Source organism: Harpia harpyja, chromosome 15 (assembly GCF_026419915.1).
Source record: "Harpia harpyja isolate bHarHar1 chromosome 15, bHarHar1 primary haplotype, whole genome shotgun sequence".
NCBI lineage: Eukaryota > Metazoa > Chordata > Aves > Accipitriformes > Accipitridae > Harpia > Harpia harpyja.
Genome location: NC_068954.1, coordinates 190,056 through 453,680, shown reverse-complemented (window position 1 = coordinate 453,680; position 263,625 = coordinate 190,056). Strand labels below are relative to the sequence as shown.

At 56.2% G+C, this 263,625-nt stretch overlaps 18 protein-coding genes and 3 non-coding genes across 56 annotated transcripts in view; 10 read left to right on the top strand and 11 right to left on the bottom strand.

Moving 5' to 3' along the window:
• Positions 1 to 9,668, top strand: part of GTF3C2 (general transcription factor IIIC subunit 2) — a 12,476-nt gene extending 2,808 nt beyond the window's left edge. For 2 of the 7 annotated variants that reach the window (XM_052809745.1, XM_052809746.1), the window contains exons 4-18: positions 7 to 101; positions 378 to 455; positions 1,452 to 1,550; positions 1,848 to 2,075; positions 2,331 to 2,442; positions 2,591 to 2,708; positions 4,728 to 4,759; positions 4,994 to 5,123; positions 5,693 to 5,837; positions 6,121 to 6,282; positions 6,787 to 6,874; positions 7,229 to 7,357; positions 7,772 to 7,903; positions 8,666 to 8,773; positions 8,949 to 9,402. In XM_052809745.1, the coding sequence (XP_052665705.1) occupies positions 7 to 101; positions 378 to 455; positions 1,452 to 1,550; positions 1,848 to 2,075; positions 2,331 to 2,442; positions 2,591 to 2,708; positions 4,728 to 4,759; positions 4,994 to 5,123; positions 5,693 to 5,837; positions 6,121 to 6,282; positions 6,787 to 6,874; positions 7,229 to 7,357; positions 7,772 to 7,903; positions 8,666 to 8,773; positions 8,949 to 9,155 (1,863 nt within the window). In that variant the 3' untranslated portion in view covers positions 9,156 to 9,402. Of the gene's footprint in view, positions 1 to 6; positions 102 to 377; positions 456 to 1,451; positions 1,551 to 1,847; positions 2,076 to 2,330; positions 2,443 to 2,590; positions 2,709 to 4,727; positions 4,760 to 4,993; positions 5,124 to 5,692; positions 5,838 to 6,120; positions 6,283 to 6,786; positions 6,875 to 7,228; positions 7,358 to 7,722; positions 7,904 to 8,665; positions 8,774 to 8,948 lie in introns of those variants that run through there. The other 5 variants (XM_052809747.1, XM_052809748.1, XR_008238492.1 and 2 more) reach the window with 4 other exon arrangements.
• Positions 9,669 to 10,577: 909 nt separating this feature from the next.
• SLC30A3 (solute carrier family 30 member 3) lies at positions 10,578 to 14,845 on the bottom strand. Its single transcript, XM_052809749.1, has 8 exons — positions 14,717 to 14,845; positions 12,938 to 13,110; positions 12,715 to 12,861; positions 12,487 to 12,640; positions 11,694 to 11,910; positions 11,434 to 11,539; positions 10,944 to 11,078; positions 10,578 to 10,830 (listed from the first exon to the last, which is right to left on the bottom strand). Exons 1-8 carry the CDS (start codon positions 14,797 to 14,799, stop codon positions 10,685 to 10,687), a joined length of 1,161 nt encoding a protein of 386 aa, XP_052665709.1. The 5' UTR covers positions 14,800 to 14,845; the 3' UTR covers positions 10,578 to 10,684.
• Positions 14,846 to 17,110: 2,265 nt separating this feature from the next.
• Positions 17,111 to 28,943, top strand: LOC128152216 (uridine-cytidine kinase-like 1). The gene is made up of 14 exons (XM_052810319.1): positions 17,111 to 17,387; positions 17,575 to 17,681; positions 17,761 to 17,931; positions 18,497 to 18,568; positions 18,887 to 19,076; positions 19,186 to 19,247; positions 19,780 to 19,796; positions 20,576 to 20,674; positions 26,801 to 26,894; positions 27,006 to 27,068; positions 27,291 to 27,413; positions 27,491 to 27,598; positions 27,686 to 27,842; positions 28,010 to 28,943. Exons 1-14 carry the CDS (start codon positions 17,111 to 17,113, stop codon positions 28,081 to 28,083), a joined length of 1,614 nt encoding a protein of 537 aa, XP_052666279.1. The 3' UTR covers positions 28,084 to 28,943.
• Positions 28,944 to 29,544: 601 nt separating this feature from the next.
• DNAJC5G (DnaJ heat shock protein family (Hsp40) member C5 gamma) lies at positions 29,545 to 31,707 on the top strand. The gene is made up of 4 exons (XM_052809774.1): positions 29,545 to 29,758; positions 29,906 to 30,119; positions 30,238 to 30,391; positions 30,979 to 31,707. The coding sequence occupies exons 1-4, from the start codon at positions 29,646 to 29,648 to the stop codon at positions 31,059 to 31,061; spliced, it is 564 nt and encodes a 187-aa protein (XP_052665734.1). The 5' UTR covers positions 29,545 to 29,645; the 3' UTR covers positions 31,062 to 31,707.
• Positions 31,708 to 33,437: 1,730 nt separating this feature from the next.
• TRIM54 (tripartite motif containing 54) lies at positions 33,438 to 36,705 on the top strand. The gene is made up of 10 exons (XM_052810304.1): positions 33,438 to 33,724; positions 34,053 to 34,225; positions 34,463 to 34,634; positions 34,721 to 34,816; positions 34,923 to 35,156; positions 35,419 to 35,441; positions 35,640 to 35,764; positions 36,004 to 36,105; positions 36,318 to 36,356; positions 36,559 to 36,705. Exons 1-10 carry the CDS (start codon positions 33,557 to 33,559, stop codon positions 36,567 to 36,569), a joined length of 1,143 nt encoding a protein of 380 aa, XP_052666264.1. The 5' UTR covers positions 33,438 to 33,556; the 3' UTR covers positions 36,570 to 36,705.
• A 4,560-nt stretch (positions 36,706 to 41,265) lies between these two features.
• UCN (urocortin) lies at positions 41,266 to 42,046 on the bottom strand. Its single transcript, XM_052810344.1, has 2 exons — positions 41,944 to 42,046; positions 41,266 to 41,700 (listed from the first exon to the last, which is right to left on the bottom strand). The coding sequence occupies exon 2, from the start codon at positions 41,680 to 41,682 to the stop codon at positions 41,377 to 41,379; it is 306 nt and encodes a 101-aa protein (XP_052666304.1). The 5' UTR covers positions 41,683 to 41,700; positions 41,944 to 42,046; the 3' UTR covers positions 41,266 to 41,376.
• A 3,400-nt stretch (positions 42,047 to 45,446) lies between these two features.
• Positions 45,447 to 54,457, bottom strand: MPV17 (mitochondrial inner membrane protein MPV17). Of its 4 annotated transcripts, XM_052809578.1 has the most exons (7): positions 54,350 to 54,457; positions 49,847 to 49,962; positions 48,951 to 49,043; positions 48,122 to 48,217; positions 46,019 to 46,051; positions 45,740 to 45,792; positions 45,447 to 45,663 (listed from the first exon to the last, which is right to left on the bottom strand). In XM_052809578.1, the coding sequence occupies exons 1-7, from the start codon at positions 54,420 to 54,422 to the stop codon at positions 45,594 to 45,596; spliced, it is 534 nt and encodes a 177-aa protein (XP_052665538.1). In that variant the 5' UTR covers positions 54,423 to 54,457; the 3' UTR covers positions 45,447 to 45,593. The 4 variants fall into 4 exon arrangements, with proteins under 4 accessions (XP_052665538.1, XP_052665537.1, XP_052665539.1 ...); XM_052809577.1 differs by lacking the exon at positions 45,740 to 45,792 and having other exon boundaries at positions 45,471 to 45,663; XM_052809579.1 differs by lacking the exons at positions 45,740 to 45,792; positions 46,019 to 46,051 and having other exon boundaries at positions 45,471 to 45,663.
• Positions 54,458 to 54,472: 15 nt separating this feature from the next.
• CAD (carbamoyl-phosphate synthetase 2, aspartate transcarbamylase, and dihydroorotase) lies at positions 54,473 to 69,069 on the bottom strand. 2 transcript variants are annotated; one of them, XM_052809574.1, is made up of 45 exons: positions 68,885 to 69,069; positions 68,458 to 68,597; positions 67,204 to 67,333; positions 66,824 to 66,966; positions 66,560 to 66,701; positions 65,840 to 66,011; positions 65,575 to 65,760; positions 65,392 to 65,504; positions 65,120 to 65,265; positions 64,891 to 65,022; positions 64,395 to 64,628; positions 64,068 to 64,289; positions 63,481 to 63,669; positions 63,160 to 63,284; positions 62,923 to 63,056; positions 62,731 to 62,843; positions 62,377 to 62,627; positions 62,059 to 62,305; positions 61,845 to 61,943; positions 61,519 to 61,743; positions 61,252 to 61,434; positions 60,926 to 61,144; positions 60,661 to 60,828; positions 60,388 to 60,570; positions 60,203 to 60,307; positions 59,875 to 60,123; positions 59,560 to 59,641; positions 59,219 to 59,385; positions 58,923 to 59,087; positions 58,708 to 58,839; positions 58,408 to 58,609; positions 58,131 to 58,321; positions 57,922 to 58,062; positions 57,733 to 57,828; positions 57,509 to 57,653; positions 57,328 to 57,375; positions 56,786 to 56,830; positions 56,534 to 56,688; positions 56,332 to 56,406; positions 56,010 to 56,222; positions 55,640 to 55,765; positions 55,353 to 55,508; positions 55,174 to 55,275; positions 54,938 to 55,032; positions 54,473 to 54,600 (listed from the first exon to the last, which is right to left on the bottom strand). In XM_052809574.1, exons 1-45 carry the CDS (start codon positions 68,967 to 68,969, stop codon positions 54,498 to 54,500), a joined length of 6,774 nt encoding a protein of 2,257 aa, XP_052665534.1. In that variant the 5' UTR covers positions 68,970 to 69,069; the 3' UTR covers positions 54,473 to 54,497. The 2 variants fall into 2 exon arrangements, with proteins under 2 accessions (XP_052665534.1, XP_052665535.1); XM_052809575.1 differs by lacking the exon at positions 57,328 to 57,375.
• Positions 69,070 to 69,449: 380 nt separating this feature from the next.
• On the bottom strand, positions 69,450 to 69,613 carry LOC128152264 (U1 spliceosomal RNA). Its single transcript, XR_008238578.1, has one exon. It is a non-coding gene; the product is annotated as a U1 spliceosomal RNA (small nuclear RNA).
• A 4,079-nt stretch (positions 69,614 to 73,692) lies between these two features.
• LOC128152263 (U1 spliceosomal RNA) lies at positions 73,693 to 73,856 on the top strand. The gene has a single exon (XR_008238576.1). It is a non-coding gene; the product is annotated as a U1 spliceosomal RNA (small nuclear RNA).
• A 660-nt stretch (positions 73,857 to 74,516) lies between these two features.
• Positions 74,517 to 74,680, bottom strand: LOC128152261 (U1 spliceosomal RNA). Its single transcript, XR_008238574.1, has one exon. It is a non-coding gene; the product is annotated as a U1 spliceosomal RNA (small nuclear RNA).
• A 1,442-nt stretch (positions 74,681 to 76,122) lies between these two features.
• EIF2B4 (eukaryotic translation initiation factor 2B subunit delta) lies at positions 76,123 to 83,318 on the bottom strand. Its single transcript, XM_052809454.1, has 13 exons — positions 83,070 to 83,318; positions 82,829 to 82,872; positions 82,600 to 82,738; positions 81,921 to 82,130; positions 81,622 to 81,704; positions 81,303 to 81,394; positions 80,786 to 80,900; positions 80,360 to 80,436; positions 80,041 to 80,143; positions 78,891 to 79,018; positions 76,867 to 77,047; positions 76,586 to 76,766; positions 76,123 to 76,365 (listed from the first exon to the last, which is right to left on the bottom strand). Exons 1-13 carry the CDS (start codon positions 83,092 to 83,094, stop codon positions 76,166 to 76,168), a joined length of 1,578 nt encoding a protein of 525 aa, XP_052665414.1. The 5' UTR covers positions 83,095 to 83,318; the 3' UTR covers positions 76,123 to 76,165.
• Positions 83,319 to 83,604: 286 nt separating this feature from the next.
• SNX17 (sorting nexin 17) lies at positions 83,605 to 92,226 on the top strand. The gene is made up of 15 exons (XM_052809453.1): positions 83,605 to 83,775; positions 86,948 to 87,022; positions 87,428 to 87,545; positions 87,925 to 87,989; positions 88,169 to 88,279; positions 88,705 to 88,795; positions 88,966 to 89,053; positions 89,439 to 89,508; positions 89,624 to 89,716; positions 89,868 to 90,071; positions 90,387 to 90,509; positions 90,655 to 90,732; positions 90,921 to 90,995; positions 91,336 to 91,377; positions 91,467 to 92,226. The coding sequence occupies exons 1-15, from the start codon at positions 83,716 to 83,718 to the stop codon at positions 91,584 to 91,586; spliced, it is 1,413 nt and encodes a 470-aa protein (XP_052665413.1). The 5' UTR covers positions 83,605 to 83,715; the 3' UTR covers positions 91,587 to 92,226.
• A 110-nt stretch (positions 92,227 to 92,336) lies between these two features.
• Positions 92,337 to 97,001, bottom strand: ZNF513 (zinc finger protein 513). Of its 2 annotated transcripts, none has more exons than XM_052809451.1 (3): positions 96,927 to 97,001; positions 93,713 to 94,306; positions 92,337 to 93,492 (listed from the first exon to the last, which is right to left on the bottom strand). In XM_052809451.1, exons 1-3 carry the CDS (start codon positions 96,964 to 96,966, stop codon positions 92,741 to 92,743), a joined length of 1,386 nt encoding a protein of 461 aa, XP_052665411.1. In that variant the 5' UTR covers positions 96,967 to 97,001; the 3' UTR covers positions 92,337 to 92,740. The 2 variants fall into 2 exon arrangements, with proteins under 2 accessions (XP_052665411.1, XP_052665410.1); XM_052809450.1 differs by having other exon boundaries at positions 96,747 to 96,968.
• Positions 97,002 to 97,778: 777 nt separating this feature from the next.
• LOC128151990 (E3 ubiquitin-protein ligase RNF19B-like) lies at positions 97,779 to 105,029 on the top strand. 4 transcript variants are annotated; one of them, XM_052809892.1, is made up of 10 exons: positions 97,779 to 98,258; positions 99,289 to 99,380; positions 100,614 to 101,231; positions 101,756 to 101,946; positions 102,266 to 102,416; positions 102,895 to 103,057; positions 103,511 to 103,625; positions 103,803 to 103,940; positions 104,248 to 104,437; positions 104,564 to 105,029. In XM_052809892.1, exons 3-10 carry the CDS (start codon positions 100,783 to 100,785, stop codon positions 104,706 to 104,708), a joined length of 1,542 nt encoding a protein of 513 aa, XP_052665852.1. In that variant the 5' UTR covers positions 97,779 to 98,258; positions 99,289 to 99,380; positions 100,614 to 100,782; the 3' UTR covers positions 104,709 to 105,029. The 4 variants fall into 4 exon arrangements, with proteins under 4 accessions (XP_052665852.1, XP_052665851.1, XP_052665849.1 ...); XM_052809891.1 differs by having other exon boundaries at positions 97,792 to 98,245; positions 104,583 to 105,029; XM_052809889.1 differs by having other exon boundaries at positions 97,792 to 98,258; positions 104,583 to 105,029.
• A 4,804-nt stretch (positions 105,030 to 109,833) lies between these two features.
• PPM1G (protein phosphatase, Mg2+/Mn2+ dependent 1G) lies at positions 109,834 to 137,800 on the bottom strand. The gene is made up of 10 exons (XM_052809565.1): positions 137,617 to 137,800; positions 132,274 to 132,343; positions 117,886 to 117,971; positions 115,818 to 115,950; positions 113,914 to 114,383; positions 113,343 to 113,480; positions 112,298 to 112,532; positions 111,272 to 111,401; positions 111,011 to 111,113; positions 109,834 to 110,567 (listed from the first exon to the last, which is right to left on the bottom strand). The coding sequence occupies exons 1-10, from the start codon at positions 137,734 to 137,736 to the stop codon at positions 110,364 to 110,366; spliced, it is 1,689 nt and encodes a 562-aa protein (XP_052665525.1). The 5' UTR covers positions 137,737 to 137,800; the 3' UTR covers positions 109,834 to 110,363.
• A 925-nt stretch (positions 137,801 to 138,725) lies between these two features.
• Positions 138,726 to 181,085, top strand: NRBP1 (nuclear receptor binding protein 1). 2 transcript variants are annotated; one of them, XM_052809158.1, is made up of 19 exons: positions 138,726 to 138,855; positions 139,089 to 139,308; positions 155,526 to 155,648; positions 156,043 to 156,144; positions 156,238 to 156,327; positions 156,838 to 156,878; positions 158,217 to 158,311; positions 162,390 to 162,413; positions 173,970 to 174,053; positions 174,330 to 174,388; positions 175,509 to 175,607; positions 175,683 to 175,815; positions 176,113 to 176,215; positions 178,836 to 178,886; positions 178,982 to 179,117; positions 179,203 to 179,256; positions 179,674 to 179,737; positions 179,823 to 179,878; positions 180,083 to 181,085. In XM_052809158.1, the coding sequence occupies exons 2-19, from the start codon at positions 139,105 to 139,107 to the stop codon at positions 180,179 to 180,181; spliced, it is 1,617 nt and encodes a 538-aa protein (XP_052665118.1). In that variant the 5' UTR covers positions 138,726 to 138,855; positions 139,089 to 139,104; the 3' UTR covers positions 180,182 to 181,085. The 2 variants fall into 2 exon arrangements, with proteins under 2 accessions (XP_052665118.1, XP_052665117.1); XM_052809157.1 differs by lacking the exon at positions 162,390 to 162,413 and having other exon boundaries at positions 138,738 to 138,855.
• Positions 181,086 to 181,169: 84 nt separating this feature from the next.
• KRTCAP3 (keratinocyte associated protein 3) lies at positions 181,170 to 190,376 on the top strand. Of its 2 annotated transcripts, none has more exons than XM_052809160.1 (6): positions 181,170 to 181,405; positions 181,497 to 181,556; positions 182,229 to 182,429; positions 182,672 to 182,806; positions 183,161 to 183,252; positions 190,262 to 190,376. In XM_052809160.1, exons 1-5 carry the CDS (start codon positions 181,196 to 181,198, stop codon positions 183,242 to 183,244), a joined length of 690 nt encoding a protein of 229 aa, XP_052665120.1. In that variant the 5' UTR covers positions 181,170 to 181,195; the 3' UTR covers positions 183,245 to 183,252; positions 190,262 to 190,376. The 2 variants fall into 2 exon arrangements, with proteins under 2 accessions (XP_052665120.1, XP_052665119.1); XM_052809159.1 differs by lacking the exon at positions 190,262 to 190,376 and adding an exon at positions 183,444 to 183,933.
• Positions 184,231 to 223,241, bottom strand: IFT172 (intraflagellar transport 172). 3 transcript variants are annotated; one of them, XM_052809154.1, is made up of 48 exons: positions 223,135 to 223,241; positions 222,891 to 223,034; positions 222,667 to 222,779; positions 222,047 to 222,086; positions 219,186 to 219,251; positions 218,722 to 218,801; positions 217,157 to 217,244; positions 216,080 to 216,294; positions 215,861 to 215,984; positions 214,704 to 214,799; positions 213,930 to 214,091; positions 212,149 to 212,202; positions 211,521 to 211,624; positions 210,768 to 210,850; positions 210,146 to 210,258; positions 207,216 to 207,383; positions 206,710 to 206,846; positions 205,760 to 205,867; positions 205,140 to 205,224; positions 204,713 to 204,805; positions 204,308 to 204,385; positions 203,689 to 203,937; positions 201,185 to 201,263; positions 200,670 to 200,790; positions 200,170 to 200,314; positions 200,006 to 200,095; positions 199,476 to 199,573; positions 198,457 to 198,592; positions 198,261 to 198,377; positions 197,513 to 197,655; positions 196,729 to 196,822; positions 196,411 to 196,475; positions 196,106 to 196,286; positions 195,460 to 195,569; positions 194,873 to 195,002; positions 194,369 to 194,467; positions 193,939 to 194,048; positions 193,374 to 193,437; positions 192,993 to 193,079; positions 190,921 to 191,037; positions 190,317 to 190,427; positions 189,383 to 189,502; positions 187,825 to 187,920; positions 187,108 to 187,167; positions 186,189 to 186,287; positions 185,622 to 185,775; positions 184,671 to 184,762; positions 184,231 to 184,393 (listed from the first exon to the last, which is right to left on the bottom strand). In XM_052809154.1, the coding sequence occupies exons 1-48, from the start codon at positions 223,171 to 223,173 to the stop codon at positions 184,304 to 184,306; spliced, it is 5,247 nt and encodes a 1,748-aa protein (XP_052665114.1). In that variant the 5' UTR covers positions 223,174 to 223,241; the 3' UTR covers positions 184,231 to 184,303. The 3 variants fall into 3 exon arrangements, 2 of the variants coding, with proteins under 2 accessions (XP_052665114.1, XP_052665113.1); XM_052809153.1 differs by having other exon boundaries at positions 222,667 to 223,034; XR_008238437.1 differs by lacking the exons at positions 184,231 to 184,393; positions 184,671 to 184,762; positions 185,622 to 185,775; ... (3 more) ...; positions 189,383 to 189,502; positions 190,317 to 190,427 and having other exon boundaries at positions 194,364 to 194,467.
• A 67-nt stretch (positions 223,242 to 223,308) lies between these two features.
• On the top strand, positions 223,309 to 231,311 carry LOC128152069 (low density lipoprotein receptor adapter protein 1-like). Of its 15 annotated transcripts, XR_008238533.1 has the most exons (10): positions 223,399 to 223,489; positions 225,581 to 225,676; positions 225,788 to 225,930; positions 226,458 to 226,570; positions 227,522 to 227,636; positions 228,020 to 228,092; positions 228,523 to 228,588; positions 228,733 to 229,674; positions 230,534 to 230,616; positions 230,782 to 230,864. XR_008238533.1 is itself a non-coding variant. In XM_052810078.1 (9 exons), the coding sequence occupies exons 1-9, from the start codon at positions 223,405 to 223,407 to the stop codon at positions 230,937 to 230,939; spliced, it is 891 nt and encodes a 296-aa protein (XP_052666038.1). In that variant the 5' UTR covers positions 223,314 to 223,404; the 3' UTR covers positions 230,940 to 231,130. The 15 variants fall into 15 exon arrangements, 8 of the variants coding, with proteins under 8 accessions (XP_052666038.1, XP_052666040.1, XP_052666036.1 ...); XR_008238527.1 differs by lacking the exon at positions 225,581 to 225,676 and having other exon boundaries at positions 223,309 to 223,489; positions 230,782 to 230,863; XR_008238528.1 differs by lacking the exon at positions 225,581 to 225,676 and having other exon boundaries at positions 223,309 to 223,489; positions 230,531 to 230,616; positions 230,782 to 230,829.
• A 2,843-nt stretch (positions 231,312 to 234,154) lies between these two features.
• On the bottom strand, positions 234,155 to 246,665 carry FNDC4 (fibronectin type III domain containing 4). Of its 4 annotated transcripts, none has more exons than XM_052809826.1 (6): positions 246,447 to 246,665; positions 241,053 to 241,168; positions 240,323 to 240,527; positions 239,303 to 239,392; positions 237,873 to 237,984; positions 234,155 to 235,845 (listed from the first exon to the last, which is right to left on the bottom strand). In XM_052809826.1, exons 1-6 carry the CDS (start codon positions 246,517 to 246,519, stop codon positions 235,824 to 235,826), a joined length of 618 nt encoding a protein of 205 aa, XP_052665786.1. In that variant the 5' UTR covers positions 246,520 to 246,665; the 3' UTR covers positions 234,155 to 235,823. The 4 variants fall into 4 exon arrangements, with proteins under 4 accessions (XP_052665786.1, XP_052665785.1, XP_052665784.1 ...); XM_052809825.1 differs by having other exon boundaries at positions 234,155 to 235,848; positions 246,447 to 246,664; XM_052809824.1 differs by having other exon boundaries at positions 237,873 to 238,006; positions 246,447 to 246,662.
• Between the last annotated feature and the right edge of the window lie 16,960 nt (positions 246,666 to 263,625).

Genomic DNA, 263,625 nt, shown 5'->3' with positions numbered 1-263,625 from the left:
GCCCAGAGGTCCAAGCCCCAGTGCCGAGGCCTCGCTCCCAACGGCTTCCACAACTCCATCATGGCCCCAGTGGAGAAGTGCTCCAGCCTCACCTGCAGCCTGTGAGTGGGGGCTTGAGGAGGTGCTGGGGGGTTCAGGCTGGGCTACAGGGAGCGGTGGCTGTTGGTGCCCTGGGGACCCTCGCTATCACAGGCGTGAGGAGAAAGGAGCGTGTGCCGTCGGGAGTGTCAGCGTTCGGGTGGTGGAGTGGCTGGGCCAAGCGGGGGGTGTGGGGAAGGGCAGGGGCTGAGAGCCCTCGGCATGGGGATGCCTGTGCTGCAGGCAGGGCCTGGGCTGGGAAGTGGGGCTGTCGCTGAGGTCTGGCACATCTGCTGCAGGCGAGATCAGAAGTACTCGCAGTGGGAGTTTCCCGACTGGATTCCTTTGGCACACAAGTGGACATGTCTCTCTGAAAGGTACTGTCAGAGCAACGTAGGAAGGGAGAGGGGCTGGGAGGGACACACAGCACAGGCACTGCCTGCACTCAGGCTGCGTGATGGGGCAGGTCCTGGCAATGTTCGGGGTGAGCTGGGGCAGGGACAGTGGGTGGTCCCAGCCATCAGGGCTGGGGGAGAACGAGGGCATGGTGGGTGCTGTACTCCTGCACCCCTCTGGTGGGATCAGGCCCCAGCAGAAAGGATGGGGCTTTCTTGTCGTGGGCTTTGTGGATGTTGTGGTTTAACCCCAGCCAGCAACTAAGCACCACACAGCTGGTGGGATGGGAGAGAGAATAGGAAAAAAAAAGGTAAAACTCATAGGTTGAGATAAGAACAGTTTAATAGAGCAGAAAAGAAGAAAATAATAATAATAATAATAATAACAATAATAGAATAGCAATAATAGTAAAAGGATTAGAATATACCAAACAAATGATGCACAATGCAATTGCTCACCACTCGCTGATGGATGCCCAGTTAGTTCCTGAGCAGCGATACCCCCCAGGCCAACTCCCCACAGTTTATATACTAGACATGACATTATATGGTATGGAATAGGCCTTTGGCCAGTTTGGTTCAGCTGTCCTGGCTGTGTCCCCTCCCAACTTCTTGTGCCCCTCCGGCCTTCTTGCTTGCTGGGCGTGAGAAGCTGAAAAATCCTTGAGTTAGTATAAACACTACTTAGCGACAACTGAAAACTTCAGTGCGTTATCAACATTCTTCTCATACTAAATCCAAAACATAACGCTATACCAGCTACTAGAAAGAAAGTTAACTCTATCCCAGCCGAAACCAGGACAGTGGGTCTCATGGATTTGGCCATGGAGTCTTAGTAGCCATCAGGGTGGCCGCCAGCAGGACATGCTGGGCTGTGCAGAGGCTGGGATGGGTGCTGGGGCATGGTGCTGTGCTGGGGAGGTGACTGGGTGAGGGGCAGGTGGGGAGATGTCCTCTCACTTTCTTCTGCCTCCCCAGCGAAGCTGCCCCGTACCTGCCGGCAGAGGAGAAGTCTCCCCTCTTCTCCATCCAGCGGGAGGGCATCGAAGATGATGGTGTCTTGTACAGGGTAAACAGGTCCGTGGCGGGCTGCCCCGGGGCACTGCTGGGGTGATGGGTGTTGTGCCTGGGACAGGCAGTAACCCCCAGGGCTGTGGCCCCGGCAGGTCCAGGGGCCGGGCGGCCACCCCAGGGCAGCAGGAGTGACGGTGGTCTGAGCAGCCAGCCTGTCCAGCATGCCCTGGGGTCCCACCGCTGCTTGGCCCCGTGCCAGGGCTCTGTGCCAGCCAGGTGCTGCCCTGCCCAGCTCACGTGTTCCCGCTCCGCGGTGGTGCTGCTCTTGCCTTGTGCCCTTACCTGCTTCCCTGCTGGCAGGTTCAACTCGCTGCAGCCCCACGAGGAGCGCCTGGACGTGTCCTTCTTCGTGGGCGGCCCTGTGTGGGCGATGGAGTGGTGCCCATCCCCAGAAGGCTCAGCGGCCTCTCAGTACGTGGCTCTCTACTGCCATGGGAGCATGGAGGAGACACACAGTGTGGCTGGGCTCCATGGGGGCCCTGCGCTCCTGCAGCTCTGGGGCCTGGGCACACTGCAGCAGGAGCAGGGGTGAGTGGCCTGGCCTGGGGAACGGCCCCCCTGGGGAAGGGGCTGGGGGCTGCCTGGCTCCCAGGGATGGGGCAGGGGCCCTACCTCTTGTCCCTCCACGGCTGAGAGGGTGGTGAGGTTCGTCGTCTCCCAGAGCTGCCAGCCACGGCCTGAGCCCCGTGGGGGCTGTGCTCGTAGCTAGCTTCGCTGCTGGTGTATGCTGGAGCTGCTGGGCACCAGCTCTTGCGTTCTTCATGGCTCAACCCGTGCCTGCAGCTCTGCCGACAAAGCCGGGCTGGCCTATGCCGTCGCTGCTGACCACGGCTGCGTCTGGGACATGAAGTTCTGCCCCAGCGGTGCCTGGGAGCCGCCCACCACTGCCAGGAAGGTGAGTGTGCTGCCAGAAGGGCTGCCCAGGCCCTGGGGGGGCTGCCTTTGTTTCCCCCGGGGCTCTTAAGTCCATGCCCTCACTAAAGCCCTGCCTTCCCCGGCGGGAGATGGTGACCCTGGGGCTGAGCTTGTGTGTCATTCTGCAGCACCCGCAGATGAGCCGGCTGGGCTTGCTGGCCGTGGCCTTCTCGGATGGCAAGGTGGTGCTGTACTCCCTCCCGCACCCCGGGGCTCTGCAGCGCTCCAAGAGAACCCAGGTAAAAGGTAGGAAGAGCCGCGCCACCGGGCAGGGGTGTCCTGGCCCTCGTCCCACCGTGCCGGGGTGGGCGGCGTGCGAGCCCCGGGGCTGGGGCCCCTCTGCCCACATGCGAGGGGGCCTGCTGTGCCGAGGGGGCTGGGCTGGGGCACTGCCGTGGGGCAGACCCTGCTCACCAGATGCAGCGGGACAGTGCCCAGGCCAGCATCGCCCTGCCCGGGAGCTGTGTGTAGTGGGGCAGAGAGGGACAGCGGGGAGGAGCGAGGCTGCTTTTTGATGTCAGAGGATGTCAAGGTGCTGCTGACCCAGAGGCAGGTTTAGTCTCAGGGGGATGCTGCAGCAGCCCAGCCGGGACATGGCTCCTGGGCAGCCCTACCTGAAGCTGGGTGCTCTCAGCAGTGTTGCTGTGACTGGAGTGGGGTTGCAGGGCAAGGCGTAGCTGTGGTAGTGTGTTCCCGAGCCTTTACCCACCTCCCTTCTTGCTGCTGGGAGTGTGTCCTGTTGTGGCAGAGCTGCTTATTCCAGTCCAGCTCGAGCTGTTTATCACAGCAGGGATCTGGGGCTCTGAGCGCTCGGCTGGTTTGGGCTAATGGTGCTTGTAATAGTCTCATCCGTTGGGAGCCGAGCGAGATTGATGACCTGTGCGTGCTGCTCGTGGTCGCTCAGCCGTGGCCGACAGCCTGCATGTCCATGGCTGACAATGGGAAATGGGTTCCCTGCACTCGAGCGTGGGTGCCGGTCCCCATCAGCACGTCGCGCTGACGCCTGCGCCAGCCCCGCGCTGGCCGCTGGCGCTGCCTTTCCCGCCCCCCCGTTGGAGTGCCGGCTCCGGGTGGTTTGCGCTGGCTGCCGCAGCCCCCACGTGGGGAGCTTGCGGCAGGCGCGGATCCTTCCCCAGCCTGCAAAGCTCCTGCGGGCAGGCCGGGTCCTGTCACGTAGCGTCAGCCTGGCTGCGGCTGCACGTACTGTCCTTGTGCCTCGCAGACGGGCTGGGGGTGCCGGTTTGCAGCCGCAGGATCAGTGCCAGACTGCGGCGCGCTGAGGCCCTGCTGGGAGCTGCTGGGTCAGCGTGGCTGTGCTGGCTCTCTCTGGGGCTCCGGGTACCCACACCTGGTGTTTCTGCCTGAGAGAGCCCAGGGCTGCTCTCCATGCCGTGTCCTGGCTGTCATGGAGGTGCCAGAGAAGATGCATGGCTCCTCCGTATCTCTGCACAACACTGCCGCCGCCTGTGACTGTCACGCTCTGGGGTGCAGACGTGCTTGTCTGGTGCTCACTGTGCCTGAGGACAGGCCCGCGCTGGGGGACAGGGGGGCCCTTCTGGCCCAAGAGGTGCGGGATGGGGGCCCCACAGCACTCGTGTCGTGTGTCGCTGGCGGGGGAGATTCTCTGGTGGACAAAGCTGGTGCGTGGGGTGTCCTGCGGGCACCTCTTCCTGAGCCGTTTGGGCATAGGGGTCTCTGCACAGTCTGCCCTCCCCAGGAGTGGCTGCCCGGGCTGCTCCAGCCCTCATCACTGGCTGCCCTGGCCAGCTTGGCTGCCTTTGCCTAGCAGAGCAGTCTGTCCTGCACGGCTGCTCCTTTCATGCCCAGGGCAGTCATGGTCTGATCTGGCCCCTGTGTGCCACTGGGTCCCCTTGAGTTTGGTGAAGACGTCTTCTATTGAGGCAGGCAGCTGGTTGTGGTAGGGTGAAGATGGCTGGTGTGGGGGGAGTGTCACCCCTGTCCCATCTCTGCCTGTGGCGCCTTTCGAGGTGCTGCTTCCTCCAGCACAGGCAGGTCCAGCTCCTGGAGGTCTTGCTACTTGCCTGATCTTGGATTTGCTGCTCTGTGCGCTCTGTTTTCTGCTGCTGGGTGTGCTCGCCTGCCGTTTGTCGGCTGTGGTGGGGACGCTGGTCCGGATGGGTGGCACACAGGGACTGGGAGCCCTGGCCAGGGCCGTGGGGAGCAGTGAGCCAGGCTCCGGGCTCCTACCGCAGGGAGCTTCTAGGAAGCTGGTGCCTGTCCTGACCCTCCTCTGCTCTCTTCTAGATGGGTCCTTCCACAAGCACGTTATCTGCAAGGTCAGTGTCCTCTACCACTGCGGTCCCCCATCGGGGCTGGCACCCAGCAAGCCTCCTGGCTGGTGCAGGTGGGAGAGCTGGGGCAGGAGTCAAGACGCCTGCAGAGCTCGCCAGCCCCAGGGTGTTTGGGGTGGCACAGTAGAGCCATGCTGCCAAACCTGGGTGTCCCCAGCTCTTGGGACGTGGATGGCACCAGCATGGGGCTGTGACTGATGTCTGTCTTTTGGCCTCCAGGTCCAGTGTATTGCCACACTCCAGGTGGGCTCTATCCAGGCGGGGAATGCGTCCGAGTGCGGCCAGTGCTTCAGCCTCTCCTGGATGCCATCCAAGCCCCATCATCACCTTGCAGCTGGTTTTTATGATGGTGAGTCCCCCGCCTGCATCCCACAGCAGAGCCTTTGGGGAGCAGCCCTTGCCTTCCAGCAGGCAGAGATGCACACAGAGCTTTCTGCTCCTTCAGCCTTGGCCTGGGGCAGGGAGTGGGGGACCCTGAGGGTGAGGTACGGGGGCAGCGTCGGCATGAGCAGCAGCAAGTGGAAGGCACTGTGCAGGAACCTCTCTGCCTGTCCCTGGGACAGGGGGACAGCTTATCGTGGGCGGACCGTAGGCACCCTCACGTACCTGGTGGCTCCAGGACGTGGCTCTGGCTTAATCCACATCTGGCTGACTTGCCTGGATGTAGCTGTGTGTCTGGCTTCAGGCCAGGACCTGCTGTACCCGAGCCATCCTGTCCTGCTCTTAGCCCCAGCTCCAGCCCTGGCTCAGCCACTGTACCTTGCAGCTCCAGCAGCCCCTGCCTGTGCCACTGCCTGTCCCCCAGCCCTGCGCTGCCTTGGATCCCACGCTGCAGTACTGGGCGTCCTCTGCAGTGCTGGCGCAGTTGCAGGGCAGCTGCTGGGGCAGCTCCTCATGGGCATGGGTCTCCTCCCACAGGTACTGTGGCTGTCTGGAACCTGCTCACCAAGTCCCTGCTGCAGTGTGTGCGCCAGCCCGATGGCTCCCTCAAGCTCTACCCTTTCCGGTGCTTTCTAGCCCACGACCACGCAGTCCGGAGCATCGAGTGGTGCAAGGCCGACAGGTGAGGGCCGGGGAGCTGGTGGTGGTGCAGGCACTGCCTGGGAGAGCGGGCTCACTCCTGCAGATGAGGGTCCTTTGCTGAGATGGGCTTAAGAGGACTTGCTGCTGGTGGCACTTGGCCCTCTGAGGCATCGAAGAGGTTGGGTTGGGCTTTTCGGGGTGAGAGGGGGTTGAGCCACTGCCTGTGGGAGCAGTGCTGTGCTGTGGGACATGTTGTCCCTGCAGCAGGGACGGGGCACGGCTCTGCGCTGGAGTCTCAGTGCTGCCTTTCTCCTGGTTCTCAGCAACTTCCTGGTCACGGCAGGGAGCGACCGTAAGATCAAGTTCTGGGACCTGCGGCGGCTGTACGAGCCCATCAACAGCATCAAGCGGTTCCTCAGCACGGAGGTGGCCTGGCTGCTGCCCTACAACGGGGTCACCGTGGCCCAGGACAACTGCTATGCCTCGTGAGTGCTGGGACCATCGTGGTGCCCTCTCCGTGCCCAGGGCCAGCCCCGCTGCTGGGGTCTGGTCTTACTCCACGGGGTCCCTCTGGTCTCTCCTTCCCTGGGAGTGTGCAGCTGTGCCGTGGTGAGGGCAGACTCTACTTGTGCTGGGTCACACCACAGCTGTGCAGTGTTGCCATCCCCTCGGCCGCATCATCCTGGGGCACAAGCAAGGTGGGCAAGGGGAAGGACGAGGCCTCTGAGCTGGGCTGGCCAGCAGGGCTCCTGCGTGGCCCCAGGGTGACACAAGTTGGCAGAAGGGTTCTGGGGTCTTGGTGTGTTCTCAGCCTTTGGGAGCTGCCCTGAGCTGCCTCGTGATGCTGTGACATGCTGCTAGGGCAAGGACAGCGCCCCTCCATCCGCCTGGGTGCTGGGGTCTCTGGGGAGGTGGGCTGATGCTTGGCTCTCGTAGTCTCGGAGTGGCAGTGCAGAGTTCTGTCCTCATCTGTTCCCTTTCTGTTGCAGTTACGGTCTCTGTGGGATCCACTACATTGATGCCGGGTACTTGGGCTTCAAGGCTTATTTTGTAGCCCCTCGCAAGGGGACTGTGTGGGTAAGAGGCTGGTGCAGGGCAGTTCTGTCCTGGGGGCCATGTCAGAGGGGTGGGCACCCGCCCCAAACCCAGCGCCAGCTGGGTCCCACAGCTGCGGGTGGGGGTGATGCCGCCTGGCCGTGTGAGGCCCTGGCTCTTGGGGTCACCCTCTGCCCCTCAGGTGAGGGACCGTGGCAGCCGTGTGAAGTGATGTCCCTGCCTGTGTCCAAGCTGGTTGCGCTTCCAAGCCCGGCCCTCCCGGGGTGGGGGGCAGAGGGTGGTGCCCAGGGGTTGAGGTCTGTGGTGCTGCGGCCCGGCTGAGGGTGGTGAGGAGCCCATTGGGACCCCGCGCCCTAGAGCTGTCTGTTCCTGTAGAGCATATCTGGCTCGGACTGGCTGAACACGGTGGCTGCAGGAGACATCACCGGTGAGCTAGTGGCTGCGGTGCTGCCCGACCTGGCCGTCAATCCCCTCAACGTCAAGCGGTCCTCAGACCGCAGATTTGTAAGAGGCCGTCGTGCTCAGCAGGGCCCATCCGCGACACGCGTGGGGCTGGGGAGGGTGGGAGTTGTGTTCCTGGGTTGCTGGAAGAGCGTCTTGAGCCAGCCTCAGGGCCTCTGCTCCCCCCCACACACGTGTGTGTGCGCACACGTCATGCGTGTGCATGTGTTGTGCCCTTCCCGCCCGGCCAGGGGCTGCATGGTGGGGAAGGGCAGTGGCAGCAGCCTCGGCCATGGGCATGGGACCTTTGGGGTTAGGCTTATACATGGGGCATGCTTGGCCCTTTTTGTCCCCTGCCCTTATGGCAGCACCTCCTTCCTCTCCCCTGCCCCCAGCCCCGCTCAGTCCCTGGTGGTCCCTGTCTGCAGAGGAGCAGATGGACCCCCCGCACTGCCCTGAGCCCCATCTTGCCCACAGCCGGTCTACAAAGCCGACCTGCTGCCCTGCAGCCCCGCCGGGTCGGAGGGCGGTGAGCAGGTGCTGCCGAAGACCAGGCTCTACAGCGAGATGGTGACCAAGAGCTACATCCGATTCCGGGACACAGACCTGGTAGGAGAGGACGGGGGGCAGGCCCCGGGGCTGGGTGGTCCTGACCGTGAGCGGGATCCGTGGGAGCGGGGCTGGGGCCTCTGGTGTTGTGGCTGGGCAGTGGGAGCTGCAGGACAAGGAGATGCTGCTCCGACGTGGCAGCCCCTCACCTCCGGTGGAGTCCAGGCTGGCTGTCCTGAGAGCATGGGGATGGGCTGCCCGGCCTCCGCGAAGCCTTGGCCTGGCTGCCTTGCTGGCCTGGGCTGGGGTCCCCCAGGCAGGGAGCCCCTGGTTCCCTGGGCACAGGGTGGTGGGGGGCATGGCTCTGGGCGTCAGCCCCGGGCAGAGCAGCGTGCTCGGTGTCCTGGCTGTGGCAGCAGTCTGGAGCGCCCAGCCCTGGGAAGCAGCCTGGGGGGGTCACAGCCTGCCTGGGCCCCTGCTCCCTGGTGTGCCGGGCTGTGTTTGGAGGTGTTGGCGTGGGGCACCAGTGCCATGCTCCTCCCCTAGAGAGGGGGAGCGAGTCTGTGGGTCAGAGCTGCTGGGGAGGCACCAGGGAGGTGGGTTGGGGTCTGCTGCGCTCTGGCCGCCCTACCCAGGCCCTCCCTGGGGTCTGGCTCCTGCTGCCCTTTGCCATGGCTGTTTGGCGGGTGACCTTGCGGGCGACCCGTGTCCCCTGGCCAAGCAGCACCTGCCTCTGCTGTGGTGCTGGTGCCGCCAGGGCTGCTGTGAACGCAGCACTCCTGCCCCGGGCACGCAGCCCACCGCAGTGCCGCCGCTTCACAGCGCAGCTTCAAGAACTTCCCCAGCCGGGAGCCCATGCGCAGGATGCACACGCAGGAGGTGAAGGCAGAGCTGAGCCTCGACCGCCTGCAGCTGGAGTCCCTGCACAAGGTGAGAGGGCTGCACTGAGCCCGCAGCCCCGCGCGCAGCCCAGGAGGATGCAGGCAGGAGGCCACGGCTGCTGCAGGCAGGGTCTGCCTCTGCCCCGCTACCCACGCTGCTTCCTGGGTGCTGGGGTCCCCATGCCTTGGCCCCCTCCCCTCCTGACCCCCTTCTCCTCCCACAGGTCCGCTTCAGCCCCAACCTGGACTCGCACGGCTGGCTGGTGTCGGGTGGGCAGGCAGGCATCGTTCGGGCACACTGCCTGGTGGGACTGGCCTCCGGCGTGGGCCGCCAGCTGCTGCCGGAGCGCCGTGCCCGCTTCAGCAACCTTTATGGGGACAAGCCCGGCAGCCCCAGCCCCGCCGAGCAATCCCTGCTGCCGGCAGAGTAGCGCGGTGGATCCCTTGTGCTGCTGCCAGACGTGCTCACCCCGGGCAGGAGCTTGGGCTGGGGGCAGGCTGTGCTGTCCGGCGGGGCTGTGTGCCCCCTCAAGGTGCTTCTTACCCTCTGGGCCCCTACCTCTGGGGCGGGACGGCTGCTCCTGGCTGTTCACCTGGGATCGTGCTCCAGGCCCAGAAGGATCTTTTTGCGCTGTTTGGTCTGAGCTGGTGCAGGGGTGGGGGGCAGTGGGACCGGTGTGTGTCCCTGGGTTGAGCTGTGGGTCCTGGGGCCTGACGCTGGGGAAGCACCCGTAGGCCCCCACCTGCGTGGGGCCGTGCTTGCTCTTGCCTCCCTCCCCGCGTTGCCGGCTGCCCCCTCCCCGTGCAGGTGCAGGCAGGGGCGCTGGGGGGGTCAGCCTTGTCCTGGGCAGGGCAGATGGGGCTGGCAGGGTTGCCAGGAGCTCTGAAGTTGCTCACATTGAGCCTGTGTTCAGCTGTGCAGTAAATGTGGTTTGTTTTGTAAAGGCTGGTTGTGGTCCTGGCGCGGGTCCACAGGCGCCGGTGCCTGGGGCGGCCATCTCGGTGCTGCCCTGGGGCCCAGCTCTGGCTGCACTCTGCCCCTCGCAGGGGGCCGGGGCCGTCCCCCCTCCCCACTCCCCTCCTGGCTGCCTGCACCGCTGCTGCTGCTCTCCAACAAGTTTATTGGCGGCTGCGGGCTCTGCCACTGCCCGCTGGACTCCTTGCACAAAGACATGGACAGACACACACTCCATGGGTGCAACAGACACGGACTCACAAGGGTGGGAATGGATCAGGCCAAAGCACGGCAGGATCCGGCCCTGGCCCGGGCCGGGCGGCAGGGAGCAATGCCAGGGAAGCTGGCGCTCAGGGCTGAGCTCTGGGCTCTGGCCGCTCTGTCTCCCTGCAGCCGGGTGGGTGCAGCAGCAGCAGCTTCCCCGGGCCCCCCTGCAGCCCGGGCAGCAGCAAGCCCATGGCCGCGGGGGCTGTGGGGCAGCCCCCATGGCCATGGGGGAACGGGAGCGTCTGGGGCCAAGGCTGGGTCGGGGCTCCAACACCCCCCGGGGCTGTCCCCTCCCTTCCCTGGGCCCTTGAGCAGCTGCAGTGGCTCCCTCCTGTCCCCTCTCCTGCAGGGGACAACAGGGCTCCGTGGGGGGACATGTGTGGGGCAGGATCCCCCCTCCTCCTTTGGGGCTGGTCCCAGCAGGCCTGGGGCTGTGGCAGACCCGGTCACCTGGGGGTGGAGGCTCACGGGGGAGTCCCTGTGCTGCAGGGGCCAGGCTGTGTGTGTGTCTGTGTGTCCCCCCCCCCACCCGGGACCCTGCATGCTCAGGGGCACTGTCCCACCCTAGGGCTCTGCAGCAGCGGGGTGGGTGCAGCACAGGCACAGGAGCCCAAGGACTGCCCCTGCCCCTGCCCCTGCTCCTGCACTGCACCCCCTGCTCCAGGGGCAGCTCCCGCTCGCCTGCGGGGTGGGGGGGTCAGGGCCAGGCCTGACCCAGCTCCACAGCGGACGAGGGTCTCAGGCACGGGGGTCCTGGCAGTGCTGGCAGGCTGCCATCTCCTCCTGGTACCGCTCCACCTGCACCGTGCACGAGGCAAAGCCGAACTTGCTCTGCAGCTGGGTGCTGGCTTCCCGCAGCACCGTCTCGGGGTCGGTGCTGGCCTCTGGGGATGGCAGGGCAGCGTGGCTCAGCCCTGGTGTACGGGCAGCTGGCGGGCCCCCTGGCCGTGCCCTGGGGGCTGCGTGAGCTGGCCGGGCTGTGTGTGGGAACACTTACCGACAGCCACGTGCACCGACATGGCGTGGTGGCTCAGCGTCAGGGCCCAGAGGTGCAGGTCATGGGCGCCCTTCACCCCGCTCACCCCCAGCAGCACCTCCTTCACCGCGTCGAACTCGAGGCCCCGCGGCGTCCCTGCCAGCAATGCCTGGTCACGGAGGGGCCAACCCCAGCCCTGGCTCCCGTCAGGGTCAGGGCTTGTGGTGGGAGCAGCCAGGTGTGGGGGCTTCCCCAGGCTGGGGATGGGGGCTCCAGGGTGAGGCAGCCTCTCACCACGGGGCTGTTTGCCTGGGGCAGAGAGGATGGGCTGGGGGGCAAGGGAAGGACATAGGGGTGGGCTGGGTTGTGCCTGGGTGGGGAGCAGGGGTTGCGAGGGGGTGAGCTGCCACGTGGGGAAGGGGCTGTGGCAGCCGCAGCCCCAAGGAGCTCCTGTGCTGCCCCGCCAGCCCCCCGCGCCCGTGGTCCTGCGCCTTCCTCACCCATCACTCACCTTCCATGAGGACTCTGAAGACATCCCTGAGGATGGTGAAGGTGGAGCCGAGGACGAAGACCGAGAAGAAGAGGGTGCTGATGGGGTCTGCGATCTTGCACTGGGGCTGCAGAGAGCAGGATCTGTGTGAGGCTGGGGGGGGCAGAGCCAAGCTGGGCACCCGGGTGTGGGGATGCCAGGGCCCCATTGCCCCACGGCACCCTGCACAGGGCTGAGGGAGTTGTTCCCATGGGCAGCAGAGGGGAGTCCAGCCCAGGCACCTTGAAGTAGATGATGGTGGCAGCCACGAGGACACCAACGCTCTGCAGCAGGTCACCCACCACGTGGACGAAGGCCGCGCGGACGCTGGTGCTGCCAGGCAGGGCGGCACGGCCGGGTGGGCAGCCCCCAGTGCTCTCCAGCTGCTCGTAGCCCCCTGTGCCGTGGCTGTGGCCGTGGCCGTGGCCGGCGGGGGACTGGTGCAGGATGTAGGCCATGCTGGGGAGAGCAGGGCTGGCTCAGCGCTGTGCCGGGCAGGGTGCAGGGGTCTCGCTGGCCCTGCCTGGAACTGCACGCTGGCAGCGGTGCCGGGCAGTGCAGGCAAAGGGGGCACAGGCAGGCACACCCAGGCCCCAGAAGGGTAGAGAGGTGTAGGGCAGAATCCCACCATGGGGCAGCGCTGGAAGCAGAGCAGGGACAGGGCAGCCATAGCACTGCAGGGAGGCACATGGGGCCAGGGCAGGGATTCAGGCCTGAGGCAAGTGCCAGGGCTCAGGCTGGGCATGGGGACAGGGCTGAGGGGGTGCTGCTTGGGGGGGCCAGGGGATGTGGCCCCAGAGGATGTACGTACACGGGCTGGAAGCTGGGAGCGTATGGGGGACAGGGAATGGGGGGGGGGGGGGAAGTGCTTGAGGACATGAGGCTGGTGCATAGGGACAGGTGACCTGGGGCCAGGACTGGGGGTCTTGGGGTACCAGGGGCACATGTGGGGCAGGGGTGTGGGAGAGGAGGCCAGGGCTCAGGCTGGGGGTGTGCAGGGGGACGCGGGTGTGCACAGCCCTCTGTGGGACATACACCAGGTTGACGCCAACGGCGCTGGCGGATGTAGCCAGCATGGCTCGCGCCTCAATCTCGTAGTCGTTGCTGACAATGCGGGCGGCCGCCAGGTAGACAAGGGCCCCGGTCACAACCCAGATGGAGAGGACAGAGGCCAGCGCACCCAGCGTCTCTGTGAGACAGCAGCCGTCAGTGCCCACCCTGGCTGGGGGGCTCCCGTGGAGCCGTGCCCCACCCCAAGCTCACCTGAGCGGTGCCAGCCATAGCTCATGGTCTTGGTGGGTGGGCGGGTGGAGACCCAGAGGGAGAAGAGGCTGACGGACATGCTGCCCACGTCTGTCAGCAGGTGGGCTGCATCTGTCATGATGGCCAGGCTGTGCGCCAGGTACCCGCCTGCAGTTGCAGAGCAGCTGGCACCCCCTGCCCTGGCAGCCCCCTGTCCCCATCCCCATCCCCATCCTGCCGTTACCTATCACCTCCCCGACCATGAAGACGCAGCAGACGGTGCAGGCGACGCTCAGCTGCCGGCGGGCCTGGAGCCTGCCCCGGCCAGGGCTGGGGACGGGGGGGCTGCAGCGGCAGTGTGGAGCCAGAGCCGGGGGCATCGGCGGTGCCAGGGGGTCCTGGGAGCCTGCAAACAGACTGGGGGCGGGGGTCACTGCCAGCCACACCGGCTCCCAGTGCTCCTGCCCGGCATGCCCGGGGATCCTGGTAGCCACAGTCTGGCCCAGCTGCCCGGGGCTCCTGCTGGCCGGGCCACTGGAGAGCACTGGGCACACGGCATCACCCCTCCCGTCCCCGTCCCCATCCCGTGCGACACCAGTGGGGTTCCCCAGCTCAGTCCCGGGTGGCCGTGCTGTGTGCCCGGCCGAGCCCTGCCGCCCCCGTCCCCGCCACTGCCGGTAACAAAGCCGGTGGCTGCGGTCCCCGCGGGCTGTGCCCCGGCCCCGGCCCGCTGGCAGGTCCCGCTGCCGCACCGGGGTCCGCGGCCGGGCCGCCGGCGGGGCACGGGCAGGGTACGGGGGAGCCGGGCCCGCGGCGACCGAGCGCCCCCGTCGGGACGGGCAGCCACGGGGCCGGCGGCGGCTGCGGGAGGCGGCGCGGAGCTCCCGGTGGGGTCGGGGGGATGCTCGGGGGGCGACCCGGCCCCGGCCGCCTCCCCCCGGCTGCGCGGCGGGACGGAGGGGAGCCCAGACGGGGGCGGGGGGTGGCGGGGCCGGGGCCGGTGGCGGTGCGGGAGCCGGTGCCTGCGGCGGAGGTGCCGGTGGGACCGAGGTGTCGCGTCTGGGGCCGGGCTGCCGGACCGGGCGCCGGTCCGGGGACGTGAGGCGTGGGAAGCGGGGCGGCGGAGGCGGGGGGCAGGCGGGGGCCGGTGCCGGGGCGCAGGGCGCTGATGCATGGGGCACCAGTGCGGGAGAGGGGATGGACGGTACCGGTGCGGGGAGATGACGGATGGACGGTACCAGTGCGGGGAGGTGATGGACGGACGGTACCGGTGCGGGGAGGTGACGGATGGACGGTACCGGTGCGGGGAGGTGATGGATGGACGGTGCCGGTGCGGGTGGGTGACGTTTGGGCGCCGGTACCAGTCGGACGGGGGGAGCGGGGCTGGTGCACGGGTGGGGGTGCTGGTTCCGCTTGAACGGAGGTGCCGGTACCAGGGAGGGGACGGGTGCCGGTGTCAGGGGGCGAGGGTGCCCGTGCACGGCCGGTCGGGGCTGGCTCGGGGTCTGCGGAGGTGCTGATGTCCGTGACAGATGGGTGAAGGCGCGGGGGCTGGGGGTGGTTATGGACGTGCCGGGGGGGGGTGCCGGTGTCGGGGGAGTGGGACGCGTGGGAGCTGGGCAGTGCTGGACGTGCGGGGGCTTGCGGGTCCGGGGGGTGGGAGCTGGCGCTGCCGGGGTGTGCCGGGGGCGCCAGTGCCGGGGGGTGCGGGTACCGGGCAGGCCGGGGGAGCCGGGGGCGGTGGGGGGTGATGGAGATGCCGGGGGTGATGGGGGAGCCAGAGCCGGCAGTGCGGGTGCGGGGGGGATCGGGGGCTGCAGATGCAGGGGATGATGGAGGTGGCGGTGCCAGGGGTCGGCGGGGGCACTGGGGGGATGGTGCTAGCAGGGAGCGATGGGGTGCCGGGGGTGGCGGTGCCGGGGGTGCCAAGGGTGATGGGGGTGCCGGGGCCATGGGGATGCCGGTGATGGAGATGCCGGGGCGATGGGGTGCCGGGGCGATGGGGTGCCGGTGCCGGCGGTACCTCTTGAGGCGCAGGCTGCCGTCGGCGCGGCCGCCCCGCGGGCTGACCAGGCGGGCGCTCTCGGTGCCGGTCGGGGGCTCCATGCCGGGGGCGAGCAGCACCGCGGGCACCCGCCGCCGGGACCGCCGCGGCCCCGCCCCCTACCGCGGCCCCGCCCCCCCCGCCCGCGGCGGCCCCGCCCACACAGACCCATAGGCCGGAGGGAGAGCGGAGCGGGGGCTCGGGCTCCGCCCCCGCCGCCTGGCCCCGCCCCTCTCCCAGGCCACGCGCGCGAGAGCGGGGCCGGCCCGGGGGGGTCGGGAGGTGCCGGCACCCCCCGGGGTCCCCGGCTCTGCCCCGGAGGAGCGCCGGCAGCGCGGCCCTTCCCCGGGGCTGAGAGCTCCCGCCCGGCGGTGCCGCCGTCCTGGGCACCGGCGGGGGCGGGGGGCGGCCGGGGAGGCCCCACTGAGACACCAGCCAAAGGCAGGGGGTGGGGAGTGGGGGGGTGACCCCGCGGGTCCAGCCGAGACTGCGTGGGGCCGGACCCACTCGGGCCCCCCGAGGCCCAGGGAAAGCGCTGGGTGGCAGACCCAGCTGTGCCGGGGTTGCCAGGGCTGTGCTGGGAGCCCTGGGGGGGGGGCTGATGGGGGGGGGGCGATTGGGTCCAGGGGGCTGCTTGGTTATGCGGGAGCTGCTTGCATACAGGGGGGCTGGTCGGGTATGGGGGGACTGTTTGGAGGCGTGGGAACTGTTCGTGTAAGGGAGGCTGCTTTCATATGGGGGGGCTGTTTGGGTACCGGGGGTCGGCCTCATCTCTGTCCCTGGGAAGGTGATGAGACAATTACTCCTGGGAACCATTTCTAAGCATGTGAAGGACAAGAAAGTCATCTGGAGAAGTCAGCGTGGCTTCAGCAAGTGGAGGTCGTGCCTGACCAACCTGACCACCTTCTGCGGTGAAATGACAGGCCTGGTAGACGGGGGGAGCGCAGTGGACATTGTCCGCCCAGACTCCAGCAAGGCTTGCGACTCCGTGTCCCCATAGATCCTCCTAGAGAAGCTGTGGGAGTGTGGGCTGGATGAGCAGACAGTGAGGTGCATTGAAAACTGGCTGCGTTGTCAGGCCCAGAGGGTGGGGACCAGCAGCGCAAAGTCTAGCTGGAAGCCATTAATGACCAGTGTACCCCAGGGGTCAATACTGGGTCCAGTCCCATTTAGTGTCTTCATTAATGATCTGGAGGATGGGGCAGAGTGTACCCTCAGCAAGTTTGTAGATGACACCAAGCTGGGAGGAGCAGCTGTACACCAGCGGGTCGTGCTGCTCTGTAGTACAGAGGGATCTGGACAGGCTGGAGAAATGGGCTGCCAGGAACCTCATGAAGTTCAGCAAGGGGAAGTGCAAAGTCCTGCCCCTGGGGAGGAACAACCCCAGGGCACCAGTACATGCTGGGGGCTGCCCGGCTGGAAACAGCTCAGCAGAAAAGGCTCCAGGGGTCCTGGTGGGCACCAAGCTGGCCATGGACCAGCAACGTGCCCTGGCTGCAAAGGCAGCAAATGGCATCCTGGGCTGCATTAGCAAAGCATTGCCAGTTGAGAGAGGTGATGATCCTTCCCCTCTGTTCAGTGCTGGTGAGGCCACCCCAGGAGTGCTGGGTACAGTGCTGGGCTCCCCAGTACAAGAGGGACATGGACAGCCTGGGAGAGGGTCCAGCGAGGGGCCACCACGACACTGAAGGACTGGAGCAACTCTGCTATGGGGAAAGGCTGAGGGGACTGGGACTGCTCAGCCTGGAGCAGAGCAGGCTCCGGGGGATTGAATCCATGCCTACAGATACCTGCAGGGAGGGTGCCGAGAGGACGGAGCCAGGCTCTTCCAGCGGTGCCCAGTGTCATGACCAGAGGCAACAGGCACAAACCGGACCCTGGGAGGGTCCCTCTGGCCCCCCGGGACACACTCCTCAGCGTGAGGGTGACACTGGCACAGGCTGCCCGGGGCGGGGCGGGGGGTCTCTGTCCCTGGAGACTCTGGTCGTGGTCCTGGGCAGCGGCTCCGGGTGGCCCGGCCGGGGCGGGGGGCTGGACGGGGGGGACCCCAGTGGGGCCCGGCCCCCACCGGTCCGTGGCTGTCGGGCACGGGGCCGCGGGAGGGGCGGTGCCGGGGAGGGGGCCCGGTAACCTCGGCGGAGGCCGCGGCCCGCCTGTCCCGCCTCCCGGGCGGCCCACGGGGCCCGGCGCAGCAGCCGCCCCCGCCGCCCGAGGGGCCGCCGCGCGTGGGGCGCGGGCCCGGGGCGGGGCTGGCGTGGGGCGGCGGGGCGGGGCGGGGCCGCGGGGGCCGCCGGGAGCCGTGTGCGGCCGCGGCCCGTCCCGGCAGCCCCCGCGGCCCGTCCCGACCGGTCCGGCCCGTGGCGGCGCGGGGAGATGGCGGCGGCGGCGGCGGGCGCGGGGGAGCGGCGCGGCGCGTGGGGCGCGGCGGGCCCCGAGCGCGGCCCCGGCCCCGGCCCCGGCCCCGGCCCCGGCCCGCTGGGCTCGCTGCTGAGCCGGCTGCCGCTGGCGCCGTCCCCGCGGCGACGGACCGCCAGCCAGTGCAAACCGGAGCCGCCGCTGCTGCGCACCAGCAAGCGGACCATCTACACGGCCGGGCGGCCGCCCTGGTACAGCGAGACCGGCGCGCCCGTGGACGAGGCCTTCGTCATCGGTGAGCGGCGGGCCGGGGCCGGGGCCGGGGAAGGGATGGAGCCGGGGCCGGGGCTGGGGCTGGAGCTGGGACCGGGGAAACGACGGGGCCGGGCCCTGAGCCGCGGCCGGGGCAGCGATGGGACCGGGGCCGGGGCTGGAAGCGGGGCCGGGGAATGATGGAGCCGGGGCCGTGCCCCCACCCGCAGGCCTGTGCGGCGGCAGCGCCTCGGGCAAGACGACGGTGGCGACGCGGATCATAGAGGCGCTGGATGTGCCCTGGGTTGTGCTGCTCTCCATGGACTCCTTCTACAAGGTGAGGGCCGGCGGGGCCGGTGCGGCAGTGACGGTGCCCGCGGGGCCGGTGCGGCGCTGAGCGACCATGGTGCCCGCAGGTGCTGGATGAGGGGCAGCAGGCGCTGGCAGCCCGCAGTGACTACAACTTCGACCACCCCGACGCCTTCGACTTCGAGCTGCTCGTCAGCGTCCTCCGCAAGCTCAAGAAGGGCAAGAGCGTGAAAGTGCCAGTCTACGACTTCACCACGCACAGCCGCCGCCGCGAGTGGGTGGGTGCCGCAGGGAAGCCAGGCTGGGGCCTGGGAGGGGAGGCAGGCCGGGCACCGTGGGGAGAGCCTCCGGGAAGGGGGGGACACCTGTGGCGCAGGGGTAGGGAGCACGGAGGCTGTGGGAAGGCAAAGGGAGGGAGCATCTGGGGGCCATCAGGTGCGGGAGGGTCATTCTGGGGGGACTGGGGGTGTAGAGGCAGGGAGGGAGTATGGAGACACGGAGGTGGACGTGGAAACAGGGGCCAGCGCAGAGTTCAGGGAGAGGCTGCAGTGCAGAGCGTGGAGGAGTGCAGGGGGGATGGGGGCTCGGGGGGAAGGCGTTGGGCAGAGGTTTGGGGTTTTGGAGCAAGGGTGTGGGTTCTGGGTCAGTGCAGGGCTAGGTTATCAAGTGCAGGGGTGAGAAAAAGGGCCCTTGAAGGTTGGGCGATGCAGGATGGGAATCCTGCCCATGGGTGGCGAGAGCCCGGTATGGGTCAGGCGTTGAGGTGCTGTCTGTGCCGAGTGTTGGTGTTGCTGCAGTGTGCGCAAGGGGGGCAGGACGAGTACGGCTCTTATCTGCCCGCAGAAAACGGTGTACGGGGCCAATGTCATCGTGTTTGAAGGGATACTGGCTTTTGCGAACAAGGAGTTGCTGAAGGTATCGCTGCCTGATGTGGCTGGTGGCCCATCTCGGTGCGTGGCGTGGGAGATGTGCGGTGGTGTGCTGTGGGTGGGATGGGTGCTGTCCTGGCCCAGCCCTCGGTGCCACTGGGGCCGGGTGATGGCTGGGGGCTGCGGAGGGGGAGAGGTCCTCCACCGCTTGTTCTCAGAGCACCTCTGTGTCGGAGGCTTCAGGGGAGGCAGCGCTGGGTGCTATTGTTGCGGGGGTCAGAGCTGGCTGGGCTGTGTGCGAGGGGAACGAGGCAGGACTGACAGGGGACTGCATAGGGGGTGCTCACCCCTCCCAGTTTTCCAGCTCCTGGACATGAAAGTGTTTGTGGACACGGACTCTGACATCCGGCTGGTGCGGCGGCTGCAACGCGACATCATGGAACGTGGGCGTGACATCGTGGGTGTCATCAAGCAATACAACAAGTTTGTGAAGCCAGCCTTCGAGCAGTACATTGAGCCCACCGTGCAGGTTGCTGACATCGTGGTGCCCAGGGGTGAGACTGCGCTGTGTTTGCCAGATTCAACCTGAGCACTGGGAGCGGGTGTCCTGGGATGGGCTTGGGTCAGCATGTGTCTGACCCAGCTTCTCTGCTCTCCCGTCAGGTGGGGAAAACTTTGTGGCCCTGGACCTCATTGTGCAGCATGTGCACAGCCAGCTGGAGAAGGTGAGGTGTGGGCTGATTGATTGCTGCTAGCGCGGGCGAGGAGGAAGGAGCACTCTGCATGCAGAGAGGAGGTTGAGGCTGCTCACAGCCTTCTGCTCCTGGAGCACCCAGAGGCTCTCAGTGTTGCCTCTCTCTTTACAAAAGGTCTTAGTGTAGCTCTTGGGGCAGACTGAGCTGCGACATGGGGGCTGGGGCAATGGAGAGTGGGCTGGGCACAGCGCCTGCCCCGGCAGGGGTGCCTGGCATTTACGGTCTGGCCTGGCCTTGATCGCCTGCTGTCCCCCTCAGTCCCAGTCAGCTCTTCGTGATCTTGGCTGTCCCCACCTCGCTGGCCCCTGGCTGCGCCCCGGCAGCCTGCCCTTGCCTCCCGGCTGTGCCCAGCGGAGTTTTTCTTGCTCTTGGTTCAGCCCCAGGAGAAGGGGTGGGAGCTGGACCGGAGCTGTCCTCGGGTGGCTGTGGCTGGCCGGTGCAGTGACTGGATGTCCTTTCTTTTCCCTTTCGCCATGCTGGATGACTCTGCTCTACCACCCAGCGCGAGATCACTGTCAGGTACGTGGGGACCCTGCCAGCCGCAGAGGGGCCGGTTCCTGAGCTGGGGGTGAGGGCTGCTAGCACCCACTCTTCTCCCAGTCCTGCCTGTTCTCTGTCCCTGCTGGCCAAAGCTTTGCTGAGATGCCTGAGTGTAGCTGCTCTTCCTCAACTGCTGAGGTGGCTGTCCTGCAAGCAGCTTCTTGGGGCTTGTCTCACTGCAGGCTCCTGTATGACCTGTCCCACAGCAGCTATGCTTGGCTTGTGTGACTGGCTCCCTGTGCTGCTCCTGTCCTTTTCTGGAGCATGGTTCCTGCCCTGAGTGTGGGATTGCCCCAGGATGCTCCCTTCTATGGGAGAAGTGTCCTCGACAGTCCCTGTTCTCTGAGACTTCATGTCGTCAGCCTCAATGGGACAGTCTTTGTACCTCAGTGCAACCCAGGCAGCCCTGTCCCAGGGTATGTAGCAAGGTCTTGCCCGTGCAATGCTCCTGCTCCTGCTCCCCCAGTGCTGGCAGAAGCTCATGTGTGCGGAGGCTGCTGGCAGCTGGATTTGTGGTCTGGGGAGGTTTGCCCCAGTTTTACAGGGTGGAACTGCTTTGGGATCTCATACCTGGTACCAGACGTGGGGCTTTCCTGGGGATCAGGACGGGAAGGCCAAGCACTTTCTGGTGTCCAGCCTGTGTGGCGGGTGCTCCGGGAGGAGCCTTCCTTCGGCCGGTGGCCATGTCCTACTCTGAGGGGGTCCAGCGCGGTGGCTCTGTGTGCTGTGCAGCTCTGATCACTGCTTCCTTGTTACAGGGCAGCTCTGGCCTCTGCCCACCAAGGGCAACCCCTGCCGAAGACGCTGAGCGTCCTGGAGAACACACCGCAGGTGCGAGGCATGCACACCATCATAAGGTAGGTCCCTGCCTCCTTCGGGATTTCCTTCTCACAGAAGGGCTGTTCTGTAGGATCACACTACAAAACCTGGTGTGAGTTTTCCCTCCTCTGTCTTTAGGGCTTCAGACGTAGGTGTTTTCTTGGAGCAGAACTGCTGAACAGAGCTGGCTCTGGCCTACAGACGCTTTTTTGGGCACATCTGCTCTGGGGCGACTTTCGAGCCACGGGCAGGCTCTTCTTATGATGAGATGAGACTGGTTAGCTCTTTCCTAGCTGGAGCACAGGCGTAGTAGCTGGTGGCATGGGGTAGGTGCCCTTGCTGCCTCTCTCCTGAGGCACTTGGTTTTAGAGCCGGCTTACAGAAGACACCCAGGCTGCTGCTTCCGTGACTTTGCTGCTCACTTGATCTTTTCATTCCCCACCGATGCTCCTTTTTTCCAGGTGACTGTAGCGTTAGTGTACGGTCAAGAGCCGAATCCTGTGGGACCACTAAGACATTCCTTGTTACTGCAGTTGCAGGAGCTTGCAGCCTCTGCGTGCATTTCTGTCGCTGGGTTGTAAAAGAGGATGGGGATGCTGATCTCAGCAGGGCTCTTCTCCTGCGCCTGCTCACGCTCTGGCTGGCCACCAGCACCCATGTGTTTGTTTGGAGAATGTAACCTCACGACCACATGCAGGCTGTGCATCTCCTTGTAGGAAGCAAGGTGTTCCTTCTCCAGGCTCCTCCCGTGACTCCTCTCTGTCGAAGCGCAGGCTCCAAAGGTAGTTCACAGCAGTAAAAACCCAGGCGATGTGCCTTACCAGGTGTAGCACTGCATGTGCACCAGGCAGAGTCCTGTGCCAGCGTCTGAAGCCCACATACGTCAGCCCTAGGCTGTGGACTTCTAGTAGTTCTGAGTTCAGGTCCAGCTAAGGGAACTTTAGAGCAGGTATCGCCTTGTCCCTCCAGTGTCTTCTTGCTCCAGTGCTCTGGCAGCGGCTTCTTCATGGCCTGAGCTGATTTCTCTAGCTCACCCGCCGTCTGTGTGCTCAATGGTAGTTGAAGGTCAAAGCAAGATCCTGGGGGAACAGCACCTCCAGAGGCTGAATGTTGTTTGCTTGTAAAGGAGCAGTTTTCCCTTATCCCGGGGTTATGCAGGGAAAGAAGAATGCAAGCCTTTGTGCGGCAGCCCACCCAGTCTCCTGCCTTCCTGTTCGCAGGCTCTGGCATGGACGTTTTACCTATGGCTCCTCCTGTTCCCTCGGGAGAGCCAACAGCATAACGCTGGTCTGTGCTGCTCTCAGATGAACGTGAGCCTGGGCCGATCCATTAGCAGTGCCAAGGGCCCGGTTTGACCAGCCCTTGTCCGGAAGGGACAGCACTGCAGGCAGGCACTGAATCCTCTCTCATCTGTAGCTGCTGTTCCTGTCTTCTTCCTTGAAGTCTGCGTCCTTTTGCCTTGCTGGGAACGGCCTGTTGTGCCTCCGCCTTTATGCCACAAGCGTCTAATAACCTTAATCTGCTTAGATTTAGGAGTTTGTTCAGCTGCCTGAGGGAGGGAGGGGATCAAACCCATGCAGGCTGTGGTTGGAGTCCAGCAGTGCTGCTGATCTCGAGTTACTGTAGTGGTGCTGTGCTTCTGGAGCCAGCCAGTGTGAGCGGCAGGGCTGCAGGAAGGCGGACTTTGCCTCTTCCAGATGGTAAATGAAAAATACCACATTTATGAGGGGCGTTGACTTGGCCTGTCAGCCACCCCCTCAAATCCTGCTGCAGCCCAAGAAAGCAAGGAAAGCTGAGGCAGTGCTGTTACTAAGATCTCTAAGCTGGGGAACTTTTCTGGTAAAAAGTTCCCGTATTTGGTGACAGCAAGGCAGCTTGTATTTCTGGTGCTTGTAGGTGATACTTGGCAGCGCTCATTTGCTTCTGCGTGACTTCAGCATGGTGTGGAACTGTTAATCGTCCTCACGCGTGACCCTCTGGGCTTCCCTCTGCTCCAGAGGCACTTCTCCCTGCTTGCTGACATTCTCTTGGGCTCCCTGGGGAGGTCCAGACTGGCTGGGGATTGAATGCATGCCTTCTGCCAAGCTTCCCACGCCTCCATGCGTGAAGTTACTGTATCTTGGCATATTTGATCTCTCGTCTTCATTCTGGCTGCCGCAGTGCCATCAGCCCCTTTCCGTAGTGGCAGCCTTCATGGAGTGCTGGTGCTCCCACCAGTACTGCCTTTCAGAGTGCCTTGGCACACCAAACCTGGGGTCTGTGGATGCACCAGAGAGCTGTGAACCAGGATTTCCCTCCAGCCTCCCTTTTTCCATCCTGCCTTTCCCAGTGCAGCTCCCTTGGAGACAGCCTGTTGATCTCAGCTTGCCAGGCTGCTGCCGGCCAACGTCGTTTCCCTGTTTGTTGTTCAACACTGGAGGCTCTTCTGTGCTTCAGCCTTCTGTCTATGAGGGCCCTCCTGGAAGATTATGTTGTGGCAGCAGATGAGCATCTCACTGAGTATAGTCATGGCAAATTCAGGCTTGGCATCTCAGGGAGAAGTGGTTTCCAGAGCGATATTCTGTTATTGTGGAGAGGCAGAAACTGAAAAATAATCCTACACTAGAATAGCTGAATGAATTTATTCATGATCAGGCTGAGGATGGACAGTGTAATAAGGGTATGAGTCATATCTTCCAATGTAGAAGACACTTTGGTATCAGGTCCAGATAGCCAGGGTTTGGTGCCACCTGTCAGGACTCTGCAGCACCTGAACAGTCCTTTCTGCCCGGCAGCAGCCCTGAAGCATCTCGAACTCTCTCTGCCACAGGAGAACAGCATTTCCTTTCCACCGCTTCCATCTTTGCTCATCCACACTCATGGAAAGGCTCTGGGACATACCCTGCGGCGCAGCCTGTGCGTGGCGCGGGTCACCTGCCTCTCTTAGCAAGTTTGCTCTGGCCTGAGCCTTTGGACTTTGTACTCTGGCAGGACACATTGTCCTGCGGTACAGCTGCCCTTGAGAAGCATGTGGCTGTTGGTGCTTCAGTGAGGGGCGGAACGAGGTGCTCCCTGCGTGCCGGGAAGTTGCCAACACCGGAGAGGGTGGTTCAGACATGAAACCTGTCCATGCTCAAGTTTCCTGGGGGCCTGAAATGTGATGGCTGCCTTTCAGCCTTGGACACTCCTGTTCGTGAGCTAAGCCGACACTGTGTTCAGGCTCCCAGCCAGATGCTTGCTGGTCCCTGTCAGGCCACCCGGTGCCTTCCGGCTGTCTCCTGCTGAGAGTGCCAGGGAAGATTGAGGTCCTCAGGAGCCGCTGGCTGCAGTGCTGCTGTGCCCAGCTGTGGGTTCCTGGCTTGCGGGGGTGTGCATGCTGCCCGTGGCTCGGCTCCCCCCTCCGCTGAGGGGGTGGGCAGCGCCTGGAGCAGTGCATGCTCTCAGGCTTCGCCTGGGCAATGGCAGGAGGGTCCGAGCCCCGCGCTGTGATGCAGTGGGGTGAGTGGGCCTGGTGTGCGGACAGCAGTGTCCCCTTTGGGAGTGCTCTCAGCATGGAGGCACTGCTGGAGCGATCCCACTCTCTCATCGCTGCGGGGAGGGTCCTCTGCTGCTGCTGGGGGATGTCAGGGCTGCCCTCCCTCGCAGCACCCCTTCCCCCTTGTGTCATTGGCAGTTGCTTGTCCCCTGAGTAAGGAGAAGTTTCTTGGTTGTCTTTGCCCCTGCATGAAAAGGGAGGCACGCTGGGGCCTTCACAGCGCAGGGACTGAGGATACTCCTCCGTCCCTGGGGCGCCTTTTAGAGGCTGCACAGGAACCTGCCTCTGCAGCAGCACCGATGGACCTGTCCCACCAAGGTCAGGGGCTGGCCGGGGCGGCCGACTGCCCCTGTCTGTGGCAGAGCGGGTCTGGGGCCGGCAGGGCCAGTGTGGGGCTTGTCAGGGGTGGCTGGCTGGGAGAGACCACCCGTGGAGGCAGGGCTGGTGCTGGGCTTGTGCGCCTGGAGCTCGGGTGGTACTGGGGGCTTCCAAAGCTGCCGTGGGTGAGCGTGTGGGTGAAGCCCACCCGTGGGGGAGCGTGCGTGCCGACAGCCCACGCTGAAGAGCTGTAGGCAGGTGCCTGTTGTCTTCTAGACCAGAACTGATTTTCTGACTTCTCTGGGAGCGCCCTGCTGTCCCCAGGCTTGTTGGAAATGTCCATGTTAGTCGGGTTTTCTGGTCACTGCAGAGCTCTCGGGTGCGAGCTACCCAGGTCTGGCTGCAAAAATGTCTCAGAATAGTAGCGACTGTTTATCCTTCTCCTGAGCACTGTTGGCTGGGCTGTCTGTCATCGTGGTGAGATGTGAGAAGTGGCAGATGATGTCTTAAAATACAGCGTAAAAATATTCAGTATCCTTCTGCCTCTTCTGGACTGTTGCCAGTTCTACCTCTTCCATCTGGAAACTGGCAAATGTCTGTAGGGTTCCTTTGTTCCTTACGTTCTCCAGAAAATACTAGGGGTATACGCAGGCTGCACTGCTTCAGGCATGATTTCAGCTGCGTCTTATTAACCATAGTCCTTCGGTGTCAGTCTGCCTCTTGGTTACTGTTCAGCCAGGGAGCCAGAAGCTTGTTCTTGACGGTTCTCCAGTAAAATGGCACTTAAGTTACAACCTGCTACTTACTCTTTTGCCAAAGCAGCCGCAGACTGTGAGAGGTATAGATGGACATTGGTGGATTCTTCATGGTCACGTTTTAAAAGACAAGCAAATCTCAGATTCTCCTCCTTTTCCTGCTGAGTGACCCCTTGCTGTAGGTACTTTGCCTTCAGGAACTTGACACCGACAGTGCTGGTGAAGGAGCTGTTCCGCTCACCTGAAAATACTCTCTGAGTAATGTGGGACTGAGACAGTCCTGCCTGTCTTTAACGAAGTGCTGTACACGCTCGTGTTACTGTGCTTTGAGAACCATGTGTTGCAGGAAACACAAGGTTTTGTGCAGCCGTTTCTTTTGTGTGATGAATGAGTTGGACTACAACACATATGTGTGCTGGTGGTCAAAACGCTCCCAATAAGAAAAGCCAGCCTCTTTCCCCCTCTACCCCTGGCACTGGGATTAGCGTGTGTGCACGTACAGTTGGCTTTACTCCTCCTGAGGGAAAAGGGGAGGTTTCCTGTGAATTACAATCCCATTGTGGTGGTTTTATTCTGGTTTTTATTTATTTTATTTCTTACTGCCCTCAGCACTTCAGTGTTGTGATGAGATAATGCCAGGTATTTCAAAATCTGTCTGATTCCCGGCAGTAGTTTATCTCTAACTTGGTACATAAATGGAGAGGAGTTGAGAACATGTCAGATGTTTTCCCATTGCTGGTGTCAGGTAACCCAGCTGCTTTTGGCTGTGGTGCGGTCTGGTCTCTTCCACGTTGAGATGCTCCTGGAGCCGGCTGTCCTGCCGTGCTGTGGTCCGTCCTGGGCATGCTCACATTCCACCTTGTGCTCCCCTGACAGGGCCCAAGCTAAACACTTGCCGCTTGCTCCTGACTTTCTGTTGCCCCAAGAACCAATGGTGCTGCCTGACTTCTGCTGCTCCCACCCCCTGTTTTTCTCCTGGCTCTTTCCACGTAGTCAGCAGTTACGTCCTAAATCTCCAGCCCTGCAAATCCTCCAGCAGAGATTCAGCAGCAATTAGAGGTCATGCTCGGAGCGAGTAGTGCTGCACCTCTACACTTGCTTCTCAGGCACCTGCTTCATCTCTATTCAGGGTCAGGATGTACATCTACACCAGGCTGCTGATGTTATGCTCACTTATCCCTCCTTTTTGCCATTGGCTTTATTCACTTTGCTAGTCTAGCTAGCCCACCACGCAGAGTCAGCTCTGAACTGTCCCCAGTGTCCCGAAGAGGACTGAGCAGCGTTGCATGGCATCCTTTCACTTTATCTGATCTGCATGATCTGCTGCAGGCTTTATGTCCCCCTTCCAGGGGAACTGAACATGTTTCTTGACCATGTGGTGCCTTCTAGACAACACCCTAGGTCTTCAGCAAGCCCTGAAACATCAATGATTACTAACTGTGTCTCCTCCCTGAGAGGGTCGAGGTTCCCACGGACTGCTCTCTGTTCGTGCCAGCCTTCCTCTGGAGCCCCATTTGCATCTGCGGGGTGGAGCGGGCACTCTGCTCTGATCTCACACCGGTGTTCTCCCTTAACAGGAACAAGGACACGACCAGGGACGAATTCATCTTCTACTCCAAGCGCCTAATGAGGCTGTTGATTGAACATGCTCTCTCCTTCCTGCCACTGAAGGTGAGCAACCGCTCCTCGGGTGCGGCCACAGCCACGTCTCCCCCTCCTGAGCCCCCAGGCCATGCGGGGACCCGGCTTCGTCCACAGTCCCTTCTCCTCCCCTTTCTGCAGTCGGTCACTGTGGAGACTCCCCAGGGGACAATGTACGAAGGAAAGCGGTTCCACAGGCAGAGGGTGAGATGTCCTGGCCCCTTTCTCCCCACAAGCACGCGGCTGCCCCATCTCGGGTCGGCACGGACTGGGAAAACCTGGTGGCTCCTGGGGTCCGTCCCTGTGCTGACGAGCCGCTCGGCAGGGCTTGTTCCCCCCTCCCGCAGTGCCGGAGCCTCAGGAGCGCACGGGAGCGGCTGCTTTCCCTGTACAATGGCAGCAAATGTGGTCTCGTCCCTTGCCCAGATCACAGGCGTGTCCATCCTGCGAGCAGGGGAGACCATGGAGCAGGCCCTTACTGCTGTGTGCAAGGACATCCGCCTGGGCAAGATCCTGATCCAGACCAACCACGACACGGGGGAGCCCGAGGTGAGCGGCACCCACTGCCCCAGCGCGGACCCCGCTGGCACCGCGGGATGGGTGACCACCTCTCCTTCCCTCCTCAGCTCCACTACCTGCGCCTTCCCAAGGAGATCAGCGAGGACTACGTCATCCTCATGGACAGCACTGTGTCCACGGGAGCTGCGGCCATGATGGCAGTACGCGTCCTGCTGGTGAGGGACTGGGGGGGTCAGGGTGTGGGGTGGGGGTGTGCGGCCCTCCTGGCGCCAGCCGGGCTCTCACGGCTCCGCGTGCTGCAGGATCACGACGTGCAGGAGGACAGGATCTTCCTGCTCTCGCTGCTGATGGCAGAGATGGGGGTGCACTCTGTGGCCTACGCCTTTCCCCGCGTCCGCATCATCACCACTGCCGTGGACAAGAGGATCAATGAGGAGTTCCACATCATCCCGGGCATCGGTGAGGGCAGACAAGGGTGTGCTGTGCCTCACGGGCCGGGCCCCCAGCCCCTCGCCCCGGCAGCCTGGTGGGGTGCCCCGCGGCCATGCTGAAGGAGCCCGGGGTGGGGTTGGAATTGCGACGGGGCCGGTGCTGCCATCGCCTCACTCTGTCCCCTCATCCTTCAGGTAACTTTGGGGACAGATACTTCGGCACTGACGGCCCCTCTGCCTGGTGTGAGAGCGACGGCATGGACTGCTGAGTTGGCTGGCCACAAGGCCACCATCCAGGCTGGCTACAGGGCCGGCCCCCCGCCCCCAGGAGGGGCTCTGAGCTGCCAGCCTGTGCCCACTTCCCCGCAGCACGGCGCTGCCAGCCCCCAGCTCTCCTGCCCCGCAGGATGAGCCCCTCGCTGCCAGCCTCTCCCTCCGCCCCGCAGGAGCAGCCCCTTGCGGGCCTGATCCTCCCCTCCGAGAAGGGAGGGAGGGATGGCACCTCCTTGGCCTGTGGGGAGAGGGGGGGTTGCTCCTCACCTCTGGAGACCTGCCTCTGCACCCCAGGCTGGCCATGCCTGCGGGAGGGAGAGGTGGTCTCCCTGCGGCCTGTGCCTGATGAGCTGGTCACCCTCTTCCCTGGGGAGGAGGGGGATGGGGTCTGGTCCCCTTAAGGCTTCCTCCGGGCCCTGGCTGGGTGCCGGGCAAGCTCCCTTGCTGGAATCTGTATTTATTTGTATTTATTTTGAGCAGCTGCCCACCTTGGCTCTCCTGTGGGGCAGGCCAGCTACTTGAAAAACATCAGGGATTGGGGATGTCCTCAAGGAGCCACCTTGTCCCCACCGATCTGACACTCCATTGCCTCCCTGTCCCCGGCCGGCCCCGTGCAGGCTCTGGGCTGGCCGGTGGCGCCGGGAGGGCAGGGGCTGCCTTCGGTCCCCGCGCCGGCGGGAGGGTTTGATATTCAAACGTTCTCCCGGTGGTGTCCCAGCCCCTGGGACCATCCCGGAGCCTGGCGTCCCAGGGGCGGCGAGGGGGGGCTGGCGGGGTGGTGGTCTGACCAGCCCCAGCTGCCACGGCCCACGTTGCTCAGGTTCTTCTTTGAAAAGGCAGCAGCGGCCTCGCCTTGAGCAGGCCCCCACACACCTTTGCTGGCTGAAGAGGCCCCGCTGTGCCCCCAGCCCCGGGGCGCTGCCCCCTCCCCGCTGCCCCGGCTGCCTTTGTTTTGTACCCCAATAAAGGAGCAGCGCGACCCCCCGGGCTGCCGCCTCCTGCCTGACGCCTCGTGCTGGGGCTGGGCACGCGGGGACGGGCAGGGGGTGCTGCCCCACCGTGGGGGTGTCACGGTGGGCCGGGGGTCTGATGGGTATGTCACCAGGTGCAGGGCTGTGTGATAGGGGTGTCACTGCATGCCGGGGGTGCTGGGGTGTGTGATGGGGCTGTCACTGGGGGTGGTGGTGATGCGGGTGTCGCTGTGTGTGGGGTGGTTGGGGTGTCACTGGGGGGGTGACAGGGGTGTCACTGCATGCCGGGCGTGCTGGGGGGTGTGATGGGAGTGTCATTGGGGGGGTGCGCGATAGGGGTGTCCCTGTGTGCCAGGGGAGACAGGCTGTGTGCCGGGGGTGTCGCCGTGTGCCCGGGGGGGGGGTGTCCCTGTGCCGGGGCTGCGTCACCGACAGGGCCGCCACCGCGTACCGGGGCCAGCCGGGGCCGCGGGGCCGGCGCCTGCGCAGAGCGGCGGCGGGCGCGGGCGGAAGCGGCGGCGGGCGCGGGGCAGGGCCGGGCCGGGGGCGGTCGGTGCCTCCGTCCGCCTCCGCGGGGCGCGGGCGCCATGGCGGAGCCCGGGCGGCCGCAGCGGAAGCTGTCCCGGGTCGGGGAGAGCCTCTACCGCGTCCTGGGCCTGCAGAAGGGCAGCTCCCCCGAGGAGATCAAGAAGGCCTACCGGTACGGCGGGGCACGGGCCGGGGGCGGCGGGGGGGGCCGTCGCGGGGACGAGGCGGTGCGGGGAGTGAGGCCGCGGGGGGGGGGGGGGGCGGACAGGCAGGGGTGCGGGGCCCGTCCGGAGCCCACCCCGCCCGCCGTGCCCCGCAGGAGGCTGGCGCTCAAGTACCACCCGGACAAGAACCCCGATGACCCGGCGGCGGCCGAGCGCTTCAAGGAGATCAACAGCGCCCACGCCACGCTGAGCGACGAGGACAAGCGCCGTCTCTACGACCAGTACGGCTCCCTGGGGCTCTACGTGGCCGAGCAGTTCGGCGACGATGCCGTCAAGCACTACTTCCTCATGTCCAAGTGGTGGTTCCAGGTGAGCCCCGCCCTGCTGCCGTCGCGGCTCTGCCCAGCCCGTCCGACGCCGTGATGGCGGCCTGGCCGCTGGCGCGGCGCGGGTGGTCTTACGGGGGCTGCCGTCCCTTCCTCCGCAGGCCCTGGCTCTGTGCTGCAGCGCTCTCACCTGCTGCTGCTGCTGCTGTTGCTGCTTCTTCTGCTGCGGGACGTGCTGCCCGCCGAAGGAGGACGAGTCCTACAAGTACGTCGACCCCAAGGACCTGGAGGAGCAGATGCGTGCGGAGGACAGCGGTGAGTCAGGCGGGCTGTCTGCGTCTCGAGCCCCAATGTCTGAGACCACCTGGCTTTGTCTTGTGTGGGGCTCCAGGGGAGCTCCCCCCATCTCATCTCACGTGGGCGATGGAGCTCTGGCTTGAGGCTCGGATCGGACTTAGCTGCAGCTCTTGCGTAACAGCCAGCCCTCGGTGTCTCCTCTCCGGACCGGGGCTGGTGACGGTGATAGAGGGAACCACTGCACAGGCCACCTCCTTCCTCATTCGCCCTGGGCGAGGGCCCCCTGAAGCCCCTGCACAGGTCTGCGGCTGAGAGACACTTGGGTCCGTGCCCTCCGGGGCGTGGAGTGTGGGGAGAGCAGCTGTGCTCCAGGCTGGATTCGTTCCCTGGGCGCTGGCCATACTCATGTCTACGGGGACTGCCACTGGGCGACTTCTGCAGGTTTCCGTGGGGTGGGGGCTACTACTGCATGGGTGTGCGCTGGCTAGAGGTTTGGGAGCCTTGGTCTGTGGGAGCCTTCCTGGGGGTGCTGGACGTCCCAGATACCTGCTCGCCAGCACCACGGGACAGGGCTGAGCCACTGATCTGCAGCTATTCTTTTCCAGATCCACAGATACCTGTTGTGGCACAGCCCCCGCCTGCCAGCACAGAGCCCTTGCCATCTGTCAGCACCAGGACTGATGCCTGAGGCTGGCCTCAGTCCCACCGGCTCCCCCAGGAATCGGGGCAGGGATCCTCCTTCGGCACTGTCACTTTCCGGGACCCCGGTCACACCACCCATGGTGGCTCTCCAGCCTTAGGGTGGCTAGAATCTCAGGTTAATTTGGCCAGCATCAACGCAGAGGCTCTTCTGCCCCTGCTCGAGCTCCAGAGTGATGCTCCTGTCTCCCAGTACTGGTGGTGGAAGTGGCCTGGAGCCTACGCTGCTGCGCCCCATCCCCAGTGCCTCGCCTGCTGCTGTGCCTCCGCCTGGCCCCAGGCACTGGCAGCCGGCCTGAGCAGCCACAAGCAGAGACCTCTCCAGGCCAGGCTCCGTAGCTTATGAGAGGTAGCCGAGCATATCCGAGACCGTTAGCACTGTAACCTGGGCTGAGCCCGCTACCTGCCCTCATGGGGACCCTCCTGATGGGTGCTGGGTGCCAAACGCTGCTCATGGGGTTGGGGTGCCACCTTCTGTACCCCCTTCCTCTCTGCCCTGCCACGGGCCCGGGGCACTGGCTGCAGCCCACCCTCGCTGCTGCTGGCAGGCTCCCTGCAGGGCTGGGACCCATACAGGCACTTTCCTTGGGTTTGGATAGGTTTTATGGGTACCATTAAAGGATGACAGGAGGGGAGCGTGTGTCTGTGTGGTCTCTCTCGGCAGGGGCTGCCTGAACACTCTGCAGTGGGATGTGCCTCTGCCTGGCCCTGCCCTGTGCTGGGGGGGGGGGGGGGGCTGTGGCCGTGGGTCCCATGGGGGTGGTGGGCTGAGTGGAGTGTGGAGTAGGTGGGTTGTGTCCCAAGTGCAGCTTGAGGGGGTGCTTTCTCGCAGGGGCGAACATCGCTCTGTCTCCTGTCACTTTCCTGGGACAACTCTGTCCCCACCAGCCAGTGATGGCTCCCACAGGGCTGTGCTTTTCCCCCTCCTCACTGCCACGGTACATAGGGCAGCAGCAGCCTGGCCAGGCACCCTGGCCCCACTGGGACATGTGCAGGGACTGTCCCTGGCCCTGTGGGAGATGGCCGTGCTGGGCAGGAGCAGTGATGCCGCGGTGGCGTGGCTTGGAGCAGCTCCCCTGGCCCTGGAGCTCGTTCCACTGCATGTCTCAGCAACTCGGCGTGTGGGTCCTGCTGCGCTGTGCTGCCCCGGAGCCCTGCTCCCGCTTGGGCAGGTCTGCCAGCTGCCTGGCCAGGCTGCCCAGCTCCTGCCCTGCTCTCCTGGGAGCTGTGGCCTGGCTGAGGGCCTGGCCTAGATGGTGCCGCCCCATCCCAAGGGGGAGAGGGGCAAGGGGGACGCGGTGAGCCATTTGCCCTTCCCTCCCACTCCCACAGGCAGCAGCCTCTGCCCGCAGCTGCATGGGCTCTGTCTCACGCCCTAAATATAGCCGGAGTGTCAGGGCGAGCGGTGGGACAGCAGTGTTCCTGGCACTGGCCCTTCTGGGCACCCTTCCATGCTGTTGTTTGGGGGGCCTGGCGCTGGACAGGGTCTGTGGGGCCTGGGGGACCCTGGCCTGCACCCAGCCCCACTGGGTCCTGCGGGTCCTACACCCTCCCAGCTCTGCAGACCCCCTGCCAGCCTGCCCCAGCTGCCCGGGGTCCAGCGGGATGGAGCCCCAGCCTCTCGTCCTGCCCGGGTGGGAGGTGGCAGGGGAGCCCTGCGGAGCCCCTGGGGAGCAGCGCTGCTCATCCTGGGGGAGCGGGGCTCTGCCCAGGCCAAGGGCTCAGGCCTGGGTTGGGGTGGGATGGGAACAGTGGGGAGGCCTGCCTGGGGGGGGCTGTGGCTCAGCCCCCGCTCACCGAGCTGCCTCCCTGAGGCTGCCTGGGCTGCAGGTCCCAGGGGGTTAGCCAGTCCCACGGGTCAGCTGGTCCCCAGGGGTCAGCAGGTCCCGGTTGGTCAGCCCATCCCCAGGGGTCAGCCGGTCCTCGTGGGTCAACGAGTCTCGTGGGTCAGCCGGTCCCAGTGGGTTAGCTGGTCCCAGTGGGTTAGCTGGTCTCAGTGGGTCAGCCAGTCTCCGGGGGTCAGCCAGTCCCTGCAGCTCAGCTGGTCCCCGGGGGTCAGCTGGTCCTGGTGGGTCAGCCAGTCTCGCGAGTCAGCCGGTCCCAGTGGGTCAGCCAGTCCCTGGGGGTCAACCGGTCCCTGTGGGTTAGCTGGTCCCCGCGGCTCAGCCGGTCCCGGTGGGTTAGCTGGTCTCAGTGGGTCAGCCAGTCCCCGGGGTTCAGCCGGTCCCGGGGGTCAGCCGGGCCGGGGCGCGGGGCCGGCCGCGGCGGTGGGCCCCCTCCGCGGCGCCGTGACTCAGTGTCACCCGACGCCGCCGACAGCTGCGGCGGCCCCGGCGGGGCGGGGGCGGCTAAAATTAGCGCCGCGCTCAGCGGGGCCGGGGCAGAGCGGGCACCGGGCGGCCGGGGCCGGGGCCGGAGACGGAGCCGGAGCGGGGCCGCGCTGGGCAGAGCCGGGCCGGGCCGGGCCGGGCCGGGACCGCGGCGATGAACTTCGCGGTGGGGCTGAAGCCGCTGCTGGCGGAGGCGCGGAACATGGAGAGCCTGGAGAAGCAGCTCATCTGCCCCATCTGCCTGGAGATGTTCACCAAGCCCGTGGTCATCCTGCCCTGCCAGCACAACCTCTGCCGAAAGTGTGCCAACGACGTCTTCCAGGTGCGCCCGGACCGGACCCCGGCAGCGGCGGTGGGCGGGGGGGGGGGGCGCTGGGTCCGACCCAGGCCCCGGGGCCGAGCTGCCGGGACCCCCGGCCGGGCCGCGCTCGGGGCGGCTCCCGGTCCGGCGGGGACGGCCCGGTCGCGTCGGTGCGCCGGGGGCCGTGCCCGTGCCCGTGCCTGTGTCCGCGCTCGCATCCATGTACGTGTCCGTGTCCGTGTCCGTGCCCGCGCGGGGGCTGCGGGGCACACAGCCGGGTTGGGGAGGGGGCCGGGCCCCGCGGGGTCTCGCTCCCGGCGGCAGAGCCTGACCCGCCGCCCCCCCCCAGGCCTCCAACCCGCTGTGGCAGTCGCGGGGCTCCAGCGCGGTGCCGTCGGGCGGCCGGTTCCGGTGCCCGTCGTGCCGCCACGAGGTGGTGCTGGACCGGCACGGGGTGTACGGGCTGCAGCGGAACCTGCTGGTGGAGAACATCATCGACATCTACAAGCAGGAGTCGGCCAGGTGCGGGGAGCCCACGGGGGCCCGGGGGACCCCACGGGGGAGCGAGCCCAGTGGGTGAAAGGGAGCCCACGGCGGGCGGGGGGGGGAGGGCTGCAGGCGCAGGGCTGGCTGGGGGGGGGAGCCCACCCGGACCGTTGGGGGGCAACGGGGCCAGGGGGTGTCCCTGGGGCCAGGGGTGTCCCTGGGGGCCAGGGCCCACCGGTGGGCAGCGGTGCCCGGCCCCCCGCCCCCCCGCAGGCCCCTGCACGCCAAGGCCGAGCAGCACCTCATGTGCGAGGAGCACGAGGACGAGCGGATCAACATCTACTGCCTGCGCTGCGAGGCGCCCACCTGCTCCCTCTGCAAGGTCTTCGGGGCGCACAAGGACTGCGAGGTTGCGCCGCTGCCCGCCGTCTACCAGCGCCAGAAGGTGGGTGGCCCTGGGGGGACCAGCGAGGGCCTGGGGGCTGCCCACCCAGCCGGCCCTCATGCCCTTCCCATCCCATCCTGTCCCAGAGCGAGCTCAGCGACGGCATTGCCATGCTGGTGGCAGGGAACGACCGGATCCAGGCCATCATCACCCAGATGGAGGAGATCTGCCGCACCATCGAGGTGGGGGCCGGGGGGTGTCCCTGGGTACCGCATACAGCCCTGGGGCCATGCCCATGGTGGGGACATGGCAGGACCAGGGCAGTCCTTGAGCCCCACGGTCCTGCAGGATAACGGCCGGCGGCAGAAGCAGCACCTGGGGCTGCGCTTCGACTCGCTGTACAGCATCCTGGAGGAGCGGAAGAAGGAGCTGCTGCAGAGCATCGCGCGGGAGCAGGAGGCGAAGGTGCAGCGCGTGCGGGGCCTCATCCGCCAGTACGGCGACCACCTGGAGGCCTCCTCCAAGCTGGTGGAGTCGGCCATCCAGGCCATGGAGGAGCCCCAGATGGCCGTGTACCTGCAGGTCTGTGCGGGCAGGGGTGCAGGGGCCCAGGACCCTCTAGGGGGTCTGGAACTCCCCCAGGGCTGTGTGATGGGGCCACGGGTCCCTGTGGGGTCTGGGATTGCCCCACAGGGCTGCGCAGGGAGGCTGTGGTCGCTCCAAAGGATCTGGGGCTGACCCTGGGATGTGCTGGGGTGGGGCTGTGGCAGGGGTGACATCTGGCTCCTGGGGTCCCAGCTCCCATTGCTCCAGTGAGACACTGACCCCCTGCTTTCCTCCACAGCACTCCAAGGAGCTCCTGAAAAAGTGAGTGGACATGGGGGCACAGAAGACAGGGGCAGGGTGGGGGGCGCAGGGGGCTGTGGCAGAGTTGGGGGGGCACAGGGGCAGGGACAGGGTGGGAGGCATGGCTGTGGCTGGCCCTGCTGGGCCATGGCCAGGGATGCGGGGGCCCCATGGGTGTTGGACCCTGGCAGCTCCCCGGGGGGTCTGCCTGCCCTGCAGGATCACAGACATGTCCAAGGTGTCGATGAGCAGCCGCCCGGAGCCCGGCTACGAGAACATGGACCACTTCTCCATCAATGTGGACTATGTGGCGGAGATGCTGAGGACCATTGAGTTCCAAACAGGTGCTGGTGCTGGGACAAGCGCTGCCATGCCCAGGGGGCATGTGGGACTGCCTGGGGCACCCAGCCCTCAGACAGGCAGAGCCCACCACCACCTCATGCCCTGTGTGGGGATGCGTCCCCTTGTGCACAGGAATGGGGCTGTGCGGCCCCTCAGCACTGCCCAGGGCCAGGCTCCCATGCTGGGCTGCCCACGCCATGGGGAGGGAGGGCCCCAGCTGACCTGTCCCCCCGCCCCACAGAGCCCCTGGGCGAGGATGAGGCAGATGGACCTGGGGACGGCAGCGAGGCCGCTGCAGATGAGGACCGGCTGGACAGCCTGGAGGCACCCGAGGCCACAGAGGGTGAGTCCCCACCGTGTTGTGCCATGTCACGCTGTGCCATGCCGGGCTGCTTTGCTTGGCTACAGGGCTGCAGGGGTGGTCAGGGGCTGCTGTGCCCACGGCAGGCGTTGTGTGCTGTGCCGTGCCCAGCAATGTGTCTGTGTGGCTGCACGGGTCCTGCAGTGTGCCAGGGCGTCCCTGTCTCCGTCTTGTCACCTGCTTTCCCTCTGCAGATGTGGGGCCGAGGCAGAAGCCAGCGAGCTCTCCCCATGGTGAGACCCTCACCGGGACTGAGGTGGCGGGGGGGGATGGGGACGGGGCCAGGCCAAGGGGTGCCGTGGGGCAGAGGAGGCACCTCCTGGGGACAGATGGGGATGTGAATGGGGGGAGTCACCCCTCGGGGCCCCCCCAGGGAGCTGGGCCAGGTGTCCCGGGGTCCCCACCGCACGGTGCTGAGGCCTGTTTCCCACACAGGCCAGCACTGAGCTGGTGCCACGGGGCAGCATCGGCACCCGCCAGCTCATCACTGTCCCTGGCACCCCTCGGTGAGCTCCGGCCCTGCTGCTGTAGTTCCACAAATGCTGGAGTTGCTCCACTCTGACATTAAACCGTGTGTGAGGATGTTGTTTCTGGTGTGGTGTGTGGGGTGGACAGGGGGCTGCCCGCTCCCCCGGCTCTGCACTGGCTCCATGGGGTCTGGCCCAGGCGCAGCCCCCACCCCACTGAGCTGGCCCCCAGCCCCACCACCCCAGCGGTGCCCCCAGGACCCCACACGAAGGGCTGCATCCCCAGGGCCCCCCGGCGCAGCTTGGCCCTGGCAGCCCAGGTAAGGATTGTGCCTGGGAGCATCGCACATCGGACCCTGCAAGTGGGGCTCTGCCCCCCTGCCTGCAGCCCCTGCCTGGGGGCAAGGAACCGCATCCGGCCCCCCCAGCTCTGCCAGCCCCCCCGCTGGGCTGGACGCAGTCTCGGCAGCACCGTCCCCTGGGTGCACCGAGCAAACAGTACTGGGATGAGCTGGCTGAGTACACAGCCGGGAGCGCCACGATCAGCGCCAGGTCGGGGCCCGCACCCCCCGTCCCGCTGGCCGGGCCCCCCGGGAGGGCCGTGGCAGTGCTGGCTGCGTCACCCGCCTTGTCCTGCGCCGCCGTGGCGTCACGGCTGATGCAGCAGATGATGCACGTGGCGAGGGGCTCCTCGTGGGGCCGAGGCTGGGGCTGGGGAGGTCCCCTGAGACTGGGGCACCACAGGGGTGTCCCCTTGCTGCCACCCCCCCGCCTCCACTGGGGCTCAGCAAGGGCTGGCTGCTGGGCCTCTCTGGGACCCCCAGTATCCAGCAGACCTGGGCACCCCACAGCAAGCCTGGGGCCACCAAACTGGCTGGGGTGCAGGATCCTGGAGGATGGGCCCACGGAAAAGGGGGAAGCGAAGTGCCGGTGCATGGCAGGTCCTGGTGAACACGGGGCTGGGACAGCAGCTGGGCCCTGGGGGAGGGTTGCCCGGGAGGCTGGGGGTGCCCTGGCAGCCAAGGAGACCCCTGTGCCTGGGCTGTGCCAGCAGGACCCTTCCCCTGCTACTATCTGGTTCCTGGCCCAGTCTGGGTCCCTACGAGCAAACAGGCAGAGACACCCAGCTGGGCAGGGGATGCAGTGGGGACAGGAGCTGGGCTTGTGCAGCTGCGGGAAGAGAAAACCCCTCAGCTACCTCCCGGGGTGCAGGGAGCTGGAGCCAGACTGCCCCCGGGGCACAGGAACAGCACAGGAGCTGGTGACACAAGCTGGGGCAGAGGACATTCCCATCAGTTACCAGGAAAAACTTCTCCCAAGAGCACAGCAACCCTTAAAATGTGTCTGGGGAGGCCAGGGCAGCTCCAGCTAACCCCAGCGTGAGACCTGCTTGGGGCAGGGAAGTGGGAAAGAGGGAGAAATGCTGCAGCTGAGCCCACCACGGTGTGACACTGCAGGTGCCCCGGGAGAGCCCGGGACATGGCATCACCATCCCTCTCTATGGGACATGGCGCCACAGGTCCCCCCCACAGGACATGGCCCGGCACAGATCCCTCCTCATGGCCACATGCCAAACTCACTCCCACTGTAGATGTGGGCTCCAGCTGCATGGCTGCCAGGGGTTCTTCCTTCCCAGGGGCAGGACTTTGCCTTTGTGTAGGGTCCCTGCTGGCCCCTTCCTCCAGCTTCGCTTGGTCCCACCGGTGGCAGCTCTGCCCACGAGTAGAGTGACTGGTCCCCGCAGATTTGGTGTTACCTATAAACTTGGGCAAAAGTGCTGCCCAGCTTCCCCGACAGCACGTGACACTGGTGCAGTGCCCTGCGGTGCCCACTCACCACCAGCCCCTGGCAGAGCACGGTCCCCCAAGCCACCTGCCGCACCCAGCCATGTCCACCCACCAGACCCCATGTCCCAGTGCGGGCACACATGCTCAGCATCGGCCTAGGATGGGCTAAGCAGTGTCTCTGCTCTCCTGTGTCCCCAAGCCATCGCTTTATGGCAGAGGCAATGTGGCTGGGGGGGCTTGGATTGACCCTGCAGCCCCAGCCTGGCTGCTCCAGGTCACTGTCTGCTCCTTCATGGGCCAGAAATGTGCCCCAGGAGGGCTCACATGGTCCCTGGAGACTGAGGTGAGGCTGCGTGGTCTCTCCATCCCTACACCAGCCATTTGGGGATGTAACATTTGCCTTTCTCCACCCCTCAGGGATGTCCCCCTGTCCCCGTCACCTTCCAGAGATGACAGAGAGGGGCTCACAAGGACCTCAGCAGCCCCTGGGCATTCTTGGGTGCCGCTTCTGGGGGTTGAGGTATCTCAGGAGAGCCCCAGCTTGGTTCTCCTCTATTTCAGGTAGTTTTCTTCCTTCAGCCCCATCTCCAGGTGCTTGTCACCCATTCCTGCCCTCCCCAGCCCCAGTCCATCCCTTGGGCAGCCTCCAACTGCCCAAGGTGGGGTGGACGCTCTCCTTAACCTTGCATGTCCCAGCCCTGGCTATCTCTGGCTGCCTGACACCCTCTCTGCACACTCAGGTGTTTTTAAATCCCTCCTTTGTCACCTGTCCCCTCTGTCTGCTTGTGCCCCCCCATGGTGGATCTCCACCATGGGTTCCCAGTGTCTCCAGGCCAACCCCTGGTACAACCATGTCTCTCCCTGGTCCTGGTGAGCAGCTCTGCTGCACATCCCTGCAGGCACTGACCTGGATGCCTGTGAGTGTGCTGAGCATTACTGCTTGGCTCTGGGGGCCCTGATGGGAGCTGAACTTGTTGAGGGACATGAAGGGCAACAGCAAAAAAAAAAGCTCTCTGTGGTGACACCAAGCTGAAGAGGAGGCAGCAATGTGCCCTCCCAGGGGAGGGGGCCAACAGCATCCCAGGCTGTGGGGGACGAGCCCTCCCCTCCATGCAGCATGGAGAGGTTGTGGATGCAGAGCCCTGGCCCAGTCAGGGCTCCCCGGTGTGAGGAGGATGCGACTTCTGGAATCCAGGGAAGGAAGGGCCACAGCAATACTGCAGGGGCTGGAGCATCTGCTGCATGAGGAGGAGCTGGGACTGCTCAGCCTGGAGCAGAGAAGGCTCAGCAGGATAGAGTCCATGTGAACACATGCCTGATGGGAGGGAAAGAAGACAGAACCAGGCTCTTCCCAGCGGTGCCCAGTGTTAAGACCAGAGGCAATGAGCACAAACTGAAACACGGGAGATTCCACTGAAACATTTTCCCAAAGTTGTGGGTTTTTTTTTTTTTTTTTCTTCTCAGAAAACCCCCTTTTTTATGGTGAGGCTGATTAAACAGTGTGCCTGGACCAGGCTGCCCCAAGAGGTTGTGGGCCCTTCAGCCATGAAGCTATCCACAGATGCACAGAGTGGGAACTGGCCTCTGGAGCACCCCTGGTCCCAGCCCCTGCTCAGGCAGGGTCAGCTGGAGCCAGTGGTCTGGGTCCAGTTGGATTTTTGAGTATCTTCAGGGAGGGAGATGCTCCGGGGAACCTGTTCCAGTATGGCCTTTCTTGCCAGTACAGTCTTCCAGTTCCAAGTTCCTCACGGCCAGATGGACCCTCCTCTTTCAAAGTCCAGATGGACACGGCCTTGAGCAACCAGCTCCAGCTGCCCCTGCCCTGAGCAGGGGGTTGGAGTGGGAGCTCTCCCAAGGACCCTTCCAACCTCAGCCATCCTGTGACCACTCTTGAGCTTGTCCTCAAAGGCCTCTCAGCTTTCCTCAGCTCCTTCGTCACTGCCTCCTGCCAGACCCCACCTACCAGGTCACCAAAACTGGCTCCCTTGAAATCCAGGGCCTGCACCCTGCTGCCTGTGTTCCTGCCTGCCCTCTGGGAGCTGACCTCTGCTGCTGCCGCCATCACATCCCCAGACACTCCCTGAACCCCCCCCCACTGCTCCACTCCTGCTGTGCTGCCCTTCTAGCAGGTATCAGGGAGGTTGAAGGCCCCTGTGAGGACTGGGCCACCCATGAGGAAGCTGAACCTCCTCCAGCTGTCTCAGGAAGGCTTCATCCATGTTCTCTTGATCAGGGATCTGAAACAGATCCCCCTCCCTGCCCTCTGCTCCAGTCGTGACCCCCCCCCCCAGTGTTCAGCAGCACCGTGTCCCCCACAGAGAAGCTCCCCACCCCAAAGTGCCCGTGCACGAAGTGGCCGTGCCCCTTCTGAAGGCCTGTGTTTGTTGTCCCCAGCCGTCCCACCCTGCTGCGGTGCTCTGACAGCAGCTCTGGGGGGGGGTGCCACTCATGTTGCTCTCGTTGCCCCCGCTCGCATCCCTGGCTGCCCGCATGTGGGTGCAGCACCCCTGTGCCCTGCTCGCCAGCGGCGAGGCGCCCGCTATTCCATCGATCTGTGCCCTTCGCTTCCCACCATACCCACGGCTGCCTCCTTGCCTCAGGGGCTGGGAGCTCCTTCCCTCACAGAGACCCCCCACCCCAGGGCCACACGCAGCCCCAGCCCCAGCCCCAGCCTGCTCGGTGCTGCCCACCCAGATGCTCCCGCACGACCCCGGCCCAGCTCTGCTCATCCCGTCCCCCGTGACCCCCGGCCGCCCCCCCCGCACTTGCTCACGCCTCGGGTTTCCACCACGTTTTATTACAAAATCGGTGCGGGGCCGTCCTGGGGCCGGTACCGTGCCCACTTGCCCCAGCGCCGAGAGTGAGGTGGGTGCAGCCCGGTGCCGGTGCCCGTGCAGGTGTCCGTGAGTTTGCCGGTGCGGCGCCGAGCGGCCCGCGGCGTGGAGGCTGAGGCGGTGGCTGGACCCCGGCGCGGTGCCGGGGGGGGCCCGGGACGGCGCTCAGCGCCCGACGGCGTCGAGGATGAGGCGGTTGCTGTCGGCGCGGGCGCGCTGGCTCTGGGCGCGGGCGAGCAGCAGGAGGTGCCGCAGGAGGTGAAAGGTGAGGTCGATGGAGAGCGGCGGCTCGTCCCGCCGCGCCCGCCACGGCTCCGGGGCCGGCGGCGCCAGCGGCGGCCAGAGCGGGCTGTCCCGAGCCTCGGCCCCGGCCGCGGCCGCCGGGACGGAGCCGTCGGGGCGCGCGGGGCGGGCGGCGGCGGGCGGCGGGCGGGCGAGCAGCAGCAGGAGGGTGAGCAGCGCCCGCCGCATCCTCGGCTCCGTCCGCACCTGCGGGGCCGGGGGCTCAGCGCCAGCGGGGAAAGACCGGGGCGGCTCCGGGGACTGGGGGGACCCGAGGGGAAGGGCGTACCCGGCAGCGAGAGGGGAACCGTCCCGGGCGCGGAGCCCCCTCCCCGGCCGCCCGCACCGTCCCGTACGCGCTGCGCCCTCCCCGGTGCCCCGCACCGGCGCCTGCCCGGTGTGCCGCCCCCGTCCCGCGCGCCGCCCCGTAACCCAGGCACCGTCCCGTACCCGGTGCGCTGTCCCCTGTGCCCTGCCGGTGCGCCGGCGGTGGAGCGGAGCGCGATCCGTCCCGCGGGAGCTGAGCCGGCGGCGCGGCCGGTGGTTATATAGGTCCCGGAGCTCGGGCTGACGTCAGCGCCGGGCACGCACCGACCGGCGGGGGGCGGGGGCGGGAGGGGCACCGGGACAGCGGCGCGGAGCGGGGTACCGGGCAGCGGGAGCGAGCGCCGGGACGGCGGGGCGGTGGGGCTGCGGGACGGCGGGGCGGTGGGGCGGCGGGACGACGGGGCGGTGGGGCGGGCCCCGTTCTCCCCGGTCTCCGGGGCCACGACCCCCGTTCCGTTCCGTCGCCCACCCGGAGGGGCGCGGCGCGGCCGGTGCCGGCAGGTGCCCTGGGCCGGGAGCCGCCGGCCGTGCTGCCCCCCGGTCCCCCAGCTCCCCCCGCCCCCCCCGGCTCGCCCAGCTCCACCTCCCAGCGCCGGCAGCCCCCTCCCGGCCCCGGCCCCGTTCACCGAGCGCCGCCCGAGCCCGGCCCCGGTGCCAGCGGTGCCGCTGTCCGCGGTGCTGAAGGGCCAGGACCCGCCGGGAGAGCGCGGGCCGGGGCACCGGCGGACGGGCGGGCCGGCCCCCCCCTCCCGGCCCGAGCCCTGTGCGCCGGTGAGCTGCGCCGGGACGGGCGAGCGGGCCGACCCGCGGGTCCCCGGCGTGGGACCCTCCGGGTGAGGCCGGGCCCGGCGGCCGCGTCGAGCAGCGACGTCCTGGGCAGGCACCGGCTGCGGCGGCAGGGCCGTCTTGGGGAGCGGGGAGTGGGGGGAACCCCGGCCAGCAGCACCCACTGGCACAGGATGGTCACGGGTGGGGCACACACGACCTGGCTGTGGCAGGGCCTGGAGGCACCGTGCCTCGTGCGGAGTTCACGGTGCCCCGGTCAAACCGCCGGGTGCTGCAGACAGCCCCGAGCAACAGCGAGGCACCACCAGCCAAATTCCGTGACTCATAGAGTGAAGGCACCGGAACCGACAGCGCTGTGCTGCATGCAGGATGTTCCAGCCCGGGGCACCGGCCACTGCTGCCAAAAGGTGAGGTAGCTGCTGGTGGGCCTGCTTGCAGACCCTCCCTGGCACTGCTGCAGCCCTGCCTGGCAGCCCCATGCCTCTGCCTGCGGGCGGATGGGAGCCGAGCTGACACCCAGCACCGATGCTGGTGCAGGTGTCAAGACAGGCCCAGAGTGGGATCTTTCCACGGTGCCAGTGTTTGTTGGGCAGAGCCTGGGGACAGAGGCTCAGCCCAGCCCCTCGCACAGCGCATCCCACACCAGGCTGCACAGAGGTGGTGGGGCACAGCCCTGCCCGCAGCAAGGCAGCACACGGTGTCATGCACCTGTGACGTGGATCCGGCATGAAGGCTGGCACCCGGCATCACCTCCCCGCGGCTCTAGGGCAGAGCCCACAGCAGGGGCTGGGCTCAAGCCCCTGAGCCCTGGCAGCCCCTGCGCCGTGGGCCTGGCTGCTCCTGTGGACAGGTGCCTGGCTTGTGCCACACTCACAGCTTGCTTGCTGCCAACACACCAGGGCCTCCTGCACCCCTGGATGGAGCTGTGAGAGGCTCAGCATGTCAGGGCTTCAAACTCCTGCCATCCACAGCCTCCAGCCAGCAGCACCCACCCCACGAGCTGTGGAGAGCCTGGGCCAAGCCCTGCAGCCCCACATGGTGCCCGAGGCCAGGCTGGGCCTGGCCCCCCCGAAGCCCCAGTGCCGTTCCCGCACGGCCCCATCACATGTCCCCAGCCCTGCGGCCGAGTGCTGCTCCGCTGTGCTGTCAGGTGGCTGCAGCTGCAGCCCCTTCCCGTCCCTTGGGTGCTGAGGGCCGGGCAGCCAGGTGGGCTCTGTGGCTCCATCCCTGGCCGTGTGCACCAGGGTCCGGCCGGTGCAGGTCTCGGCTCCCCCATGCTTTGGATTGCACCCATCTGCCTGGAACTGCCCCTACACCCAGGGCCAGCCCCTGCCTGGCTGGTACGAGCCCTCCTCAGGGCGGGTGTGCAAGTGCAGTGTGGAGCAGGCTCCATGCGGGCTGGAGGGAGGGAGGAGAGTTCATCCCCCTCAGAGAGTGCCACAACGGCGGCGGCTGGTTGGCAGAACCCAGACTGGTGCTGGCAGCGTGCAGGGATGGCTCCGTCCAGCTGCTTGGGGCTGTGGCAGCACAGCCGAGGGGACCGGGGCTCAGGCTCCTGGGTGAGATCAACCACCGTGGTCCCACCAGCTCTGCCCTGGAGACCCTGGTCAGGATGGGCAGGGCCCTGCATGAGCCAGATTGTGTCTGCTCGCTGCCTGAGTAGGACGAGCCTGGATGCATGTCTCCACGAGGCAGCAATTGCAGGCAGGCAGCAGCATCATGGGACTCCTTGCAGGCAGGACAGGCAGGCTTGTCTCAGACAATGCACAGGCAGATGCAGCCCCATCACAGGCCAGCTCCGGCCCTCACCTCACCTCATCCCTTCCTGCATCCTCCTCTGATGCACAGCCCTGCATGGAGCATGCTGGGAGGATTGTGCACCCAGCACCTGTGCCCCCTGGGTGCAGCTCACCCTGTCCCACCACACAGCAGCAGTGTAGGCATCATCACACCCCACGGAACAGCCACAGTGGGACCTGGTGACCCCCTAAGCCACCATCCACCCTCTGCCAGAACCCCCCCCCCCAGATGGGTAGCCCACCCCCATCAACCCGCACGGCTCAGCACCACGGTGCCCCAGGCCCATGCACGATGCCAGCACCACGGCCATGCACTCGGCTCCTCGAAGAGGCAGAGAGCAGAGCCATCCATCTGCCCCCAGGCCCTGCTAGCCTGCCTGCTGGCTGGGAGAGCAACGCTGGGTCCCCACCTCAGCAAGGGGACAGGAGGGCTGCCAGCAGCTCTGCAAGCACAGGAATGATCCATCTGAAACCGCTTCCGCACAGCCCCTGGTGCAGGACGAAGGGCCACGAGCTCAAGTATGACGAGAATCAAGAGTGAAAAATGCTGTTTATTGGGTGTTCCAACTGTCCACAGCAGAGCTACAGCAAACCCCGTTTTTCAGGGGGAACACACCCAGCCTGCGGCAGCAGGTGCTGCAAGCGTGGGGCAGGCAGCCTGGGACCGGGCAGCCCCTCGGCAGCAGTGACCCCAGCTCCGACCGGGGCAGTGCCTAACCCATGGCACTGCTAGCCCTGGGCCTGCGCTGGCACCAGCCCAGCACCGCTCCCGCTTCTCGCCCCCCCCCCCGGATCTGCCACCAGGGAAGGACAGAGCAACGCCTAGGGCAGGAACACCCCGCCTGTGGGGCCAGGGGCTGGGCAGAGGAGTGAGCACGGATGGAGAAGCATGTCAAGGGGCAGAGCTGCCCCACGGCATGGCAGGCTGCCGGACCCAGAGCTGCCCCAGGCACTGGCTCATCTCAGGGTGGACACGGCCCCATCTTCTCCTTTGTGTCCCTGGAACAGTGAGGGCCATAGTTGCAGGCGATGGGGTCCCCAAGGATGGCTGCTGCCTGTGCCCTGCATATCCCAGCCCCATCCACAGCCACGGGCGCCTGTTCCAAGGGCTTTAGAGATGGGGCAGAGATGGGGCAGAGTCAGGCAGCACGCAGGCAGGGGAGGCAGGGAGGGGACACGGCTTCCACCTCACATCCGATTTGCTTTCCAGGAGAGGTAGCAGTTCCAGACAATGGCAACACACTGGACGACGGCCAGCCTGGGGACAGAGGGGACAGGGTCCACAGCCGCAGGCTCCGGGAGCCCGGGAGCTGGGGCCACGGCCGCGTTACTACCTGTGCTTCAGGGGCACGAAGTAGAAGTTTGCAATTTGCACCGGTGGCCAGATCTGGGCAGAGAAGGAGATGGCGGTGAAGGGGCCCTGCTAGCGCCCCTTCCCCGTGCCCACCTCTGCCTAGGCATTCAGGGCATCCAACCGAGCCCCCGGCAGCCCCTGAGGTGGGGGACAGGGACAGGGGTGCAGAAGAGCCCGGCCTGGCCACCCCAGCCAGGGGCACAGCCAGCACGGCAACGGCACCGGGGCAGGGAGGGGCGCAGACCCCACCAGCACTTACGCAGTAGTTGGTCAGCAGGGCGTCCATGTAGTCCTGGGAGAGAAGGGAGGCCGTGAGCACGCAGCGCAGCCCCGCTGCCACCCAGACGCCCCGGGTGCCCAGCCCTGCCGCACAGCTACCCATGGCCCTGGCAGGGGCGGCCGTTTGCATGGCCCCGGGGAGGCCCCAGCGCTGGCAGGAGCATCTCCAAAGAGATGCCTGTGACCCGAGGTAGAGGCAGGCTGGGCTGCAGGCAGGAGCTGGGAGCATGCAGAGGGTCACTGTCCCCTGCCACAATCCCCCCGGCTCCATGCCCGCTCCAGCTGGGCACAGGGCTACTGCAGCCCCTGCCTGCACCCTTCCCAGAGCTGTGCCCACATGGGGCAAGTGTGGGGTGGCAGGCAGAGGACAGCCGCGACTGCTCCGTCCCCACCAAGAGCCCTTCCCGCCACCAGTGTGGCTGGCAGTGAGCTGGGGTGCCAGCAGCAGACTCAGGCAGAGCAGGCAAGGCAGGGGCAGTCGGCTCCTCTCCCCGGCGCAGGCTGCGAGCCCCTGTCCGGCCCTGCGTCCCCCAAGCCTCCTCCCAGGCACCGTGGGGCAGGGACGGAGAGGGGCGCTGAGCCGGGGCAGCCGCCCCAGGAGCCTGACGTGCTGCCTTGTCCTCGTGCTGCACCTGCGGCTGTGCCGCAGCCCTGCCCCACGGCAGCAGGACAAGTCCCTCATCCAGCCTGGCCGTGACTCAGCCAGGAGCCTGGCCTCCTCCCGGTGCTGGCCGGCAGCCCAGGACGTGGAGAGCGGGCACAGGGGTGATGGATGCTCTGCTGACGCTTCCTCTGCATGGGGAGAGACGGATGTGCCCCAAGCCAGGGGTGAAGGTGGCTACCAGCCGCCACTGCCTGGCCCCCAGCCCAGCTCCCTCCCAGGGCAGGGCACCAGCCAGGAGCCAGGAATCACCCACAACCATGCCCAGGCCTGGGTGAGTTTCCTTGGGGAAGGCAAGGCAAGATACATGGCATGACCTTGTCAAGATACAGCTGGGACAGATGGGAGCCCCATGCCAAGGGCCAGCCTACATGTGCCTCTGAGGTGTCTCAAAACACCTCATACCCTGCTGCTGCTCTCACAAAGCCAGGAGAAAGAACAGGTAACTCAGTCCTCCCCAGGATTTGCTCCCTGCGTTCCAGGGCAGGACAGGTCTCTGCTGGCACATACTCACAGCCCGGTGGGCAGCTGGCTGGTGCCTGGTGGGGTGGGTGCGCCCATGCAGAGGAATCGGCTCTGGGCAATGGCACCCTAGGCAGAGCTCCAGCCTGGGGCAGGAGCTGATGGCGTGGCTGGGCAACACCCCCAGCCCACAGCCAGGGGGGGCAGATGGCCCAGCTGGGCTGGGGCCCTTCACACACAGCTCTGGCAGCCATCCATGTGCAAGCGCTGGTGCTGCGCATCCCCCGGGCAGCTGGGTGACCACCCCCGGTGCACCTCATCTGTGGCGGGTGGCCACCTGCTCCCCAGTGACTCACCCTCTGGACACGCTGACTCAGCTTTCGTGCTGGTTTCCAGCAATTGCTGCTAATAGGAGCCATCTCGGTAATGGCTCTGGAGACGCAGCCAGGAGAGGGGCCGGATGGCGCGCAGGCAGCCTGACGGCACCAGGCACCCGGCTGCCCCACCCCAGGTGGGACCCCAGAGAGCTGTGCCACGGGGAGCAGCCCTGACACCAGCACCCGGAGGACCCGCAGCACCAGGCACCTGATGCCCCCAGTGCCCTGGCACACAGCATTGAGCCCAGCAGGACCGTCCCCGCGCACCCCCAGGCCCCGGCCAGGCAGAGAGCTGCTCCATGCCCTGCAGCAGTGGGGCGGACAGTTCCCCGACCGTAGGGCACCTGCAGAGCCAACTCTGTGCTTGGGGTCCCCGGGGAGCTGCAGGAGCTGCAGGCCAGGCTAAGGACTGGAGAGTGATGGCAGAGCTGGGGGCACGCAGTTGGTGCTGGGAGGGGGGCTGCGCGGAGACACAGGCATGACCACAAACAGGAGCAGCCGGCAGCGCTGGTGCACCGGGAGGGGCTGCCAAGGTGCCCTGGCTGCCGACAGCCCCATGCCATCCTGGGGAAGCAGCACATACCTGCTGGATCTTGGACCAGTTCTCCTCCACCGACAGACCGTTCATTGCCCCCGTGATAGCGAGGAAGCAGCCAAGGAAACACGGTGCAAAGGCCCCCTGCAAGAGAGGAGTCGGGGCCCAATGCTGGGGAGCTTACGGTGCCTGGAGCTGGGCCTGCAGCACGGGGCGAGGGGAATGCACGGAGAAGCGCAGGGGTGCAGGCCCAGCTTGCCCGATGCCCTGGGGCTACTCCCCAGCACAGAGCCATACTGAGGGACGGGCACCACCACTGAGCCTCTAGAAGGGTCCAAGAGCAGGCCAAGGGTGGCTCCTCTGCAATCCTGTCTGCCCCAGTCCTCCACCGTGTCGGGGCTGGCCCTGGCCTCAGGAGGAGGGCAGGAGCCAGGGCAGCACTGGGGTCTCCGTCCTCAGGAACCACCCTCCGCAGGGGGGATGCCAGGGACAGCACTTCCCGGCCTCCCATGCTCTGCTTCAGAGAAGGGAGACGGCAGCTCTCAACAGCCTTAGGAGAGCTGCAGCAGGGGTAAAGCATGGATCCTCACAGATCCCCACAGATCGCCTGAGCACAGCCGGCTGGGCTGGTGCGCTCTGCAGAGACGCTCTGGGCTGCAGGGCTGAGCTGAGCTGCCTGATGCCCCAGGGGCTGTGTGCTGCAGCCCAGCGACTCCATGGAGTAGGTCCTGGGCACCATCCCCTGCTCAGTACCCACTGCCCCGAGCTGGGGCTCTGGGAGTGGGATGGAAACCTGGCCATGGACATGTGGCTGCACCTACCGCCCCGTCCTGCTGTACCAGTCCCATGCGGGCACCCTCACTCGCGTGGCACTGACCTGGTCCAGGACCATCTTCTTCACGGCCACGACTTTTGTGGTCCCCAGGATGAGCTGATCCAGGATCTTGTACCAGCCGCCCACGACAGGGCCCTGCAGGAGCCAGCTGGTGAGGGGCAGTGTCCCACTCTCCCAGGCCATGGGGTGTCAGGGCTGGTGGGTCTCCAGACCCACTTACAGGGCTCTGCCCTGGCCCTGGAACACAGGGACCAGGGCCTGTCCTGCCTCCCCTCCCCGGGAGTCCTGCACTGCCGTGCCCAGCCCCCCCACCCCCCTCCTAGAGCCCTCCGCCAGGCAGCACCAGCACCAGGATGGGGCAGCCAGGGGCCTGCTCCAGCGGGGCAGCCGCAGGGCTTCATGCCTGACACACCAGGGAGGGCTCCGTGGCGGGGGGATGCCAGCTGTGCCAGCACCGCCCAGGGCGCTCCCTGCCTGAGCCCCCAGTGCAGGGCACTGGGCCCAACACAGCCCTGCTGGAGCACAGGAGCCGATGGGTCAGGATCTGGCCCCGCCTCGCCACGCACAGCAGAGCAAAGCACATTTGCACCCTTGGGTGCAGAATCACCCTCCTGCCAAGTGAAACCTCCGCAGGGGCTGGCACCGGCAGCAGGGATGGGCACGGGTGCCCAGGCTGCGTGGACAGAGGCTGCCAGCCCCATCCTGCCCTGCAGCACAGCTGAGGGTGCCCACAGCCGCAGCCAGGCACAGGGACAGGGTGCTCCTCCTTGAGGGGACCCAGCTCTGCCCGTGGCTGCTGGAGGTGGAACCGGGATGGCCCAGCTCACACCCGGCCACCATAGTCTCACTCTGCTGAAACAGCCCTCTGTCCCACCCCACGACACGTGTGCTGCGAGGACAGGGCAGGGCCCGGGTGCTCACCGCGCGCTGGCACTCACCACAAAGCAGAAGCCGATCGCCATCATCTTCAGGGTCCGGGGGCCGTGGTGCCCACGCAGCCCCCGCTGCTCCACCAGCTGCTGCGCAATCACGTCGCCAGTTCCCATGAGAGCCCCTGCGACCAGCACAGCCCGCTCAGGCGGCCGCTGCATGCCGGGGAAGGGTGAGACCCCCCCAGAGCCCTACTGACAGCCAGGTCCTGCCCAAGAGCTGCCTCTGCCTGCATCCCCGCTGCCCCTGGGAAGGGCTGAGCCTGCGCTGGCTCCGCGGGGTCCATCCCGGTGCGCAGCTCCCTCACCGCCCAGCGCCAAGCCTGCCCGCACCCGCCCCGCAGCACAGGCCCTCCCGCAGCAGCCAAGCGCCTCGGGACGACACAGCATCTCTGGCTGAAACAATGCCCGGCTGCACTGTCTCCCCGCACCCGGGCTGATCTGTCACCTGGGGCCTGTGGTGCCCAGGACTTTTGGGGCAGAGCCCACCCGGCTGCTGCCTGCACGGCTGGCCACCCACGCTCCCTGCCACAGCCTCTCCTGAGCCCAGGCCTTGCGCTCCCCAAAACCGCTCCCTGAGCACTGTACGAACTCTGCTGACTATGACCCCCTTCCTTGGAAAGCCGCTCTCTGCCTGTGCCGCCACCAGCAGCCAGGACAGGCAGGTGAGACTTGCCGGGTGCCAGGGCTGGCCCCAGCTCCTCACCACTGCCTGGCTGCTGGCACGACTCCTTGTCTTGTTTCCATATCAGTGTGAGGGACCTTCTGCTGTGCACGTCCCCCACTGGGTGCCACTCAGCTGGGCCTTTGGCAGCTCCCACTCCATCCTACACTCTTGACCTCTTCGACGCAACTCGGCTGGCCCAGCGCTCCTTCCCCCGGCCTTTATGGGCTCCCTGCTTATTCTCCCTGCTCCTCCCAGGATGGTTCCCAGGCAGGTCTCCAGCCCCACTGCGATTCTGCTCTGCTCTTGGAAACCCTGAACCCAGCAAGCTGTCATCCTGGGGAGTGGCAGCCCCAGCATCCCCCCTCCTCCCGGCAGCCCTGCCTGGAGGGTCTCCATGAGTGATTTCCCGTGGACAAGGAGTAGCAGAGCCTTGGGTACGTCCCCAGCAGCACCCGTCCCCCACTCCCTCCCTCCCTCCCAGGGCCATCGGTCTCTCTGCAACAGCCCCCAGCAGTGCTGTGGGGAGCAGGTCCCAGCCAAAGGGCCGCAGACCCCAGGCTGCGGCAGGGGTGCATGCCTGCTGCCTCCCTGGTGCCTGCAGCCAGATTGTGCCTTCCTGCAGGCACCGTCCTCAGCCCACGTGCACAAGGGGAGAAGAACGGGGGGCCCGGCTCCCTAGCCCCTCGCCCCAGCCACGTGAACCAGGGCGGCAGCTGGGTCCATCTCCCACCCCAGACTAACGCAGCCCCCAAGGGCTGAGGCTCTGTCCCCGGACAGAGCCACCACATCCCTCCGCAATGGCGGAGCAGCCCCTGCCAGCCCACGGGCCCCAGCAGTGCAGGGGCAGGGGGTGGCAGCAGGCAAGGGACCCCAGGCCAGCACAGCAGAAGCGCTGGCTGCCTGCTGGCCGCCTGCTTCCCGCGGGCAACCTTCCCACTAGGCACAGGCAGGCTCCCTCTGCATGGCACTCATTGAGAAACCGCAGCCGGCAGCACTGGTGTTACTCATTTAGTGCCGAAGACTCTGGGCGCAGTGCCCAGTGGTGATGAAGCAACGCCAGCACTGCCAGGGGGACAGGCCTGTCTGCGCACCCCTGCCCGGGTCCGGGAGCACAGCCGGATCGATCCCCTTGCAATGACTTCGCTCGCCCAGGCTGGCACCAGTGCCGCTCACCACCCGCACCGCGCCTGCCCAGGGTGACGCCAGCACGGTCCTGCTGCAGCTCCTGCGTGGGGCTGGAGCCCCCAGCTGCACCCCACACCACAAACACAGGAACCAGCCCCCGGCCGACCCCGCAGCTCTGACGGGCCCTGCTGCCGCTGCTGCGTCCTGCCCAGGCTGAGAAGAGACGAGGCACACGGCAGCACCATGCCCACACAGGAGCACTGGACACAGCCGGTAAGAAGGGCGAGGGCACCCCAGCTTGCGGCCGCCCGAGCTGTGGGGAGGCACTTTCTCACCTGCTCGGTGCAGAGCGGTGCCGCGGTCAGGCAGGAGGCAGCGGGCAGCACACGGCCACCGGCCAGGTTGAGGCTGGGAGCCGGGGGGTGCCTGGCCGATCCCGCAGGCTGCTGCTCCCGTGGCCAGAGGACTTTGAAACAGGCCCAAGCCTAAGTAGGCCACACCGTCTACATCCCCCACGGACCTCGCTGGCTGGCAGCTGGAGGCTGCACTGCCACCACAGGAGCGCGGGGCTGCTCTCCGCAGGCAGGGACAACGAGGTCACTGCTGCGGGCACGTGCTGCTGCCTGCTGTGCCCAGGCCCTGCTGGCATCCTGGCCCGGGGCCTGGGATGCAGGAGGCAAAGCCCTGCCCGACCCCACAGCTCTCGCCGCCAGGCGGGACAGGGATTCGGCAGGCGAGTGTGGCTGGACACACCAGGCACAGCCAACTGCCAGAAAACCTCCCTGGCCTGGCCCCAGCTGGCAGCCCTGCTCTGCCTGGGGAAATGGCAGCACTGGGGGAACGGCAGCACCAGGGGGTCTGCGAGCAGCAAGCGAAAGCAGGGCTGGAATCTGCCCAGCCCTCCTATGGCTGCCTAGCACAGGGCCCAGGGCCCAGGAGAGCCTGCCTCCTCCACATGGATGACGGCATGGCCAGAGGAATTACTTGCTGAAGGTACAAGAAGAGGAAAGCTTGGCCTCCAGCAGCACTGCCCCTGGGGAACAGCCATGCTCCCACTGTCACAGCCTCGCACACAGGCAGGGAGACATCCAGGCCCGAAAGCAGAGCCTCTTCTTGGCCGCAGGAGCCACATCCAGCACTCGGCCACTCAGAGCGGCTGTGCCGGGCAGCTGTGTACCCCCATGGGCACAGCCCAGCGTTCCCCAGTCCTGCCAGGGCCTCGGGGAACTGGGGAGCTGTACCTCAGCATGGCAGGGCTAGCTCTGACATGAAGAAGCAACAGGTAGAGCTGGAGCCCAGAGCCAGCCTGGGGCTGCGGGCTGCACCAAGCCTGCCACAGCAGTGGGCAGGGGCTCCTGGGAAGGGTGAGGGCAGGGGCTGGTCCCGGGCAGCCCTCCCAGCTCCACCTTGGCTTCGCTCCAGGAACCAAGACGGGGATGCGCAGCCCAGCAGTGCACAGTGCAGCAGGTGCCAGGCAACAGACTCATCAAATCAGATAAAAATACCAGTGAAAACAGTGAGGTGGCCTGGCAGGACCCCAGCGGCCTGGCAGGCAGGGCAACATGCCGTCATCCCCATGGGCAGCAGGGAGGAGGGCCAGCAGTTGCACGCCGAGCTGAGCCCCCTCGCCCCAACACCGGCTCCTCGGCACAGCAGGACAGCCCCCGACCCCATGGCTGTGCTTTTCCAGGGTGCTGGGCTGGTTACTTGCGAGCAGCACAGCAGGTGGGGGAGCGGCGGCAGCAGGGAAGGCCGCAAGCAGGAGCTGCAGAGGGGAGTACACCAGGACCCCGCTCTTGGCCAGCCCATGCCACACACACCCCTGCACGGCTCTGTGCACATGCAGCACGGGCAGGATGGGCTCTCCTGCCAACCAGCCTCAGCCCCGCAGGGGTGGGGTGGGCAGCTGGGTGGCAGAGCTGTCTGTTGCTCAGGTCTGCAGGCCCTGGGCCAGCGCAGGCAGGAGCACCCCTGCCTGCAGCAGCTGCCCGCACAGAGAGAGCATACTCAGGGCACACAGAGTCGCTTGCCAGCGCTGGGGCAGATTTATGGCACCCCCCAGCCCTGCAAACACCAAGGCTGTTAGGGAGATTAAATCACCCCATGCAGGGCCCCAGGAACCTTTTGGGGGCAGGGGCTGGCCCCAGGCAGGACCTCCGACCCGACTGAAGAGAAGGCCTTCACCCCTGAGCACTGGCAGCCCACCTGGGGGAAGCTTGGCCCCATGCTGCGCTGGCTGCAGCCCACTGAACCCCAAAGTGCCATGTCCCAGCATCCATCCCTGCCCAGGGGGGAGGAGGGCACCCAAAGCAGCCTCCCCCCCGGGTTTTGGGGCGAGTCCTGGAGCTGTGGGAGGTTGCTCCGGGGCCGCGCCTCTTTACAGCCCCCCGTTACCCCTCCGGCTCCAGCACGGGCCCCCCGACGCAGATCTCCTGAGCCCAGAGTGAGCCCGAGCCCTCCACCCAGTGGGACGCACGGCGGGCCCTGCTCCCCGCTGAGCCTGGGGGAACGGCAGCACCTCCTCCCCCCTAAAGACGGAACCCTGAGGCACCGGGACCCCCACCCCCCGCCGCTTGTGGGGCTCCTGCCCTGCTTCCCACCGGGGGTGACAATGGGGCCCCGTGTTACCGCGGTGAGGGGCTGTGCCGCGGTGGGGGGGGGGGCACACAGCGTGCCCAGCTGCAGGGGGGGCCGGGGCCCGCCCCGGCCGCGGCCCTTACCGGCGGTGAGCGCCTGTGCAGCCCCGGGCGACCGCGCCAGCAGCCGCCCGCAGCCCCTCCACAGCCCCGCCATGGCCTGTCCGGCGCGGCGCGATGACGGCGCGGCACGATGACGCCCGGGCGCGGCAGAGTGACGCGGTTTATTGGCTCAGTAGCGGCCCAGGACGGTGGCCAGCAGCGCCATCCGCATGTACATCCCGTTCTCCGCCTGCCGGAAGTACGCGGCGCGCGGGTCCGAGTCCACCTCCACGCTGCGGAAGCGACGTCAGCCGCGGGCACCGCCCCCGGGAGCCCCGACACCCCCCCCCCCGAGAGCCCAGCAGGGACCCCCAGCACAGACATCCTCCCCCCCCGTGGGGCACAGACTCCCCCCCGTGGGGCACAGACCCCCAGACCCCCCACCGTGGGGCACAGACCGCCCTCCCCAGGGAATGACAGATGCCCCCCTCCGTGGGGAATGAGGGACCCCTGCCCCTGAACCCCACCCAGCACACTGCAGACCCCCCAGCACCCTGAGACACCCCCACGCACACCCTCTGGCCCCCTCCCCAAACCTGCAGCCCCCCCATCCCACCCCCCCATCCCCACCTGATCTCATTGACACGGGGCAGGGGGTGCATCACCACCATCTTCTCCTTGGCCCGGGTCATGATGTGGGGTGTGAGGATGAACTGCCCGAAGCACTGCGGGGGGCGGGGGGGGGCAGGGGGTAACACAGAGCCCTGAGCTCCGGGCAGGGCAGCTCTCACCCCGCGGAGAGCAGGAGGCTGCTGCCCCCACACCGGGGCAAGACCCGGGGTCCCCTCCCGCCACCCCCTACTCACAGCCTCGTACTCCTCGGCCAGACGGAAGCGCTCCTTCTGGATGCGGGTCATGTAGAGCACGTCGGTGTCCGGCAGCGCCTCCTCAATGCTCCCAAACTCCTCCTGGGGAGACAATGTCAGCGGGGCCGGGGGGGGGGACAACGATGGGGGGCCCTGGCCGCCTCACCCTGCCTGCTCACCTGCTTGATGCCCTTGGAGGCCACGAAGCTGGTGATGTCGGGGGGCATGCGGAGGCCGGGTGGGGTCACGTAGCGCAGGTTGACGCGGTACTGGGTGAGCAGGCGGGCCAGGGAGTGCACCGTACGCCCGTGCTTCAGGTCGCCCACCATGGTGATCTGGGGAGAGCAGTCGGCCTGACACAGTGCTGTGGGACCCCAACGGCCCCCCCGGCCCCAGACAAGGCCATTCAGCCCCACAGCACCGTGGTAGGGGTGGCCGTGGCCCCCCCCAGCCCCCAGTGCCTTACCGTCATGCCATTGACGGTGCCCAGCTCCTCACGGATAGTGAAGATGTCCAGCAGCGCCTGCGTGGGGTGCTCCCCCACCCCATCCCCGGCATTGATCACGGGCTTGCGACAGTGCTTGGCAGCCAGCTGGGTGCACAGGCAGGGCTGAGCACAGGCAGGACCACAGCCCCCACCAGCCCCCCCGGGGGCAGGACCTGGCTCCTGCTCTTGACACCTGCCCAGCCTGCCCTGCTGGGGAACACGGCCCTGCCCCATAGCACAGGTCATCATCCCGGCCATCGCAGCAGCAACCCCCGACACCTTCAGGGTGGGACGCAGCCACCCCCCAGCCCCGCCACAGGCAGGAGACGGCCCCGCCAACTCCTCTCACCTCAACAGCGCCGGGCTGGGGGTGCCGCAGCACCAGCACGTCGGCATAGCAGCACATGGTCTGCACGGAGTCGGCCAGTGACTCGCCCTTCTGCACTGATGAGGTGGCCTCCGAGAAGGACAGGACGGAGCCACCCAGCCGGCTCATGGCTGCCGCAAAGGAGCTGCTGGTCCGCGTGCTCGCCTCGTAGAACATAGATGCCATCACCTTGCCCTGCGGAGGCCACACTGTCACCTTGGGGAGCCCAGGGGCACTCGTGCCTGGCACAGGGCTCCCACGGCCACACGCGGGGTGCCAGGCAGCTGCCCCATGCCCAGCTCACCTTGAGGATGTCCAGGCTCCGCTCCTTCTGCACCAGCATGCGCAGGGTGTGTGCCACGTTGAACAGATGCGACATCTGCGGGGAGAGGCGGCTCAGCCGGGGCATGCACGGCACCAGGACTTGGCTGAGGCGCACGAGTCACCGCACCCCCCGTAATCATCTGGGTGCCCACAGCCCCAGCACCCACTGCCAGCCCAGGCACCTGCTCCTTGGAGAAGTGCTGGACAGAGAGGACATGCTGGCCAACGAGGGGGTGCAGCAGCGGGGAGGTCTGGAAGTGGGGTGCGCCCTGGGGGGATGCCTGGCGTGGGAGAGTGCCCGGCGGGTAGAAGTAGCTGTCCTGGATCACAGCTGGATCTGCAGCACCAAGAGCAGCCAGTCAGTCAGCCTGCAGGAGTGGTGCCGCGTAACCCAGCCCGCCCGCCGTGGGCCCCTGGACCCCCGTAGCACTCACCTGCTTCCACTGCCTTCCTGCCGGCCTTTTCACGGGCGTCCTCAGCTGGGGTGGGAGAGGGGAGCAGCGGCGTTAGAGGGTGCAGGCAGCTGCGGCACCCTGGGCCCCGCTCTCCCAGGGTGCGGCCGGTGTGGCACAGCCCTCCCGGCATTTGGCGGCACCGGGCGAAAGCACCACGGGGCCCAACACCAGGGCCATAGCCACCCAGAGACAGGGTGGGCCAAGCCCCAGCGCGGTGTTGTGCCCCTCTCCCCATGCGCCCCACAAAACCCGATCGGACGCAACCCAAATCACACTGGCAGGCGAGGGGTCCCCGAGGTGCCGCGCAGGCTGGGGCGGGAGGGGAGCAGGCAGGCACAGCCATGCCCTGTCCCATGGTGCCCAGCCCCATCACACGGTGCAGAAAGGGGCCCGTGCCGGGGCAGCGCGGGCAGCCCGAGGCCAGCGTGGCACCTGGGGGAGGGGATGCACTCATCGGCTGCGGTTAGTGCCATTAGTACGGCCGCGTCTCATTGTCTGAGTGAGTCCCCCCCCGACATTACCAGTGCCTCGGGTGCCCGGGCGGTGCACGGCTCCCAGCCTCCGGAACGCTGAACGGGACACAAGGGCCGGCGTCAGCGGGGCCGCCCAGCTGCGGCCCCAGACCCGGCCCTGGGGCGGCACGCTCACTGCCCTGCCGCCCGCCCGCCGCGCTCCGCCACGCCATGCCACCCGCCCCCCTACCTGGCAGCCCAGGGTCGGAGGCCCGGTGGATGCGGGGCGGGAGGTGGAAGCGTCCCTCGCCCGCAGGGCCGGCCCGGCGGGGGCTGGACGCTCGGCCACGCAGCATCTCGCCGGCTGCCACGACATGCCGGGGCCGCTCAGGGGTCTGCAATGAGAGGCCGAGCTGAAGCCAGGGCAGGGCAGGGCAAGGACCCCCACCCTGCCAGCCCCATGCGCCCCGGTACCTTCGTGCTCTCCTTGGTGGGGGCTGCGTGTGGCGCCAGCACAGCTCCCGAGGGCCATTTCTTCACGTCCTGCCCGTAGCCGGGGGGCACCAGCACCTGCAGCCATGGGGGCGATGGCATCAGTGCTGGGGGACCCCAGTGCTGGGAGGGGACCCCTAGATACAGGGGGAAGGGTACCCAGGGCCTTACCTGCCCATCGATGTAGGCGACCTCCCCACGCAGGACCACCCTCCGCACCGTCCCCTTCACCTTCATGCCCTCGAAGGGCGTCCAGCGGGCCTTGGAGAAGGCCGTGCGGCTGGGGATGATCCACTCATGCTCCAGGTCCACCTGCCAGGACAGCGGGTCAGAGGCAGCAGGGCTGGGGCCGGATCTGGGCTGGGTGGGCGGGGACCCACCTCCACGTAGGTGTCCTCCTGCGCCGGCAGCCCGAAGATCTTGCGGGGGTTCTCATAGAGGCGCTGGACGATGTCCTCCACGGTGAGCCGCCCCTCCGAGACGGCCGTCAGCAGCAGTGGCAGCATTGTCTCCAGGCCGGGGTAGCCGGGGGGCGGCTCCTGCCCCTGCTTCTCCTCCAGCGTGTGGGGGGCTGCAGGACAGGGCTGGTTACTGTGGGACCCGCTGCTGCCCCCAGCCCGTGCTTCCACCCCGCAGCTGCCATCCCCCAGGGCTCACCATGGTCCGTGGCGAAGCAGTCGATGGTGTCCATGTTCTCCCAGAGCGCCTCCACATCCTGGCGGGTGCCCAGCGCCGGCCGCACGGCTGCTCGGCCCTCCCCAAGGCGACCCAGGTCATCCCGGCACAAGAAGAGGTGGTGTGGGGCTACCTCGCACGTCACCGGGATCCCTTTCTGCTTGGCTGCCTTGATGAGGACAATCTGGAGGAGCCGCAGTGAGGGGGGGCCCCCAAACAGCCCTGCGCCCCATTGCTGGGGCCCGCAGTCCCCCCACCATGTCCCTGTGCCCTGCTGCTCACCTCCTCCCTGCGGGCCACATGGCAGATGTGCACGGGGCGCTGGTACAGCTGGGCCACCATCAGGACAGCGGCCACTGTCTGCCGCTCCGCGTGCGCCACGACGGGCAGGTGCCGCGGCCACTGCTCGAAGTGCTAGGGGCGGGTACGGGGCTGGTGGGCACTGGCGCCAGGAGCCAGCTCCGGCCCCGCGTCAGCCCCTGCCCACAGCGGCTCACCTCCATCCACAGCGACACGTCGTCCATCCGCAGGCTGGAGAAGGTGTCGTTCAGGTACATCTTAAGCCCGGCAGCCGCCCCGGCCAGGGGGCCCAGCGAGCCGGTGTTCTCCGAGGAAGCCCCCAGGAAAAGGGCGAAGTCACAGCGGGCCCCAGCCTCGGCCAGCTGCAGGGGTGAGAGGCGGTGGGTGCCAGGCTGGGGCCAGCCCTCCCGCGAGCAGCGGGCACACCGCAGCTGGCACCGCAGTGCCCAGGGAGGGGACGTGACCGTTGGGCTGGGCAGTGGCAGCCCCTCACCTTCTGCGCCAGGGCAAAGGAGGTGGCGTCGGTGACGGCAGGGTTGGTGTTGGGCATGGCGCACACCATGGTGACACCCCCAGCCAGGGCGGCTGCCGTGCCGGATGCAAAGTCCTCCTTGTGAGTGCCGCCCGGCTCGCGGAGGTGGACATGGACGTCGATCAGGCCTGGGGAGCGGGGCAGTGTCAGCACAGGCAGCCCCCGGCCACGGGGAACACCAGACACCCTGGCAGCGCAGGGAAATGTCTCCTTTCCCCACGGTGCCCTCGGATGTGGCCAGCCTGGCCTCCGGCACTGCCTCGGCTCCGTGCTGCACCCTGGGAGGCCCCAGCACTCCCTACCTGGCAGACGGATGAGTTTCTGGGATGTCATGCAGTCCACGTGCATCTTCAGCGGGGGGGCTGCCCCAATCTGGCCCAGAGCCTGCAGAGACAGCAGCCATGAGGCAGGACCCATCTTGCAGGGGCGCATGGGGCCAGGGCTCAGGAACGGGGCCAGGATGAGGACGTCTGCCTGAGTGGCACCCCAAAAACGACCCTCCCACAACAATACCCATGTACGGCGCCTGCCCCACAGTATCCACGACAGGACTTTCCTACCCCAGCCCCTACTTTGCTCCCTTCACCTGCACCCACACCCCACGCACGCCAGCCCACCTCCACAAAGAGCTTAGTGCACTTGATGTCGATGATGAGCGGCACGGAGTAGTCGACGGCCAGGCGCCGGGTGCGGTACCCCTTGGTGACAAAGGAGGAGAGACGGCGGCCCCCCGAGTTGCGCATTGAGAGGTTGATGACCATCTCAAAGTGGTTCTCGGCCAGGTAGTCCAGGATGCTCCGCTGGGTCTCCCGGGCACCGGCCTCGCTGCCATCTGCCTCCTCGAAGTGCCAGTCCACGGCCATCACCTGCCAGCAGTGACACCCATCAGGGCCCCATGCCTCCCCCGAGAGTGCCCCCAGCCCCTGCTGGCCCCCCGGCCCCAACCTTGATGCCGTGCTCAGTGTAGAAGTCGGCGGTGCCGAGGCTGGCATACAGCTTGTAGCCAAGGCTCTCCAGGGTCCGCACCGTGGGCAGCAGCTCACTCTTGTTCTGCAACGACCCCGGGGACAGTCAGAGGGTGGAGGGGGGGGCCCGGCCCCCGCCCCAGCCCCCACCCTGGCCCCACGCACCTTGTAGCTGCCGATGGTCAGCAGGATGTTCTTCTTGGGGATCTTGAAGCCGGTGCTGAGCATGGCCTTCAGGTAAGCCTCACAGCGGTTCTCCCCGAAGCAGGCCACCTCGCCCGTGCTGGTCATCTCCACACCCAGCACCACATCAGCGCCCGCCAGGCGTGAGAAGGAGAACTGGGGCACCTGGGGGCAGGGGGGGGTCTCAAAGGCTGACCAGCCACGCACCCCAGCCCAGCCATGTGCCCCAGCCCAGCCCCTGCAGCCCCCACTCACCTTGACACCAACGATGCCTGTGCCCGTCATTAGACCCACAGGCTCCACGTCCTCTCCCATGATCACTTGGCTAGCCAGAGCCACCAGGTCAACCCCCAGGGTCTTGGAGACAAATGGAAAGGAGCGGGAGACCCGGACGTTGCACTCGATCACCTTCAGCTGGTCATCCTGGGGAAGAGGGGACAGCATGAAGCTCGTGTTGGCCTGAAGGGTATCCTCCCACATGGCACCACACCAGCTGGTGCAGCCCCCCCGGCTGAGGTACCTTGGCGATGAGCTGCAGGTTGAAGGGCCCCGTGACCTGCAGCTCCTGCCCAACGGCGTGGACGATGGCCTTGATGCGCTCCAGTGTCTTAGGGGTGATGTCCTGGGGTGGCGTCACCAGCGTGGCATCACCCGAGTGCACCCCGGCGTTCTCCACGTGCTCTGAGATGGCGATGGCCACTACCACACCATCGCAGGCCACCGCATCCACATCGATCTCCTGTGAGCAGGAATACAGTCACAGCCCGGTGCCAGCACCAGGGCAGGGGACTGGGCTCTTGTAGGGAGCAGGGGTGCCCGGGGGCTGGAGCAGCCTCCTGGATGGACCTTGGCCTCCTGGATGAACTTGGAGATGACGACGGGCTGCTCCTTGGACACGGCCACGGCATTGCTCAGGAACTTCTCCAGGTCACTATCCGAGTAGGCCACGTTCATGGCAGCGCCGCTCAGCACGTAGGAGGGGCGCACGACGCAGGGGTACCCCACCTTGCAGCAGAAGTGCTTGGCCGACTGCGGGAGAGATGGCACCCTCAGGGGACTTGCTGAGGGCTGGTCCCCCCCGGGGCAGCCCCATCACCCTCATTGGCCCCCCACCTCCATGTCAGAGAGCTCCTTCCAGAGGGGCTGGCTGATGCCGATGGAGTCAAGCAGGCGGGAGAACTTGAAGCGGTTCTCGGCTGAGTCGATAGCCTCCGGGGAGGTGCCCAGGATGCGGCACTGCTGCCGGTGCAGGGCCATGGCGATGTTGTTGGGCAGCTGCCCACCCATGGACAGGATCACACCCTCGGGATTCTCCAGCTCGTAGATGTCCATCACCACCTGCGGCATTGTGTGGGGCAGGGGGATGGCTGGGACAGGGGCCACGGCAGCCCTCACCCTGCCTCAGCCCCACAGTGGGCAAGGTCTCCAGTCCCACTCACCTCAAAGGAGATCTCATCGAAGTAGAGGCGGTCGCACATGTCATAGTCAGTGCTCACTGTCTCGGGGTTGTAGTTCACCATGATCGTCTTGAAGCCCATCTGCCAGGGGAGTGGGATGAGGTGAGGCCAAGAGGCCCCCACTCCTCCCCAGCTCCATCCTCTGACCAGGGATGCCCGACCAACCGACCCCGCAGGGTGCCAGGGTCTAGCCAACCTTGCGGAGCTCCTGGATGCAGCCAACAGCGCACCAGTCGAACTCGACACTGCTGCCAATGCGGTAGACGCCAGAGCCGATGACCATGACATGGGGCTCACGGAAGGCCAGGTCGTGCTCGGTGCCATTGTAGGTCAGGTACAGGTAGTTGGTTTGGGCCGGCCATTCCGCTGCCACGGTGTCAATCTGCTTCACCACCGGCAGGATCTTCAGGTCACGCCGCATCTTCCGCACAGCTAGCTCGGTGCTGTGAGGGGCAAGGTGAGCGCCAGGATGCAGGCCAGGGCACAGAGTGGGGCCGCCCCCTCCCCACATTACCTGAGCACGGCCAGGGCCACCTGCTTGTCAGAGAAGCCAAGCTGCTTGGCCCGTTTGAGCACAGCGGGCGGCATGGTGCTCTGCTCCTCACGGTAGGACTCCAGCAGCACCGCATGGTCTGTGATGTTCTTCATCTTGTGCAGGAACCAGCGGTCGATCTTGGTCAGCTTGTAGAGCCGCTCAATGGAGTAGCCGTCCCGCAGCGCGGCCGCCAGCACAAAGATCCGCTTGTCCGTCGGTGTCTCTAGCTCCTGCCGGGCCAGGGGGTTGAGTGGGGCCAGGTGGGGGGCAGACAGCTGCCTCCTCCCCAGGACTGCGCTCTAGCCCCAGACCCTTCCATGCCCCGGCGCTCACCACATCTGAGGCCAGCTTCACAGTGTGGTCAAAGCCCACGCAGTTCTCATCCACCATCCTCAGCGCCTTCTGGAAAGCCTCCTCGAAGTTCCTCCCAATGGCCATAACCTCCCCTGCGGATGGGACCATGAGCGGCCAGACACCGCGCCCGCCACGCTGCCCACCTGTGCTGCCTGCCCACCCCACGCTCACCCACGCTCTTCATGGAGCTGCCAATCTTGGTGCTGACGCGCAGGAACTTGCTGAGGTCCCAGCGCGGAATCTTCACCACGCAGTAGTCCAGGCTGGGCTCAAAGTTGGCTGTGGTGGAGTTGGTGACAGAGTTCCTGGGGAGAGGACAGGGGGTCAGCGGCCAGGGCTGTCCCAAAGTGGGGGGGTGTGAAGCTGGCTGGGGCAGCACCCCGTCCCGCACTGCAGCAGTGCTGTTACCTGAGGAGGGGCAGGGGGATGCCCAGGGCCAGCTTTGCAGCCACATAGGCCAGGGGGTAGCCGGTGGCCTTGCTGGCCAGGGCCGAGCTGCGGGAGAGCCGGGCGTTCACCTCAATGATGTAGTACTGCAGGCAGCAGGCAGGCAGGGTTAGTGGGGTGGCACGGGACGTGGCCCCCATGGCATGAGGCCAGGTGCCAGCCATGCGGCTCCCTGGGGCCTGGTGCTCGGCTGGCACCGGAGGGCTGCTAGCATGTGGAGGGCACAAATAGCGACGGGGGCCAAACATGAGGGCAGCCAGGCTGGGGAAGGGCAGCGCTCACCTGCTCCGACTCGGGGTTCAGGGCAAACTGGATGTTGCACTCGCCCACAATGCCCAGGTGCTGCACCACCTTCACAGCCGTGCGCCGCAGCATGAAGTACTCGGTGTCGTTAAGGGTCTGGCTGGGTGCCACCACGATGGACTCGCCCGTGTGGATCCCCAGTGGGTCCAGGTTCTCCATGTTGCACACCTGGCAGCAGGGGGGATCACTGCAGGCTGCCAGGCTCCTGACCACCCCACGCGCTGCCTGCATAGGGTTCTGGCTGCTGCTGCCCCAGGCGGGTCCCTCCTGGCTCCCACCACCTCCTCCATTGCCCTGGGGACCGATGGGGGCTTCCCTGCACAGCCAGGGCTTGAACACGAGCTCCTGGGACACGCCACATGTTGCAGCCCCCACCCAGCATAAGGCGTCAAGGGGCACAGCTCCTGCTGGCACACAGCAGCCGTGCCGGCACCACAGGAGGGGCTGGGGAGCCCTCCCTGGGGACAGGGTCCAGCAGGACCCCCTGACCCCACGCCCCGCCCAGCACCCAACTCCTCCATCAATTCCCCCCCAGCAGGCCCGGGGGGGCCTCCCCCATCCCATACCGTGACACAGTTGTTGTAAGCGTCCCGCACCACCTCATACTCGATCTCCTTCCAGCCCTTCAGGGACTTGTCCACCAGGACCTGGGAGGTGTGCGTGAAGGCCTGGCTCACCAGTGCCACCAGTTCCTCCCGGTTGTTGGCGAAGCCGGAGCCCAGACCCCCGAGGGCATAGGCAGAGCGCACCAGCACTGGGTACCCCAGTGACTCTGCCGCTGCCTGCGCCTGTTGAGAGCAACAGGGTCACGATGGGAGCAGGGAGGACAGCACCCTGCCCGGGAGCTGCCCCCTCGTCCTGCCCCACAACCACCCCCCATCCCACTCCCAGACCTGCTCCAGGGAGGCAGCGGCCTCACTCGGTGCCACGTGCTCCCCGATCTCCTCCATCTTCTCCACGAAGACCTTGCGATCCTCCGTCATCTCGATGGAAGCGACAGGAGTGCCCAGCACCCGCACGTGGTACCGCTCCAGCACGCCTGCCTTGGTGAGCTCCACGCCGCAGTTGAGGGCCGTCTGCCCCCCGAAGGTCAGCAGCACCCCATCGGGGCGCTCGTTCCGGATCACCTGGGGGGCACAGGGCAGTGGGGCAGGGACCCACGGCGGCTCTGCAGAATGCGCCCTCACCCTCCAGCTGCCACCGCGCCTGTGCTGCCCCCCCCAGCACCCCTCCACCATCCCCCAGCCCCCCATGTATCAGCCCCTCCACCACCCCACAGTCCCCCAGGCAGCCCCCCAGGCACCCTCTTACCCTCCAGACAGCCCCCAGCCCTCCCAGCCCTGTGCCTCCCAAACCACCCCCTCCCAGCTGGCACCCCGGGGTGCTCACCTGGGTGACATACTCCGGGGTGATGGGGAGGAAGTAGACCTTGTCTGCCAGCCCCTTGGAGGTCTGCACCGTGGCGATGTTGGGGTTGATCAGCACCGTCTGGATGTTCTCCTCCTTCAGTGCTTTGATGGCCTTAGAGGGAGCAGAGGGGTCATGGCAGACGGCCCTGGGTCCCCACCCCCCCCCAGGGACCCCCACTGCCCCCCACGTCCCAGGGGTGGGCTCTCACCTGCGAGCCGGAGTAGTCAAACTCGCCTGCCTGCCCAATGGAGAGGCCACCGGAGCCCAGGATCAGCACCTTGCGGGGCCGGGCCGCATCCCGACCCCCCACCGGCACCTCATCATAGCTCAGCCAGTCCTGCAGGCGCTCCCGCACTGGTGGAGGGATGGGACACACTGGAACCGGGGCCACATGCACCCCTGCACACAGCCCTGGCCCCACAGCCCCACACACGGTCCCGGTCCCACAGCCCCATCCGCCCCTTCCTGCCCCGCACCCACCTGTCCGGGCACTGCCGTCTCCGCTCCGCAGGTCCCGCACCACCTCCATGAAGACGTCGAAGAGCCCCTCCAGGTCCGTGGGGCCGGCACGGTGCTCAGGGTGAAACTGGACGCTGCGGAGGGGGTCAGGCAGGGCACGGCCCCATGCCCCCCTGGCCCCCCTAGCCACAGCCCCACACCCACCTGAAAAAGGGCTTGTGCTCATGGACAAGGCCCTCGTTAGAGCCATCGTTGGCGTTGGTGAAGAGCGGGGCCCAGCCAGGTGGCAGGCTGCCCGCCTCCACTGCAAAGCCGTGGTTCTGCGCCGTGATGAAGCAGCGCCGTGTGTCCTCATGCAGGCATGGCTGGTTGTGCCCACGGTTCCCATACCTGGGGCAGCAGGACGGGCGTCAGGCAGCCCCAGGCAGCTGGGACCCCGCAGTGACCCAGACCCCAGACCCCCACTCACTTCATCTTGTAGGTGCGGGCGCCGAGGGCCAGGGAGAGCAGCTGGTGCCCCAGGCAGATCCCAAAGATGGGTTTAGGCTGGGGTGCGTCCAGCACCCGTCGCAGGTTGGACACTGTCTCCTGGCAGAGCTGCGGGTCCCCGGGGCCGTTGCTGATGAACAGCCCATCAAAGTCTGTGTCAAGAGAGCAGCAGGGTCAGAGTGGGGCCCCCCAGCCCCCAAAGGTCACAGCGGGGCCCCCCGGCCTCCCCAAGGCCCCACAGGGGCACGGCAGGGCCCCCCAGCTACCAGCAGCCTAGCAGCGAGGCACCCTGAGCCCCCAGGCCCCCTGACACCCCAGCAGGGTCACACTGAGGTGATCTGACCCCATAACGCCCATCCCGGTGGCAGCAAGGGCCCCCCAGTCCCACAGCCCACCCCATAGCCCCCCATGCAGTGTCACATTAGGGCACCCTGACACCACGGTCCAGAGCCCCCCCATCCCAATCACAGCAAGGCACCCCGAGCCCATGCTCCCCCCATCCCTGTAGTGTCACACCAAGGGCCCCGAGCCCCAAAGCCTCCAGGAAGGATGACATCAAGGCTCCCCGACCCCATGGCACAGAGCAGGACATGGCTCCCCACTTCCCCCAGCACCGGACAAGGAGACGGCCCCTGCTCCAGACCCTGTCTCCCCACCCCTCGGCAGGGCCCTGGGATGTCCCCGGCTGCTGCCACCCCACCTGCAGTGTCCAGTGGATGGTCCCAGGGTACCACAGTGACGGCCGCCCCCCGCTCGCACAGGCACCGCACCTGGTTGTACTTGAGGCCGCAGTCAACCGCTGTGATGCGCAGTGACCCACCGGGGTTGAACATGCAGGGTGTCTGCGGGAGGGGTGAGCATGGATTGCCCTGGCCCCCCCAGCCTAGGGCCCGCGCTCCACAGCAAGGAACTCTGCAGCCCCAGCTGCCCCCCCCGCCATCCCCACCCATGCCCCCAGCCCCACCTTCAGCGACACCTCCTGTACCAGGTGCCGCTTGTTGGGGTCTTCAAAGGCGAGGCTCTTCTCAGGGGTCCCATCCGGCACCAGCTTCCCCAGCAGTGTCCCCTTCTCACGGATCTTCTTCGTTAGGGCCCGAGTATCCACCCCTGCGGACAGCCACGAGACATGACCCCACAGCCCTGTTCCACCCTGAGCAGGACCCTGTGCCCCAGCAACATTATCACCCCCAACCGCCAACACCGGGTCAACCCCATGGGGGCAAATCCCAGCACAGAGACAGGTCTGGTCCAGAACATACTGCCCCTTGGCTCCAGCCCCCATCTGCCACACAGCCACCCCCAGCTCCCAGCCCACACCCGACCCCATGGTCTCCCCAGTCCCACCTTCCAGCCCGGGGATGTTCTGCTCCTTCAGCCACTGGTCAAGGGAGCGGGACGCACTCCAGTGGCTGGGGGTCTCCGAGCACTCGCCCACCACCAGCGCAGCCACGTGGATCTTGCTGGACTCGAACCACTGGGGAGGCAGGGGGTGAGCATGGCCGGGCATGGGATCACCAGCCCAGGAGAAGACCTGTGTGCCCCTCAGGTGCCCGGCCTGGTCATCCCCATGGGGCATGGTAGGGCGGCTACAGCCCAGGGCTGGGGGAGCCCCATGGGACAGGGACCCCATCCCTGGCCCACGGGGCACAGGACCAGCTCCCACTGCCACCCCACATGGCATGTCAGGCTGTCACTGCCCCCACCTCAGCCCACCCCACACCCAGCTCTGTGAGGTTGAGGCTTGGTCCAGGTGAGCCCCTCGCTCTGGGAGCCCCAGGATGGGGTGCCCAGGCCCCCAGGGCTTCTGGACCGCAGCCCCCTGCCCAGGGGCCAGCACAGCCCATGCCACAGGACCCCTCAAGCTCGGCACGGCCGCAACACAAACCGGCACACGGGAAAGCACCGCTCCCTCCAGCCACAGCCTCGCCGGGGAGCCCCAAACATGCCAGCGCGTCCTGTCCCACGGGACTGGGGCTCTGGTTCCCAGGAGCAGGGCCTGCGGGGGCCACAACAGGGACCCACACGCCCCCTGCCCAGAGAGGGCTGCTGACAGCAAGTGCTGGGCCGGGGGCTCCTGGCCTGCCAGCGTGGGACAGGGCTGGGCAGGACAGACCCCCAAGGGTCAGCACGGGGAGGCCCGACAGCACTGCCGCAGCGGGGCCTGGACTCTGCCCCGGAGGCAGGGGTGGCCCTGGGACAGGCAGCATGGAGGCTGCAGGGCTGGGAGGGGTCTGGGGCCTTGAGCAGGCAGCTGGGACCCCCGTCCTGCAACAGAGCCCCGGCGAGGACAGACACACGGCTCCGCTCCCCGTGTGCTTCGAGGACACCCCGATCCCACTGCACGGGGGTCTCCCCCCCCACCCCGCCCAGCCCCGGTCCCCTCCCGGCAGCACGGCAGGCTGGAACACCCTGGGCCCCGCTGCTGGCTCCGGGGTCAAACCTCCGCCCGCCGCCGCGTGCCGCCCCGGTGACCGGCGCTCCCCCGCCCTGGCACCCTGCGCCGTCCCGCCCTGCCACGCGCCGGGCGGCTGCCTCGGGCAGTTCCACCCGCTGCAGGGACACGCTGCCCCACGCACCGTTGCCTGGCCCCCCCCTCACCCTGCTGAGGCCGAAGGGGTCGGTCTCGTCCCGGGGGACCCCGTAGTTTCCGACGAGCGGGTAGGTGAGCACCAGGATCTGCGCCTTGTAGGAGGGGTCGGTGAGGGCCTCGGGGTAGCCCACCATGCCGGTCTGGAAGACTGCGAGCGCAGGGAGAGGGGCTGGGGACGGCTGGCACGGAACGTCCCGGCCGCCCCGCGTCCCGCCGGCAGAGGCATCCGAGCCCCGGGCGCGGCCGAAACCCCCCCGCTGCCAGCGCCCCGAGTCAGCCCCCGCTCCTGTCCCACGGCAGGGCGCCGAGCAGAGCGGGGGGTCCCCGTACCGGGCCCCTCCCCTGCCGGCGACGCTCGCCGGGCTCGGGCCGCCCCCCGACATCCGCCGCCGTCCCGGACCTGCTCCCGGTCCGGCCCCGCCCGGCCGCACTCACCGACTTCACCGGCGGCGGCGGCCCCGGCGGCCCCGAAGGGGCGGCCGCGCAGCACCGACCCGTCCTGCAGCACCAGGCAGCCCATGGCGGCTCCACGTGCGCTCCGGCGGCTCCGCGGCGGCTACCGAGCGAGGCGCATGCAGCGCAGCGGCGGCGACGGCGGCGGGAGGATCCGGGGCGGGGCCGGGCCGGGCCAGCCCCCGCGGCGGGGCGGGGTAGGGCGACGGCGGGGCGACACGCGGCGGCTCCGCCGCAGCACACCTGGTTCACCGGCCGCCCGGCGGGCGGGGGCGCCGCGGCGCAGCGGCGGGCGGGGAGAGGGCGCGGCGGCTCCGTCGCCTGCAGCGACCCGGGGTCCGAAAGCGGGGCCGCGGGGGAAGGGCGGAGCTCGGACGGCAGAGGCCCCTGCAGACGGAGACCGGAGCGCGGCCAGCCCCGAGCTCGGCCTCCGGCGCGCTGAACGGTTCGGGCGCCGGCGGGGCCCAGCGCTAGTAGGACCGTGGTGGAAAAAGAAAAGCATAGCCGCTGCACGGGGATTCTCGTTCTGTTTTTGCTACCTCTAAGCCAGGGGAGAGCGCGAACGCAGTCCCCCACTACCACAAATTATGCAGTCGAGTTTCCCGCATTTGGGGAAATCGCAGGGGTCAGCACACCCGGAGTGCAGGGGATGAGCCTCGCCCTGGGAAAACCACCTGCCTGATCATGGTGTCTCCCATGCCAGGTAAGTATGCCTCCTCTCCCGCCCGACAACGCCGCACGCACCACCACCTACTCCCAACACACGGACACGCGCGCCCACAGGCCCACGACACACCCACACCCACGCCCACCATTCACTCGAAACACCATATCTGCCCGCCACGCGGCGTCCACGCAGCTCCTGTGACGCCCGTGGCCGGCGTCTTCGTGTAACGGCTATAAGTCCCGCCATCCCGCGCCGTGCCTGATCTGCATGTCCCCGCCCCCGTCCCGAAAGGCTCCGCCCCTGGCGGCCCGGAGAGGCTCTGCCGGCGGGCGGGGCGGGGCGGGGCGGGACGCGGCGGTGCCCGGAGGAGCGGGGCGGGGGCGGGCCCTCCGCGCCATCTCCAACACCGGTAGCGGTAAATAACGGGCAGCACGCTGACTGCTATCCCCTGCCCGCAGCGTCTTCGCTCCCGCTGCGCTGCTGCTTGGGGCTGCTGCCCCCCGCCGCCCTGCCAGCGGCCGGCCCGGACCGAGAGCCGCTCCGGTCTCCGGGCAACGGGGCTCCGCGGGAACCGCGGCTCGCCTCGCCGCCGCCGGGAGGCCGGAACGGCGCCACCCGCAGCACCCACCCCCCTCCCGCGGCAGCTGTGACGAGCGGCTCGGGGAAGTCCCGGTTGTGGCTCTGGTGATGATGAGTCCCGGTGAGAAGCGTCCCGGGAGCCGGTGGGAACGGCCCTCCCGGCCCCCACCGTGTGCTGAGAAGGGCTTGGGGAGACGGGGAGGGCGCGGGGGGTGCTGTCGGGGCCACAGGGACCCCAAAATGATCAGGTTTCGCGCTTCGGGAGTGAGGAGACAAAGGACCCCAGAGCGGCTGCCCAGGGCTTCAGTAGAGCAAACCTCAAGCTGCTTGGGGAGCCCCTGAGCAGCGTCCCCGGGGAATCTGCCTGCGAGGTTGCAGGGCTCTCTGGGAGCAGGGCACTTTTTGGGAGCTGCCTTGAAAAGCCCGGGAGTGGCAGTCCCAGGGAGTCCCAGGTCAAGCAGGGGACCAGCTGGGCTGACCGGGGACCTCCTTGTGGAGCTCGGGAGGAAGAAGACACGGGCCCATCTCTGGAGGCAAGGTCAGGCTTGTTGGGAGGGTTACAGAGCCATGGTTCACACATGTAGGGAGAAAACACGACCGGCCAAAGCTCAGCTGGAGTTGACGCTGGCTGGTGCTGTGTCAGACGGGGAGGGCTTCTTTAAGTGCATTAATAGCAAGAGGAGGTCTAAGGAAAGTGCTGGACCGACGCTAAAGGTGGTCATCTGACTAACAGGGATGAAGAAAAGGCAGAGGCATCTGATGCTTTTTGTGCCTCAGCCTTTAATAATAGTGATAGACCTGGGGCTGCCTGGTCCCCTGAGTCGGACGAGCACGGCTGCGGGAGCAGTGACTTTCCATTTGTGGACATGGAAATTGTCAGGGACCAGCTGTATCAGCTGAACAAGTTCACAAGTCCATGGGGCCTGGTGAGATTCGCCCCAGAGGGCTGAAGGAGCTGGTGGAGGTTTGGGCAGGATCCCCTCGGTCAGCTACCAAAGGTCTGGGCGGTCTGGGGAGGTCCCTGCTGACTGGAAGCTGGCCAGTGCTATTCCAATTGACAAGAAGGGCATGAGGGAAGATCAGGAAAACACAGACCTTAGTCTAACCTCAGTTCCTGGAAAAATTACGGGGAAGATCATCCTGGGCCCTATGGCAAGGCTTTTAAAGAACAATGCAATTGTCAGGCATGGTTGGCATGGGTTCCTGAAGGGAAAGTCCTGTTGAACTAATTTGATATCCTTCTACAATAAGGTCACCCACCCAGGGGATGAAGGGAAGGCGATGGAGGTAGTTCTTCTGGATTTCAGTAAGGCTTTTGATACTGTCCCTCCCAGCATCTGTCTGGACAAGCTGTCCAGCTGTGGGATGAGCGGGTTCACGGTGCGCTGGGTGAAGCACGGGCTGGACGGCAGGGCTCAAAGGGCCGCAGCGAATGGGGCTACAGCGGGCTGGTGACCAGTCACCAGCAGTGTTCCTCAGGGCTCAATCCTAGGGCCAGTTCTGTTCAATACATTTATCAATGATCTGGATCCAGGAGTTGAATGCCCCATTAGCAAGTTCACTGATGATACTGTCCTGGTTTCAGCTGGGATAGAGTTAACTGTCTTCCTAGTAGCTGGTACAGTGCTGCTGTACCCATCCCACTGGGGGGGGGGAGTGAGTGAGCGGCTGTGTGGTGTTTAGTTGCTGGCTGGGGTTAAACCACGACAGACACCAAACTGGAAGGTGCTGCTGACTCTCTCGAGGGACAAGAGGCCTTGCAGAGGCCTCTAGATAGCTTGGAGCATTGGGAAATCATCAACAGCATGAAACTGAGCAAGAACAAATGCCAGATTCTGTACCGGGGACGGAGTAATCCAGGCACAAGCCTAAACTGGGAGAGGAGTGGCTGGAGAGCAGCCCTGCAGAAAGGGACCTGGCGGTGCTGGTCAGCAGCAGCTCAACAGGAGCCGGCAGTGTGCCCTGGCAGCCCAGAGGGCAAACCGCATCCCGGGGGGCATCAAAGACAGCGTGAGCAGCGGCCAAGAGAGGGGATCCAAGAGAGGGGATTGTCCCGCTGAATTCAGCCCTGGTGCGGCCTCACCTCGAGTACTGTGTGCAGTGCTGGGCCCCACCGTTTGAGAAGGCTGTTCAGGTCCTCGAACGCCTCCAAGAGGAGGGCAGCGATGCTGGTGATGGGGCTGGAAGGCATGTCCTCTGAGGAGCGGCCGAGGACTCTGGGTTGGTCTGGTTTGGAGAGAAGGAGGCTGAGGGGCGACCTCTCTGCAGCTTCCTGAGGAGGGGACGTGGAGAGGGAGGTGCTGAGCTCTTCTCCCTGGGATCCAGGGACAGGACGCCTGGGAATGGTTCAAAGCTGCATCGGGGGAGGTTCAGACTTGACGTGAGGAAGCATTTCTTTACCGAGAGGGTGTTCAAACCCCGGAACAGGCTTCCTGAAGAGGTGGTCAATGCCCCAAGCCTGTCAGGGTTTAAGAGGCATTTGGGCAATGCCCTTAACAACGTGCTTTAACTTTTGGTCAGCCCTGAAGTGGTCAGGCAGTTGGGCCAGATGATCCTTGTGGGTCCCTTCCAGCTGGGAAGGGGACCCTACCCTATCCCATCCTACCCTTTTATCCCTGAGCAGGACAGCACACAGTGTGCAATACCCCTGGGGTCAGCTGTCCCGGCTGGGTCCCCTCCGGCCCCTTGCCCACCCCAGCTGCCTTCAGTGCTTCAGTTCAAGGGGTTGGGCGTGCTGCAGGATGGCACTGAACCTGTCCCCATCGCATCCCTCTGCCTGGATCGTCATAATTCTCAAGGGCAGAGGCTTTTAAGGTCCCTAGAAGGGACCCAGCTCCCTGGGGAGGAAAGAGCCAGAGATCCTCTCTCTCTGCGGGTCAGGGATGTGTCCGCGTGTACTTGGACACCAGGACCCCTCGTGCCACCACCAGTCGGAGCGGCTGACCCTGCGCCGTCCTGCCCGGCCACGGACGTGCCTGACGGTCCAGGGGCAGGAGCCTCAGGGATGGACGTTTCCCCCGGTGCCGCGTTCGGGGGAAACGGCGCTTGTCCCTCAAAAGTCCCCCTTCCTCGGCAACGCTGGCTCTGCTGCTCGGCTCCGGCAGGTGCAAATTCCTGGACACGGCGGCCGTTCCGCGCCAGTTCCGCATTTCCCGCCGGTTCCGCATTTCCCGCCCTTCTGCCGGGTCTTCCGCGTTTGGAAGTTCCGACCCTGGAAGGAGCCCGGCCGGGCTGTGGGCGGGGCCATGCAGATCGCCCCGCCGCCAGCAGAGCCTCTCCGGGCCGCCAGGGGCGGAGCCTTTCGGGACGGGGCGGGGACATGCAGATCAGGCACGGCGCGGGATGGCGGGACTTATAGCCGTTACACGAAGACGCCGGCCACGGGCGTCACAGGAGCTGCGTGGACGCCGCGTGGCGGGCAGATATGGTGTTTCGAGTGAATGGTGGGCGTGGGTGTGGGTGTGTCGTGGGCCTGTGGGCGCGCGTGTCCGTGTGTTGGGAGTAGGTGGTGGTGCGTGCGGCGTTGTCGGGCGGGAGAGGAGGCATACTTACCTGGCATGGGAGACACCATGATCAGGCAGGTGGTTTTCCCAGGGCGAGGCTCATCCCCTGCACTCCGGGTGTGCTGACCCCTGCGATTTCCCCAAATGCGGGAAACTCGACTGCATAATTTGTGGTAGTGGGGGACTGCGTTCGCGCTCTCCCCTGGCTTAGAAGTGGCAAAAATAGTGAACATTAGGAATCTCATAGGGGCTGTGGTCTCACAAAGCTGAGAAGACGCAGCGTTAAGACGTTCAACGCAGGGCACTTGTCCGGAGGAGGTAGGGCAAGACCCGCGACTCCCCGGTATCTCGGCGGTGGGCGGAGCAGGAACGGGGAGGGCAGCGGAGGCCAGGCCGCGGCGCAGCGGTTCCCGCAGGAGCTGGGGATTTTCCGTGGCTTTCAAAGCCGCGATCGGAATTCGGCGGTAATGGTCAGAACAAGGTATTTCCCTGCCCACGAGCATCCCGTCCGCTTCCTGACGCTATGGCTCCAGCGCGGCTGCTTGCGCCGGGTCCCCAGGTCCCACGGCGGGGCCTTTCCGCGCACCGGATGCCCATCGGCCCCGCCGGTGCCAGCAGCGAGAGCAGTCCCGTCATTTCATCCCCCGACTCGAGCTCCATCCCCAGGGGCCGCGAGAAAGGGCGGAGCTCGGACGGCAGAGGCCCCTGCAGACGGAGACCGGAGCGCGGCCAGCCCCGAGCTCGGCCTCCGGCGCGCTGAACGGTTCGGGCGCCGGCGGGGCCCAGCGCTAGTAGGACCGTGGTGGAAAAAGAAAAGCATAGCCGCTGCACGGGGATTCTCGTTCTGTTTTTGCTACCTCTAAGCCAGGGAAGAGCGCGAACGCAGTCCCCCACTACCACAAATTATGCAGTCGAGTTTCCCGCATTTGGGGAAATCGCAGGGGTCAGCACACCCGGAGTGCAGGGGATGAGCCTCGCCCTGGGAAAACCACCTGCCTGATCATGGTGTCTCCCCTGCCAGGTAAGTATGCCTCCTCTCCCGCCCGACAACGCCGCACGCACCACCACCTACTCCCAACACACGGACACGCGCGCCCACAGGCCCACGACACACCCACACCCACGCCCACCATTCACTCGAAACACCATATCTGCCCGCCACGCGGCGTCCACGCAGCTCCTGTGACGCCCGTGGCCGGCGTCTTCGTGTAACGGCGATAAGTCCCGCCATCCCGCGCCGTGCCTGATCTGCATGTCCCCGCCCCCGTCCCGAAAGGCTCCGCCCCTGGCGGCCCGGAGAGGCTCTGCTGGCAGCGGGGCGATCTGCATGGCCCCGCCCCTGGCGGCCCCCGGCGGGTTGAGGGAGGCCATGCTGGGGCGAGTGTGGGCCTCGTCGCCGTCGTCCCGGCGGATCCTCCGTTCCCTGGCTGTGGAGCACCAGGGGCCTGCGTTCGCCGTGGGCCACACCGCCCCGGCCGGAGCCGAGAGCCCCGCACAGCGGGGTACTGCCTGTCGCCGGCCCTGTCCCCCCATGGGAAGGCCTCGGCTCGGGGCTCCCCGGGCCCGGCGGGGGGGCCTGTTGCCGGGATCACCCGGGAGGGAGGGAGGGAGCTGCTGCCCCCCCGGCCCCGTCCGCGTCTCCTAACGCACCCGGGGGGCAGCGACCGGCAGCACGGCTGGAAGTAGGGAAGGCAGAGGGACCTGCTGTGCCCCTGCCCACAGCCCAGCGCTAGCCCTGGAGCCCCGTTAGTGCCTGGCCTTCCTCACCCTGCTCCCGGGCGGGGCTGGGGACACAGGGCCCCCCCCTGCCGACCTCGGCTCTGCACACAGCAGCAACGACAGGTGAGACCAGTGTATAAAAAGACCCCTTCTTGGTCAGAGGCCAGAATAACGGGTACCCTGCCCTCTCTTCCCTGCTCCCCCCTTCCAAGCTGGGAACATGCAGGGCACTAGCAGTGACAGGCTTGGGGGGGGGGGGGGGCACAGACAGCCCACAGGAATCCCTGCCAGGAGCTGGGATGAGCACCAATTTTACTACAGCAGAACAAGGGAGGACACCCCCTTCCCCATGCCAGAGCCCTCGGCTTCTGCTCAGGCTGGACCCTGCACGGGTCCCCTCTTGCAGGAGCAGCTTGTGCTGCTGACAGCAGCCCTGGGGACCCCCACAGTGCTGCAGGGTCAGAGGTGCCAGGCTCTCCCACACAAGCCCAGCTCGAGCAGATGCCAGAACCACAGCCACAGGAGCTGTGAGCCAGGGGCCACAGTCACCATAGTGTCACCATTTCTCCCAGCTTCCAGGGGAGGGGCCCAGGGACAGGGAAGATCCTTCCCCACTGCAGCCTGGAGTGGGAGGAGAGGGGCTGGGCAGGCCTGGGCAGAAGTGCCAGCAGGCCCAAGGAAGGTGCAGAACTAAGCCTGTGGTGACATGGGGTGCCAGGGCTCCTGCCACACCACAGAAGGCAGACAAGATGTATTGTGGGGCCTGGTTTATTAGTGTCCATGCAGCTGCCCCTACTACTGATCCACGTTCTTGACACGCAGGACGACAGGCACCGACGTGCAGGGGATCATGCCCAAGTCCGTGATGACCAGATCCACCAGGTCAGGTGGTGTCACATCATAGACCAGGTTAAGGAGGCGCAAGGACTTGTTCTCTGCCCAGCCACCCAGCTGGGCCTGGCCTTTCCGGAGCACGATCAGGTCATCGGGGTCATCTGCAGAGAGAGGAGCAGCCGGCAGGATCAGGGAGAGGGACAGCACCTCTCTGTCCTGCCCTGGGAGCACACAACACTGCTGCTGCCTGCCAAGCCATCCTCCCTGTGAGCGGTGGCCCCTTGCCCTGGAAGGGGAATGGCAGGGTGGACTGGCCTGTCCTGGCCAGCAGTGGGAAGAGGGAGCAGGTCCCAGGTGGGAGGAAGGGGACAGAAGCCGTACCCAGCTCATTGGAGACAAAAGAGTCCGTCTGCACTCGCTCGCAGAACTTGTAGGTCTCGCAGCACACCAGGACAGGCACATTGTAGGCCTTGGAGACCAGCGCTATCTGGGACGTCCCCACCCGAGACATAACAGAGCCGTTGGCCAGAAGTGCGTGGGCTCCCAGCAGCACTTTGGACACCTGTCAGGGAAGTGCAGGGATCCATTGGCACCTTTTATCATGCTGCAGCCTCCCCCATGTCCACCACTGCCCCCCAGCACAGCCCCACTCCACTCCTTACCTCAGGCAGCACGTAGGAAATGGCATTGATCATCACATATGTGCAGTGAATGCCCTTACGCACCAGCCGGCGCAGCGTCTCCCGGCCTTCCAGCCGTGGCCGGCTGTCCACCACGATCACACGGAAGGCCCGGCCCTTCTTCACGTGGGCGTCGCACAGCGTGCGGTTCACAAGGGAAGAGCTGACAGACACCAGTTAGGAGGCTGCCCCATCCTGCCACGCCAGGCTCTCACCCAGCACACGGACAGCCTGCACTGACGCTGCTTGCCGACAGCATCGCCAAGAAACACAGCCCAGCGCCAGAAGATTTCCCTTGGCACTGGCTCCAGTGTGGGACTCATCAGGTGCCGGCCAGGCAGGAGGTTTTCTGAGCATTAGCATGGGATCTCGCCCAGGCGACAGCCCTGACAGGCGCCTGACAGCAGCAGCTGCAGCAGAGCAGGCACTGCCAGGCACCAGCTGCCATGGCAGCTCCCCAGGCACATCCAGCCCAAATAGAGCAATATCTCTTTTACACAGGGCAGCCGTCAAGCTCCCAGCAAGACCCTGATGGGCTAGTGCTGCTTAGAGATGAGTCCAGGCAGAGCTGATGTCCACCCTTGCTGTTAAAAGTGCTGCCCCTTCCAGACACCCTACGCTCACTTCCAGGGCCCCCTCTCCCTGTCTGTGCACAGAGAATCACGCCCTGGGAAAAGGGATGTCTCAGCCCTCTCCGGAAGCAGCACTGACCTCCACCTGTCCGTGCCCACAGTGAGGGACATCCTCTCCAAACCCTCTCCAAGTTTCCTTCTTGTAATGCTCCAGGCCCACACTGGCCTCCTGCCCCTGCTCCTTCCTCCACCCATCACCCAGCAAGCACATCACATCTAGACTGTTTTGCACAGCAGTCTCTGGCTCCTTCTCCCACCTCTACTTTCTGGGATATAGTCCCTAGAAGGAAGAACAAGCTTCCATATTTTTGCTTCCTGACATTTGACTTTGCTGCGGTTTGTTTAAAATGCCAGTAAGCAGCCATGGCTGCTCTCTAAGTGCCCCATATTGAAGAAGCGGTGAATCTGGATTTCTTGAAACACTTAACTCTGGACACATGCAAATGGAGGACAGTGCTGAGCCCTGAACAGGAACAGCAAAGTCTCATGGACAAGCCTTCGGTACAGGCTTCACTGACAGCAATGGCTTCAGGCCTCTGTCAGGCGCTTCCTGGTCCAGTCAAGGCGTTGCCCACTGCTGTAACACTACAGGCCGGCGGGTCTGGGAGTCAGGGTTAGTCGAAATGGCAGGCATTGCCAGCTCAGGCATTCACAAACTGAGTTTGAGGCGCTAACGCAACTACATTAATCAGTATAGGCTGGTATAAGGCTACTTGATCAGACCCTCCTCTTCATTCCTCTAATGAGCCTGAGGCCTCCAGTGCTTCTAGCATCTAGCCTGTCCCAGCATGCAGAGAAATCGGAAACATCAGCAGGACACAGCCCTCTGCAGCGGGGCCCTCCAGGGACGCCTGCTCACAGCCAGGCCTGCCAACACCATCCTCTGTGCTCTGCAGACACGGTTTAGCACTCCCCTCGGCAGCTGCCAGGCAGAAAGTGCTTTGTCACCACCTCATGATGCGAGCTCATCAGCCTGCTTGTCTCCCAGGGTGGGACAAGAGTCCTAATGAGCTCTCTGTTTTTTCTAAAGCACTAACAATACGCCCAAGTCATTAGCAAGTGTTGATCCCAGGGCCGTGCTCTGCTCTGTCCTGACACTCTCATACATCCACTGTTCTGTCCTGCCCCGCTGGTCATAAACCTCCCTTGTGCCTTTACGTACCAGCTCCCCACCACATCCAAGTTCTGGCTGGCACCCCCTGACTGCCCCCTCCCTGCTTGTTTTATTTCTAGTTGGTGGACCCAGAGCCACAACCCTTCCCTCGGGCAACGCTGACTTTCCCACCTTTGAAAAACTGCTTTTGCAAGGGCTTCCCATATTCACTCAACTGCTCCGTTCACTTTTTCCATCCACTGGCCTGGCTGTCCTCTTACCATCCATACACCAGGATCACATCCTTGTCATTTATCTTCTCAAAGGCAGACCTTGAAATGGCTTCAGCTGCCAAAAGAATCTTCTCCCGCAGATACTTGTCGATAGTGTCTTGCAGCTTCTCCTTTGCCTGGGGAGACAGTGCCATCATGTACAGCATGGCCTTGCCATACCGCAGACACTCTGTTGTCCCTTGCAGCCTGGCAGGACTGCGGGCTCAGCTCTGCCTGCAAGCGTGGAGCCCTGCCCTGCTCCCAGCCAGCCTGTTTGTGCAATGGCACCTTCCCCTGGGACAGGGGCTCTGCAGGACACACAGGGCCACTCCTGTCCCAGCACAAGCCTCCCAGCAGACCACGGTGCCTCACCATGTGTTCAAGCTGCCATTAGGACCTCCCCAGCTCTGCCCATTATCGCCCCCGCACCTCAGACTCTCCGGCCTGACTCCTCTCAGCCCACTAGCCACACTGCCTCAGGGGCTCTCGCAGCCAGCTCCTGATGTATGCCACCACCCTGCCCCTTGCTGCACAGCCAATGGGCTCCGGTGGAGCTTTTTGCATGGGATATAGCTGAGCACTGAAAAAACACCTTATTCTTCATCCGTGACTTTACTGATGCTGTCAAACAATGCTCATAGGCAGTCCTGGTGGGCAGGCCCAACTGTGTGGCCTTTGTGGCCTTCCTGCAGTGCAGAGCACCAGCTGGACCAGCCTGCAAGTCCTTCAGCCATCCAAGAGTCACTTCTTCATGCAGGTGCAATGCTGGTTGCTGGCCAGGCCTGCGGTGCAGGGCTGCGTTCACTGAGACCACGTGCGCCTGCTGCAGCTTCTCTCATTTTACGTCCCTGCTCCTGACGAGCTCCAGTCCTACCAGCCCAGCGACGCTAACAGCCCAGCATTTGCTGCGGTGCACCCTGGCCCCTTTGGCTCCTGCTGGGCTGTGCCTGCTGGCAGAGGGGGAGCAGGTCTGGCTGCAGTCCCTGCTCAAGCAGTGGCTGGCAACACTTAGGGCCAGCAGTCTTCTAGCTTCTCTGCAGCACTGCTCCCAGTCTGCATCCTACCACCTCTCCCTGCTCAGCCTGTGCCAGGGCTGTCCCTCCACCCCAGTGCCTGCAGCCAGAGGGCTGGAGCCTGCTGCTCACGTGAGGCCACTCACCTCCTCCTCTCTCAGGGTGTCAGGTAGGCATGAAATCTCCTTCTTGAGGAACTTAATGGCATTGCCCATGCTGGCTGAAAGGGGCCGGCACTGGTTCAGGAAGCTGCAGAGGAGAGACGGGCTTAGCTCCAGAGCAACCGGAGGACAGGGACAGGAATAGGAAGGGTACACCTGGGCTGGGGATGGTGGTCAGGGAGGCAGAACCCAGAGCCCCAGGAAAGTCAGCCCAAATTTGGGTGGACACCAACCCAGAGAGGTGACCGACAGACCACACTCAGTGGAGCTTCAGTCGCTCTGTTCCAGCATCACGAGCCCTCACCTGATGTGTGGCTTCAGCTTGGCCACTAGGTCCCGCGACAGCTCCTCGTTGGGGGGAGTTGAGTAATCCCGGATCAGCTGAGACAAGAAGGAAAAGAGCACGAACTCAGGGCACCTGCCCCTTCTGGCCAGGCACAGCACATGACCACCCTCGCCCAAAAGTCTGCAGACCAGGCACGAGTGTGTACTGCACAGCTTGACATGCTTTCACGGGGGGGAGGGCAAAGGGATGCTCCAGGAACTCAAATCTGCAGTGGCAGCACCAGAACAGGATGTTAGCAGGGCCCAGCCCTGGGCATGGTCAGAAGGAAGAGGCTGAAGATGACTGAGCACAGATACAGCCTCAGTAGTCAGGGAACAGGAAGAGATGCCTGCGCCTCGTGCAACGCCCCTGCTGCCTGGTTGGCATGGGCAGCTGCTTGCATACCTGTTTGAAGACTTCCAGCAGGGCGATGCAACGGGCATTGGAGCCATTGATGATGCCCTGGGAGTACTGGAGGCCAAGGCGCACCACAGCCGGGTGAATTACTGTGGAGGGGATGCTGCAGGGACAAACGTGAGACAGCAGTCAGCACTGGCCCTCTACAGCCCAGGAACAACCAAACCATTGCCAGGCCCCCAGCCAAACAACCCGAGAGACTGCCCAAGAAGGGAGCTGTCAGTCAGCCCCTACTTGCTCCGTGACCTGAGGAGTCAGGCTAACCCTGCAGCCCTTCTCCTGTGGCCCTGCACTGCCTAAGGGCAGCTCTCCTCACCCCACGGGCAGGGTATCTGGCTGCCCCTGCTGCTGCTCCTCAAAGCAAGCAAAGGGATCCCCCACCACTCCAGCAAGCCTATCCCACAAGTGGGACCAGGATACCCCTTCACTACAGCCATTTTGCAGCCAGGCCAGCCGAAGCAGAGCCATATGATTGCCAGGGGCCTGGGCTGGGGAGGCCACATACCTCATCTGCTGTGTCAGTGGCTTCTTCCGGCTATACTGGTGCAAGTGGGAGAACAGGTTGACCTTGGTGCCATAGTCCTGCCTCAGAGGTACCTGTAGCCGAACAGCGTTGATGATGGCTTACCCAAGGCGGCCATACAGCCCTGCTCACTCCAGCACCACCAATCACACCAGCACTCACTCGTGGCTCACCAGAGGTCCCCTCTGCCCAGCAGAGAGCAGGCCCTAGTCCCACCATACATGCAGCCTGACCCCCACCACACACACCCACAGCATGACTGCCCTGAAGCATGTAGCCTGTTACCCAGCCCTCCTCCTACCTGCTGCCGCTCCAGCTTCTTGGCCAGTTTCCTCTGGGCAGCGGGGTCATCCACCTGCACATGCTCCGGCAGCCGCTTTACCACTGCGAGGATAGTTGGGAGGGCGGTGTGAGGTGGTACTGCCCTGGTGCAGCCCCCAGCCCAGCCATGCTGCTCCAAGACTCAGGAAACGCATGGCAGGGCAGCGCCCAGGGCACCATGGAAGGACCGGAGAGGCAGCCCCTGCAGGCAACTGACACCCACCCCAGACACCTCCCTCCCCGCTCACCCTCTGCACCCTGTGGTGATGACAGCTTTACCGGATTGAGGTTCAGTGGGGGTCAGCCTGGGCTTGGCTGCTGTGGCTGCCTGGCTCAGCTCTGCTTTCTTCGCCTGCTTCTGGGCCCGCTCAGCCTCCTGTTTGGCACGGCGCTCTGCTCGCAGCTCAGCTTTGCTCTTGCCCCCTGTGGGCTTCTCGCTGTCGTTGGGGCCATCGGCCAAGGCTGGGGGGGACATGGGGTGAGCAGCTACTACAGGAGACAGAAGGGGGAAGTCTGTGTCCAGCCTCCATCACCAGGAGATGTAGCCCAGTACGTGGGGCAGCCCGTGGCAGGGAGATCCTCCTCTGTGCAAGAGTCTGCCTTTGGAGGAGCAGGTGGGACTTAGCCCCACATTCTCCAGCACTTTGCCTGCCCCGCATTCAGGTGGGGAGGGGACTGGCCTCTCTACACCTTGGACCCTGCAAGAACGCAGGCACTCGAGGTAGCGAGGACCAGGAGCACTCAGGTGCAGAGAGGTGGGACATGCCGGACGTCCCACTGCAACCTCCCCTAAGCGGAGGATGTTCCCGGCTCAGGGCTGTTCCAGCCTGAGGGCATTCCCAGCCGGCGAGACCACCGGGGGCCTCCCCACAGGGCTGCCTCTGTCGGGGGTGGTGGGGAGGTCTGCTGCGCGGCTCTCCAGGCTCGGGGGCCGCCTCGGGGATTAGGAGGTCCTCACCCCGCGGCTGCCCTGGGTCGGAGGGCGTCCCCAGCTCCGGGGGCTCGGCCGCCGGCCCCTTCTCGCTCCTCTTCTTCTTCTTCTGCTGCTTCTTCTCCTTCCGCAGCTGCAGCTTCTCCTCCCGGGAGAGCTCCGGGGCCTGCGGGCACAGAGCGTCAGGCAGCCCCCGGCCCCCACGCCGGCCCCCGGCCCAGCCCCCAGCCCCACGCCGGTCCCCGGCCCTGCTCACCTGCGGTCCCGCCGGCACCGGCGCGGCGGCTTCGGGGCCCGCACCTGGAACGAGAAGACGCGTGAGAGGGGCCGGGAGCGGAGCCGGGCCCGGCCGGCACCGGCCGCGGGGACCGGGGAGAGGCCGGCGGGGGGAGGCTGGGTGGGTGCGGAGCGGCGGGGCGGGAGCGGGGCCCCAGCCGGTGCCGCGGCGCGGGGCCCCGCCGCCCAGCGCCGGCCCGAGGTCCCGGCCCGGCACTCACCGCCCGGCGCGGCACGCTCCGCCATGGCGCCTGCCCGGCCGCCCACAGCGCCCCCTGCCGGCCGGAGGGGGGTGCCGCCCGCCGGCTCTGCGTGACCTGCCCTGGCGTCACCGGCCCGCCGCGTGCCGCGCGGTGACGCCACTCCGTAGCCGGTTCCCAGGGCGTCCCTCCCCGCTCCGCCCGCTCCCAGCGCCGTCGGGAGCCCTGGGCCCTCCCCGCCCACTTGCGGGCGGCCTGCCGGCCCGGCGCCCCGGGCCGGGCTCCCCGCCGCCGGGGCCCGTCCCGCTGCGGGCCCGCGCTCAGCACCGGGGGCGGCGGGGCAGGGCTGCGGCCCCGCTGGCTGTCGCCGGGACGTTGCCAGGCACTAGGCGCGGGGCTGACCCGGGGCTGCGGCGGGCTCCCGAGCCGGGGGCGGGGTGTGTGTGTGTGTGTCACCGGGACGGCCGTGCGGCGACCCGGCGCCAGGCCCGCGGGCGGCGGGGCGGGGCGGAGCGGGGCGGGGCGCGCGGACGGTCCGGCCCCGGCGGGCGGTTCCGCCGGCCGCGCCATCGCGGGGGCCCCCGCGGGGCGGTGCCGGGGAGCGCCCGGCCCGACATGGCGGCGCGCGGCAGGTAGCGGGGGCGCGCGACCCGGCCCCGGCCCCGCCATGCACTTCTCCATCCCCGAGACCGAGACCCGCGCCGGCGACGGCGGCGCCGCCTACGTGGTGAGCGGGGCTGGAGCGTGAGCGGAGCTGTCCGGCGGGGCGCGGGCGGCGCGGCCCGGTTCCGGCGGGCCCCGCGGCGGCGGCAGCGCTCAGCGGGGCCGGGGCCGCCGTCCCGGGGCAGTGGCGCTGTCCGCCGCCCTGCCCGGTGGGGCCGTGCGGGCCCGCAGCCCCGGCGGCGGCCCGTGCCGGCCGGGACCGGGCGAGGCGGGCAGTCCTCGGCCGGCGCGGCCGCCATCCCCAGCCGGCGCCCCGCTCCCGGCCCGGGCGGCCGTCGGGCCGCGCTGCCCTTGCGCCCCGGGGCCGGGCCCTGCGGCCCAGGCCGGCCCCCGGCGGGCCGCGGGGAAGCGGGGGTGGGTGTCCCTGGGGTGCGGCCCCCCGGGCGCCGCTCGGAGGGTGCCTGGACCCTGCCCCGCGCGGGGGCGAGGGGGGCGGCTGGCCCGATGCGCTGCCGGCAGGGGCCCCGTCCCGTCCCGACCCCGGGGCCCGGCTCATCCTGCCCCCGCCAGCCCGTCCATCCGTCCCGGCTTCCTGTTTTCCTCGGCGCGCCGTGAACGCCCTCCGGCTTGGCAGCTCCTCCAGGAGCGGGTCCCCGGGCTGCCTGGAGGAACGCTGCTGCTGCTGGGGGGGTGGCGGCCCACCGGCTCCCCCGGGGGCCGAGAGCCCCCTCCCCGGCGGGGCCAGCGGCCGTAGCGCTGCCCGCGCAGCGGGGTCTCGCTGCAGGCTGTGGCGGGCAGAGCCCCCTGGACTGCAGCTGGGTCCAGGCCTGCGCTTCCCCCTGCTCCCAGTTCGGAACGAGGGCGGGTGGCTCCAGAGGGGCTCCGCGGCCCTGCCGTCTCCTCCGCGGGGACCCCTCGCTTGCCACCTTTGCCGAGATCTCTCTCTGGGGGGTCCCCCCGGCATGAGGCGGCGTGTCAGGGACACGGACGGCAGTTGTGAGCCGCGGGAAGGGCTGTGAAGGGATCCACAGGCAGCTGCGGTTGCACAAGGGCCGGAGGAGCAAGTTGCACCTGAGGCGTGTTTGGCCCTGTGCCTACCCCTGCACTTTGCCCTCGGGCGTTGCAATGGCTCCTTGGGTGGGGGAAGACCTCATCCCCAGTGTCAGAGGAGAGCTTGTTTGCAGCCCTGGGTCTGGGCAGGAGCTGGTGACCCCCGCGGAGAGCCCTGCCAGTGTGGGGCTCCGAGCTGATGCTGGCCAGGCGTGAGTGCTGCCTGGGCCACCCGGCCATCTCTCGTGGTCTCCTGGGCCCTCTGCAGGGACCCTGAGCAGCAGGGCTGTCACCTTTGGGTTGGAAGGTGGTGTGGGAAGCCAGTGTGAGCTCCAGCATGTGCAAGGCCAGCGTGGCCTGGACAGGTGCCTCCGCTGACCCCGAGCAGCCCCAGCTTTCGGGGGCAGGAGGACACTTGGGGCTTCCAGTGAGCAAAACAGCCATGGGAGGTACCTGCCTGCGCTGTGATCGCCAGCTGGAGGCATGTCCCCAGCCCCCACGGTCCAGTCCTGCCCTCCCAAACACTGTTCTGGGTATGGCAGTACCTGCTTCGGCACAGACGGGACAGCACTGTCCCGTGGGAGGGTGCTGCCTGTGACGAGGTGCCTGGAAGCTGAGGCATGGAGTTGCTGGGCCCTGTGCGCTGTGCAGCCGTAGCCGTGCTCTGCCTGCGGTGTCAGCTGGGAGCTGAGCCAGGGTGGGGGTGGAGGGCAGAGGGGGCACCGGGGGGGGGGGGCAGCAGCCAGGGACAAGCTCCCTGGGATCCCCTGCAGCAGGGGCAGTCACCTCCCTGACTCTGTAGGGCTCCCTCTGAGCTGTGGGACAGGGGAGCCTCAGCTGGGCTGGTGCTGGCTGGGGTAGAGCTATCCCAGAGGGGTCCTAGCCTCTCCCCTGGCCCCGGGGGGCATGTCCTGGGGTTGGGGTGGGGGCACATCCTGCTGGGCTCTGTGCAGCAAACCTTAACGCTTTCAAGCAACCAGCATCCCAGTAGTGCTGGGGCATGTTGTGGTGGACCCAGGGTGGGCAGGCAGCGCACGAGGAAGGAACCCCCTGCCCCGTGGCGACGGCTGGCTGTGGCCATGCACCCCAGGAAGCGGTGGAGCGAGCCCAGGCCCACAGCCTTTGGCAGTGGGGACATCCCGGCCATGCAGCTCTCTGTGGCTGGATGCCAGGCTCCTGCTCTGCTGGCCTGAGTGCAGCTCAGGTTGCTGTGCTGGCCACTGCATTGCTGTGCTCACTCCTCCCAATGTGTTGTGGGGCCTGCAGGATGGAGAGCAGCTGCTGGCTGCTGCCTGCCCTTACTGCAGGGAGGGGTGTCCTCTCCCGCTGACTTGGGGACACCCATGTCCATGGGCCTGCAGCGTGGCTCCGTGCTCTCCCCATGGCTTGGCAGCTGCAGGGTTACGCCTTCCTGGTGTCCATCACACACATCTCTTGGATGCGCTTGTACTTCCTTAGCGGTTTTGACCATGTCCACTGGGCCACAGCTCTGCACCAATGCTGAGATGTCTTCAGAGCAGCAGCACAGAGAAACCTTTCAATGCTGTTACTGTACTTATCTGTGCGAGTCCTGGGTGTTTGACCCATCCTCACTTGCTAATGCATAGTCCTTGGCTGCCCACAGCAGCCCCTGCTGGTCCTGGCTGTGCTGGGGGCTGTGGCTGTGCCTGCCTGGGGCTTCTTGTCCCATGCGTTGGCCTCCGTGGGCAGTCTCGGGGCACGTGGGCCCTGCCCCTCTCTGGGCGGCTGGGGGTGCTGCCCCCAAGAGCTGGAGAGGGCCCCGGCCCTGCAAGGGAAGTGCTGCGGAGCTGTGTGCTCCGGGGCAGCGCCTGGAGCGGGTCCAGGTGGCTGCTGGGATTGGTGCCTCCAGGCTGGGGCCAGTGCCTACAAGGCAAACCCAGCTCCCGCAGTAGTGCCCAGCCCAGCACGGGGCATGGGAGGGTGCCAGGTGGGTCCCAGTGCTTCCCGGGGCAGGAGCTGAGCTCTGCTGGCAGGAGGGGAGGGCTGGGGGTGCCCCATCTGCCCCTTGGCGGGGTCCTCGGGAGCATCACCTCTTCCTGGGCTGTGGCGGGGCTGGGCCCTGCAGGGGCTTTTCCCTGGGGTGGCCTGTGTGCCCCGAGCTGGGCAGGCCCTGAGGCCCTTGCATCCGGCGGGTGCTGGGATCTGACTGATGTCTCTCCCTGCAGGCCTACAACATCCACGTGAACGGGGTGTTGCACTGCCGAGTGCGCTACAGCCAGCTCCTGGGGCTGCACGAGCAGGTAGGCAGTCGTCCCCAGCGGTGCCCGCTGCGCTCCTGGCGGGCAGGGTGCTGGGCCCTGTGAGCTGCTGTTGGGTGCTGCAGGAAGGCACTGCGCGCTGCCAGAGAGCCGGAGCATCGGGCGCTATGCTGGCTGCGGGCAGGCGTGTGCTGTCCAGTGCTGCCCGCGGGGCTGGCCAGGGTGTCGTTTCCTGCTCCTTGGCATCGGGTGCAGGCTTCCTCTCCTGCTCTGTGACGTCCCGGCTGGGTTCGTGCGAACTGCTGTCTGTCCGTTTGGATGAGGAACACTGGCGAGCTCTCTGCTTCCCTTGCTGGGGCCCTGGAATTCAGCTGGGGTGGGGGGTCGGAGCAGCCACCATCTCCCTGGAGGCTCTCGCAGCACTCTGCTCCTCTGCTCTCTTCCCAGTTAAGGAAAGAGTATGGCGCCAACGTGGTCCCAGCCTTTCCCCCAAAGAAGATCTTCACACTCACCCCGGCAGAGGTAGAGCAACGACGGGAACAGCTGGAGAAATACATGCAGGCTGGTAAGCTGGGTCTGCCCCGTGCTGCGGCGCAGGGCCAGCTGCCCCCCGCTTGGTCGCTCAGGGCGTCGGGGCACCGCCCGCATCTTCCTCCTGACACCGCTCCATTTGCAGTGGCTTGTCTTGATACTCCCAGTCTTGCTCTGGTATTAGCTGGCCTTGCCCACTGGATGTCAGCTCCTCCATCCCAGCCCCTTCCCCTTCCCTACACTGGCACCCCCCACCTGCGGGCAGTCCATAGCTGCCCATGTGCACACCCTACGCACAGCGCACGCTTAGTCTGGGTGCAAACTCTGAGGGGCCGCAGAGTGGCTGGGCATTGGCGTGGGTCCCTGCCCCTTCCCACGTAACGCCTGACTCCTTGCTCGTCTTCCACCCCCAGTGCGGCAGGACCCGACGCTGGGAGGCAGCGAGACCTTCAACAGCTTCCTGCGCAAGGCCCAGCAGGTGAGGGGGCAGGAGCCGCTGGATGTGGTGGGCTGCTGGGGCAGCCTGCACGGGGGTGAGTGCTGACCGCCGGGGCCGGGCAGTGCGTGCCGGGGCCCTCAGACTGCAGGGCAGTCTGAGCAGCGTGAGGGTGGTCGGCAGTAGAGGGGCCGGGGTGCCGATCCCGTTTCTCTCTCCAGGAGACACAGCAGATACCCACAGAGGAGGTGGTGCTGGAAGTGCTGCTTTCCAACGGTCAGAAGGTCAAGGTCACCATCCTTACCTCGGACCAGACAGAGGATGTCCTTGAGGTGCCAAAGCTCTTGTGCTGGGTGGGACCAGCTCCTCCTGCTGAGTTCTGTGGTTTCCCACATGTGCAGGAGTTCTTTCAGCCTGGCAGCACCCTGGCCCTCCCTGTCGTGTCCCTACCCGAGAGCAGGGTTGTCTTGGGGGGCTGAAGAGCAGTGGAGCTGGAAAGGGTGTGCCGATGTGCTCGTGCCCCTCTCTGGGCCCAGATTGATGTTGGGAGGCCCTCAGCTCTTTCATGGTGGCGGTGATCCCCCAGGCCCCGCTTGTCCGCTTGCCCCCCCTGCCCTGGCCACCAGCACAGCAGAGGTGCTGCCTTCCTGCTGTTGGGAGGCCCCAGAACACACACAGGCTGGATCCTGCCATGGGGTAAGGACATAGAAGTGCCGCCTCTCTGCGGGAAGTGGTGACCTCCTGCTCTCACTCCCAGGCTGTGGCTTCCAAGCTGGATCTGCCAGATGACCTGGTCGGCTACTTCAGCCTCTTCCTAGTGAGAGAGACCAAGGACGGAGCTTTCTCCTGTGAGTAAAGCATGAGGAGCCCCATGAGGGCTGTGGTGGGATCTCTGGACCAGATGGCCCTGCCCTGGGTGGGGGGGCATCCAGTGGGCTTCCCCAGGGCACCCTGGCTGGCAGTGGTCCAGTGGGCTCCCGCTGCCCCAAGCCGCTGCTGAGCTGCTGTTTCCCCGCAGTCGTGCGGAAGCTGCAGGAGTTTGAGCTGCCGTATGTGTCTGTCACCAGCCTGCACAACCCTGAGTTCAGGATCATCCTGCGCAAGAGGTGAGCGGTAGGGTTGGAGGGGCAGTGACTGCTGGAGCGGTGGGGTGGTGTCTGGGGCTCCCTGCTCTGCAGAGGGACCCCTCCCCTCCTGCCATCGCCACCTGCATGGTGCTTTGGCCCCCGGGAACACACCTGGGCATCCTCAGCCGTGACACTGGGGGCCAGGCTGCCCTGCTGGGCTCGGCCCCTGATTCCGCTTTCCCCAACACAGCCCTTCCTGCCTCTGGCAGCTGCTTGAGAGGGGGAGCGGGGCATGACAACTGATGGCTACCGGGGGAGCTGGCCAGAGAGCCAGCCCAGCGCCTTGTCCCAGTATGGGGGCTGTTTTTCTCCCCATCGATGCTAGGAGCTGGGGAATAGGTTGACCCATGTGGTTCCCTTCTAGCTACTGGGACTCCTCCTATGACGACGATGTAATGGAGCATCGTGTGGGGTTAAACTTGCTGTATGCGCAGGTGAGGGTTGGTGCGGCCCAGCCGGCTGAGGAGGGGCACTGCACATCAGCTACGGCTGTGTGGGGTCTTGGGTGGCTCTGGGCCCAGCTGCTCACCAGCCTCTGCTTCTTGGTAGACGGTGTCGGACATCGAGCATGGATGGATCCTTGTCAACAAGGAACAGCACCGGCAGCTGAAGTCCCTGCAGGAAAAAGTCTCCAAGAAGGAGGTAGGGGACAGCTCGATGATGTGGCGGGAGCAGTCCCAGCACCAGACTGGCACTGCTCCCATGTGAACGTGTGGTGCTGAGTTCATGGCTCGTTCCTGGCCCGGGAGGCGCGGTGGCCGTCTGTGCTGAGCTTCCCTGGCTCTGCCTGCAGTTCATCCGCCTGGCGCAGACCCTGAAGTACTACGGCTATCTCAAGTTTGACCCCTGCATCACTGACTTCCCTGAGAAGGGATGCCACGTCGTCGTCAGTGCTGGCAACAACGAGCTCAACTTCCAGGTGCGGCTGCCGAGTGAGCAGATCAAGGAAGGCAGCTTCAAGGTCACGCGCATGCGGTGCTGGCGAGTCACGTCCTCGGTGAGTGCCGCTTGCCTGCGGGGGCTCTGGGGTGTCTGGCAGCTCTCCCCAGGAAAGGTGCTGGCTGTGTTGCCTGCTTCCAGCCCAGCTGGCCTGGGGAAGGTGTGAGCTGTGCTTTGGGGCTGAGGGGGTCATCGGTGTGAGGATGTTAGAGGAGCCTGCCGCTGTGAGGGGACCTGGCAGTGGTGGAAGGCCAGTGGGAGCTGGGCAGGGTGTCCAGCACTCAGCTGGGGGCTACCCTCTGTCAGCACAAGGGCCAGGGAAGCTGGCTGCTTTCTCCCTGGAGGCTCCCAGCCTCAGCATGTGCCCTTGCAGGTGCCGATGAGCAATGGTCCCTCGGGGAGCAGCCCGGGGAAGTCCGAGGTGAAGCTGGAGTTGGCTTTCGAGTATCTAATGAGCAAAGACCGGCTGCAGTGGGTCACCATCACCAGTCCACAGGTAGGGCTGCCTGTGTGCCACGCCAGTGGTGGACAAGGACGGGAGCGAGGGGGCAGCTGTGAGGGAGAGGGCCAGTCTGGGCTCAGCGTGGTGTGTTGGGAAGGCTGTGGGTTGTGTGGAGCCTCGTGACACCTCTCCCTTGCAGGCCATCATGCTGAGCATCTGCCTGCAGTCCATGGTGGACGAGCTGATGGTGAAAAAGTCTGGAGGCAGCATCCGCAAGGTGAGGGTTGGGCTGGATGTTGTCTCTGGGGTAGGATCCCATCCTGCCCCTGTGACTCCCCGGGGTCTAGGCTGGGGCCTGCTTGCTCTCTTCAGAACGGGGCCAGCTGAAGGATCCCCAGGGTCCATCTTAACCTTTGAAGCTGCCCATGGGGACCCTGTGGCTTGAGCTGAGCTCCTCCCCTGCAGATGTTTCGCCGGCGGGTGAACGGGGCCCTGCGGCGCTCGGACAGCCAGCAAGCTGTGAAATCACCCCCGCTGCTGGTGAGTGGGACCCTGTGGTCCTGGTAGGGGAGACAAGCGTGACCATGGGCTTCACTGTGTGCTGGGTACCAGAGCCCACGGCCCCCAGAGGTGCCACTGTCCCTTTAGCAGGGCTGGGACAAGCCCAGAGGACAGCAGGGCTGCAGTGCCCCACTCCTGTAGCCCTGGCAAGAGAAACTGAGTCTGGGAAGCCAGACTCCCTGGGGGAGGGAAGGGAGGGCAGCCTGGCCTCGGCCCAGGAAGGCGAGTGGTCACTGAGGGCAGGGAGACGGCGGGTGGTACGAAGGGTGGGTGGTGCGTCCCGCTGCCTCAGCACTGCCTGATGGTGCTGTCCCCCCAGGACTCGCCTGATGCCTCCCGGGAGCCGATGGCCAAACTCTCGGTGAGTTGCGTGTGGGTGCGCTATCACCATCACCCTCGGACTAAGCAGGGGGAAGTGGGGGTCCTCCCTAATGTCTCCCCTCTCCACAGAGCAAGCTCACCTCTGTCAGCCTGCGAGGGATCAGCCACTCCAGCTCTGCTAATGACGTGGGCGCTAACGACTTCCATGGCAATTACGCCTTTGAGGGCATTGGCGATGAAGATCTGTAGTGCCCCCCCTTCCTCGGACAGCACTGGCCCGAGGGCCTTCGCTGAGGAATGTACGACCTGCAGACAGGTTGCAATCAACGTGCCTCTCACCTGCTACATCCACCTTCCCCTGCTCCCCTGGGCTGGGGAGCTCACCCCCAGCCCACCGTTGGCCTTCGGGGTGGGGGCAGCTGAACTCCTCCTGCTGCTGGCTCCAGCTGGGAGAGGGCTTGTTCCCAGGGCGGCACTAGCCCAACCCGAGCAGCGTGCCCAGGCCGAGCCCTGGGGCAGTGTCGCGGAGCCTGGCCCAGCGTGGGGGGCAGAGCTGCCCCTTCCCCAGCCGGGAGGGCCTGGCCCAAGCGCCCAGCTGCCCTGGGTGGCTGGGGCAGCGGCTTGGCAGCAGCAGCCTGGTGGCACCAAGTGGCCCTCATGAGGCTCCATAATGCCAAATTAGCATTTAGGTTTCTGCTCAGAGACAGACTGCAGTAAACTGTCTCCAGGGGGCTCTGCGCAGAGCCCCCTCTCTAACCCGCTCATAGACTCCAGCGTAATCTAGGCTTGTAACCACGTATCTCCTGCTGCTCAGACAGACCAGAGCATTAATGGACAGTAACTGATGTTTACACACTGCAATGATGATTAAAATGGATCCTGATTGGTACTGGGCTGTCTGTTGGGGGGTGGCCGCTGTTCCTCCCCTCCCCACACACTTTGCTAGCCCCACGCTGTCCTCTTCTGAAGCAGAACAAGGCCCCCAGGGAGAATAGCAGATAACAAAACTGACTGTTTAATGCTTTTATACACAATATAAATTACACTGACTGGCATGGCAACAGCCATAGAACCAGTTCTGTTTCCCCCCCTCCCCCCCTGTTCCCCAAACTCTGGCAGAGGAAGGCTCCGACAGGCAGGTCCTGCCCCGAGAGGTGCCTGGGGGCATGGCACCACTGCTGCTGGGGCAGGCACCTGAGCCGCCGGTCGTGGCTTCGCCCTGCCCGGGCAGGATAGGGCTGCTGGAGACCCCGGCGCACCCGTGGGCCCTACGTAAGGCAACCCTGAGCCCCCCTGGAGTCTGCTTCCCGTCCCTCCCCCAGGGAGGGCAGGGGCTGCGGCTGGGGTGCCCCAGGGCTGAGGCACCTCGGGCCCGACGCAGGGCAGCCGGGCTAAGTGCTGTCTCAGGGCAGGGCCGTGCCCACGGCTGGAGGGGCCAGGAGGGCTTTGGCATTGCGCGGGTTCACCCAGTTCTCAGCCGTGTGGCCGTGGATCTTCTGGTGGCGCTTGTAGTTGTCCCAGTGACCAGTGGTGTAGGGGCAGTCCCGGCACTGGAAGGGCTTCTCGCCTGTGTGCCGCAGCATGTGCCGCTTCAGGTTCATGCTCTGGTTGCAGCTGTAGCTGCAGAGGCTGCACTGGAAAGGCTTGTCGCCCGAGTGGATGCGCCCGTGACGCTTGAGGTTGGCCAGATTGCCGCAGGCATAGTCGCAGAGCTGGCACTTGTAGGGCTTCTCGCCTGTGTGCACTCGCTGGTGCCGCTTCAGGTTGTCGAGATGGGCGGAGGCGTAGGGGCAGAGCGGGCAGGCGAACGGCTTCTCCCCACTGTGCGTCTTCATGTGCCGCGCCAAGTGGTTGGGGTAGTGGGTGACGAAGGGGCAGAGGCTGCAGGCAAAGCCTTTGTCCCCACTGCCCTTGCGGGGACTGGCGCCCGGCTCGGTGCCCAGCACTGCCAGGCTGCAGCGCCCACAGACCTGCTCGGCCAGGCCCTCATCCTGCGCGAACCCATCGTCCAGCACCAGCCCGCACATGCGGCACGTGAAGGGGAAGAGCAGCTCCGGCAGTGCGGCCGCCTCCTCACCCCGCAGCCGAGCGCAGCCGGGCAGGAAGGGGCCGCTGCCACTGCCCACATGCAGGCTCAGCTCCGGCAGCAGCGGCTCTGTGAGACAAACACAAACAGGACCGTGAGCGGGACAGCGCAGTGCTGGCAGGGCTCAGCTCTGCAAGGAGCCCCAGGCTCAGGGCGATGGTGCCCCAGCTGAGGCTGGTGGCACATGGCGCCAGGGCTGGCGCAGGTCAACGGCAGAATGTGTGCCTTGCCCATTCCCCAGCCCCAGGGCTGTGCTGTGGGGGGTCCCCCACACCACCCCCCTCTTTACCTGGGTCTTTGTCCCGCCGGTGCGGCCCCTCGCCTTCAGGCAGGCGGTGGCTGAGCATGTGCCGTTTCAGGTTCCGGCTCTGGTTGCAGCGATAGTCGCAGGCAGCGCACTGGAAGGGCTTGTCCTGGCTGTGGACCCGTTCATGGCGTTTGAGGTTGCCCAGGCTGCTGCAGGCGAAGCTGCAGCACGTGCAGCGGTACGGCTTCTCCCCTGTGTGCGTGCGCAGGTGCCGGGTCAGGTTCACCAGCTGAGCAGAAGCGTAGGCACACTGCGGGCATGCGAACGGCTTCTCCCCGTTGTGTGTCTTCATGTGGCGCTTGAGGTGGCTGGAGTAGTGGGAGGCGAAGGGGCAAAGCTGGCAGGAGTACACGATGCGCTGGCTGCGGCCCCCCTCGGCGCCGGCACACTGCAGGCAGCTCTGCCCCAGGCTGGCAGCCAGCTGCAGCCCACACTGGCGGCAGGGCAGCGCTGCGCGGCCGGGCTCCCCACCCTCCTCAGGGTCGCTCTCCACACTCAGCTGCTGGTAGCCAGAGGAGCAGTCGTCGTCGCTCAGCGCGTATGCTGGGATGGCAATCTTCCCCACCAGGGTGTCTGCTGAGAAGACCGTGGGGATGGGATGGTGTCAGCCCAGCTGGCCCAGGCACAGCCCCTCCGCTTGTGCCACCAGTCCCAGCAGGGCCTGTCTCAAGGAGGGGACTGCAGCCAGGAGGGGCCAGGCAGCTGTGCCTGCCCTAGCAGCAGCCGGCAGCCTGCAGGAGCCCACCACCCTGCGCACAGCAGGGCGAGGAGCCCCACGGCCACAACCTGCCCTGACACCCTGCTGCAGGGTCTGTCCTGGGTGCCCCAGGAAACCCTGTCACCTCGACCCTGCGGCTGGCAGGCGCCAGGACCTGCAGGTAGTAAGGTGGCACAGGGGTGGGTCAGGCACTCACGCGGGCACTGCAGGGCCCAGCTGGTAGGAAGCAGCAGTGGTGGGAAAGCGGAAGGTGTTGAGCTCAGCCTGACCCAGGCAGGAGGGCTGGGTGCCTGTAAAACCTTGCTCCGGGCCCCCTCATTCTGCCACTGCCCCAGCCCTGGGGACGGCAGCTGGTCCTACTCCCATGGCCGACACCACGGGGCTCCAACACCAGCCCCACTCCATCATGCAGGAAAACAGACCTTCCCCAGCCCCACATAGCGCCGCTGGCCCACGGCGGTGGGGGGAAGCCTGTGCCAGGCTCTCAGAGGGCACATCTGCTTCCCAGCTGGGCACAGACCCATCCTCCTGCAGCCCCAGGAAGGGATGACAGGAGTGGAGCCTGCTGGCCCCGTGCCCCAGGTGTGCCCGCAGGCTGGTGCTGGGGGCTGGAAGGGCAGTGACATGCAGCCAAAGCTTTGCCACTACCAGCCTCAAGCCGTGCCCAGCTGTCCCTGTGCTGTGCCTGACCTTGGAGTCTGAGACCCAACAGAGGCCCACCACCCTGAGAAGCAGCCTGGGCCCTCCCCTTCGCTGCTGCCCACCTGGCTGCATCCAACTCCCAGAGCCCCAGGCATGTGCAAGGGTGAGGCTGCTCCCAAGCTGCAGCACAGGGCAGCCCCTCCAGCCTCCGGTCCCCTTTCACAAGCACTGCCTGAAGTGCAGACGTCAGAAAGGGGCATCCTGCGAGGGTCTGGCTATTGCCAGGGGAACCCTTGACCACACCTCGAGCCCCCACACTGAGGGTCTTCCCTGCCTCCTCAGCTCAGGCCTGCAGTCCAGCAGTGCCACAGCATCCCTGGAGCACTGTGCCCTGAGCGTGGCCATGTCAGTGCTGCCCAGGTGGGACAGCATGGCCCATGGGGTGAGGACGAGGCCAGTGATGGCTGTCCTGACCTCCTCAGTGGGCCCGGAGGTGCCTGGCCCCGCTCCCCAGCTGGGGCTGGCACCTGAGAGCGGGAAGAAAGGTATTTCTGACAGCAGAAGGTGTGCTGCAGAGAGCAGCTTTCAGCTCTCACAGCGTCCGGCTTCCAGAGCCGCTGAGTGGGCTTTGTCCTGGTGCTGGGCTCTGCGCACAGGCTGTGGGGAAGTGCAGCCCTCGAAGCAGAACCCCATCTGCCAGGCAGCTGGGACCACGCCTCGGCACAAGAGTGGGAGCTGCCAGCACGGCCCAGCGTGGCTGCTGAGGACGCGGACCGGAGCACAGACCTCGTGGACAGCAAGGGGACAGAGCCACAGGGATCGGGCGGGCCGTGCCCCCCTCCTCTCGCTACTGAGTATGTCCCCACGTTATTCACCGCTCGCTGTCGAGGGCAGCGAGTGATACTCCCACCAGTCCTTGTGAGGCACCTTAATGGAGCTGGACTAGTGTTTGCTCCTCTCTGGCTGCCTCGCACCGCAGGCTGACCTGGAGCCCGGTGTGCCGCCGGCTGGGCAGGCACCGGCTGGCCGCACAGAGGGGCCGGGGTGCCCGCGGGACAGGCAAGTGGCAGGGAGCAGAGGGTGGTGGAGGCACAGCCCTGGCCCGGCTCCCCGCACCCCACGCGATGCTGAGGGGTGGTGGTGGGCAGGACCCCGCAGGGACGAGGCCCCAGCTCCTGGGTGGGCAGCAAAGCCGTGCCCCGGCGGCTTGGGGGAACCGGGGACTCCTGGGCAGAGCGGTGCAGACAGCTCCGGGGACGAGCCCTGCGATGGGGTGGCCTGCCAGCTCTGGTGTCCCCGCGGCCCCAAAGCCACCACGGAGGCGGGGGGGCCTTAACGGAAGGGGGAGCGCTCGGGGTGTTGGGGGGCGGTCAGTACCGAGAATCGGTGCCGGGCGGGCAGAGACCAGCGGGGACCGGGGCCTCACCACGCGGGAGGTGATCCGGGAGGGGGAAGGCGCCCGGGGACGGAGCAGCCGCCGGGCGGGACCGCTCCCGGGGAGGGCGGCTGCCGGATGGGGCCAAGCGCGGGGGCCGGTACCGGCAGGGCCGGGCCGCGTCCCCGCCCGGCGGCGCTCCCGAAGGCGGGGCGGGGGGGGCGCCCAGGACCGGCCGTCCCGGCGGGGCCCCGCTACCGGGCCCAGACGGCGGCACGCACCTGGCGGTCCCTTCTCGAAGGCCAGGCCGCGGCCCAGCAGCAGGTCGCCGGGCAGCACCAGCGCCGCTCCCGCCGTCTCCTCGGGGCCGTCCTCGGCGTCCGCTGCAACACACCGAGCGCCGCGGGTCACCGCCGGGCCGCCGCCGCCGCCGCCGCCCCCCGGCCCCGCCGCGCACTCACCCTTCACCGGCTGCGGGTGGCTCTGCTTCCGCCGGGGCATCGTGGCCGGCCTCGGCCCCGGCCCGGCCCCGCCGCCCGCCCGCCCGCGGCCCGCCAGCCGCCCCCGCCAGCCCGGGGCGGCCGCCGCCGCCCCGCCTCGACCGGGCACTTCCGCTTCCGGCCGCCGCGGGGCGGGGCCAGCGCCGGAAGCGGGCGCGGCGCCCCGGAAGCGCCCCGGGCACCCGGAAGCGTGCGGGGGGTCCGCCGCCTCCCGCTTACCTCCCGGCACCGCGCCGGCGTCTCCGGCGATGCGGCGGCGAGGGGGGGTGCCTGGGCCGCGCCGTGCCGCAGGAGAGGCAAGCGGGGGCTGGGTAGGGCCGGGTCCCCGCGGGCGGGAGCGGGGCGGGACGGGCGGCCGCGGGGTCTGGGAGCGGGGGCCACCGGGGTGAGGGTGGTGGGGGGGTGTCGACGGGTCTTTGTGCCCCACGGCGGGCGGCCTGGGGCCGCTTTCCCCCCGCTGCCCCGCCGGGCATGGCCCCGCCGTGGGCGGCCGGAGGGCCCCTTAGCCCAGGGGGAAAGCTCGGCGAGTCCTCTGCCGGGACCGGTGCCCGCAGCCCCGCCGGTGGCTCCGGCCGTCCCAGCGCTCGGCACGCCGTCGGCCTCTCCCGACCGGAGAGGAGCGGGAGCGGGGCTTTTGCTGGCGGGGAAGGGGGCAGGTGCCCCTGTCCGGGGAGAGCGTTCTGCGGGGAGCGCCGGCGGGGCGGGGGGGCCGGGCAGGCGGCTGCTGGGGTCGGGGGGGTGGGGGGGGTGGGCAGCGTCGGAGCGGGAACGTGCCCCGCAGAGCCGCGGGGACAGCAGCCCCTTGTGCGGAGGGAAGGGCTGGAGGAGCAAGGTGTCCGGGTAAGGCAGCTGTGGGAGGGAGCTGGGGACCAGCCGCTGGAAGTGGAAGGTTGAAACGACTTCGCTGCCTGCAGCACTGACGGGCTTGCAGAGCTCCGGGGGCTCCCGGCAGAGCGGGGCTGGGGGGGTCCGGAGCCCACGTTGCCCTGGGACGAGAGGGCAGGGTGGGCAGACAGGCTGGGGAACGGGCACACAGCAGGACGCGTGGGTAGCGGTGAGTGGCAGTGCTGCAGTCTTTCAGCATCTTGGTGCTTCCAGCGCTGAGATCTGCTCAGCCTGGGCGAGGCATCTGGGGCGTTTGGGAGTGCGGGGGGTGGATTCGCAGTCCTGCCCGTGGTCTGATCTCCAGGGGTGACTGAAACCATCCTTTGGAGATGCCCGCTGGGGTCCTGCTGCCTTGTACTGTCCTGGGGAGTGGAACAAGTCCAGTCGTGTATCAGGTTGCCTAGAGAGGTTGCACGGTCTTTGTCCTTGGAGGTTTTCAAGACCCAGCTGGCATAAAGCCCTTAACCCCAGTGCTGACCCTGATTTGGGCGGGAAGGTGGACTGGAGACCTCTTGAGGTCCCTTTCCACCTGCATTATTCCGTGATCATGGTGACCCCTGTGGGAAGTGGCTGCAGAGGAAGGGGAGCCCAGCTCCCCACAGCCAGGCACGGGAGGAGAGGCAGCTGCAGAACAAGCTCAGGAGCGGCCCCGGTCTTGGGGCACTGTGGCCATGCCATGGCTCCTCTGCAGCCATTGCCTCTGTCAGGCCTATCCCCACGGTCACAGCTCTCTCAAGGACTGCAGAACTGAGCCCTATTGCCTGGTTCTCCCAGGAGTGCATGTGGGCGATGGGCCCCCATGCGATGGAGCTCCTGATTTCACTTGGCACGTCCCTGTGGTTCATAACTCCCCTTTCCAGAAAAGGAAAACTTCCCCCAGTTTGCGTGGCTCGGACCCGAGACACTCAGATGTGCTCTGACCCTGCCAGGCAAGGAGCCTGCTGGGCCCCGGGGATGTTGCGATGGCTTCTCGTGCAGCCCAGTCACACCTCTGCTCCCAGGGGAGCTCAGCCATCTCATGCTGTCACGTTTCCCTCTGCTTGGGTTGGTTTCCCGCAGCTTCTGTCTCCGGTGTCCCAGCGTTGTGCACACCAGGGACATCCAGGGCTTTGTGTCCTTCTTCTTGGGGAGAGGGCCCCTGGTTACCCTGCTCAGGGACTTGTTTGGCCACACCATGGTTTGGCCCATCTCCAGGGATGGCCGATGTGCAGCTGTGTGTGTGTTGGGGGCAGCAGCCCTGCTCTGGCTCAGCCGTACCTTGTACTTGTCCTCTCTGATGCCTAGGTCCATGGCCTGGATGTGGTCCCCATCTACAGGACTCGTTCTGCCTTCTCTGTGGCTCTATTAGTAGATCTCTGTGATGTGTCCAAGCGACTCTGGCTGTGAGAGCTGCTGCTGCTGCTAAGCCTCTTCACAAATAGTTTTTGTTTATTTGCAGGTCCTTGAGGGAGTCGAATGTGTTGGACTTTGTGGCAGTTCCAGGGGAGCGATGGCCATGCTGTGTCGTCAGCAATGATTCCCCGCTGACAGGTACCTCGGGGCCAGAGGATGGGGCCGCTTAGATCCCTGCCGGTGCTTCTTCGCTTCTGTTGCGCAGCCCTGGCCATTTAGTCAAGGTGTCGGAGTCCCGGTGCAGGAGCCACGCAGGCCCGGGGTGTCTCCTCGCCGCTGGCCCCGCTGGTCGGACAGCTGATGTCCACGGTGTCGGTGCAGTCTTTGTTGCTGCTCAGGCGCTGGCTCCCGCTGTTCTGCCAGGTGGAGTTCGCAGTGACGGCATCAGTCATGAGAGGCAGTGGTCCCACTGCCCTCTCCCATGTTTGAGCACATTCCTTCCTGCTCTCTTCCTGCAGTACCTCCCACCCTCTAACAACCATTTAAATCCATTCTCAGCCCGGTTTCCATGATCTCTTCAGTTGCTACCTCACTGGAAAGTGCTTTATCACCCAGGGTGGCACAGTGCAGCACCTTACTCGTTCCCAGCAGAGCAGATGTAATTGGACTCCTTGGTCTCACCTGAGCTGTCACTAATACCTGCCTCTTCCTGTGCCAGTGCTTCTGCTCTTCTAGTTGTGCTCAAACCGGAAAACCAGCAGAGGCTGTTAGAGGTGGAGGCATGCAGCGATGCTGTGGAGGTGTAAAGCATAGGGTGCAACTTTTTGGGGTATAGATAAGGAAAGAGCAAGGAGAACAGCGGAGGGACTGGCCCTGCTGTCGGGAGGGATTATGGTGTGGCCTCGGACTCCTGAGCTCTAAGGGAACACTGACAGATTTGCCTCCTCTCTCGTGTAATCACCTGGCTCCTGGTCACTTAACTGGCTCTTGGGTCCCTTGGCTTGGTTGGTTGTCTCTTCTACAAACTCAGCAGCACCTTGGACGATGCAGGTTTTAGTGCAGCACTTGGGACGTGGGGAAGCACTCTTCAGAAGTGACCGCTCCCCACGGGGCTTCAGGTCCTGCTGCCCTGGGTTGCAGGGTGCATGGGGGAGCTCTCTCCTCCTGGGACAGTTCAGGATCCAACCTTTGTGGAGGAAGCACTTTCTCTGTGGCAGTGAGATGTTCCCTGCTGTCCTGTGAGCTAACCCTGGGGAGGAGTAGTGAGTGATGGCGGTTTTGATTTGCCCCGAGTTTTCCTCTGGGCTCCCTCCAAATAGCTGGCAGGGTGGCAGGCCCGTTGGCAGCATGGTAGTGGGGTCTCATGGGTGCCGAGGGTCCATTCCCATGCCTGGGGCCCAGAGCTCACTCTCACGTGCGGTTCCTTCGCAGGCTGAGCGGCGCCAACTGCAGATGGAGATGGTTCAGCTGTTGCCTGTGGAGAGGATGCCGGCTCTGAGGCCCAGGTAGGAGCCTGGCCATGGGGGCCGTGCTGGGGCTGGCACCTCCCTGCTGTCCTCCCTAGCCCGCCAGCAGCTGGCTGCCGGCCCAACGGGCCACCATGGAGCAGCCCACGCGGGTGCCCGGGCCCCTCCGCCTCCTGGGCTTCTTTGGGCGGAAGCCGCAGGCTGTCGGAAGGGAGACATCACCAGAACTGGAGCCAGAGCTGGAGGAACCTGAGGAGACGTGCATCGCGCTGCCCCTGGGTGAGGGCAGGGAGCTGGTGGAGTGTCCCCTGTGCCTGCTGCCCCAGCCTCCCGAGGCCTTTCCCACCCTGGCCTCCTGTGACCACCGTTCGTGCCGGGCCTGCCTGGAGCAGTACCTCCGCATTGCTGTCAGCGAGAGCCGCGTGCAGGTGGCCTGCCCGCACTGCCCTGCCGCGCTCCAGCCCGCTGACGTCCACCGCCTCCTGGCCGAGCCCGCCCTCCGTGACAAGTACGAGGAGTTCCTCCTGCGACGGCTGCTGGTGGCCGACCCTGGCACCCGCTGGTGCCCGGCGCCCAACTGCAGGTGACCGTCCAGCCCTTCGTGCAGAGCTGGGAGCAGGAGGGTGGTGTGGGTCCCCTCTTCCTGCACCGGTGGAGGCGATGGGCTTCCCCATCGGGGAGCTGGTGCGCAGCAGACTGTGCCTGTGTCCTGTGAGCCTTTTCCAGGCTCAGTCCCCTCGGGACTTGGTCCTGTGTGGGGTTGTACCTGCTCAGAGAGATCTCCTGATCCCTGTACTGGCTGCAGAGCCTGGGCAGCTGTGTGTCTCTGCCAGGGCTGGTGCTCTCGGCCATGCTGGGCCAGTCCGCGAGGCCCCAGGGGAACTGTGTGGGTGCTGGATGGGGAAGGTTGTGCTGCAGTCTGAGCTGGTGAGAGTCTCCTGGCTCTCCTGAGGAGGGGCTGCAGTTCTGCTCAGCCTGGAGCTGGGACCTGCCACTGCATGGCCTGGCCGTGCCCGGGAGGAGAACGGCTGCGTGCTGTGCAGGGATGCAGGGAGGGCTGTGGGCACCGCTGGCCCCCCCCCAACGCTGACCGCCTTCTCTCCACAGCTACGCTGTCATTGCCTATGGCTGTGCCGAGTGTCCCCGCCTCACCTGCGGGCGCGAGGGCTGTGGCACCGAGTTCTGCTACCACTGCCGGCAGCCCTGGCACCCCGACGGCCCTTGTGTACCAGTGCCACCCGCCCCCAGCCTGGCCAGCCCTGCAGCACAGTTAGTCCACCCGGAGGACTTGGCCCACGGTGAGACCCTGGCCCAGGGTGGGAGCAAGCAGGGCAGGGTTTTGGCATGGCCGAGCGGCACAGTCAGATGCCTTTTTGTACTTTCCTGCCTGTGGGGATGCTGGAGTCAGGACCCAGTGGTCCCCACTGGCTGCCTCAGTGTGGAGGCATGTAGCCCCTGTGCTGGTTGAGCTGGGGGGTGTGGAGAGGGACCTTGCTGTGCCTGGCTAACCCTGACACCCATGGGACAGGCTGCAATCCTGGGACAGGGTGTGGGGGTGGACCTGCACTGTCCTGTCTTGCTCCCACCCATCCCATCGCATCTCCTTCCCCCCATCAGCTGAGGCCGAGGACATCAAGGTCTGTCCCCGCTGCAGTGCCTTCATCATGAAGATCAATGATGGGAGCTGCAACCGCATGAACTGCACGGTCTGTGGCTGCCTCTTCTGCTGGCTCTGCCTGCAGGAGATCTCCGATGTACACTTCCTCAGGTCAGTGCAGGGCTGTGGGGCCACGGGGTGTGCTGGGGGGGCTGGAGCGGAGGGGCTGCCAGGAGCTGAGGGGTGGTTGCAGGAGCTGCCCCTGGGCTGAGCTGGGGGTGCTGTGATGCTGGGCCGGGGCTGGGGCCAGGAGCTGTGGGGCTAGGATGGGGGGCAGCAAGGCCCTGCTGAGAGCCATGGCCATGTGCAGCCAGGTTTGGGGCTGGCTGGGCTGTGGGGCTGATCGGGGTGGGAGCAGAGTGGTCTGCGCTGCTGGGTCTGGCAGGGCTGAGGGCCTTGGGGCTGGCTGTCGGCACCCCACAGGTGGGATCCCAGGTGGCAGCTGGAGCTCGGGATTGGGATGGGGCAATCTGGCTTTCTGCTTCCCCGGTGGGCCCATGGGTCTCCCCCCAGCGCGAGGGCGGGCTGTGCTGGTGTCTGCCTGCCCCTGCGCAGGAACCATTGGCCCAGCCCTGCTCTGTCCTCGCAGCCCCTCTGGCTGCACCTTCTGGGGGAAGAGGCCTTGGTCACGGACCCGGAAGATCCTGTGGCAGCTGGGCATGGTGCTGGGGGCGCCTATGGTGATCTCCCTCGTCGCGGGCATCGCTGTCCCTGTCATTACCATTGGGATCCCCTTCTACATGGGTAGGAAGGTACTGGCAGGGGGCCCCGGAGTCCCCATGGTCCCACTCCCTGCTGAGCCTGGCAGCCCATGGCCTCAGGCCTGGACAGACACGCAGTGCTCCCCGCTGCCCACAGCGTGTCCCTGTGCCACCCTTGACTCCCCACAGCTCCTCCTTGCGGGGACCCTCTCCGCTGCCCACCCCAGCACCCTCTGCCAGTGAGGGAGGTCTCTGCCTGGAGAGGTGGAGGGTTGGGGTGGGCAAAGGAGAAAGGGGTCTGGGGGTCCAGGGGTGTTTTCCAGGGACACCTGAGCTGTGGTGGCAGCACTGTCGTGGCTGCCTGTACCTGAGGAGATGGAGGGGGGGCTCTGGGCAGCTGTGGCTGCAGCTAGAGCTCTGCCAGAGCCGGGAAGAGGCCCTGTCCCTGCAGGCTGTGCACCGAGATCTCTGCAGAGCCCTGCACCTGTCTTGCTTCTCCTCGAGGTGCTGGGCCAGAGCCGGAGGAGCAGCCTGTCGGGGTGCCAGCAGTGCCTCTCTGTCACCAGCAGTGTCCTCCTCTCTCTCTTTGTGTCCCCCATCATAACAGCTGTCACCGTGGGTAAGTGTGCCGGGCCAGGGCTGAGGACACTGCCCACATGCTGGAGAGAGTGCAGCTTGGGCCCGGGGGCCACTGCAGCGGAGTCTCTGGGGGGGGATGTCTGAGATCTGGGGCACCGGGGCTTCGCCCAGGGGGCTGCCGGTGTGGGCCAGGCAATAGCTGCCTGTCTGCCTGCAGGAGTCGGCGTGCCCCTGATGCTCATCTATGTCTACGGGGTGGTGGTGCTGTCGCTGTGTCGGAGCCGCTGGGGGTGCGGGGGTGGCCGCAGTCCGCCTGCGGATCTCGGCGTGGTGGAGCTGGAGAACCTGACCAAGCGTGAGTCCTGCGCTGCTGTCTGTCCGCTGGCCTGTGCCCTCTGTTGGGCCGCACGGGCCCTGGTCCTGCCTCATGTCTCTGTGGCTGTGACATCTCCAGAGCCAGGGGCTCCCTGTGGACCCGCATTGGTTCTGCCCCGGGTGGTGCCATGCACACCTCTGTCCCTGCGGGGAGGCTGCAGGCTGGCATCCTGGGACCAGCTTGTTTGCACCTCCTGCCAGGTGCCTGGTGGCCCATTCTGCTCCCTGCTCCGACAGGGAGCAGTCCTTGCAAACAGGGTGCTCAGCACCATCTCTCTCTCCACCAGTGAATGAGCTGTGGTCGGTGCTGCCCAGCCCCAGGCCAGGTGAGGATGGAGTCCTGGACACAACCACCTTCCCCAGCAGCAGCCATAGCCCACGCCGTGGGGCAGTGTGGAAGGAGCATGACAGCCAGTCAGCCAGCATGGTGGCCCTCGCGGGGAGCATGCTGAGCGAGGGTCAGGACGTGTCCTACAGGTGAGCTGGGACTGCTCTGCAGGGAAGGCAGAGCGGTCTGGCGCATCCCCTTCCTAACAGCCTTCCCCCCACCCGCTGTACCGGGAAGGGATGTGGTGACGTCCCCCTTTGGGCTGCTGCCCTCAGGCCCTGCGTTTGTCTGCAGGGAAGGCATCAACATCGAGGTGGAAGTGTCGATCGAAGCAGTGCCGCATCCTGCCCGGGAGCAGAGCCTGTGCAGCGCGCTGTCAGGGCAGAGTCTCTCTGGGGACTCCCTGGGAGGCACCAGTGACAGGTGCAGCACCATGGGCATCCCTGCAGAGTGAGGGGGACTGAGCAGCACTGAGCGGTGAGACCCTCGATCCACAGAGCCCCCACCTGGGCTCCCACCTGCCACTGACACAAAGATCCCATGCTCTCCTGTGGCAGAGCTGGTCACCCTCTGTGGGGCACCACCAGCCCCATGAACTGGGTCCTGGCCATCCCCCAGGCTGGGCGGGCCCTGACTGCGCTCAGTGCTGCCTGCAGCCTGCGCCCAGCCCCATCCACCCCTTCCCCAAAGGCAGTCTTCAGCATTGGCACCACTGGGAAATAAAACTACTCTCTGAGGGTCTGTCTGTCTCCTGCGGCACAGCCACCTCCTGATGGCACAGCCCCCATCACAGCAGGCTCTGATCGGTGCTGTGTTTCCCCCCGACGGGTACTGCAGGAGGCCAAGCACGTGGGGTACAAGTAGGGCCAGGGAGCAGCGCAAGAGTGGAGCTATTCCCTCGTGCAAACACCCCAGAAAACTGAGCGCTGCGGGTGCAGGACCAGCACAGCACATGGCTGGCAGCTGGGAGGGTGGGATGTTGCTGCAGAGCCTCAGCCAGCACCAGCAAACCGAGCAGCTTGGGTAGGGGCTGAGCCTTGCCCCAGCTGGGCCAGCCCGTGGTGCACAGTGTGTGGCACCCATGGATCCTGCATGCCCCCAGCTACTTTCCTGGGGGCAGCGAGTGGCTTCCAGCAGACAGACCTCGAGTGTGGTGCAGGACAGCTGCAGCTGGGGCCCAGAGCAGCCCCTGAGGGTGGGAGGCTGCGCACTGTGCCAGGAAGAGCTGGGGAGCACACAGGTCTCACTATGATGACCTGTGTCTGTATATCTGCGTCCCTGCCTGCCCGCCCCTGGCTGCTCCAGCAGTGTGTGAAGGGGTCCCAGGGCTGTCAGAGAGAAGGGCTGTGCCCTGGGCAAGCTATGGGTGATGCTTTAGCATGTGAGGTGCTGCAGGACGGGGACCTGCCTGGATCCTTCTTGTGATGGGCACCCAGTCCAAAGCAGGAGAGAAAACTCTGCCGAAGATCTGGTAGCTTCTCCCAGCTGGAGGAGGCACCAGCAGTGAGGCTGCCTGCAGCACCCAGGCTCCCACAGCTGCTCCCCTCCCAAGTAGCACTGGGATTACCAGGCCCCACACAGCCCTGCACTCCTGGGGGCCAGGTTAGCCACCACCATAGATAGCTGTGGTACACCACGTCCTGCATCGGCTTCCCTCCATGCCCTGTGGGATGCTGGCATGGGCTGCTGGGCACCCATTTCTATGTGTGGACGAGGACAAGGCAGTGGTGGCCAACCTGGTGCCTCCATGCATGGAGGGGGTTGTGGCCTCCCACCCTGCCTGTGGGCAATGAGGCTGCCCCTGATGAATGCCCTGGACAGGCTGCAGGGTTGGGGTGGGGGCAGCTGCCCCTGTGCCCAAGCTTCTGGGGCCAAGCAGCTCGAAGTTGTGGGTGCTGATCCCCACCACGAATCCATCCTGCAGCCAGGCCAGCGTGGAGGGACCATGTAGTAATGCCACAAGCTGTGGGTGGGGACCCTGAGCCAGATGGGGTGTGCAGCCTCCGGCAAGTAGGATCCTGCCTATGACCAGTCTGACTCCACTGCAGCATCCTTGGGAGAAAAAGCTGCTTCTGAACATTTAGCTGCTTAATGTTTAGCAGAGTCTAGCAGCATCTTGCACAGTTGCCGGGACTCGTACTGATTGGGGTAGGTAGGTGCTGCCTACACTATCACCCTTCCCCAGCCATGCATGGTTGCACGATGCTCCACACTGGTGTGAGGCACTGACCCCAGCACATGTGGGTGCAGCTGCTATGGCACCTGTCTCTCACCCAGAAATCATCAGGTCCCTTCTCTGGTCCCATAGCTGAAAGCCAGAGCTGACCAGGACTCCTGTGGTCCCATAGCCACCTCCTTGCCCCCTGCTCCCATGCTCTCGCACCCAGAGCTGCCTTTAGAGATCCACTCACTCCTTTGCTCCCAGGCTCCATCACCTACTGCACAGCTGGTACAGCTGCCCTTTGCTAGTGCTCATATGTGCATGCATTGCTGGCACCACAGACACTCCCCCACCTCCTCTGCACTCGCGTGGAAGAAAGTAAATAGTTGAAGGTGGGGGTTTGATGTGGTGACAGGACAGACTGTGATGATCAGGCACAGGGCATGGCCAGACTCAGGTACTGCCTAGTCTCTGCTTACATGCAAATAAACCCTTTTATTCCCTTACCCCTCTATTTCCCACACTTGTTCCTCCCCAAATCTCCTAAATCCCTCCCTTTTCCCACCTTTGGTTCCTCCCCTGAACATCCCATAATAAATCCTGCACTATCCCCAAATGCTCTTTCCCTGCATCCCATAATGTGTCCTGCACCCCTAGGCAGCCACCCTTCTGTGCTCACAAGGTGATCCAGAGAGCTCCCAATGAGGCATGGTGATGGATTTCACGCCTGGACCATGGGGCTGATGGCTCTCCTGGGACAGCCCTGGGAGGGGCCCAGATGGGTGTCTGTGATTTGGGTCCCCCCACCTGCTCCTGTACCTCTTTGTCCTTCTGCCTTTTTGGACATTGGCCTTTGAGGGGCTGGTGCTTCCCTTCTGATGGGCCTGGGAGTAGCTGGGTCAGGTTATTAATCAAATTACTCCTCCTGCCCTTGTTTCTTTGTGCCTCCTTTGTGCCTGCAGCTGAGCTTATCACATCACCTAACAGCCTGGGCTTCCCAGTGCCTTCAGTAACCAACTCTCAGACCTCTGGTCTCTCCAGGATCTGTCCCAGGCTATACCAAAACCTGGCTCCCAAACCTCTTTGCCTGCTCACCATCAAGTCCAGATTGATACTCGCTGGCGAGTACATACTGAGGTACATGTCCCTCCCCAGCGCACTGGTCTCTCCCTTTGCTGACGCTCAGACCCACACACCCCCACATGCAGCAGAAAGAGCCCACACACCCAGGAAAACATCTAGAAAAGAAGATCACTTTGTGGTGATCCCCCCTTTTTTTTTAACACACAACCAGCCCCTTTTATGCCCTTTTCCCATGCTCATTCCTCCCCCCCCCCCCCCCACGAGTCACTCCCTCCCCGCAAACAGCCCCTAGCAGTCCCATCTGCCCCCAGATCCCACAGCGAGTCACAAGCCCTGTGGGCAGGAGCCCCTGTTGCTGCCAGGGGTGTCACCCACTGACCCCTGTGGATCCCAGGCAGCCCTAGGTCTGAGCAGGCTCCCAAAGAGGTCACCAGGACCCCCAGCTCCTTGGCTCCTTTGCATTTGTGGAGATGAGCTGTCCTCACATAACCTGCTGGGCAGGCTTAGCAAAGCTCCTGATTCTATTCTTTCAACAGCTTCAGTAGGTTAATGAAAATACCTGTAGATATAAGGGCCTTTGATATGGCACAGGACATACCCACAAAGCATTCCGATTAAAAACTAGCATGATAAAACGTCAATAGAGTACACGGTAAATGGTCTAAACCCAGTTACACCTCAGTACAAATTACTAATGTGAGATCACCACTAATGAGAGCTATTTTAGCAGACTCCACAGAGACTGGTACTAACTCCTGTATCAAAAACTTTCTTTAATGACCAAGAAGAAAGTTTAAAACCAAACCCTCTTGAAACTGATGCCTCGCAGCAGGAAAAAGACAGCAGGCACATGACAATTCAAAGTGTTTTTAACCCCACCTAGCAAAACTGCCTCTCGGCTCAGCCTCCCAGAGCACTGCAGCTCCAGGCTCTCCGTCCAGGACTGGGATTTACCATTCTGCACAAAGCTCTACAGCATCACTACCGTCCCCGTTCTAAAAAGGACACATGGAAACTAGAGGGACTTCACAAATAACAAATGCTTTTAGGACTAGAGAAAATAATTCTGCTCATTCCTGTGACAATTCAGTCTGTTTATTCAAAATTTGGGGGCAACTTGGCCAGCACATTCATAAGCAGGGAGGAAACATCAAGTACTGAGCTGCCCCTTAGCCAGAGTGATCCTGAGACAAACCCATCTGGCAGCGAATGAAAGATGCCCTGAGAAGAAACTCGCTTTTGCAAAGGAAGAAAACTCCTTGGGAAGGAAAATCTCCTACTCAGGGAGCAGCATTCTAGGGGAACACATCAGCTCATCCGAAAAGTTTATGTGCACAGAAACAGTCAGCCTGAGCAGCAAGTCTGACTGCAGTGCCTGTGGGTGTTTGTGGCTCTGAACTCCCAACCCCGAGCAGGGCCACAGGAGCCCAGCCTGCACGATCCAGGGACCAAAACAGTTCAGGTCTGGACACATCATCACTGGAGAGCCACTAAACAGAGGGGCTTAAGCTCAGGGCCACCAGGGAAGAGGCTCAAAGATGACACGAGATGCACCCATCCAGGCTGGCGAGGCATGGGCTGACTGAACTGCACAAGCCGAGACAACGGGCCAGGACCAGGAAGGTGGACAACATCTTCAAAGAGGGAAGACTTGCAGCGCAAGGCGTTGCTGGGGCACTCTGCCACAACACAGGAACCCCAGAGCAGCTGGAGGAAGTTGTGCCAGGTGACCTGGCCTGCAAACCTCATCAGTGCTTCCCTGTGCTCCCCACCATGCCAGGTGGAAGGTGAAGGGGCACAGCAGCAGGGAGTAGCAACCGAGCTTTCCATCAGTGGTTTATAGCCCAGGAACTTCACTCCTGCAGGAGCAGCTGCAGTATTGACACACATTGTACAAGCTTTACATCATCCAGCACACCAGACAGGAGCTGCCTCTTGCCCCACCTTGAAGAGAGCACGCAGCTAGATGGGGTGCAGCATGCTGCGGGCAAATTAGCTCAGGAGGGTGACTTGGTACCCTTGTCCCTTCAGCAGGCATAAACTGTCTCCAGAGACTTGTTTCCTGCTCTATGTGCAACAGATTGTCCTCAGTTGAGCCACCTCCAGGTAATGGAGAGGCAGCAGGCCCAAGCACTGCAGCAGGGGCTGGTGCTCTGCAACCACATGGCAGAAGCCAGCTGCTTCTCGTGAGCTGCAGACACATCCCCCACAGTGCCCTGAGACAACAGACATTCTCCTCCCCATCCCACCTTGCTCACCCCCCACCACTTCCAGGAAATAACCAAGGACCAAAAGCACAGCTACATTTTCCGGGCTTTTAGTTTGAAAAAAGTATTGATTGAAAGTGTACAACAGAACGAGGTGTGGCAGCAGCACCACCGCCAGATTGTTTCACAAATAAAAACAGAAAGGGCCTTAAATAATCGGGTGCAGATTAAAAAAACCTCAACAGTGAAAAAGTTCTTCCCTCCGAACAGAAATTCACAGGCACAGAAATGGCAACAACCACACAGAGACAATGGGGGGACATCCTTCTTCTAACCACAGGGCTCTGCGCTCACAGGCTGCCAGCTGTGGCAGGCTCCTGTGCTGTGGCTGGTGGCTGCTCCCGCGCGCGGCTCTGCCCTCGGCTCCCTCTTTGGAATGGTTACAGATGAACAGTGCGACATGCCCTTGCTAACCAGACCCGCCCCCCACCCCCCAACCAGGACATGGACAAACAAGGCCTCTGCTAAGGCTAAAAAAAGGACAAGACCTTGGAGTCTTGAGTTCAGCATGTTTAAGAAACAAGAGTCTGGTGAGCGCACAGCAAAGTCCCTGTGCAAGGCCTGCTATTCCAGCTTGGCCTTCTTGTTGTTATCACCGCCATTCTCTTCTGCTGGTGCTGCCGGTGCTGCCATGTCCTCCAGTTTCCGCTTCCCACTTTCAGCAGGTGGGTGTGTATTACGGGGTTTGAAACTGATAATGATGCAGGTCATGTTATCGCAGCCAGTGCCATCCCCTGAGGTGTCTGGAGCCAAACACTGATCCAGCAGCTGAGGAGGGACGGGACAGGACAGGTTAGCAGAGAGCACAGACATGGCACTGTGAATAACCTGAGACACTGGGCCCATTCTACAACTGACAGCGGCTTAGGGGCTGCCAGGCCGGAACACTGCAGGCTGGGCTTAAATGCTGTTCGCAACCAGACAAGGGACAGAAACAGCCTCAACAGCCCTGGTTTTCTGAAAGTGGACAGAAACTCCTTTGGCTTGACAGCAGCCTAGAGGTCAGAAACACTGGTAAGGGTGCCAAAGGAACTGAGTCACAATTCAGAGGTGTCTCTGCTCCTGTTCCAGCCAGTGTTGCAGCCCATATGCTGCCAGATACCCCAAGTGCTGAACAAACCAGTGTGATGGAGAGGGAGGGCAGAGTCAGGCACCAAACTGGGATGCAGAAACACTGTGTGCTGAAGGGATGGTGAAGGTCTGGACCTTACCTCTTCTACAATGGAGGAGAGCGGCCTCAGGATTCCATTCTCATCCTTTTGGGTGATCTTGGACTGGATGAAATCCACCACTTCCTGGCTGCTCATCACATTCCTGCATAGAGTGGAGCAGTCAGAAGGGCAAGTGGAGGGAGCAGTCATACCATAGTGTCTGATTAGCACCCAGGGCCCTTGGGCCTTCCCAAGGCCCCGCTCCACAGAAAGACTGGAGCAGTGATGCCCAAGAGACACAACTGCTCCCTCACTACTCACCAGATTCCATCACAGGCAATGACCATGAAATCGTGGTCATCATTTATTGTCAGCACTTTGATGTCGGGCAAGGCAGAGATCATCTGTTCTTCTGGAGGCAGATTCTTGTTTCGCTTGTAGAAGTGATCACCTGTAGTGGAGAGGAGGATCACTTTTTCTGTGGTTGGGCCCTGGCAGTGCTGCCTACCCCTGAACAGTGAGAAACACTGCCCTGCCAAAGGGCAAGCCCAGCAGAATCGGAGCCAGTGCTCCCACAACCAGAGCCGATCAGGCTGTGAGCGCATCAGACAGAAAAATCTGCCACATGTTCAAGGCATCAGTTTTGGCGAGCCCAACACACTGTTGCCATACAATGGGAAACAGGTGCCTTTTGCCAGTTCAACGTCTCTTCACCCCAAACCAAGTGCCACCTCCCCAATTCCTGGGGCAACACCAGTCCAACAGCACACAGCACCTGACAACACCAGCTGAGATCCTGCAGCAATGCTCATGAGAGAAGCTATCCCATGTCTTGGAGCAGGATTTGCAGCTCACCCCAGCACTAGCTTGGCTTTGCTGTGATAACACTAGATGCTCATTTTCCAGAAGCTCAGGCTGTCCAGGGCCGGATATTTCAGTGCAATGCCCACATCACACTGCCGGATTCAGGTCTTCCCAAACCCTCAGTAGCCAAAGCTCACTTGAGAAAACTGATTATCAGCTTTGACTGGCATCTGGACTTACATCCTAGGAAGGCACTTCTAGGGCCACCGCAAAATAGTTGGTGGAAATGCTAGTGTCTCCCGAGATAAACAAACTCCTGGTTTCTGTCCTAAACGTGTTTTTATCTCTTTACACTAGGATAACAATTTCAATGGCTTGGGTCCTTCTGCACAAGTACTCTCCACTCACACGGCTGCTGCTATTTCCTTCCTTTCTCTGTGTATTTCCCAGGACAATCTCAGCGTTCACTGCCTGGAAGCATGGATGTCCTGGGCACAGCATTCTGAGGCCAGGCATGCCAGCACTCACCCCTGTCTTGCTCACCGATTGCCCTGGAGAGGTTGAGACCACCATTCACTCTCCCATCCATGGTGACCTTGCCGCCAGCGTTCTTTATCCTGGCCAGCTCCACCTCATCCTCTGGCTTGTGGTCATATGACATGTCGACAGCTTTGCCACCTTCTGACACCACGCACCGAGAGTCTCCAGCATTAGCCACAATCAGCTGCTTGCCCCGGATAAGCGCCACGACAGCAGTTGTTCCACTGTCAGAGCCAGGCTGCAAGAGACAAATGATTATGCTGAGACTCCGTTCTCTTGCTCCGTATTGGGTCAATAAGGGAACCAGCACAAGCCCAGCAGTGTCCCAAACCCTGAGGTGCTGTGTCTCACCCCTTCTTCCCATAAACACCCACAGAACAATGGAGAAAAACCTGAGGGAAGTGTGAAACACAGCGGGAGCGTGTTCATTGACAGGCAGGGTCAAGCAATACCTCCATTCCAGCCTCACAAAGCATCAGTGGTTCAGGATTCTCCAGTGTTCAACATGTCCTGCTATACCCTCAGCTCTAATGTGTTGATTCCAGCCCCAGCCCAGCTCAAGCAGAAGCCTCATTGCAAGCCAGGACATCTCTCCAAAGAGAGGTTGGCACCTTGGAAGCTGTAGTCCCCTTTTCCTGACATCCTGGGTCCCATGCCCATCCACCAGCACTGCCATGGCCTGAGGAGCCACAGACTTGGCCTGGCAAAGAGCAGTCCTCTGCCCAGGAGCAGCAGTGCCAGCAGAGCAGTCCTGCTACTGTCCTGTACTCTCCTTCCACACAACTCCCCCAGTAGTTTCTAAGCACAGCAAACCCAGTAGTGGGGTCAGCCTCTTCCAATCTCAACCTGCTGCCCAGATCCATGCCCTGTGCCTCAGCCTTTTGCATAAAGTCAGGCTGTCAGCAGCTGTGTTCAGCCTCAGGAGAACAAAAGGGATGTTTTATCCCCATCTGAACAGAAATAACTCCTTGCTGAGTCCTGCCCCACCCCCTCCCCAAGTGCCCTTGGCTCCACACTATGCTGCAGAACACAAGAACAGAGTGTGCACCTCCTCTTTCCCCTCCATGCCTGGTAACAACATTTCCTCCTCTTCATCCTCATCCTCCTCTGCTTCTTCAGTGTCATCTTCATCATCTTCATTCTCTGCCTCTTCACTACTGTAACCATCCTCATCTTCACTGCATTCCTACAAGAAATGAGAGATACCACCAGGAGTCACACAGGACACTCTCAGTGCCCTCCCCAGACAGCTGGTCCCTCCATCCTGGGGACAGATGATAAGTTTGCCCCAGAAGAGTGAGATGACCTGGTATGTTTCCCCCACACCTGATGTCTACAATCAGAGCAGCTAGTTTCAACTAACACAGTGAATGGAGGGATGGCGCATGCAGCAAGACCAAGGGCTATCCATTATGGCCGCTGCACAATGAGGTTATGTTTCCGTCAGGGTTATCTAAACAATTCCCAACACTCCCATGAGATGGTCTCATAGTATCAGCCTGAAAAACCTACTCCTAGGACACACCTAGGATGAGCCAGAAGCTCGTAGCTCAAGTACCACAGTAAGCAACGCATTCTGCCCAGCCAGAAGGCCACTCTGCCCCAGTGCTGTTTCCTACCTCACTGTCTTCCTCCTCTTCCTCAACCTCATCTGACTCATCCTCACTGTCCTCAAAAAATTTGGATTTGGTTGTGCGCTGGGGCTTTCCCGTAGAGGAGCAGGAGGGCCCGGCCTCCCCAGTAGAAGAGGTGACGGCCTCGTCACCTTTGCCTAGTTCAGGCTTCTGCAGAGCAGGGCTGTTGCCTCCAGCGCTGGCTTTGTCTGAGGTGGAGGAAATACCCGTGATTTCTTCATCTGGCTTCCCATTCTTCCTCTCCTTGTGGTCGGTAAGCTCCCCTGGGTCAGCCTCTCCATTCATATTTGACTCCCCATCATGCTGCTTGCCTGTCCCCTCCGCAGCGTTCTCCCCAGCTGGAGCTAAAGACTTGTTTTTGAGGTTCTTGGTGCAGTTTTGTCCATAACGTGTGAGAAGCTCCTCAATGGTCATTGTGGCTTCTTCATGCAGAAGAGCAGCTTCCTCATTATCCACTAAAAATGAAAAGGGGGAGGGGGGTGAGGACAAAGAGGGTCAGAAAGCAGGGTACATCACCATAGCAGCAGCTGTGCAGCACACGCTGGGTTCAGCAGTGAGCTGCCCTGGCTGGAGGTTGCTACTGCAGACAGGTTTCAGCAATGCTCAACAGGCTGCTCACTAGCAGGCACAGACAAACGCAGCCAGGCCTGCACCGTCCCACAGCTTCCAGGCGCCGCAGATGAACAATATGCAAATGGAAGGGCAATGGCTTCTAACCACAGCTGATGCATGCAGTCTGCAAGTTACCCTAGTGCCTCCGGCCTCTGATGCTATCTGGCTGACTTGTAGGCAGCACAGAGCGTTTAAATTGGATGTAAGGTTGGAGGGTAAAGAGCCTCATATTTCTCGAGTGCAGGCGCATCTGAAGCTGCGGGGGAAGCAGGTAGACCACTTTCATATGCAGATTTGTTCATTAATACTGCAACCAGGAACAAGAAGTTTTTGTTATAGCAGTTGCTCCATGGGCCTTAAGCACCACAGGGATCCCAACCAGCTGTAATCTAAACACTTACAAACAGATGATAGAATAGCTTTAGGCAGTACCTCCCACATGGGACACTGGACAGAAAATAGGATGACTTTCCCTAAACTATGAGGCAATGACCACTGCTTCCCTACTGACATCCCCTTGGTTATAATCTTCTTTGCTAGTTAATCCCAAAAGGAAAAGAAACACCCATATCCCAAATACTCCTGAAAATACAGGACAAAAAGAAAAAAAACAAGCCCAACCAACCAACCAAAAAACCGCTTTGTCCCTGTCAGCTGGAGAATGAGGGCCAACAAATTCAGCATTTTCAGACCAACATGCAGCATTGAAGGTGACAGTATCGCTTCACATCTGCTTCAAGGCTAGTCACAAGACATTCATCTGAGAGCAGCACAGGATTCTACCCTGGGATTCACCTTCTAGCTGGCTTCATGGTCTGCCAAGTGGTTGCTGGTGGAAAAGCACACTTGCTTCTTTGTGAGAAAAAGAATTGCTGAAGAGACCAGAATCTACTTCAATCCTACCTAGAGCTGGTGTCTTGACACCAGCTTGGGAAAGCTAAGCACTGGACATCATATTGTTCCACTTTCACAACTTAGCTCATTTCCTAGCTCAGAGGTTTCTGACACATCCTAGAACTCTGCACCCCATAGAGGAAGCTCTATGGAAAACTGTGACAGACTGGTTTATTATTCATAGGATTAAGCTAGCAAATGAACCAGAATTCCCCTAGCACCAGCCCAAAGCAATAAACAGTGCTGAGGGGTGGCAGTTCAACTCCAGCTGAAATTTAACGGAGAAATTTGGACAGAAAATCTGCTAAAGGACACCTGGCCCAGCTGCTCTCAGTCTCTGTCCTGGAGCTGCAGTCTTGTCTATTCAGTGGCATCTGACTTACCATCATCTTCATCAGCAACTTTCTCCTTCTCATCTTCATCATCTTGGGGTCGCCCAGCCATCTGAGAGAGTTCTTTAATCACCTCCTCAGTGGTGAGCTTGGCATCTATGGCTAAGAAAGCATCTTCCAGTGCCTACATGTGAACACAGACATGAGAGTGTGCACAGTTTTATCTTCCTTACAGGATGCCTGCATGTCATGCTGTGTTATGAAGTCTCTTCCAGAACACACACCATACAGAATCACAGAATGGCTGAGGCTGGCAGGGACCTCTGGGGTCTACCTGATCCAACACCCTGCTCCAGGAGGGACGCTCAGAGCCAGTTCCCCAGGACTATGTCCAGACAACTTCTGAATAGCTCCAAGGATGGAGACTCCATCACCTCCCTGGGCAACCTGTGCCAGTGCTCAGTCACCCTCACACTGAAAAGTGTTTCCTGATGTTCAGAGGGAACCTCCCAGGGTCCAGTTTGTGCCTGTTGCCTCTGGTCATGATACTGGGCACCACTGAGAAGAGCCTGGCTCCATCCTGTCGGCACCCTCCCTGCAGGTATTTGTAGGCATGGATTCAATCCCCCGGAGCCTGCTCTGCTCCAGGCTGAGCAGTCCCAGTCCCCTCAGCCTTTCCCCATAGCAGAGTTGCTCCAATCCTTCAGCATCATGGTGGCCCCTTCCTGGACCCTCTCCCAGTCTGTCCATGTCCCTCTTGTACTGGGGAGCCCAGCACTGGACCCAGCACTCCTGGGGTGGCCTCACCAGCACTGAACAGAGGGGAAGGATCATCACCTCTCTCAACTGGCAATGCTTTGCTAATGCAGCCCAGGATGCCATTTGCTGCCTTTGCAGCCAGGGCACGTTGCTGGTCCATGGCCAGCTTGGTGCCCACCAGGACCCCTGGAGCCTTTTCTGCTGAGCTGTTTCCAGCCGGGCAGCCCCCAGCATGTACTGGTGCTCTGGGGTTGTTCCTCCCCAGGGGCAGGACTTTGCACTTCCCCTTGCTGAACTTCATGAGGTTCCTGGCAGCCCATTTCTCCAGCCTGTCCAGATCCCTCTGTACTACAGAGCAGCACGACCCGCTGGTGTACAGCTGCTCCTCCCAGCTTGGTGTCATCTACAAACTTGCTGAGGGTACACTCTGCCCCATCCTCCAGATCATTAATGAAGACATTAAATGGGACTGGACCCAGTATTGACCCCTGGGGTACACTGGTCATTAATGGCTTCCAGCTAGACTTTGCGCTGCTGGTCCCCACCCTCTGGGCCTGACAACGCAGCCAGTTTTCAATGCACCTCACTGTCTGCTCATCCAGCCCACACTTCCACAGCTTCTCTAGGAGGATCTTATGGGACACTGAGTCGCAAGCCTTGCTGGAGCCCACAGGGGGACAGGATAGCATTCAAAGCCACTGTGCGGAATGGCTCAGCATGCAGGCTCCTCTACTCAGCAGACAGGATTATTGCAGTCAGCAAGCACAGCCAGCTTGGGATCAGCAAAGCACGATACTTGGGTGTTTCAGCCTAAAGCGAGAGCCACAAACTGATTCAAATTTGCTTTATAGGCTATTCTCAGTCTAGATGTAAATGGAAGTTCTGGAGGGACTGCCTTCCCCTCACCCCCACTGCTACAGATCCCAGCACCAACCCGCGGGATACCCAACATCAGATCAGGCATTAATACTAGGAGGGAGAACTACAAGAGAGGGATCACTTGGTGGAAGCAAGACATGAACTAACCTCCCACCTCTGACAAAAGCTACCCCTGCCCCCCAAAAAAACAACCCACCAAAACCACTCAAAGAACAGCCCACACCTTTGACTGGAATGAGTCTGAAAATTAAAAAAAAAAAAACAAAAAAAAAGAAACCTGGAAAATAGAAGAAGGTTTATCTTTGAAAATACAATCAACACCTGGTGTACACTTCTAGAAACAAGGAAGGGAAATTAAAATGGAAGACATGGCAGACAGACCTTGGAGGAACAGGGCCCTGCACATAAGTATTGGGTACCTAAACAAGGGCTTTCGTCTGCATTGGTGCTTGCTTGTTTCAGGGCAGAGCTGGATTCTTACCTTTTGCAATTTGCCTTCCTTATAGGCCTTCTGGTCTTTGATTATCTCAGGAAGATACTTGGCACAGTACAGGGCAACTTCTTCTCCTGAAAGACAGCAGAAATCACTTAAAGAGGCTGGTCCTCCCAGAAGCAAAATGCACTCTTGAACAACTGAATTCCTGAGGCAAATCTTGGGACACAAAGCAGAACTAACCCAGACACGGAAAAGTCACGCAGCAACAGACTGCTGGGGATCTCACTCACACCTCCCAGCAGGCTACAACTCCAGACCAGCAGGATTTGCTGATGACCACTGGCAAACCTCGACGAGCTCTTACCCATCAGCTTTGGCCGATGCTGTAAGCTTCCTGAAAGGGAGCTTAGGCCTGTTTTGGCACTTCAGTCAACTGTTTAGGCCCATCCTACCTAGAAAGCTCTATTTTCACACGTAAGCGCAGGGATAAACAACAAGCAGAGGAAAAGGCAAGCTTTTGGTCATGGGAAACTCTCTCAGAGCACTACCAACACACAACGAGCAGCACAAAAAGCATTATGTATTCCAGTGTGTGTTCTAGACCAATGAAAATATGATGCCACAGCCTTAAGATAAGCCTTTGAGGAAGATGAGGGTCCTGATTGGCAGAGCAGTCATCTTGGTACAGGAAGGCGTGCGTGTGTGCACGGTATAAGTGAATGGTGACCAGAACACCAGGCTGCCGAGAGCAGAGGATCACTTGGACTGATGGTCAACAACTCAAACCAAGCACCCACTCCTAGAGCAGCTGAAAGATTTTTAAAAGCCAGAACCACTCCAACAGCTCAGTAGTACTGTCAAGTATGCAACAGAGCACAAGACACATTTTTTGTGATCATGAAGGTGCTATTAAGAGAGGAAGAAGATTAAACAGAGGGAGGGATTGTGAATTTCTGTTGTTCAGCTCAGCAAGTGAGACCAGAAAGAATAGTGCAACTTGTAAGAGATCAGTCTAGTAATTTAGGTTTTTATATGAGAGGCAAAGAGCAATGTAGGACATAGGAACCTGGCTCACAGGTCATGAGAAAGAAAAATTAGAACTAGAAACTGAGAAACAAACTAAATGACAGCCACAGAAGAGTGGCAGAGAGGGAGCAGGGCAGACTGCAGGCAGGTGGAGGGGTGTACTGCAGGGTCCAGGACCATGCTTAAGACTGTGCTGGATGACATTCTCTATGACAGGGTGAAGCAGGAGTAGTATGAGTGAGTGGAGCATAGTGCTCGGGAGCGTCTCTGCACACTGCTGGCTTTCCTATGGCTATAAGTAAGGCGAGAGTGCCACATGTGCTCCTTCCCTCCTGGCTAGAGAAGGACAATTTTTACAGCAGAGCTGTAACAGCCACTCAACTCTTGACCTCCCTGCTAGCACATCCCAGCTTCCCTCCCTTTCTTCCAGCCAAACAGAAGCTGTGCAGGTAGCTGGGCATGACAAGAAGTAATGCACACAGGAGCAAAGCTCTGTGAAGGAAAGGGGAGCAGGGGAATCGAGGGGGAAGTATGAGAAGGGTGGGAAGGAGCTAGCCATCAGCTTAGCAAAGGGAGAGGCAGAAGGAACATAGTGGGAAGCGAAGAGGTAGTGAGATTTGGGAGAAAGAAAGAAACAGCAGACAAGGGACTTTTCAAATGTGCCTGCAGAAAAGGGATCAAGTGGCCATTGACAAAGAACAGAAACCTTGCAAAACAGTTGCTGTTAAAATAGTGCTGCAAAAAGTTCAATGCTACAGATCTAGACAACAAAGAGACTGAACTCTATTCTGACTGTGCTCTCAAAAACGCAGAGTGGGAGGAAGAGGGAGGAAAAACAAAAAAGGAAGATTACAGAAAAATAAGTGATCTAAGAAATAGGAGTGACCCTAGCATTTTAATGACAACTTAAAAGGGAATACCAAGGTGACCTGACAACCACAGACCTGGCAGAAAAATAAAAGACTGGATGGACATTACAGGATCTCAGATGAAAAGGACAGACAATTAATGTCCATTGTCATGGGCTTACAGAAGCAGATCTTGCCAATCCAACTCAACCTCTGCTCTTAAAAATACTAGGATAAAACTAAGCATGCTGATATAACAGATTCAGGTAAGGTATATAATGTGCATACATATATATATAAATATTACATAAAACTTACATATACATATATGTATATAAGACAGCACTTTACTTAAGAAGTTAAACTTTCAAGACAGCACAAGCAGAATAGGTTAAGGAACTGCCAACTACCAGTCATGAGACGAAACTGAAAAAATCACATGGGAAGATGCATTTATATGTAGTCCTGAAGGACTGGCTCCAGATGATACTGTAACATTTTTATCAAAAAGCCAAAATAAAACAAAATTTCTGAGAAAGTTGTAGATAGAGGGAGTGGTGAATAACGACAGTGACAGGTCTTCCAGATCACTTGATGGACTGGGGGGAGTGAGCAGAGGCTGCTCAGAGAGGTATGGCCACCGAGGAAAATGCGCGCACGGTCTTGGACCACGGCAGAAAACCATGCAGCGGATCCAAAAGCTCTGTGAGATGGTTCTGGAACAACAGGCCAGGAGCACACTATGTGCGCCCTTTTATTTAGGCTGCTTTTACTTAGAGCGTAAATTAGCAGGCCGTGAAACAGTAGCCCTGAAGCACTTGCAGAGAACACAGGCAGCTGCTACATCCTCACTCATACGACAGGGATCAAGCAGATCAGCCTGGCCCAAATGCAGATGGGGCAGTTTGCTGCAGGGACACAGGGCTCTTCCATGGGCAGAGCTGTTCCAGGCGAGTTCCAGGACTTGGCCAAGACCTAGACATGCCAGTGATGCAGTCCCACGTACAGGCTTGACCATTAAGCAAGGCGGTGTACTGAGTGTGCCTCAGCAGTCCGAGGAGGAGAAAAACTAGGAAAACTGCAGGAATATCTAATCCCAAATCAGGAACTACAGGACAAGAAACAGGCCCAGCGGGTCATCACAGGGGGCAGCTGCAATCTCCTCCAGTTTCTCTTCCAACTTGGAATCATTCTTGCCTGCCCAATCTTGACCAGCATGATGGCGCTGACATCTCTTACTCATCTCATTTTGACACTCTCTGGGGCACTGAACTGCATCATCCAGAGTGTACGATAGAGACACAGGTGTGTCATCTGCACACAAGCCATGCTGTGCCCTGCAGCTCTTCAGAGGCTTCCCCAATGGTCTTACCCCAAACAGGAATGGGGTGGGTAAAACCCTGCATCGCTTGTACCAGGTAACTGTTCTGGCAGAAGAGGACTGGCCGCAGCTACCTGCTGAGATCAGAAAGGGAGAAGACAGTGACCAAAGGGCACCCCTGTCCTGGCCCAGCAGGGTCTGCAGATGAGGCAGCAGTTCTGTGCAATCTGTGCTACTGGAAGCAGCTGACAGATCTAATAATACCAGCGTGGACACCTGATCACCCACCAGATGGAAAAGATGACTGAACATTGCAATCTTTCTGCTACAGCTAGGGACAAGGGATTTTCTTCACAGCAACAAGTAGCTTGATCCGAGAAAGCCACTGACAGCTTTGCAGCCTTGGCCCCAGTATGTCCCCTGTAAGCAGGCAGGGCATGGGGCTGGAGCACAGCCTGCAGGAAGATGCTTTCCACAAGCCTGGCAGCACTGTGCAAAGCAATGCAATAGAGAAAGGTCTTGCTCTGTCACCACAGAAGCAGGAAACAAGCCCCAATATGAAAAGCTTTGGCAGTTAAACAAGACATTTCTTTGAAACAGGGACACTGAGATTAAATAGTGATCCAGGAATGTCTGATGTGCCTGACTGCAGCTACTCAAAGACAAATTACTGTAAGAGAGTTTGTAGGTGCCACAGAAGACAAGAAACCATTGCTGCTTCCCATGCAGCTCCAGCACAGATGTCACAACAGAGGTTTCTGCTGCAAACTGATGAGGCTTCACACAGGACCCTTTTGCCAGTCTCCTAGACTTCTCTCTTCATCAGCTGCAGCTCACCCTCAAACCAGGTCACCCTCTGTGAGCAGAGCTGGTTATTGTGGTACTCCATCTCCCTTGCTCAAAGGATACAAAGGTGCTCACTTACAGTGTTTTAACCAAAAGATCCAGAATAACAAGGTTCTCTTTTGGAGTCCTCTGGCCCTGGAAGATGATCCATCAAAACAAGTCCTCAAATCTAATAGGTGTGTGTCCCTTTGGTGCGCAGGAGGCAGCTATTGGCCCAGCACACAGACCTCAGGTCTAGCTGCTTGCACAGCAGTCCCAGTGAGATCTAATGCATTTTATAAGCTGAGTCAGTAACTCAAAGCACATTGCTGCCAGTGGCCAGAGAAACTGAACCGGCTCAAGGAATTCATCTTCTACACGCAGACAGACGTACTAAAATATTCCATCTTAGCACTTCTGGACCTGTCGCAGCAAGAAACCCACCAGGTTTTTCTCACTGACAAAGCCTTTGTTGGAGTACAATAGAGAAGCTCTACTTCACCCCAGGTCCTAACCTGCACACTGTGTGGCCTCTGTGTACCAGGGCCAGCTGTGGTGAGGGAGCCTTTCTGCAGTTTAGCCTGGGTGCAATCAGCATAATTACCTGGTGGACACTAATGGCTCCTTTCAGTTCATTCTGTAACACAAACCCGGATTTGGTTACATTTATGCCAAAATCAGCCTACCCACCACATTTTATCAAGGTCTCATCTTCATTAAATATCAAGCATCCTCCCTCTGAGGGCATCAGCAGCAGGGCTGAAGAGCCAGGTAATCACAAAAGCTCATTTAGACACCTCAGTCCTGCTTGGTGCTCTTCATCAAGGTCCTTCCCTGTCAGTTCCACTAGGGTTCAAAGGATTCAGCCCATGATACTCCTAGCCTGTGGCACAGAATTAGGGAGGAGAACAACTATCAAAAAGACACCAGCTGCAACTGAGTAATGGTGACTCCGTGGACAGACCACAAGGATCTCAGAGCAAAAGACTTCCCCACTCCCTTTACAGCCACTTGCTGCTTTTCTTCGATGGTGCCTCACCTACTACACCGCTGGCTCAAAATCAAGTTTACCTCACTTCTGCAGTTACTGTGTTAAACATACAAATTTACACTCTTATTGTGGCTGTATAGATAACCAACAGACAATCCACCAGGATAAAATATTCCCAAAACGACTCATGCTCACCTGGGCATCAGAACTGACTAAAAGCCTCAAAATCATATCAGCAACGAATTAAATACTGAGGGCTGCAGAGCTTCCTAAGCAGACTTACAGCAAATGGTCCTGGTTGCCCTTACCTGTAAAAAGCATTTGAGACAACATTTCCAGCAAAATGGTAAATGTTGGGAAGAGCTATTTGAAGCACAAAACTCACCTGCAAAGCAGTAAAACGGAATGAATTTTCCAAAGACGCAAACACCCAGAAAACAAACAATTTTGTTTAAGCAAGAGAAGGATGAGTGCATGAGTACAATATAGCACAGCAAGGTAAGTGTGAGGAACTGCCACACAGGCTCTTCACCTCACCAAGGTGGGCAAGACCACAGGACTATCTCCCCAGGGGGAGGAATGAAGTCTGTTGCTTTTAACTTCAAGACAAAGCTCTACACACTCCAAGTTGCGTTTTAAACTGCGATAGGAGTCCTGGCGCTGACAGTTTCAGGACAGCAGGGAAAAGAAAACCTTATCAAATGCAATTTGCACTTCTTCACATTTCCCTGAGAAGCAGGACAGAGGAGAAGCAGAGGTACAAAAGCAGGCCCTGGTACCCATGGGTGTGGACTGCCTTCAGCTGTTGGGGACTTCAAAAGCCTTCAGGGGCTGAACACTTAGAGAATACAATTACTCAGCTATAACCATAATACGTAACCAACAATGAATCCAGGATCACACTTTCCACATATCCAGTGTGAAACCCACTGTAAAACTCTTAAAGTCTCCATGAATCATTTTATTAATGTTTTCTAGAGAAGCAGCACGCAGCTAAGTAATGCCAAAGCCTGAGCTGCATTTCTTGCTTAATGTCACACAGATGCAGTAGTAGGAAGGTCTTCAGGAGGCTGAAGTAAAACATGTAACATGTAGCACTGAATTCAGTGAAAAAGTAAGTATCTGGAGGATTCTCCAGAGTGCATACTTTTATGTTCCTACAAAATTATAAAAAGAGACCGCTTTTCTTTGCAAAAGAGCACGTGGGGTTTTCAGGATGTCTGAAAGACCACGCAGAAAGGTAAAAGCATACATGGGAAAGTTCAGGTCTCAGAGCATATTTCTGCATGGCTAGATGCCACTGCCAAAAACTAAATCTGATTCAGTTTTAAAAGCAGGAATCACATTCAGATGAAATATGGAACGAAGTCAATTTATCTTGGCATTTCAGGCAAGGCTGGCTCCAGAGTACCTAAGACTCAGCTGGAATCTCACTGCAGTACAATTTCTCTACCTCCAGGAGCGCAGGCTTGAATACGGCATGTGAAGACAAGAATGGGCAGCAGCCTCAGGGCAGAAACCAAGGCAAGAAAAAGGCCTCCAGAGATACAGGTTCCTAGATCAAATCTTTTTCAGTGCATATACATGCACAAACCCATCCCATCTCATCTTCACAAGGCTGAAAGTAGATCCCACTCCAAGATTTGATCTGTATTTAGACACATACACACCATTTGAATATTGAATAAAGAAAGCTTAGAGCCAAATAACAAATAAACTAGCTAACAACAAATATCACAGAATCCCTATGGATTGGAATACTATGCCAAAACAGGAAAAGAAAAATTCTAAAACCAGAGTATCAAAACCCACCCTGAGACAATGACAGGGAGGCAGAACGCTAAGGCAGATCAGAAGGCAAAGATGACTGTCGTGGTTTCTGCAATATCTAAAGCCAGCTGGATGGCTTTCACCTCTGCAAGCTGACTCAATACACCTTCTCCTTCAACAGTTTCTGCAACTTGTCATGTAGGACTCCACACAGCAGCTTTCTACCTTTGATGTTTTCCCACAATACGACAGGATCCATCTGTAAACAGGGCATATTGCTTTCCATTTTCTGGTAATTTATTACACAGAGGGGCCTCTTCAGCACAAGTCACCTCCTCTGATGACGCTCTGAAGTTTCGGCCCTCTGGCCAGTCCATGATCACTTCCAGGATTCCCAGGCAGTCGGGGTTTCCCATTTGAGCCTGTCACATTACCAGTGTGACCCACTTACTCCATGTAGCATCAGTTGCCTGATGCATAGAGGGGACCCTCCCTTTGAACATCCAGCCCAGCACTGGCAATTGAGGTGCCAAAAGGAGCTATGTTTCAGTACCAACCACTTCTGAAGCAGCTTGAATACCTTCATATGCTGCTAATATTTCTTTTTCAGCTGGAGCATAACGGGCTTCAGATCCCCTATATCCCTGGCTCCAAAACCCTCAAGGTTGACCTTGAGTCTCTCGGCAGGTGGGGCCGTTAGCCCTGGCTGAGGTGTAAAGCATGTTTTTCACATCTTGTCCTGTCCAGACTGTGCCAAGTGCTACTGCACGAACTATCTCCTGTTTAATTTGTTCAAAGGCTTGCTGCTGCTCAGGACTCCATTCAAAGTCATTCTTCTTCCGGTCACTTGATAGAGAGGGCTTACGATCAGAAGATAACCTGGAATATGCATTCTCCAAAAACCCACGGCACCTAAGAAAGCTTGTGTTTCTTTTTTGTTAGTTGGTGGAGACATAGCTGTTATTTTATTGATCACATCCATTGGGATATGACAATGCCCATCCTGCCATTTTATTCCTAAAAACTGGATTTCCTGTGCAGGTCCTTTGACCTTACTTTGTTTTATAGCAAAACCAGCTTTCAAAAGAATCTGGATTATGCTTCTCCCCTTCTCAAACACTTCCTCCACTGTCCCACACAATGATGTCATCAATACACTGCAGGTGTTTGGGAGCTTCATCTTCTTCCAGTGCAGTCTGTATCAATCCATGAAAATGGTAGGACTGTGTTTCCACCCCTAGGGCAGTCAATTCCAGGTGTACTGGGTACCCCTCCATGTGAAAGCAAACTGTGGCCTGCACTCTGCTGCCAGAGGGATCGAGAAAAACACATTGGCAATATAAATTGTTGCATACCACTTGATGGGCTTTGACTCCAGTTCATACTGGAGTTCCAGCATGTCTGCTATGGCAGCGCTTAGCAGTGGTGTGACTTCATTCAGGCCTCAGTAGTCCACTGTTAGACTCCACTCTCCCGTTAGATTTTTGCACTGGCCATATGGGACTGTTAAAGGGTGAATGAGTCTTACTGATCACTCCTTGGCTCTCCAGTCGCTGATCAGCTTATGGGTTGGAACCAGGGAGTCTCGACTTGTGCGATAGTGTTGCTGGTGCACTGTCACGATAGCAATTGGCACCTGCTGTTCTTTAACCCATGGCAACCCCACCACAGACAGGTCCCCTGAGACCAGGCAAGCTAGACAGCTGTTTAATCTTCTCCGTACTCAAGCAGCTATACCAAAAGCCCATCAGTACCCTTCTGGGTCTCTGAAGTACCCTCTCCTGAGGTAGTCTATGCCAAAGATACATGGAGCCTCTGAACCAGCCACAATAGGATGCTTTTGCCACTCATTCCCAGTTAGGCTCACCTCAGCCTCCAACACATACAGTGTTCTTGGGATCCTCCTGTCACTCCAGAAATACAGATAGATTCCGCCCCTTTGTAATCTGATGGCATTAGAGTACATTGGTGTCCACTAGAGTTTTATACTCTCGTGGGGCTGATGTGCCAGGCCACTGAATCTGCACAGTCCAGCAAACCCAGTTGTCCCTTTCCTCTGCCTGGCCAAAGGCAGGGCCTCTCTATTCCTGGTTGGAGTCTTCATTACTTGATTTTTGTAACTGTAAAACAGAAGTCCCTTCATCAGGGTCAAAAGTATGATCAGCCTTTCTACTCTGCCCAACAGACACTGGAGCAGTAATTTTCCTGGATGGATGCTTTTTGGCCATTGTTTTTCCTTGCAGTTCCTGTACCCGAGTTTCTAGTCTCCAGGTAGATTCACCATCCCACTTCCTCACGTCTTCCCTCTGGTCATGCAGGAAGAACCACAGGGTTGCATATGGTGTTTACCTCCGGTACCCTCTCTCTTGAACAGAAAAAGGCTGACTCCTTGGTTGGAGTGTGTGAGGAAGACCTATCATTCTCTGCTTGCTCGGACATTTTTTGGGTCAGTCTGTCCACAGCTGAGACACAGGCCCACATGCAGCAAGCGAGATTATCTTTGTATTTTCGGAGTTGCCTGTCCAGTTCATCTATAGTTGGTACCTCCATGCCTGTTCAGCTCATCATCACCAGGGTGTGGGTGTATGATGTCAGTGCATTTCGTACAAACTTTTGCCACATGGATCACGTGCACCAGATTTCATCCAGGTCTTTGGATGCCTGGGTGTCATCCAGGTTGTTATAGATCACCTCCAACACAACTAATTCCCTCAGACACTGGATACCTCCCTCAATGTTGGTCCATTTGCTCTGGGAATTTGCAAGTTCTTCCTTGAAGGGATACCTGTCCTTCACACTTGACAGGAGTCACTGCCGAAGACTGAGGACTCCTGCCTTTTTTCCAATCCCTTTGTTAATGGCCTTATCCACAGCAAGGGATCCCAGCTGCTGGGCTTCCTCACCCTCTTAATTCCTGACTACTGGCCCCAATATCCCAGCATCAGAGTAACCAGCTGAGAATTAGCTCACCTGGTTGATGGCTAAAATCTTTTCGCACATCTTGCAGCCTACTTAGGGATAGGGTGGTTTCTGTCTCATTTATGATTTCAGTCTCTTCCTCTTCCTGTTCTTGTGACTGCTCTGCTGCAGAACAGGCTGCCTCTTCTGATTCTTTCTCCTGCTCTGTCTTAGGAGAAGCTTCTTCATCCCTTACTAAACGAGCTGACTTGCTGACTTCTGCTTCCATTGTTTCTTTTTAGTTATAGGGGCAGCTGATATAGTGTCTGGTTTAGCCATAGTGTCTGTTGGTATGTTTTCCCTCTCTTCTCCCTGAGGGTGCTGCATAATATTGAGCAGCACTGGTAAACGCTGGCCAGGGCCCAGCACAGTGCGGTAAGTTGTGCCTCTTTGGAATAGCCATAGCCTTTTTTTTTTTCCCCCCAAACATTCTGTCACTTCATCAGGATTCTGTAGTTGTTCGGGAGTGAAGTTGCAGACCATTGGAGGTGAGAAGTTCTCTAGATACCTGCCCATACTCTCCCAGATGCTGTGCCGTGGCACCCATAACCATACTCTCATGGAGCCTGGGTCATATTCCTAAATTGCTTGTTAACCTTAGACAAAACTGAAGTAATATTCCTAAGAAATACCAATAGAAATATTTTAAGTACCCAAGGATGTTCAAGTTACTGAGAAGTTATTGTAACAAGGGAGAAAACATCACAGAAGAAGGTAGCGAAGGTGTCATTCTGTATTGCCTCCACAAAAAACCTCTCAGAGGAAGAAGCATAATTGTTAATTGTCTCCATGAGAGATGGTACCCGAAGTACAGTAATGGCTTCAGTACAGAGCCCAAATACCAGATTAAGCTCAAGGTCAGTGTTTTAATAACAAATCTCCCAGGCAAAACATCACTAATCACTATAGAGCACAGCAAACTGCAAAAGCCAACACCAATCTTTAACATATACAGCAAAAAAAAGAGCATGGTGCAGATCAGATAAACTAATACTGAGAACAGATGAATCAATATCGTGACCCACAACTGTTAACAGATATAAATCCCTTCTAATACGTTCTGGTCAATCTGTTATTATCTCAAACCCTTCGGGCCCCACACTGGGCACCAAAAAAGGACTGTCATGGTTTAACCCCAGCCAGCAGCTAAGCACCACACAGCTGCTTGCTCACTCCCCCCCAGCGGGATGGGGGGAAGAGAGTTGGAAGGCTAAAAGTGAAAAAACTCATGGGTTGAGGTAAGAACAGTTTAATAATTGAAATAATAATAACACCACCACTAATAATATTATAATGAAAAGGAAAATAAAAAGAGAGAGAAATAAAACCCAAGGAAGACAAGAGATGCAAATGAAAACAACTGCTCAGCACCAACCGATGCCCAGCCAGTCCCCAAGCAGTACCCCCCTGCCAACCTTCCCTTAGTTTTATTGCTGAGCATGACATCATACAGTCTGGAATATCCCTTTGGTCAGCTGGGGTCAGCTGTCCTGGCTGTGTCGCCTCCCAACTTCTTGTGTACCCCAACCTGCTTGCTGGCAGGTTGATAGGAGCAGAAAAGGCCTTGACCCTGTGTAAGCACTGCTCTGCAATAACAAAAACATCCCTGAATTATCAACACTGTTTTCAGCACAAATCCACATCATAGCCCCATACTAGCTACTATGAAGAAAATTAATTCTATCCAAACCCCAGCAAACCAGCCAAAACCAGCACAACGACCAAGAACAGGGCAAGAGAGATCCATCGCTCTGCATACAAACTGGGAAAAAATTACAATAGGGCTTGCTGTATTCAAATTAAACACCCTGGTAGGAGCAAAAAGAAAACCTGACTATGATATGTTGACCTCCAAAAAGGGGGAGCTATGTGTCAATAAAGACACTTATTAGAAGGAGATTAAAACAAACAGCTAAAAGGATAAAGCTAAAAGGATAAATGCTTCAGTCTGAGATGACATCTTTTGAAGAGCTACTAGTCAGCTACCTACTCAGGCTGACCTTTTTAATAAGGACTATTGCAAAAAAAGGCATTAAACTCTTATTTACAAATTGGCAGAATTAGATAAGTCAGTTCTAAATGAGAGCAAGAAATTACAAACTGCAGTATATAACCTTCCACTTGAATCTGCTCCATTGTCAGAGAAATGAAAGGCATACATATCATACCAAAAAAATAAATTGAAAAGCCTCAGAATGTGGTGGAAACTGGGTTCACAACACTATAGACCAGCATATCTGGTACGTGAACACAGCAAACAGTAGAAATTGTAATAAATAGAATTAGCAGATACATGGATACATACGGTAGGATGGGCAGGGGTTAAATATACAGCAGAGAATGTCACAAACTGGTCAATGTTTTTTGAAAGATTCAATGAGCAGGAGGAAATAGGCAGTTTAGTTGATCTACTCCATATAGATTTTCAAAAAGCTTTCAAATAAATCATCAAATGTTTTACATGCTAAGCTGCCATGGGAAAAGAAGTAAGGTTTGATAGAAGCAGACAGTTTTCAAAACAGAGGATGGCCACTGGGAGAGTTCTTTGAAGACTTATGTTGTTCAACATCTACATAAACAATCTGGAAAAGAGGTCAGTAAGAAGTGATGGATCATTCAGAATGATCAAAACTAAAATAACCTGCAAAATTTAACAGCAGGATCTTGCACTTTTATGTGATATTGGCAGATGAAATTCCTCACTGACAAAGACAAGAACGTGAACAAAAGACAAGACAACCAACCTCCATATTCATGTTGGATGGACTCAAAACCATCTATTACCACTTAAGGAAAGACCTGGAAGAAACTGAGGACAGAGTTCTAAAAATGTCACCTTACAGTTTATTTGTATCAAAACAGCTAACATGCTGTTAGGAATTGTTAGGAAAGGAACTGAGAACAAAGCAGAAAACACTTATGTCACAATAAATTCATGGTATATCTAATTTGAAAGGTATAGGCAGTTCTAGTCAGCCTAACTAAAAGCATGTCACAGAATTAGATTATGTCCACACAAAAGAAGGACAAATATAATCACAGCTGTGGTACAATATAATGTTTGGAATCTGTGGCTACGTCCAACACCAGTAGCCTAATGAGTTCCACGGCCCAGGCATTTTATCACCTATGCTAAAAATTACTAGAATGATCCATGGTGCAATTTTGGCATAAGCTAGTTAGCACACTCAGAGACCAACAGCCAGTTTGGAAGCAGCCACACTATGCTAAACGCTAAGACAGCTTAACAGCATCAGTGTGGCCAGAGTGTGCCAACTGAGCTGTTGTGGTTTAACCCCAGCCAGCAACTAAACACCACGCAGCTGCTCATTCACTTCCCCCCCCACCCAGTGGGATAGGGGAGAGAATCAGGGGAAAAAAAAAAAAAGTAAAACTCATGGGTTGAGATAAGAACAGTTCAATAGAACAGAAAGGAAGAAAATAATAATGATAATAATAAAATGACAATAATAATAAAAGAATACAAACCAAGTGATGCACAATGCAATTGCTCACCACTTGCTGACTGATGCCCAGTTAGTTCCCAAGCAGCAATCCCCCCCCTACCCCTGGCCAACTCCCCCTGCTTTATATATTGGGCATGACATCACATGGTATGGAATATTCTTTTGGCCAGTTTAGGTCAGCTGTCCTGGCTGTGTCCCCTCCCAACTTCTTGTGCCCCTCCAGCCTTCTTGCTGGCTGGGCATGAGAAGCTGAAAAATCCCTGACTTAGTATAAACACTACTTAGCAACAACTGAAAACATCAGTGTGTTATCAACATTCTTCTCATACTAAATCCAAAACATAACACCATACCAGCTACTAGGAAGACAATTAACTCTATCCCAGCCGAAACCAGGACATGACCTCAGGGCCACAAAACGGGTGCTGCTGTTATTTAATAGTACAGATTCAGCTGTATGACCAGAGACAAGTCTAGGACTCTTCTGACTGGAAGAAAGGACATGAAGTCCAAAATTATGAAAGTGAAAAGTGCTAACGGAGTGATTATTCACTAATTTCTCATAAGTGTTGGGGATATTCCAGTGAAATTATCAGGCAGCAGATTTACATCAAAGTCTTTTTTCAAATACAGTTCTACACAAAACATCCTATGCAAATAACCTCCAAACATATAAACTTGGTTTAAAATGCAATTAGACAAATTCACGAAGTTAGTTCATCAAGAAGACTCAAGCGTGTCTGTAAGATCGAATGGCTGTAACCTCTAGCTCAGGGAGCCCTTATGTGGGGAATGGAAACTGGGACACTATGTCAGGGAATGGATCTGCCTGTTCTGTTTTTTCACACTTTCCTTGGGCAACCAGTACTGGCAACTACCAGAACATACTGACTAGAGTCAGACCTTTGGTTCAATCTCATGTAGTTTTTCTTACTGCCACTCTTCTGTGATTATCCTGTCTAGCTTATCCACCAAGAAAACAGCCATTCTTAAAACTTTTAGAAGACAGAATGCAAATCTCATTTCAATTTCGTATCAACTCACGACCTTCCTTCTAGAAAACCTAAGAAACTTTCAGAACCTTAGTCAATGATATCTATCAAAAAAAATGCTTCCCAAGAAGGAGCAAATTTCTAATGATAGATAGATGCTTGCCCCAGCAGGCACTGAGCAGCCTAGAAGAGCCACACTGAAGGACTCTGGAGAGAACACAGTGGATGCAGTTACCTCCGTGTCCATCGTAGACTGAGAACATGGCTGTTTCACTGTCCAGCTCGGGTATGCAGTTGTGTGCATCCTGAAAGAGAGAGCAAAAGCCTGGAATGACATGGATTGTACCAGACCCCGCAGAGAAGTGGGAGAAAGGAGCAGGGAGGCTATGGGCACTGACACAGGGATTCTCAAATCCAGAAGGAGAGCAAGAACAGTAAGAAAGCCTCCTCTCATATTCTCAAAAGCTTACCTGGTGAGCACTCATCTTCAAAGAGGGGACATGGATTTTTAACGTTATGGTGCGCTCTATGCTAGAGCAGTAACCCAGCCTTGACACCACGCGATTGTACCAGAAACCCCTTCAGATCCTCAGTACAACAACTCTAGATATGGCCAAGCTCAAGCCAGAACCAAATCCCTCTGCTCATGGTACTTGTAAGGCCTGTGTTACTGTAGTAGCTCACAGTCCTTAAAGAACATGAGGCAGCAAGCTGTGCTCTATTGCACAAACTGGTACCTAGGCTGAGGGCTGTCTAGCCCAGCGTAACTACAAAAATACAAGTTATACTGGTACCAATACACTAGAACTTCCCCCACGCAGACAAATGCAACTCACCTATGGAATCTGGCCATTCCCACAGTTCTTGCCAAACAAGAGCCATGCAAACTGAAAAGCCATGCTGATGCACTGACAAAGCTAGAAGGTCAAACACAGAGCCTCCTGACCTCATGCCTTCAACCAGCTGTAGCTTTGCTTTTGCTTGTCCTGATGAATGTGGTCACAGACAGCAGCAGTTGTCTACCTGAACACCCCAATAAAAGGCAGCCTTGCAGGACACAGGATTACCACATCCAGTGAGAACAAACAACTGGGATGGAAAACCTTCTCTTGGGACAAAGGCTCCTTCCTGCTCTTCTTGCCACGTGAAATGCTCCAGGAAGGCACTGCTGGCCTCAGGCACAGCTACCTGACAAGCAAGGCAAAGAGCTTGGCCTCTCTCAAGTCTCTTTTAATCAGTGAAGCAAAGGACAAGCAACTCGTCAACTAACAGTGCAAAAACCAAAGTATGAACCCAGGTATCACTTCCTAAGGTAAGACATAAGTCTTCGTTCTTGCAACTGTCCAAAAACTCTGAGAATCTCTGGGGCCAAATGAGAGGGAAGGTGTGTCCCAGGGGCATTTTGGGCTTAAATATCAAACTGTATCCAGCCTTTCCCTGTGCATGCTCCCAAACTAGAAAGATCAACAACATATAAGCTATATATGCTGAGCAACCTTTGTCTCCACAAGGTCTCTCAAGAACAGAAGACTTTGAAGGTGGCAACACCCAGATTTTACAGCCAGGTGCCTGACCTCTTTCACCCTACAGGTAAGCAAACAGAACTCAGCTATTTCAACGCAAAGCCTAGAACTGATGGATGGAGTGAATCTTTCTCTTAAACCCTCCCCCTGCCCAACTAATCTCCTAACATTCCTTAAAGTTCAAGCCCTAACCTACCAACTTACAGCCTGACCACATCCCACATACTTTTGTTCAAGATCATGTGATACTTTAAACAACATGATCTAGTCTCTCTGCTGTGGCTCAAGTGCATCACCTTAAAGTTAAATGTGCTACAGTTGCCCCAAAACACTGTGCTTACTCCGAGACAGCTGGCTCAAAGATTTGGATGCGTCCATACTGCCAGCCATAACCCAAAATTTCTATACACACACACACACAGAGCTACACTTGCTGCACAGCCAAGCAACTGTTGAGCTCTTCTACTTTTTTACTGTAGGACTCCTTGAATAAGAGCTTTTTGCCCTCCGGAGTCCCACAATCTTATAAGAAGAGAACTCCATTCCCCTGCAATTTCTATCAAGTGCTAAGGAAAAGAGAAAAAGAGAGGTTCTGGGTTTATGCAGGACTTAGTGCAATGAAACTCCTGACACTGTGATGAAAACAGCATCTGAACAGGCAAACCACAATCTTGGTTCAAAATGAAAAAAATGACTCTGAATTATAATGTAGGAAATTTAACCAGAGAGCTCACTGGAGATAGCGAATGAAAATAAGAATAAACAAGGAACCAGCATTTTTATGCTCACTTTTCAGAGCATTTACAGAAGCTACTGAGACAGCAAAACCACAACAAAGTAACTGGGATAAGTCCCAGGTGACTAAACAGCAGTTTAATTAGAGCAAGTAACACAAATGCTGCTGGGGAGGAAACCCAATATTGGCAGCAAAAACGGTCTCGTCTCTATTTGTAGAGCACTCACCACTTGTCCTGACCCTGGACCAGGGCGCTGCAGTCAAGGAGGGCAGAAAAACAAGGCCAGCACATGTTGGTGGGAGATGGTTCAGCTCCCATGCTGCACACAGGGCTTGCTCTACACTGCTCCTAGCATAAGTGGCAGTGGCTCCACAAGCCGTGCTGCACTCCAGTCCCAGGCATTTTCAACACTACGAGCAGTTCAGAGGGCATCTGACTGACCACTAAGACCACCTTGTGCTGCTAGCACAAGCGGCTGTCATTTACAAGTCTCCATCCCTGCTTCCAGGCCTGGTAAGCTCACTGCAGCAATTGTCCTCTAAGTAACCATGATCTCATGCTCTTCAGACTGAGCAAGAACTCACAAAGCCTGGATGCCAGCTTTCTGCTATCTAGCCTTCCCCTCAAGGATGGGATTCTAGGTCTCCCACAGCTACCTCAGTGGTTACTACGGCAGTACTGAAAAACAGTACGTTTGAAACAACATAAAATTCAGTTGAAATTAGCAAACAAGTTAAAAACTGAGAGTTAATTTGACAAATCTCTATATTTTGAGCCAAATTCTTGCATTTTTTGAAGCAAGAGCTTTTTTTTCTGAGCCCAGGAATGAAGCTGCACACAGGGGTTGCTGGATGTCTCATTTTGGAGATATGGTCGGAACAGCACCAAAGAGCTCAGAGAGGCCCCATCCAACTACTTCCAAAGTGCCTCCTGCACCTTTCCCTGTATCCCAGAGCACTCCCCTCTGTACCACAAAGCCGTCTTCACCTTTTTCCCTTTTCTGATTTGCTCATAGTACCTAACGCTATTTTTTGGTATCCTTATCCTTTGGGTCCCTCATCTGCCCCAAACATTTCCTTACTCACAAAGCAACCTCTCTGGACTAAGAATAGATTTTTATTATAGTATTTCTTCAGGGCCCTGTATACCTACCTCACTTGGGGGCTCCTAAAATGTAAGTTAAAGACAACAGACAACTCCTTTACACAAATTTCTGCTACCGAAAAATGCCTGTGTCCTACCACTTGTACACACTCTGACTGGCTTCACTAACATAACTAAAGCCATAAGCGTAAATATTTGCTCAGAACTTTCTCCAAGCCTTACAGAAGAGCAAAAGTACAATTAAACATGAAGAAAAGGAAAAACCACAAACCAAGACAAGACACAGAGAAGAACGCAGCCCTGGAATGCAAGAAAATGCAAAAGAATTTCTGCCGAGCTGTATGTGCAACAATGCATGTTTCTATCCCATCACAGACTTAGAAGCAATTTGCAGCAGGTTCAACTTGTAACACAAGCACTCCTGCCATCTTCTCATTTCTTGTGATAACACAGCTAAACCATGTCTACACCAATGGCCTCAGTATTCCTTCTGCCACCAGGGACATAAGCCAAAGATGTTGGCTAGTGCAGAAAACACAGCTGCAAGCTCTGGGCCTCATCCAATTTCTGTAAAGGTCAACAGCAGCAAGAACAGACCTCAAATAAGTGAAATTAGGAGCCAATGTCCCACCTGTGGGAGGGCTATTTTAGCCTACCAGCATTATAAATAGGGGCAACTCTCTGCTCTCCCTCATCCAGGCCTGCCTCCCCAAAACACTTTTGGCCTCTGTGCACCAAGGATGCCAGAACACTGCCTGCATTCAGCTTCTTACACATGAGCTAATTGCCTTGCAGAGATTACACTGCACATCACCTCAGTGTTCCAGTAATGCCTCTGTACCACCATTTCACCCCTCCAGAGGTCACCAGGGTGGACCAGCTGAGACACTATCAGTCACAGTCAGCTTAGCACACACATACTCTGAGTGTATCTTAAGAGCACAAGCACCAATTCTCCTGCCTCTTCTACCCTGGAAACTAGAGCTCATGGTTTCAGAGGGCTCTGATGCACACAGAAAGGAGGAAACACCTGGTCACTGTTTTGTCACCAGCAAGACTGCTGTAACATTTCAGTAGCAGTAAAGTATCTGATAGCATGGCTCATGAAACCGTATTTGCAAAAAATCAATCCCCGACAGTCTGAATGAGGCATCCTCTCCAAACTAGTCAAAGGACTACAAACAAGAAGGCTGCTTTACTGTGTTCAGAGAAGGTGTACCCTGGGGGTTTGAGGGACCAATATTAATCCTCATCTAATTTAGCCTGTTTGCCGGCTGCCTGGAAGGGAAAATAAACCAGCACATTAATCGTACTCATGGAGGGTGTTAAATGCAAAGAACGAGTAACTGCTGGCCAGACAGAGAAGTAGTCCCAGCAGCTCGACATTGCCCTCATACAAGCACCTTTACAAAGTAGTTCTGACCCCCTCCCGCCCCCCAGGAGGAGCGTGGGCAAACACCTGGCTCCCACAGCCAGGTATTTATCTTGCGATAATTAATTTGCCCCATAATGAGCCTAGCTGATAGGATGGTAAAGGCAGGACTGGCTACAGGAGACTGGGAGCAGCAATGAGAATTCCTCCAATAAATTTGCCTAGAGAAAAAAACCCCAAACCAGGGAGAGAGAGACTGACACTTCATTTCTGCCTGGAAAGAAAAGCAGGGATTTTTGCCTGGGGGGTTTTCATTTGCTTTCACTCAGTGCTTCATCCCAAGCACTGAACTGCCCGTTCCTCTGCTTTTTCGCTCAAGTCTCTCACTCCCCGCCGGGATTTCTCCGGGCTGTGCGTACCGGGAGCGCCCCCGACAAGAAGCCGCGTGGGGCCCCCACGAAGCGAGGTGCCTCCCCAGCGGGTCACCACGGCAGCCGGGACCAGCGACAGCCTACCGGCATTCCGGCGAGGCCACGGTAGCACCGGGAGAGGCAGCCCCCTCCCCGCTCTGACGGCGCGGGCACCGCGGCCTCAGCGCCTGCTGCCCGCGGGAGGGACGGACCGACCACCGGCCCCCCCCCCCCATGTCCCTCCGGTGGCCGCCGGCGGGGCCGCCGCGCCTCCCCGCCTGACGGCGCAGGACACCGAGGAAGGGCCGGGGGAGAAGGAAGCCTCCCCGCCAAGCTCGCAGCTGGAGCCGCAGCTCCGGGGGCTCCGCGGCAGCCCGCGCCCGGCGCCGCCGGCCCCTCCGCCACGGGGCCCGCGCCCGGTGCCCCGCTCACCTCCATGGAGACGCGCCAGCCCTGCATGGCGCTGAAGCCGAAGTGGAGCGGGCGCGGCCCGAGCCCAGCCCCGTCCCCCGAGCTCTTCACCGTGTTGGGCTGCGACAAGTAGGCGCCCATGGCGCCGCGGCGGCCTCCGCCGGCGGACCACGGCCCGCGGCGCGGCGGCCCTGCGCGGAGGGGCGGGGGCGGCGGCCGGGCCGCGCGCGACCGGACCGTAGCGGGCGGCGGCGGGCGCGGGCGGCTCAGCGCGGGCGGCGAGGCAGCGAGGGCGGCGGAACCACCCACCAACGGGCCGCCGAGCGGAAGTCGCGCGGCCGGAAGCGCGGGCTATAGAGTCGCCACGGCGGGGGGGGGACGGCGCTCAGCCCGCGCGGCCGCGGCACAGGGGCCGGAAGCGCCTACCATAGAGAGGAGCGGTCGGCGGCTAGCGCGGCGCAGGGGGGCCAGGAGTGCGCTCCGCTCGGCGCCTTCGGGCCCGCGGGGCTCGGCCACCGCCCCCCGCTGCCCCCCCCCCCCCCCCCCGGGCTGTCAGCGGCGCACGGGCCCAGCCCGGGACTGCCCGGCACGGCCCGACTCTGGCTGCGAGCTGCGCTGCAGCTCCCTCCGTCCCCCAGCCGCGGGCTCCCCCGGGCGGGCCGAGCCGCACTCGGGGGGCTGCGGCAGCCCTTCGGCGGCCAGCTCGCCCTGCCGCCCCGGGGTGACGGAGACGGCGGCCGCCCCCGACAGCCGCGCTTCAAGCATGCTCATCATATGGCGGGAAGGGGGGAACAGGGCACTCGGGACCGGCGGTACCACCGCCTGCCTGTGGCGTGGGGCGGCTCCGCGCGCGCCCGCCCGGCGGAGACAGACCTCTCCCACCCCAGCGAGGGGCCCGGCGCCCCCCCCTCCCCCCCTGTATAGAAACTCCGCCCCACCCACCGACCAATCAGCAGAGGCTGACGGCCCCTCTCTCGGGCTTTCATTGGCTATCGCACGGGACCAAGCCGCCCCGCCCTCCCCGCCCCACTTCACGGCCTTTCACGCAGGGAGCGCGCGGGCGCCCCCTGTGGTGTTATATGCCCCGGAGCTCCGCCCACCGGCCAATTCGTGAAGGCTGACGGCACGCTCCTGGGCTCTGATTGGTCGCCGGGCGGGAAGCCCCGCCCCAGACGGCGTATTACGCAGCGCGGCAGTTGGCGGCGGCCCGTCGGCGGAGTGGCGACGCGCTTGGGGACCGGGAGGTGCCGGGCGAGCCCGGTAAGTATGTGGCCCCTCCCGTTCCCTGCACTCCCCCCCCTCCCCCGTCCCTATGCTGCCCTCCGCCGCGGGCCGGAACTGGCTCGGTCTGGCACTGCCAGCAGGCCCGGGGCGCGGCCGCGGCTGACAGGCCCAGCGGGCGCGGCCCGGTCCGGCCCGCCGGGCCTGGCCTGGCCTGGTCTTACAGCCGCCTCGCCTCGCCTCGCCTCACGGCCCGCGCCTCTGCCCCGCAGGTTGTGTGACCGCAACATGTCGGAGGGCGAGTCCAAGCAGGTGCCGAGCGGCGGCTCCGACTCAAAGCCCGAGTCCGCGTCGTCCGGCCCGGGAATGACTTCGGTGTCTGCGCCGGTGACTTCCGCGGCGCCCCCGGAGGAGGAGGAGGAGGAGAGCGAGGACGAGTCCGAGATCCTCGAGGAGTCGCCCTGCGGCCGCTGGCAGAAGCGGCGCGAGGAGGTCAGTGCCCGGGGCTGGACCTCTGGGACAAGCGGGGAAGCCCCGACCGAGCCGGGTGGGGCACGGGACCCGGGCGGCCTCTTGTCCCGCCGCGCCGGCTGTCCTCCTTCCACCTGTCCCCGGGTCGGCCCGGACCCCAGTGGCGAGGGTCCGTCAGGCTCCCGGGGCGGCAGGGAGGTGGATGGCCTTTCACGAGCTGCGGGGCCGTCTGTCCTCGGGCTCGGGCATGTCGAGGCCAGAGCGCGGCGTGCTTTTTTCCCTGCACATTCGTCGTGCTGCAGGCTCTTCTGTACGGGTGGCGTCAGGGCCCGCTGTTGGCGCTGTGCTGAGCGGAGAGCGTCTCCAGCACTCCTCGTGTTGCAGATCTTTTGCTCTGGGAATAAGGAAGAGCAGTGACTAGACAGGAGTGTGAAGTGAACAGTACCTGCTGCGGAGGCAGCCAGTTACCTGGTCTCATCGGCTTTTGAATTATGCTTTGGTTTTGGTTTGCTTTGAAGTCTTCAATTAGGGTAAAGCATAGCTGGTTCATGCAGACTTGTTTCTTGGCTTGTCCTATTCGCATCCACTTCTCAGTGTGTGTATCAGCGTTGTCCTGTGTGAAGATGCAAGTAGATCAGATCTTACTGTTCTGGACCTCTCCTTCCTTCCGCTCTTTGCTGTGCTCTGTTTATCTTATCGAGGGCTGTCTCCACAAACTGGTTTCTGCTTCAAGTTGGCTCAGTGAAACCTGCTCTGGCTGGGCAAGCTGTATAGCTGTGGTAGTTGCTGAAAGACAGAAAATGTTCACTCCAATGCTGCGGCACAAGTGCTGATATAGCTTTTCTCAGCCAAGTCAGGGCTGAGCCTAGAGGTTCCTCTGCTTTATCCATTATTGTAGACACAGTAGTTCAAACTAGGGTGGTGGTGAAAGAGTCATTTATTTTGATGTAAATTTGGAGGGCAAAGTAAGGTCAAGGATTCCCCACAGCTCCTTATGTTTGCTTGCTGGAAAGCTGTCTTAGTTTTGTTAACGTAAGCCAAATCCTAGCATGGTGTAGTAAGAATGTGCCTTTTCTGGTGAAGCTGTACTGTTTGGGTTGCAATGGGGAAGGTACCTGTATGAAGTGTTAATTCTATTCTCCACAATATATTCCTTACAATAACCTGAAGTGCTTTTTCCTGTGAGCTGTGCTGAACTGGCACATGTTGGGGAACAAAGCTGATGTTCAGTTTGTGTAGTCTTTTCAATATGTTTTATTTAATACTGATCATTTTGACACAGAAAGATAAATTTCCTTCCAGGCTTTTCTGTACTTTCCTACATAAAAAGTAAGGCTTTTTATACTAGGATCTAGTATTTTCTTTGGATTTTAGTTTTCCCATCTGCAGCCAAATTAAGGCCCAAACACAAGAAGCTCCTTAAAATTTTGGCATGGCTAAAATACTGTCTTCTGGCTTGAGAACGAGAGTGGCTGGTTGGTTTGAAGGCAAGCTGCCTCTGTATGCTAGACATATGAGCTTTGTTCCGCCTTACAGATAGAGGAACGACTGTTGAAGGCCACAAAACAAATTGTTGACTGACCTGGGGTAAACTCGGGGCCTCTGATTCTCGAGCCTTCATCTGTCAAGGTTGCACCGCCTCCCCGCAGGAACTGCTGATTCGGTGTCTGACTGATACCAGCTGCAGTTGCCCACGCGTGGGCCTTATGTTTCATGTGTGTATGAAAAACACACACTTGTAGTGATCATGCAGTGAAATTCTGTTTTGTCTCTTAATTTTGCATGTAAATTTGTGTCTTGATTAGACTCAAGCTTGTGGAGTGGCATTCATTCACTTTACCTGTATGACATCATACTCTTTTTGCTGTCTTCAGCTTTTGGACTGATCTGTTCCTTGGAGTAAACTCTCCCACTGCCGATGTTCCAGCATGAAATTTATTTTGGAACAACAGCTTTACTTTCTGAGCATCCTAGCATACCAGAGTAAAATGTCTCCTGTGCCAGTGGTGTCCCAGTACAGGGCTGCTAGCATGAGGGCTCAATCGACTCTGGTTATTCCGGTCGGTGCAGCCGTGTGGACAGGCTCTTACTCGCTACCCCTCGGCAGAGAGGAGGCCTTACACCATGGAAAAGGGACGTGCCGTGCCGCCTGGTGATGCAATCCTGATTCTTTATCTCAGCAATAGCTTCTTGGGATGCCGAATTAGGCAGCCACCTTGGAAGCAACATAACATGATAATCCGGGGAGAAAAGAGCACGTGTGATCGCAGGCAGAGTAAGATTGTGTGTGCTGCGTGTGGTCTGGTGTTCCTTGGATGCTACATTCTTTACCGCTTGCTTTGAGTTGCGTACTTGGATGTACGTTTGGAAATGTAGTAACCTCACTTTATTATTTTTTTTATTTCACTACTTTTTAATAGCTACAGACTCTTTGTAATCAAGTTCCTCGAACAGAGGTGGCATTGCGTAGGGGCTGTGCAGAGAGGGGTCCCACGAGTCCAAGGGAGCAGGCTGCCCTGGTGAACGGGAAGGGTGTAAGTGCTCAGGCTATTTACCGTAAAGGAGCAGATTTCAGCAGAATAAGCCGCAGCGATGCCAGAGCACGTCTGCCTGTCGCCGGTGCCTCCGCGGCGGCTTCTGGGTACAAAACCAGAACGGTAGGGTTGCGGGGCGGCGGAGGAGCCTGCGGCGGCTGTGCCAGTCCCGCTGCTTGCCCGCTGCCGGCTCCGCGGCGCTCAGGCGCGTTTCTCCGCCGGGGGGAAGCCGTCCTCACGCCCTCCCGAGCACCCCGGCGCAGGCGCGCCCGCCGCTAGCGCCACCGGGGCTGGGGAAGGCCGCGGGACGGGCACTGGCCGGGCCGGGGCGCGGCGGGCGGGGCGGCTCCGCGAAGGACGGCTGCTCTCGCCAATGGCAGGGAGCGGGAAGCGTTGCATCACCAGCGCCAGCTCCCGTAGGCTGCTCGCCGCCCTGGCCACGCCCAGCGACGCCCTCTCCCTCGTGCCGGCGTCGGCTCCGCCGGTGTTCGGCTTCCGGCGCCGGCCCCGGGGGAGGGGGACCCTCTGTGCGGGGCTTCTGCCCGCATCTCCCGTCGCTGGCTCCGTCTTTGTTCCGCTGCAGTCACCCGAGTCACAGGGGGGCTCAGCAGCCCTGGCCGTCGGCTGGGTTCTCGGGCACACGGGGCGTTCGCTAGCGCATCAGGCTCGGGGTGCTCGGTTTGTGTCCAGGGTAAGTTAGCAAGTCAGCAGAGGCTGTCTGGGGAGGCGGGGGGAGGAAAAAAGTTTCGGCTGTTAACGCAGTCGAGTTGGCAGGATTGTGAATTACTTGGTCATATTTTAGCTACAGCAGCCTAGGCTAAACTATATTGGCTAATATAACTTGAAATATATTGGTTCACAAGGGGAAAATAATGCCGGGCACAAGTCTAAACTGGGAGAGGAGTGGCTGGAGAGCAGCCCTGCAGAAAGGGACCTGGCGGTGCTGGTCGGCAGCAGCTCAACAGGAGCCGGCAGTGTGCCCTGGCAGCCCAGAGGGCAAACCGCATCCCGGGGGGCATCAAAGACAGCGTGAGCAGCGGCCAAGAGAGGGGATCCAAGAGAGGGGATTGTCCCGCTGAATTCAGCCCTGGTGCGGCCTCACCTCGAGTACTGTGTGCAGTGCTGGGCCGCACCGTTTGAGAAGGCTGTTCAGGTCCTCGAACGCCTCCAAGAGGAGGGCAGCGATGCTGGTGATGGGGCTGGAAGGCATGTCCTCTGAGGAGCGGCCGAGGACTCTGGGTTGGTCTGGTTTGGAGAGAAGGAGGCTGAGGGGCGACCTCTCTGCAGCTTCCTGAGGAGGGGACGTGGAGAGGGAGGTGCTGAGCTCTTCTCCCTGGGATCCAGGGACAGGACACCTGGGAATGGTTCAAAGCTGCATCGGGGGAGGTTCAGACTTGACGTGAGGAAGCATTTCTTTACCGAGAGGGTGTTCAAACCCCGGAACAGGCTTCCTGAAGAGGTTTAAGAGGCATTTGGGCAATGCCCTTAACAACGTGCTTTAACTTTTGGTCAGCCCTGAAGTGGTCAGGCAGTTGGGCCAGATGATCCTTGTAGGTCCCTTCCAGCTGAACTAATCTATATTCTACTCTATTCCTGCTTAAACTTCAAATGTAAGAAAGGGTTGTGTTGAGTTCATTGATGGTAATTTTTCATAGAGGCAGGGAACTTCTGTAGTGCAAAGTGTGTAATTGCTGTGAAAGTTCAGAGTAGTCTTTTAAAATTAAATGCTGCTGTGAAATTTTTAACTAAGAACCTATTTTAACTAGATAATGCTTACCTTCCCCAAAGTTGGCTTCTTTGTCGAACGTGTAATGAATAGTGCGTGTGGTCATGCTTTGATATACCTGAAGGGTGAAGTTGCTGCTGGATTGAGATGGCTAGGAGGGGGGAGAGTAAATGTAGCTTGTCCCATAGGATACTTATTTTCTGTTGGTTGAACAATTTACACAAGAGAAGACTTAGTATCACTCTGCTCTTTCCTGCACTGTATAACCAACGTGGGCATTTTCAGGCATCTCTCTCCTGTCCTTAAGCACCGCAGGGACCATGACAATCTGCTTTCTCATGCTGCTGCTGCGTATACTTTGCAATCGTGGGTCTCCTGGTGTGTTGCAAACTGTATTGCTTTCCTGCCTGAGCTGAATCCCTCTATGCATTGTATCCACACATCTGGTTGCTCTCCTAACATATACAAAGGTGAGGCTTTAGCCTCTTCAAGGAGCTGAAGATAAACTTTTAGCAGGGGAATCTTGTCTTGTGGCAGAGAGACATAGAAAAAGGACCCACAGCATGAGGTTAGGGGAGTCGCAGGAGGGAGAGACTGAGGCTGACAGGCTCTCCAAGCTTGTGCTTGCCTTGGTCCCTTTTGGCTTTTCTGCCTGACAAAACCCTCTTTTTCTGCTGTCCCCATGTGACACCCCATTTTTTTCTTTCAGTCAGCATGCGTGCATAATTTATTTTTCTTGGGTTGTCCAAGTATCTTCAGAATTATCTGCTATGCCTCCTAGGAATAGAAACTTCTTAATAGAGATGGATTGCAGTGGCACACTTGCAGTTCATTTTTAGACTCCTGCCACTGGCTGGTATTAAACCTGAAACCGAGAGCTCGGACTCAGTGTCTACTGTCCCTGAGAGCTACACCTATCAAGCAGAAAAGTGGCCCCAACATAATTGTAGGAAAACTTGTGCTCTGCTGCAGCAGAATCTTTTTCATTTTCAACCCAGTAAATCTGTTAGTGGGAGAGACTTAACCATTCACAGACTTAGATGGTCCTGTAGTTTGTCATGTGTTTAATAGCTGTCTATTGACTGGATTCCTTTCTATACCTTTTCTGGATAGGAAAACACTGTGTGATTGCATAAGCCAAGACTTTATTGTAAATACTTTGTTGACATCTTTGTAACATGCTTAGTAAATAACCCCTTTAGTGCTGTTGAGTGAATCTGTATCATATTGTGGATATGGGAACAAGCAGGTTCCTGTTTTGGTAATGTGTGTGAGCATGTCTGTCATGGTTAAGAGAGAGAAAAGGGCCAAGCAGACTTGGGTATGCTAGGCTTCCTCTTCTGCGGGCTCCTTGTGAGGTATAGTCAGTTGTGGTACAGCTCTTGCCAAGTGCTGCTTCGTTCCCTGACACACAAGACTGCAAGGATGTGAAGCCTGGCACTTAAAGGAGAAAAGAGAGATAATGGGAGAAAGAGTACCAGTCTCTGTGTAAATACCTTTGCCCTTTCTCTGAGGATATGTCAGGCTGCTCAAGATTAGCGGGAGAACCTTGTAAAATTCGTGTAGTCCTGCTTGCATTCAGTCCCTTGACTAGAAACTTGGACTCGCTCAGTCCTGTGTGGATGGCATACACAGGGGTTGTACTTCTTTTCTACAGATTCCAAAATCTTGGGGCTGATTTCTGGGGTGGCTGAAAGGTGATGTTTGAGTTCTTGCTAGCCATCAATGATCTCCCTTGAGAAAGAAGTGACTTTGTAGTTGTCTGATTGTTGTTCCATGCTTGAGGTATTACTAACTTTTTTGCGAGCTCAGCTGCTGGAGCACTTTCCATGTTATGCCCCCACTTCTGTGGCTGCTGAGATTGAGAGGTTCGTTTTTGCCTCATTCCTGGAGACAAATCTCTTGTATATAAGTGTGTCTGTGCCTACAGTGGTTGCTACATTGATTAATTCTTGTTTTCCTATCTAGTATTTCCACTGTCAGGTAAACTAGCTGAAAGGTGCAGCCCTTCATAGCTTCCTTTACTGTGGCGTGCAGGCTAAGATAGGATGTTAAGTTCCATGTGGACCTGGGTATTAGGTCAGGTGCAGAACTTCAGGAGCAGTATTTGAGGCAGTATGCCTGGGGGTATACCTGAGTTCAGTGTTCAGTCTTGCTATTCTTCATTGTATACCGTTGCTGGAAGTTCAGAAATTTAGTATATGCAGCACCGCTGCCATTAGTTTGCTTCTCTTTTTCTTATGAAAGACCTTGCAGTCATTTGGATAGGTGGTTCCCAGCTGTTCAGGGAGCCCTTGATGGCTAGGTGGCTGGATGTTACAGCTGAATTTTAGTGCTCAGGCTAACAGATGCTCTTGATCCATGCTAGTGCTATCAAATGTTAAGGAAGGAGCTGTGGTTTTTGAGGAGCTGAACCCAGAAAGACATGAAATGAAATGCTGGGTCTACTGCATCTTTATTTCACCTCTTTGTTGTCTTTTCACTCCTAGTGGGAGTCTTAATTTCTCAAATCATTTTTCATCTGGAGCCGGTCGATGACTTTTGCACCTCTGGATTTACGTTTCTTCAAGGAGACAGAGTACAGGATTCTTGGAGAGAAAATGCCAGTAGACTGGGTGTTTGGATTCTGTGATGCTTGAGTCTGATTTCTTAGCTGCTGTTGTGACTGGAAAGAAGCTTGCTGAGGTAGTAAAAGATAAGCACCAGTCTTTCTTTTCCTATCACACATCTGAGTGTCTGTGTGTGGGAAAGTGAGGCATTGTTCCTTGGAAGGGTGGCATTTGATATGCTCTGAGCTTTGGATTCTGCTGCCAGAGAGAGGATGGGTTGCAGAGATTCTCAAAGCAAACTAGTGCTAGGAGGGCTGCCAGCTTTTTGACAGGCTTTGGCAGTGGACCTGTTTTTTTCCAGCTGGTGGAGAAAATTAATGCCATGCTGTAGTTTTTATGATTTTACTTGACCATTGGGAAGATACTCAAAAGAGGGAGTATGTGCAGCCTTTTAACATTTTTATTGGCTCATCTGGGGGCTTCCTGGAAGGAACGAACCCTTGAGATGTGCTTGAATGAGATGAGGGGCACTGCAGGATGTAGAGGGAATTGAGCCTTTGTCTTGGGCCTGTTGTCTACAGACCCGTTATGTTCTTGCTTATTGACTGTAACAGACAGCTGGCAGCTTGCTTAGTGCTGCCCCAGCCAGCATTGCTTCTCAGCCTTTGTGCTGCCTCAGTGGGGGAGCAGGTGCAGCCAGGGCAGCTGCCTGCTGCTTTTCTAGCTTTCCTGGGTGGTTAGAGGTGCTAGTTATGCTCCGGCTGCCTGTGACCGAGGGATAGGGTTTGCTCTGTGTTCTTTACAGAGCTGTTCTAAAAATAGCATGGTCCATGCAGCTTTCTAGCAGCACCAGAGCCTTCCCCTTGTCAGACCTCTGTCTCTTTAGACCTGCATGGGGAGGCCCAGGGGGAGCAATTCCAATATTGTGGTTGCTGCTGCCTGTTTGGTGGGCGTCATATGTTACAGCCAGGCTTAAGCTTGGGAAGAAACTTACTGCTGGGCCAGTGGAGGGGAGAGGCTGCTTTCTGCCTCTGGCTCCAGGTCCTGCCTGCAGTGAGGCTGCATAGCAAATCTGGATAGACAGAGACACTGTAAAAGCATGGCCAGCCAGGAATAAATAGGTTAGCACAAATGGGAGGGAGCATGGAGCTTTTCCAAGCATCCCATGTTAACATGGGTGACGTGAATAGCTGTATCCTGTTTCTAAGGATCAGTGCTCAGGGAAAATCCCATTTCATGGGTGTCTCTAGTACCTGTCTCCCAGGCTCTCTGTCTCTGCAAAATCTGGCCCCAAGACCTCTTGTCCTAACTTTCTGGCTAGTCTGGCTTGAAGTTCACTAGCAGATCTGTGTGCTTGTGTGTGCACGTACACAGAGACTAAGGAGCACAGTTGCACAGAAAATAGTTCGGAAAATAATTTAACAAAATGACAGTACAGGCGATGGTGACCAGACACAGGACTTGGCTAGCGACTCATCTTGATCCTTCTTTTTCCACACTTTTGGCCCTTCCCTTGAACATCCCATGAATATTGTACACAAATACTCTTGTTCGATCCCAAAATTGCCTGTCTCTGACCTCCTATTGTAAGGCCTGTATTTGTGTACGCAACGTGTCCACTTGGCGTAATACTGCTGCAGGGGTTTGTCCTGTTGAATTGCCTACGTGGGTTTTCCTTATAGGGACAATGACTTATTTGCTCACCTTTGCGGCCTTGGGAGTCCTTAGTTCAGTGTTTCATCCATCATGGATTAGGCTGTCCGGGTTCCCTGCCCTGTTGTGGTTCTTCTGATCACTGACGTGGTTCTTGCTTCTACCTTGAATAGCCCTTGCCCAGATATCTTTCCACAGCAGTTCGATGAAACTTTTTTTGCCTGTTAGTTCAGGCAGACTTCTGCAGCTCTGCCTGGAGTTGAGTGAACAACTGTTACAATGCAGAAGGTGGAATAATACAACTTTTAAAACTGTGATTACAGCAGTAGCAAGAACAAAGAGAAAATGTGTAATTAAAATACTCCCATTCTGGATAGAAAATTAATGTCTTGTGAATATGTGGAATTCTGCTCTAGCTTTTTCACGTTTAGGTGGCAGAGCCAGAGCTTCTGCTGTTAAACCACCAAATAAGAAAGTGAACAGGAGAAGAATGGGAAAAAAAGACTAAGATGTTTGCTGTGACACATTCTCGCGATAATCAGGAGTTGAGGAAATTTGAGCCAGGTAGTGTATTTGGACTATTGTATTTAGTAGTTACAAATGCACACGTTTCAGATAGCTAGTTTAATCTCAACTTGCAGTCATTTTTACTTCTGACATATATCCCATGGTAGTCAGCTTTACAGTTTAATTTATATATATATATATGTCAGGATCAAGTGCTTCCTCATCGTTCTCTTTAAAATACGATGTTTGATCACTTCCTTGGCTGCTTTCTCACTCTTGTATTATCAGAAATGTGAAATAATTACTTTCTATTTGTATTCTGTGTGCCATGAGTGATTTTTACAAGCCCTTTTGTACTTACAGCAGTATACCATTTTTTAATGGCTTTTTCTATTCCTTTCCTAGTAATTCCTAATATTGATGTTTTAACACCTCCTAAGACCAAGTGATGTTTTTCAGAGTTATCTGCAGTGATTTGAAGATCTCTCTACCAAGTGAAAGTATCTCAGAATAACAGGATGGGCTAGTGCAGAATGAAAGTAGCTAACTTGGAGTTTATCCTGACTGTTTTTTCCCCTCTTCCTGGTGTTTTGCGTTACTGGCACTCATCTGAGCTTACTAGCCCAGGGCTCAGTACTGAGAACTTCCCGAACCTCCCAGTCAGTTTTATTTCTAACTGTTTTCAGGGATATGGACTATCTGTGGTACGTCCTTGGTGTCGTATGTTTGATGAGGGTTTTGGTTAACGATACAGGGGTGATAATAGTATAGTAAATATAGAGGTACTGGTGAGTTACTGTAGCCTTCCTGATGGACTTCTATCTGAATGGTTTTTTATTTGTAGGATATTGGGTTTTCTTCCCCACTCCCTTATTTATTTTGCTGTGCTGTTTCTGTTTCCCTTTGGCAGTTAGGGATGGGGTATTCATTGCCTCTGCATGCTTCCCTAGTTCAGCTTGGTAAGATTGAACTCTCTCTGACTCCATTGGATTGCTCATTTGTTTTGAAGCACTGAATGAAACCAAGCATTTGTCCCTTTGGGCTCCTAGTAGACAACTTACATGTTCGTTTCTGTTATCCATTAAATGGATGGGAAGGATGCATGTCTCCCTTGTGGGATAGCAAGAGCAGTGCTTTTTCTGTTCAGAGCAAATTGACTCTTGTCATACTTACGGGTTTTTTTAAGTTGCTAGTCTGCTGACTGGAGAGTTATCTGACAGGAATTTTTAGTGAAGCCTGTCCCTCAGTATGTTGTTTAGCCAAAACTGTCAAAATGCTTTTGGAGAGGCTGGACTGGCCACAGACAGTCTGCATGACAGTGGTATGATTCAAAACTCACTGCTTTTCTACAGAACAGTTGTCATTCTTGCTGACAGGGTGGAACTGGGCTCTGTGAACAGTGACCTGGCTCTGAGCTGTGCTCTGCCCTTTGCAGTCCAGCTGTGTGGGCCAGCATGGGGCAGGAATCTCTGGGAGGTGGCAGGGACACTGTCTATATGTGCTTAAAAAGTACATCTCATTTTGACTTGTTTCTCAAGAGGGCATCTCCTGAGCTGTTGCATCGGTGAAATTACAAGTGAGGGCAAGCTCCAACTCATGGAAGACTTTTAACTCTGTATTTAAATGGTCAAGATTTGTTTGTTTGGTTACATAGACAAGCTTACTGCTAATGTATTTTATCTTATTACTTGTTCTAGCATGTAGCTGTCTGGAAAAAAACAACTGTTGCATTGGTGATAGTCAGATTTTCTTTTCCTTATACTTTTGATTGCTGTATGAATTGGTTTGTATAGCCATGGTAATAATTGATACCTTCCTTTCCTTGAGATTTTTATATTACACTAGTTATTTTAATTTTCTTTTTGAATTAACACCTTTCAAGCATTTTACTACTGTGAATATAATTGCAAAGGCCAGTGCTGTCTGTTTAATTAAAAACATGAAGTAGGCTTGCTGCTTGGATTTTTGTCTTTCCCCTTTGCCTGCAGTGGATCTTGCATTCTTTGATTTTGTTACACTCTAGATTAGCTTCAAATCTGAGACAGCTGCTTTTGTTTCCTCTTTCTGTTGGTAAACATGCTACTTTTTGTTTCGTCACAGTTTGGTGAGAAGTAATGTTCCTCTGTGGTCCAGCTACTGTCTTCTGTAGGTATATTATCTCTGTTCTCAAGCTTTTGCCAAGCTGGTTGAGCAGAGCTTTGATCTTTTTTCTCTGGCCTAAACAAGTGACCAGGGTAACTTTTTAACATATTCATGCTACTCTTAACCAGATACCTGGCTTTTTGTGTCTGGCCTAATGTGCTGCCATTCCTGATTTCTTTTCTTCAATGTGCAGTTTCGTTCTGTACTGATATTCTAATTATTTTGGGTTTTTTTTTCCAATTTTTATACTTTTGGGGGTTTTTTTCTTGATTGTAAATCATTGCTGTCACTTGTGGCTTAGGCTGGTTTGTTTTTGGGTGGTGGTTTTTTTTTTTTAATTGTCAGATCATGTGAACTATAGAACATCTCTCCAAAAGTCTGTGTTCTTTCAGCGATAGATACCTAGAAGTTTGAGAGCTATGGAAAAAATATGCATTGGACAATTGGGATAACCTGCCTAAGGGAAATATATCTTCCAGACTTTTTTTCCTTAGAGCTAAGTTATGCCTTGAAGTAACAGCATTTAAATCTCTTTCCCCCACTCCCATTTAATTAATTAAATTCACTTGAAAGTCTTCCTGAGTTTCCTTACCTCTTGTTTATATGGACAAAGAGCTACATTAGTATTTCTGCTGTAAATCTGTTGTGGTTGTGGAACTGCTTCATCTGTCGTACTTCAGAAATTCATGCTTAACTGAGTTCACTTAGTTTAAAAGCTACCTAGTCTATGTGGGCTTTCTGGGAAAGAAACACTTCAGAGTAATACATTATCTCTAGGAACGTGGGGTATTTTATTTGAGCCATTCTTCTTTTGTCGTTTCATTAGCATAGTTCATGGGCAGCTTGTTGTCTTTGGTCTGGGTCATAAAAGACCACTGAAAATTAAACAAGTTAAAACAGTCTTAAATTACTTGACAAAGCTTGCAGGAAGTTAGGGCAAAGTGAGGAGAGAACCTGCGTCATCTTCATCCTGTGTTGATGCCCAGGTCCTGAGCGCTCTTCAGGGCGAGGATAGTATTTCTGTCATCTCTTCAGGGCATGGGTGTACCAGGCTACGTACCTTGCTGGTTGAACTCCTTGCCCTTCAGGGCAAGGCATGGAAGGCAGCATTGTGAACGTGCCACATTTATTTCCTCTTGCTCAGTCAGGTTCATGGAGAAGTTGAAATTTATATTCCTACAGCTATGTCTGTTTACAATAGTGTTAACTGCCACATTGCTTTTAAACTGTGAGCTGTTAAGCTTGCAACCATCCATCAATCACCAATAGCTGCTCAGAGGCAACGGCTGGCTGTAACCCTTGGGAAGGTACAGGGCAAGTGCCAGAACGTGCTTTCATGAGGGTTTAGGATTCCACTTTGCTGTGCATGGAGAGGGATGTGGAACAGTGATTTGGCTGTCGCCTTTTCAGTTGTCTGCATTTTTCTCCTTTTACTCTTCTGCCCAAGCTGTAGAATCTCCTCTTGAACTGAGGATTATCATCAGTGATGTCAGATGGGTTTGGTGTCCTGAGTCATATCTGGTGCCCTGGAATATTGCCTATGAGTCATGGAAATTATTCACATTTGGTTAACTTGCCCAGAAATGGGAGAAGATACAATAAATCCACATCCACTGGCTGTATTATCAGGGCAGACTTTGAGTAGTTGTCAGTACCTGAGGACTTAATTAATCCAGTAAAGCTAGAAGGCCTTTGAATAGGCAGCAAGTATGATGAAGGAAGAGAATATGGAGGGATGCATGGGCACTGGGTGTTGGTAGTTATGGCTTTTATCTTGTCCCTGCAATACTAACACATACCTGCCTTTCTGTTGGCTGGGGACTTGTTTAAAGCCTTTCGGCATTCAGCTTTATTAATTGTACTAGGTGTTCTCATGCTACTGTCATCCCTAAGATATTTTTTATACTAAAATTTGAAAGAATAAATGTTCTGTCCTTAATTATCTTCATTCTTTCAGCTTTCTTTAATGATGAAACATAACAAGCCTGACCGGGGGGGGGGTGTGTGTGTGTGTGTGTGTATATATCTCTATATAATCAAGTTCTTATGATAAATATGTTGAACGTCTCCTTAAATCAAATCTTGGACATTTCACCCCTCAGTTATGCAGCAGGTGAGTGGTGGGAAGGGAACGGGATTGTTCATGTTAAGCTGCTTGTCTTCTATGATTGTTTTAAATAGTTATTTTCTGTAGCTCAGGCTGTCTTTATGTAATGATGGCCTATATCCTTTATTCCTACCTGTATCACCCCATTGCATGTGGTTTTATCACAGCAGTTTACTGCTCAGTTTAGAGAGCAATCTGTTTCACTCTAGTTATACTGTTCTTGTAGTCATTTGTCGCTCTGGTGTGTCGTCTGCAATTTCAGAATATAGTTGGGCCTGTTAGGATTCCCCTGGAAGATCATAAAAAAGAATCCCACCTATGTTGTTTGGCTGTCAGTCTAAGTTGTCAAGCTACTGATGGAGTAGAATAGACTAGTTCAGCTGGAAGGGACCCACAAGGATCATCTGGCCCAACTGCCTGACCACTTCAGGGCTGACCAAAAGTTAAAGCACGTTGTTAAGGGCATTGCCCAAATGCCTCTTAAACCCTGACAGGCTTGGGGCATTGACCACCTCTTCAGGAAGCCTGTTCCGGGGTTTGAACACCCTCTCGGTAAAGAAATGCTTCCTCACGTCAAGTCTGAACCTCCCCCGATGCAGCTTTGAACCATTCCCAGGCGTCCTGTCCCTGGATCCCAGGGAGAAGAGCTCAGCACCTCCCTCTCCACGTCCCCTCCTCAGGAAGCTGCAGAGAGGTCGCCCCTCAGCCTCCTTCTCTCCAAACCAGACCAACCCAGAGTCCTCGGCCGCTCCTCAGAGGACATGCCTTCCAGCCCCATCACCAGCATCGCTGCCCTCCTCTTGGAGGCGTTCGAGGACCTGAACAGCCTTCTCAAACGGTGCGGCCCAGCACTGCACACAGTACTCGAGGTGAGGCCGCACCAGGGCTGAATTCAGCGGGACAATCCCCTCTCTTGGATCCCCTCTCTTGGCCGCTGCTCACGCTGTCTTTGATGCCCCCCGGGATGCGGTTTGCCCTCTGGGCTGCCAGGGCACACTGCCGGCTCCTGTTGAGCTGCTGCCGACCAGCACCGCCAGGTCCCTTTCTGCAGGGCTGCTCTCCAGCCACTCCTCTCCCAGTTTAGGCTTGTGCCTGGCATTACTCCGTCCCCGGTGCAGAATCTGGCATTTGTTCTTGCTCAGTTTCCTGCTGTTGATGATTTCCCAATGCTCCAAGCTATCTAGAGGCCTCTGCGAGGCCTCTTGTCCCTCGAGAGAGTCAGCAGCAACTCTCAGTTTAGTATCCAATGAACAGATTTTTATAATGCAAACTTTTAAAGTTGATATTGTAGAATAGTAAATTTATTACCTCAGTGGACTCCTTTCTTTGCTCACAATTCTTATTTGTACATGTTCTGTTGCTGTGTTAGTCCTTGTCATTATGCATTGTATTAGCAGCTCAAGTTCAGCTGATGGTTAGCGTGACATACAAATTGTTCTTGGTACCCACCTCCTACAACAGAGTTTCTTTATAAATACAAACCTTAGGTTTTTTGCATTTCAGTATGATCAGCTGGATGCTTTGAGCCTGTACCTAGTCTACCAGAGTTAAAAGCACTACCCACTGGAAACTGGTTTCTTTCTCTTAGTTTTATTAGTTGGTATTGTGTTATCGGTAGTTATTTCCTATAGCATAGTGTTTAATTCATTTAAGTGTTGTGGGTGGCAGAACATTTGCATCAGTTCTCATTAGCATAACACTGTAGCTGAAATTGAGTAAATTTGATCATGTAAAAGTGGCTGCCAAGGGGGAAGGGATTTTTGAGGAAGCACTTATGTATGGTGAAAACCTTCCAGCAAATGGGATGCTGATGGGGTCCCTGGTGAGGGAAGAGAAGGTGAGGCATATGAGTAGGAAAAGCTGTGAAATGGCCAGGACTTTGAGGTAATGTAAGTGGAAGATGAGTCTGAATTTGCTAGCCAGATCTCTGTATTTACTTTTACCTCAAGGGGAGAATTGAATCAGCTGGAATTGAAGTGATTCTGGGTATGTGGCCAGTTGATGTGAATAGTAGTGGTTGATGGGTGACAATTACAAGGTAAATTCTACCCTCTGTCTTCTCTTCTGTAAGTACTTTGAGACAGGAATCCAGTTTTATCACTGCACATTGCCTGGTGCAGTAGGACTATAACCATAACTGGACCATAACTTCTGCGTGCCTGTGAAATAGCATGTAAAAGGTGTTACAGAACAGCAAGACGCTCTAGATGTTGGAGGGAGGAACCCATATACATCTTTGGATGATGCTACATATCTGAGGAAAAACAGTATTATGGTGAACTTTGCTGCTGGGAGTGTTGTTCATCTTGTATCTCTGCAGGTCTTTTAGCATTAAGTACTTCCGCAGCCCTAGCCATTCTCATGCTAGGCTTTAAACTTTTGCTTTGTCAGGTACCCTCCTCTTACCTTGTTGCTTTCTTAGTGCTCATCTGTGTCTTTAATATTAGGTGTGGATGTACTTGTGTTGGGTTAACTTTTGCGTTTATTAACTAAAGAAATTATTGTAGCAGTTTCAATTGTGTAATCAATTCCTAAGTGTATTCCCAACTTGCAGCTTTATCTTGGTTTCTCTCTGCTTGGATCAGTTTCCTCTCTTGAGTTTTGTGTCTCATCACCTTTCAGAAAATTCCTCCAGAAAGTTGTGTCAGAGTTCTTGAGACTTTTTTTGTATCCCTTTTGTATTTTTGGAGGGGTTTTTTGTGGCTAAATGAACTACGGGTATCGTAAAACATAAAAATCTAATGTATTGTTGCCAAAAGGCAGCTTATACTACAAAACAGCCTTTCTGCAAAAGAAGTTTTTCCTCGAATATGCCCAGGGCTTGCTGCTTATGCAGCCTACAATGTACTCACATTTGGGTATGTCCCATTCCTGAAATATATGTGCACAATCCTGTCTGGGAATGCTCATTGAATTAAAAGTTAATGGGTAAAGTTCATAATACTCAAATGAAGGATGCATGGTAATGATCTGGTCTTGCTGGCTTAGAACTCACATCTGTCTCCATCCTTCCCATACAGGTGAATCAGCGCAATGTCCCAGGGATTGATAGTGCCTACCTGGCCATGGATACAGAGGAAGGTGTGGAAGTTGTTTGGAATGAGGTTCAGTTTTCTGAGCGGAAGAACTTTAAGCTTCAGGAAGTAAGTCTATGTGTTTCCCAACAAGATGTGGGAAACATACCTTGCACTAGGGTGGGATTATACATACTGGTGACCTTTCATGTGGATTATTGGCTGGATTTGGAGTGCCGTGCTGCTCAAATGTAGCAAATTCAGCTTAAGCCTGGCCTGTGCAGAAAACGTGACAGAGAACTGTCATTGTGCTATTTCCATGGGCTCTTGTGTTGATTTAGTCTTGGTGATCAAACCATGCTCAGCTAAGGTGCAGTGTGGAATGAAATCAGATGCTGTTTGTCCTTAGCATAGGAGCTTAAAGTGTACAGTGTTGTTTAAGGGGTCCAAGACCCAAGAAGACAGTAAGATATGGGCTGATGTGGTCTCTGATGTTACATGTGTTTGTCTCTCTGATGTTAAGGAGAAAGTTAAAGCGGTGTTTGACAACTTGATTCAGCTGGAACATCTGAACATTGTGAAGTTTCACAAATACTGGGCTGATGTGAAGGAGAATAAGGCCAGGGTAAGTAAAGCAAACAGTCTGTTGGGTTTTCTCACTGCATGTTCTGTAGGTAATTAGTGAAGCAGAGGGTAATGTCTCATACTGCCCCTACAGGTGATCTTCATCACTGAATATATGTCTTCAGGGAGCTTGAAACAGTTCCTGAAGAAGACAAAGAAAAACCACAAAACTATGAATGAAAAGGTAACTCTTTTTTTCATGTATGCCTATATTCACTTGTGCCATCAGCCTCTGGAAGGCTCTTTCAGCAGAGGATCCTGGTGAGAAGGCAACCTGGTGATAACATGTGGCTGCAATTTCTTTTTATTACTGTAAACTAGTGTAGTTGCAGGTTCTCTTGGACAGCTGTTCTGTGCTGTTTGCTTTGTTTCCAGCAGTTCTGCAGCTTCATACGTATGGTGTGACAGGCATGTCCTTTCCATGTGTGCATACAGGAAAGAGGGAAGGCATCTGTGCATGAGAGGAGTTAGGAGGGGAGGTGTGTTTCTTGACCCATACGAATATGTAGAAACTAAACTGAGCATGAGAGTACTGATCCTCTTCTTACTTCCTACACACCTGTACTGGGTAAAAGCTAAGATGCCACAGAACGGAGTGTATATTCCTTCATATGAACGGGCTATGAATGACAGAACTATGGATTAGTTCCTCTTCCTTGAATGACTTTTATTGTTTTTGCTCCTGTGTCTGTAGGCCTGGAAGCGATGGTGTACCCAGATCCTCTCTGCTCTCAGGTATGTGAGTTACTGATCTTGTGGTCTAGCCATCTGTTTAAGTGTAGCATCTTTTGTGCTAGAATATTAAAAGCTGTAAACATACGTGCTGCCAAACGTTAGCAAACTTCATGGAATGGAGCCTCGAGAGCACTACCCAGCCTGACTCTTATCCCAGTCATAGTCTGCAGAGCGTCAACTGCACTTTATATAAACAGTCCCAGAGTCTTCAGTTAGACAATATTGAAGCCTCTAAAATAAACAGGTGCGATGTAGGTTTTGGATCCTAACAGTTGTGACTGATACAATAGTGAGTGTGGGAGTTGAGCATCAGGGAGCTCTCCAGAGTATCCAGCTTTGTAACCTGGATCTAACCGTGGCCAAGAGGATGTTGCAAAGAAGTCTCAGAGAAATCAAATTCCATGTGAGATGAGTGAGGAAATTTTTCTTAGTCTTGCCAGGCTGCAGCCCTGTAGGATGTAGTGGATTCATAATTATTGTGGTGTGATATTGTTAGAAGTGTATGTGGATCTATACTCTTCTTCATGATGCAGATTTTCTGCAGCCATCATAGTGCAAGCCAATTGAATAGAATGTGGGGTTTTTTTGTTTTGGTTTTAAATACTCTTCTCTACCTGAGCCAGAGTTGGTGTATAGCTAGTAACAGCCTTGGAAAAAAAAAATAACCCAGATGTCAGAGCACGACTCCCACTCCATAGAGAAAATTCTATTGCTATTTGGCTAAATATAGCTGTTGATGAATAGTTGGGATTCTAATAAGATTTTGGGAGCTGACAGTCCTTATTTGTGCTGGCTGCTAACATAAAACCAAGCAGAGTGAGGCGCAAAAACAGGTAGCCTCAAATATACCTGGGACCCCGGCACTGAAAAGCTTTATTTGTGCCTGCTGGTAGACATGACCAATCATGTTTGTACAGCACTGAGTGCTTTTTTGATGCCCTGCGAGTAGGGCCAGAGTAAGACTCTGATATTTTTTGTATAAAACTGGAACCCTTTTAGCACCCACCTAGCAGTATTGGGATGGATGAAATAGTTTCTTTACCCCTGGTGCCCTGGGTTTCTTCAGAACTGATCAGAGAAAGCTTTTCTCCCCCCCCCCCCCATGTTCTGGAGATTGTTTGTTAGAGACAATTGCTTAGTTTTCATGATTCTCTCGTAACCTAGAGGCTAATGTACAGTCACTTAATTCTACCTCCCTGCCATTGTAAATCCCTGGCATATGCCCTTTGCCCCCCTATTCTCTTCTGATGTTGCTTGAGACAGGGAAGGGATGAAGGGAGGGATTCCTGGCTGCAGCCTTGGTAGTCTCCTGACCAGTACTCTGTTCTGAATCCCTAGCTACCTCCACTCCTGTGATCCCCCAATCATCCATGGTAACCTAACCTGTGACACCATCTTCATTCAGCACAACGGACTGATCAAAATTGGGTCAGGTAAGGCTTGTTGGAGGTGACCCTTGCCTATGGGACAAACTGCTCAAACAGAAAAAGGCCTCTAATTCTTTCAAGGTTATTTGGCATGATAGGCATGTATGTACGCATGTTCCTCCACCTCCACATCAGTTGTGCCAGAGATTGGTAGAAATCACTTTTGGTTGGACCACCTTCAGGCACAGGGAGGACTGATGCTGGATACTGTTTCCCTTGTTAGCCCCGTTCCTCAGTTTTTGATCTCAAGGGACTGACCCAAGAAATGGTGCTGAAGCTTTCAAGTTTTATATGCACATTATCCTTGGATTCATCTGCTCTGTGATCTTTTTCATGTTAACACACAGAGTTCTCCTCCCAGTGTTGTGAAGCTTTGAGAGCTGTCTGGAGGGCTGTGTCCACTGAGGCCACGAGTGCTTCTTGTAGCAGCCAACATGTATAATCAAGCTTACAGACTCTGGCTGCAGGAAGCTGCTTGTCTTGGCATCCTCATCCAGCATCACTTGCTTTGGCCTGGGCTTCAGGATGCTAGTTTGCCTTGGGCCTGTTTGGCAAAGACATGCCCTGTTCAGGCAGTCACCCTGTGCTGAAATGTTTTATTTCATAAGTAAGAAGTGATTTTTCTGGCAGTACAGTGCATCCTTGCATACTCTGGTTTTTTCACCTTTGGTGTTCCTATGTCTCTAAAAAATCTGTCTGCAGTCAGGATGCATTATGTTGTGCCTTGACATAACCTTTCAAGTGACAGCTTTTCTATCTGTTGTCCAACTTCTGCAAGTATTCTCAAACCTGAGGAGTGTGCACTTGTTGTCCTGTAGGCTTTTGTCTGTGTGAATTCTTGGTTTGATGTTGACAGTATACAGGAAAGAATGCTCTGCTTTGCCTGTCATCTAAAAATAGCCTCTCTTCATAAACTGCAAACCTCTGTGGCTTTTCTTTCCATCAAAGAACTCTTGTGTTGTCTCTCTGTTCCAGAATTGGGGTCTCTGTTCTGTATAACAAACCTCTGATACATGCTTGTACCCAGGGAGACTAGGTCATGGCAGAAGGAACACTCAGTTCTTTATCTGCCTGTAAACTTGGTGACTTGCTCTTCATACAGGCTGATGACATCATGGGGTTTGCTTTATTATCTTTCCCTGACTTTGTCCAGGTGGGAGAGATTTCCAAGGGTTATGTACATCTGATACCTGTATGCTGGCAAACACAACTGGCTCCCTGGCATTCAATTCAGGCTGCTTATGGGAAGTCTGTTGTAGATTCAAGTACATAAGAGATCCTTCTCTTTCTAGTTTAGTTTAAAAGTATTATACAGCTGCACTCTTTCTGATTGGTAGCCAGCACTTTGTTTGTAAAAACAAACCACTTGAAGTTGGTATCTAGAGCCATGGCTTTTTACTGGAGGGAGGTTCTGCAGATCAGCAAGCGTGACATTCTCAAGAGTATTCAGACTCCCAGTGGTGCCATTCAGAGGCTTTCTAAAAGAAAGGTGGCTTCCTTGAGTGTGAGTCACAAACAGTTGCCTTAGCAGAGTTACACCTTTGCCTGCTCCCTCCTATTCCATAGAGCTTTGCTTCTGTTGGACATGGTGGGAGGGTCAGATGCAATTAGACTGATGTGCTTTTCCAAAGAGTAGCAGGTCTCTGTGTGCTGTAACAACTGTATCCTCAGCAAGAAGACGACACATGCTGAGAGTGTGACTGTGCAAGAGCACTGCTTAATTGCAGTTGTTCCTAAGCAAACTTCTACTCCACAGTTGCAGGCTGTCTTGCTCGCCTTGTGTTCAGGAGTGAAGTGATTTATCTGGGCAATTCTAGTCCTTTCTTAAGTAAAAAAGGAAGTGAGTGCAAGTGGACTAGTGGTCAGAAGAGGAATCCTCCAGATGTGAAGGCTATAGCTCCAGTGCAGGCTGGAATTAAAGTTGCCAATGTTGCAGAATGTATTCTTATTCCTGTAGTGCCCACCCAGCTAGGAAAGTCAAAACCACGTCATCAGAACTGCTGGCTGTATTTGATCTTGAGATTCTCTAGTACTGCTGACTGTGCAGTAGCCAGACAGGCTATTCTCATGTTTGAGCCCTAGAGCGATAGTTGCTTTGGGATCACTGACAATGGTAGGCCCATGTTTGCTTCATGTAATTATTTCTTACAGCTGTCTGGTATCAGAAAACTTTCCTGTGTTTACCTAAAAGAAGCAGGGCAGTAATTCTCATGGATTTAAGGGGGATAATGATTCAGTGCATTGTGATCTGCTCTTTGATACTGTCTCTATCCCCAGCACCATTCTGGGCTATGCTCCTGAAAGCTCCTCTTCCCTCTACTTTAAGCAAAAGAGAATACTTGCTGAATGTGGGGTCAAAAATCTGGGGAGAGGAAGCTGCTAGTGTGTTCTGCAAAACATTCTTCTGTCTGCTAGGTGAGGAAGTACTAAAAGAGTAGTGCCTGTGACTTGTGTCGCACTGGAAATGGCTGGTACTTGTTCCTATAACACCTGTTTAGGTGTGGGAGCAGCCCTTTTGCCTATCACTCCTTGCTGCTACTTCAGATTGCAGAAGCACATGCACTAGCAGGACTGACCACTGTTTTTCTTGTTCTGCATGTAATTCTGGATCAGTCTTTTTTTTTTTTTCTAGAGCCACCTGTGCACTGCAGGAAGAAGAGAGATTGGTTTAGTAGTAAGGTGTTGCTGTTACTATTGCATTGAGTTTTGGGAAGAGGGATGAAATCTTCATATGCTGGGGGTCATCTGTGGAAGAAAAAAGGGAGTGGGAAAGAGGGGGGATTTCTCATACCGCTTAAATGCACAAGCTATCCATAATCCATTAAATTACTAACTTTTTTTTTTCCCCCAGTGCCATAAAGTGCAGGGTTAATAGATTTAATGAGGAAGAGTGTCAAATGAGTGGGGAACTTTGGAGAACTTGTGATGAGGATGGGAAAGACACCTACAGTTCTTAACCTTGCCACTGGTGTTCCCAGAGACTGGAATGTTCCAGCTGCTTTCTGGAGTTGTGGTCAGATGGAAACATTTCTTGTGAGAGGTCCAAGTTGTTTTCTGTGTACTCTTCCACAGGATCCACATGCAACACCACGTTGCATCGGTGCTTATCTGTATTGTCTAACAAGCGGACCTGCGAAGGGAGTGTGTTGCGAGATGCTTTACTGTGACAGGTCAAAGGTACTCTGTGAAGGAGAACAGTGTGTTTAGACAGGGTGTTCGATGCTGCTGCTTGCTTGTGTTAAGCAATGTTGGGAGATGTTTCTTGTAATTCGCAGTGGGAGTATAAGAACCAGTCACAGGTGGAAAGAAGCAATGGGTTTGAATTAAAAATCCTTTTGGGCAGCTCTTGGAGTGCCCCAACAGAACTGAGGCCTCAAACTGGAGTGTCTTGTATGTCTTCTCATGCCTCTGAGACATGGCAATGTATTAGGATGTGCTGAGTGATAATTCCAGTAGAGCATAGGGGGAGGCTTAGTGTTGTGCTAGTATATTTCCAAATAGTGCCTCCAGGCACTCAGCTGGTGCATGTGCTTTCCTTTCTTCAACATACCTGACCTCTAGGATTCCTTATATATTTGACTGCAGTCTGTCCAGAGCCTCTTTTCACTTCCAGGCCAAGGTGCCAGGAGACCGAGTCTTACTTGGTATTAACTCTGCTATTAAATTATGTGGCCAGGTATGTAAGTGTGGGTTCTGCTGCCAAGATCCATGCCCAGGAGAAGCTGTTGGGATGTGGAGAAAGGTAGTTGTCTGCTGAAGGGGATGCTAAGGGACTGTAGGGCACTCACAGAAAGAACAGAATTTCCAGCTGCTTAGCCTCAGAGTTGGCTGTAATCTTCTACTTGTTCAGAGGTGTCTTGTCTCCCTTGCCTAGTGTGGTTGTCAATTAGAAACACTAATGTTCCTTACATAAATTTATTTTTAAAAGGTGGCTGGAGGCAGGGCCAGATTCTTAGTCTTGTCCATGTTTTGCCATGATTCTAACTTAGCTGTCTCTATCGATGTTAAGTGCTTGCTGTTTCATCAACTCATTGACTTCTATCTTGTTTTACTTCCCGCTTACGGGCTGCTCTGTTACCAACAGTCTTTCATAGGATATTTGCTAATGGTGAGCAAACTTCTCCGCTCCTGTGATGTGATTACCACTATATATGTAATGTACATTATTTTATTTGTGTGTGTGTGTGTATATATATATTTATATATATGTGTGTGTGTATATCTATATTTGTAACACACACAAACATACACACTCTAATTTATTTATACAGTGTTCCCTTGCTATAAGGCTGCTATGTAAAACTGTTTGGCTTAGGTGCATCCTACTTTGAGACCTTGTGTTCTGTGCTGGGATGTAAACTGTTCCTTGTGCTCTCAGCCAAAGCCTTACAGAGAGGGAGCACTGCCCTTTGTGAAGTCTCCTGGTTGTTAGTTCTCTTCCTCTCCTTGTCCTTAGAGTGTGCTAGTCCATGGGCCCTAGTGCATGCTGGCTCCTGCATGTCAAGCCAAGTGGATGCATTGTTCTGAGCTCTTCCCGGCTAAACTTTCCATATACATTAGGCTCTTTCCTGCTACTGCTCTACTAGACTTGGCTGGGCACCAAACCTGGACTAGCCTTTGCTTTGTGCTTGGCTATCCAATTGCTTGCTTGTAGTTTTAAGTCCTTAGATGTTTTGGTTTTAAGATGAATGTTTCAGTGAATGTATATGGCTCCTGATGGCCAGAGAGACATCCTGCCCAAATGAGTCCCTGATTGTGAAGTAAGGTTTACTATTTCTGTTTCCCCAAACAAAGCTCTGTTTTTGGGGAGACCTGTGCATATGAGGAGGGAGTTGGACTGGTGGGGGCTAGAGAAGGATTTGAGTGCTGCAATTTGTAACCCTATTAAATAGAATGCTGCATTTACATTTAAAATAATTATTTATTTTGTTTTTTGCCATCAGGGTTGTTCTCGATGGTTAGAGTTTGTTTTGACTGAGTTGGGAACCTACCAACTGTCAGCTGGAAGTGGTGGAAAGGGAAGGGCCTGTCCAAATGGGTTCTGTGCCTTCTAGTGTTTGCAGGAGGAGGATGTGGTGTGCTGCTCTGCATCGCCAGCAAAGTAGAGGCTCTCTCAAAAAGCTAAATCTGGGATCTTAACATAGCTGAGGGGGAAGTTGATGTAGTCAGGGCTTGCGGCATTAGGAGGGCAGATTTCCTTGGTGGTGGCTTGTTTACCAGAGTGCTGCAAGCTGGGCAAGTTGGGCTGTGGCAGACGTGTGGCAGGCTGCCTTTGTGGGGTGGAAGAAGCAAGGTGTGACACCAGCAGCAGACAGACTGGTCCAGGAACAAGCCCACAGAGTGGGATCATGACCAAGCCTGGGCTTCAGTGTGGGTTCAATCACGCTGATGGCAACAGGGCTTAAGACTAGCAAGCCATTTCTCAGAAACCAAGTCACCACTGCGAGCGAAACAAAAGACCCTCGTTCTAGCAAGACAAGAAGGGCCTCAGCCAGTGGTCTCCAGGCTTAAGAAGATGCTGTGGTATCTCAGATAGCCTTGAAATACTGAGCTTTCTTGGCTGGTTTCTTGAGGACTTACTTTAACAGTACTGTCGTATCACTATGTACTGTTCATAAGAGAGCTAGAAATTGTTTAATTCTTAGATCTTGAACAGTGATTTGGGTTTGAAAACACTAAATGTAGGGTATAAGGCTCCTGTTTCTCTTGAGCATTGAGCTAATAAGGTTGAGTGACATGCTTTCATGACTAATCTTATTTTAGTCATTACTTCACTCTCTTGGATTTTGTTACCTGATGTTTAAAGACTTGTCATGCTGTTTTTCATATCCTTAACAGACAGCTGAGACACTTAGTATGTGATGTAGAAATAAGATAGGGGTTATTAGGATATTTTGGATCTGGCACTTTTTTTTTTTTAACTAAGGTGAGTGTGGTTTAGAGAAAAAATAATGGGTAGTTGAAATCAGCAGAAATAGAAAAATCTATCATAAAAATGGAAAACTTTCACCCATGTTCGTGTTAATTTAGGAAGATTTAACATGAATTTATGTAGTTTTGCTTCTAGCCATACAGTTTTATGTGTAGAGTCAAGCACGTCCTCTACCAAGCCAAACGTTTTCAGTTGCTTAGAAACTTGGCAAAACTAAGGCAGACTTTCACAAGCAGAGAAAAAGGTTTATCTCTGACTACAGATCCTGCTGGGAATGAGGTCTGGCAGATGAATAGTTTTGAGTGGAACTTTTTTTACCCAGAATGCTTCAGAAAGTTCAAAGTGGTATGCAGGTTTTGGTTTTTTTTTTAAGGCTTTGTCTCACCTTGGTCTATGTTGTCTTTGAGACTCCCAGTGTAAAAGCCTGTCATAAAGTGAAGATTGTTCTTGAAAAACTCTGTTGAACAAACTGGGTGGAATAGCATGAGGTTAATTTCTAACTGTAATAAATTGACAGGCATCTCATGATCTAGCTGCTGTTACGATTACTAGAGTGGCAAAAATGGTTACCAGAGACCTGCCTTGATTTTGTATATAAGCACACATCTCAAGGCAGGAGGAGCAGTCATAGGTAAGTGACAGTCAGTAGGCTTCTAATTGCTGTGGTTAGTTTTTGAAATTGCAGCTAACACCTGATTGAATGTGTGTGTGGGGGGGGGTTATGATTTAGTGTGTGCACCTGGGGGAAGGGTGTTGATGGTTTGTTTTTTGGGTTTTTTTTTTTTAAAGTCAGATTTAGGGGTAAGAATTGGTGTCTTTGGCCTTGTTGCCAAGTCACCAAGTGGAATACATACTTAACAGATTTACCTCCTACTGTGCTGTGGTGGTGATAAACTCTCATTTTCATTTTGCAGAAGGTTTAAAAGCTGGCTTTTGCTTCATGTGCTTGCTTTCCTTGCTCAGTATACCTTCTTTGTGCTGCTGTGAGTCATCTCATTCATGAAAACACCAGAAAACAACTATCTTTTAGACTGGTTGTCATTTTCAATTAAATAGGATCTTCTAAAAAGGTTTAAATTTCCCGGTTTAGTGCTCCAGGTTATGAGAACTTGCCTTTTCTGTGGTCAAATTTATTCTTTTTGTGTTGCATTGAAGGCGCCTGCTGCTTCAGCTTTGCTGGATTGTGTTTTTTCTCTGCCTTTATGTGGGTTTCCACGATGTGTCAGAGGACATCTTGTAGTCATCCAGGTCTTCATTTGCCCATTTGAGTATTAGTATGGCAGTTGCGCATGTCTACTCCTTTTTGGGGTCCTTTGATTGAAGGCATGTGGAACATTAGCATTTTAGAAGGCTCATTCATGCCAGTTCTTGAAAGATCACTTGAATACAAACTTAGCAAGTATTTACATCCCTGTATACCAGTACATGCTCAGGGCTAACCTTCTGGAAATGAGCTCTGCAGATCAGGACCTTGGGGTCCTGGAGGACGGCAAGCTGACCATGAGCCAGCAATGCACCCTGACAGCAAAGGTGGCCAACAGGATCTTAGGCTGTGTTAGGAAGAGCATTGCTGGCAGACTGAGGGAAGTGATCCTTCCTCTCTCCTTAGCGCTGGTGATACAATGTCTGGAGTGCTGTGTCTAGATCTGAGCTCCACAGTACAAGAAAAATATGGACTTACTGGAGCGAGTCCTGCACAGGGCCATGAAGACAATTAAGGGACTGGAGCATCTGTCCATGTGAGGAGAGGCTGAGAGAGCTGAATCTGTTTGGCCTGGAGAGGAGAAGGCTCAGGGGGATCACTTCAATATGTATAAATACCTGATGGGAGCAAATGAAGAGGAGGGAGCCAGCCTCTATAGTGCCCACTGACAGGACAAGAGACGATGGGCACAAATTGAAATACATGAAGTTCATCTAACACAAGAATACCCTTTTTTTTTACTGTGAGTATAGTTAAACACTGGAACAGGTTGCCCAGAGAGGTTGTGGAGTCTTTCTCCCTGGAGATACTCAAAACTGAACTGCACACAGTCCTGGGCAACCTGTTCTAGCTGGCCTTGCTTGAGCAGTGGGGTTGAACTATGTTCTCAAGACGTCCCTTCCAACCTAGACAGTTTTGTGATTTAGGCCTTGAGGCATGTGAGCCAAGTAGTGTTTTCACTCTAGCTTCTGCTTTCAGAGGGTGAGCTTTTCTGTTTGTTAAGTCTTCCAAGGTCATTTGTGCAGCTTCACTTCAGCATGTTGTGAAACAATGGTAATCAGAGATGCGAAGTCTGAAACTCAGGGAAGTTAAACTTGAAGTACTCAAACTTGTGGACCCTAATTGCATTTTAGTTGAGTATGCATTTATACTGGTTCAATCCAAGCTTCTGTTAAGCAGAGCTGCTCAAAACATAAAATAATTTTCATAGTCATGTTTCTGAGGACTTTGTTTTTCAGTGTATGTCTTTCTTCTGGGAGTAAAAGATTCCCCCGGAGTGGCTTGGTCCATAGCATTTCAGTGAATGTCTTTTCTTGTTTTTCTGATTGCATGTAACTCTTGTGCTGTGATGTGAGGCTACTGCAGTTATTAGTGCCCTGCCATTTCAGTTGTGAAAGAACTGAGCAAGAACAGCAGTCCTGCTGCCCCTTCATTTTTTTTAATATAAATATTGTATTGCAGTCAGATGATGCAACCCACATCAGGGGTTTGCCCAATCTGTAGGACCTTCATTCCTCTGGTCTAGAACTTAGAACTTGGTTTTGTGTGCAGATTTCAAATCTCCCTACATACTTTGTTCGGAATGAAGCTGTTCGTATCATGAATTCTTCAGATAAAGTGCTAATAAGCTCCTAAGTCCCTGCCTAAGAGCCTGCATGCAGCCAGGATTGACAAGAACTTATATTAGAGGTCCTTTTTATCTGTTCTTGTGTCTATGGTCTTGCATTTCCTGCTCTGCCTACTCCCACTTTCTGCTTCCATGTAATGGATGTGGTCAAACATGTCAGTTTAAAACTCTGAAAACTCTGAATGCTTTTTTACTTAAACATAAAAATATCATCCACTGCTTCACAAGAAATCTGATACAGCATGATCGTTTTCCTTCTATCGTTCATTTGTATGCCTTCGTATTTACATGAGCCAACAACGTGCCCTTGCCACAAAGAAGGCTAATGATAGCCTGGGCTGCGTTAGGCAGAATATTGCCAGCAGGTGAAGGGAGAGGATCCTTCCCCTCTGCTTGGTGCTGGTGAGGCCACCCTGGAGTGCTGGGTTCGGTACTGGGCTCCCCAGTACGAGAGAGATGGACATACTGGAGTGAGTCTGGTGAGGGGCTACCATGATGCTGAAGGACGGGAGCATATCTGCTATGGGGAAAGGCTGAGGGGGCTGGGACTGCTCTCTGGAGCAGAGCAAGCTCAGGGGGGATTTATTCCATGTCTATAAATACCTGCAGGGAGGGTGCCAAGATGATGCAGCCAGGTTCTTCTCAGTGGTGCCCAGTGATGGGACCAGAGGCAACAGGCACAAACTGGACTCTGGGAGATTCCCTCCGAACATCAGGAAGCACTTTTTTCAGTGTGAGGGTGACACAGGCACAGGTTGCCCAGGGAGGTGATGGAGTCTCCGTCCTTGGAGCTATTCAGACGCTGTCTGGACATGGTCCTGGGCAACTGGCTCTGGGTGTCCCTGCTTGAACAGGGGGGTTGGACAAGGTGACCTCCAGAGGTCCCTTCCAACCTGAGCCATCTCATGATTTTATGATTCTGTATTAGTTTCTGTGGAGACAGATACCTCTCTCAAAGTACATGAATTTTTGTATGATATCAGTTCTCTGTTGTGAGTACCACTGGTTCTGCTTCAGCAGTATTTTCTCTGAAGTAAAACATGGGCAATGTTTTAAGCAGAGATTAGTTATACTACTCAGAAGCAATGTCAATGGATATGGTGAGAATGAACATAGATGTAAGCAGCTGGGGCCCTGCTGTCTGGCAGTGGGAACTATATGTAGTGAACTTTTCATATACCGAACCTCTTTGCCCCTTCATCTCATTAGATATTCAACTGTTAAAAGTAATAAAATTCTCTTGCTTCTGGTGACTCGGTGTTGCAAATAACTTTGCAAACACTGTTTACAATCCCCGATACAGATCTGCAGGGCTGTAGAATGCTTGTAGTATTCTGTGATAAACTTAAATTTGCCACTGCTCTTCCTGTTTGACTCTGTTTAATGGCTGTATGCTTCCTTTTGTTTCCAATAGCTTCCTAGCTGCTTATTTTCTAGGCTTTGCCCTCCCTAATAGGCATTTGTCATCTTTGTGTGCAGATAAAGTGAACTGTGAAATGTCTTGGTTTGTGCAGTCTTATACCCTTCTGCAGCAGTGAAAGTGTCTTGAGCATGTGAGTACAGGGGATAATAATGTGGCCTCATACCTATTCTGGCCCTGTAGCCATCCCTTTATAGTTGCAAACAGGCGATCTTGCATTCAGTTGATTATTTTTGGGTCCCTGTGGTGCTGGTACAGTGCAGCATAGGTAAGGTCCCCTGTTGCTGGATTGCATAGCAAGCCTGGGACTAATCTTGAAGGTTAGTTGTTGATCCTTCTTGCTGTTACCTTGTTTTCCTCTGCTTTCTAAGCCTGTTGAAATCTGGAGTACAGTGTACTTGAGCACTTTTCTAGAAGAGTGAAGTAATACACTCTTGCTTCAGAGAATGCTTAGGCATTTGCAAGAGACTGAGTGGTTCAATGACTACTTCAGGAGGAAAGGAAGGACTGTTGGGCAGACTGTCTTTCCTACTTGCAAGGTGGAAGTTTGAATCGTAACAAAGATGGGTGTGAATTGGACACAGCGCAAGAGGAAAATGTCTTCTGCAGCATGTAGTGTTTAAAAGGGCAAGTCGCTGTGTGATTGGGCATCTCTGCTAAAACCTGCCACGGGTGACAGTTGGGAAGTAATACCACCAAGGGTGTTCTTGGCTGATAGTCCTACTGACTGACAGGCACTCTGATGAGCTGTCTGTTTACCCTGGTGAGCTCTTTGCTCTAGCACGTCCTTGAGGGTTTGAGAAGTCTAGCAAGCTCTGCATGTTCCTGTAGTAATGCTGATTATTTCACTTTATGCTTTTACTGTCAGACTGAGTTCAGCTTGCCAAAGGCAAGTTGCTTGTCCTACCTTCTGCTGTACTTCACGTCTTTTCCTATCGTCTGCCCTGCATGGACACCATATTTGGCTGAATCCTTTTCTAAAATTCATCTTTGCTTTGCTAATTCCCTAACAGACTGATAAGTCATGTGGTGCTATGTCTTGTAGTCTGCCCCTTGCTGTCGTCTTCTCTGTGGCTAAGAAAGGCGTGTTTGTTGTTAATTTTGATGATCTGGCTTTCTTTTGGACCTTCATTGTTTGTCTTGCTTAACATAACTGTCGTTAGCCTTCATGCATCTGATCATTCACAGAATTAAGAGTCATCACTAGCTATAGTAGTGGATGGTAGGTAGCCATCACGTGCGAATCAGTCAGAAGAGCTTGTGTCAGAGGTACCTTAAAGTGTGTATTCTTACCTTGTACAGTTAAGAGTTTGTTTTTAAATGTATGCTCAGGCGAAGCTCCTTTCGAGCCTCTACCTGTGCTAAGTGGCTTGCACACCAAGGTGATGGACCTACAATAGTGACTAGACCAGACCAAAACCAAAGTTTATTGTCCCAGCTTCTAAAATACTGTCACGAGGTGTAACAGCACTTTTGCCTGCCTTGTTTAACATGCTTGCAGTGAGTTTTTCAGAGTTGACTTCAATAGAAGGTCGTTGCTGTCACAGTGGTGAATGGAACAGATGTGTGTCTGGCAAGGCTGTCTCTGCTTAGCTCTAAGGCATACAGTGAAGAATCTGGTAGTCTTATGCCATTGCTCTACTGTTGCATTGCTTCAGCTTTGCAATAACAGAGCAAGGTTATGCATGTGACTTCCAGCCAAGTTGCATGTGGGCTGTGATATAAACTGCTAGAACAGGAAAAAGGCTTGCCAAGTGTGGCTAATCAAACCCAGCTGCAGAGTCAGTCTCTGCAACAGTGATAGAAAAACACGTTGAGGAGTTCCAGTGGGATTCTGCAAGTTTGGAGGCACAAGGACCAGAGAATATCAGAGGGGATGGGTCCCTGGATGACCTACAACAGCAAATTCAAAACTGCCTACAACTGCAAATTCAAATTCACAAAGTGTGTCTGAGTTGGAGGTTCCCACAGACAGTGCAAGCCCAGCTCTTTCCAGAAATTCTGGTGCCACTGCAAAATGTCCATAGGACCTGGATGCAGAGAAGCTTATTATCAAGTCCTTAATGAGGGGCAGACAGCCATTATAGATAGAGGTTGGGCTAGGGTTCCATTGTACTTGCCTTTCTGGTATGGGAGTGCCTATGTTACATCACTGGCTAAAGTTTCTGTTGATAAAACCTTTTTGTGATTGATTACTGCCTCTTCCCTGTTCTTAAACAGGGCCCAGGAGCAAAGGACAGAATGGCTGGATAGCGAACTGACCCTTACCATCCAACACGCAGTAGTAACAGTATTTAAAGACACATTGGAAAACGAAGCTAATCAAAACATCTTTTGGAAGATGACTTTATACTTCACTGATTCTGCTCCACGTTTGGCAGGATAGTGTTGTCCCGGGTAGTACCATGCCAGAGTTCTTGCCTGAGGATGTTGGTGCAACACTTGATGGCATGTGCTGAATTTCTGCAATGCTGTCACTGTTGACACAGTGCCTTTCTCTCAGGGCAGGCCTTGGTGCCTCTGCCCTTCTCCAGCAGTCTGGCTCTGGCTGGACAGTGGTGTTGCCCTGGCAGCAGCTCAGCTACACGCAGGATCTTGGTGGTGGTTGCCAGACCTCTGACTGTACAGAACTGCATAGCTGAAGATGGGTTTTGGGTTCCTGTTTACTCCTACAATCCATTGTGCTGTGATAGGAAAGGCAGAATGAATAGAAGACTTATAAAAAGTCTTATTTTATATCCCCAGATTGTCTAGTTAGTTCCTGGTAGTCAGAGGCTCTCATGCATGCAATAGATGTTAGGTTTAGCAGGGTTCATAAAAACACCTGTTTAATAGTTCATGTATACTGCGTACTGCACAAAGACTTCCAGTATTCCATTTGGAAAAAAAAAAATAATAAAAAATTCATACTTTGGAGCAGAAGGGTTTCTGAAGTCTTAAATACCCTGTTCTGCATAAACTGGGACAAAGTAATAGTTCTTGTAGACAGGGACCAAACACATTGGGGATCAGTGAGACCCTATGATTGCATTACAGCCTAGGCCTCAGGGGAATTCCAAAATCTTAATGGTATTGGACACTTGGAGGAAAAATTTGTTCTTGGTCACAAACTTCACAGTATTCAGGTGGCTGTGCATCTGCAGCAATATTGCATTTCTGGATGTGATCAGCCTCTGGCCTGTCACAGGGCTGTAGCTGTCCTTATCGCCACCCCTCATGCCCACTAATGGTATACTGTAGATTTAGGCAAAATTATTTTTAGTTCCTGCAAGTCTCCAGCAGAAGTTCTGAAAGTAATGAGTGGCTGTGTGTGTGTGTGTGGGGTGTTTTTGTTTTTTAAGAAGGCAAAACCTTATTTGACAGTATTAATTGTTTTTACAGTGGTGAATTGTTCTTTTGAGTAGAAAAGAATAAATTACTTGGAGGGGGGAGGGGGCAGTACTGTTAAACCTGGCTAAAACATCTACAGAAAGGAAACAGGAAAGGGCAGTAATGATGAGGAAATCCAGCTGCTGGAGAAGACCTGACATAGCCCTTCCTCTCTTAGTAGTCACCTATAGACCAGACATACCCAGCAGGCTACTTAAGGCAGATACTGCCCATAGACAAAAGCAAGTTAGAAGGACTTCTCCACTGTGGATGTCTAGGAACCTCTTTAGAAAGCCCAGTATGAGAACCTGTTGTGCTGGACAAACCTTGGGTGATACACCCTGTATGCCGAGTCAGGCACTGGCTGGAGGCATGGTGACAGGGTAGAAGCAGAAAAAAGGCTGCCCCGCTGGGAGGGGTTTGGAGTCCCTCAGGCACTGATCTCGTTAATGTTGAGGCTGTTAATAGAAATGTGGGGAATGTGTGATGTTGAGGTAGGTCTATCTTCCAGAAGCACAGGAAGACATTAGAGGACTGGACAACTCCAGTTGGAATTTGCTCAGCAGTGCAAAATACAAAGCTGTAAAAAAGTCCAGAGCTCATCATTAGGGAACTGAGGAGGACCTGTTCAAGGGAGGAATCTGACCCACTTGCCTAGTGTACACTGTTACGATCGTTGGGGCAGAGTCCCCTGTAGAGAGAATTGGTGTGATTGTGCATGGCCCTGGCCAGAGCTCATCTAAAGCAGTCGGTGTCACTGGGAAAATGCAGAGCAGGTCTTAAGAGGAAGACAAAGAATTTAGCTTACTTTGCTTAGTGCTGTGAAGCTGAGAGGACCTGGTGGTGTCTGTAAACAGGTAAGCACCAGGAATGAAGTAATCTTACTGGACTCCCAAGATAAGAGCTAGCACAAGAACAAAAAGCAGTAAACTACTGATGAGCGGTTGGTTGGGATAGTTGCTGGCCAATGGAGCAAGCTCCATTTCCAATGCTCAGATAAGATAATATGATTTGGTATGTGCCACACAGCAAGGTTGAGCTGAGTTACCAAGGAAGATCCTTCTTGTCTGACTAGAGCCCAAAAGAACATCTTTCCTCTGAGGCTGGGAACTAGTTCAGTCTCATTCAACTGGGAATCCTCTTTGGTGTGTCCTGCCCTAATCCAGGAACACCTGGAAAAATACATGCGGTTTGGCACATCCCATGTAAGTCCACATTGTAGCAGCACAGACCAGGACCAATTGCGATTGTCCAGGAGGTTGATGAAGTGGGAGAGGGGCCTGAGACTGTGGGACCAGTCGTGTTCAAAGGTGGAAGTACAGCTTCAGATGGGATGGTGACTCTGTGCTCCCTGCCTACTTCAGTGTTTCTCCCTGGAGGAGCCAGCTGCTTAGCTTTGGAGAGTTGTTTGCAGTCTTTTCAGAGGTGGCTGTCCCAAAGGCTTATCTTTTATGGGGGGTCCATACTTGGGTTCTGCTCGTTGTTCTTGTGGCTGGGAGTTATTCCCTCCCCGTAGCTCTGAGTGGTTTGTGATTTTTGCTGTGGCGGTGCTGGCTGCTGGGAGGCCTTTGCTGTCAGTGTGGTCATCTCTCCTCATTCAGCAGATTTACTTGACTTTTGAGGTACTTTGGCACCAGTGCCCTGCTGATATGTGGAAGAGTTGCCTTGTAGGTCTGTCCCTCTCCTAGAGCCCTGAGGTGGTGACTAATTGCAGTGATCTTGGCATCTCTGGCTGTTCCTAGGGCTTCTGTCATAGCTGAGTGGCTTGTGACAAATGCTATAGATCTGATGTAAGTTAGGTGCTTTCAGGACTCGCACTTCAACAGGGAGTCCTTCCCAGCTTGTCTTCCTATTCAGCAGAAGCTGTGGTCTCCAGGTTTGCTCTTGGAGAGTAATGCTAAGCTGCCTTAGTTGATCTGCAGCCAAGGAAACAATAGAGAAATACATCAGGACAGGTGACCTGAGATGAGGGGACTGATGAAGGGCCAACTTAACTCCACTGTGCTGCCCCTTTGGGCACCAGAGGGCCCTGGAGTTGCATGTGTTCCATAGGATCTAGCTGGGGATGGGCTACAGTTTCCTGTATCCTAAGCATTCATGACTTTCTTCTAGTGGCACCGGACACAATTAACAACCATGTGAAGACCTGTCGTGAGGAGCAGAAGAACCTGCACTTCTTTGCCCCAGAATATGGAGGTATGGTGTGGCTACAGCTGCAAGCCTGGTTTTGTTGGCCTTGCTAATGCTTCCAAGCTGTTCTGTGTCTTGTTTTCAGCTACAAGCTCATGACAGATGTCACATTAACAGTTTTGAGTTATTTGCCTGCTTAAATACTTAAACTCCTCTGTCTTTTGATAGCAGAGCAGGGAGAGAAGGCTGCAAGATTATCACAGCCTGATACAGAGGTGGTCCTGCTGATACTGCTAAATGCAGGGATGGACTGATTAACAGAGCGTTATTTCTGTGTTACAGAAGTTGCCAACGTCACCACTGCTGTGGACATTTACTCCTTTGGGATGTGTGCACTGGAGGTGAGTGTGGAACAATTTGGCTATGGGACAGAGAGAATGAATGTGGAGATGCTGTGGTTATGGGTGGGTTAACTTGGTAACGAGTGCATTTTGTTCTCTGAGCCAAACACACTTTACCTTGGAGGGATCCCTATGGAGGTTCCCCTAAATGCCTTACTGAGAAGCAAATAGCTCAGTAATATGCAGTCCTTTCTGAAATTCCTAATGTTTAATTTATTACTCTGTGGGTCTTGGCCAGTTCTGAAGTCTAACCCACTGGCTGGTGGGAAGTCACTGCTACAAACTGTACTTAATGTACATGGAGAACAAAACTCCCCTTCTGGGGAGTACCTGTTCTCCCTGTGGTATCTGGAGGAGAGGACAGAGGTGGTCCTTAACTTTTCTGGGCCAGTCTGTCCCCATGTGATACAGGTGCTCGTTGCAGTTGGGCAAAAGTCTGACGTACCTGATCTTAGCAGCTTAGTGGTTCCTCTGTCCTTGCAATCAGTAGGCCCAAGTCTAGGAAATGGGAGTTGTTGGTAGGAGTATTTTCTGGGAAGAATGCTCAGAAAGAGCCAACGCAAAGAATTCTCAACCTATGCTACACACCCCATAAGTGAAGCAGGAAGAGAACTGTGGAAACACACAAGAGCTGACTCTTAAGACATTCTCTGGAATCTTTTGCCAGCGTTTCCTAGCTGGGAATTTGTGTATGTGTTGGCTGGAGCCATTTCTGGATGGTGTTGTGTGCTTGCTTTTCTGCCTGTAATACAGTGCTATTCATACAGCCAGGAGGGACACTGTCAGATTCTGGCAGTGATCCAGTTACTGCTTCATTAGAGAATGGGGATTATCAAGCAGAAGTACAGGCCAATGGAGCATGAGATTCAAAATGGAGATACTTACTGTCTAAGGTGATGCTGGCATAGTTTTCTGGTCTCCCTGGCAATCTGTTAGGGTGCTAGAAACAAACTGTCATAATGAGGCAGTCATTCTCCCTCTGCCTCCATGAACTGTGACCTTAAATAGCACCAAACAACTTGGCTGTTATGATCTCACACTTGGCAGCGGTCTCCTTGAACTCTGTTCAATGTAGTCAGTAATTCTCAGTGAAGTCTGATACGCTGCTTTGTGTTTGCAGATGGCGGTGCTGGAAATACAGGGTAATGGAGAGTCATCTTATGTGCCCCAGGAGGCCATTAACAGTGCCATCCAGCTGCTGGAGGACCCCTTGCAGAGGGTGAGTGAGGAGGGATCAGTGCCCCTGCAGATGTGTTGGTATTGCACATGGTCTCAGGCAATTTTTGTCTTTCAGGAGTTCATTCAGAAGTGTCTAGAACAGGACCCTTGCAAGCGTCCTACTGCCCGGGAGCTCCTTTTTCATCAGGCGTTGTTTGAGGTGCCATCACTAAAGCTACTGGCTGCTCACTGTATCGTTGGACATCAGCGTGAGTATGGGGTCCCAGGGTTGCACATCTCACGTTCTGCAAAGCTTCACTAAGGTGTCAGTACAGCTGGCATCTTGGAAACCAAGACCTTCATGCTGCTTTTAACAGGCAGGGACCAGGGCCTTGTGAAACAGAGCTGCGGTCACTGCAGAGCCTGGAGGACTATGGTGCCCTGGCTGCTCTGAGTGGCACAGGAGTTTAACAGCCTAAAGGCTCTCGGGTTTTTATTGCTTTTCTTAGGTTGGAAAGGAATTGCAGTTGTTCTTTTTTTTTTTTGTTCTTTTTTTTTTTTAATAGATATGATTCCTGAAAATGCTTTAGAAGAAATGACCAAAAACCTTGACATGAGTGCAGTGTTGGCAGAGATTAATCATGTGGACAGGGAAGGAGTCAAGATGATGTGAGTACCCTGTGGTGTGCTTGGAGGGGGCTGCTCAGATGCATGGGCACTGGGGTGAGCACTGAAGGATCTGCCTGGGACTCTTCCCTTCAAGTTAGTGTTGGTATTTCACCACTAACTGGGAAACGAAAGGGAGCTGTTGGTGAAGAAGCAGTCACTCTCTGGGCACAAAAAATTCTGTGGAAGGTAACTCCTGGGTGGAAGAAGACCTTGCACCCATGTTCTGTGAACAGATTCCATGTAGCTAAGATGTGAATTGTTCCCCAGATAGAGGGGTGGGAAATTAACACACTGTAGTTGGAACAGTCCTTAGCAAAACCTGGCTGAACAGTTTGGGGAAGTGACTCAGACCAATCACAGGCTTGTCAAATGGAGTCCAACATATTGGAGAAATGGTTCTTCAGTGCTTTCTTAACAGAGCAGCTTATTCTACAATATGCAAAGGGAAAGGCTGTTTTGGGCAGCTATCAGTAACATGCAGCAGCCACTTAAACTATAGAGGTGGCCCTCTAAGTAAGTGACCGTAATATCTGTGGAGCAAGTAGAGTGCCAAAAAGGTGATGTTAAATTTTGGGTAATGAAACCTCAGCTAGTTGAAGGGTTAGCTGAAAAGACTAAGATGTGGATCCTGTATTTCCAGAGAAGACCAGGGTGCATCCAGGGTAGCCCCAGCATTCTGGGATGCTCAGGCTACTGAACAAAAGTAATCAAGATGACAAGGAGAAAAAGCACTGTTCATTTGAGAAGCTCTTTGAGCCATATAGACCTTTCTAAAAACAGACATTCTGATCTTCATAGCGCTAGTAAATAACAGTATTGAATTCCCTTTGGAGTGTTTTTTGTTAATTAAAGGTTCAAAATAGAGGATAAAGAGTGAATAGCCAAAGCTGTGCAAGAGAGATTCTTTACACATATTGGACTTCAGTCTGCGGAGGACTGGCTATCAGGCATATGCCAGCCTGGAACTTGCTTTTTGGTAGTGCAGTACCTCAGAGGTTCTGGAAAATGAAAAAGAAAGCATAGTAATGACTTGAAATGTCAGCTAGCATCATGTGCCATGCAAAGTGAGCTGCTAGAAAAAATGGTAAATTTTTGCTGAAAACTACTACTACTACTATACTAGAGGATGGGAAAGTAACAGATGATTTGTGTGTTGAAAAGGGCTGGAGAGTGGTCTGGGGAAGTGAGGCAGATGTGCAGCCTACACCAGATCTGATGGAACAGCAAAGCACTTGGGGGGGGTCATGGCAGGATTCGAGCAGCTTGCAGTCTCTGGCTGATCTCTGAAATTCTTCAAAGCAGTCTTAAGACAGTGGTACAGACTGTGGAAGACTGGCTGTTCAAAGTTTTTGTTGCAACCAGTCTAAAAGAAGCTGTGGTCAAGTGGGCACTAAAAAGCTGAATTGACTAAGGTGATGAGGAAAGTGTTCTACTGGGGAATTAGTAAAGTAGGAGAACCTGTGTCTCCTTGTTAGTCAAAACCAGAAAGAAATGAGGAACTCGCTGTGGACTGTTCTGGTGTTCCTAACTCCGTGTGCTGTGTAAAAGACAATTAATAGCTTGCTTTAGAGAAAAAAGAACTGCTTCTCTGAGAAGGCTGTGAAATAACACTGTGGGAAGAGACCATTTCCAGCTTGTTGAAAACGCACTGCTGTGCAGCTGTAGATGAGGGCAAATATGGTATCAGGGTACCAAATAATGGGAGAGAGGGTAACAGTAGTTGGGTGAAATATCTAAAGACGTTGCCTGCATAATGTACATGTACAAAGTGGCAACCTTTGTGAACAGTCCTGGAGCAGATCAGAGAGCTGACTTCACCACGGGGCTGGAAATCATTGTCACCACATGGAGGAACTGTATGTTCTTGAGGGTGAGAAAGAGGAAGAGCAGTAGACATATGACAAGTTACGGCACAAAGGGGAGGGGTTGTCAGTGCTTACTATCCTATCCTTCATCAGCCACCAGCAAGGAAGATGTTCAATGGAATTAGAGGCTGCGGAATTAAAAATGAATTGGGGGGAAGACTTCCTCTGGGACACTACATTGAGAAGCCACCAAGCTGAACGAGCAATCTGGGAAAGAAATTACAGAGACAACAAAAGTATCCCAAACTCCAGTGAGAAATATTTGGGCAGGACATTAAATCCTGAGGTGTAGTTTCTAGTTTGTGGTCATGAGTGATATGGCTGGTCATACTGTGCCATCAGCTGCTGCAGAGGTTCTTGCCTTTGCAGTGGTGAGTGCCCTTGCTCTTCTGGAGATGGGACACAGGCTTCATGGGCCTGGTATAACAGATGTCTTTGGAAAAACCTTGCTAGGAACATGGTGTTACTGGGCTAGCTTCCAAATAATTGTTTGCATTGGACAACTCTCTATGGGGAGGTGATACCTGTTTTGCCATAATTAAAATGTTGCCTCATCCTTGGCTTCTTTGAATAGTTGCTTCCTGTACAGGAAGACTGGAGTCTGTCTCGCCTTTGGCTGGCTGTCTCTGTCTTGCCCGCTGACACAGCTGTAGTCTAGGACATGGGGATTTGAAATTGCATCTGAAGAGACTTGAGTGGATGGTTCTGTTAGATGACTTCTCACCTCAGCATTTTTCCCCCCCCCCCTCCCCCAGCTTCTCACAATCTCCAGCATTGGAGCTGGACAAGTTCCTGGAGGATGTAAGGTAAGAGGGGTTTTTTTAAAGGGCAATTTTAACTGTGTGTGAGACTGGAAAAATTTCAGAGAGGTATAACCTCACACCCTGCTCCTTTCTTGTAGGAATGGTATCTACCCACTCACAGCTTTTGGGATGCCGCGACCCCAGCAGCCCCAGCAGGTAGTGGTGAAATCTCCCATTGCTCCACCATCAGTGAAAACCCCGACTCCAGAGCCTGCTGAGGTGGAGACCCGCAAGGTGAGAGATGGGAGCTCCGTTCTTCCCCAGGCAGCGGTGCTGTACAGCAGCAGTCAGTCACAGGGTGTCTCTGCTTCTGTTTCAGGTGGTGCTGATGCAGTGCAACATTGAGTCAGTAGAGGAGGGAGTGAAGCATCATGTATGTTCCCATCTTCTGGCTGAGCATGTTGTGTGGGGGTGTGCCAGGGCAGCTGTGCAGACCTCGTGGCTCCAGCATGCTGATGTGCTGCTGGTGCCTGGTGTGACCTGCTGCTGCTGCAGCTGCTATCTTTGGGGCTCAAAGCCAGATCCAGGCCCGTGCCTGTGGCTGACCTGGCATGTAGCATGTGTTTTGGCCCCCCCCCACATTCAGGCTTCCTCTGCAGGATGGTGCTGCTGGCTGTGGTTTGGAATGGAATTGGATGCAGTGGTTCAGTTAGACTCCTGTGGGGCTCTGGAGGGGGTGGTTCCTATCCTGATGGGGATTAATGGGGATGCTTCTGACTGGCTGTGGTGGCCACAGCCTGTGGCAGCCTGCCAGACTGCAGTCCCTCATGAGAACTTCTCTACCCTGCAGTTAACACTGCTGCTGAAACTGGAAGACAAGTTGAATCGACACTTGAGCTGTGACCTGCAGCCCAGTAAGTACCTTTGTTCCCATGCTGTGGTGCACTGAGGCCAGCAGTGCACTCAGACCTGGGACTTACACCCTTCCCTGTGTTGCAGATGACAACATCCAGGAGCTGGCAGCTGAACTGGTCCAGCTTGGATTCATCAGTGAGGTAAGCAGGCCTGGGGCTCAGGTAGGGATATAGGTCTGCATTCCTTCCTCAAACTTAAATGGCTTATGCCACATCAGTCCTTTTCTAGCTGGGGAGGTAGGAGAAATAAGATGCATCCCTGCCCATGTGCCCTGGCAGGCTTCAGCCAAGCTCTTAGCTTTGCACAGGCTGAGCCTACCCCTCACTGTAGCTTGTTCTTCCCAGGCTGACCAGAACAGACTTACCTGTTTACTTGAAGAGGCATTCAGCAAGTTCTACTACACCCGGAACGGAGCCCTGACGGCAGTGACTGTGTCATCTTAGCACCCCTCGGCTCCTGGGTGGCCAGTGTGGCTTTGTTGCCTGCGACCCCTTCTGTGTCTGTCCATCACTGTAGGGCATCAGCAAGACCCCAGCTGCAGTGCTTGGAAGCTCATCCTGCATGTGCCGGGGCTGGGCTCAGCGACAATCCTCCCTGCCCGCCTATTAAAGGGGACTTTGCGCATCAGTATTATTTCCAGCCCTGTTTTTGTTGGGATTTTGCCAGGTGGTGCCGGGTCCTGGCTTGGGGTGTTCTGTAGCCCCATTCATGTGCATGGAGTTTGTTCTGTTTGAATTGTACAAAGTGTCTTTTGCACAGCACAGAAATGTTTTGGGTTTTTTTCTTTTCTTTTCTTTTTTTTTTTTTTTTTTTTAATTTAAAGGTAAGCAGGGGCCAGCCCCTAAGCCCTGCCCCCTCTCTGCACCCCATTCTGCAACTGCCTCTGGCGCCAGTCACTACCCTCCTTCACGGGCCGAGGGAGCCGGGGCCGGCCGGGCTTCCCCAGCCCCTGCCTGGTGCTCTGCCTGCCTCTTCTGCTCCCCCGTGGCTGCACTTTGTTTACTCGTTTTGCACACCCGCTCAGCCCTGCGTTTCGGCCTGCCCTGGAGGTGCAGGGCTGCGGGCTGTGCTGACGCGGGGATGTGTCCCCTGCAGCCTCCTGGGGCCCAGCCGACGCGCACCCCCCCCCCCCCCCCCGGCCCGCGCACCGTGGGCCGCTGCGAGCAGCCCGGGGCCCGGCGCCGCCGGCCTGGGGAGCGGCGGGTGTGTCCCCCGCGGCCCTGTCCCGTGCCGGTGTGCTCGGCGGGGCTGAGCCCGCGGCTCCGCCCGCCTGCGCGGGGCTGGGCGCAGCGCCGCCCTTGCATCTCATTTCTATCGTTTCCTATTTTTAATAAACTGTTTTGTAAATACGCGACTGCTGCCTCTTTCCGGGCCGGGGGGGCGGGGCGGGGCAGGCCTGCCCTGCCCCGGGGCGGGGCCGGCTGCGGGCGGCTCGTCCTGCGGCGGCGGCGGCGGCCATGGCCGGGGGGCGGCGGGGGCCGGGGGCGCTGGCGGAGCCGCGGCGGCTGATGCGCGCCGGGCTGGGGCTCATCGTGCTGGGCCACGGCAGCCTGGTGCTGGGCGCCATCGTGCACGGCTCGGTCCTGCGGCACGTGGCCGGCGCCAGCCGCGCCGTCACCCCCGAGTACGCGGTGGCCAACGTGGTGTCGGTGGGCGCCGGGCTGCTGGTGAGAGCGGCCGGGCCGGGCCGCGGGAGCGGGGCCGGGGGGAAGCCGGCCCTGCCCGAGGCGCGCGTTGAGCGCGGGTCTCTCCTTGCAGAGCATCGCCGTGGGCATCGTCGCCATCCTGGTGTCGCACAACCTGTCCCGGGCGGCCCTGGTGAGTGCGGGGCGTCGGGGTCAGCAGCCGAGCGGGCCGGGGGCCGCGGCGCGGCCCGGCCCGGCCCCTGCTGGCGGCCGCTCCCTCGGACCTTGTCCCCGGCGGCTCCTTCCGCCTCGGCGGCTGGCGGGGTTGTGGGTGTCGCCTGCTGCCCTGGCTCAGTCCCGCCGGCAGCACCGGGAGAGTGAGTGGGTGGGTGGGTACTGGGCACCGTCCTGGGGCAGAAACGCTTCAGCTGGTGGGTGAAGCTGCTGCCGGGATCAGGCATCCTGCTGTGGGCTCACGAGGGTGGGCCTGCATGAGGCAAGGCTGCTGCTGGTGGGGTCCTCTGCTCTCAGCGGAGCTGGGCCTGTGCTGCGCTGCGGCTCCCCAGGGGCAGGAGCCCGTGGGAGGGTGCCGTCTGGTGGCTCTGGGCTCACTGGAGGCATGAAGGAAGCAAAAGGTGGAAAAACCTCCTCTGAGTGCAGAGCTGAGCTGCACTAGGAGGGGCAAGAGGTGGCATGTGCTTGCTCGGTGCAAACATCCCTGGGGTTCCCAGCACCCCCACTAGCCTGCAGAGTGGCTGTACGGAGGTGTGGGGTGCCTGGCCCCATGCAGTGGCAGTGCCTAGCCCTGGCATTTCCCCCAGCTTTGGCCAGCCCTACGCTCTTGTGTTCTCCTTGCTGTCTGCAGCATTGGACCCTACTGAGCATGTCCCTGTTGAACTGCCTCCTGTCCACAACCTGTAGCGTGGGCCTGGCGCTGGCCATCGCCCTCACCATTCACAGCCGGGGCATGCACCTTGTCACTGGTTGCAACAGCTCTGCACTGCCTGCTGACGCCCGTGCAGCCATAGCGACCAACGACTGTCCTTTCAACACCACGCGCATCTATGTGAGTCTGCAGGGCCACCACAACCCCCCCTGCCTTCCTCTTTCTGTCTCTGCTGCTGCTTCTTCTTTCTCTCCCCCTCTCTCTTTTGCCCACCCTCTCTCTGCCTTTCTTCCTTTTGCTTTTCCTCCCATTCCCTTTCTTTCTCTCCCCTTCTCTTCCCCACTGCCTGCTCAGCCGCATGTAGGTAGGCTGGGTGCAGTGAGCCACGCTCCCTGAGGGACCTCCGACCCTCTGCTCTGCAGGACACAGCCCTGGCGCTCTGGTTCCCCTCCATGGTGCTGGTGGCCGCAGAAGCTGTGCTGTCTGGCAGGTGCTGTTTGGTGGCCCTGATCTTCCGGGGCATTGGGCCCTGCGCACGCGGCTACGGCAAAGAGCAGGTATGCCCCATCGGTCCGGACGGGTCTCCCTGCCTCTGCCTCACCATTGCTGCCTTTTTGCTGCATTTTGAAGCTGCTGGGTTCTGCTGGGCCCTTGTTCCCATACAAACAGGCTGTGCAGCAATGGGAGGGTGAGTGTCAAGTTTGAACCTCTTCTAGCCAGCTTTGGTGACGGACTGGCACCCCTTCATCTTGAGTAGTTGCAGAGGGACCCTGCTCTTCATCCCTCTGAAAGCCAAGCCTATTCTCTCCTGGCTGTCCTGAGCGAACACCCCTGCCCCCCTGCAACCTGGCCCAGCCCTTCACACATCCCTGTGACCCTCCACCTCTTCTTTTCTTTTTTCTTCTCCCTAGCTGGCTGAGCCAAGTACAGCGAAGGAAGGGCCACCACGTGAGATGCAGCAGCTCCTGACGGGGCTGGCTGAGCCTTGTGCCTAGCTGGAGAGGTGAGTGCAGTGCGTGGGCTATGCCTGGGGGGACGGAAGCAGGCAGGCTCCACTGTCAAGAGGGCCTGCCGACACCAGCCCCCTGAAACATCTCTTTCCAAGCATTTGCTACAACTACTGGCCAGAGGTATCAGCATAATGCCTGGCCCTGCAGCACAGTCCTGCATTCATGCATACCTTTTCACTCCCAGGTGGTGCTGCAGGAGTGCTGCAATCCAGCAAGGTGAAGTTGCACCTGCACCGTACTCCTGCCCCTGGTGTAAGCATGTGTAGGGTGGCCTGCAGCGGAGAGGGGTGTGCCTTCCCCCCCCCCCCCCCCCCCCGCCAGCCTCACCACCCCACCTGGGACAAACCCTGCAGGTTCCACACACAAGCTGCCCGAGGTCATCAGGCAGCCTTTGCCTAGCAGGTGCCATGGCCCCTGGATGCTCTCCCCAAGCTGCAAGGCCCTTCCTGGCACGCTAAAGTCCCCATTGGTCTTTTACACACAGTGATGGGGGTGAGCAGAGGTGCTGGGGCCTGGCCACAGCCAGGGCTGGCCTGGGTCCTGATGGCCCTGCTGCAGAGCAGGCAGGGTCAGCTTGCTGTGCCTGTGCTCAGGCAGGCCAAGGAATGGAAGGTGAAGAATCCTTTTGTTGTGAGCCTCTCGTTTCCTTGAGTAAATAAAACATTTCCTTTTCACACTGCCTGGTGTAAGTGGCTCCCCAGGGTGGCTGGCTCCTGGGAGCTGAGCCCACTGATGGAAGGACAGCACAGCTGGTATGTAAGTCCATCTGCATGCTTGTCCCCCGCCCCGCCAGGCACAGGGGTGTAGACAGATACATGGTCCCAGTGTGACAGTCACCCATCAGGGTGGAGGGTGCATGTTTAGCATAGCTAGGTTGAGGCCAAGAGGCACATGTACTGGGTTATGGTCCTGTGCCCTGGCAGCTACATGTGTTCTGGGCTCAGCATCCCCTGATAAACAGGACAGCAGGGTTGAGGGACATGTTTATTGGAAGTGGAAGTGGAGGGTGCTGAAGAACAGGACTGAAAGCTGCCACTGTCCAGCTCACTGGAAAGAGAAGCTGGTGCTCGGGAGTCCCCCACACCACTGGCTGAGGAACTTGAGCACATCTTGGCATGCAGGGCTGTGGGATGTCTGCAGAATGAAAGAGACCTTGGCATTGGCAAGGAGGCAGTGCCATCACCCCCAGCCCAAGGGCACCCCTGGGGGCTGACAGAGCTGCACAGGCAAGGCTGGGTCTGCCCCAGCTCTGTAAGTGAGGTTAATCCCCATCGAGCAGCATGTAGGCAGGGTGCAGTAAAACCACCCTGGTTCAGTGTATCTCCACCCAGTGGGACAATGTTTTATTGTTGGCATGAGGGGGTTGAACACCCTGCAGCCTGTCCCCTGACCCACAGGGTGCCTGGCTCACCTTGACAGCCATCAGGAACTTGTTCCACGTGTCTTTGTTGGCTTCTCGGCCTGGCCGCTTGAACTCTATCTTGTTTCTTAGTACAGGGTACCCTGGTCACACAGTGACACCTTCAGAAACAAGCCGAGCGCCACAGCAGACCCCTACCTTGTGCACCCTTTCCCTCTCTGCGTTGCCATCTGGCTAGAGCTTGTCCCATGGGACAGTGCAGGGGAACAATGCCGCCTCTGGCTTTTAGAGACCAGAATAAGGAAGGGGGTGCCCACAGTGGTGGAATCAAAGGAAGATGAAGGCTGAGCTGTCCTCTGGCAAGGACACCCAAGTGAGTATGTGAAATGATAGCACCCTGCTCCTGACCTTTGGAGCCAGAGGCCTGTTGCTGGTGGCTACCTCTGCTCCCCGCCCTTCTCTGACCCACTCTTTTAAGTCCTGCACCACAATCCCTCAGTGTCTGAAGTGTGGAAGTGGTGGGCGACAGTACTTGCCAGAATAGACAGCTTTTGTAGAACAGGGACAGGCACTGCATGTGCACGTGTGTCAGTGCTGGACAGCCTCCTGGCAGTGCTGTGTGAGACTGAACAGTCATAGAATCATAAAAACACAGAATGGTTAGGTTGCAAGGGACCTCTGGGGTCTATACGGTCCAGCCCTGCCCTGCTCAAGCCGGGCCACCCACAGCTGGTTGCCCAGCACTGTGTCCAGATGGCTTTCCAAGTATGGAGATGCTACTGCTTCTGTGCAACCTGTTCCAGTGTTCAGTCACCCTCACAAGAAAAATGGGTCCGTCCATCTCCTCCAGCAGAACTGGTCCCCAGAGCCACACAGTCTCCCTGCTCGTCTTGCAGCACAGCCTGAACTCCCTCCCAGACCCAACCGCCCCCCAACATGTTCCCACTCCCTGCACAGCACCATGTACTCCCTTGCATATGTGTGAACTGGCCTGGAGCTTACCTGTAAGCACACAGGGCAGGGAGCGCACCCCTGTATTTGCTGCCACCAGTGAGGCTTCGTATGTGTCGCGCTCGTCCTGTGGCAGCACCTGCTCCAGCCGCTGGTCCATGGACATAGTGAGCACCCAGTCCCTGACCTCCTCCCGCTTCTCCTCCTGCAGGGCAGAGGCCAGGGCACCGCCTGATATTGCACGCTGTGCCACAGCCCAACTGCTGCTCCACAGCACTAGGGACAACACTGGGGAGAGCAGGACACGTGTGTGTGCAGTATGTGCACACACACACATGCATGTATGCATATTGGGGGCGGGGGGGGTGAGTGCATGTGTGCACAAGCACATGTATAGTGGGAGGGGAGCATGACAGAGAGTGTGTGTGCATGTGTATGTGTGTACTGGGGCTGCATGTGTGTTTGCAGTGGGTGGGGGCACAGGGCCCGGGTCAGTGCTGAGTACATTTCCATCTCTTGTAGTGTGTGCTGTCCCACCCTTGCCCCAGTCCCTCTTCAGAGGGGGTCCTGAAGCAGCATCACTGTTCATGGGAGCTGAAGAAGGCAGATGACACTCACAGGCACGTGCTGTTGGGCTGGAAGTGGCACTTCAAAGGGAATGTCTGTGCTCTGGAAATCGGAGTGGTCCAGAGAATCCAGGTTCCCTTCTTCAATGGCCTGAGAAAGGAGAAATGGTGGAGCACTAAGCAATACCATCCTTGGAGTTGACAGTATAATCTACATTGTGAGGATGGCATTATTGATGCCTCTATCTATTAGTGCTGTGGTGACTGGGCCCTCCTGGGAGGCAGCATTTATGGCCATCCTCTGCAGTGTCAGAGGATGTGTGCCTCTGAAACACTCTACTACTCAAACTTGTCAGGTGGCCTCGAAGGGAAAGATGAAATGGGGGGGGATGGCACGTTTCCCAGCAGCTGCTGACAGCACTTGGAAGACTGGTACAGTAAGGTCTGTCAGCTTCCTAGGGTTTAGTGTTTTCTGGTGACCAATCTGCTAGTCAAGGAAGGAGCTGACTGGCATGGGGACTCCTCAGTCTTGTATCACAGTGGCTAAAGCATTGGGCCATGCCCTCCACCCCTCAGGTAATTTTCCTTCCCTTGGAACAACTCAGATGAGATCATCCTGAAAGCTGTAACAGCACTTGCAGCCATGAAGATTACAGGCCCAAACTGTTAGGCCAACTTGCTCTTTGCTGCAACATAAATGCATGGTGGCACTGGCACACACAGAGTGACAGGGTCAGGGTTGCTCAGGTGCCCTGCATGGCAAGTCCTTCCACAGCTAGTTTTAGGGTACTCAGTACTGCGCATGCACGCACACACTGAGCAGTGTTCAGGGCTCTCCATCGGCACCAGCTCAAACGTGTTGCCACATTTGAGCCTCAGGAGTACCCTGGCCAGGTTGAGGGTGTGTTTTCACCCTACAGGCCATTGTCATTTCAAGTATGATAGCCCTCCCTCCAGCAGACTATACGCACATCTGAGAGGTCCAGGAAGCGGTTCAGGAAGATGAATGCCATGTTCTCCCAGTTGACTGCCTAGTACAGAGAGAAACCCCAAGTGAGACCAGGCAGCTTATCTTCACGGCCACAACTCTCCTGCCTGAGCGATGGCTAGAAAGGATGTGGTTCTGTTTGTGCCACAACATCCCGCTTGCAGCACAGGTAATGGAGAAGGAGAATGCACAACCCTGCTCACCACTCCTGAGGACTGCTTCACAGGCAACCACTGGGACAACCAGCCCACTAGCCACAGGCTGTCCCACAAGATGGAGTCAGGCATAATTGCACAGCTGGCATCATTCAGTGAGAACATGCTGCTGTGCTTGCCATGTGTCATTGCGTCTGGGCAGGCAGTCAGTCTGTAGCCTCAGGATTGAGGTAACACTTAGGTGACCCAGAGCAAGGCAGATCAGTGAGGAGTCTTGCATCTACGCTAACAGAGCCATGCAATATAATGTGGCCTCTGGTCTACCCTCTGGGTCTGCAGTCTCAGGTATGCCCTCCCACTATCTACTGCCATTCCATGACAAAATACAGAGGCTGGCAAGCTGTTTGAGGAAAGGCCTCCAATGCCAGTGTCTGGCTACTGGTGTACCAGTGCAGATAGGGGCAGATAGGGGAAGATAAAGTTGAGAATCCCTGAGCCCAGGGTCCTCCACCTCCTTAGCTGCTCTGGTGGCAGATAACTCTTACCTTGGCAGCTATCCCAGCTTCATAGAAAGCCTTGTCTGCAGGGAGGAGCTCAGTGTGGCGCAGCAGGGAAATGGACAGCTTGGCAGCCACCATGTCCTACAGCCACAGGGGACAGTAAAGCCAAAACAATCAGCACAGAAAAGTCAGGTCGGAAGGGATCTCATGAGATCATACTGCCCCAGACTCATGGCAGGGACTCTGCACCCATGTATTCCAGACATGCAACAAACAAAGGTTAAAAACTTCAGTCCTGACCATAAGTACCCTCACTGTGTGAACACACAGGAGGACTGTCACCTGAAGATGAAGTTCTTTTGCTTTATAAACCGTGCTGTTTTTTCTAGAAGCCACACCCAAACTCCCACCATTTGAGTCACAGAATAGTTGAGGTTGGAAGGGATCTCTGATGATCAACTAGTCCAGCCCCACGACACTCAAAGCAGAGTCAGCTACAGCAGGTTGTTCAGGAACATGTCTGGTCACGTTTTGAGTATTTCAAGGGATACTCCAACCTCTCTCCAACCTCTCTCTCCAAGCAACCTGTTCTGGTGTTCAGCCACACTTACAGCAAGTTTCTTCTTGTATTCAATCACATAAGAATTTCTGAGTAGGGGCAAGGAATTCAAGGGAGATTTCACTTCTCTGCTTGCCAGATAGGTTCTCATCACACCAGAACCGGGAAGGCCAGCCCTTCTTCATGGTCCCAAATAGACTACCCAACACCTCAACATGCCACAACTGTGTGGGTCTGTACAGGTTTCCAAGACATCAGAACTGGCTCTTTCTGTCTGACATGTCTCTGGACTCCCAACATCTACACACGCAGCCATGGGGAAAGCCCGGTCTCCCCTATGACTTTTACTGGGGTCCTAGCTGTGACAACCTTTCTTTTTCACAGCCTGCTCTATCACAGCTCCAGTCTCACACTCATACAGTGCTCTACCACAATTCCACAATCACATATGGATCAAGACTTCAGCAGGGACTCTGCTATATATTGTAGCCCAGAACAAATCCCAATGCACATAAGACTCAAAAATACTCACGGTGCCTTGTGAGGCCCAGCACCCAGGCCCATGAGCTCCCAAAGCCCCTGAGAAGCCCCGCACACAGGCCCATGAGCTCACAAAGCCCTGCGCAAAGCCAATCTGTTCTTAAGACCACATGTGAAACCCAGCAGCTCTCACAGCCCAGGATAGCTGAAGAGGAAGCAATGCCTCTCCTGGGAAGATCAGATTTTTGTGTGATCCCTAAATTTCTACTGGTGCCTATGCTCTCAGAAGTCATGGCAAGCATATGGATCAGCTTCCCACTTGTTTACATCTCAGCCTCAGTGGCTGGAGGCAGGTCACACTATAAGGAGTCAGAAAAGACTATCTCCAGTTCCACTTGCTCGTGGTGGGCTCCCAGAGCACTATAGTCCCATTCTCATGCATCCATGATGTGTAAGTAATCCGTGAAGCGGAATAGTGAACTATGGATAGCCCTGAACCTGCACGTCCCCACAGGGTTCTGCACATAGGGTAGTGACCTGGCAAAAGAACTTCAAAAACCTTACCAGTTGCTTCACGCCCTGAGCAGCAGAGCGGGTGGCATAGTAGTGAGAGATCAGCAGCATTGTTTCAAACTCTTCATGTGCCGGAGTGTTTGCTTCACTTGACTTTACTAAGTTTTCACACTGAAGAAGAGAAAAGGAGAGTAAGTGAGAACATGAGAGCACAAAGGGCACTCTTCATCCACTTGAGTCCAGGGAAAAGTTGGGAGAGAGAAAGATCTGAAATATCCAGGCACCTCTGGGGACTGGAAAAGGGCTGGGCCTTGGGTGCTCTGGGTCCTACAGTGTGCTGAAGGGAGGAGGCTGTGGGAGAAGGGGGGGAGCCAACAGTACTGCAACAACAGACAGCACTGGAAGCAGGGGTGAGTTTGGATGGACAAAGTGGGATTTGTGCATTTCGTTTGTGCTAGCAGTGGGTATTTGTGGGACAGAAACAGAGAAGAGGCAATCATGGGCTCTTGGCTGAGGTATTTTGGGACAGGGAAGAAGGAACAGAAAGCTCCAAGCATCTCTAGGGAGATGGGGAGGACTCTTATTTTCCAGGCTCAGTAGCTCTGTGCTTTCCCCAGTTCCTTGCCCCACCCAGGCTGCTGAATATGGGTGTAGGACGAAAAGTGGGCACATCATTGTGATAGGTTCCCATCTAGCAGTGACATGGTGAGCTCTGCAAGTGCCAGTGTCCAGACTGACTTCAAGGATTTTGCCTTGAGTGCAGGGTCATCTTCTTCCCTGACTTCTCTTGCCCAGCCATATCCACTTCACAATATCCTGTTATTCTACTGCCCACATTGTGGACATCTCCCCATTTCCGCTCAACTTGTGTTCTACAAATACTGCCCATGTCACCTGGCTAGAGACTGGTTCTTCTTTCTCCCCTGCTAGGAGCCACCAGGGTGTTGGAGTTTAACAGGCGGTGGTGGCCATCACCCACACTCACCAGATGGAAGAGAATATCACGCAGCTCAGCCCAGCTGGAGTAGGCCTCAGCACAATTCATGCCAGATGCATTCACCATCTCTACAAAGAGACGCTTGTAAATGTTGAAATTCTGCAACGAAAAGGAGAGGAATCTTAAGGGAGCCAGATGGGGAGTCAGCAAAAGTCTGGAGCTCTCCTGCTGTCAAGCACGGGCTGAGGGAATGGCAGCTCTGCATGCAGGCTCCTGGAGCAGCACTGCTGCAGATTGCTGGTTACAATGGGTGCTACAGGGCAAGGCAGGGAAATGGGGAAGAATGCTTACTGCAGCCAGTGCTCTCAGAGAGTCAAACATGGTTCCTTTCATTCTGGTCTTGGTGGTTAAGGTGTTCAAAACAAGTACAAATACTCAACTCCCCCCTACTCCTTCCCTGTGGAAAATATGCCAGGAGATTGCCTTTAGTCCTCTAGCTGAGGAGCGTCCTCAAGAATCCACAGCAGGGTTGAAGTGGCTTGGACATGCTGAACACCTGGCAATCCCAGTTCTGGACTGGAAATCTGATTCATGTAGCACATCATAGCACACTCTAGCAACTCACACTGGGATGTCATGCTGCCTTCATTACCTGTGGGTTGGCAGGTGCTCCATGGTGGACATACAGGCTCAGGGCTTTGTCCCAACTGCCCTCCCGGATGAGGTGGGTTGCATACAGAGCTACATACTTGTGCAAGACTTTATAGTTCTGGAGAAGACACACAGAAAGCAGTAGCATGAGATTAATGAACTGAACACTTGTCACTCATTAGGGATGGTTTCAGATGCGTTTACCCACACCCATACACCTGAGTCCCAAAGGATGAAACCAGGTAATCAGACAGAGACAGACTGCACACAGCAGACCTGGTTTTTGATTTGGGCCCCACTTGACACCTTTAATCCTGGCTAGCTGATGCTGTGCTGATCTTTCCACACATGGCAATAAAGCTGTTTTTCAGCTGTTCACCACTTGCCAAGGAATACAGCCAAATACCTAAAGGATGCAGTATCTCCACAATATGGCACCACAGGTACCAACTGTAAACCAGCCCTTAGCCTAATGAAAGAATGAATCAAAACACTTTGTGGACTGAAGATGTTCATAATTTGCAAGGCTGCTCTAGTCCATTATTCAAATGCTGTCAGATCTCTGGGACTGGAGGCCTCCTTGGAGTGCTGCTCCTACATATGCTGATCACATAAAACACTTTGCTGAGGACTGACTGTAGTCAGCCTTACAGAAATTCAACTGAGGAAAGACCTGTTTCACACAGGCTTAAATACAGTAATGAGATGAAGAAGATGGCATAAAATGTGTAATCCTGTCAAAAAATGAGCAATGGAAACAAGTTTATTAAGCACAAGAGAGACCAGTGCCCCAATTATGTGTCTAGAACTTGAACACCCAGATGTGGATGCTGGTGCAACACTACATACAGGACAGTTTGCGATAAAGATTAAGTCTGGTATGTGACCTGTTTTGATAAATCTAACTTTTGTTCTATATAATCACTGTAGAACAGCTGAGTCAAAAGTCATGAAATTCTGCACTGGTCATGGAGCAAGGTTGTGCTAATGCTTTCGTACAGGCACAAACAGACTAACATCTTCTTGGCCTAAATGTGGTATTGTTGTGCCTGGCTGACAATAAAACTGATTAAGCCTTTACCACTAAATTAAGCGTGAAGATATTCTTTATGGAAGAAGATCAACACTGGTACCTCCTGATAATTAGAACATCAGCACAGAAGTCTCCAAGATAACTACTACAACAAAACCCAGTACCTCTAGAGAAGCCCCAGAAGCCAAAAAGAAATCAAGTTTACTGTGGTAGAGCCCAAACTCAGGTTACTGGTTACTGCATTAGAAACAAAGTTATAAAAATATGGTACAACACATTACCAGTGCTTGTCCAAGTTGCCCATGTTTGCCTGAGTGATTAGCTGTGATGTCTCCACTAACTGCAGATTCCATTGCCAGGGGCTGCCCTGTAACTTGATCTGAAGCAATGCCTCACTTCAAAGAATCAACGCCTGCCCTTAGTTTAGCTCCTTTATCAATAACCATTGAATCAATAACCAATCAGTAACGAATACCCAATAACCAATCAATAATCACTGAATCCAAACAAACTCTCTAAGTAGATCCTGGTAATCTAGAGCTTTCTCCTCCTGTTACTGCATTAGAATAGCACTGTAAAACAGTTTCATTTTGCTTTTCTCTATTTTTATTATTCTGCTGAGGTAATTTTGCTAGTTTTAGGTCAGTAAAAATGAAAAAATGTCAAATTTGCTTTCACGACAAGAATGTCTCATTTCTACTGACACCAGGCCTCTAAAGAACACGTAGAAAGAAGGCTTTCTTTTGCAAGTCTGTCTGTTTCCATGGTACCAATTACTTCCAGCCCAAACAACTCATTTAGCTTTTTCCAATGCTCCATTAATCAAAAAATTTAAACCCAATATGCTCCTGGGTTCTAATGCTTCCCTTCTAGGCCTCATTAGCTGAGGACAGTGGAGAGGTGGTTTTTGAGCTGCTGCAGTGACCCCCCGTGCTCCACACAGAAATGACTGCTTTGCTCTGCCCACTCATTCCTGCTGCCCCTGCTTCAGAGAGCCAGGACCCCATGTTTGTCTCCTGAGGACTCACACAGACACTCACCTGTTTAGCTGCAACCTCCAGGCACTTCTCCCATTGCTCCTGCTCTGCATACATATCCAAAGCAGCCATGACATCTATTCCTACCAGCTGGGGATGGAAACAACCATAAATTCACTGTGCAGGCAAGGTTTCCTAACAGCATTAAGGCAGGCATCAGCCCACCCAGGTCTTTTCTTCACATACACACAGTCCCTCCCATTCTATGGTATGGAAGCACAGATCCAGTGTGACCCATCTGGTATGCAGAAACCATAACTCATAGGCACATACAGACTCCTCACCTGTGGGCATATTCAGGCAAAAGCCCCATGAGGAAGGCTCCAAGGATCTGCACAGATCCTGACATCACTCCCTAGCCTGTGAGACATCCCAAATACCTACCGAATCTACCTTTCCTTGGTTCTTTAAATACTCCTTGTAACGCTGGTCCACATACTCCTCTGACCTAACGGGTAGAAAGAATCTTAGTAGGCAGCAAGACAAATAGTGTCTTACATCAGTGCAGAGGCTAGATTCAACTTTGTCTACTTTGGGAAAAAGAGGACTTACAGCTGTGCCATGTCTTCTGGACTGCTGCTGGAAGCATAGGTAGAGGGGAAAGAAAGGGCCTAGGCAGCTCTTTGCAATATAATGTGTGAGGAGAGAGAAAGGGATCACAGGACTTTCAGAAGGAAATGCATGCACAGGATTATGCCAAGGGAAAGGGAGATAGGGGTAAGGATGGGACAAAAGGGGATAACTGTTTCCACGGGATGTGTGGCAATAGAAAAGTGTCAGGATGGCAAATGGCTTGGGAAGGGCAGCTGTGGAGAATGTGCCCTGTTGAGCATGGCAAGGCCACTGTGGGGAGAATCCAGGGAACCTGGGGCAGCAGGACAGGACATGGGATCCTCTAGGGGTGGCAGAGGGAGCAGGAAGAGTATAATTTGAGAAGTTTGGGGAATACCTGGGGTCCAACTCCTTGGCCACATGCTTGGCTTTGCTCCATTCCTCCCCTTCAATGAAAGCATCAATAGCTTCTTGGATGAGGTCCAAGTTGAGGTAGAGTTCAGCTGCCTGCAGGGCCAGAGACAGTCCCATGAGAGATGAAACCCCAACGGCACCCTGCAGCCCAGGCTGGAGCTGCTGCTGTTGGAAGTGACCAGCACACAGCAACAACAGAAAGTCTCTTCCCAAGGCCTGGCTCTCTCACACTATTTCAGGACTTGATCCCTTCCCCTCCTTCCTCCTCCTCGAAGACTCTGTGCTGCCTAACTCTGCATAGGCCCATCCACCCATCACCCCAGGATGTGACCTGGCCTCCTTCCCTTGGATAGAGCTCTCCCTTCCTATGTCACTGCTTCTTCAGTAGTCTGGGGGCAGGAGCCAGACCTCACCGCACTGTATTTCTTCATTGCCACCAGCTGAGGAGCCACAGTCCGCGTCACCTCCAGGCTCTGTGACTGACCCAAGAATTTAATGGCCAACTCAGCAGCCTGTGAAGAGAAATTGACAGAAGTGAAAAAAGCTATTTGAGAGAGGGATGAAGCTGGGAAGAGCTCAGTCCCAGCTAAAAGACTGAGAGTCAGGAGCACTTGAACTATGGGGGAAGGGGAGAAGAAATGACAGCCCACTTCAGCAATTCAGAGAAGCAAAGCCCAGCTACTTTCACATGGGAGAAGATCAGACAAGGACATAATTGTTGCCGAAGTTGGTACAAGGGCACAGGTATGAGTGAAAAGTACGAACAAGAACACAACCCAAAGGCTGGCGGACATAGACCAGGAGAAGCAGAAAGGGCAGTCATCTAGTGATTGAGATATCTCTGGGATGCACTGCAGGTTGTGGGACACCTCCTAGACAGCAGAGCATATGAAGGGAATCATAGCCTCCAACTGTACCTTCAGCAAGCACTTCTCCATCAGGACACTGTTGCTGGGATCCCGCACCTTCAGATAGCAGTCCACCGCCCTGGCATATTCCCCAGCCTGCTCCCACTCCCGTGCCTGCTCCAGCAGCCCTTCTGTTCCTCTGTAGGGAGGAATGTAGGCTGTGAGCAAGACTGGGATGCTGCCACAGAGATCCTGTAGACAGTGTGTAGGGCATGGGCAGGGACGTGCACAGCAGAGGTAAGCCAGGCACCTCAGAAGGGACTGAGTGTGTGACAAGGAATGCACACAGCCGGTGCTGAGGAGAGAACTGATTAAGGACCCTGGGGAGATGCACTGGCAGTACAAGAGAACTCGGAGATCTGTAAGTGGGAAGAAGACATCTGGGAGACCTTGGATGGTGAGAATAAGCCTGGAGTCTCCCAGAGCAGGGAGGAAGGATGTTAGGAAACCTATGCAGTAAGAACTCCAGGGTCCTCAAGAAGGAAACAACTGGATGTCAGGGATCCCATCAGGCTATCTCTGTGAGGCATCAGCACAATGGCCTAGGGGAAGAGCTACCTGTCTGTTCCCTGCAACCTGACCACAGCATTCCTTACGTGGAGCCCATCTTGGCAGCCTCCCTGCCACACTCCTCCTGTAACTCTTCTAGCCGACTAGGCACATATTCCTTGCAGATCCGCAGGGCTTCGCTCCACATGCCAGCCTCCTGCACAAGCACAATGGGGAGGAGAAATTTTCACCAGTTCACCAGGATCCCCCCACTCCTGGCATTACATAACACATGTAGCCTCTCATGTTATCTTGCCAGAGGACCCACTGGAAGAAACAACTACAGCAGCACCATCCAATTCTTTCCTTCCCCAAAATGGCACCTATGTCTGTCCATTCACCCAAGCTACCTCAGAGGAAAAGTCCTCATCCATCCTAGCTACCTCTGTGGAATGGGCACTTACAGTCTCCAAATGCACCCACTCGTGCTATCCCTGAGGACCATCCAAATTCTGGCAGGGTACTTCCTCCCAGAGCTGTGAGAGAGCTAAGCTATGCTGTGATATCTCTACCGGTTCAGTCTTCTAAGAGCAGGTCAGAATTAAGTTCTACTAGGAACCACCTGAGTAAATGGTTTCTCTTTGGCTACTAAGCTGACAGGGAGAGCTGGGAGATGGATTTCACTCCTCCTCCAGTCAAACTGGATTCTTGTCCAGTGAGGAAGGCAATGATGTTGCTATAGACTACGCTCACCTTGTAGTACTTTATGGCCAGCTCAGGTCTCTGTGCTCTCAAGAGGAAGGCCTCTGCTTTCTGGAACTCTCTCTGCTCAAAGGCAAAACGTGCCTGTCCCACGAGCACATCAGCCACACTGTCTGGGTCATGAGCTTCAGCCACACGCTGTGCAGCATCCCAGTTCTGGTTATGCACGAACCTAGGGAAATCAACATGAGATGTAATAAGGACGGCAAGGAGCAGACCAATGCTGGAGAAGCAACCAGGCTGGCATCATACAGGGAGAGGAGATGCAGCAGGCCAGGATGGGGAACGATACATACATCAGCACTGCCTCCTTGGGTTTCCCAGCTTTAATAAATTCGGCTTCAGCCTCTTCAAATTTGCCCTAGGAGAGAGGAAACAACCTGCTTGTATGCCTTCCTGCCCTGATACCATCACATGACCTCCTCTATTACCATGAGGCAGAGAGGATTTGTGAAAAAAAGATGTGTGTGGAAACTTGGGGCTGTAATCGTGGAGCCTTTTGGGTGAGCAGTGACTGCAGCCATAAAAGTGCCTGCTGCAGCAGCCCTTAAGGACAACTGTTCAATTACCTGAGCGACCAGAGAACTCCCACCTACTCCAGGGGGTAAAATTACCTCATCTTCTAGGAACATGGCATACTTTAAGTGGATCTCTGGCATCTTCTGCTTCATGGAGAGGCGGGCCAGTTCAAAAGCAAATTCAAAGACCCTGCAACGAAAGAGAAAATGGGGTGAGAGCAGGACTATGCACTGTGAGGAGACGCCTTCACTAAGAGCAAGATATCAAGTAGAGTACAAGACACTGGGAGAGGAGAGAGGGGAATACAGAGGGTCCTGAGTGAGTGGGCACTGCCCATTTCTCCTGTTCCTGACCAGAGAACAGGAGCTTTTAGAGGCCCCACTAAGGAAATTCAGCTCCTTCACACTTGCTCCTAGTGCCAGAGGCCCTTGGTTCAACCCTAAGGGGAGGTCGCAAGACTCCCCTGAGCCTAGCGATGTGGGCGAGCTGGAAGAGAGCAGCAGTGAATGGCAGTGCAGTCGGATGGCTGGACAGGTGCACAGTGGGGCCAAAACTCTTCTGGCAGGCAGTTACTTATGGTGACATTGAGGAATACCTCCTCCTGTGTTCAGAGGCTCTCACAAGGCAACCCCGCTGAGGCTAAAGGGCAAACTGCTTTTGCCTGCCCAGCTCTGACTTGACATTTGAGACACTAACAGGTGGACAGGAAGCAGGATGTGTCAAGGAAGCGGAATGCCTGTGTGAAGACATACAGGTGGAGTGGGAAGACATGCCATATCCTGGACCTGCAGCTATCATGCATACAGTTATCTTGGGGCACCCCTTTTTTCTCAGGTCAGGCAGATGGGAGAGAAGTGCTGGGCTGATGGACCTGCTTACCCGCTGTCTGCTGCATGGTCAATGGCCATCTCCAGAAGTCCGAATTTACTGAGGAGTTTCACAGCTGCCTCTCCACCCAGGCTCTTTGCCCACATATAGGCCACGTGCTTATAGGAGTTTGCTCCCCCATGTGCCTTGGCCACCTATCCAAAGCAAAGAAAGTGGAAGAGCCCAATGCATCCATTTCATCTTCAGCAGGCTGAGCCAGGACTTCCCTCTCACATGACGCTTGTCATTGCGAGGGAGCACCAAAACCAACTGTTCTCTCCTGAGGAACCCTTCTGTAGCCACCACTGGACTGGGTAGAGTGAGACAAAGGCTTATACAGCAGAGCAGAAAGGAGGCTGCTGCCTCCTCAGCATGGCCCACACTACTATTAGGTCAGCAGAAGTGACCCCTGGCAATCTGTGTCCGCACTGGAGGGGAGCAGTGCTGGTGTGGGGCTGCTAGAGTGGCTATGGGCAGAGCAATACCTCTGAGGTACAACATGGTGCAGTGGTTAGGGGCAGAGCAGTGCCTGGAGGAAGGCAGTGCTGCAGAGAGGCTAGGGGTCAAGCTCTGCTTTTGGGGCACAATGCTGCAGAGCAGCAGATGCAAGCGCCTCCACTGCGGTGCCACATGCTGAAGCTAGGTAGTGTATGCCAAGTCTTCAAATTTTGCAGTGAATAGAGACAGAGCAGCTCCTACCAGGGTCCTGCAGTCAAAGCCTGATCCCTGCACAGCGGGGTAGCTGTGAAGTGGTTATTACCCTGTAAGCTTCTTCCCACATGTCATTCACTCTGTACATGTTTACTGTGGCCTTCCAGTCCTTAGCTTCTAAGTAGTGGTACTCAGCCTCCTGTAAGCATCCCTCTGCCTCTAGCTCCTGCAATTAGAGGCAATGAGTTAGTGACACTCTTGTCCCTGCCTGGTCTAGTTGATCCCCTGCCATGAGATGCACTCGCCTTGCCCAGGTGCAGGTGGGTGTCGCTGAGTAAGTCCTTGTGGTACTTGGCCACTAGGCAAACCATCTCATCATACATCTTGCACTTCTTGTACATGGTGATGGCCAAATCAGGTTCATTCACAGTGATATACAGCCTGGGAACACAAGCACATTCAAATGGCTCAGCTGAGGACATGACCAGTCCCTGCAGTCTCCCCGCATCCTGCCCAGCTGAAGTCAGGTCCTGGGCACACTGCCAAAAGGCATGACTGGTGTGCAGCATGACTGTTGCGGGCTGCAAGGCTGAACATTGCTTAGATAGAGCCCTTCTGTTATGCCACTATCAGCCGCAGTAGGGCAAAGTTATTCCCTCCATCCTCACTTGTCAACCTGAGTTGTGACTTGGAGGGAGCCTCTGGGCTTCTGTGACCTGTTCTCATCTTGGCCTCCAACCTGAGGCTGTCAGTCCTGTTGGGATGGTAACATGACAATGTCAGCTCAACTTACTCATATAGGCCAGCAGAAAGATAAAACCCAGTGTGACTTCACCAGCTGTAATGCCCCCTTTCATGTACTGGGCATCCTTGAGATCAGGTACCATGGCATCAGATACACAGCTGTGTTTGTCCCTGTACCTACTAACCTTATTGTGTTGTTATTAATCTAGACCTGGCAACATTAGTAACCTGGATGGGAAACACTCCACCTCCCATATCTTATCCTCAGCTGACCATGACAGATCAGATGTAGCACTCTGCGGTGGGGAAAAGCCTTGCCATACTTCCTTTGCTACATGAGACAGCTTTGCTACATGAGACCTCCCTTCTGTCCTGGTGGACAAAGATACATTAATAGTCAGTGACTTCTTTTCCTATGAACTCTGAAACATCAGCTCTAGGTCTCCACGTGTGGAGAGAGTACCTCTGACCTTTCCAAACCCCAGTCCCAAACTCTACTCCCACCCAGGAAAGGGCTCCTCCTCACTACAGCCATTTTTTCAGGGCTTAGTCTTGAACTAGTACCAAGGAAGATGCTCACCTCTCTGCTTCTTTGTACTTGCCCTGCTTCTCCATCTCTTGGGCCTGGGTTACATAGAGCACAGACACATCTTCCTGACTCATACACTTGATCGCCAGCTGCCAAAAGGAACACACGTGGGAGAAACTACAGCACACCGCACAGCAATTTCTTGATACATGGTAGTGAAGGAGAAGGAGAAAACCAATCTCCTTCCCGTTACGAACAGGTGTATATGCTATACGCTCTGCAGAGAATGGGTAGTCAGTTGTCAGTGTGATCAAAGCACACAGGACCAACCCCCCTGGAGAGTGCTATTTGTGTCACAGGTGCACCCACATGGGGATGCTGAAGTAAAGAAGGGCACAGACAGGATGTCAATACCAGGGACTGATTTCTTGCTGGCTACTGGATGCCCCTACCCCTACACGCATCCTTTGGGAAGAGTGCTTGTTGATCAGGTGTTGGTGCACAAGGCACCGCCGCCTCCTGATGAAAGACATTTCACGAAGCAGGGTGAGGTCCCCAGGAGCTTTGGCTTCTGACTCTACCTTGTGAGCCTGTTCCCAGAGCCCGGCCTGTGTGTACATGTCAATGGCATCCTTGGGCTGGTCTCCTTTGATGTACAGCTCCTCCGCAACCTGTACGGAAATTACTATACTCAGCAGTCCCAAGGGACACACAGAGCAGCAATGACTGTGGTCTGTGGCCTCACCTGATACTCCTGTAAAGCTGCATAGTGCTGGGCAATCCTGAGGTAATATTTGGCTGCTGTCTGTTTGTCCTGCAAGTCCAATATGTAGATGGCCTTCTTCCACTGCCGGGCTCCCAAGGCTGCCTCAATGGCCTTAATTGAGCACCTAGCATCAAAAACATAACTCTTTACAGCCAGCCACCAGCCATCTCCTCCAGCTGCGTTAAGCCAGGGAGACCAAAGTGATCGGATCTGAATAACTGGCAAAGCTAAGGGGAAAGAATGAAGAACTAGGACAGCAGGGAAAAGTAATATCAGGGATGAAGACCTTGGGAGAGATGCGGAAGGTATCCATGGTTGCGGCCAGCAGAGACTGCACATAAGCACCAGGTGCACTGGCAAAGCAGGGTCGAGGGGGGCTTACTCAGGAAACCCCCCCTGCTGATTTAAGCAAACTGTATCAACTTCATAGCTTGCCAGGTTATACTGCTGCTGGTTATACAGCCATCACCTGCCCCCACCTGGCTTCAATATAATGGTTAATAGCAGCATCCAGTTGTTTCTGCTGCACCAGATGGTCTCCCCAGGCCTCCTCCAGCTTCACAACTTCTGCAGGAAATGCCAGGCGAGCCAGTTCCACTGCTGTAAGGGGACATGATAGCTGTTACACTGAATCCAGCAAGAAAGCAGAACTGTGAGGTGAACATGGGCCTTGGATGGGGTGCAGAGGGAGGGGAATGACAACTGTCTAATCCACTCCAGCTCCAACAGGCTACCCAGCTATCTGGACCCTGTGGAAAGCTGGACCAAATCCATGCTGGTGCAATCAGCATGATCAAGGCCTTGGGAAGAGGATACTGTTCTGGGACTGTGTGTGCAAGTACAACTTTGTGAAAATACATACATTGAATGAGATGACACATGGAAGCTTCAGGCATCTCTGGGCTCCAGGGCAATAGCTCATGTTGCCACCAGGCCAGAGTACCCAGGCTCCTGCTGGGGATGGATGGGGGGAGGAACATATTTAGCACAGTACCTTTCAGGAAGGCACTGCCCTTGCAATAGCACTCCAGCGCCTTCCGTGGGTTCCCGACCTTCTCAAACAGGTCTCCAGCCTAATGACAAATACAAGCTGCCAGTTTCCAGAGCCACTATCTCCCCACACCATCATGTACCCTACCAGTCCCATGTACAGAGCTTGTCAGTCCTGCCACACAGACTTCTCCATCAGCTATGTCTTCCCCACTAATCAAGAGCATGGGGATAAAGGGAACTTCTAGGAAAGACTGCATGTGCTGAGACCATTGTCCTGTCTGCCAACTGACATACCCCAAGTGTTCTTCTGGGGTACCACTTTCTAACAAGATAAGAGTTTTTGAGACAACCTCCATTCTCTGCACAGTGGCTGGTACAGCAACAGCCTTTTCTATGACCATGGCCCCTCGGAGCTCCGCTATACAGATGATCATATGGGAGCCGTGGGCATGACTAGTGAAGGGGGAAACTCAGCCTCTTGCAGCAGGTTTTTACCTGTAGGAAAGGGTGGTGGCCAACAGGGTGGGATGAGGCTCAAAGCTTGTAGAACTTTGAACATAATATAAGAAAGGCCATCCTGGCAGACCTAAGATTCATTCCCTTCAGTATTTGAATGGTGGCGAAAGCACATGTCTAGAGAAAGGCTGTAAGAACAGAGCAAGTATATACCAGCCTTTCCTCCATTCTATCTATCCGTCTCTGACAATCTGCATCACAGAAGCTTCCTGAGTTTCCATCATGATGCTCTCACATCATCACATTTAATGGCTTTTGACAGAGTCTACCTCCGTGATTTGTCTAACCACTTTTGGACCATTCATACTTTTGGTAACAAAACATCTGGCAGCAATGAGTTCCACAGTTACTCTTTCAACTGAAGGCTTAAGAAAAGGTGACAGGTTTGGAAAAGCACAAAATTCTCTTGGGTCAAAATAAAATGGTCAGAAAATGCCAAAGGCAAAATGAGACTGGAGAAATGTAATTTAAGCAGGGCACATAAAATAGGCCAGCAAAAAGAACTGTTTTTTTCCACAACACATAACTGAACTGGGTAACTCATAGCCAACATTGTAGATCAAAAAGTACGGGTGGTTCAAACAATAATTTGACAAGCTCATGGAAGAAAAATCTATCAAGAGCTCTTAAACATAAAAATAAAACAGTTCAGGTACACTATAGTCTGCAAACTGCTGGAAACTAAGGAAGTACACTAGGGGAAGTACCACCCTATATTTGTCTGCCCTGTTCTTTACATTCCTTTCTTAAACATCTGCAAGAGGCAACTGTTGGCCAGGATACCAAGCTGTACACTGGTCAGACTCAGCACTGCTTTCTTACATTAACATGATTATGTGCTGCGTGAAAAACACACTTTTGTTTTAAAACCATCACCTAATAATAAGTAGTTACTAATTTTTTGTGTTATTAGAGACAGAGAAGAATCACTTCCCTTCTACGATTGTCCTGGTTTCAGCTGGGATAGAGTTAATTGTCTTCCTAGTAGCTGGTACAGTGCTATCTTTTGAGTTCAGTATGAGAAGAATGTTGATAACTGATGTTTTCAGTGGTTCCTAAGTAATGTTCAGTCTAAAGTCAAGGATTTCTCAGCTTCTCATGCCCAGCGAGCGAGAAAGCTGGAGGGACACAAGAAGTTGGGATGGGACACAGCCAGGGCAGCTGACACAAAGTGGCCAACAGGGTACTCCATACCCTGTGACGTCACATCTACTATATAAACTGGGGGGAGTGGGGGCGGGGGGATTGCCGCTCGGGGACTAACTGGGCGTCGATCGGCGGGTAGTGAGCAATTGCACTGTGCATCATTTGTATATTCCAATCCTTTTATTATTACTGTTGTCACTTTATTAGTGTTATCATTATCGTTATTAGTTTCTTCTTTTCTGTTTTATTAAACTGTTCTTATCTCAACCCACGAGTTTTACTTCTTTTCCCAATTTTCTCCCCCTGTCCCACTGGGGGTGGGGGGGGAGTGAGTGAGCGGCTGCGTGGTGCTTAGTTGCTGGCTGGGGTTAAACCATGACAACAATATTCATGGTTCTACAGATTGTCTTCATAACCTCCTTTGTTTTTCTTCCTTAGCTTTTCCATTTAGACTATATGAAAGCTGTACCATCATTTTTTATTCTACTATGACGAAGCACTGTACATTTTCACAGTTATATCAAGTTTTCTATTTGATTCACAACTCCTTTCCTGTTGGTTCCTGTCTTCCCAAGGGCCTCCTTGGCTATGACTGAACACTCAGCTGATGTTTCGGAGACAGGTCGCCAATGAGTCGTGATCATTTTCCTGACTAATAACAGTAATTCTAGACCCCACCCATGTATAATGGATGCAGTTAGGATTTCCTCCCAAACGTTAACTGCAAATTTATCAACACAGAATTACATCTGCTACTTTCCAGCTCAGTCCCCCTGTATCTCACAGATGCAGAGGACAGGGTAAGAGCTTTGATGCCACGAAGAAGTGGGGTGGGCCACTCACCTGTTCATACAGTTCCCCTCTGATCAGTGCCGTGGAGATCCTATTGATGACATCCCCATTGGTCAGGAGCTCATCCCTGCTCATGCCCAGCCGTGCTGCTTTGGCTGGCAGCCCTGCCCGCAGGTATAAGCTGATGGCTGCCAGGTAGTCGCCCTGTCCCTCTTGCACCTCCCCAGCCTTCTCTTCCTGCTGGGTATCCAGCAGCCACTGGTAGTAACCCCGACGCAACGTATCCAGCATCGGGTGTCCCTGTTGAGAAATGCAGTGTTGGTTGACCTGAGCAAGGCAAGATGTTGTCCTGCTCATCCTGCAGGCTCTGAACAGCTAGTTCATGGCACCAGACCCTTTGCTGCCCAGTTAGCAGAAACCGCAATGCCAGCCCTGAGTACCACTGCATCATCCATTCTTTTTCGAAGCCCTAGATACTCCTAAACCAATTTCAGTAGCTTTTCTCCCTCACTATTCACCCAGGTCCATACTTATAGCAGTGCAAGCCCCTCCAAGCAGAAGTGAGGTCCTGATAGGGCAGGTGAAGAGAACCCAGACCTTGAATGGACTCCCAGCCAGAAGACTTATCAAGCAAGCCCAGCCCACAGTCCAGCACAGCTATATTCTGTACCTTCGCCTCGGCAACCACAATGCATTCATCCCACATGTGCAGCTCCTGGTACATGTCCATGGCCGCCTCTGTGGCGTTCTGTGTCAGACAGAAAAGTGTCAACCTGAAGGCTCCATTTAGCAGATACATTGCCATTGGGCTCTCATAGTGGGCAGGGTTAGATGTGCAGAAAACACTTGAAAAAGTGTACCATCCCCTTTACATGGATATACACCCTCCCTCACCCTCTTCATGCACCTCAGGGCAATCCTACACCTTGGAACAAGAAATACCTCCTTCTATTTCAGGGCAAAAACTCTTCTCCAAGGAATAAGCAACCTCTTCCTTTTCTCTTTCACACCAGGGCACAACCCTTTCTGCTTAGAAGTAAATGAGACCTTTTCTGCTCCTTATTCCTTTACTCACTTGTTCCAGGAAGATCATCTCTGCCAGCTTGTAGTTCTTGTCTAGCATGGCCAAACGGGCACGCACCAGATAATGATCTGTACCATCACCACCCTGCAGACAACATCAGTTAGCTCAATCAGTTTGCTGAGTGAAAGAACAGGCTCTGGAGTGATACAAGGGAGGTGATTGCAGGTGGGGCCTGTGTCATTACAGAAACTAAAGAAGACAGAAGAGAATCACAGAAGTGACAAGACAGGAGCAATATGAAATGGCTAGCCAGAGGAGGGGCCTGGCAGGCGTGGATGAAAGATTATGTCAGCAGTTTCTACACGACCACGTATTGGTCTGTAGCAGGATACTGGTGAGCATGGACACAGAAGATAATGTGTATGCAAGTGTTTACAGGAAAGCAGCTGCCCTGCACAGCAGAAAAAGTTTGACTTACGTGCTCTTGAGCTGCCTGGTCAGCAATGGTATTGGTTTCATGCAGAAATTGAGCCTTTGCCATGTTGCCCAGAGCTGCAAAGCACCTGGAAAGAGCAAAGCAGCTAGTCAATAACTGGGTTTTGTTGCCCACTTTTGGTCCAAGAAAAGAAAATCAGAACCTGGGCAGCAGACCCAGCTCTGCAAGCTGGAGAGGTGGGGTAGCCCTGCTTCAGGAGAAGGATTTTGCCAAGACCCATGTTCAATGTGCCCTCTAGCCCTGCTTCATGGGAGAAGCCATGGACAGGACCAGTGCTCATGCTTCACTTCCCCAGGCTTCAGATATGCGCTGAGCTTGTCAATGCCTGTCAGCTCCCTGAAGCCTTGCTATACACTGCTTTGGTTTGCCATCAGCAAAAATTCATGCTAGAAAGTGCTGTTTTCTTGTCCCCAGTTCTAGAATTACTGTCTAGGATGAAAGGGCAAAGTCATTGCTTGGAATAGAGAACACTTAATTCTCCAATGCAGTGAATCTTCCAGGCTGCACAAAAAGGTCACATCTTTAGTTAGACCCTGGTTTCTGTGAGGGATTCAGCAAAGACAGTGTTTAAGCCAGAAAGATGTTATAGATGCTTCCTGTACCTCTCTGCAATGTGCAGCTGTCTAGCTTCCAAAGCCAGTCTGCTTAGAGTCTTCCACATGGCTTCAGTCTCTGCGGACATTTCCAATGTCTCCAAAAATGCAGTAGCCCTTGGAAGAGAGAGATTTGCAGACTTTCAGTAACAGAATAGAAGAGCTCTCTGAGGAAAATCCTAGGCTGACAGGAGCTTCCTAACAAGAGTTGCACTGAAAACAAAGCAAGCTGGGTGTGACCAGTTCTGAAGAGGATTGTGTAACACAGGGCTTGACATATCAGGGAAAAATTCAGAGATCTAGGTGATCCCTATCTGGGCTAAGGTACTTAGAGGCATATGATCAGCAGGTGGCTGTAGCAGTGTGGGGCAAGTCTGAAGTGTTGTGTCTGAAGCAAGTTCCTGGTGCAAAGAAGTCTCTCAAGTGGTAACAGTGCTCTGAACACATGACATTTTCTCCCCTGGTCAATTTTAAAACTCCATAACAATGTCAGCAGTACCCAGGTGGCTACCATGACTGCTTCAGGCAGTCAGTTTTTACTCTGCACAGCTCCTGAATGTTTCCATGACACTGTCACTATCCCTGGAGGGGCAGTGGCAAAAGCACCTGAGTATGACTTCACATCTGGCTGCTATGGAAGGCACACTGATTCAATGCAGTTAAGTGAAAACTGCCTTCAGTGAATTTCTATCAGTGTCAATGGGACCAGAGTGGCCAGTCTCTTGTGCCCCCGAGTTTGAAAACACAATGCTGTGAGGATGAAAAAGCTGCATATTTACTCCTAAAGGACTCTGTTGCGCATTATAGCCAGACCTGGCACGAACATCATGCTCAGAACCTAAACTTCAACTCTGTATGGAAAGCTGTGTGCTGCTGTAGTTCATGGATTACTGACTCTCAGATGTCTGTTATGTGAAGTGGGCTATCTGCCATCACCATGTGGTGTATCTAGCACTTACCTGTGATAATCCCCATCGTCAATGGCAGTTCCAAACTCTATGAGGCCTTCGTCCAGGGTGTAGGACACGGTGTTCACCCCTTCAGATACTATCACTTCAGTCTTTCCATCATTCCGTTCCAAGTCTACAATATCCCCCTGGAAAGAGTACCAGCTATCAACGCTCCCACATTCTCCTGAAGTATGTGGGGTAGCAGGGCTGTGAGGACAGCACTGCGACAGCTCTGCTGATTAAAGTTCTGCTGAATGAGCTCACACTGAGCAGACACCATCCTTAACTCACCAGAGGGAAGGAAAAAGGCACTGAGCAACTCCTTGCTATATTAACTATCTCCACCTTCTGCCAGAAATGCCTGCCACAAACTTGACAGATGAGCTCATAGTTTGTCCAGAAGAAACTAGCAGTTCCCTTCTGTCTCCCTTCTGCAATACCACCCTGACAATTCCCACACACGAGCAAGAAGTAACAGAAACTGCTGGAGGTAATCAAAGTCTCCAGAGTTTTACCTTCAGAGGAAACATGGTGACTCGCTCTGGAGCATCAATGTTATACCAAATGCAGAGGCTGTTTCTGTTCTGAGCCACCACCACATCACTGCCTGGGACCCACTGCACGTAGGAGCAATAATTCAAAATGGTAGTCTTGGTGCTGCTTTCAATGTCATAGAGCTGCAACTAGAGGGGGGAAGAGGAGAAAAAGGCTCAGCTGGGCTCGTGTCTGGGCTGCTAGCTCACATGAACATGGCAGGAACATCAGACCAAGCATCTTGTAAACAGGTATTACCAACAAGGAATCAGACTTTTTCTAAGATATGTAGCCCGAACTCCCACACTGTTATTTACACACATTACTATCCAAACCTTAAGACCTTTTTTAACCCTTGCAGCATTTTAAGCAGCATGCTCAGATCCTGCCTTCCTTATTGCTAGGCATGTGCGTATATAAACCAGAATATGTCTTGTGCTGCTTCAGTTCCCTCTCAGTTGCAGAGCTGGAACAGGAGAACGGTCTCTTCAGTCCTTCATGCAAACAAACTGGGGGACCAAGAAGGGCCTTCCCCTGCAATTCTGGGCTGAACTGTCCATCCCAGGTAGAGTCCTATTGCAAGAACTGTTGCCAATAAGGTGAGAGGCTATTTGTTTGCAGAATACGCTGCCCTGAAACAAACCTGACAATTTGGAAGGTGTAACCTGACACATGGCATAACAAAGAGGTATGATGGCTTGTAACTTAAAAGTCCTAGGCTGTCTCTGCTCCTCGTCATAATTGTCCTCACCTAGCAAAGATGAGAAAGAGAAAAAGAAGAGAGAATTGTGCTAGTCTCATGACATACCAGTCAAAAGAGAACAAGAAAGTCCCCGTTTCAGTCTGTACCAAACTGGTTGGAGAACTAGGTACAAACATAGCTTAGGAGAATCATGGTACTGTCTGATTTAGGCTGGTGGCAGTATTTAATGAAGAAGCTGTCTATGTAGCCTCTTGAGAGGCCTGAAAAGGAGCCAGAAGAGGCAACAGCAATCTTGATGATGCCACTGTCTCTTGTTGAGACAGTAAATTAGAGGAACCAAATATAAACTGAACAAGACTACAGAAATAAATGTAAAAAGATACACTGCCGGGAAAGTTCTCTCTTCTCCCATGATAGGACATATACAGCTTTGTGAAAATGTACATATCACTTCCAAATAGAAGCCTGCTTCATCTGGTGCAGGCTGCAATCACTGTTAGTATCCTTCTGAAGAGTATCAGTGCAGCAGAGCCCAAACAGAAGCCCTCACATCTGGCAGTGATTCAGTCTCCTTTGTAGTGAAGGTCATTCTTGATTGATACTTTTATGGATATGTGAAAGTAGTGTCCTAAAGAGCTGGGGACATGGAACAATCCTCCTTCTGAGAGTTAAGAGGGTCTTGATTAGAGAGGCACTCTAACGCAGATGCAGGCATTACATTTTTTGCAAATCCACATTGGGCTGCTGCTCCTATTTCTCTGGAATCACAAAGTACTTGTAGGAGTCCTTGTTCTGTGATGGCCCAGAACCAGAACTACAGTCTTTGTGCAAGAAAGACTACCTCCAGCACCTTCCTGTGAGAGAAGTCTGTGGTAAAGAGTTTGTGAGGTGGCAGATGCATGCACTGCAATCTTTGGCTACAAAGTTGAGTGCTCTAGTGGCTAGCTGTTAAGCTTGGCAGCAATGAATCAGCCTATGTGTGAGTGACAAGCAGACAGGTAGTTAATTGGAGATCTGTTATTCCCAGGCAAGAAGATATCTTTGCACCTCCTACAATCTATGATGCAATCTTAGGGGTCAAGCTGCCAAAAATGATGAAGGAGGGGCAGCTCAGTGAAGAAGCCTGGGGTTCCTGTCTGAAATGTAAGGGGTGAATTCAGAGTTTCTTCTGAGATGAGGCTCAGAAAGTTCTCAGGGGTTTCAACACATACGCACATATGAACATAATACTTCACCCATCCTTGGACTAAGGAGAGAGGTACAGCCAACATGGAATATTCTACTGCAGACTGACAGCCTCCAATGGGATCTGAACTCGAGCAATTAAAACCATCCTGTGATGAGCTGCAGTGCTATAGCTGGGGTCTGCCACAGGATCTGGGTCACCTGCATAGAAATTCTGGATGTGAATTACACCATTGTCAAGAAGGTCATGTTCTCTTCTCAGGACACTCTTGTGACAAGAGGAGCAAATGAAGTCAAGCAGTCAAGGAGTCTTACATTCCTAACAGTGAAGAAGGCTTGATAGTGAACTGATTGGAACTGTAATACTGATAAACACATCTTCTTGCCTGCTGCAGTAAGCTTCTTCAGCTGTATGTGTACAATTAAACTAAACATGGCTAGGACATGAGGTGAGTAGCTGCACATCATAATCTGTAGTGTGAGACCATTACTGTGATTTTGGGCATAGTTTTGTCCTGGGCTTACTAGTACTCTCCCAGACAACATTCAGTCATGGTCTGGGAACCAGCACAAGCCCAGGGCCATATCAAACAAGCTATTTGTTTGTGATTATGGTGTTTTAAAGAATTAGAGTTCATCTTACAGATATAAGCCAAGCTGTTGGAGAGAACACCTTTTTTTAATTTACATGTTTAAGTGCAACATTAGGGTCCTAATCCTGAGATTAACCCACTTGTCTCCACCTCACAGCAGAAGAGTCTATGATTTTCATTTTCAGGTGTGACGAGATGGAGCAAAATGTGTAGTAACTAGCTTCAGAATTAGCTGTGACTTAGGACCAAACGTGCAATGTTGCCAGCTCATGCAATCTGAACATCATCTATCTTTCTCAAGGAAGTGGTCAAAAACTTACCAGTACTTCAGATGTGTTTCTCACCTCCCTCCCTCCATTCAGGCATATCTGTCTTTACCTCTCCCCAGGCATGCCACCTTGCCACACTCCCCCCAATGTGCCTGCCTCACCCTCATCTTCTTGTCCCTGAAGAGTAGTTTGTGGCCTGTTTCATTCAGCTCCAGCCAATCAATCTTGCTGTCATGGCTGATAGTGCCAGTGTTGTAGCCACCAACAAGGTCCACTTGGGAAGGAAAGAAAGGAGAAACAGTATAAGTACCTAATGTGCCCCAAAGTGCTGAACATTCAATGCTGTCCTGTGGGGATCAGGTGCCTGGGACCCAATTAGGGCAGGACCCCCTGGCAAACACACTGTGACATGAAAAGCAGACTGCAGTGACATTTTATCTTGATGCCTTATCAACAGCAGGAACTCCCTCCACCCTTCTGTGAGCATGCACAGATTACAAGTAGTGCAGGCAGCAATATCATCATGCTGAACTGCACAGAATCTCAGGTCCAGGTCACAGTCACAGCCACCCCACACCCGTGTCCACTCCAGGCAGCCAACCTGCCAAAAGCCTGCCAGGCCTCTAGTGGTTTGCTGCCAGGCAGAGTGAACGTGAAGGGGACCTTCAGGAATCTGCTGCCTGGTAGAGTGAATGCAAAAAGGACCTTCAGGGATATGCTGCCTGAAAATGCAAAGGAATCAGGAAGACCAGCAAAATACAGGGGAGGGAGGTTTACACTCACCTGTTGCTATAGTCTTGATGTCTATCAGATAAGCCAGTCTCTTGTTCTCCACGGCTCTCTGCCGTCTCTCATTGACACGGACACTATTATTTGAAGGGAATGATGACCATTACCTTTACTACTCTCTAAATTCACAGGACTGAATCACATAGTCCCTTCCAGTCTTACCTGCGGTTTCCCCAGGCACATGGAGCCTCTTGCAGGTCTCTGACCTGTGACTCTTGCACAGTACCTACAGCTGCCTCAAGTGAGAACAAACCTTTCTGATTCACGGCTTCACTCCAGAAGCTGCCCCTCTGGAACCAGGGTCCCCAATAGCAAATTAGTTAGGCTGCTTCCACCTCTGAGCAGCCCATGATCCTCCCTTCTCTCGAATCAGAAAATGGAGTATGGTATTTCAGAGGGACAGAGGAGGTCCTGCTGGCATCTAGAGTCCCTGATAATGCTGTACTAGGACCAGCTGGATGCAGAGATCCCTGAGTACATGCACAGGAGGTCCCTCTTCAGCAATAGCCAAGGCAGGCTTCAATAAGCGTGCATCAGAGGAAAATGGGCTCTTGTGCTTCTAAAACTTTACAACCATTAGATGTAACCGAGCAATTAAACCCCACCATTTCTCACTGTCAGAAGCAGATTACTCAGGTCCCAGTGTCTGGGGGCCGCATTCCACAGAGTGGGACACTTCCAAGTGTATATATTTGAGGTCACTCACAAAACGCCTGTGCTGGCCACACAAGCAGGTGTAACACTTACCTGACAAGATGAGGGTTCATGAACTCTGTGCGGACAGAACCCAGGATGTCATTGCTTCCATATTCCACCAGTGTCAGCTCTCCAGCATTAAAGATCATGCAGACCTGAAGGAGAGAGGGGAATACACTCTTACAGAAAAGCCAGGTAAACACACATACCTACCAGTGAGGTGTGCAGAAAAGAACTCTGCTGCACACAAGTCTAAATTCAAACCCTCTGGGATGAGTAAGGAATTGTCCTTGGCTTCCTGTTGTGACTGCCAGCTTTTCGTCAGGGTTGGGGATTTTAGTTCTGGGCCTATCAGTCCTGCAGGAGCCAAGCTGTCACTGTGACAGCTGTATTCTGTATCTCCAACATCCTCTCTACCTGTTGCTCTTTTATTGCTCCTCTCTCCTATAGGGTTATGACTTGTATAACTTGACAGTCCACAGGCTAAGTTTGTTCTGTACCTGGCATGTGGAAAAGGCAAGTATGGGGAGGAAGCAGATCACGATCTGCATGGAGAAGGTAAGTCCAGGAAACTGCTGAGAAACAGGGTTTTCCAGAAGTGCAGTTCACACTTTTTCTGCTGGTGCACACACAGCTTTACTCACCATTCATGGGTAGCATCCTGTCCCATCCAACTTACATTCTCATTGTCGAAGAAGAACTTCTCATTCCCTCCAGATCCTTGCCAGGCTACCTACAAAGCAATGGCATCAAGTGAGCAAATGCCAGCCTGACAGCTCCTGCAGGGAACCAGGTTGCAGGCATTGTGGTCCACTGTCCAGCTCTCAACCCCCACAACAGATAGCAAAAAGTACACTGCAGAAGGGATCATGTTCCGGCACTTCAGCTGTCAACACTGTTGTTCAGTCATTCCCAACTTGCAAGCTCCTCACTTCCCTCTCCTTTTTTTAACCTCTGCTTCAGACTCCTGTTCTCTTTGTGTAGCATCTTATTGCCTTCTGGACGAGGGGCCTTTATGTACTCCCTCTAGCCTACTCTTTCACAGGCACTTCTCCACCTTCCTTAGACTAACTTTATTATAAAAAGCACCCCCAACAGTCCCTTTGCCTCCATAAGTCTTCTCCACAGAATCAGTGCTACCATTTGTGGGGGCAGAATCTCCACACCACATGTAGCTGAAACCCTTCTTTTTTGGGGTCATGTTAGCAATGACTGGTCAGCATAGTGCCAGTGGGGGACCAAAGGATTTGGAATTTGAGAAGAGCACTGGATAATACAATGATTACTGTGATGACAACAGGTAAGTGGTCAGAGAGGCAGAAAACTGAAAGCCAAAGCTGCAGCTGTCCTCTTCCCTCCTTGAGCAAGAGCTCCAAGTCACTGCTTCAGCAAAACTCCAGTGAGACAGCATGATGGCAAAGGGACTACTCACAACCCTATTCTTTATAAGAAGTGAGTATAGCTGTGCAACTGAAAGAAAAACTCCTCTGTGCAGTATGATGTAAAGAAACCTGGGAGATTTAGTCTGGCCAGATTTTCAGTTGGATTACCAAGTATCAGTATGCTCCAACTCAAATCTGTAGTCAGGAGCTCCTGCTCCTGGCTAGGTTGATAAGCATACCATTAGCCTGATTAAAAGTATATGATACCTGTGTGAACAAAGCAAATATGTCCTGAAGCCTATTTAATACTTTTATCAGACACTAACCTACTGCCCACGTTCTCCAGGCTTGGCACATAGGCTCAGCACTCAGTGCACTGTGAGGCTCATGGTATGGACAGTTTTGCATGAATTGTTTGGTACCAGAAATGATACTGGCATAAGCTGTGGTACTGCAGTCATGAATGGTGAGGGTTTTTTTGGTTTTGTTTTTGTTTGTTTTTATTTAAAAACACACTAAGATTCATACATTCACATCTGGAATGTACATATGTACAGCATCCAGTTTTGGGCCCCCCAGTACAAGAAAGACATTGACAAACTGGAGCAAGTTCAGCAGAGTACCATCAAGATGGTTGGGGCTGAAGCACTTGCACTGCAAAGAGAGGCTGAAGGAATTGGGCTTCTTCAGCCTGGAGAAGGGAAGGCTTAAGAGACCTCTAATAAGGTGATGCCAGGCTTTTTTTTTTGGCAGATGCACAGTGAAAGGGTGAGAAACGCTTATAAATTAAAACAGCAATTCCAAAGAGACTTAGGAGAAAAGCTTTCCCCCGCGAGGAGAGTAAAGCATTGAAATGGGGGACCAGAGGGACTGTGGGATCTGAGCAATGACATCGGAATTTAATATTGACCTTCCTTTGGGTAGGAAGTTAGATAAGAGACCTCCCAAGGCCCCTTCCAACCTGAATTATTCTATGATTCTTTGAAAATAGATGTATTGATCCCACGCAGAAAACATATTCTTTGAGTTACAGAGTTAAGCATTTGACACTCAAGAAATGCCACGGATTTTCCAGTACCTCACTGAGCTTGTTGGAGCTGATGTCACCCAGCAATAATGTGTCTGAGGTATGGGCCACCAGATATCTGTCTTTCCCCAAGATCTTCACCTCATCAATCTCATAACCATACTGGGATTTCAACACAACTCGAGTTCCTGTTGAGAGGTTCTTCACAATGACCTAGAGAAAGTGGGAAAATGCAGTAAGAGGCCATGCACAGAGGAAGAACTCAGACTTCTTTGCCATGGAAGATTATGCAACAGATGACACTTGGGTATTTACATGTCCCCTCACATCATTTCACTCTGCTTTTTAAAGAAACATTACCATTCCTTTTGTATGGGATGACAACTGTAGTAGCAGTGTGGGATTCTCACTTCTGCCATTTAGAAGTTTCTAGTTTAACTGGAGGACTACTTAGGCCCCCGAGGATAAGCCACCCTCTGAGAGTCCTGCTCTCTCTCCACTGACTAGAGGGGGGTGCCTAGACTCCTAGCTCACGCTTACTACCTGATTTTGAACGAGGTAAAGTTGGCTGAAGTTAAACCACTTAAGGAGCCTGCATTTGGCACGGAGGTACCCCCCACAAATTCACAAGCTAGGAAATAAACTCCATTCTCTTTGCTCCTAGCCAATTTCCAGCCAGCCTTCACCCTGTCACTGGAATATCCCCTATGCCTTTCCCAACAAGTTGCTATAAACAAACCATAGGCGCAGAACTCCAAACATGTCTACTTTTAGCAAGCATCCCCTTTTCATCAAGAGACATTACCTCATTGGATATTCTCTTACCTGGCTTGGTCCCACATATGTCATTTCAAATTTATTTTTGTAAATGCTTCTGCGAAGGCAGCAGTCAAATTGTTCAACTCCTCCACACAGAGTGCCCTGGGGAAACAAACACATTGCACACAGTCAGTGAATTCTGTTAAGGAGAGATATTCCAGACCCTACTTACATGAGGAGGATCAGAGGTGAGACAGAAATCCACAGGTCCTGGCTGCTCTGGAGAACAAGGCTGAAGCCCCCAGATGCATGAGGAACAGCCCTATTTTGACTTTCTTGAGAGAACAGAAAGATTGATAAATTCTCAGAGAAACAGAGCTTACCAAATACTAGCACGTACATGGGAGAGGAAGAGAAGGGGTTAAAAATCACCTTTATCCTCATCTTCCCCCTTATCCTTCTCAGTTTCCCACTCCTCCCTTCCAGAAGAATCCTTCCACCTTTATCTCTTTCAACATCCCCATTCCTTTCACCTATCTCCTATCTCTTAGCCCCTTCTCCTTCTCTGCAAGTATTTGTTCACATGCTCAATTAATTCTCTGCCTGCAAGTATTTTGAGGATTCTTCATTGTTGAACATAAAAAGATGCAAAAACTATTAAAGTTGTAAATAGCAACCTTCCTAAACAATTTAAGTGCTTTAAAGAGTTATTCAACATAATAGAGACAGATTTGCAGAAAGATTAATTTAAAGAGCTTTAAAGAATTATTTAACTTAATAGAAAAAGGCAGATCAAGGCCCAACAGCTGAAAGTAGAAGACAGACAACTCTGAACTGAAAACATAGGACATAAACATAGAGTATAAGTAACAGATCAGTTTTTATACTGCTTCTCACAGGTGCTCAGGGGAAAGAATGCTCATGAGACTGCTCTAGAGAAGCTATGCTGACCTTATTATGCTTCTGTGAAAAAAGGAGGATTGCTGCTGCTCGTCCATGATATTTTACAGCTTCATACTCTGCACACCGCACATCTGACTGCAGCAGTGTCTCTTGTACAAGGTCTTAGCCTAGGCACCTTGCATCACACACCTAGGTGATGGTGTGACCACTCTCATAAGCTCTCCCTGTATCACATCACTTTGTTCTTAGGAGCACACATAAGACTGTCTGTCCCTGGTGTGTGACTCATGGGCTCAGGGTTGCTGACTGGTGATACAAACCACACAGATGCGTGAACCATCCCTCTTCCATGCTAAAGCTGTGATGGTGTAGAGGTGAGCTATTTCTTTGGGTTTGCCTTCCTCCCAGGCACTGCGGCGTGGGCTCCAGTTCAAAACCCTTAACCTGTGAGAACAGATGAGAAAGCAAAGACATGAAGAAATGTGTATGGCTGAAAAAAAAGCACTATAAAGGGGAGATTTTACCATCAGACACCATACCTATCATAGCTGCCAATGACGACAGACTGGCCGCCAGGACTGGCAGCTGCTGTGGTGAATTCCTTCTCTGATGAGTCCCGGCTATAGTCAAAGGTTTGAATCACATTGCCCTCCTTCCCATAAGCTACAATCTTCTTATCGCAGCCTGCAGCCACAATGCTGTTGGAAGCCCAGGCCAGGGCATAAGGAGGACAGGGATGCATCACCAACTTACCCTACAACAGACGAGAAAGAACATCCTGAAAACATGAACAGCTCTAGCCCCCAACTGGCCTCTGTATTCAGCTATCACAATGAGACCAGTATGAGGCCCTTCTGTAAAGTCCAATTCATGGGGGTTGCTTTGTCTGCCTGCCCCAGTTTGTAGGAAGGTAGAAAGAAACCAGAGCCGAGAGATGTATCAACTATTCCACTCATTCAACCGGGAGAGAAGATTGCTGATGCCAGTAAGAAGACCAGTACCGTTAACTAGACTGGGATGCACTCTTAACATAGCAGAGTATATATGGGCATTCAGCATATCATGGTAGAGAGCAGACATGCTCAAACTGCTTCAGTCAGAGAGAAAAGATCTGAGTGAGAATAGCATTCCCTTCACCACAGCCTGAAGCACAGAGACTACTCCTTTTGGGGAGGAGCAGGAGGCTCAGGAGACATGCTGGGTGCCTAGAGTACCCTGTCCACAGACAGAGCGTGAACTTGGGATTCAGGGTTAACTGGGATAACTCTACATTGCTTGGTGAGAAGATGACAATAGCTGTTCCCTGGAACCCTACCCATTCAAGCATCATTCTCCTGGACACTCTAACATCAGATCTTTCTGGACACCTGAAGAGCCTTACGTCTCATACACAAAAAAGTAACCTCCCCTCTTACCACCCCACTCTGTATTTCAAAGCATTTAGTCACTGCTCTGTCTTCATCAATGCTCCATACTGCCTATGCTAGCAAGCACAGACTGCAGCTCCTCTCCAGACTTCCACTCCCTCCACAGCGTGATCCCTTTCCAGAGCTCTTGAGCTGGGGAGTAGGTTGTGCAAACAGGGATTTTGCTCATTGAAGAACGATCTTTGATACCTGTGATTCACCTGAGCCCTCATCATCAAAGAAGAAGCGTACTATGGTTCCATCTGCATGGCCAGACAGGATTCCCTTCCCTGACACACTGCAAAGAAACACAGACAGGATGATGCAATATTGCAGTAAAACTTGCACCTTTATTTTCATATCCTTGCTCAGAGGAGCCAGTCCCAGGGTCATTGTTGATGTTCCTCATCAAAGGAACCTTCACCAAAGACAAGCTGGGTGATGAACACAAGAATATCTAGTACCTGTATTGGTGTCTGTAAAAACAAAGCACGCAAAAGTATGGAGACTGGAGAGTGGCCAGTTAAGTATCTTCATCATGTAAAATCACAATAACCAACTTCCTGTATTACTAAAACACAGAGAGGCTAAGTAACCTTAAGTGGAATAATGACTATGCACACAAATTCTTATAGCAAGGTATATCAAGCAACCCTTGCATTGGAACTGTTCCAGAAGTGAGGCTGGATATTGTGACACCAGGAATGCCTAAAAGCAACACAATTTAGGGAAAAAACATCTAGACAAACACTCCATGCCTAAGTCCATTATTTGCAGCATTAATGTCTTGTGTACTTCTTGACACAAGCAGGGAGAAGAGAGCAAGGAAGAAGAAACAGGCCTAATGTAATGTACCTAGAAAGAACACACTTAAACAATGATTCAAGTACAGAATACAAATTCTGTGAACACTGTAACAATCCAGGAATCATACATCTGTCTTCTGTTGATTGCAATCCCAGATTTGTCATTGATACCATAGCAATAACAGCATAAGTTGTGTTTAGAAATAAAAGAAGAGGGGGAGAGAGTTGGGGGGGAGGATTGGGGGAGAGGGAGAGGAGGGCAAACAGGGAAGAGAGGTGGGGGAAGGGGGGGCATGAAGAGACAGGAAGAGAGAGAGGAAATAGAAACCTTCTGGAACAGAGGCAAAGGCAGGCAGACTTTGGAGGGATTTCTCTGTGGTAGAAAGTCAGAGTCTTAGACTAGCTTTAGGTTTTTTTAATTTGTTTAGCACTCAAAAACCAGAATGACACCATTTAGTGAAAATCCCACTGCTAGGACCATGACATATCTTAAATTTTTTAGGTAAAGGATACTAAAGTAGTTAAAATGAAAATAATTTAAAATTGCACTTTATGGTTATATTTCTAATTATAGCCTTGTCACAGTTTTATCTGGCAGAATATTTTTACTTTTTTTTAGCCCTTAAACTTGACTAATGTTAGCAATTAGCTAGGTGAAGCTGACAAATTTAATCTTTATAAAGTCATGGATTCAAATAAATCAATGTATGTAAGTAATCTCATGAGGACTTGCATCCTGAAATGTGTTGCGGGGGGCAACAAAACTGCATGGGCCAGTGTGGCACAGGCAAGTATCAGATTTTAGGAAGGAATTCCTTTTGGAAAGCACAGTATTTTATTATCTCGACAAGGAACTGACAGCAGAAAGACCCTCTGGCAACCTCCCATACAGCCACCAGTTATGCCAGGGCCAATGGTGGGTAGGAGACTGAGCCAAAGCAGTGTAGCCTAAAGCAGTGCCATACTCACCTGGAAGTTAGGGAGACCACATAGGAATCTGTCCCATAAATGGTGGAAGACTTGTTGTTCTTTGTATTTGCTAAACGAACCTGAGAAAGAGAATCTGATCAATGTTACTTCTGTCTGCAGGATGTGAATTTCCCCCAGTGTAACATCCCCAGAGGTTTCCCAGTCCATGACCAGTGCCAGAAATCACAGGAAGCTCATTGCTTTCTGGTAGGTTGGAGAAGTGGAAAAGTTGGAGTCACACTTGCACATATCTAGAAAGGCTCAGAAAAAGGACCAAATGATCCAGTAGAACCTCCAAGGACTGACTGGGAACCAGAAAGTTCAAGTCAGTGGTGTAATCCCTTTGTTGCTATTTCATGCCCAGGGCCACACAGTAATGGCTCCTACCCTGCAGCCCAGGTGCTTGCAGGCCTTGGTAGCCCCTGCATGGAAAAGAAAATCAGGCAAATAACAAGTTTCTCTACCTTTCCTTCAGCAAGACCAAAGACAATGATATTTTCCGCTGGCCACGATAAGCAGGTCACGGCACTCTGCCAAGGAGGAGGTAAAAAGAGAGGTAAGAGCTCCACCCTACTTAGCTTCTTGCCCCATCGCTACGTAAGACAGCTCATGAACAGTAAAACGACTCAGACCAAGAAAGAGAAGAGATGGGGGCATTTGGACAGACCTTAAAGTATGACTGAGGCCCTACACGCTGAAGCTTAAACTAGATAATAGTGAGCTGGGGTAAAGTAACAGGCTTAGAAGGGCTAACGCAGGGCATCAAAGTTATACCAGATGTGTTCAGTATGGATGCTCTTCTGAGAAGATTACTTATGGATCAGATGTGTAGTTTTCCAGTACAAAATCATGGCTATTTTAAAAGATTTTTTGCAGCAACAAGTATAAAACATAAAAATAATTTGACTCTGCCAGCTTCTGTAACAGATATGAGAATATTTGTACATTGGATCTTCATTTGACAAATCAGAAATAGTCTATGTTTTCATTTACAAGCAAGACAGTTATCAGATGCTACCAAGTAGGTCAGGTAGAAACAGGTTCATTGAATCCAAACCAAAGGTATTCTCAAAGTCTGAGGTAGGGGTCAGGATGAATAAAGCTGACCACCAAACCCAACTGTAAGAGAGGGCCAAGAGAGTTAATAAAACCGCTTCACATTTAAACTGAAGAATTTCAGTCAATAAGAAGGCTGGTGTTTGGCACTGTGCCACCAGCACTAGCCTCACTGGCTCATCTGTTCCATTTTAGGCATCTGGGCCTGCTTTAGACATATATACACACTCATTTATCCATCTCACCTTCTATCCCCAATCTTACCATTCACATCAGCAACCACAGCTACAAACAGATACCAAAATGTTCCTGGATACCTAAGCTGCTCATAATTTATATGTCCAACCAATGACCAAGACCCATTTTTTATTATACCTGTTTCCCAGGCATCCATTTATTTCCCTCATTATCTGCCAGACCCTTATTTTCAGTCTAACACAACCACAAGCAGCCCAGTGGTAGCTTAGAAACAAGCCTCACAAAGTGGTAATGTGCTCAGCTACTAGTGCAAAGAAGTCAAACTCGCACATACTCATCCTGACCCTCTAGCAGGATGCCTTGCTTGCCAGCAGAGCTGAATAGTGTCACTGTATTCACAAGATGTATAAGAGTGCCCAACAGGTTTTGCAAATGGCAGGAGAGGGAAAGGGCTCAATAAATGATCTCTGATATTGACTGAACACACCAAAAATTTGTAAATAACATTATTTAGTTACAGGAGAAAACCGGACACAGTGGTAAAAAACCACACATATAGCATTAGAAAAAATAAAGGATTTATTATGATAGAAACGGTAGAAAAGACATGGGGAAAATGAGAGAATGAGAGAAAAGAGAAATGAACCACTACATTAAAAATACAAAAAACTTTACGCATGCTGTGCACAGCATCTAAGCTTGTGAAAGGCAAGCAGCCTCCCACCAGGCTGTTAGCCAGGTGCTGCAACAAAGGAGAGCCAGAGGGGCAGGAAGCTAGTCCTGCCAGCAGAATGCCAGCAAGTGATAAACAATGAAAGGACTCTCCAGTGAAGCTACAGGTACCCACACCCGGGCTAACCACAACGTACAGGAAAGGGACAAGTGGACACCAAGCCCCTCCTGCTCTCTTTTCTTCATGACACTCTATTCCAGTGTCATGACCACTCAGCACAGCAGCTCAACCACAGAGAAACAAACGCTGACCAACAGCTTTCTTCACTTATTGCCAGAGCAACAGAATTACATGGGGCTCCCTCTTGCAGCCAGCAGCAAGTATTCAGAGAGGCTAGAAGGCTCTCCTAAGCCACCCTAAGAGCAGCCACAGTGGTGGGCCATGACCCAACCCTGAGATGTAGGCTTTCAATCCAGAGGCTGAGGCTGCCCTTCACCTGAGAGGCAGCTTGAGAAAGCCTGGCACAGAAACTCCAGCAACTCCATCAGGAGCAGCTCTGCTTATGTATTCTGGGGATTTGGCCCAGCAGGATGATTTCTCCTAACGGGTACTGGCTACTTCAGGGGCCTATCTAGCAGAGAACTTCTCTAGCGACACAGAGAAAGTGGGGGTCATAGTGTGATGGCAACTGGCTGGAAAGCCTAGGGCAGCTGCTGGACATTTGCTCCTGAAGGTAAAAGAAGTAGTCAGTGCACTGCATTTTCTCATACAGATGGCTTTCTATGCAAGGAATTTATAACACCTTTGCCTTTTCCAGATACTTACATCAACCTCAGGAAAATCCTTGCCAGAGACCTACTGAGTAGACTGCTCTAACACACGCAGGCAGAGCTAGAGCAGCAGAACACGAAGGCGGCCAAGGAGATAACCTGACTGAAATTACAAACCTGAGGCCTTTGAACATGTGGAAACCGTGCAGTTTGACTGAATTCTGCACACTTTACATTTTGGCTAACAAGGAATCTTGGGGCTTAGAGTTGCCAAACTGTGAAAAATAGTTGGGCTCAGAGTCTCTCCTATTTTTCCCTTTCAACTCCCTTAAAACATTCTGTCCACTGATGCCTAAAGTAGTCCCCACAGTTTTGTAATTGATTGCATTGATTATTCAACAATTAATTACTGTGTTGTACCCAGGCATTATGAAGCCTCTGAAGCTTGGCAGGTAATACATGCCTCAAAATTTAAAGATTATCTTAGGATCTACCAGCATCTTTTGGACATCAAGTACCACTGACAGTTTGGCCAATTACACCTGTAAGTATGAGCAGAGAGTCCTCCAATTGTCTTTATCCTACATATGCTGGAGAAAATGGAGTTAAACAGGAGTCTGGGTCTCACCGTTTGGATGAACTTGTTGCATATCACCTTCTTGTCACCCCTGCAGAAAAAGGTAGACAAAAATGACTACCGGTGAAGCTAGTAATACTGCCCATTCTGGGTACCCTACTGTTTGTATTCAGTCTGTTTTAGTATTGCCAAACACAGGCCATTTAAGTTTTGTACACTGGTTGTCTATCACAAGCCAACTTTGGGCAGAAAATTAAAAGAACCCCAACCTTTAAGCTTCCAAAATTCTGGTGACCTGAGCACCTTTAGCACACCAGGTGCCAGCAAATGAGGCTGAAGTGAGGTGGGTGTGTGCCGCAGCTCCACATCTATGAAACAGGGGACAGCAGCATAGGCTTTACAGCTACAGCTCCACGGAAGCTCAGCTGGTGCGTGCTTGCACTGGGCTCCACAAGGGCTGTGTCCAAGGAAATCCTATCTGCTGCTCTCCACAGAAACATCTGAGTGACTTCCTGCAGGTTAGACGATGTGCACCGCAGCATGTACCAGGCTGAGGACCAGGCCAGGACACCGACGCGGGTGGCATCAACGCCCAGAAAGCGCACTGTACAGGAGGAAGGAGAGTGCCGCCCCCTCCTCACGGGCGCTGGACACTCCACCACCAGACTCACCACTCCTCTCCAATCCTGTAGACGTAGACAATGTTGTCTGTTTGGCCAATGGCGATTTTGGTGGAGTCCGGGGAGAAGGCCATGCCTTTGACCACGTAGCTTTTCCTGCCGTACTGTGGAGAGGATGGCAGCGTGAACCACAGGGGAAGGCTGGCCTTGCCCGGCCCACAGATGGCCGTGTCCCGGCTGCAGCAGGCCCCGGCGGCAGCAGGCCGGGCCCTCACCTTGGCGTCGGAGGGCTTGGTGGAGAACTTGTCGCGCCGCTCGCCCTGCTCATCGTACAGCAGCACCACCCGGTCCGCGGTGCACACAGCGAACCGGGCGCTGCTGGCCGACCAGGCCATGCAGGTCACCCGCGCGGTCCCGTCCTGCCAGGCACACACAGCCTCAGCACCGCCGCCCCCCGGCCCGCTCCCTCCCCGCCCGGCCCGGCCCGGCCCGGCCCAGCCCAGCCCAGCCCAGCCCGACCTGCGGGGCCAGCAGGGTCCGCACGTGCCGCAGCTGCATCGCGCCGAACGCCGGAACCGGGACGGAACCGGGACGGCGCCGCCGCCGCCGCCGCCGCCGCCGCCGCCGCCGCCGCCGCCGCCGGGCCCACCTCGCCCCGCCCCCTCGTTGCCCCGGCAACGCCAGCGCCTCCGCCGCTGCGGACGTCAGCGCGCCGAGCCCAGCGGCGGACAGCTCAGGCCTCCCGCCGACCCGATAGCGGCAGGCTCCGGCTCCGGCTCCGGCTCCGGCATGGAGGCGCTGCGGGCGGCGGGGCGCGCCGTGCTGCGGAGCCCGCGCCTCGCCCGGCACGGCCTGGGGCTCCGCCGGCGGCGTAGTGAGTGCGGGCCGCGGGGGCCGGGGAGCGGGCGGGGGCCGCGGGCCGGGCGGGGTATAGCTCCGGGCAGGGAGCCCGCATCTCGGTCTGGTCGGGGCCAGGACTTGGCCGCTGCCTGCTGTGGGGCGCGGTGCGGGGCACGGCTGTGGCCGTGCCGTGGGGCCGCGGGCCGAGGCGGGCTGGCGGGGCTGCAGGGCAGCGGTGGGGCTGCGGGGCAGGCTGTGGGACTGCAGGCCGAGGTGGGCTGCTTGCCTAGCCCTCCCCGACACACTTACCCGGCTGCCAGCCTCTTGCCCCACTTTTAAATTGAGGCCACCCGCACCGGTGGGCTGAAAGGCCCTGGGCGGCTGTGACAGGCGGTGCTGGGACATGCTGTGCCTCATCCGTGGGCACCCTCCCCAGCCTGTGCAGGCCTTGGCTCCCCCGAACCGCTGCATCTGGTCCTTTGCAGGTGTGGACAGGCATGCAGTGAGTGTGGCAAGCCTGCATGTTGCTCGCTGCAGGCGGGCTGCCGTGCTGTCTGTGGCATAGCCAGATCCGAGGCTGACCCCAGAGACCCAGGAGGAGGGCTGTGCCTGAGCTTTCTCAGTCACAGCTGTCCAAAGGCTTTGTTGGAGCAGCAGAGCTCACTCTGGCAGCCCTTGCACGTGTGGGCTGTTCTCAAAGTTCAGAGAGTGAGACAGTGCTCTTCTACCCTGGATAGAGGTCCCTGATGCCCGCATGGTACCAGGCGGGTTCCCTGGTAATTGTCATTTGTGCAGGAGTATGCGGTGCAGATAAGGTCTCCTGATTTCCCTGTGGGTTCAGGTTATTCCAATTATGAGTCAGAGCCTTCTGCAAGTGTGCCAGTAGTGTTCAGGGAGCTAATCCCAGGAAAGAGATGAAAAATAACCCTGAAAAGTATTTGTGTGAACAGTAGATAGCTAGGCAATTCCCAGGGAAGTGTACAAACCTAGTGTTTGTAGCAGAGTGTGTAACTTCTGTGTTCCTGTTCCTTCACTCCTCTGTGTACTGAATCCCCAGGAAGAGAGAGACTGTGACTCCCTGTGTCTTAGCCCTTCTGCATATCTCCTCTCCCACCATCCTTGTGCTCTTTGGGATTTGAGGAAAGTAAATGTGTCCTAACATCTGCTTCAGTTCTTCTTGAAAATTATCACCCGGAAGTGCTTGGCACAAGAGAATTGTTCCTTTGTGTGTGGCACACTAGTCTGGTAACTAAAGCTTTTGCCTTCCATGAGAGTCAACTTTCTGTTGAAGCCAGTGGTTTTGTCTTGTGGGAGCAGAGGTCAAATGGATGCTTCTGTCGTGCTTGCTTTGTGTGTTCTCTGCCAACGGTAGTGGTGTCGGGACCGACTGTAGGGCCAGGGCTCCTTCTCCCACCAGCACATCTGCTGTGTGGCAGAACATGCTGGTGAAACGGACTGGTTTCTGAAGGACGCTGGAGATGCTGACAACTGTCCCTAGGGAATCTTTCTTGAGTGAACAGACTCTGCCCACTGGGGTTTGGTTTTGTTTGGTTTTGTTTTTTCTTGGCTGCAGCAATGGGGTTTGAAAAGAGAGGACACAGGAGACAGAAGCCAGTGCCCCTTTAATTCTGTGACCTGCAAAGTAATGCACTTGGGAGCTCTCTTCCCTCTGTGCACTGGAGTTCATCCATAAGATGTGTTTTCCTGGAAGCTAGTTTGCATCCTTGAAATACCAGTCTGAGCTCTTCCTTAACACAGAATCTTTGTGGTGCAGTTGCTTCCCAGTCACCTCAGCTTGGATCATGAGTGCTGGACGAGCTACTCCTTCCCTGGCAGCCTGCTGCTGCAAATGATAGCTACCAGAGGGTTTGGCTTTGGTTGTACTGGAACAACTCGGGGATTTTGATCTGACCGAGTGTGGCAGCAAATGCTGCTGTTCCTGAGGTGTGCCAGTAGCTTAGGTGGGAGAGATGAATGGAGTATAGAGAACATCCTGCTTGTAGTGAAATAGATGGGACCCAGGAATGCAAGGTTTTTGCAGATAGCAGTGAACACTGCAGCATCTGAGGCCCTATGCAGATATGCAGGAGCTTACTATCTGTGGTGACAGAGCCTGTACTTCCAGGGATGGAGGACTAAAGCTTTGATGGTGAATTGTCCTCTCATTCTGCTCCTCTTCCAAGAATGTCACAGAGCCAGAAGAGTGCCCTGCTGAGTGCAGGTAGCAGCACTGCTGCTGGGAGCAGTGAAGCTGCAACAAGGTGGGGTGGCTTTGCTGGGACTAGCCATAGGGCTGCTGGAACATGGCTTCTAAAGCATTTTGTCTTTGCAGAGCTTCCCGAGAGCTGGGCTGATATGCAGGAGCCGCTGCTTGAGGGGATGTGCTTCACACTCAAGTATCTAGGCATGACGCTGGTAGAAAAACCCAAAGGAGAAGACATGGCTGCTGCTGCCATCCGCAGGATTGTGGCCATGGTGAGAGCTGGCTCTGGGGTCCTGCTGTGCTGGGGTGGAGAAGAGCCAGTTCAGAACCCAGCCCCTGGACTCCGCGAAGTGTCCATGTCCCAGCCCTGAACCCCAGTGAGGGACTGTGCTGTTCCCAAGAGGAGGGTGGCGTGCAGGAGGCTGGCTGGTCTCTGCCTCTGTGCTGTGGGGGAAGTGGTCTTCCTGCAGGACAGCTGCTGCTGCCTGCTCCCACACCAGGAACATGGCTAGGAGCAGAGCTGTGCCTGTCACAGCACAGAGAGGAGGGTGAAGTACCGGGAGAGGTGGGGTCTGTCCTTTCCCATGTGCACAGCAGTAGTGTGAACGGATTCCAGGGGTGTTCTATGCAAGGCATGCCTGATCTCCAGGCTCTGCGTTCCCATCCGTACAGCAGGAGCCTTTGCAGCAAGGGTCCAAGTGGGTGGCACGCCATACAGAGTCTGGAGGACTCCTGCCAGTGAGGGGGGGTGAAGACCCTTGCCAATTTGCAGAGGTGTCTGGTGTCTCCCCACTGCCAGGCACGGGTGGGAGCTCGCAAGTTCCAGAAGGTGATTCTGACAGTGTCTCCGAGGGGCATTTCGCTGCAGGATGCAGACACAAAGGAGATGGTTGAGAACATCTCCATCTACAGGTGGGCATGGCATGTGGAGGGCCTGGGTGTTCCCCAGCAGCCAGCTGGAGACTGATGGGATCTTGAGCAGCCAGGGAAGGTTGGGCCTTCTGTCAGTGGTACCTTCAAGCTTAGGTCTTCCTTTGGCTCCCTGAGGCCTGTGCCCTCTCCCTGCTGTGCCCCACGGCACTGCCTGGGGCTGAATACAGGCAGGGCCCTGGGCAGCCTTGAGTTTTGGGTCAGTCCATCTGTCTTTTTACTGGGCCCTGCTTGTCTCTTCTGGCATGCAAGCAGGGTGTCGAGGCTGATGGTTGGAAAGCCCCACAGTTAGGGCAGGACTATGTGTCTGTCTCTCTCCACTGACACAGGACCGCCCTTCTGGCTGCAATGGCATGAGGGTGCCATAGACTGCAGCTTACTTGGGCTGGCTAAAGGCAGTTGCTGTGAGAGCTGATGTGGGTTTTTTTAACTGCTGCCAGCTGTGCTTTGGCTGGGTTGGGTGTCTGTGGGTGCTGGGTGTGAGGGGAGCGTGGCTGCAGGCTGGTGGCTAGATGGGAAGCAGAGACAGGACATCTCTTTGGTGCAAAATTTGGGTCTCAGCACCAGAGCTGATGTGCCAAGGCAGACCATCCTACTGGCTGGCCTCCAATCATGTCCTTGGAGGCAATCACCCACCCTTCTGTGCAACTTTTGTCTCAATGCTTGAGTTCATATGTTGGGCTGGACTGGGCATCGGAGGACTGAGGAGCATGCTGGGGCAGTATAGGAGGGAATGCCTGTGGATGCAGTGATCTCTTACCAGCTGTAGGTGCGGGGAAGCCTCTGGCCCTTGCTGTGGAGTTGGGCTGCCTGATCATCTGGGGCAGATGAAAGCCTCAGGCTGTCAGCACTGCTTGTTGGTGTGCTGGGAGCACAGCAGGAGACCTGTGCTGGGGTCCCTTATCACCCTGAGCAGCTCCTCTCTGCCTGCAGGATCTCCTACTGCACAACAGACAAGCTGCAGAACAAAGTCTTCGCCTATGTTGCCCAGAGCCAGGACAGCGGTGCACTGGAGTGCCATGCTTTCCTCTCACCCAAAAAGAAGATTGTAAGCACTTCCCTTCTGCTCTTGGCTCTGTGAGGTAAGGGTGGGAGCAAGGGTCTTCCTTCTCCCCTTCAGAGAGAAAGAGCCCTTACCTCTGGGCACCTCAGCTGGAAATGGAGTGAGGGAGCGCATGTGTTCACGCTGCAGAGGCGGGTGGTGAGTGAAAGTAGGTTCTTCTGTCCCAAGCTCCTCTGGGATCTCCTCTTGGGGATGGCTGGCCCACGTGGGTAGACAGACACAGCATTGAGCTCTGGCCTTCCGTGTGTGTGCTCTGCAGAGAAAGGCAGCAAGGGAGGCCTGGGGGCTCTCAGATTTCATGGCAGTGGGGTTGTCTTGGCTTGAGGGCCCAGATGGAAGCAGACATTCCTTCTATTTCTTGTACACAGGCCCAGGCTGTGACTCTGACCGTGGCCCAGGCCTTCCAGATGGCACTGGATCTCTGGGAAGCAGCACATGCAGGTAGGAGGAATTTCTCAAATGTGTCCCTCTGCCTAGCCCTGGGATTGGGGTCTCCAGTGTGGGACCCTATCTTGGGCTGTGCCGAGGAGAGATGGCTTGCTGCCTGGCAGGTGAAACACACCAAGTAGGGAGAGTGTTGTCCCTGCTGTTGTGTTCTTTGCCACTGCCCCACGTGGGGAGCCTGCTCTATCTCTGGCTGGGGTGGGGGGCATCCCTGCTATCCATGCTGAACTCTTCTGCATTGCTGAGCTGTAGCACAGCTCAGAGCCCTGTGGTACCCGCCCTGAGCAGTGATCCTGCACCCTTGTTTGCACTTTTCCCCGAGCACAGCAGGGGTATCTGTCCCTTGCCCACAGTCCTGCCTGTACATCCACTGCTGGGCCTTCTCCAGGTTGCAGGCACTAACTCTGCTGCTTTTGCCCTGTCCCAGGCTCTAGGCAGGAACGGCCCCTTCACCCTTCATGTGTCTTGGAGAGCAGTGAGCCCGGCAGACCAAGTGAGCCAGCCCCCCCAGGGAGCCCTCCCTTCAGACACCGGTTTGGGGTACAGTATGTGCAAGTCTGGCCCATGCCCAGGGCAGTCTTGCATTAGGGCAGGAAAAGAGTAACCTTTATGCAGCTCCTTCCTCCTGGCCTTCCAGGACCCTGTCGGTATCTGCGCAGCCTCCCTCGCACATGGCGGCCTGATGTGAAGAGAGGCACTGTGCTCTGTCTGGCTCACGAGGCAGGCGCAGTTTCTCAGGTGGTCTTTGCTCCAGCTCTCCTGTCAGGCCCAGCATTGCTGCAGCCCTCAGCCCTGCTCTGCTGGCACTGTCAGACAGGGAGCTGGGACCTGCTCTGCACGCTTGGTGCCATGATTAGGGGTGAGACACTGTCTCTGAAGAAGAGGACCCTTTGGTCATCATCTTGCCAGCCTGGGCTAAGGCTCAGCCCTGCCCATCTGCACTATACCTACTGCATGTCCAGAGCCAATCAGAGCATTGCCAGTGTTGCCGGTCTCACTGCCCAGGAGCCTCTGGATGCTTGGTCCTTGGCCTCATGCTTCCAGTGCTGGCCCAGCCTGGCAGTGCTTGGGGTCCTACTTGCTTACAACCTGCTCCTGGGTGGTCCTCTGCCTGGCCCTCCAGCTGCAAGGTGTGCTCACCCCTCTCCTGTCTCTGGGCAAAGGTGTGCTGTGTGCAGCAGCTGTCTCAGCTTGTTCCCCACTCACAGCCTGTGTTTGGTGCTTTGCTGGCTGGAGGGGATGTAAGAAGTGCCATGGTCTGTCTCTCCTCTTGTGTGGCTGTGTGCCTGGGCCCAGAGGATTTCAGCAGCCCAGCACTGCAGGTGCCATCTCTCCCCCTACTGTCTGTAGGCACCCTTTGTCTATGCCATGCCTGGTGGGTGACTGTGCCTTGTGAAGGGGCCAGGGACTGCCCTGCTGCTCCAGAACAGGCTCTGGGCAGCCCAGCCTCGCTCCTGGCAGAGACGTGCCCAGGCAGTGAGGTGTCATGGTGGTTTTTTTTTGTTTTGTTTTGTTTGTTTGTTTGCCAGGAGGAGGAAGAGGAGGAGGAAGATGATAACATCGGTGAAAACTTATCTGGGTAGGTGGTGAGCTGCTGCTTGTGTTCAGGGATCTCTCTGATGAACCCTGGCCTGTTTCCTTCGCTGTGCCTCATGGAAGGGGAGCTGCTGGGGCCACGGGCACAGTGGGAGCATGGAGGAGATCTGATGGGAGCAAGGGGGAGCTTTCTGCTGCTTTCTCTGCCTTTGTCAGCTGAGAGGTTGAGTGAACAGGGAGCTGAGCTGTGGAGGGGCAGATCTTGCAGTTCAGCTTATGCAGTGGAGCTGTGTGGGGCAGATGCTGACCCTCAGGATGTACCCAGAGATGCTACTTGTTTTCTGTTTCTGCCAGTCTTTGCTGAGGCCAGCCTATCCAGACATGCTTCTCAGGTGGGACTCAGAGTTGTCCCTCTCCTCCCACTGATTTCCCTGGAGCTCGGACCAGGATGGAGGCCTGGTCATGCTGACTTCTGTGTGGACTAGGGCCTGGGGCTGAGCTTGCTGGTGTCTGTCCTGTGCTTGGGAGGAGCTGGTGGTACCAGTCTGGCAGTGGAGGATTAACCCATAGGTCTTTGCAGAAGTGCCTGTGGTGGTGGGTGCGAGAGGCCTGTTTCATTGTGGCTGTTTTCCATGTGTCTGGCAGCTGACACCTGGCTGGGGTCTGTCAGCGCCGCAGGGCTGAGCCTGGTCTGAGCTGGCATCAGCTGGGAACCAGTGCATACACAGACCGGAGCTATGTATGTGGCCCTGTGAAGTGCCAGCCCTTTGTAGGCAGGACAGGCTGGCCTGGGGAAAGGGTTTGGTAGCAACTGGGCTAGGGCCTTCTGCACTCTGAGTGCCTGGTACTGCTGCGCCATGCCTGTGTTGTCAAGGTCATGAGCATGCTGCGTCTCTCAGCAGGCCTTGCTTGGGGTATGATGGGTGCTGTGTTCTCTTCCAAAGCAGCATGGAGGAGGTGGGGAAGGGAGCCCACAGCCCAGCAGGTAAGTTGCTTCCTTCAGTGCTGCTTTGCCACATCCCCCAGCATGTCCTCTGCAGGAGGAGGGGGCTGATGGCTCACCTGGGAAGGTCTGTTTCCCCTCCTAGGCTGTGCTGGGTTCCCAACTGCATGCCTCATGGACCAGGTCTTCCTCCCTCTTGCTTTTCAGAGTCAGCATTTCTTGTGCCCAGGGCAAGCTCTCCTACTGCACAGCTACTGTGCTACCACTTGGGGCATGCCCCAGACAGCTGGAAGGGGCTGGGAGGGGTTGGAGACCTCCCCACAGCTGGCCCTGGGACTGCTGGCCCCAAGACTCCCCTGGGCTAAGCCAAATCTCTGCAACAATGGACCAGCCACTCAGGATTCACTCTGTGCCTGCACCTGGGCCAGACAGTGCCTACCCCTGCCCCTGGCACTGCCCACCAGGCACGGGGTCTGCTGGCACCGCTGCCATGCAGCGCACAGACCGTGACACCTGTTCCTTGTCCTGCTCTCCGCCTGCATGAACCGCCTCAAACTGCAGCTGCTCCCTGCTCAGGCTGCTGGACCGGTGCTCCTTGCTCTGCCCGCTCCCAGTGCATGCAGAGCCACCCCAAGCGCTCTGAGCCTGCAGGATGCAGGCAGTGCGCCTCGGACTGCACTGTCTCACCTGCCTTGCTTGTTTCTCCTGCCTTGCTCCTCGTGGTGGCAGTTGGGTACCAGGTGAGGCTGAGCAGCCCCCTGGAGATGGTGGAGGACTTGCTCGGCAGGCATGACCGTCAGGGAGCGATTGCTCTTGGCCTGGAGGAGTGAATGAGGAAGGCCTTGCCCCTGCAGTTCAGCCCCACACCCTCTCACGAGTGAAATGAGCTTGTTTTTAAAGGAAAGCTCTGCCTTTATAGGGAAATAAACTGAGTTTTTTACTATTGTCATTTGGGTTTGAGTGCTGGATGGGGTGTCATGCACAAGTGTGCAAGGTACTGTGTCTCTGCTGTGATGCCTGCGGTGAGGCTTCCTCATGTGTGGTGAGGGCCTGGCCTGTGCCCTGAGCTGATGGAGCCTGCAGCTGCCCTGGAGCTCCCATGTCTTCCTTGGCTGCTGGCCCTGAGGGAGCTGTTCCCCCTATGCTGAGGGCTGCTGGGGCGCAGGGTGGCCCTTGTCATCTGGGGGGGGGGAGGAGCTGGTCCAGGCTGTGCTGGACTGCTATGTCTTGAGCACCTGTGAACATCATCTGCACCAATAGGAGCTGACAGCTGACCATGCTGAGGCCAGGGAGGACACAAGCCCCCCTGTGTGGCAGCGGGTCTCAACCTCTGCCCCTGTGTGCCTGCTCTGGGGTGCCTATGCCCTGCTGCACACCTGGCTGTGGTCTGGAGACACGGGCAAGCCATGCACTTGGTTTCCTTCCCCAGATAGAGCAGGGGAGGCTGCAGCCAGCAGGATGTCTGGTTTCTCCAGCAAGTAACAGTTTGCAGCTGCTTTCTGGCTGAGGACCTTGCTGCTGGGTTCCTGTCATATTGCAGCACATCTCCCCTTCTAAGGCCGGTGACACTGACAGCCCCAGCTGAGCAGTACTGGCTGTGTGCAGCCTGAGGTGGCAGAGCCAGTCTCCCAGCAAGTGCTGCAGGCAAGTGCTGTGGGGAAGGCTTATGCTCTGGGGAGGCTTGGGTCCCTGCAGGTTAGCCAGCAGCTGCGCACTTTCTCACTTGTGCTTTTGCACATTGAGTCGTGGCCTCATGCCTTTTTTCCCACAGCTGAGGGCACAGGGCAACCTGTAGACGTTATTGGGGTGGTTTGTTAGGGAGAGCAGGTCATTGTCAGAGCCTCAGCTTCCAGCACTGAGGGATGGCTGACCTGTTGGTGCTGTGGGTTTAACAGCCCTTCATGTGCTGAACCAGGATGCTTGGCATCCATGCTCTCCTGCAGCTGAGTACTGTAGGTAGTACCGAGGGGTGGACAATGCTACAGCTAATGCTGGCACATGCTGATTGCTTCACTCACCCTTAGCTCTTGTCCTGTGAATAACTGTTTGCCATCTCCTGCCACTGGGGAGGGCAGTGGGCTCTATCCTGCTGCCTGGTAACTGTCAGATCTCCAGACAAGTGCTCCAAGCAGCTTAACAGCCTCTCTCCGTGGGACTCATGGTTGCTGCAGTGTGCTCTTTGCTGAGTATGCTGAACACTGCAGCCCTGTATGGCTTCTTGCAGGACTTCGTAGGTGCCAGTTCTGCTGTTATTCCTGGCTTTAACCAGCGGTTGCTGCAGTGAGTGAACTGTTTCCCTGCCCTCCCCTGCCCCATCTCAGCCTTATGTGTGTGAGCCTTTGCCAAGTGTGTTCTGTTTTAGCAATATACAAGCTAGCAATGGGTTCACCATCACCCACACGTGCTAATACTGTCCAACATCTCTTAAATTGGTGTGCTAGAATTGCTCTGCATGAACTACACAGCCCTTCTTTTGTACCACTGTGGTGTTGGTGCTGCAGGGCAGGTGGGGGTATGTATCTGTATGCGTGTGCATGTCCTGCTCTGCCCTGGCACTGTGTTGGGCATTTGCACTGTCGCTGCCAACCTCATTTGCAGGGTGTACACTTGTACATGCCTCAGAAAATACCTTTGTCCAACACTGCTGCTGCCTTTTCTGTGCAGCCCTCATCTCTGCAGTTCCCTGCCTTCCTGCACTGCCATGGTCTGAGAAAGGAGTAGTAGCTGGCGTTCGGTCTTTTTTTGGGGGGGGTGTGTCTTTTTTGCATCAACACCACACCCTGATTTTACATTTAGTGTGACCGACTTTTGTGCTCCTTTTTTATTTGGCCACAACCACTGCATTTTGACATACATTTTTTTTGGTGCCTCCCCCAGCTCCTCAAATCTGCTGCACAGTCATGCTCCTTTGTTTCTTTGTGTCTGTCTCTGGTCTGGTTAAAGAACTCATGACAGTAGGCATGTGTCTGCTCTGAGCCTCCAGCACCTCTGAACATTTTACAGGGCACCAGAACTTTTAAAAAACTCTTGTATTTCCCTGACAGCCCTATTTTTTTAATGTACCTCCCTAAAAAACAAGTTAGCTGGCAAAACAAAAGTGGTTTGTCTCTCTGGAGCTATGGCCATGCTCCCTGCAGCCCAAGTTACAGCACAGCAGCACTTGCACCTCACCACCATGGTGCTCAGGTACCTCTGCTCACTTGACCAGGGAGCAGCACAGCCCCCTGCAGCCAGCAGCCTGCTGGGATCTGGCTTCATCCTCCTTCCTGGTGCTGCTGCCAGGGTGTCTCTGCTCTCTGCAGCCTGTTTTATTTGTGCAGAGAAAGCAGCTGTGATGCCATCCTCAGTGGGACAGTGTAACTGCAACTTGTCCAGCAGCATGACACAGCCCAGCATGCAGCACTGGCAGTCCCTCAAAGGCCAGAGAGGTGTGCAAGATGACCTTAGAGGACCTGCAGCTCTTGCACAGCATGCAAGAACAGGTGTCCTTCTAAAGGCTACACACACATGTTCAAGAAGTGTTGGTACATGTACGCGTGCACACACAAAGACACAGACCTGCAACTCTGCAGGACAATGCTGCCTTTGAGCCAGGATGCTTTTATTGAAAAGACCCTGCCACAGGGAGTCGCTTATCCCGTCCTTCCCCACCTAGTCCTGCAGCAGGAGCTGAGCAGCACCTGGAAGGAAGAGTCCTGAAAGTGCTTTACTGGGAGGTTTATTCCTGGAAGACGCTGGATCCTGTGATGCTTGAGTCCACGGCTGCAGAGCCAGCACCCCAGCTCAGTGACAGGCCACAGAGCAGAGCACGGAGGGAGAGCAGCAGCCAGGGCACCAGCTGCCATCTCTGCAGCAGAGAGCCTCCTCACATCACCCGGATCCCTCCTACTGCCGGCAAGAGAGCATGCCTGGGCCTGGCCTCAGCCTCAGGTGCAGGGCAGTGCAGAAACCCAGTGACAGACTTCTGCCTGCAGGCTCTCGGGAGCAAACAAGCACAGTCCAGACATCACCACTTCACCAGCCCCAGGGTGGTCGATGGTTCACGTTGTCTTCACACGAGCAGGCAGACTGGGCACATGACAGCAAGCCAGCAGTCCACCAGCTCTGGGCATTCAGGGCCAGCCCTTTCCAACAGGTCTGTCACATCAGCCAACCTGGTGCAGGCCACGGGACCAGCCAGGAGCGGGAGCATCAGCAGTGACCATACCTCCACAAGACAGAAGGAGCCAGGAGCAGGATGTGACACTGTTGAAGCTAGGGTTGTCCCCAGAGCGGTGATGAACTCTGCAGCGCACATCCCACTGAGCCTGCTGAGACCTTGCTGGGCCTCACCACACTATCTCCTCCAGGCAGCACAGGCACCGCACTGCTCACAGGGTGCTCAGCAGCTCCCCCACAAACAGCCTGAATGTGTCAGGACTCAGCCCTACTAGGGAAATGGCAAAGCCACAGCCATGCCCTGGCACTGCCTGCTCCCATAGCTCTGTGGGGCTCACACCGCCCCACAGAACGGCTCCTGCCAGCACTCCCTGTCCTGGCTGCATGCTCTGCAGGCTGGCCGGGCACTGTGGCAGCACTAGCTCATTTGTGTCTGTCCCCTGCAGCAGGGAGAGGCCTTGAAGCCCCTGCATGGCAACAATGGGGTGCAGCGGAGCCCCGTTCTCCAGCAGGGATCCACTCTTCAGCTGTGCTTGCCGGGCCCAGCCCCACAGACAAACCCTCCTGCCACCTGGCTATGACTTCCCTGGCAGCACTGGGGCAAATGCCTGCACTGCCCCATCCCCTCAGTCTCGGGGCCAAAAGGGGAGCAGCTCCTGCCCTCCACAGGCAGCCCTCTGAGCCCACACACTGCAGCTGAGAGCAAGGTCTGCTCCAGGCCAAGCCAGTGCGCAGGGATGTAGCCTCCCCTCAAGCCAGCGCACCAGCCCCTCTGCTCCCCTAGGCTTGCCCCCCTGGGCTGGTGGCGCAGCCCCCCACCCTTTCTCAGCTCCACGCTCCACAGTGGCAGGGGAGCGGGGCCAGGCATGCGGGATGGGCAGGGCCGCGCACTGCATGCACGGCTGGGAGCCGGCTCCATGCACATCCCCGGACAGGCGCCCTCGGGAAAGCGTAAGTTCTGATATGCGGATCTTCGCATGCAGAGTTCCAGGCTGGGCGCCTGGTGCTGCCTCTTCTTCCAAGGCCTGCTTTGGCTCTGGCAGGATGCCCAGGACCCCAGATGCAGAGCTGGTGCTGCACTTACACCTCGATTATATTGACTGAGGGAGACTTCTTCTATGAGAGAAAAATCTGCTTTAAGGCCCTGCTTTGCTAAGCCCCTGGGATGCAGACCCCACGGCAGAGCCCCCAACCTCCCAGGCAGGCACTGAGACCAGCAGACCTCTGCTAAAGGGCTCCCAGGTGCAGCTGAGCCCCCTGCCCTGAGCTGAGGTATGGGTGAGCTGCAGCAGAGACCTGGCTTCAGCATCTCCCTCAGGAGACCAAGGAAGCTAACCCTGAAACCTCAGCCTTTTGCACTGACGTGCTCTCCTGGCAGAAAGGTTCAGGTAGCTCAGCTGCATCGCCTGGTGCCCCCCTCCAGGTCAGTCCCTTCAACTGCACACTTGCCTCCCCAGGAAGCCTTTCTGCCCACTGTGGTGCCCCAGTACTCCTGGGTGAACCAGCCCCCCTGCCCCACATTCTTCAGCCTCCAGGGCTTGCAGGTATCTGGTGGCTTCTGTCTGGTCCCTAGTGGTAGCCACACTACACCTGATGTCCTTGGACAGGAGGTAGGTGCGGGGTCAGAGCAGAAAAGGTAAGTGAGGGGGTAGGAGGACATCTGCCATGGGGTAGAGAATCCACAAAGCATGGGATGACTGGCATGGAGGAACAGATAAGGCCTGCTGAGTGCCAGGCATGTCTCACTGCCATACCCCTCATGATAGCTCTGGCATATGCCAAGGGAACTAAAGGCTGCAGGTGTGAGGTGGATTTTCTCAAAAACTGTTGCAAGCACTAGCAGGCACTTTCCCTTACACTAAAAGGAATATGCTCATTGAAGAGCACAGCGGATATGTGAATTCAAAGAAGGTGCTGGGAAGGGAAGGGGTCCTGGTTGCTGCACATGTGTTTCGTAGCTCAGCCCTTGCACGCTGAAGCAGGGTGCAGGAGGCGAGTGTCCCCAAGACCACGCTTTATAACAGGGCCCAGATCAAGAGCTGCGCTGTTTGCTGCTTTACAGCAGCTTGGCCCTGAAGCCAGTAGGCAAAGCGAATGCAGAGCTTTTTCTATACCTTGTTCCCAGCTTTGTAATTAACGACTGCAAGAATAAACTTGCAGTGTTGTCACCTGCAAGGATGCTAAGAGTATGGCGAATGCAAAAAGACAAACTGAGGTGCATCAGCCCCATAACGGTGAACTTCGCAAGCAGCAGCAGGAACAGGCCTTTGCAGCCCTATATGAGCAGGGTCAGTTTGGAGCAGGGATCTAAGAGGAGGGATCTTTTTTGGCAAGGAGTAGTCAGGAAGCGGGAAAATCTGGAGGACAAGAACTGGGGCCTTGAAGTCCAAACAGGAAGTTTCTGCTTCCAACATCCACTGGAAACCAAGATGTGTAAGCAGAGGGGCAGTTAGGCAACAGTGAGCAGAGTTCCCACTGATAGAGGCGGCAGATGAGACACAAGGGAAAACCTAATGCAAGGTCCCATTAAAGCATGCACATCAGGATTATAAATTACTGTCTTTGTCAAGTAACAAAGGGAGAAGTGTCAGGTGCTGAGAGAACAGCCAGATGAAAGTACTGCTCCCTCCCCATCCATAGCCTGGCACAGTACCTCCATGAGAGTTGGGAAGGGGCTCTGGGGTGCTTCCCATGAACAACTTGTGTGTTGATGGCCTGGAGCAGGCCCCAGTGAAGGCAGAAAGCGAGCAGCGATAGACCAGTGCAGGAACCATAAGAACAGCTGCCCAGCTTGTCTGCCTCCTGCCTGAACCTGTCTACGGGATGCTGAAGAGGTACAGCCTTGGAGGGGCATGGTATAGGGGCTGTTACAGTGAGAGGACAGGTACCACCCTGCTATGTGGGAGCCATCCCAGCTGATATATCCTGCCACCTCTTCCAGTGTTTCTCCTGCAATCACCCACGGGGCACACACACTGCCCCAGAGAGACCAGGGCTCACTGCACCGTAAAAACCCTCAGTTTTTAGGGTGAGAGCATGAGCTGGGGTGTTTCCGTTTCTGGAGAGAGCCAGAACCTATCCAGGCAGCAAGCCACAGCAGACATCCTATGCCATCCCTCCTGCCAGCCCTCCCCACTCACCTTGCTCCGCAGCAGCCCTCCGCTCGGTCGCTCTGGTGTGCTATGCTCCGAGGATGGCTTTGTCTTTTCCTTGTTGTTGTTGGAGTCGTTGTCCTTGATGATGTCATACTGTCTGCAGAAGAGGGCGATCACCGCTGCCGAAAGATGGGGGATGAAGGACTCCCTCACACTGGCTGCCCCCTGCCTCCCCTCCCCACAGCATCCCAGCTGGAGAGCAGTCAGGCCTGGGGCACCCTGGGGTGCTGGGCACCCACACCCTCCACCTGTGTCAGCCTGGACCACCCCAGGCACCTCTGCATGTGTGGTCAGGCCTGTCTCCATGGGCAGATGAGACACGGATGCAGCTAAAGCCAGCAGGGCACACATGAGGTGCTCGATGCCTATGGCTCAGGGCTGTGAAGCCAAAGGCAGATGTTGAGGCACTTGGAGAGGGACAGCCCTTGAGGTCAGTGAGCAGCTGAGTGCCTCCAGCAAGGCACTAAAGTTATTCGTCCAGTGCTTGCGACCCTCATAAAAGCCAGCCCTTGGCTTTGTCCTGTCTTGCAAACTGACTGTGGGGTCAGTCACTCTGTCATGGTTTTACAGCACCCATCTCACGCAACCCCACCTTGTGACACTGGACTCTGGAGCAATGCTTTGAACTGTAATCATTAGATGTGTCGGACCCATTCAAACCACAGTGCATTATCACAGCCACCCACAGACTGGACCTGATTTCTCCCTGTTGGCACTCTGACACACCAACCTGCACAAGGTGTAAGCTATCAGCAGGCATCTTGTATTTTCTTCCAGTGCACTAGAAAAGTGTTCAGGGCTAAGACAAGGAGAGATCCCTGCAAGATGCCACTAGAAAATCCACATTTACTGGGAAGGGAGTAGGGGACAAATGACTTCCCATTCACAGCAGCTGCATGTGACCAGTCAGGAGCTGACTTACCGCTCAGGCTTCCTTGCTCCCAGGGCAATATGCTGTTTGCTAAAGCACTGGCTTTAATCAGCTGCTGTAGAGGAGCAAATCACCCATCTTACAGTTTTAGCAGATTGAGGCACAGCCACTACCAGCCAGTGCAGCAATGTTACCAGATGTCAGACAAGCTAGCTAAGGCCCAAGTTACATGATAGTTAATGTCAGCTGGGATGCTCCCACCCTGTAATTCTGTATTGCTTGGGTCCCACATTGTCTCCTGCTCTTCCAGCACAGCAGTCAGGCTACCCAGCCCACATGCTCCAGGCCATCACTGCTAAGCAGCGGCTGTGGTTGCTCCTTTTACCGCACTGGCTTGAGCTCCTACAGAGACTCAGTGAACTTACTGGAAAGGATGCCAGACCCATACCAATATGCCTCTGCACTCTCTTTAGCCCCATCGTCTTTGTGGACCCTGGATTGCACCTCTGCCCCAGCCTGCTGGAACGTTGCTTGTGGCACTCACCTGCCCACATGAGCAGCACAGCCACAATGATGATAATCTCGCCTGTCTGCAGCTGCCTGTCTTTGTCCAGCCCTTCCATGGTGATGTCACCTGCAGAGAAGAGAACCCAGGCAGGGCTGGCAGCAGATACCCTCCTACCAGAACCTACTTCAGGACCAGCAACGCTCAAAGATCTGAGAAGGAGCTCCAGAGGAGAGAGGCCCACCTCCCCCAAACAAGGACAGGTTTGGGATGACATCTTGGCTGGGGAGAGGACATGCAGCCTGTGGCTCTCCTGTGTCAGATAAACCATCCGTGCTTCCAAAGGCAGTCAGGGATTCTAACAGCTTGTTTGGGTTCAAGTAGGGACTGCACAATGCATGGGAGTAGTCCCTGAGGTTACTCCCTATGTAGGGACCAGGGCAGGTTAGGAAAGCCCTGAGTTGAACGCAAAAGTTCTGAGGAAAGTAAGCCATCTGCTTGCCCTGTTATACTCTTCTCAAGTCCCCCTCTTATGGCTAGTGCTGGAGACAGACTCCTGTGCCCAGTGGACCCCCTCTGGGCATCACCTCTCTTGGATTCTTGGATCATGTCTCATGGACCAGCATGTAGGCAACCCCAAAGCAAGAAGGCACAACATGGATCTGAGTAGGAGAGGAGACTGTGGGGCTCCATCATTTGTCCTTTGGTACCTTGCAGGCTGGGACATCGGAGAGCCCATTCGATATTTGCTTCCTATGGGCAGCAGCTGAGCAGACCACAGCAGTTGTCCTGGCCACAGCCTGCTTAGCTGAATAGGGTGCCAAGACCTGGTATAGGAGGGCTGTAAACCAGGACTTGGGGACATTATCATGGCCATAGTGGACACAACAGCAGCCTGTACAACCCCGCTACCCATTATGACCCCATGTGTCCCAAGCAGCCTGCTGCTCAGGGCAGCACCTTCCTTGCTGGCTGCTGGATTCCTGCCCGTGTGCTGTGGAGACCTCCAGGTATGGCCCCACCAGCAGCACTTGGGCGAGCTGGAAGGACCTGCCTCACCTTGGCTGGAGCTGTTGGAAGGGAGGCGGTCAGTCTCCTTCAGGGTCCGGAAGTGGACACGCTTACTGGCCTGGCTTTCTCCATACAGGCCGATGCTCTGCACCTGGATGATGTAATCAGCATCCTCTGCCAAGTCCCACAGCACGCAGGCCCGGTTGGTGGTGTTTACCTCCCGGATGAAGCGCTGCATCTGTCCATCTTGCCGCTGCCAGAGTGAAGAGCTGTCATCCCCAGGAGGCTGTTCCCAGCTGCACCAGGCACAGGCCCCTGCCTGCAGGGCTGTGCTGGGCACACTGCCCCTCACTCCTCCCTTCCCGGGCAATCATCCACCCCAGGGGTGGGCCAGGCTGGCTAGCACTTTGCTATGCAGCATCCCAAGGTGGCCTGAGAGCCAGGCGCCTCCCTGGAGAAGCCACCATCATCTGGGGCTGTGGAGGCAGAGCAAGGCAAGCAAAGAAGGGTCATGTCATGGCTGAAGCACCATCCTTATCCAGAGAAATCACAGGCAAGCCACTGGAGGGACAGCTACCCCCAGTGCAGCCCATGGTCTGCTACTTCCCATCAGGATGGATGGCTCAGACAGGGTGCCCTGGCAAGGGCTGCTCAACAGCAGAGGTGTCCTCAGGCAGGTGCCAGAGGAGCTCCACACTGTGGCAAAAGGGCTGACACAGGAGCATGCTGGTAATCAGTGAGAGGGGTCCCCAGCCCCCTGGGGACAGAGCCTGGATACCTGCTGTAAGATGGCATAGCCGATGACCACGTCTCCTTCTGGGACGTCCCAGGAGACTGTGGCAGAGTTTGCCTTCAGCTGCGTCACAGTCACGTTGACAGGGGATGGTGGCCTGTCTGGGTGAGCCAGGAATGGACCGAGGCAAGGCACAGGAAAGAGGCAAAAGAAGATGTCTCAGAACAGGCACTCACCCCTGCACACCACCATGGGGGGCCTCTCCAACATCTGCCCATGGCAGCACATTGGCCAGGGCTACAGGGAGCAGCTTCTCAGGTGAATCTGTCCCCAGGAGAGGAGTGGCACAGCATGCACAAGGCTGAGGCCCTGCCAGCAGCAACACAGGCACGGCATGGTGCTTCCTGGGCTAGTGGGCAGCTGCCTGCTGGGGGGGGGGGGCAGGTGTAGGTATGCAGGCACAGAGCTACTCCCTGCCTGTGCAGCTACCCCTCTGTGGCACCCACTGGCTTTAGCGGTCTTCGCTCGCTGGCCAGGACTCCTCCCTGCCTGGCTGTTGGTGAGAAATGCGCTCACTGCACACCTCACCCTCTGCAGTGTCCTACAGCGGGGAAGGAGGACAAGCTTGTGAGGCATCTGACTGGCTCTTTTCTAAAGGGCTTGCTTGCAGCGGCAGACATAGCCCATTGTTCATAATACATGTTCCACATAAAAGGGATTAGCAATGCTGACCACGTGCCCAGGCTGCCAGACCCAGCTAAAGACATGAAGGGCCCCCAGTAGGCTCCTTCTGCCTTGCAGACATTGAAATGGGAAATGCACGAAGGCCCGTCCTGAGCAAAAAAGAATTAGAGTTTAAGAGACTGTCATGGCAATTTAACCAGTCCCTGCAGCTCAAAATCACATGAAAAGAAAAGTCTTTGCAGCCTGTCTCAGAGCACCGCAGAGACCCTGCTATCAGAGAAGAGAATGACATTCACATCAGTTCTTCATGAGGGCAGCTGCTTGCAGATCTGAGGTACCTTCACTGCTGCTCAGATGTTCATCTGTTGGAAGGTTTACTTCATTCAGCTCTAACGCTAGCAGAAGCAGGGCTGCCTGGCATGACACACTCCTGCTCAGCCTGGGCACAGAGTAGATTCTTGGCAGGGAAGTCCCATGTTTCTGTAGGGTCCAGAAAGTCCTAACAAATCCTACATTAATGCAATTCTTCAACCAAGACTGTGATGGTAGAATCAGGCTCCTCTAAGCTCTGGGGCTGCCCTGTGGATGTGCATATCACGAATGCCTGGCACACCACCCAGAACTGTGTAGGAAGCAGCCCAGACACAGTATTTATATATCAACTGTGACAGAAAAATGGGGCAGCTTGGAATAAACACACTATGCAACTCAATCTGGCCATCTCATCTGCCTGGCATTACTCCCTGCTCTAGAGTGGGGAGGAAAACCCAATGCAGAAGGCAGAGCTGACTTCCCCAGCAGTGCAATGCCATCAGCTGCAAAGCTGGCAGCAACACTCAGCTGTTGCTATCGTTTAGAAAGCTGGCCTGATTGACCCATGGTCCGCACCATCGCTATTTTGAGATTTCACAGCACTAAAAGTGTGGCAGGATCCTATACAGGTACGCAGACCTGCATACAAAGCCAAATTTTGTCTGCAAATTAGACACACGAGTGCATGAAGAAAGACACTGAGGCTGCTGTTTGTGTGTCCTCTCTCCCTGTAAACAAGACTCTGTCCTTCTACAAGCTGCTTGTGTAGCACAAGTTCAATGCTGTGATTTATATAGATAGAAAAAAAGCTCCAGAGCGCACCCGAGAGCAAGAAAAAAGACAACCATAACACCACCAACTACCACTGTTAGAGTGACAAGGAAAGGTAATTTCTGCAGGTCAGCTATTTAAATGCATTCGTTCACATTTGAATATACCCAGCTCCAGATCAAACCAGGAAAAGGCTGTGATTCCCACTCTGAGAAATGCAGGGTTGTGGTCTGCCACAGGCAATTAAGACAGACAGAAGGGTCACCCACAGAGACCAGAAAACACATTTTCAGAGAGACACTGGGGCTGAGTGAGTCCCCAACACAAGCCTGCCACATCACCAGGAGATAGTGTCATTGGAGACAACACGAACAAGGACATCACAGGATGCTGTGCCTTCTCTTTCAGAACAGGAGGCTGAAAAACTGGAAAGGATTCAAAGATACACTCAAACATCCTTTATCCCATGAAGAGTGTGTCTCCTTAGAGTTTCACCAGTGGGAAACTGGTTCATCACTCTAACCTGTGAGAGGGATGCTCTGAGCTATGTCCTTATCTGCACACCCTCATCTCCCACAGGCCAACAGCAAAACAGGCTATTCTGAATAAAGCTGCAGTCCCCAGACCTGGCCACTGACTTGGGCATGTGTATTCTGTGCACACAGGAGCTGAGCTCCCCACAGATGTCTGGTTTTCGGCTCCAGGCACAGCCAGCGTGCAAGTTAGTTGCACAACTAACAGCTGAGCTGTAGACAGCACCCTGTCAGCTAGCAAATAACTGCTCCCTTGCACTGTTCCAGGCAGAAGCATTTCGAAGTGGGGGGTGGGAGGCTGCAATGTTTCTGCTAGCCTTCAGGTGTAAGAGGAACAGTTGTCCAAGGCTACCACGATGCTAGCAAATGTAACGAGGTCAGGAACAGCCCAGGAATCTAGTGTTGGTGACTGGTCCCAGGAACTGTTTTGGTCTGAACCAGCCAGCATGTGCCCAAACCACTCTTGGGCATGGCTCAAGAGTTAGCACTGATGTGTTCCCCTCTTTGGAACTCACGAGCTTAGTGCTATGGATGTGACCAGAGCCTGCCAGCTGGCCTCAGGACAAGAACAGGACCTCGTGCTTCACAGGATACATATACAGTAATAAATTAGGTAGCTTTTTACATCTAACAGAATGTGATAAAGTCTGAACATGCCCAAAGGGGGCAGTTGGACTACCCAACCTTTAAGGGTGTGTGAGGAAATTAAAGGCAGGGTCTGACATCCCTGCGACACAAAAGTCTGCGGACGGAGCTTGTAGCAGGCTCCCTGCTCTGCACAAGATTTTTCTAGACTTCTGCGGGGAACCCAGCCCAAGTTTTTGGGCTGGGGATGCTGAGACATGGCCCTGGGGCTGAGTCACTCTATGATTTGAGAACAAGGGCACTGCACTGATCCACAAGCCATGCTGCTGGGTCTGCATGGGGCTGACAGTATTGCTTGAACTGTACTTAGCCAGAGCTCGCAAAGGCCCTGTGTAGGGACCTTCACTTACTGGCAGCAGAAGGGCATCCCAGGGAGGATACCACCCTGGTATCATACTGCAAAGACAGTACACAAAGCCAACGTGATCTGCTATTACACCCAGAGCCAATCCCCAAATGGAGAGAGGGGAGGGTGAGAAGACCTGGGGGCATGGCGGAGCCACAGCGCACATGGCTAGTCAGTGCTTCAGACCTCATGCATTGTAAACATACTTTGTACAGGCTCCAGGCAAGCAGACCTGAACCTGTGTGACAGTGAGAAGGTGTCCAGGCTGCAGTTCTTCACTGGAAAAATGAGTGTCCCTTGGTCAGTCTGCAGTTCAGCAAACTGCAGAAAAGATACCTCTGAGCACACGGGATTTGCACACCTAGCAGGAAGAGAGAGGACAGGAAGTTTCAGAAGTTGAAACTAGAGAAGTTCACCCTAAAAACACGGGGCAATGTTTAATCCCAAGGATATGCAAGATGAGACCTCACTGAAAGGTGCTATGACAAGACCTCCAAAGGACAGCTCACACCATAGAAAGCTTTGCATATGATCCCCACATTAAGCCTAACGTTCTCCAGCCTGCTCTGCAGCTGAGGTCAGAGCAGTTTCATGCCAGAGCTGTTGCCATAAAGATCTGTGAGTGCAAGGGCTCCAAAAAATGTACTCTCTGAAGCCAACTATTAAAAACATTCCTGTAAAGCCAAGATGCTCCAACACCCTGCTGGGCTCTCTGGGAAAAGCATGCCACAGTTAAGTCCTGCCCAATGCATCAATCGCTAATGGTTCTGCATCATTTATAAGTTATCCAGCTTCACTTTTGATTAAAGCCACATTAAGAAATGGGCACCACCACAGAAAGAGCAATCACTTACTTAAGGCCTGGCACACCCTTTTGTCCTGTCACTACAGCAGTGCGTTCCTTTCAGGCCTGCTGAAGAGGTGGGAAGAGTTGGTCCTGTGTGCTGGAGCCAGCAGCACTGCAGCCTGAGGTTGAGCGGCAGGGACGGCTGACCTGTGAGCAGCTGAGCACTGGACTAGATCTGCCATGCAACCTGGCTTTGTAGGTTAGAAAAGGGGCCAGACAGATGCCCTTCAAGACCGATGTTGGCAGATGTGGCGCTGCATAGGGATGGGGCACAGCCCCACTGGTGCCCTCCCCATCCTGCTATGACTCCGGAGAGGGGACCTTACCTGCCCCTCAGCCCGTGCCCTTGGGACTGCTGCTCAAGGGCACCCAGATGTTTGCCCAACTTATCCCTGCAGTAGGGAGGTAAGCATCAGGCTGCACATCTAAAAATAAGTGGCCCCTTTTTAACAACCCTGACTGCATTTCTTCCTGAATCCATCAGGCCCTGGAATACATATTTTGCAAGGAGACTGAAAACATGGCAGAACATATCAGAACATGTCTGATACTCACAATTCAATCTGATACATCAGTATCCTGACAAGGGGTGAATAGACAGCAGAAGGCTGCCACTGACACAGGGTCATTCAAGAGTCAAGGGAAGAAAGGACAGAGGTACCCTGGGTGCTGACAGACCTCGGTGTCTTGGCAAACACCAGCCCAGAGAAAGCAAGGCAGGCAGGAACGCCTGTCAGGCAGGGACCAGCTCACAGCCCAGCCTACAGCACTGGAGCATCCCTGCCCGGGGCCATTAACTCCCTCGGGACTCGCTGCTCACTGGTGAGGGGCAAGGACGGGAAACAAGGAGGCCCTGCTCCGCGGGGGCACAAGGAGATCCCGCGTTTCCCCACTGCCTCGCCCAGAAGGGGGGGCTTCGGGAGCCAAAGCCGCAGGCGGCGACTCCAGGTGCCCCCGGGGCAGCCTGGTGCCCACGGAGGGCGGCACGGCCACACGATCGCACCCCGTCCCACGAAGGCACGGCTGGCTTGGAGGCCACGGCGCGGCCCCGGGGGGTTGCCAGGGGACCGGAGGGGGCAGGGCTGGGCCCTACGGGATCGCGGCCAAGGCCACGCCGTGGCCGGGGAAGAGCCGGCGGGAGGGTCCGGCGAGGGGCCCCAGCCCACAGCAGGGTCCGGCGCACGGCGTACCCGTGCCGGCGTCCGGCGAAGGGCGGCGGACGGCCCCGGACGGCGCCCGGCACGGTCCCTCGCCTCGCCTCGCCCCGGCCCGTCCCGGCCCGTCGGCCCGGCCGCACTTACTGGCTCGCACGAGGCAGAGGTCGCAGCTGAAGAGCACCAGGACGGGGCTGAGGAACGCCGAGAAGCGGGCCATGGCGGCGGGCCGGCGCAGGAGCGCCCCGGACTGCGGCCCCGGCCCGGGCGGCAGCCCTGGCACCGGCCCGGCTCCCTGCGCCGCGGGACGGAGCGGGGCCGAGCCCCGGCCGCAGCGCGGGGCGGGGGTGGAGGGCGGGGGGGGGGGGCGGAACGGCCGCCCGCACCTCCCCCGGCCCGCTCCGCCCCGCCCCGCGCCGCACCCCCAGCGGCGCCGCAGCGGCTCCGGCGCCGCCTCCCAGCCGTGTCCCGGAACCGCCGGCACCGCCCCGAGCCTCCCCCCCCGCTCCAAATCACCGGCGCCGCCCCCGCCGACAGCCAGTGCTGCCCTCCAGCCCGTGCGCTACCCCCGTAGCCGCCAGCGCTGCCCCCTGTGCCGTTTCCCGATGGCCACCAGTGCCCTCCCGCGTGCTGTACCCCCAGTAAGCACCAGTGCCGACTGTCTCCATGCAGTCTTCCCTCACGCAGTGGGTTCATGTGTCTTTCGTTACACAACGACCCTCCTCGCTTGCAATGTCCTGGTGTGGCACTTCCCACGCACCCGTGCGCTGTTTCACAACCCCATGGCGCCTGCCCTGCGCGTTTGCACTGAGGCTGCATGTCCCATGGCAGCACAATGCTTTCTTGGTGTCTTGCAGGGGCTAGCTGCACACTCTGTCTTGCTGCGATGGCATTGGTGTGTGGAGAGTGGCCGGGCACTGTGCAAAAGGATGGTGTCAGTCTCCAGGACTCTGGAGGGCTTCTGTGCCGGGCAGGCCTCAGGCTGGGCCAGCACTGGCTGTCTACCGGCTGTGCGCACAGCAGGACACTTCATGGGAGTGCGCAGGGCCTTCCAGCACAGCCCCTGCCTATGCTGCTGCACACAGCTGTGACAGACTGAGAGGACCCTCAGCCACCTTCCTGTGCTGCAAAGGGTTCTCGTGCATCTCTGGACTGTGCTGCGGAAGGCTTCTGGAAGGCACGTGGGAGAAACCTGTCCCATCCTTCTGGGATTTCATTGCTCCACAATGTGGACACTGCAACATTGAGCCATTTGGCACAGGTGTAGGTGGTGCTGGCCAAAGCCTTGACCCACAGAGCTGTGGATGCAGAGTGGTCGCCCACCAGCCTGATCCTTTAAGTGCAGCTCGGATGGTCCTTGCTCATGTGTGTTGTCATCAATTAACGAGTTCATCCTTGCAAAATTCACCTGACCATGGCCACCACAGGGGCTTGTCTGGGCCTTCGGCAAGAGCTGGCCCCAGCAGAGCTCTGCTCGCTCCCCAAGGGTTGTGCCTGGGGGCAGGGTTCTTGCTGGGCATGTGTGGAGGAACGCTGCAGTTGGAGATGCTCCTGCATTATGGCACCTGAATGTTTGGCAATGGGGACAGCTACCCCAGGACAGCCTCTCTTCTGCCCCATTGTGCTGCAGACCTATGTCCAGCCATGGGCTCTTGCTCACCTGCTAGAGAAGTCTGAATGGAGGCAGTGACACTCTGAAGCATTGCTGAGAGCAATCTTTATTAATTTGTGGGATGCTATCCGGGAGATAACTCCATCCTCATTGTAGTCTAGGCTGTTGCTCCCTCAGGCTTAGGCGCAGTGCTTTCTGCAGGGCCAGCTATGCTGCATTGCAGTCCACAGGCAGTGATTAACTGTAAATGCCTATCTTCAGGTGCCCCTTCTTGCCTTCAGTCTGACCAAACAGGTGTTGTGTGCAGCTGCAGGATGTTGGGCATGATGTGTTTTACTTGTAGGACCTTCCCTGCCCTTTAGCCCTCTTCCACTGGGGGCAAGCTAGAGAAGCAGACAGGCATGCAGAGCCACTGGGGCACTGTGACCAAGAATGGCCAAGGCTTAGCACAGCATGGCTTGACATACACAGCAAGGCACAGTTCAGCATGGCATAGCCAGGCACAGCAGGGTAGGGGAGGGCATTGCATGGCACGGCATAGCATAGCACAGATAGGTCAGCGTGGCATGGCATGGCAGGGGATGATATGGCACGGTATGGTACAGCAGGGCACAGCATGATGTGGCATGGTGCAGCAGGGTACAGCGTGGTGGTGCAGGGCATGGCATGGGCACAGCACAGCTGGGTATATCACAGTGCAGTAGGGCCCAGTGTGGCATGGCAGGGCACGGCACGGTATGGTGCAGCAGTGCACAGGACAACACAGCAAGGAATGGCATAGTGGAGCATGGCAAGGCATGACAGGGTACAGCACAGTACGGGAGGCTGCCAGAGCTGCTCAGCAGAAGGCAAAAGCAAGATGTAGGTAGGGGCTACTGGAAGACTGGAGAGAAGCCTGGAGCTGGTGAAGTTGCAGGGCCTTCAGTGCTAGAGTAATGGTGCTTTCTGCTGCAGCACCAGGCAAAGAATTGGACAGCACTGAGGAGACAATCCAGGAGGTGGGGAGACCTCTCAGAGGTGTTGTGAGGTGAGGCCTGGGAAGAGGAGCAAGCATGGCTTCTCCAGCTTGTGGGGACACCCAATCAGTCCTCACCTCTGTGTGCTGACGAGGCGATGGCACAGCCCTGTGTTGCTCTGTGGTATGGCCTCTCCTTTGGCCACTGACCACTGGCTCTAACTGGGCTGGAGCGTTTGTCCCTGAGCGTATGGATGATGTGAGGGGCCCGCATCCAAGGGGAGGCCCAATCAGCACAGGAGGCTCCACATGCAGGCAAGCATCCAGGGCAGTGGGGCCATGGCCATGCCTAGTAGCAGTGAACACCACTGGCTCACCAGTGTCACGACTGTTGGGGCACTGATAGATGCAGATATTCAGGCTGGTGCCCTCAGCACAGTCCCACCAGCTCCTCTGCAGCTGGGGATGCTCTGACGCCTCCGGGGTGCTGCTCCACGTGAGCACAAAGGCACAGGCATGGGTTGTGTCCCATCCCCAGTAGAGGCAGCACTGGGCTAGTGAAGTGGTAGGGAAATAAGGAAATGAACCCAAATCATCCTCTTATCACCTTACAGGCAGTAAGCTACTGTTTTTTGTGGGCAAGGGAGACTGGAAGCAGGAGTCAAGTCAAGTGGGAATCTATGAGCTCCCTTGGTTCCAAGGGGCTGCTAAGGTGGCTCAGCCTAGCTGTGACTTCGGGCAGACTCGGGGAGTTGTGAGGTTCCTCACTGTCCAGCTGATGTCCTTTGCTGCAGCCTGTGTTGTCCTGGCTGTGTAGCACAGCGGGAGCTAAATAGCAGCTAGCCCAAGCCCTGGATGCCATCAGCCTGCAGCAAAAGTACCTTGATATGTGCGTGTGTGTGTCCGTGCATGTGTGTGCACATGCATGCATAGTTCAGTGCACTAGGGCCCCTAAAATTCTTTCCTGGTCACTTCAGGAGGTCTTTCCTAGTTATAGGAGAATTGGTCTGTGGAAGACCAGGGTAGTGCTGTTGCCACGGGAAGGATTTAATCTTCAGTGTTAGTGTGCAAGGGACAAGTTCCAGCCAAGTGGAAATCGAAGTCTGGCAGAACCTAGGTTAATTTTGCAGCTGTATGGCAGGTCGAGTGGTCTTTTGGCCCTGTCTAGGTTGTTCAATGCTGCTTTTCAGGTGGTCTTGGTGGATTGGGAGATTACCTGCTTCCCATGCTGAGCTTCATTGTTGCTGCAGTCAGCAGTGGCTAGGACGAAGGTGAGTCTGATTTTGCTTTCCCAGCAGAGTCCTGCTGGAAGGCTCCTTCTCCCTCTATCTGCATGCTGGGGAGAGAACTTCAAGGAAAGCCAAGGGTAGAGCTGACAACTGTAGAACATGACTGCAAGAGGTTTTAGAGGAACAGATTGCTAGTTGTCTCTTCTCTGCAAGACCTGTTCTCACTTGTTCACTGTAGGTGTGGCCTGATCCACTCTTGGTTATTGCAGAGCTGGCTGTTAACCTGATGGTTGGTGTTAATACTGACTACTCCACAGCCTGTCTTTGCCACTAGCTGAGGATTCAGGCTCTTTGTCACTGACTGCTCTGTAGCATAGGTTCCTCTGTTCAGGCAGCCCAGTGAGCAGCAGGCACAAATGTGTGTACTGATGTCAAACAGCTTCTGGTCATACTGCAGCTCTAACCCAAATAACTTAAGTCAGGTCCTTCCTCCCGTACACTGAATCATTGGCTTAACTTCATGCCATGCTTTTTTCTATCAGCAATTGACTTCTATAATTTGTTTGGTTTGTATTTTAGTGGATTAGTTATTTGACCTGCATACTAAGCTGTTACTTCAGCTCCAATTGTTACCAGCACCATGACTTTGCTTCCTGCTATACATATGTTTGCATGCTCTACTGGACATTTCTCAGTATGTTCTTGCTACACATAAGCAGCATGTCTCACAGCCTTTGGAGCACAATCTTGAACACTGACATGTTGTCTAGCTGCTTATCAGTTGCATGGTTCAGATCCCTTCCATTCAGGTTGCACAGCTGCAGTACTTACTCATTTGCTCCCTGGCTTGCCCATTACTCTAGCCTGCACAGGTGAAGATGACAGGGCATCTTTTAAAAGAGGTTATTTGGAAAGCTCAGCACTGTAGGTATTAGCTATCAGTGGCTTATGCTGTTCTTTGACAGCAGAAACAAGTGTCCATTAGTACTGGGGGACAGTTTATTCTGCATCCCCCCAAAGCCACTTTCAAGGGATTAGGTTTCTGTGTCCTTTCCCTACGCTCCAGGCTGCAACCCTATTGCTCATGCAGGAGGAGAATCATCCTGTGATCAGTGGAAGTTTGCATCTGACCACCCTTGGCCACCACTGTTGGCTGAGTGGCATTCCCAGGCTTCATACACCCGTCAGATCAGTTGACCTGGACATGGGAAAGGACATGCTGTGCCACTCAGGGCAATCCTGGGAGTTTAGCAACCATCTCTCTCCAGTGCCACACCATCCCCTTGTGTGCTGCATTGGGGAAGAGCCCTGTGACTGTGCATGGGGAGAAGCATGGTGTGCTCTGGGAGCAGAGAGCATTTGTATCTGTGGGTTTAGTCTATAAAAAATAAATACTGAGAGTGCAAATTCTCCACACTTATTTTATTATCATTTGAGTGCTTGGGGTTTTGGCCAGGCAAAATTCAATTTGCAATCACAAATCAGGAACTGATACATCTAAATTGTACTATATGCCTTGCAGTGCCTTGTAGCTGGAATTCAGTGGGGAAATCCAGCAGCAGGCTTGAGATCCCTTCCTTACCTCTGCAACCTGGGCTGCAGGCCCCACAGCCCCAGCTTGCCTCTGTTCCCTTCAGTTTCTCTCTCCGTGCCAGAGGAGGCATTATAAGTCCCACTGGGCCAGCCGACTCACTCCTGGCCATCCCCCCAGGGTGTGCTCCCCACATCTATCCCTCCCATCTGTCTGCATTTGGCATGCGTTTTTTGTGCTGCACCCCTTGTTCGCTAGTGCAAGCTGGCCCATGAGCAAAGGCTGCACGTGGGCAAGGAGCACGTGGGCCACATCGGCTGCTTGACTGCAACGTGTGGTGGTGGCTGTGTGACTGCTGCTGGGTGCAGTGGTGCAGACCACTCTGCCTCTGTGCTTGCTCCTTCCTGTGTCCCATGCACCCTGCCTTGCGCACACATGCACACAGGCTGTAGGAGGCTCCTTCAGTGAAGAGAGAATTTCACAGAGACTCCCTAGCTCTGGATACCTTTAAATACACTCATTATCAGTCTTTAGTTTTGGCAGTCACTGAGGCAAATGTGAAGCTCTGGGAGAGGTGCTGGCAGCAAGGGAATGCCCTGACCATGGTGCAGGAGCCTTCTGCACCTGCATCACATCATCCTGCTGTTGTCTTTCTCTGCTCAATACTGAATACATCAGCAAGGCTTCCCAGTGCATCAGGAATTTACCTCTGTGTCTATGTCTGTGGCCCTTGGGATTTGGGAAAGTTTTAGATTTATGATATGCCTGTGCAGAAACTGCCCATACTTTGTAGCATGTAAATGTTATTGATTAAATGAAACCCACAATGGATGCATGGATTTTGTGTCCCTCATCTAAGCCTTAGTCAGATTTTAACTAGCGTGAGGTAGGCATTCACAGATTTATGAAAGGAATTAACATGACATAACCAGCAATAGCTGGGTCCTGACCTGGGGGTCCTGGACTCCTGTGACTATTCCCTTTCCGTGACACCACAGTCGTGCAATTATTTCTCGAAGAAACACTACATTTATGAATGTCTGTGCAAGTCTCCATGTCCTCCATTCTCTCTCTGACATAGCAAGTCTGTGTGGGTGCTGTTCTGCCTGTGCCTGCTTCCAGAGAGTGGCAGAATGTTGCTGCCCAGGTTGAAATCCTGGCTGCTCCAGCTCCCTGCTGTAGAGCCTCCCATGGCCAGCTGTGACCTGATTGTGCCTATGGAAACAGCCAGCAGCTCTGCTGTGACTTGGGGTGGACTTTTCCAGGTGAGCATTGTCCTTCAACCAGCTGCAGGCTGGCCTAGAGGAGGGCTGGGGAGAGTGCAAATGCCAGATCTGCCCCTGCACCCCAGACCCCATCTCCTGACTGGTCCCACGACTGCCTACCACGTGCTCTTACCACAGTTGCTGCAGCTGCTGTTCTGTATTGGCTGTTGTCTTGCCTCCTGTTCTCTGGAAGGTAATGTCCAAGGTATGTTGTAAGGGTTCATTCACATCAATTCAGCCATGTCCATGTGCTGGCTGCTGTATCTTATTTCCCTTCCATGGAGGTGGAATTAACTCATTGATCCCTTGTGATAATAATAATGGAGGGCAAAGGTACAACAAATCACATATATTTTCTATAAAGCTGCTACAGGAATTTCCCCCACTGTCTTCAGCCAAGGAATGGCCTCAGATCCATCACCAGGTTGTGGATACCAACCCTTTGAGACTTTATGAACTTTATGAAATGTGGAAAGCCCCTCTGCTAATCCTTAATAATTCCCGATCCTCCTTTTTTGTTCATTTGGTGATGGTGGCTTTTTTACCATCTGCTGCATAATTAGTTTTTGGGAATCCAGTGCTGCCCAAGAAGAGACATTTATACTTTTGATTATCACAGGGTATTGTGAAGTCAAGAGTTCTGCTATGTAATTATGTGCAATGTGAAAAGTAATTTATTCTGTTGGGTGTAGACCAGCTGCCCAATTATTTCTTCTGGCGCTTCCTAGTTTCTATTGTAAGAAACAGTTAATAATTTTTTGCTATGTATATGCATTGCACCATTTGTGACACTGCAGATTCTTATCCTCTTTCCCAGCTGATAATTTCTTTTCTAGCCTTTTAGGATGGGACAACTAGACAGCACATGATGTTTGAGATTTGAGTGTCCTGTGTATTGATACATTGATAATAATGTTACCACTCAGCTCTTTCCCAGGTCATTTACACCACATGAAGGCGTCAAAGCCAAGAGCCTAGTAAAGCTAAAAAGGGATCTGACAGGTGTATTGGTAGCAAAAGTATCCAGTATTACCATGGTGTATTGGTTTTGTGTGGCAAGGTTTTGGTAGCGGGTGGGGTTACAGGGGTGGCTTCTGTAAGAAGCTGCTGGAAGCTTCCCCTGTGTTCGACAGAGCCCATACCAGCCGGCTCTGGTAGACAGACCCGCCGCCGGCCAAGGCCGAGCCAATCAGCGATAGTGGTAACGCCTCTGTGATAACATTTTTAAGAAGGAAAAAAAGTTGGGACGGCGGTATTCGGCAGCCGGAGAGAGGAGTGAGAACATGTAAGAGAAACAACCCTGCGGACACCAAGGTCAGTGAAGAAGGAGGGGGAGGAGATGCTCCAGGCGCCGGAGCAGAGATTCCCCTGCAGCCCGTGGTGAAGACCACGGTGAGGCAGGCTGTCCCCCTGCAGTCCATGGAGGTCCACGGTGGAGCAGATATCCACCTGCAGCCCGTGGAGGACCCCACGCCGGAGCAGGTGGGTTCCCGAAGGAGGCTGTGACCCCATGGGAACCCCGCGCTGGAGCAGGCTCCTGGCAGGACCTGCGCATCTGTGGAGAGAGGAGCCCACGGAGCAGGTTTTCTGGCAGGACTTGTGACCCCGTGGGGGACCCACGCTGGAGCAGTCTGTGCCTGAAGGACTGCACACCGTGGAAAGGACCCATGCTGGAGCAGTTCGTGAAGAACTGCAGCCCGTGGGAAGGACCCACGTTGGAGAAGTTCGTGGAGGACTGTCTCCCGTGGGTGGGACCCCACACCGGAGCAGGGGAAGAGTGTGATGAGTCCTCCCCCTGAGGAGGATGAAGCGGCAGAAAATAACATGTGATGAACTGACCGTAAACCCCATCCCCGTCCCCCTGTGCCGCTGGGGGGTTGGTAGAGAATCCGGGAGCGAAGTTGTGCCCGGGAAGAAGGGAGGGGTGGAGGGAAGGTGTTCTGAGATTTGGTTTTATTTCTCATTACCCTACTCCGGTTGATTTGTAATAAATCGAGTTAATTTTCCCCAAACTGAGTCTGTTTTGCCCGTGACGGTAATTGGTGCGTGATCTCTCCTATCCTTATCTCGACCCACAAGCTCTTTGTTATATTTTCTCTCCCCTATCCAGCTGAGAAGGAGGGGGAGTGATAGAACAGCTCTGGTGGGCACCTGGCATCCAGCCAGGGTTAACCCATCACACATGGTCATTGACCCCACGAATGATGGAAGTTACTGAGCTTCTTTGCTTGGGAACTAAAATCAGCCTCTCCCAAAGCCCACAGTGGCACCCCTGGGGAAGGAGTTAATTTGTTATTGCTCATTCTGCAAATGAGGGTGCAGATGAGCAGAGAAATGTACAAAGCACTGAACCTGGGGCAGGAAAGCTAACCCCAGGGAGAAGAAGAATGAGGAGCACTGGGCAAATGCTGCATCCCAAGTTGAACACTGCTCTGTAGTGACCAGCTGCATGCAAAAGGAGGTGTCACACACCTGTGTAAATGGGCAAATAGCCTGCAAGAAGCCTGATCTGCCTCAGATGCCTAATCTGCTGCCTGGTAGTGCTGGTACCTCTTCTGGGGCTTGGTGTCCAGCTAGGGGCTTGGGCTTCAAGGAGGGACAAAACTCACCTGAGAGTCCTTAAGAGGGAGGTTTGAGCAAAGCAGCTTATGGTGAAAGCGTAAATTAGCCTGGGTTGTTTAGCCTAGAAACTGTGAAACTGAGGGGGATGTGCTGACAGCTTCTCTTTATATGCCTGACAGCTGCCAAGTATATACAAGGCTGCTGCAGAGACTGGAATGGTCTGTTCTGTGTCTGGGGGTAGGACTTGAGCCCATGTTGGCCTGGCCTGCATGGAGACCAGGACTAGTTGCTCCTCTCAGTGTGAGACTGGGGGATGGTGATCTGGTTTCCAGCCCGCCCCCCCAGAGGGCTGTCATGCTGCTTTTCCTCTGACACCTTCACCTTGGTATTGCTTCTGACAGGGTCACAATAATTTGCCATCTGCATCACTGACACTGGGATCTGCTCATTGTGATTGCTTGTGCTGACTGTGCAATTGTTCCCATTATCTGGGAGCAGAGCTGAAGTTCCCAGATGAGGGAGAGAGAACATGCCTGCCAGCCAGCCTGGCTCCTTCACATGCCTCTGTTCCGCATGGGTGGTGTAGTATACCAACCTGTACCAGCTGTGCAGCGCTCCACAAGGCCAGCTGAGGAGCCAGGGTGGCATGGGAAGGAGGGCAAATCTGTGCAAAGCCTGCATGTCACCGGCTTAGGGGCAGGCAGCTGTCAGGGACATGGGACAGCAAGACAAGGCACTAACTGGGCAGCCCATGCGATGGGGAGCCCTATATGATTAGGCTATTACATACGCCAAATGTGGCAGTGGAGTGGTGGCGTGGAACCTCCCTCTCCAGCACAGGGGCTGCTCCAGGGTAGCCCTTGCATGGAATTGCAACGTGCACTTGCAGCTCAGAAAGCCAACCATATCCTGGGCTACATCAAAAGAATTGTGACCAGCAGGTCGAGGGAGGGGATTCTGCCCCTCTGCTCCGCTCTCGTGGGACCCCACCTGGAGTCCTGCATCCAGCTCTGGGGCCTCCGACATAAGAAGGACATGGACCTGTTGGAGTGAGTCCAGAGGAGGGCCACAAAGATGATCAGAGGGCTGGAGCTCCTATCCTACAAAGACAGGCTGAGAGAGTTGGGGTTGTTCAGCCTGGAGAAGAGAAGGCTCCGAGGAGATCTTATAGTGGTCTTCCAGTACCTAAAGGGGGCCTACAGGAAAGCTGTAGAAGGACTTTTTACAAGGGCATGTAGTGATAGGACCAGGGGTAATGGCTTTAAACTGAAAGAGGATAGATTTAGATTAGATGTAAGGAAGAAGTTCTTCATTGTGAGGGTGGTGAGGCATTGGAATAGATTTCTCAGAGAGGTTGTGGATGCCCCATCCCTGGAAGTGTTCAAGGCCAGGTTGAACGGGACTTTGAACAACCTGGTCTAGTGGAAGGTGTCCCTGCCCCTGGCAGGGGGATTCAAACTAGATGATCTTTAAGGTCCCTTCCAACCCAAACCATTCTATGATTCTATGCTTCTAAGGGGCTGGCAACCGGAGGTGGCCAGGGATGTCAGAGACCAGATGATCTTGTTAGGTGGCAGGGACCCTGTCTGGAGGGAGCAGGATTTACCAGACTATGCAGATTGGCCTCGGACCCTTGTGCCAGCCACTTCTGCCAGTGATGTGGCCTGTCCCTACAGCAGATGGTTGGGCTCCGACGCAGTGCCTGGAGCCGCTGCCTGTGGGTTGGAAGTGTCCTCCCTGCTTTGCCCCCACTCTGCATAGCAGGATTTCTGAGGTGGGGGCCAGGACCATGCCTGTCCTCACCTCCTCCTGTGGCTGGCCCAACCACTCTCAGATTGACTGGGCTACACTGCCAGCCTTTCCCTGTGAATAGTCACAGCCCTGCCCTAACTGCTTGGTACATTCTTGCTATGCCCCACAGCATCACAGAGCCATTGTGTTGCACTAGACCCAGATCCATATCCAGCAGTTGGAACATGCCTGTAGGCTGAGACTAAGGCATGGGGATCCCTACACACGAGCCCCCTCCATCCACAGAATGCATCATCTAATACCCTCTGTAAATAATTACTACCTACCCTCACGCCTCTATGTGACAGGCAGTGCTCACGCACAGTTTTGGTGGGCAGGAAAGGTCTCATTTAATGGATAGGTTATTATCTTTCTCCTCCTGCTATGTCCCATCCCCTTTCAGATTTTGCTACCCTGAGATGAGGTCCCTGGCTGGCAGCCATGTGTGCCCCCACTCATCCCAGCCTCTGCTCCTGCTGCCATCCCTGTCTGCCTTGTGCAGTGCCTTGGCAAGGCCACAGTGCTGCAGACACTACTCCACTGCAGAGCCCCCTTGGAGCCTGTCTGTGCCAAGCCCCTCTACGCTGTCAGAACAAGATCTGGGAAATGGTGCCAAGTGCAGGGCCATGCCAGCGCTTCTCCTCCCCATTACCCGACAGCCATGCAGAGCAGTGGCAGGACATGCAGGCTGGGCTCATCTGCTGAGAACAGCACATTTCTAGACTCAGACCACAGCTGAGGACCTGGACCAGCTGCACCCCTGCCTCCTTGCCCCAAAACTGTGGTTGGCCATTGTGGCAAGGCTGGGATTGTGGCACTGCACAAGGAATAAGGGCTGTGCCTGCCCTTTGGCAGGGCTGCAGAGCTATGGCTTGGGGTGGAGGAATCTCGCACACCTGGACACAGGTACATTGCAATAAAGCAGTTGGTGATAGCACATGGGGCTTTCAGGTGAGAAGAAAGCCAAGATCCGGTGCATCCACTTGTCTGCTTCTGACAAAGATGGAGAGATGCACTTGAGAAAGGCTCACAGACCTCACCAGAGCTGGCTGGGCTCGCCTCTTTCCTTTCTCCTGCAAAGGTTTCTCCTGAACCACTCTCACTGGAGACTGAGCTATGCCTTGGGTGGAGTCCCTCATCTGATTAGTAGTAATTGTCAGCGTACCATCCTGGATGCTTGTTAACCATTTAAATGCACATCAGTTTCTGAGGTCTCCTAAATATCTACTTGCTTTGTTGTGTCCCACCCCCTGGAGTCAATGCCACATCTGTCCCATCCTGTGCTGGGATTAGGATTATGTCCCCCTTCTCATGTGGGAGCTATCTGGAGACCCTCTGCCCATTCACAGACCTGCTGTTGGCAAGGCCTGTAACACAGCCCCACAGCACTGAGCACCTGCTGGCTTTGGCGTACTTGCCTCCAATGAACCCTGTTGAAATTATTGCAAGTTACAGGTTTGTGTCAGCACAGACACAGGTGCAGGTTATGGTTCTTTACGACCAGGATTAAGTGTTTGTTCCTCACCAAATCCATAGGGTGCTGAACCCTGCTGGCTGTGCTCTCTGCTCACTCTGGGTGGAAGGTCTCTGAGCACCAGTTATTGCTGAGGTCTCAGCAGCCAGCCTTGCAGTGCTCACCCCCTCCTCAGTTCCAGGAGAGATCCATTGAGACATGAACCCCAGGAAAAGCTGCAGAAGGAAAAAACATGCTCTTACAGGCATATACAGACAGAAGTGTTGGTTCTTGGAGTTTTCCCCAGTGTCCAAATGTATTATAGACTTGACAGGAAGCTGAAGACATACAAGAAATCAGACTGTTTTATTATTAATACATATTATGACATGTGACATATAGGTTGATTATTGTAGATCTGAAAGTTTTAAGACTGTTTATTAGCCTGCCTGGACAGGAGGAGTGGGATGGAGACAAACACAAAACATTGCAGTGAAGGGAAGACAGAAGAAAAATTGTTTTAGCCAGGAAATTATCAGCATTGGTATTAATATTAGCATATCAGTGATAATAATTTCCCATATAAGTCTTCCATATTCTTAGCAAGAATCATATAATGAAGCTTGTTGAATATGATTTAGAAGTGAAGCCCAAGAAATTCCCACCACGGATGTCCTCGGGGGCTGAGGCATCTTCAGAAAGCCTGTCTCAACAGTGACCAAATGTACATATTTCAGACAATGTACTGCAGGTGGCATGTACCAGAGACTGTCCTGTCAAGTCATTGCATTTTACTTGTAACTTCTTGTCAGATATTTAATTAAAACTTTGGAAAAAAACCCAACCAACCAAACAAACCAACAAACCCTCAGCTTGTTTTTACTACAAAGCCCACCTTGTTGTGCACAAGAGGACCAGTGCAGCAGTGGACTTTTCTGTGGCTTGCCCTCCAGAGGCAGTGAAGCCATGTAACCAGGGCTGTGCAGGTTCTGCATCTCTGCAGCACAGCATGGAAAATGGTCACTGGGGGGGGGATGTTTGCCTTGGTGGCCCTGGCAACATGAGGTGCAGACAGGGGCATTTGAGCAGCATCTCCTGAGCATCTTTTACCTAGCTTGTCTCAATGGCATACCTAGGTCACAGCAAGGCTTGCCTGGCCCCTCTCCACTCTGCATCTAGAAACCTGGTTGCATACTTGCAGAAGGCCAACGTTGCCCCACTTATATACTGCATCATGAAACAATATCTCCTGTAGGTAAATCATTAAGATCGTCTACTAAAAGAGTTTCAGAATTATAGAAGACATCTCATGAAAATGCAAACATAAGTACATACATGCAAATTATATCTGCAGTCAAATGCATTTTAAAACACTTCTCTGCTTCTAGAAAGTATTTTTGTAAAATAAGAGACTATTATTCCATTGCAGTTTTAAGTTCTTGAAGACTACAGATGACCAAACACTTAATGTCTATCAGGTGCCTTTTAAAATATACAATTTTTTACAATTGTATGTTGTATATTGTATGTATAATTTATAATATGTATAAAAATGAGAACAACTCAATCATGTATGTGATGCAATGTATGATGTAATGCCTTCATTGAAAGCTGTTATAACAGGGAATCAGGGACAAACTCTTTCATTGCAAATCTTTCTCTGTGTCAAAACACAATGGCAAAGCAGAAAAAAACTCAGAGATTTAATTCTTTGGCACACGTCATCTCCCATATCTTTGATTTCATGAAAAAAATTACCACATCCAGATTCAGGCAACTGATCTGAAGAAAAATATTCACTTTTTAAGAGATTGTAAATATCACTGGAAGAATGAAGCTGACAAAAGCTGGCGAGGATACATATTATCTGCATAAAGAATAATGTATAACAAATTAGTAAGTTCAATGTGGGTGCATGCTTTGGGAGACTTTTATAAAAGCATTAGATCCCACTGTATCTTAATATATTAATTTTCTCAAATTCTAAATTTTACGTAATACATTTTGTCTAATGCTGTCTTGAATGCAGCTGTAGAAAGAACATTTTTTTAGGCCAGTTGCAGAAATCTCTTAATTATTCATCCTGTAACAGGTAAACTTCAATTTAAAATTATTTGAAACTGTACATGTGAACTGTTCTTTGAATCAATGCTCAATTGAATGCAATAATGTATCTTAGCATGTTAAAACTGTTAGTAAGTATAATCTTAAATAATGCAGTGAGGTTTATTGTTGCATCTGTAATGGCAATATGGAAAGCACACATTCAAAAAATACTGGACATGAAAGAAAATGGTGTTTCTTTAAAATGATGTGATTTCCCATATTTTTCATCAAGCCCAGCATAGCCAGCCAGTCAAGGGAGGTGCTTGTCCCACTCTATGCTGCCCTGGTGTGGCCCCCACCTCGAGTACTTGTGCAGTCTTGGGCGCCTCAATATGACAAGGACATCAGGCTATTAGAATGTGTCTGGAGCAGAGTGACCAAGATAGTGAAGGGTCTCGAGGGCAAGACTTAGGAGGAGCGGCTGAGGTCACTTGGTCTGTTCAGCTTGGAGAACACTGAGGGGTGACCTCATCGCAGTCTACACCTTCCTCAAGGGGGGCTGTGGAGGGGAAGGTGCTGATCTCTTCTCTCTGGTGACCAGGGATAGGACATGAGGTCATGGAATGAAGCTGCATCAGGGGAGGTTCAGATTGGACATTAGGAAAATGTTCTTCACTGAGAGGGTGGTCAGTCCCTGGAACAGGCTCCCCAGGGAAGTGGTCACGGCACCAAGACTGCCAGAGTTCAAGGAGTGTCTGGATGATGGTCTCAGTCATATGGTTTGGTTTTAGGTAGTCCTGTGTGGAGCAGGGAGTTGGACTCGATGGTCCTCATGGGTCCCTTCCAACTTGAGATAGCCTATGATTCATGTAGCTGACACTGGTTTTCACCAACACACTGCCTGGTGCCTGCAGCAGTGGTCTTTGCATATGCAGCTCCTGGGTCCCTGCCATGGGAACTGCCAGGCCACAGCTCAGGCCCTGTCACAGACCTTCTGCAAATTAATGCAAAAAGCAGATAAATGTGAATCTGCATCTGGCAGGTGGCTGAAGGCTGGCAGCCCTCATGGCTGGGGCAGCTGTTCCTGCACAGAAGCCCGGCACCCGGGTCTGTGTGGGGTACACAGAGTCTTGGTCTGGCAAATGCTCTGCCCCAACATCTGGTACCTGCTGCCCTGCAGCAGCAGCAGAGATGGATTGGGGCAGAGGCAAGAAGATCTCCTCCTGCCTGCAAATTGCAATGTAGGGACATCCATGACGGTGTTTCCAGCCACCCTTTCCAGACTCCTTGGATAGCCTCATGCAGGGCTGTGTGCTTCCCAGGATGCTGCATGCTGCCAGGTGATTTCCAAGGTGTGCCCCATTTCTTTTGCTGTAAAAAAAAAAAAAAAAAAAAGCCCTATGCCTTCAGATATTTACAACCTATTTTGGCTTGCCAAAGCCACATGTCACCCGCATGACTTGCCATTATTTCAGGCACAAGGCTCACCAGGCTGACGGACTTCACTGATTGACTGGGATTCAAAGTAAGCAAACCAGACCATGGCCTTTCTACCTGCAAATCCTGGCAGAAACCAAACCTTCCCCCTCACTCTGGAACACATAAACCAGTGAAAAGTGAGGAGGAGGGCAGGCACCTAAATCACAGTCCCTCTGTATTATGAACTGAACTGTGAGCTTGACATACAGCTGTGTAGATTGTATTTGTATAACAGGTGTGTTGCAAATCTTTAAAATAGTTCCTAATACAATCCACAGTGTCTGAAAGTAGGGCCATCAGAGAGACTGCCATCTGGATGAATGCCTAGACGGAAGCCTCGCAGGCAATGTCAACACAACAAAAGCCTTTCTCAAGGTTTCCGGGCTCCAGGAAAAAAATCAGTAAAACTTTATTTACATGCTCACAAATGCTGAGAACTGCTCAGGGTCCTTGACACATTTCAGGAATACAGAGAAGACAGAGGCAATGACCTGAGTACTAGAAATATCTCAGAGGTATAGACAGAAAGAGTTCAAGCTGTTAAAAGAGAAACCTATAGGTTATCATTTAATGCATACACACACCTGGGAGAATGTACTGAATGTTAGAGGCCCCTTTGTTCTACAGAGAGAAGTTACATAATGTTCAAGAGCAAGGAATAAAATCATAAATGTTCTAGTTAGAAATCAGGTATGAAATTAACCCTTGGCTGACTCGGCTGGCTGCTCAGTTCACAGTCTCTTGAGAGCATCATGATGGATCCTACTTTGAGGACTGTTCTGAGGACCATAATTTATTTGTGTGTGACATACATAGCAAGAGCTGTGAGTGGATGCTGCAGCCAGGACCCCTCTCGGATAAGTGTCTGCTACTACATGACCAAGCCAGCCTTCTCTGGGCTGGTGGGGACTTTAGCCCGGGTTGGGGCATGCTCCAGGCTCCGACCACTCAGTCCCAGGGGGGAACCCAGGAAGGCTCGGGGCCAGACACTGGCTCTTTCCTCCCTGCTCCCTTCTCTGGGCTGACTCCACTCAGGAGCCAGGAGAAGGCAAGTAAAATGCCTACTAGGTGGGCAGTACAGCTGCTGAGCAACTGCTCCTTTCTCCCTACAAAAAGAGCCCAAAGGCCAGGTGGAAAAGGAGCCTGTGACTGGTCCACCTGGGCTTGCCAACAGACTGCAGCTGACTCTGCAGAATGGCCTGCTGCTTGCACTGAGGAGAGGATTCTGTACAGATGGACGATGGCTAGTGGAGCCTTCACTTGTGGATGACAGCCTACATTCCCCACCCAGGCCTGGGGCACCCAGTGCTGTGCCTGATCAGAGACACCTACTCTCTTCTGCTGATTTGATCAAACTCAAGTCTGAGCCATCATGTTAAACCAGAGCCCTGCCTTTCAGTCAG

Coding starts and splice junctions, on each gene's coding strand:
- ZNF513 (XM_052809450.1), bottom strand. CDS start 96,966: ATGCCCCGGCGGAAGCAGAGCCACCCGCAGCCGGTGAAGGGTGAGTGC. Junction 94,307..96,746: donor CTTCGAGAAGGGACCGCCAG/GTGCGTGCCGCC, acceptor CGGTCTTCTCAG/CAGACACCCTGGTGGGGAAG. Junction 93,493..93,712: donor CCGGCGGGACAAAGACCCAG/GTAAAGAGGGGG, acceptor TTTGTCTCACAG/AGCCGCTGCTGCCGGAGCTG.
- PPM1G (XM_052809565.1), bottom strand. CDS start 137,736: ATGGGCGCCTACTTGTCGCAGCCCAACACGGTGAAGAGCTCGGGGGAC. Junction 114,384..115,817: donor AGTTGCTGATGAAGATGATG/GTAAGTCAGATG, acceptor TTTCATTTTTAG/TGGATAATGAGGAAGCTGCT. Junction 112,533..113,342: donor GCATGGAGGGGAAAGAGGAG/GTGCACACTCTG, acceptor TGTCTCTTGCAG/CCTGGCTCTGACAGTGGAAC.
- KRTCAP3 (XM_052809160.1), top strand. CDS start 181,196: ATGGCCGGGGGGCGGCGGGGGCCGGGGGCGCTGGCGGAGCCGCGGCGG. Junction 181,406..181,496: donor CGGTGGGCGCCGGGCTGCTG/GTGAGAGCGGCC, acceptor CTCTCCTTGCAG/AGCATCGCCGTGGGCATCGT. Junction 182,430..182,671: donor TCAACACCACGCGCATCTAT/GTGAGTCTGCAG, acceptor TCTGCTCTGCAG/GACACAGCCCTGGCGCTCTG.
- CAD (XM_052809574.1), bottom strand. CDS start 68,969: ATGGGCTGCCTGGTGCTGCAGGACGGGTCGGTGCTGCGCGGCCGCCCC. Junction 61,145..61,251: donor AGTTCATCCAGGAGGCCAAG/GTCCATCCAGGA, acceptor TCCTGCTCACAG/GAGATCGATGTGGATGCGGT. Junction 59,642..59,874: donor GCACTAAGCTCTTTGTGGAG/GTGGGCTGGCGT, acceptor CTGTCTCTGCAG/GCTCTGGGCCAGATTGGGGC.
- TRIM54 (XM_052810304.1), top strand. CDS start 33,557: ATGAACTTCGCGGTGGGGCTGAAGCCGCTGCTGGCGGAGGCGCGGAAC. Junction 34,817..34,922: donor AGATCTGCCGCACCATCGAG/GTGGGGGCCGGG, acceptor ACGGTCCTGCAG/GATAACGGCCGGCGGCAGAA. Junction 35,765..36,003: donor GACCATTGAGTTCCAAACAG/GTGCTGGTGCTG, acceptor CCCGCCCCACAG/AGCCCCTGGGCGAGGATGAG.
- MPV17 (XM_052809577.1), bottom strand. CDS start 54,422: ATGGCGGGGCTGTGGAGGGGCTGCGGGCGGCTGCTGGCGCGGTCGCCC. Junction 48,218..48,950: donor AGAAGATGGTCCTGGACCAG/GTCAGTGCCACG, acceptor CCTCTCTTGCAG/GGGGCCTTTGCACCGTGTTT. Junction 46,052..48,121: donor ACTGGTCCAAGATCCAGCAG/GTATGTGCTGCT, acceptor CTTCTCTCCCAG/GACTACATGGACGCCCTGCT.
- LOC128152069 (XM_052810075.1), top strand. CDS start 223,405: ATGGAGGCGCTGCGGGCGGCGGGGCGCGCCGTGCTGCGGAGCCCGCGC. Junction 228,093..228,522: donor CTGGGAAGCAGCACATGCAG/GTAGGAGGAATT, acceptor GCCCTGTCCCAG/GCTCTAGGCAGGAACGGCCC. Junction 230,617..230,781: donor GGGAGCCCACAGCCCAGCAG/GTAAGTTGCTTC, acceptor CTTGCTTTTCAG/AGTCAGCATTTCTTGTGCCC.
- FNDC4 (XM_052809823.1), bottom strand. CDS start 246,519: ATGGCCCGCTTCTCGGCGTTCCTCAGCCCCGTCCTGGTGCTCTTCAGC. Junction 241,169..246,446: donor CCTCTGCCTCGTGCGAGCCA/GTAAGTGCGGCC, acceptor TGGCTCACCCAG/ACAGGCCACCATCCCCTGTC. Junction 235,849..237,872: donor GAGGGCTGCTGCGGAGCAAG/GTGAGTGGGGAG, acceptor TTTCTCTCATAG/AAGAAGTCTCCCTCAGTCAA.
- LOC128152216 (XM_052810319.1), top strand. CDS start 17,111: ATGGCGGCGGCGGCGGCGGGCGCGGGGGAGCGGCGCGGCGCGTGGGGC. Junction 20,675..26,800: donor GGCATGCACACCATCATAAG/GTAGGTCCCTGC, acceptor CTCCCTTAACAG/GAACAAGGACACGACCAGGG. Junction 27,843..28,009: donor CCACATCATCCCGGGCATCG/GTGAGGGCAGAC, acceptor CTCATCCTTCAG/GTAACTTTGGGGACAGATAC.
- SNX17 (XM_052809453.1), top strand. CDS start 83,716: ATGCACTTCTCCATCCCCGAGACCGAGACCCGCGCCGGCGACGGCGGC. Junction 87,023..87,427: donor TCCTGGGGCTGCACGAGCAG/GTAGGCAGTCGT, acceptor CTCTCTTCCCAG/TTAAGGAAAGAGTATGGCGC. Junction 90,996..91,335: donor TGAAATCACCCCCGCTGCTG/GTGAGTGGGACC, acceptor CTGTCCCCCCAG/GACTCGCCTGATGCCTCCCG.
- IFT172 (XM_052809153.1), bottom strand. CDS start 223,173: ATGCAGCTGCGGCACGTGCGGACCCTGCTGGCCCCGCAG. Junction 193,438..193,938: donor GCCAAGGAGTTGGACCCCAG/GTATTCCCCAAA, acceptor TCTACCCGTTAG/GTCAGAGGAGTATGTGGACC. Junction 189,503..190,316: donor GTGATATTCTCTTCCATCTG/GTGAGTGTGGGT, acceptor TCTCTTCTTCAG/TGTGAAAACTTAGTAAAGTC.
- DNAJC5G (XM_052809774.1), top strand. CDS start 29,646: ATGGCGGAGCCCGGGCGGCCGCAGCGGAAGCTGTCCCGGGTCGGGGAG. Junction 29,759..29,905: donor GAGATCAAGAAGGCCTACCG/GTACGGCGGGGC, acceptor CGTGCCCCGCAG/GAGGCTGGCGCTCAAGTACC. Junction 30,392..30,978: donor GATGCGTGCGGAGGACAGCG/GTGAGTCAGGCG, acceptor ATTCTTTTCCAG/ATCCACAGATACCTGTTGTG.
- EIF2B4 (XM_052809454.1), bottom strand. CDS start 83,094: ATGGCGGAGCGTGCCGCGCCGGGCG. Junction 82,873..83,069: donor GGAGCGTGCCGCGCCGGGCG/GTGAGTGCCGGG, acceptor TTCTCGTTCCAG/GTGCGGGCCCCGAAGCCGCC. Junction 81,395..81,621: donor AGAAGCTGGAGCGGCAGCAG/GTAGGAGGAGGG, acceptor GTTCGGCTACAG/GTACCTCTGAGGCAGGACTA.
- NRBP1 (XM_052809158.1), top strand. CDS start 139,105: ATGTCGGAGGGCGAGTCCAAGCAGGTGCCGAGCGGCGGCTCCGACTCA. Junction 156,328..156,837: donor ACAAAACTATGAATGAAAAG/GTAACTCTTTTT, acceptor CTGTGTCTGTAG/GCCTGGAAGCGATGGTGTAC. Junction 176,216..178,835: donor AGGGAAGGAGTCAAGATGAT/GTGAGTACCCTG, acceptor CCCCTCCCCCAG/CTTCTCACAATCTCCAGCAT.
- SLC30A3 (XM_052809749.1), bottom strand. CDS start 14,799: ATGGAGCCCCCGACCGGCACCGAGAGCGCCCGCCTGGTCAGCCCGCGG. Junction 13,111..14,716: donor GGCAGCCTGCGCCTCAAGAG/GTACCGCCGGCA, acceptor CCCCGCCCCCAG/TCTGTTTGCAGGCTCCCAGG. Junction 12,862..12,937: donor CATGGTCGGGGAGGTGATAG/GTAACGGCAGGA, acceptor CTGCAACTGCAG/GCGGGTACCTGGCGCACAGC.
- UCN (XM_052810344.1), bottom strand. CDS start 41,682: ATGCGGCGGGCGCTGCTCACCCTCCTGCTGCTGCTCGCCCGCCCGCCG.
- LOC128151990 (XM_052809891.1), top strand. CDS start 100,783: ATGGAGCAGCCCACGCGGGTGCCCGGGCCCCTCCGCCTCCTGGGCTTC. Junction 102,417..102,894: donor TCCGATGTACACTTCCTCAG/GTCAGTGCAGGG, acceptor CTGTCCTCGCAG/CCCCTCTGGCTGCACCTTCT. Junction 103,941..104,247: donor GCTGGAGAACCTGACCAAGC/GTGAGTCCTGCG, acceptor TCTCTCCACCAG/TGAATGAGCTGTGGTCGGTG.